The sequence below is a fragment of the Pholcus phalangioides genome, unplaced genomic scaffold (genome assembly GCF_987345545.1).
Source record: "Pholcus phalangioides strain wild (caught in Gottingen) unplaced genomic scaffold, Ppha-v1.0 ptg000009l_1, whole genome shotgun sequence".
Classification (NCBI taxonomy): Eukaryota; Metazoa; Arthropoda; class Arachnida; order Araneae; family Pholcidae; genus Pholcus; species Pholcus phalangioides.
In genome coordinates, this window is record NW_028301602.1 from 31,413,741 (window position 1) to 31,652,977 (window position 239,237).

The following is a 239,237-nucleotide window of genomic DNA, read 5'->3' on the forward strand; positions in this document are numbered from 1 at the left end:
CTTGTTATATTATGTGTTATGTGCGAGCGAAGCTGTGTGATTTTTTTTTTTCAATAACTGTAATTATTAGTCTTATGTCTGCTTTTTATTGTCTTAATGTATATTTACATTTTTCAACACTTTTTATTTTTTCGAGACGATTTGCTTTTGAAAAGTATTTAATTGTAAGGGTTTTTTTTTTCTTTTCAATAAAGTGCAATGCTGTTAACGGTAGATATTTATTCTAATACAAGGGTGGCCAACCTTTTTGTTTGGAGCATGCAGGAGCCACTTCATTGATCTGGAAAGCGCCCGAGGGCTACTTAAGTGATCTGGAACTGTGACCGCAACGCATTTACAAATCACTTGAGTGACCAGGGGTGTTGTTCCCATGGTCCCCCCTAGACTGAGACATTTTGCGTCGTCGTCCCCATAGTGAAAAAACAAAAAAATGATGAGAAACTTCGGGGGTCATGGCTGTTCCAGTGGTCCACGGCATATTTTCAGATAACTCACGTTGCCGCGGCACATTTAAAAATAACTTGAGTTATCTGCAAATATGTCGCGGGCCACTCATGTGATCTGGCGCAGCGTCCCAGGTCACGCAAGCGATCTGTAAATGTGTCGCGGGATGTTAAATTTGATCTGGAATGGTGCCCCTGGTCACTCGAGTGATCTTCAAATATATCTTGGTCATTTAAATAATCTGGCTGTACCGCTTCGTTCACAAAATTTGGTTTGAGATCGCGGACCACATCAGATGAGTTCGAGGGGGCGCGGGTTGAGCCAACACCATTCCTCCGCACGAAGCTTGTGACGTCAATGAAGGCCATTTCTCTTATTGCCATTGAATATACAGTCGCCCCCCCCCCGTATTTTCGCAGGGGTGTTACGTTCCGGGGGTGACCGCGAATAACCGAAACCAGTGTTTTTCTTGTACATCTCGTTTGTTGAACAGCATGAAAAGAGCAGGGCAACGCAGAGATATAAGGAAATGTAAAAGAGGGGTGCGAGCGTGTCATAGAAGGATCCATGTCATGAGAACATGTATGTTACTCTCATGGTGAACTTCATTTGGTACTGCTTCAGGAGCAGTCAGTTGCAATAATTCCTCCTCGGTTCAAGGAGGAATTCACCTCTGAATTGCTATTAATTAGCGGTTCGACTTCTATATCCAGTGCCGTTGTGGAGATGCTAGTGCTGGTGGATGTGTCTGGTTATTTCGGAAACATACAGTCATGACTCCTTTCTTTTTTAGTTATTTAATAGAAGAGAGAGAGACTTTTAGGACATGTTCGGTCGACAGTTGGAGCCAGACTGAACTCCAATACAAGAACACACTAGATAATGCCTAGCTAGTAAGTGGCATAAAAAATATAATAAAAATATAAAAATTGTACAAGACAAGTAGCGCCACAGTACTCCCCCACGAGTCTGAAGGACGGCATATGGCACAATGTACAAAATATAATATAGTTACGACGATTTGACAATATAGTTACGGCAACTAATATGGCATTGACATGTGCAAAAAAAAAAAAATTTTGTTCGAAAAATTCAAAAAATACGCAATACGAAAATACCTTATGCACAAATTAATAGTAGAGCAAAAAAAAAAAAAAAATTACAAATGATCAAAAATTAGTAAATGTATGTATATGCAAAAACGATTACTAGAATAGATAAGACATATAATATACATATAAGAACATTGAAAAATGAAAATTTTTTGCAAAACATACCAATTTTCAAAAAATGTTGCAAAAAACAAAAATAATGTTATTCATTTGAAAAAAATATGCAAGTAAGAATAATATCAAGGAATTCTTATACGAACCGTACGCCCTGATCGAGTTACATAAGGCTGTTTCGGTTCAGTGAACGGTGATTGCTCATTAAAAGTGCAATCAAGCAAAAATGCTGGTTTCAATCTGTCTATTGAGATTTTCGCTAGTTTGCCTTTCATGTTCACTGTATATACTTTTGGAGATCGTTCAATCACTTCATATGGCCCCAAATATGGTTGTTGAAGGGGCTTTCGTACGGTGTCCAGCCGCACGAACACATGGGAAGAAACAGCAAGTTCTTTATGAACGAAAACGTTGTGAGTTCCATGCCTTGAAGTTTGGATCGGACGTAAAGTGTTTATATGATCTCGTAGAGCACGTAGAAATTCCGGCTGTGTTGGCTGAGGGTCGGAACTACGGAAGAATTCACCAGGTAGGCGCAATGGTGATCCGTAAACCATCTCAGCAGCAGAAGTGTTGATGTCCGGTTTGATGCTGGCTCGGATGGACAGAAGTATAGTAGGTAACACTTCAGTCCAACGTTCCGTGGCATGGCAGCGTATGGCGCCTTTGAGCTGCCGGTGGAATCTTTCAACGATGCCATTGGAGGACGGATGATACGCTGTCGTGCGTGTTTTCTGAGTTCCAAGAAAACGAACGAATGCGCGAAACAAATCACTTTCGAATTGTCTCCCTTGATCGGTGGTAACCGATTCCGGAACTCCGAATCTGCTAATCCAGCCAGAGTAGAATGCCTCTACAACAGTTTCGGCTTTTTGGTTTTCCATCGGGAAAGCCTCTACCCACCTGGTGTATCGATCCACACAGGTAAGGCAGTAGGTGAAACCCCGAGAAGGAGGAAGAGGACCAACAATGTCGATGTTAATGTGTGAGAATCTGCATTGGGGCAAAGGGTATGCACCGATGGAAGATCGAGTGTGGCGATGCACTTTTGAGCGTTGGCACTCGATGCACGCCCTGGTCCATCGTGTGACATCCTTGCGTATTGAACTCCACACAAATCGTTGACGAATAAGGTCTACAGTTGATTTAACGCCTGGATGGGCGAGATTATGAAGGACCGTAAACACGTGATATCGGTGTTTTTCTGGTACGTAGGGACGGATAATTCCAGTGGATAAATCACAAAAAAGTTCTGTACCCTGAGGACCGAATTTGATAGGTTTTATATCGAGCACCCCACCTGGTTGTCGGAGGGCTGTTAATTCAGCGTCTGTACTCTGTGAAGTAGCAATAGCTGCGTAATCAATCGAGTCAGGTAAATTAGTTTCGGATAATCTGGAAAAAGCATCCGCTACAACATTTCGCTCACCCTGAATGTAACGAATGTCCGTAGAAAATTGTGATATATACTCTAAATGACGTCGTTGTCTGGGAGAGCTGTTATCATTAACTTTGTGAAAAACATAAGTTAGAGGCCTATGATCACTGTAGATCGTAAATGGTCTGCCTTCTAACATGTGTCTGAAATGTTTAATAGAACTATAAACCGCAAGCAACTCGCGATCATAAGTACTATAGTTCTTTTCAGTTGTCGTTAACTTTCGAGAAAAAAATGAGAGTGGTTCGACGACACCATCGGAAGTTTGTTGTAAAACAGCTCCGAGAGCGAAATCTGATGCGTCGACTGTCAACAAAAGATGAGCATCATGTTTAGGATGAGCCAAAAGCGTTGCATTGGTAATAGCATGTTTACACGTTTCGAAAGCAGCAATAGTTTCCCCCGACCAGGCGATGAGAGATTTATCTTTTTTCTTCTTTCCTTTGCACAAATCGTGTAAGGGAGCCTGGTCAGATGCTGCGTTTTTTAAGAAACGGTGGTAAAAGTTGAGAATTGCTAGAAATCTTCGAAGTTCATCAACCGTTTTTGGTTGCGGATAATTACGAAGAATGTCGACTTTTTCTGGCAAAGGAGAAATGCCGTTGCTGTTAACCAAAAATCCTAAGAACTCTATCTCAGATATCCCAAATATGCATTTATCAGGATTAAGAATTATACCAAAACTGTTTAAACGTTCAGAAACCAATTCTAGATCTTTAAGATGTTCTTCTTCTGTTGCTGATGCAACTAGTACGTCATCTAAATATGCATAACAGTTCAAGTCTCTTAAGACAATATCTATGAACCGTTGAAATGATTGTGCCGCATTAGACAATCCAAAACACATATATAAGTACTCATAAAGTCCGAATGGGGTAATAATGGCAGTTTTTTCAACAGACTCAGGATCTAAAGGTATCTGATGATAAGCCTTAACCAAGTCCAATTTAGAAAAAATGTTTTTTCCCTGCAGACCGTAACTGAAATCATGTACATGTGGTATAGGATATCTGTCTGGACACGTTATAGAATTAAGTTTTCTGTAATCCCCACATAAACGGTATTCTCCATTACGTTTAGGAACAATGTGTATCGGGCTTGCCCATGGACTTTTTGAAGGTCTCAGTATGCCCTGATCCATTATCGTTTGAACTTCACGCTTTGCAATAGCAAGTTTCTCTGGAGAAAGTCTGCGGGCTTTGGTAAAGACAGGAGAACCTTTAGTAGTAATGCAATGTGTAACGCAGTGTTTTTTAGAAGTAGCCCCAAGCATAGAAGGATTCGTTAGATTAGGAAATTTAGATAAAATTTTCAAGTAGGGCGAATCTCCACTAATGGTCTTTAAGCCTAATGTAGGGCAACTGGCATTGCTACATTTGATTGAAAGTGATGTCAAACTGTCAATCAAACGAGACTTTTTTACGTCAACTAATAGACCATAATGTTCTAAGAAATCAGCACCTAATATCGGGCGATTAACATCAGCTATAACGAAGGACCATCTAAATAGTCTGCGTAACCCTAAATCCACTGATAAAGATTTGCAACCATACGTAGAAATTTTAGTATCATTAGCTGCGTATAGCGAAAAGTTTATATCTGCTGCTTATGTACCTGTGTATCTCGTGGGAAAACCGAAATGCTAGCGCCTGTGTCCACTAAAAAACCAGTACCGGATTTTCGATCATGAACAAAAAAGGCGAACTAAACGCCGGCCATCACCTGCTGTCGCCAAAACAGATGGGCCAGTTAGTTTTCCGACCAATCACAGGGTTTAATGCATTTTGATGCTTTTCGACCGAATTTGAAATGATACCAACAATAAGGTTTACGTTTGGGTGTACCGTCACCACTAGACCTCTCTCTAGACCGAGAATTTGAACGAACTCTTCCCTTTTTGCTAAAATTTTTCTCTCTATAGCGGGATAAGCGGTCAACAGCAACGGTCAAAGTCGAAATTTGACTTTGAAGTGATTGCAAGCTGATGGTTTCATTACGGCTGACCTCAGAAATAGTCGGTGAGTGCCCAGTGACTTCGGTAATTTTATCTGCCATTTCTGCTAAAACCGGCAATGTATCCTTACTAACAGAAAGTATCTGCTGTGTATGGATAGGCAAACGTTGTAACCAAAGGGTTTTAAGCACTTCATCTGAAATTTTCTTGCCAGCTAATGTATGCATCTCGTGCAACAACTGAGAAGGTCGCTTATCCCCAAGAGTGAGCTCTTGGAGTAGAACTCGTAAGCGGGAAGTTTCCGACAGTGAAAACTGTTGACAAATGCGTGTTTTTAACTGGTTGTAAGAATCGTCTGTAACAGGAGCTCTGATCAAATCGCTAACATATGATAACACTTCGACATCGAGAGCTGTCACAACACAGTGAAATTGCGTTTTAGGATCAGTAATTCCGGCAATTTTAAAGTTCGATTCAATCTGAAGAAACCAAAGATCGACATCGGATTTCCAAATCGAAGGCGCGCGAAAAGAAACACGCGAAAGTTCTAATTCAGAAGACATACCTGTTTCTTCGGTAGCGTTCGGCATATCCAAAAAAAAGTTCAGCACAATCCAGGAAGAGAACTGAGGAGATGCCCCCTCAATCAGTCAGCAAACGCACCACACACAGGGAAAAAAAGAAGAAAGGCAGCAAGTATCATATTACGAAGCGAGAAAGAGTACTTGTTTTCGTCTGCTTTCGAGTTCGTGGCTGTCAAACATCTGCTTTACGCGGGTCACCAGTACTATAGAAATGCTAGTGCTGGTGGATGTGTCTGGTTGTTATTTCGGAAACATACAGTCATGACTCCTTTCTTTTTTAGTTATTTAATAGAAGAGAGAGAGACTTTTAGGACATGTTCGGTCGACAGTTGGAGCCAGACTGAACTCCAATACAAGAACACACTAGATAATGCCTAGCTAGTAAGTGGCATAAAAAATATAATAAAAATATAAAAATTGTACAAGACAAGTAGCGCCACACCGTCTTAACGCATGGGCCTCACAAAAATGAGATCCGGTTGAAATTTTCTAGGATTTACCATGTAGGGCCTCCGAAAAACCACTTGGCCCATGATACTCTTAAGACTGCCTTGTCTATATCCATAAACCCTTCTCTACCCACCTGTTTCGCTAACGTGACAATGTCTTTTTATAGTATCTTCAGTTGGCTCTGTAGAAAATGGTTGTCTCCTTTAGGTTTGTGTCCAAATGTTAATCCAACCCGAGGCATAGGCGGAGATAGAATTGGAAGTCGGGGGGGGGGCACGATGATGTCAATTCATCTATACATATATGCATTAGATCAGTCGACTTCACCTTTGATGCTGGGGAAGGGGGCGGCCGGCCGGCCGTATCTCCGCCCATGACCCGAGGTGACTTTCTATTTTGGGAGCTGCCATGGCTCTAGTGATTGCATTGGCGAGCCATCCTAAACATGCACAAGTCAAATTTTGTAAGCAAAACACATGAATGACGATTTCTGAGTGTTGCGAAAAAAATAAATTTCCAACAAAGGGGGAATATACGGGGGGGGGGCGACTGTTTTTTACTACATAAAAAAGTAAAGGTATCGCATGCGTCGACCTGCTATATCCAATGGCAATAAGTGAAATTATAACCTCTTTTGAATCGGCACCTCCTGGAGATGGATCTATCTGTAGGAGGTGCTGCTTGAATCAAGGCACCTCTTAGGTAGAACACCTTAATACACGTATATGAAGGCGTCTTACTCCATCTTGGTGAAATGGCCTTCAGTGACGTCACGAGCTTCGTGCGGAGGCCTTGTTCTATAGGTGGTGGTGGTGGCTGAGCATATATTCCGCAGTACTTATAACACTAGAGCAGAGGTATTCAATCGTTTTTCCTAGTCGCAAACACTGCCTGTGCCCATGGGCGGAGATACGGGGGCGGGTTGCCCTCGACTGATCTAACTAGGGCCGTCTTAAAAGCATCATGGGCCCCTGAGCCAAATTTTCGAAAATCTCAACCAGATCCCATTTTTGTTAGGGCTCCCCCCCCCCTTTTCTCTTGAAGTGCCCATGCCTTAAGACGGCACTGGATCTAACGTATATATGAATTGACATCATCATGCCCCCCCAGACTTCCAAGTGTATCTCCGCTTATGCCAATCATCAAAAGAGCACCCTTACGGCAAACACGAATGTATGAAATCGGGATTATTTCAATCCTTCGGTGCAATGTTACACGAAAAGTTTAATTGGAACTTTGATCAAGTACTCGAGCATGGAGCACCGTGGTGCTCGCGAGCAATAAGTCGGGGCTAGAACGACGGATAGCGGTTATTTTTATCGCAATATGAAAAGGGAAAAAAATTATTTTTCTTTATCGCAACTTCTCATAACAAGTCAGTCTGTTTGACAAATTTTTGCGATAAACGCTTGTTCCTGTACCAATTTTTTTGGCATTTTGGACAAAGGGGCTCGTGGCACAAAAAGCAATCCCTCTCAAAAAGACGCTTGAAAAGATTTTTTGAGCTCTTGTAATTCTCGTGGATTCGTTTTAACTAGGCAGTCAGTCAACTGACAACGTTTGAAGTATAATACGCTTGAGAGAATTGCACAAAAGAATCGTGAAATAGCCAAAAATACTGATGAACTCTCAAAATTTCCCACAAATGTTAAGAAATTTCCCACTTGGACAAATTTTGGCCAATTTTTCCCACGATTATGGGAAATTTCTCACAAGTTACCATCACTGTTCTGCATCTTTCCTTGCCCGGTTTACGGTGATTTCGTTTCCATTGATAACGATGCACACTGCGCTCTCTCCTGCGTGGTTGCCATTTTCGTTTCTTATTGCAGCCCAAAGCTAGAACTCCTTAATACCCAAAGCTGTATTAAGAGTCAACTTACAAGCGGCTTTGATTGCAGCTGCCGAGCAACTAGCGCCGTCTACCTCAGGCAATTGATACTAAAAACTGTTAGATTTCTTCACTCATTTGCCCGAAACTGCATGTCATTTCACCTTTTCGTATTTTTTTGCTATTAATGTTTTGAATCTGTGCCATAACTAGCCATTCCTGTCCCTGTGCAAGAATTTGCATTTAGCCCCTTTCTGGGCCATGGTGCGCCCCCCCCCTTCCAAGTGGGGCCCAGTCAATACCGTCTGTTCTAGAAGGTATTGGCCCAGTACGGGCGCACCTTACGGCACTGTTTAGCAAGGGCGTAGCCGGGGGGGGGGACTTGGGGGTCTGGTCTCCCCCCCCCCGAAATGTGAGGAAATGGCCGAAAAAAGGGAAAAAGATGGCCAAATCCATTGTTCTGTCACTTTGGTCCCCCCCCCCCCGAACGAAATTTCTGGCTACGCCCCTGCTGTTTAGAATAATAAAGATCTTTCTCGGACACCCTGTATTTCATATACTAGCAGCAATTCCCTTTGTCCGCAATTTTGGCTTTTAGTGTGCGCGTGTTACTCGAGAGACCTACATTTTCTCTGCTTACCAAATGTAGAATTATTTTTGTTTCGCTCGGTCGAATGCATGATTGGTGGTAAAATAACATCCAACATGGGCCCCCCCCCCCCTCTGGGCTGGGATCTTTTGTGGAGATGGTGACGACTTTATAGTGTGCGAAGAAACAAAAAAAAATAAAAGTCGCCCTGTTCAGGGCGTAAAAAAATTGCGAAAAATAAAGATTCCTTTTCGTCGAGGGGCATTGTACCAACGAATGAAACGCAGTAAAAAAAGCTGAAAGATCCCCATGGAAATGAACAACATACGGCGACGAGCATTTTTCATAAGTGGACCTTTAAATCGAGTAAAATGGGTACTGGAGAATAGAACCCTGGTAGAACATCTGCTTTTTCAATATTAATGTTGTCATGCGAATACCTCATTTCTCAACATGTTATACAATCATATTAGTTAAATATATTTGATCTGGAAATACATCTTGAAGCTTTCAAGAGAAAATGCCTCAGGGAAAAGGTGGGATTTATGACAAAACTTGTACATCATAGGCGCATATGCGTGGGGGAGCAGTGTCCCCCCCCCAGCATCATGGGTCCCCGGGCCAAAAGGTTTTTTTGAGGCCCTACTCAGTGCCGTCTTAACGCATGGGCCCACCCGGGGGCCTCACAAAAATGAGATCCGGTTGAAATTTTCTAGGATTTACCAGGTAGGGTCTCCGAAAAACCACTTGGCCCGGGGCCCATGATACTCTTAAGACGGCCCTGGCAGATAAATTCTAGAAAATTTTAACGATCTCATTTTCGTGAGGCCCCTTTGCTCTCTAATGGGCCCACCCATGCGTTGAGACGGATCCCCAGCATCAAATAAAAGTGGAGTAAACTGACAATGTATATATGAATTGACATCATCATCGTGCCGCCCCCCCCCCAGCCTTCCAAGTCTTATCTCCGCTATGCAAACAAATGTAGGTCTATATTGCAATAAATGATTCTGCCGAAGCAGAAATTGTTTCGTTTCAAGATTATTTTGGAGTGGGGGGGGGGGGGGGGGGAAGCGTGTATGTGGACCATTTTGTGTATTAATTTTTCTTTTGCTTTAGTTTCAGGCAGGACCGCAACTAGATGCTTGTTCACCCGGGGCTTTCAGAATGAAATTTGCACCCTCTCGGGTATAGTGCCCGGGGCACGAGATCCGCCTGCTCCCCCCCTAGTTGCGGGCCTGGTTTCAGGGTTCAACTAGTAGAATAGTCATTAAAAATTTGTCAGGATGGAAAACGTACTTTTGTATTTATTACTTCATGGTCTTGTACAGTAACTAACATTCATCATTCAAAATTGTGGTCCATATTTCGTGTATAGGTGAAACAGCAGTTTGTCTATTCTAGATTTGTAGCATTCAATTGTCTTCTGTACTTTTAGGGTTTAGGCACCCAGTTTAGGGACCGATGCAGGGCACCGGTGTGTAGGCGCCTATCTGTAGGACCGGTTGTTGAGCTCCATTATTAAATATAATAACAATCAGAAGGTTTTATATAATACATGTTTAATTTGGTACGGACACATAAAAATGAAAGACATCACATGACAATGGTTGCTTGCCGACTGCGAAGAAAAACATTCGATTTTTTTATCGCAACTTGCGTTGCTAGGTAACAAATATTCGCATCAGAAAATTGCGAAGTGCGACGTCATTATTTTTCCGCAATCGGTAAAAGTTCAAGTAGAGGTCGCTACAAGGGCATAAGCAATGTTTGAAGTGTGTAGTGAAAAGCTAGAGAAATGAAAGCGCTTCATTTTTTTGTTAAAAACGATTACATTGGCATTGAGCACTAAAATTTTAACAAATCCTTTAAAAAGGGGGGGGGGGGCAACGCAGTATAACACCATCCGATTCACCTTGACTTATTTACATTAGAGCTCGTTATTTAAATATTTCGCGCTGTGCTTTTGAAAGGTGATCTCGAAAGAGCGTCATTCGCTTGCATGTCTTCATAATTTGCTGTGCATTGTCCAAGAGTTGACTGTGGAAGACTCCAAAAAAGAATGCAACATATACAGTCGATCCTACTTATAACGTTTTCCCGCTTAACACGACTTATTTTTGTGTGTCGTCTCTAAAAGTAATTCTCATTAAAATTTCCCGTTTTTCCAGCTTGCAACTTTTTTTCGGAGAGTTTTGTGAAAAACGTTATAAGCGGGATCCACTCTGTATTGCGAGGAAAGATAGATTGCTAGTATAATGTTTTGGCCAAAAATTGTTTTGTAACCAAGTCATTTCAGTCATTTTGCTTTGGCTCGAGTCACCGGCCACTCAAGTGATCTGGAAATTTGCCTCGGGTTGCTTAATTGAATTAAAAATGTGCCGCAAGCCACTATAGTTATCTGTAAGTGTGCCTCGGGACACTTGAGGAATCTGGTTATGTGCTGCTAAGTTTAATTTTAAAAATTAATTTTGATTTGGCGGGCCACATCAGATGACTCCGAGGGCCGCAGTTGACCCTCGGGCCATGGGTTGAGCATATGTATGCCCTAAAACGGGTTTTCAAACTGTGCGTCGCCAACTTTTGTTGGGGCACCGCGGAGTTGCGGCCTTTGGTTTTTTCGAAGAGATTTGTTAAGGGGCCGTTCAAGTATTACGTTATCATCGGGGGGGGGGGGGGTTTCCGATTTGCTGTTAGGATCCAGAGGGGCAGAGCCGATGACGAAATTTTGTTGACAAGGGGGGGGGGTCAAAAATGGCAAAAAATTTGCTTACGTAATATTTCAACGGCCCCTAAACAGCTCTGGGGTGCGACAAGTTTAAGAACCCTTGCCTTAAAGACACACAAAAACACTCGAAAGTCATTTTCTGAAGGTAAAAAAAAAAACCGGGTTCAGCCAACACCTTCTTTAGAAGGCACTCTGCTCTAGAAGGTGTTGGTTCAGCTAGCGGCTTCTCGGGGCTCGTGTTCCCACCCCTTGTGAAACAGACGGCTCTGTTCCGTTAGGTGTGAACGTTCGTCACGGGATCCAGAAAAAGGCAGTAAGATTCCCGGGGGCATTTTAAGAGCGGGATCCCGGAAGAGAACCCCTAGTCTCTCCTCCAATCTCTCTTGTGGACCCAGCCTTTTTTTTTTTTTGTATTCCTTATGGCAAACGGCTACTCGATCCGGGAAACAGATTCACTTTCCCCACTGGAGTTCAGGCTTCTTTTTAACACTGACTGAGCGCGGAGGCGAAAATATACGCTTGTTGTCGTCCAACTGCAGCGGACCTGTAAAAAAAAACAACTTCTCTTTCAGTTGTGAGCTGTGAATAAAACATGCCAAAAAAGTAGAACCCCTTAATACACAGTATATGAAGGCGGTATTTCCTAGAGAGATGTTGACTGTAAACAAGAAAAAGAGAGGGATAAATAGGAACAGCAGGTGGGAAGGAGGATTGTGGCGAAAATAGGAGGAAATTTAAAAAAAAAATAGGAGCGCTGTGCAACCCTGTTTTTTTTCATAGATAAAGGAAAAAATAATTCCGGGGAACGGAAAAAAAGCCAAATGTGAGAAATTACAAAAATGAGAACAAGTCCTCATTTGTGAGGTCGTCTGGTAACATAAAAAAAATTCTCTGCTTGTTTTTTCATTAAAAATATGCTTCACTTCTAAGAAATTTTGTGTCTGTTGGCACCAAACTTTTCTGTATAAAAAAAAGTTGCCAAAAATCAAGAAAGAAATTGATACAAAAGCTCATTTTATTTTGAACAAAACTGAAGAGAGAAAAAAAAAACTACATTAATCATGTAATATCTAGTACATGAGAAAAAAAAATCAAACGATAAATGTTTGTACAAATATCACCATTCATTGGTTAAAATTAAAGAATCCAAATGTAAATGGATTTATACAACGACAGAAATGTATAAACAGAACTGCCGTACATACATATATATATATAATGTCATTGGAAAAAAAAAATCCCAGCGATATAAAAAAATTGCATAGAAAGCAATTTATTTTGATTTAATACATAGAGTATTGATATAATCAAACGAACTATGTTTTACGAAAAAGACACAAGTACGATCAGAGAGAGTAACAAATCTCTTTCTCCTTGACTTTGTGCTCCCCCCACAGAATGGGATACGGAAATTTTGCCTCAGACATTTCACCTGCCCTGACAGTATGAGTGACCAAGTAAGTGACTGACTGACTATGAGTGAATGACCATGTGAATTTTTGATTGACTGTGAGTGAGTGATCGTATGAGTGACCACACTTACTTAGTCTCTCATACAGTCACCCACCCACTTGCTCACTTATTTGGTCACTAATAAGGTCGTTAACCCACTCACACGGTCAGGGCAAGTGAAATTTCCGGGAGCAAAATGTTTTTGAGAAGAAAAACGATGACTGGGATGAAATTTCCGTAAACCTCTGCAGAATATAGGTTTCTTAAAACAGTCCAATAGACAACTTCACACTTGAAGGAAAATGTCAAAATGTACAGCGATTTCTCACAAAATGAGAAAAAAAAATACAATTAAAAAAAATGGCCTATATAACTAAGCCAGAAAATATTCTTTCGCTACATACTCAGAACCAGAACCTTCATAAGAATCGTACAGATATTTAAAGAAAAAGAAATAAACGAAACCCTTCCACCTAGTTTCTATTGATAACACACACACAAGACAATCATTATTTTTTTTTATTATAATACACCAATGAGAATAATAAGAAAAATATATTGAATCATCTGATACAGATGAAATCAACGAATACAAATTCACCTTAACGGCAAATAACTACCTTCGACAGAAAAGAAAAAAAATCTGAAATTAAATCGATAGTGATTTTTAGGCGACATGCTGAGTAAAGATTTGACAATAATGAATTCGGGGATTCAAAATGGCATGAATTTTTTTTAAACGCATAAAAACAGTTCAAATTAACGCAAGAGATAATTATGGCGGAGCATGAACATTTCACTGAAACAAAAAAAATTGGGGGTTCTGTTGCTTTAAGTGCTGTAATCACTAATCAGCGGGGGGGGGGGGGGGAATAGCTAGAGCCCAGAAGTTTAGACTAAAAATGGTCAAAATGGCACTAAAAATGCCTAAATTAGGCAGTGAAAAAAGTATTTATATTTTAATGGAAGGAACGAAAAAAATGACAAGACTAAGATATTAAGAATCTAAAAACTAGCTGAAAAATCTGTTGCACTTAATCTGTCTACTGCAGTGTTTCCCAAAGTGGATAATATTGCCCTCTTCGGGGCATTGGGAAGGTCCTGGTGGGGGCAGTAGAAGCTTTGAGTTTAGTATAGGATCCTATGGCTTGGGTGGCGATGAGAAGAAAAGTTTTATGAAGGCGGGATGGGATGAAAAATTTGAAAAACTATGATCTACTGTTTTCATACTTGCAATATTATCCAAGTCAAATTTATTTCAAGCTAAAAGTATGATGTTTAAGGCTCCCCAGGATTAGGTCAATTCCAGGGCCACCATTACCAGACATGGAGTCTATAGTAAAATGATCTGTAGGGCTCCTGCGAGCTACGAATAATGCTCGCTTATTTGTTGTATTAGTTGGAATAATAATCATTTCTATAGTTGAAATATAGCTATCTTGTTCTATTGTTGTAAAAAAACAATTTCTTTTTAAATTACCACTTATGCAGGACTCCTTCAAGCATGAGGTCCTGTGTGGCCACATGTCACACACCCCTGAGGATGACTGGTCAAAACCTGTCTGCTCTTACCCCACCTTGTGCGAACCATGAGGTCAATTGATGACCTCTTGGGACAGTCATCAGTCTGCTATACATATACAGTGCAGTTCAATGTCTGAGCGAGACATGTGAAGCATGTGGAGAAACAAATTTCTAATATTTCCCTCTGCTTTTCCAACACGAGCTGCATTCATCTAAAATAAAATCATTCACATCCAACCCCATCCTGTCAAAGCAGTCACTTCATTTCAGCACCAAGTTCCCTATCACTCAGATCATTTATTTGCATTTAAATGGGGGTGGGATGGAGGCTTTCTGAGGATAACAGTTAGAACTGAGAGTTGCAAAATTTCAAAAAGAGCAATTCCTTTGTTCTCAATGCTCAAAATATCCAAGTTTTACAGATTATGGCCTCTGAAATTCACTAATAAACTTAAAACTGTTGAAATGGACATTTATGGCAGAAAAAAAAAAGGCATTTCTATCAAAAAGTGAGAATAGGCAAAAAAAAAAAACCATTTTGCCTGAACTTCTGGGCTCTAATGTGTGATAGTGATATAATAAACTTATTGAAAATATTTCAGGATAGGCCCCCTCCAACCAAATTACGAAGATAGTTGCAAATGTTGGAGGAAAGAAAAGGGCCCAATACAAGTTTACACCTAAATACCTTGAGTTTGTAATTCATTCCCAAAATTTATTTCTACATGAAAAATCCATTCCAAAGCATTTTTGGTAAGTATTGTTTGTTTGCAATTCGATTTATTTATTAATCAAAACACTTGAGGTGTACCACTGTATGAAAAATAGCGTGGCCACAAACTGTATATATACTACTTAACAGTATATGCAACTCGCAAACATTCCTCTGGAAAATTTCTAATGAATTGATACATACTAAACATGTGTTGTGAATGTATATATGTGGCTCTAACATATTTTTTTGTTGTTAAAATCCTGTGTATTTCGTGTTCTACGCAATAGTGGCTGCTAGGACATTAGCTGCCGTGGCCTGAAGTAAAAAAAGTAATGCAATATTACAAATGAATATTATACTGTCAATCACAGATATTGTTATGGCCATGTCCAAAGTCAAGCATATTTGCGATGCAGCCAGCATACGAACCACACATGTACCTTGTTCATATTTCACTATGGAATCTCTAACAAATTGATGCATGTTAAAATGTGGCTAGACTTCGACTACAACATATATGTACACAGTAGAGCCCCAATAATCTGAATTTCATTTAGCAGACTTCAACTTAATCGGATGTAACTTTGAGTATTCAATTCTCTCTCTCTCTCTCTCTCTCCCCCCCCCCATCGCAGTCGCCAATGTTCTAGAATATTCATATTCATGTTTCTATTGACCGCTTCCATTTGTGTTACTCTACTTGGTATGAGCAAGCTTTGCAAGTCAATATTTATACAACTCTCTATATTCTAGAACCCAAGAGAGTGAGGTGACGCAAGTATTTTTCAAAACAGAAACTCCAGTTTCTTCAATACAGAACTCATTTTTACCTTTGATTTCATTGTCCCTGGAATATTTTTTCTAGGACAAGAAATCTGCTTATTCCAAGTTTTTAGAAATCCATATTGTGGTGTTATGGTCTCTATTAACTTCAATTATGGAGACTCTTCTGCATTAATCATACTCTTATTGACAGTAACTTTCATAATTTCTGCACTTCCATTTCAGACACATGAAAACTAATTGGCGGCACTTTTCCACCAAATTACCTATGATTTTTTTAAATTTTATTACATGATTTTAAATAATGAAACTAAATCAAAATTTTTCCTTTTTTCCAGAAAATGCAACTCCCATAAGTAGAATGAGCACTCTGGGAAAAATAATTTAAACATTAGTAACCAAAATTTGATCTGATCACCTCATGAGCTGCCATCGTACATATGAAATTGCCTACATGCACATACAGTGAAACTTGTATGACTCTTAAGTAATTTAAATTGCTCGCCTTGTTTACGTTCAGTTTACATATAATGCAAATCAAAGTTTTGTAACACAAATTTACAATAACTCTAAATCGAATGAATCACTTTGAGATATCAAAGTTGGACTGTATATTACAGATTTCAGTATGAACAAGTTGACAAAAAAAAGGATTTTGGTGAGACTACTGCATTAAAAACCAAATTATATAATAAATATTTACATGGATATCATTAATAAGGGGTATATAAAAATGTGAAACCATTATTCCACACACATCAGAGACTAATATAATAAAACAATAATTTTGATGCATACAAGAGACGGAAATGTTAAAACGGCTAAAATGATAGGCTTAGCATAAATAGTAGCGTGCATTAACAAAATAAACGTATTTTTCGCAGTACTCCAGAAAGTATAATTAGTAGTTGGCATTTATAATTGTAATATAATAAAAATTTGCAAAAAAATTATACAAGAGAGTATAAAATACAGTAGAAAACACTATTGCATCTCTAGAATTTTTTTGATACAAAAATAATTTTGTTCAGAAATGCCATTTTGAAGAAAAAAAAATTAATTTGTGGTAGAATGCTCAAATCGAAGTAAAACACAAGTATATTTTACTTCTCACCAAACTATGGAGCTCTGGAACAAAGTCACTTCTGTAAATCTTGATCACGATTCAGCAGTGAAGTCATTCACTGAGTTTGAATATTTTGGACTCTCTGAAACAAAGAAAATAGCAATTAACGTTCAATGAAGTATTATATTTATAACAGAATATAACTATCCTTCAAGCTCTCTGTCATATACAACACAAACACCACAGATGAAGCATCATTTACAGAGAGACTCAGTGCATTGCAAGCACTTGTTCCTTTACTTTTCACATTCACCCATCACTGTACCACAGTGAAATTTTACTGGGTACGTCACGTTGCAATACCGGACAATGAGGAAGCAGACACATTGCAGCTCAAACGGCATCTAATATTGACACTAGCCTTTTGGTGCCTACCAATGAACACTTCTCAATCCTCTGAGAAATGATGCATTGCCACTGGCAGGATCATTGGAATAATAACTAAAATAACTAATTATGTGTCATTATGCCCACAATCCACCATTGAAGTTCGAGTGAAAAAAATAACTACAAAAAGGAAGTCTGGTGCTTGCCCGTAAGAGAGTCTAGCAGAGTGCCCGTATCATCAAAGTTCACTGCTCATGTTTCTAGTTGCACACGTCATCATTTTAAAACTGCTTTGTCATCCCTTATTTCATGACATTTTATCTGACCGTTGCAATGCATCTCTGATGAATTTAAAAATGTGCCCATACGTCCCACTTTTAAAGTAGAATTTTTCTGTTCCAGAATTATTTTACCATTCTTAATAATGCCAGATAACTTAATCTTTGAAACAGCACTTATTTTTGTAAGCCATTGTCACTTATCCTGTAAAGATGATATATAACGAGGTTATTTTTATCCAGAAATTTTTTCAAAAGGTGTTTTTGGTATTCCAGGGACCGGACAAGTGAGAAGCAGAATTTTTCCTTTGCTTTCATTTGACTATTGTGGAACAAATTTTGGGTGAGGCATGCCCCCTCCCCCAGGCTAAGATCTGTCGCTGTGGTGCTCGAGTGGTCATAGTGACTCGTGTCTCGAGGTCCCGGGTTCAAACCCCACCGTATAGACCTGGATTGTGTTTGGTTTGAAAGAAAAGAAAAGCTGGGATCTTTTGCAGACCCCCCTACCCCAGTCAGACTTCTCACGCGGCCCTTTACAGTTAATTTATAGCGTGAAAAAGCCAAAAATTATGAGAATTTTGCCAGGCCCTTGTGGGGGCCATGGGCGAGGGAACCAAAATGCACACTTGCCCCTTATTGTGAGTACAGGGGCAGGGATTGGCCACGTGACCTATTGCTGCTGCACGGGGCACCACTCAAGAGGGGTGCTAAATCCGAGGTGAATGGTGAAAAAAAGCTCCACTGGTGGCTGAAAAAATCAAAGAAAATGTTTTCTGTCTGCTCTGGCAGGGAGCAAAATCTGAGATGAAAGCAAATTTTTTTTTTTGCTAGGAATTGTTTGGATAAATTGTGAGGCATGATCTCCCAAGGGTAGGGCTGACAGGGTTCCAGCTTGGGGCCCGGGACTAAATTCTTATAATTTTTCTTTCACTCTATAAATTAACTGTAGAAGTGGCCCCATGGAAAATCTGGCTTTGATCCCCATGAAAGATTCCAGCCTTGACGCAGGATGTAGGGGCTATGGGAGCAGGAGGCACAAAAAATAAGTCCAAGGGGTACAGATTTTGTCTCGAGCCACCCAGATAGCTTACATTCTTATTTCTGGTATTACGGTCAAAGGCCTTGTCTATTTTCTCAATGTTTCCGTTGTCGAGGAAAAACAGTTTAACTCGACAATGTGAGATAGGAATATTTGTATTTACACTCAAAATTATCATAAGTTATAAAGACGCTGTTTATAAACGATTTTAGTGAAAATTATAAATTTAAATAAACATCATTGAAAAAGAGAGATATCTTGGGCTGAGAAAAAGCCATCTATCAAGGAAACATTTTATTTTCTGGACATTATGCTGAGGTGAACTCGGAAAGAAAAGTCATCTTGTCGCTGCCGGGACTCGAACCCAGGCCCCCTTGCCCAGTATGCAAGAGGGCCTACTTTCGAGTCCTGGCGGAGACAAGACGACTTTTCTTTCCAAGTTCACCTCAGCATAATATCCAGAAAATAAAATGTTTCCTTGATATCATTGAAAAAACTGGACAAATATATAAGAAATTCAGAACAACTAAAAAATACAGAAATGTCCCATAATAAGGGAAGCAAGTGGTCTGTCAAATTGTTCCCAGAATATTCCAAAAACATACGTCTTTACTGGTCCTTGGGTTCAGAAAGGTTGAGAAACACTGGACTATAGTGGCTACCACTGCCGTCCAAATAGGGTTTTGTGAACCGAGTACGGAAGTGTTCATAAACCAGGGGGAAGTACACCTTCTGGCTTCCTGCATATTCTTGTAGGTTGATAATAATAATTCATTTAGAAAAAAATAAGTCTGGTTCAACTTTAGCTTCATAATGTGAAAAAAAACTTTCAAATAAAAAAAATTGATAACATAAGCTGTAATCCTGATAAGCATAAACAATTTTTTCCCCATATTATGATATTGGTCTGTTATGTATAGTGCTATCTCAACTAACAAAGGCCTCGGCTTAAGAATTTTTCAGCTAACAAACATTTTTTGGTGATTTTTCTGCCTTGGCTAATGAATACAGATTGCGATAACCAACATTTGAATTGATACAAATGCAGTATAAAACAGCTGCATCATGAGCTGAATTTTAATGTCGATCATTATCAGAATTACTGTCACTCAACCCCATTAATTCTTATCCACCTCAGAATCTTTTCCCAGATGCACCTTTACTTCTATATTTAAATTGTTTGAATCATTCCATGTAAAATAAAAGATTCAGCTAATAGAAAATGAAGAAGCCCATGTCTTTAGAGCACACGTTATTTCAGTGCAAGATTCTGCGTCAAAATGAACAGTCTGGACATTCTAGGAGAGCTTATTTTTTCCATCTGCATGTATCAGACACAGAAATGAGGTGACCAAATCACAAATGGTGTTCAGCATAGGTGCTGGAACTAGGAAGCTGAGGATATTGAGGCTATTTCTCTGAGGAAGCTGAGCCCCTCCCAACAATTTATGAACATACAATGCAACACACCATTCCTCCTCTTGCGTATGGGACTGATTCCAGTAAATACAGGGTGAATAGTGATTTTCAGCCCCCTCCCAATGTTTTATTTATGTTTGCGTCTCTGGTATTGACACTTATGAACTGAGTTGTGTGAGCAGCTTCAACAAACTAAAATTATATGGTACTAGCTGTAACCAGCAGCTTTGCTCGCATGGATTTGATAATCAGAAATTGTTCTACAATGATTTCCCCCATATAACATTTGGACTCCCTTGGGGAAGGGGGGGGGGGGTTAAATTTTCAGAAATCCTGTCGCAGTGATTCTCTGTATTATAAAATATAATTCTCACCAAATTTCATATTTATAGCTTCTGCTGTTTGGACTCAGCAATGATTGCGTTATGTAACCTTTGAAAGCGCCCCCCCCCACACACACACACACACGACCCCTCCTTAGATGTTGAATTTTGAAATATCCCTTTTTAGTGTGTATGTGTGTGAGTCTCTACGTTACAAACTAAAACTACTGCCAAAATTTGATATTAATAGCTTCAGTGGTTCCAGCTCTGGAAGTGGAGTGATCAATGATGACATATGGTGCAGGGCTGTCTTAACGTGTGGCCCGGAAAGAAATGCTCATGGAATTTTTAACCTGCTGGTTGGATAAATGCAGTTTAGTGCAAAAATGAAACCTCTGATTTCCGATGCATTTTATAATATTAAAAATAACATTTTGTTTTCGTTGATTAATATATATATATATCCCAGCTTTAAAAAATTCACATTTATTCCAGGTTAATGTTTTGGAAATGATATTTGTTTATTTTCCAATCTCTTCACAGAGCACCAAGAAATCTTTGGCGAGCGGAGCACAGTTTGGGAACCATGGCACTATGAAATTATAAACAAAGAGAATTTATTAGTACACGCTAAAATTTTGTTTTAGGCTTTTCTTTTTCTGATATAGAGTTCTTCATCTCATCTGAGTCACAGGGAAAAACATAGTAAACATAGATCATAACATGGTCTATGTTTACTCGTCGAGCTGCTATTAGGATGCTCAATTCTTTATTTCTACCAAAAAACGTTTGAGACTGTTTTGTGACTCTGACCAATGAAATGATAACATGAAAAAACATTAATTAATAAATGAGGTTGTTACACGATATGATATAAACCAGAAAGGTTGTTGACGTCAGTGTTTTCCCCCTTCCATGTTATTCTTTTCCTGTGAATCCTTGATTTGATATGGATATTTTTGTCAGTTCTCAAAAACTTTTTTTTAATAATGTTGATGTTTAAAACCGTATTCTCATAAAGATATACTTGATGCATGGAGTCGATGTGCTAAAACGAGAACATCTTTGTAGTGCAATAAAACTTTTTTTTTCTTCTACTCATCCCTCAGACAGTATAAAAAATCACTCGCAAGAGGTCAAACACCTTTTCTGATCTTTACACTCAAGAGTCATGAGGGCAAGGAGAGAATTTCCAATGAGCACAAAAGATACCAAGAAAAGTAGCTAATACTCACCATAGGAAGACTGGCTCCCACTGCAAGGTTATCAGCTTTGATAAGTTGCTACAAGGAAGGCGAAAAAAAAATGAAGCAGAATAAATAAAGAGCACACATTCCAATTATTATCGAGTGATAAGGCAAAAATGTTAAACAAACTGATATGGATGGAATAAAACGAACATTCATCAAGGAACTTCTTTTCAGTTGTTCAGAGGAACGGGCAAGCATTTGTCAAGATTTAAAAAAAAAAAAAAAAAAATCTTCCCACGAAAGAACAGAAGCTGACTAATAACAAGGATCAGCAAAAACCCAGGTTTTTTTGGGTTTATGATACTTGAGCATGAGGAAAGCAAGTTATGTATGTTCAGCACATGAATATAATAGACTTAGTAATGTATGACAATTACTTATAATAATTACATATCAGTGGTGGCTCATTACAGGAATTCTGGGGGGTGGGGAGCAAAATTCCAGAGAGGAATGTGTACAAGCTGCATGTTCGGTTTAGTAGTAGTAGTATTGGCACTTGAAATTTTTGATGCAAGATTAACGAATTGGAACCTGAAGATGGCATAAAAGTTCTTGACGTTATGTCCTGGTGTCTACTGACAGGCAAAAGGGTAACAGAGTTCTAGAAAAGTCTAAAAAAAAATTTGGATAATTTTTCTCAAAAAAAAAAAAGTTTGACTCAGAAATTTTGTTGGTTACTAAAACATTTTTCTGTAGGTTTTCCAGCCCTGTGGTAACTCCCCCCCCCCCACATGCTTTCCTTGTTCTCACATGGGGTTTCAATGACAATTGGTGTTTGTTGTAGTGCTTGTGATAACAGAGAAGTTATCACAAGCACTGATTTCCAACAACCAACAGAAACGTAGATTCCTCCCTCCAACAAAGAGGAGGCTAACTGTATTTTTTATGCTACAAATTTGATAGAAAATTAATGAGGACCCTGTCAAAATTCTTGGCCTCGAATAGTATTGGAGAAGAGGATCACCTATGAGCTCAGTACAGGTTCAAGTCTATGGCTCCATGTATTATGCATTTAAAAACAAATTCTTTACAGGAAGATATCAAGGCAAACCTATATTAAATATAACATGCTACACAGAATTATTTTGTTCCCTATGATTAAAGTATCCATGCATATAGGCCTAAGTGAGATATGAACCAATTTTCAAGACAGGTTAGCTATAGTATAACATACAGGGTGCATAGGTAACAGGGCGTATGGCATTGTACTGACGAACCGTTGATTCTAGAGGCATACTTCTGATTAGAAAAAGTATCCAAATAATGTGTAGCACTCAGATATGTCATTCATGTTGCAAGGAGTGTGGTATGGTTATTAAAATAAAAATGTTAACTTTTCATACAAACATCCTGTGCTCAAAAACCCCATTAGAGAAAGTTGTTGCTCTACTCCTCCTGATGTCGAAAAAAAAAAGATCCAAAGGTCAGGATATTCAGAGGGCCCTTGTGTATAGTGAATTTGTGTTTAAAAAAAATAAGGATTCATTTTGGACCCATGGGCTAGAACCCTCCCCTATGAATGTAAAATCGATTTAATCTAAAATTATTTTTAGTAATTAACTAAAGAATTTCACACCAAAATATTCTAAACCCATTATCAAAAAATTTAATTTAAAGGAAAAACGAAAATGAAATTCCTCATGGTTTTATTGATTCTAAATATGAGCAATTTTGCTAAATGGTTTAGACTTTTATTTTCCTGCAAAAATATGAACACTGAGAGGGAATAATTAACTGGTGTTCCTCCAATGCTCCAAAACAAGAAAATTAATCTTTTCCTGATTTAAGATGAGGGGGGAAACCTATCACCACAAATACTAAATGATAAGCGAGCTCATTACATTGATTTGAAAACCATCACACATGTTGAATTTGATGCACACATTCATTTTCCCTCCCTTTTCAATACAATGTACTCAAAAAAGCCCACCGCTTGCGGAAACTAAACTGCATTCATTTCACATTTGAATGAAATGTAAAGCCTTAAAAACTTTGAAGCTGCCATTTTTCATGGAGGGTTGAGCCTCACATAATAAAGGGATAAAAATTATGCTCTATATATTTTTTTCTTCTGAAAAAGAGGTTAAAACAAACATTTTTGGGTGTATGCAGATGGCTTTTGGCACTGGGTACATCATTAATCAGTCCAGAATCCCCATTCATTCATGAATGTCTGAAAATGTACAAGAGTTTTCCTTTTTTGAAATTTATTTACACTTTGTTCTATAAGTTAAATGCAGAAACACCTGCTAATTATTGCAAAAAATCAAAGAAGCAAATGGCTTCTTACATAAACAAGAGTGTCAAACTTATTTTAAACCACGAGTCATTTTCACTTGCATCAGCGTTCTGCATTTGACCTACATGTGTTCTTTTTTGAACTTTCAAATTTCAATGATTATTTTCAATTGTGTAACTAATTTATTACTTGGTGACAAGTGGTAAATGCAGTCGCGAAAAGCCACAAAAAAATATTATTCTAAATATTTATAACACATTTCATTATTAATTTAATTTCAACTCCAGATCTGTACAGACTTCAAAGGTTCTTCTTGTGTGACATCTCTCATAATTAGTATGCAGGCAATACATGGCATTAAAAGAGGTTCTCAAGGGCAAAGGGCCAGCGTCATAAGAGTTTATTTTTACCAACATTCCCCCAACATTAGCAGTTGGCACCATCAGGAGGTGTCTAAGTTGTGTTACTGGATGCTGAACTGGATGATCTGTTTTTAGTTCTAAGCTCAAGACTTTCAACCTCTGACAGATTAATGCAACATGAGCTCATTTTCAGAGTGCCAGGTGCAGCTTTGTTGTGAACTTTAAACATTGAGAAAAATCAATAGAAATAGACCTTCACTTTGAGAACCTCTATTTAAATTTACTATGGCTGCAAAAACCTTGAATACACACACATAAATAGAAATGAGAACTCACCCCTAACCAACTGTCAATGTTTTGTTCTGTTTCACCTATGCCATTATTTGGAAGCCATTCCAGTATGTTCTGTATCGCCTGCTCTTGACTGTGAAATCAAAAGAAAATAAATGCATTGGAATTGTGTTTATATATTGTTACAATATTTTTTAAAATTCACTTTTAAAAAACTATTACACTGTAAAGATAAGCTTACCTTGATTGAGCATTGAGCCCTGAAGCCAGAACTGGTGGCGGTGGCAAAACACTGTGATTAGATGACTGGCTTAACATATTGAGGATTGGCACTGTCTTATCTCTACACATTTCAGCATCAGTTGGACTTGGAGCAAAAGAGGTACAATTAGTCATGTTTGCAGAGCCCACAGCTGCACTTGGTTGGCATTCACTTTGCACAGGAATCGAGGAAACAGGAGACAGCATAGGGTTTATATTCCCCATCTGATTTCTGATAGATGGGGATAAATTGGCATCTGAAACTATCATCCCTGATGATGTTATGATGTGACTCGGAGATGATGCTTCAGTAATTGGATTCTCGACTGCCCCTAAAGCCACACCCTGAGGCATGAGACCTGGTGATGTTATGATGCGATCAGGTGATGCTATTGTGGGTGGTGCAACAATGGGTACTTGCTGAGAAAGACCAGGAGATGTTGCCATACGACCAGGCGATGGCATCATTGGTGGCGGTGCTGATACCTCAACTGTCGGCATTACACTAGCTGCTATTTGGTTCATGCTAATTGGAAAACAATTGTAAAAAGAAAAAAATACAATAAAGAGAAATTAAAAACCTTTTCCGAAGAATAGTGAAGTGTTACAATACATAACAAAACATACATATAAGTTCAGACACATGAGTTAAAAACATGTTGAAGCCAAAAGAAAAAAAAAGTGAAGCAATCACTTGAACAATTTGTTATGCAATAAATAAACATTCAAGCCTTACCCAGGGCCAAACTTGCACTCAGCACAGGGGATGTTGCACCCTCAATTAGTACTATCAGTCCTGGATGTCCAAGCGGGGGCATCGGACAGAATAAAAGCTGAAAAACTCTCTTAGGTAAACATCTGCGCTAATGTTTGGTGTTTTAATTTCAAGGGTGAACAAAAAAAAAAGATAGAACAAGAGGTAGGTAGTTAGTCTGCGTGGGCTGGAACTCTGCATTCTGAAATGTGAAACTGCTCAGAATTCAACAGAGCAGGTGAAAAATAACTAAAAGTTGCTATTTTTATGAAGAGAAAATATCCATGAGGCAAATAAAATCATGTATTTATATTGGTTGGGTTCTGAAATGGTAGTCCGAATATCTTGCAAATACAAATATGAATGGATACACAAGTTACGTACAATGGTTCATGCATCCCCAGAAAATAAAAAAACAGTAAATATGATTTTTTTAAAAATTAGATTACACTAGAATCTAGGTATGCAAAAATGGTAGGTGAACACATAATTTTTATTCTTAATCACAAAAAAGTCTAAAAGCAGTTGAACTCAGTTAAGATGATATCAATGTACTCTGCCAGAAACTATTCATGTTCTGAAGCAGTAAACATTTATACAAAAAGATGTGCATGTGTAACTTCTCATACTTCCATTAGTTTTACATATAAAAAATAGTTTTATTAATTTGCATGAAAAAAAATTTTTACATCTTTTAAATTACATTTCAAGACTTCTGAAAAATAACCATTCTGTGTTGTCTAAATTGAAAAATAAATGTCTGAAGTAAAAAAAAAAAGACAAATTATTAGATATGGTCTTACGTGTTTCAAATAACTCCCTTCGCAAAAGTGCCATTCAGAATTTGAATTATTATTTTGACCAAATAGGCAGATGTCTCAAAGATACACCATATACAAGTAACTTCTATATAAGTTGTGCAGTTATATGCAAATTCCTTGTGTAGTACACAAAGAACTAGTACAAAAAACACGGTTTTACCTTTTAATGGCCAATCTTCCCTATTGGAAACATCAGTTTAATTAATTAGAAAAAATATATTTTTCGTGCATGACAGCACTAGCAAAAATTTCATTCATTTCAGCACTTATGTGCCATACATAAATTTAATTTTTTTCTAATTCTCATATTTTTAAAGAATAATAAAATTTAATGTTTTTTTGTTTTTAATTTTAATGTTGTTTCTATGAGCATGAGCAAATCCAGGAAAACTTACTAGAAAATTTTTTTTTCATGCATTTTTTGGCCGATATCTCTAAACTAGTGGTTCCCATAATGTGGATCGCAACCTCCCAGGTGGTCCCATTAATGAACTGGGGGGTTGTGAGAGATTGTGGTAGAGATTGTCCTAAATGATATCAAAAAAAAGGTTTTTTTTCACGAAAAATATATCAAAAGTAAAATATGCCTCAACAGGCTAATTTTGTATAATAAAGCAAGGGTAGCAGTGCCGCAATCATGAAAATGTTATTTATGAATATTCAAAAGTAATATAACAACAAATCACACAACTAAAATTACTATTCCTACAAAGAAACCCGAGAATATTTTTTGTACTGGTCCTGCATTTGATAATGGTGACCCTGAATTTGGTTGCCAAGCTATTCATTTGCACCATCATAATGAGCAAGATATGCATTCCTTTCTAACTTGTGGCTGAATTGATTACACCATCTGCAGGATTCAAAGCTAAAAAGCATATGGGTAGTTTGAAATTCCATAATAAAACCGTTCCGCTAAAGAAATATTTAAAAATAATTTTATTTCATTCACCACTGATCATGGAAATTAAAGCACATTCATTAAAAAAAAATCCATGAATGTGTCAGAGATAAAATTTTGATCAAAAGGGCATTGAAAAGGGCATCAAAATTCGCATTGCAAAAAGTTTGGGAACCACTGCTCTAAACTAAAGAATTAGAAAGGGGAAATGAAAGGAAAAAATTAAAATAAATCAAAATCTTAATTCGGCCAGTAAAAGGGTATTCCAAAAGTCAAAGAAATCCATACTGCAATTGAGATCAGTTAATATAAGTTACAAAGAAGTCTAGAATTAGCTTATATTAGCCATTACTTGTGAGATCAGAGAAAAGAAAATCTTTATAAGGCAGAACTTATAATAGATGGGAGATACAAATACACGCCATCTTTTTTGATGGGTGTATTTAATTACATGTTTATAATGGGTGGACTTTATTATATGTACATATGTTTATAAATTCATATATTACTCAATCTGACAATTTCTCAATTCAAATTTTTGACCTTTAAGAGATTTTCATTCATAAAATATAAATCCAATCATTTGGCTAAGTTCAGACTCAGACTATGTTTTCTAGACTCTGGACTTTTTCTATGAATTAAATACAGAATCACTACTTCCTATATACAGGCGGCCCTCGACTTTTGCTCAATTTGCTATTTTGCACATTTAAAAAAATTCAATTTTTTAAAGATTTTTGTCGATACTGTAAAAATTGTTGTTCGCTTCCACGGAGCGTGGTGGTTTGCGCCCACATTGTAAAGATAAAAATTTACAATTTTTGAGAAGAATTATTAATCTTAGACAATGCTCCAGGACACCCGAAATCTCTGCAGAATTTATACCTGGAAATCAATATTGTGTTTCTTCTTACCAATACTACCTGCCTCATACATTGCATGGACCAAACAGTGATAGTTATATACATTTAAATATTATATGAGGACAATAATGAATCAGGCCATTAAGGCAACTGACAGGGAAGGTGGGCCTACATTAAGAGATCTTTGGGAAGAAGTATAATATATGGAATGCAATTAACAATATTGGAGACTCGAGGGCTGAAATAAAAGAGTCTACAGTGAAAGGTTCCTGGAAACAATTATGCCCCACAAATGATGAGTGATTTTACAAAGTCTGAAGAAACTATAGAAACTATCACAGATGAAATAGTTATCCTAATGAATGAATTAAACTTGGACATCAACAACGAAGATATTAATTGAGTTGATTGAATCACACTCAGTACCTCTGTCAAATGAATACTTAATTGAGCAACAAGAGTTAAAAGAAATACATAATGAAAGTGAGAAAGAAGTTGATAAAATCGCTAAGACTTTGACAATCGAAATATGAATGAAGCCTTCATGCACCTTGACAAATTTTTGACTATCATGGAAGAATGTGGAGAACATATATCTCAAGTATGTAAGGCGGTTGAGAAAGATACAGCATGTTATAGAACACTTTAACAAGAAAAGAAAAAAAAAGGTGGTGTTCAACTAACTCTTGAGAAGTTTATAAAGAAAACACCTGAAAACAATTAAACACACCCCATTAACTTCATTACGAATAATGCGCAATAAATATTTTAAAATACGTGTACACAATTTGATGGTTTTTTACATCTCTCTACTTTCAAACATCCGACAACATTCTCACATATTTTCAAGAACCAATTATGTGTGAAAGTCGAGGACCACCGGTAATTAGGTTAAATTGTGAACATGGTTTCCTGATCTAATGGTTTAGGTGATGAAACATTTGTTGGTTGGAAAATCGTTCTGACAATTGGATGATTTGAAACTTTTAGATTTCTGGGTAATCACCAGTACTTTATGATCCAGATATTTCCTGCTTGAGAAGTGCTTTTTTACAGTTGATGCCAAACAACTAATAAGTTATTTCCAAATCGAATCAGTAATTATATATCCAAGTTTCCTTATTTACCACACACATTTTTATTTTTTTTATTGCATTTATTTTTGCTCTAATCCTAGAAGTGTGTTAGAACAAAACAGTGTTGTTCAGGGTGATCCAGTGTTACTAAAAAAAATAAGTTTGAAGAGTAATTTCACTCCTTTTCAAAATTATATTGGATATTTTTGTAAAAAGAGGGGTATTTTTTGTTTTTATCACTGAGAAATAATTCTATAAAAAATTACCTAAACTTTAGGAGGACTTATTGAGGAGTATTTCAATCCTCTGCGAAATTTCGAGAAGCAAAATTGAATTTTGATGCATGAATCATGCATCTAAATGCATGTTGGGGTGATCGATAGATAAAATTAATCTAAATATACTCACAACTTGTGCATATAAGCTATCAATATCAATTTTAAAAAGGTGCTATTTAAACTACACTCACACACCAAATTCAATTTAATTACATAAAAAATCCATGAGAGGAAACTACCAAAATTTTAAATAAAAATATTTTTTATAAATCATGAAAACGAATAAGTTTTGCCAGAAACATGAATGTGTATGTTCCTCAATTAAAACAAATGTTGCAAAACATTTTAAGAAAATAAAATTTATAGAGCATTATGGGTAGAGAATAAACATTCAAACATCATTTCCCAAATATTGGAAATTTACACATTCATATTTCTAGCATACTCATGGGGATCGATATTTATTTTGATAATTCAAAAATTTTTCTATAGAAGATTGTCTACTAAACTACTGTGTATACAGGCTAGATTGAATTTTTATTTTGTCGATATCTCAATTTTGACAAATTTTTTACCATTCAGTACAACTAATGAACATAAGAAAACTAATGAAATTAATTGAAATCATCTTGACTGGAGTTCCACACCACTGAATGCATGTCGCATAATTATGCGATGTGATATAATATTTACACATTCATTATTACAGAAAAAAAAGGTTGATCACACAAAATATCATAGAGGGTATAAAATTATAGTTTCTAACATTGATATATTTAAAAACACTCAATTAATTTTGATTAAGGATGGAAAACTGAGTAGCTGGGTTGATTTTGAGCATTATATTTGAGGTGGACTTCCTGAAAATTTCAACTGAAATGCATTTTACATTTTAGTAAAAAAAGGGCAAAATAAAATTGATTAACCATTTCTTCATAAAAGTAATATGTAAGTGGTGAAAGAATTTCTTGAAGATAAACAACTGTTGACAGGTTTCAGCCCATTCAAATTAACTTTCAACCAAAATGAAACATTTTGGTAAAGTCAAAAAAAGAGGTATAGACAGAATATTATAAAATACAAACTAACAATGAAGGGGGGAAATAATAGTGAAACAACAGTATAACTAGCAATATACTGCAAGAAAGTAATAAAATTATAAGCAGCAAAATGCAATTTAAAAAAAAAAATTCAAAGAGAAAAACAAACATATCTCAAAATTGAGTCACAAAAATTTCAAGATAAGAAATGGCACAAATGCCATAAAATAATAATTATAATAATAAAAGACATGAACTAAGTGTTATACAGTAATAAGGTGGGGTTGAAATTGCACATACAATAAGCCACATGGACAAGAATGGGGGGGGGGGTGTAAAGAACTGCTACAGTAAGCTTTAATGCCATTTCCCAAAGATCATTAAAAATGTTTTGTAGGTATGAAATGTACTCGAGGAAAAAAAACTGAACTTGACTCAAAAAGATCTTGGGATGAGTAAGCATCATGCTGATAGTATATCAACATATGAAGAAATGAATGGAAATTTCTTTCTTTTTTTCAGATGAAGGGAAGGGATTTTCACACTTCTCATATATACAGTGAAACAGTATACTGTCGGTCGAATTTTACTAGCTATGGATAAGAATTCTATATAAAATGGACGAAATGTTTCCCTTAAACTTTTTAATTTTTTTTTTTAGTTTTTAACCAGCATTAAATTTTTTTTAAGAGTAAATAATTTCCTGGTTGGAGAAAAAACTTTAATTTACGAAAAATCAGACATTTCTCAACTTCAGATTGAAAAAAACAAAAAAAAAATAATAACACACAAGCATACTGATAATACAACTTATACTTCAAAAATGAAAAATCATGCATTTCATGTACAGTTCAAAATTTTTTAAAAAAGTATCAGTTAAAACAAGGTTTCTCAAACTTTTTTCACTCGCGGTGCTCCTTTTCCCTATTCCATGCATCCGGGAGTTACGCCAGCTTCCATGAGCGGTTTAACAAAGAATCTCTTTGAAAAACCTTTGTCAGGGTAACTGCCCTGTGACACCCCCCCCCCCGATAAAAGGTTGAAGGGACACCACAGCACAGAGTTTGAGAACCCCTGGGTTAAAAGACACAGAAAACGAAATGCAAAAAAGACGCAAAAACAGCAATGAGAAAAAAAATATTTTTATAACCTTGAACATACAATAATTAACCATATGAGCAATTGTACTTATAATACCAAGAGCTGAGCCATGATAATCAACATTGCATCCACATTTCATTATAACAACAGCCTTATTCTCAAAGTGGAAACTAGAAAATTTGAACATTTATAGAATTCACAAATAGAAAGTTTTTTTTTATTGTTACAATAATTGGTTTTTCTGTGATATAATCATTTTAATTTTATTTGTATAAAAATTGGATTATTAAAAGCAAGTCTCCAGAAACAATGCCATGGATTCTCTTATGAGGTAACCAAATGAGAATCAATGCAAAATAGATATGCTAGCTAATTATTTATTTCTAGAAAATGTAGTACAACTTTTATCTTTGATTTTGATCCTCTCCAAAAGCAAAGAAATGAGATAAAATTGTACATTGAGAGGAAATAATATATAGTCTGGGACGTATTAACTTTCCTTTTGTGAATGTAACATTTTTTCCCTGAACAATCATTTTTTCGACATTCAAACAAGTGATAAAAAGTACTGAGGAAATTAAATTTTATTTGTGAAGCGAAAATCGTTAGATGCAATGCATTATCTGGAAAAAAGCTCGAACTGCACCAAACCAAATAAAAAAAATAATGACATTACCTTTTGAAGCTACAATTCAAGACACCTAGGGGCGACTCCATAGTTTCACTTTCAGCAAATGGACTGTCGTTTGTATGATCTGACAAGCTAGATATCGGACTATCTACTATGACTTCACTTTCTTTTGTAGAACCATTTGGTGAACATAATATGTTCTCAGCAAACATCTTGCTGCTTTCCATCTCTGTGATAACTGGTCCTCTATTTGATACATTACCTGGTGAGGGGGTCTACAAAATCAAAACAACCTTACATTTAGTCATTTGTTCTAGCATTTCTATCCCTTACAAAATAACTGCTTTTCTCATCATAAACTGCAGAAGTATAATACCGCAAATATGATGATAATTTCATGAAAGCCGTGTCATAACAAAATGTTTGCTTTCTTTCTTAGCACTTCTCTCTCTCTCTCTTCGTGTACTATACACAGTATGTGTACATCATAATTCCATTAAGTCAGAAATGAAATGCTAGATTAGTCTCGAAATGAAAAAAAATTGGGAAATAAAATTTTTACCCAAAATTTGAATTTTATTCCTCTACCCTACAAGTCAATAAGAAAGCTTTGACGGCAATCACTTTGTTTAATTCTTTCATCGAGATTCCATTTATCAACCTCACCTTCCAATCTACATTGAAAATAGTTGAATTTTAAATGGAAAGCCCGAAACAAATAAATGAAGAGGAATATGGCACATTGTATTAATTACCAGTCACCAAAACATGAAGATGAGCAGAAACAAAGATAATTGATGTAAGTATTATAACATATTTATTAATTTTTAATCGATGAAAGTATTACTTGTTGATGGTTAAAACAATTTTTTGTCCAAGTGTCACGAGAGCCATCCCATTTCAAAGAAGCTCACCCCCCCCCCAGGTAAGGGTTTTTAGCGGGCCCACAAAAAAAGCCAGGACTTTTAAAGGATCCATCTTCTATATTTTGCCTTTTCTACATTTCTCTCCTACTTTATATAAATATCCTCCTATTCTAAATATATTTTTTGGCAACTTTATAGTGCTAAAATTTTTTTTTATTTTTTGGTACAGCGTTGTCTATCACAGTCAGCCCCCTCCCCTGGCTAGAGCTTTTCCTTTGCGCAGGTGTGTGTCTGGGGGGGGGGGGAGATAAAGATCACGCATATTACAGAAAATGATGTATCATACTTTCCAGGAACTACACAATTATCAAGCTTCCTATACCTTTCAGCAATTCAAATGATTTTACATTGGGTATGGCCATAGCAATATATTTCTGAAAGACTCAATGATGTGATACTAGCAATAGACAGCAGCATATACAACAGTTTTTTTGACAATATTTTTAGTGCTTCATACTAGACAAAAAAAAAGTGAAACCACCACTGAAATAAGCTGAAAGAGATATATCATCCATGATCGACAATCAATAGCCTACACAGATAATGATAACCTTCCAACCTTAATATGGAAAAAAAACGCCTTTCCTTCTCATTTGCTGATCACAGAGACCAATTTTTTGAATGGTCACCATCTGACAAATGCTGGAATTTTTGGTAAAGTACTAGATAGCACTATAACAGTTAGTGGTAGAACACAGTCCAAAACGTATCTCTAAAAGTATCACGATATTCTGATGCGATAATGAATAAAATATTACAATGAAAAAAACAACAACAATTATTTAAAAAGGATCTAATTGAATTTTTATTCAGATTTTTTCATGAATCAAATGAAATGATTGATCAATGTGGCGGCAGCCCGGGTATATTTTGGTCTGATAGGATCCATTCAAATTCATATGATATTTGGTAAACTTTTGTATTCCAACAACATATATCTAAATGAAGTTAAGATAATATTATTTATTTATTTACAATAACCCAGAAGGCATGAAATGCACTTACACTGGAATATGAAACATGTGGGGCTTTAAATCATAGGTATAATAAAATATACTAGACATCAAAGGTTGATGAAATAAAAAAAAAAGCCATCAATTTCATTTTTGAGTAAGAGCTGCCTGAAATTTTTAGGATATTTATGTAGAAAAATTTTTGGGCTGGGATGGTATAAGAAAATAAATAATAGATGTGACTCAGGAAAAAAACACATTCACTCCCACTTATTACACATCTATTTTAAGATTCATCCACACAGTAAAATGAATGAAAAAGAAAAAAATATGCATGTATGTGAAGATGAAAAGATGAGAGAAGTGATGAAAAAAAAAAAAAAAGACAAATCACTCTGGTGTTTACCCCTGAATATAAAAAAAAAATCAATAAAAAAAAAGGCAAACATCCAGTCAGTGGTTTTTTTTAATTCTGTCTTTGCATATACAACATGCAAAGTACAGACAATCTATACCTTCTCAGTCGGTCCACTCTTTAAATTCCTGAACTTGGCAATAATGTAAGCACTTAACGGGCAACAGTATTACAGGATTCGAGAACAGATTAGTACTGCAAAATATGACAAATAAATGCCAGATTAGCTTTCAAGTTTCCACAACCCAAATGCACCATCAGAAATAAAAGAGACAGAGTGAGAAAGAAAGCAGATAGAGAGCTAGGAAACAAAAAGTGAAAGCATAAAAACTTTGTATATTACAAATAAATGTATTTATATTTCAATGATTAAATTTTGTTCTCAGACTAGATATTGAACTATATATGAAAAAATATTAATTTGCCAAATGATTACGCACTAATTGCAGAAGTTACTCATTGATAAAATTCAATACAAAAAGCTTTAACTTGAAAATCTACTTATTTTATATGCTGTGTACTTTTGAATGCTTATTGAACACTTGAACTACGTGGAATCGAACTAACTAAAATAGTTATAGCCCCAGTTTACAGCTCCATCCGACAATGAAGTATATCACTCTGTGTGGTACTATAAACCAACAAAGGGCTGTGGAATTGGCACAGCTCAAGCAAATAAAAAGAGATTTCTTGATAAGAAATCTGATGAATTTGCTTTGTGCTCAACTATTTTATTTGATTTCGAATATACCACTGAATAAAATTAATTTACAGTTCTCACTCTCAATCAGAGGCAGATTTATGCCTTGGCTGCCCGCGGGCTATTCAAATTTTCCCACCCTTCTCATGATCTAATTTAATGATCATCAATTGCCATGGTCAACAATTGACCACAATTAACTAATGCAGTATTACTAATGCACAAAGCATAGTATTCAAAGTTAGATAAGAAATAAGTATTTACTTAAGTGCTTCAAACAATTAAAAAATATTGAGTTATATTTTCTCTTAAAAGTAATAAAGAATTTTTGCTCAATTTTCTGATCTTATGCCAAAATGCTGTCATTTAAAAAAAATGATGTTCAAATAACAAGTATATCTAATAAGCCATTCTGATACATGAAATTTTTTTTTTAATTTTTCTATATATTTATATCATTCTGATACCAAAGAACTTTTATGGTTGAACTTGGCTGATTCAATTTTTTTACAAACTCTTATTGAGTTTCTGTATCTTATTTAATTTTAAAATTCCCTACTTAGGTTAATTTTTGTTCATTGTTTTGGATAATTTGAAGGAACAAAAACAGAATCATGATGCTTCTATATAATCAAGCCTGAATAGTTCTGAAAAATTGTAAGATATGTCAAAATTTCTTTGACATTGAATTCTTCTAGGCAAACAAAAGTTTAAAAAGATTGATGCATGTTTTGGAGTACAGCCGTCCCTCGGTATTCATGGGTTACATTCCAGGGGTGATTGCGAATACAGAAAATCAGTGAATAACACAAACCATGAACTTTTGCTTTTTCAGACACCTCATTTATATCTGCTTTGTGCCGCAGAAGTAGAAGGGGGGTCCAGTGATTCTTGGTAATGTTTTCTGAAAGAATACTATAAGGTCTGTTAGCTTTTTTTCTTCATTTCAGTTAATTTGTTAGAACATGGTAACTTCCTAAATGGTCCCGCCCTCGACCGGGGCAATGGCTAAAATTGATAGAGCCTTGATCGTGTTCAATTTGAAAGAAATAATATGGTAATAAGGCTTCTTCTTTTTTTTTTACATGAGATTTTTTACATGAGAAAAACTTACCATAGATGGCTGTATGTCATGGAAACAATCCATTGCCGATTTAAACTCAGGAAGCCCTTGCACAATGTTGCTCATAATGAACTTGTTGATCACTTCTTAATCTTGATCATCATGCTATATCACTTTGGTTTCAGGAGCAATCAGTTCGATTAATCCCTCCCCTGCCCATTTCTGAACTGCTGTTAACTAATTCTCAAATTTCTTCTATGCCCACTTCATTGAACCCTTCTCCTTCCACCTGCTTTGATAATGTAACAACATCTACAATACCTTTCATAAACTTTTTGGCTGGCTTTGTAGAAATGGATGTGTTCTCAGTCACACATTGTGGCCAAAATTTCTTCCAATGTAAGGTGTTCCCATCTTTAAAGATCCACAACTCCAGCAATGACACTAATAGCATCAGTGAAATTCATTCATGATTTTAAGACGTTTCCTGAATTTGCATCTTCTTTGAATGCCTGTACAATATCATCATTGAGTGATGTGAATAGCAAGCCATAAATGTTCGCATAACATCCAAACAAGCAGCTGAATGCTAGATGTGGAGTTAGAAGGCATGTAGAGGAGCACTTGAGCACTAGCAAAAACTTCAGGGGAGTGGTTTTTCTTTAAAACGTTTATTTAACATGTAAAATTTATATATTTTTTTTCAATATGAAAATTAGCACTGCAACAGAGTTTTCACAGGAAACAGGGAAGGAGGCTGTGAATACGAAAACAGCAAATATGAAATCTGTAAATACAGAGGGCCGACTGCACAATGGGTGGCGTTTGTTTCCTACCATAGCATCTGGTTTGACATTGCTATCGTTCTGTTTGTAAAACAATGAGCGCAGAAATGTTATACAACCTAGGTATCTAAGAAATGGCTGGATAATATTTAAAAAAATTCACAATGCTAATTTGGAAATTTATGTTAATTGGTAACTGAATGTTTACTTTAACATTGTTCAGCAAGAGCGCATCAAGATTGTGTACTACACCTGATATGATTTCAGTTGTTTAATCCCTGGATCAAGATGTAATTGAAAATCTGAAATATTTTTATCATAACCATGTGTATGGAAAAAAGTATTGATAAATAATCATAAATTCTATTATACAAATGAAAGTAGATCTTGTTCTCGAACCCACATGCAAATGATTAGCAAAGACTAGGAGTGCCAGTTTTTAACAGATGATTAAGTTGAAATTTATGGTTCAAATTATCCAACACTGATGAATTTTATAATTCAAACTTTTCTTGCACTCTCCCCGAACATTGAATTAACCAAGTTCAGCATAGTATTGTGATGTGAGAAACATTTCACACAAATGAGATGCAAGTCAAACGAAATTTATGTGCATGAAATAATTATAAGAATGAAATAATGATCAATAATTAAATTTAACAAAGAGAAAAGAAGGGAGCTGGAATTTAAAGAAACTTTTCTACAGTAATCGCTTGTTATATTGTATTTATAATAACTTAGAAGAGTTTATAATGCTTCAGGAACCTCGAGAAGAAATATAGAGAAAAATTCAAACTTATTCAATTTTGCTGATGCTATTGATGATGGAACAAGTAAAGGTTATTTCAAAAAGACTTCTTTTTAACAAGAAAATGTTAGTTACTTTATAGTTGCTGTGATATTAATTGGTACACAATTAAAATTATATTACCTGAATATTCAAAATTGAAAAATTTACAGTAAAGCATGTATTATTAGTTATAAAAAATTTATATACGTGTGACAACACCACCTGAGTAAAAGCAATATGTATCAGAAAGCATAGGTAGAAGAGATATAAGAAGGAAAAGAATATAGATAAATCCAAAATCAATAAAGTAAACAGATCTGCAATCAAGATAATATTTTCAAAGAAAAAAAACAGACTGTGAATGCATGAATTTCAAAGCCCATGCATATCCTAAATACATACGTTGACTTTCATTCCCACATGAGCACAAGCATCCACACACACACTCACACAAAATCCATAACAGCAGAAATATATGGAGCACAGGAACTTACCAAAACAGGACTCATATCAGGTTCATGTTCAACATAATACGAAGGCTCAACACGAGGAGATTTAGCTGCTTCGTTTTCAACATCATTTATCATAAGTGCCAATCTTCTTTTAAGAGGCAACCTTTGGCTAGATTGCACCATGTTCATGAACACAGGTAAAACCTTGTGTGAAATAGATAAAAACTTGTCATCATTCATTTGATATCATTGCAGAACATTAGATGAATATCCACTAAGTGGTTTTTGAATACACACACATACATCTATACTTATGATTTGTATCTATATATACAGGGTGATTCAAAACTCAATGTACAAACTTTTAGGGGAGATAGAAAACCCAAAAACAAAACAGAATCACATAGGAGTGTATGATCAGCAATCCCAACCTGATAAGCTGGAGAATAAATGAAGATGCAGAAATGGCAAGCCAATAATGAGTGAAAAAACTCTTTATTTAGCGATACCTTACACGAGGACAGTATGTGTACACATCAAGTTTCACAACAAGTACTCAAAGTTCTTAACATCCACAGTTATTAACATTTTTTTTGTGATTCTGTTTTGTTTTTGTGTTTTCTACCTCCCCTAAAAGTTTGTACATTGAGTTTTTAATCACCCCGTATACAGGGTGTTCTGTAAGTGCTAGCACATCCTTCATTTCATCAACTGTCCATTGCAGACGTATGATACCAATTTAATAAATGCTCAACAAGCATTCAAAAATTACCCTGTACCCGTTTTCAGATTGAAAATACAGTCAGTAACGGAATAAAAAAATATATAAATTTTTATACGGTTCCCTTGTGCTCCAACTTCCAATTAGAAGGTTGTTGTCCTGTCTCTCCACGTTTCTAAGTGCAATATTCACAGAGATATTCGAAAAACTGAGAAAATTTGGGAAAGAACAGCGTTAAAGACGAAAAACTGTTAATGCTCTTCTTTCCCACATTTCCTCTATTTTTGAATTCGAATATCTCTGTGCTAGCACTTACAGGATACCCTGTATATACGCTGTAAATATATATATTTTCCTTTTTTTTTATTTAGTTGAATTTTGACAGTATACTATACCTTTTCATCATTTTGGTGATTTTTACCAGTCAAAACTAAAAAAATTATACATTAAAGTTGTTGGCAAATATGTGAATTATATTGAAAATCCTATGGAACAACAAAAATTCAAGGATTTTGATGCTTGGATATGAACAAAATGTTCAAGTTGGCAAAGAACTGGGATTAGCTAATTTATGTGCTGTTAGATATGGGAGTAAGGGTATTGAATCAATTATCCCTGATTTAGCTTGTTTCAGCCATACAAATACAGAAGTGCCACTAAAGTAGGGGTAGAAAGAATAGCTCCAAGGTTAATAAATACATTGAAGATACATTTATTAAGAAGCAGTGTAGTCAGGTGCTGTGTACTGGGTACTAGAGCACTCATAGTATTTTGTATCCCTCTGCAGAGAGCATCCCAAGAACTAATTCAGAGGTCAAAATCTCTCGTATAAAGTTCAAGCCAAGCAGACACAGATATAGAACACATCCAGCACCATTGTTAGACTCCTTATCCCTTGCCTTTCTTTTCTAAAAATTTCAAATTTTCTTTCCTTCAGACTGAAACTTCATCCAGGACCAGCATGGAAGTAATTTCAGTAAATGAAATCACTTCGACACTCAAAATGATAAAAACACAAATTTTCCTCATTTTATAATGAAAACATCAATATATTGCATAACAAACATTAAAGAAATTTATTGAGTATTATGGTACTATGCAAACTTTTCTTTAATGTAAAAACAGCACATTACATTTACCTGTTGCAGCACAGCCTGTTGCTTTATATAACGATTGTTCATGAGGGCCAACTGCCTCCACAGTAATTTATTTTCCCTCCTCAAGTTTTTCATTCCTTCATCGGAACTCCTCTGCTTACCCTGAAGAGATTTGATGCTGGATATCAACTCCTTAACATATTCAGGTTTGATTTTTGAATCATCGGATGACCTGTTTGTGGGTATCTAGACACAAAAGACAAAATGTGTATATATATAATGAATATGTAAAAATGTGATCTGTTTCAGACACACAGTAATCAAATTAAAAAATATCACCTGAGGAGAGAGAGAGAGAAAAAGGGACTTTTGCTCACTTTTCTTTTGATTAGCTCCAGCAGATTTTCCTGATCTTTAATGAAGTACTGATGATAAAATTCAACTTCATGTTTAATGCTATGCATTCCACCTTGGTCTATACAGCTCAGTTTTCTGAAACCATCTAGAAGAATTAAAAAAAAAAAACCATGTATCAAAATATTTTAGATTAATATTTAGAAGTAAACAACTGAAATCAAACAGATGCCATCAAAAGTAATTGTGAGAAGCAATTAGTTTGAAAATGAGATATTCTGTAGTTGATCTATAAACAAAAACTGAAATACTGTTTTTCGAATACAATTTTAGCCTTGTGGCATATTCTGTGGAACACGAGTTGTTTTTGTAGGACCCAAATAAAAAAAAGAAAAAATACAGTATGAAAATTTTCTTCCAACTCCAAAAGCTGTGTATGAGCTTCACTTGTTTATTTCTTTTAGGTAGGAGAAATTTTCATCTACTAATTGCGTATGTGAATCAGTTTACAAACATATAAAATTGATTATATTTCTATTGTAATCAAGCTATTCTTTAACCAACCCGTGGTCCTGCACATAAACACACATACATTCCGTAGGAAAAAAATGTGGTCAGAAGAATTTTAAAATAACCTTTACTCGTGAGAAAGCATTTTTAAAGTAGTTTTGTAAAAACACAGAACTTTTTTCAAGTAGATTTTTTATCAGACCTATGGACTGTCAGTCTAAGGAAAAAATACATATTGTTAGAACATGAAATTTCTTGCACAATTGCATATCATTCCATGTATTGTGTTTTGATAACTTGAATTTGGCTTTAATAAATAATTGAGAAAATTTACATACCGTATATACTCGTGTATAAGCCGACTCGTATATAAGCCGACCCCCCTACTTCAGGACCACCAAAACCGCAATAAATTGAAAACCCGTGTATAAGCCGATCCCCCAAAAAATCCGTTCATTTCAGAGAAAAAAAAATTCTTATATTTCCATGCAAAATGAATAGCTTACGGAAATTTACAACAGAAAACGATTCAAACTTTTTAAACCGTTTCTTCTGAGTCTCCAAGCTCATCGTAATCCATCAGATCATCATAGAGGGTGCGGCATCGCCCCTATGAAGGGTACGCTGTCATCGCCATTGTCACTTTCAAAGAGGATATCATCTTCAGTAACGTCCATCGCATTGCTGACGCAACACTTTTTGAAGGATCGGATGATAATTTCGGTGGAGACAGAATTCCACGCCTCGTGTACCCATTGGCACACTAGGCCGATGTCAGGTTTCTTCAACGCACAACCTTTTGTGGTTTCTTTATCATCGGAACTCATCCATTCGATCCACAAATTCCTCAAACAGTCTTTGAAAGGCTTGTTGATGCTCACATCTAAAGGGTGTACAATCAACGTTAGCCCACCTGGTATCAAAGTCAATGATGTTTTCGATTTCTTTGCCTCGGCTTTGACATTTTCGGGGGTTGGAACATATCCCATACCAATAATGCCGGTTTCTCGAACACTGCTAAAAAAATGACTACTGATTGTACAGGGTCGATATTTTCTCATCAAAAACTGACCCGAGTATAAGCCGACCCCCCTACTTGAGGAACGAATTTTTCCACAAAAAAACTCGGCTTATACACGAGTATATACGGTAGGTTCAAAAGATATTACAGAAATAAAATAAAGATTACAGAACTCCTCATACCATTCCATTCAGATTCAATGTCCTAAGAACTTGATTTAGAACTTTGTTACAGTAAAACTTATCAGAATTAGCATACAAGAATTTTTCAAATGATTTCTTTGGATACTAAAGTAATGAATTTCCACTTACACATATTGAGCTGTCGAACAAAACTTGCCATGTTGTTGTGTTTGAAGTACATGGGTAACAGCTCTTTTGCGAAACGAATTTCATCATAGATGATAAAACTGGTACCACCCTGTAAAAGAAACATATATTTTTGAGATACATCTCAATAACCATCAACTAATTTTCCTGCATTGAAAAATGAAAGTTATGAGTGAACGTTTCTTTTACTAAATTAGTAAGCAAAACTACAGCATTGCTGATCAGAATTTAGTTTTCAAACATTCTCTGTCAATATCATAAATTTTCATCCATGAAATGAAGAATTGGAAAAAATTCTGCCACAAGAAGAAAAAAAAAAACCCGTATTCCTAACCTTTTACTTTTTAAGGGAAAATCATTTTCCCAAAGCCTTCCCCGGCTTTGGGAAAAGTGTCCATTTTCAGGACTTTGGGCAGGCTCAATTTTTGTTATTTTTTCTCACTATAAATTGATTCCCTGGTAAGCTCATAGTGCAAAAAATTATTCATTCATTCAGTGCAATAAATTAAGGTAGGGCACCCCCCCCCCCCCGGTGTGCCCGAAGATCTTTCCGTCACCCCTAACCAGCGATAGGGGAATAAAAATATTGATTGCCAGCGTTAAACATGCGAAAAGTAATTAGGTGATGTAGATATTTTTTATTTGAATGAAAAAAAAATCATCCCGTATGCTATTATGTATTGTATTCATCAAGCAATAAATGAATTCAAAATAATGAATGTAAGGCAGACACCAGGTTTCATGTGTTTTGGGGCATAGATGTTTGTTTTAATCTACTGGGTTCTCTATAGACGACATCGATTAACAAAAGAGATTCAGATTCAGGAAAGAAAACCTCGAGGACAAAGATTAAAAAAAAAAAAGTAGGAAAAAAACAAAATGGCGTGCAGACGCGATTCCGAAAAATACTATCACAAATTAATCTAAAATCTACAACCGATGTGTCTTTTCTTTTTGCCTGCCGAACAGTTTCTGCACGATGAGCGGCGCGTGAGGGCGTGCTTTCGACTACACCATATACGACTCAAAAACATAATGACGCGCAAGGTTGTAAGTTTATGGACACTGTGTTGCACCGCTGGACATTAAACTTGCGTGAGTCGAATGTTTTTCCTACAATAACAATTCGTAACGACAAAGGAAAAAAAATATGGACGATCCATTCAGTTTTCTTTTCTTGTTCTCCTTTCCCACGGGAGGGGGAAGTGGAAGTTTTTAAGAACAAAAAAAAAAAAAATATTTATTCAACCGTTCTCTAACGCAAGCAAACATTAACAAAAGAGCTAACATGAAAAATCTCACACGCTTCTAATTTTCCTTCCCTTTCCCCTCCCCGAAAATACGCACGAAAAATTAGAAAAACATCACGGAGTGAGCCTCACGTGGCAAAACATGCTTCAAGCTCACAGACCAGACATTAATTGGAGATGAATGAAGAAAAAAAAACTTGTCTGGATTTCCATTTGAGAAATCACATTAAGGAATTCGCTCGCGAATGGTGTCCGTTGCATAAAACTTGCATCCGAGGACACAATGACGTATAAGTCAATTGTCATATCTCTTGAAAAAGCATCTCTAAATTTGTGTTGTTAGTACTACTATAAAATGCATTTTGTGAGTGCTTATTTACAGCAAAAACTTATAATTGATTGGTTGCTAAATAAAATTCAGTTGGTTGTTTCACCCTTTAAAGAGGTTTACCTCTTAACACTTTCACGTACGACACAAAAAGTAGTTTCATGGCAGCTTTCTTTAAAAGAGTAGATAAGTTAGTACAAAAAATACCGATGTTATTAGACACCCTTGAAAGAACAAAAACTGGCGAGGAATTTAAGAATATACAGTATTGGAGGTGGTTTTGAGCGAAATATAACAAATATCGTTGTAGAAGTTTCAAAATCTCTTTAAAAAGTATCGAAATAGAGGGGTTTATCGTATTAAATGATATCGTTGTATCGAGGAGTTTCATTTAGACTATAGGTAATTCCAAATATGATTTGAAGAAATCTCATTATAGAAATATTTATCGTTGTAGCAAGATTACCGTCACTGTATTGGTTTCCATTTTTGTCACAGCCGTCAGGTCTGCGAATCGAATTATTCCTCTTATTTATCTATTTTTGGCAGTCTCGTGAATTATTTCAAGTTATTTTTTTCCGTCTGCGAATTAATTCTATTTACGACATTTTTTGCTTGACCGCGAATTATTTCTCACAATTTATTCACTTTCTATCAGTCCGCAAACCGCAAATTCTTCTATTTACTTTTTCTTGCTGGTCGCAATTGATTTCCCCAATTTATTTTTTCCGGTACGCGAATCATTTCTTACATTTCTTTTTTTGCAAGTCGGTAAATATTTCTCCCATTCGGGAGTATTTTCAGTCCTCTATTTATTTCTTCCATTTATTAGTTTTTGTCCTCAAATAGATTCTTCCATTTTCGACAGTCTGTAATTATTCAAACGTTTTTTTACCGGTCGACAGTTATGAAAAGGTTGAAGAACACTGACGTAAAGTAAATGCGGATTTAAGAATTCACAAAAACTTTCACCATTTTTGGCCATAGATTTGGTGAAAATTGATGCAATTTCAATATTTTAACCACATTTATATTAGCCACTGAAGGAAAGAATTGATTTTGTGAGCTTAATAAAGTTCCGGTGACACCCGATGCAGTGCTTACAAGTATTATCCGGAACTATAATTTTGGAGAGTAATTTCACAACTCTCCAAAACTTTAAGGGGTATTTTTTTTACCTGTGCGAAATAATTATTTTAAAAAATACCTAAAATCTGAAGGGGTATTTTCAATCCTCAACGAAATTTAGAGGAGTAAAATTGAATTTTGATGCTTGAATTACGCATCTAGATGCGTATTGGCGACCACTGGTTTTTACATTGCCTGTGCTACCGAGCCTGAATGTCACTCGGTTTCTTCAACACTCATAAGCAAAACTTTCAAAAGAAATCAACGATGCGACTTTACCTTTTTTGTAAAAAGTTTAGGGACCAGTATCATCCTCTCAAATATACCATGATGCCAAGATAAATAATGACATCTCACTTTCAATTCATCCGCTGTTTCGTGTATTTATATAGCTTTTAGTAAATGTTTAGTTGAATCAAATAGACCATAAAGAAAAGTAATATAAATCTTTTGGGACACATGAATCGGATACACGACTCAAATGGACTTTGATACTAACAACCCATGATTATGAAGCGTTTAATACCCCGTGTATCATATTTATTGTATGATTTTGAACAGATAAAGCTTTTAAAAAAAAATTACCTTGAACCCAAAACGTAAGCAAGCAAGGACGTTTAAAGTTGAGATTTACAAGCGATTCGATAACCCAAAACGAAAAATTTAAAAACGAGGAAAAAATTGTAGGAATGCGACAAGCTTAAAAATGAAAAGGGTTGGGCTATCCGAGAAATATTTACCGAAACCTTATTATTATTAGAGTCGCCCAGGTACCCGATGGATACTATGGGAATCTTCATAAAAATATGGATATATTTGGAATATTTACATTGGGATATTTGTTAACGACCTAACCAATACACAACGTATAATTTTTGACTGTAATGAAGATCCAAAGCATTCAACAAATCATTGAATAACACGGAGGAAGGACACAAGGGCAGAGAGAATCTTTCATCTAATAAACTGCACAAAGAAGGAAAGGGGAAGAAAAAAGGTAAAAATTGAAGGGCCCGAAGCCGTTATGGAAATACAGTGCTAGCAAAATAAAAACAAAACAAGGACATGGCCATGAACCTTCTTTTCATCAGTTCATTTCAAGAACAAAAGCTTGCTAGTATAATAAATAATACTGTAATAACCAAACCAGCTTCCTCGAACTTTCAATTTCTAGTTACAGTTCACGAAAAAACCTACAATATCGCGAAGAATCAAAAGTCACAGTAGGTCCATGGTTTCATGGCTTATTACTATTTTTTTTTTTTTCAGGACGCGATTAACGACAACAGTGTGATAGTACGTTTGCTTGTAAACGTTGTTATAAGACAAACGGCATACATTGCGTACGTAAAATTTTGAATGATTTATCACTGTCTTCTACTTTCATAGGCCTATGGACGCATGCGTAGTTTTTCGAGTAAAGCGCCCAAATACTAAAAACGTCTACATCATTAACTTAACATAGTTACTGAAACTTGTTCGTCTTTCCCGGGCACCATAGCGCTAGCGGACAACGGGTTGCGAACCATTGGTTTCAAGTGCGTATGAAAAAATCTCATGGTTTCAACTAAAATTCCACATACCAGAAAGAACCAGTAAAACATGCCCAAACTAATAACGGACGGATCAGCATAGTGGTAATCCTTTCAAGGATTAGTTTGCCGATATATTAAAAAATTCGATAAATTGGTTGATTGAGGCTTATCTGGGGTGCTTTTTCCACGGCGTTCACGAACTGAAGATGACCGAAATGCCTGAATTTTGACAACTAGAGGATAAATTATTCCACATTATCATGTGAGATGTCAGGTATGTGGTCGAAATTTTTCCAGAAATGAAAAATCAATAAGTTTAAACTGTTTATTTATAACAATGGCCGGAAAATATGCTGAAGAGAAAATGAATAATTTACCGATAGTCTAAAAACATGTTCACACCAAAAAAAAATTAACGTGGAGTCCAAATTTCTCAACAAAAAGTAATTTAATACTGTACATTACAGCATAATGTATGTAAATTCTTGAACTCATAGCGTAGCTCAGGGGTTTTCAAACTGTGCGCCATCAACCTTTGACAGAGGCGCCGCGGGTGGAAAAAAATTGAGAAGCCCTGGCGTAGCTTATGAACTACAATCAATTATTCTACTTAAATCATTATTCGACATTAGGAAATAAATATAAAAAACAATTGATTATTTTCTCGTGTTCCAATTCGTAGAAAATATTATTAAATTAAAAAATTGTTGGATACATTTTTAATTCTATAAAAAAAAGTCATGAATTGAGTTTGTTAAAGTGGAATTGAGTTGATCTGTGGTTCTAATACACCAAATTTTAAACTTGCAAATTAGAATAGTATCGTGAATGAAATTCATCACGACACTTTTCGATTGAAAAAAAAGGATAAAATCTCGGATTTTATCAGAATAGAATACTTTGTAACTTTCTTTACACACAACAAAACACATCGATAAACATCTAAATTACAGAGGATTCGGTTCTAGTCTGAGAAAAAAAATTCCTAGCTGAATGAAGAAGGCAATATGAACAGTAAAAGAATCTCAATTCAGAAATAAAAACCTTCACGAATGAAAGCGAAAAAATTTATATATTCTTTTATAAAATAAAAAAAAATTACTGATAAACCAATCAAAGTACCATCCGAAGCGGAAAATTTGTTTCTCTCTTCCCGTGTCAAAAGAAAGTGTAGTTCAGGAAACTAACTAAAGATGGCGAAACGATCAGAATCTCTTGGTGGAAAAAGATATCACAGAAGATAGAAGCTGGCGTAGAAGTAGTTTTTGCCCAGTCAAAAGCCGAATTCGACCTTCGTAAACAGCAGCACGCAGTGGTGCACGTGATACACGTGTAGGATTAAAATGAATAAAAAAAAAGAAAAGCGACCACGAGATTGCGCAAGAGTCTCTCGGTGGTGGACTGAGTTACGTCACGGATTATGCATCATGACGTCTCGAACAAGTAGATGTTGATCAGAAAAAAAAGAAAAGATCAAATACACAGAAGGGGAAAACTTCTTTGGACAGGAATTGTTCTGGTTTATCTGACTTTCAAATAATGGTAATTAGAAGGTGCAATAATTTCTATTTCCGGATTTTTCCACAATGCTCATTTATTAGAAGAAATGTTTCACAAAAATTCCGAATTCGGTAAATCCTAGATTTTGCCGGTTTTGCAGCTGCAATTAAAAAATTCCGAAAAAATACTAGTAAACATTTTTATCTTGAGCTTTCACCTTAAAATATCAGGATTTATTTATAACTTGTACACCCTGAAACAATGGTTCTCAAACTTTTGTCCCCGACAGACCAGTCACGACCCAGGCTCTGTCCCTCCAGGGATATAAGCCTTTTACCCTTGCGGGTTGGGTCGCGCTGGGGAGGAAACTTTTGTCCCCCGCAGCTCCCATATTCAATTCATAGTTCATCGGCAGCTCTCCAAAATAGTTCAGTATACATTTTCACTCATTAAAGACCACTTCAAAGCATAAATAGGTGCTCAAATATCTCCAGCTCGCCGCGATGCACACTTTGAAAAGCACTGCCCCACAATTATGTTTTTGAACATCATAAAATTCATTTCCATCATTCATACACATCAGGTATTCCTATATCGTTTAAACCAACCACATTGTTAGAATAAAAACCAAGCATTTACCAATTTTTTTTTTTTTTTTTCCAGGATCTAAAAGTTACATATAAGTATTCAAATATCAAGTGGATGTTAAAAAGAAAGCATTCGCATTATAAACGAACAGAAAAATTATTCCTGATCCACATGAAAGCGTAATGATTTACCACTGATATATTTCGGAGCAAAAACACACTTCAAATATATGCCTTTACAAAAGAAAAACGAAAAGTCTTATTTCTCTTACTGTACTGTATAATGTACCCCAAATTTTTTAACTGCGGACGGATCATGCGATCCCACGATAAAATGATCTGAAGTCACATAATGGAACGTGTGTTTGTTGAATAAATTTTAATTTTAATATTTAAATGGTATATAAAATTTCCCTAATAGCTTCAACTTTCTTTACTTATCAACTTCAACGATTTGAAAAAGAGGAGAAAAAAAAAGCAGGCTGAAATATATATGCCTCCACATAAACGTAAGAAGTTTTTAAAGTCTTTGATGTAATATTGAGCAAACGTAAACACGTCTAAACATCTCATCGTGAAATTAGTTTTATTAGTTAATTAATTATATAGTATATCTTATCAGTTACTTAACTCTTTATCTACTAATGATACTTCAAACAAGATAAACTTCGGACAAGATAAACTATTAGAAAAAACTATTTTTGTCTTTAATTAGAACCAAAATAATTAATAATTATTATTATTACCATCATTTTTTTTTATTCTATTTTTTATAATGCGGTAGATAAAGGCTTAATTACTTTATTGATGGATGGATAAATTTAAATTAAAATGCGCATATTTTACTCTAATTGTGATAACATAAGAGTGCAGTTTTAATAATTCATATGTGGGGGGGGGCTGGGGGTAGATCAGTCACATTTCTAGATGGAAGGTAAGTTTACATAAAACATTAAAACGTTGAGAATTACAGCTTCATGTCATCGAAGAAAGAAATGCGAAATCAATTAGAATAAGTGGAATTTCGATTCAATAGAAATTCAAGGAAAATATACGGTTAGTGGTGGGAATCAATTTAAGGTTGCTGAGCGATGATGCATTTAGGTAAAAGGAAATTAGACTGAGGGTACAAGCAATGCAAAATATTTCGAAATAAGTTCGAAGTCAGAAAAGCTGATAAACACTCAAAAATAATTCAACCTTTCGGGGAGTGAGACAAGTTACGAAAAAATATTTTTTTCCTAGAAAACACTTCCTGGTAAGAGACAAGAGGGAAATCAAGTGAACCGTAAACAATTTCTATTTTTTTTTTTTTTTAAAGTTTTCGTAACTCTTTAGAGAAAAAAAAAAGTTTTCCCTTCATACTCAACACAAGGGAGGCTGCGGAGCACGAAAAGAGGAAGAGGAGTCTTGTTTGCTTTCCAAAATTAGTAGAGCTATAAGGACGGTGAAAAAAAAAATTGGGAAAATGTCCAGCAACGACAGAAGCCTAAAAGCTGATGACGTTGGACAGCATCAAGATTTTGGAACCTTGCTTGTTACGGAGGAGAGATAGTTTTATTTTCCCTCGGCTAATGAATCATCATAGCCGAAAAGAATTCATACCGGTAACTTCATGAAATTATAATCACTTTCTACGAAAAGTCTTACATTTTTCTATCTTAAAAAGGTAAAAATAGAGGTCTCTTTCATTAGTGATCCCAATTCCATAGCGACAAATTAATGTAAGATTAAGAAACGTCCCTCATTAAGAAAGGCGCATATGCATGTTTCAGAAATCTCATCACACAACGAGATCGTCTTCAAGATTTTACTTGTGAAAAAGAGAACTTTTAGAAATTGAAGAGAGTTAATTTGATTAATAAAATCATAAGTATCAAAGAAAATTAGCTCATTAACAGATTTTCAGGAAAAAAATAAGCCTCATAATTCCTCCTAAGTATCCATATTTTTTTTTGGAAACTTATTTAGGGATAATTGAATTTCTGGAAAAAAAATATTGATAATCAAAATTACATGATAATCCATGCCATATATACACGGTGATTCATAATTCCCCTCACTCCATTTCACTGGCGAACGGTTGATCCTAGAGGCATAATTCCAATTGGAAAAAGTACCTTTAGATCTGTGATACTTCATTGATATTGCAAGGAGTTTTACGAGTATAGCTATGAAAATGAAATAAAAAAATTAACTTTTTATAAGCATACCCTGTGCTCAAAACCCAATTAGACAATTAGAAATTTGTTGCCGTCTTTTCTGAAACCAAAAAAAAAAAACAAAAAAAAAACAATAATAATAATAATCAACGTTCCTAAATTCAATATTCGCTGAGATATTTGAATTCAAAGTCAGAGAAAAGTTTGGAAAGAACAGCATAAAATATCGGACAACGCTTCTTTTCCTCGTTGATGCTGTCCTTTCCCAAATTATCTCAGATTTTTTATTTCAAATATCTCAGCAAATATTGCACTTAGAAACGTGGAATTTTTTTTGGCGACCTCAGAAGAGACGGGGCAACAACTTCTTGAGTGTTTAAGGACAGGTTGTCTGTATAAAAAGTTAATTTTTATATTTTTATTACAATCCCTTGCAACAGGAATGACGTATATATCCGCGAGTTCTACAAGTTATTTGAATACTTTTTCTAATTGGAAGTATGCCTCTGGGTAGCAAGTATAATGCGACAAGCGGAATTATGGACCCGGTATGTATATACGACATAGCACAAGAATTAGCTTACAAAAAGATGCTAGTATATTTACGATTCATAAATAAATACTGGTATTATTTTTTTCCACAATATAGTATCCCGTGTTTTTTGTAATTTATACAAGGGTACGATCCAAAGGAAACAGAGCCAGTCACGCAAAATCTGAAAAAAAAAGTTTCGACATGTTTTTTTTATTACTTTTCAATTACATCTCTGTCACGCCACCTCTCAATCATTTTAATTTAAACATTTCAAATTTGAATATATTTTTTGAAACTAATTATAACTAAAAAATTAATTAAACTTATTTTTTTTAATCAATTTTGCATTTAACCGCATCTAAGAAAGAGCATTGGCGGGAGGGTGTGATTATTTATTGGAGCTGGAAGTCAGTGGCTAATCCGAAATCACACAGCCACACGTAAACGTCACAAATAAACTCGGCCTCTCAGAAATCAAAGGTCGCACGAGTAGCAATTTATCTATGAATTCAGAGAAAAAAGAACAAACTCTGTAACGGAATTCATTTTGAGGAGCCGATGGTTCGGAGACACACTTAAAAATGAGTATTTGAACAATCGGACAGAAGAGATAATAGTAATAAAGCTCAACCTTTTGATGTTTCGAAATGCCTTTTCTTTCACCCCGAGATTTAAGGTAGAAGGGCCAATGCCCTGCTTATGCACAACAAAAACACGATTCACGTGTCACACGCAGACTGATCCCAGGATGACGCAAACACACGAATCCGGCAAGCACATTTCGAGTTTAGAAGTACTAATGTACTTTGCCCGAATATTATTTTTTTAACCGTTGTAAGACCTATGGGTTCCAAGACATCCCCTACACACCTTTCTAGTAGCAGACGACAGGTTTGTAAAATTTCTTATATGACAAGAGAGGTCAGGTCCGATCATCAATCTGAGTCACTTTTAGGAGAGGCCTCACCAATTACTTTATAACGGGACACGGAAAGCGACCTGCAGATATATTTCATAAGTCAGCCATTTTTACGAAACTGCCACTTCTCCAAACGATTAAGATTCATCATAAACTCAGTTGAAGCCAGAAACAGGGAAAAAATTAAGAACAAAAAGTTATTCGGAAATCAGGAAGCTACTCATGGAGCATCGTGAAGAACATTGCCACGTGTAAGGGAAAAATATTAAATTACACCTTCACAGAAATCCCCGTTCCTAAACACGGTGTTTACCAAACCCATAATGAAATGTTTTTTAATGAGCTCCCTGTGTTGGAAAAGAAATTTGTTATTTTTCCCCCCTACTAAAAATATATTGAAAACATTGCAACATTCAAAAACAATCTCGACTGAGAATAATATTACCGCCCCCCCCCCACCTCTACGCAATGATAAAATAAGCAAATTAGACACAATTTCTTTCTCTTCCCTAAATAATTAATGAATTTTTCTCACGTACGCGTTTCCCAATCGTCATGAGTCCCACATGGCAAAAATTGCTAATCGTAAAACGATAATAGCACGTCTAGCCGGTAAACAAGAAAATTTTTGAAAAACAATCTCTTGGCAGTCAGGGCCTAAGCAAATGATTAAAAAACACGTTGTTTTTAAAACGAAATATGGAACAAAACCGCAAAATACAGCTGAAATGGCAAACCGCAGATCATATTAAAAGAGGGAAATTTCACATAGTGGAAGAATGGTTTTCGGGAAAAAAAATGTAATGTCATCCATGAAATTTGAAGCAACAATGTGGTGTTAATCTTTCCGGCAAAAATATACTATATATTTAGTCATCTTCACACATAACAGCTTGTTCAACTGTGCTCTAAAAAAGCAACTGTTCCCACAAAGAATACACAATAATAACTAAAAAAAAGTATTGAATACAAAAATTCATATTTATTTTCGTTAATAAATACCGTATGAATACCTACATATAAAATCTAAACTATGCGAGCATCATACGTATTGTTCTCTGTATTCGTCGATTACTTTTTGTTTCGATCAGTCGGAAATGAATAAATCGAAACTTCACACGATTTTAAGAAGTGGCTCTTTTCGATGTTTTCTTCAATACGGACAATCCATGGCATGAATGGGTATTTCGCACACTTCTATATCATCTAACTATGCTCAGTAATCAAAAACAAAACAACAGTGAATATTTTTCTGTAAATGTAATCATTACCTATCGAATGCTGACTAGCGATTTTTTAAGATGCAATAATCCTCCTAATTTGCTTAACTGTAATAAAATTGCATAATTAGCTTGGCTTATCCTCAAACGGCTGAGTTACTAATCAGTGGCTTTCACACAGTTAACCAGCTTACACGATAGCATTTTGAACTAGAGAGAGAAAAAAGACTTTCCCTCTCTTTATTAGTAAAAATTTATTTTCATGATTTCATCTTTAAGCTGCTCTCATCGCTAGTAGATGATGAGCTTAGTAAATTGCTCCGATTGTTTATGGATTTCTTCCAGATGCTGAATTTCTTTTTCTTTCTCTCCTGCGCGTAATGAAGGGTAAAATAACTCTATTGTAAATATAGACTGAGCAGTTAAAAAGGAAAAAAAAACAAAAAAAAAAACAGTTTCGTGTAATAACAAAGTACTTTTAGGTAGAAAAAATAAAAACATTCCAATATTAAAAATGTCATAAAATGTTATGTAAATATATCATTCTCATTGTCTTGTAGAAAAATTTGCAAAATCGAAAAATAATTGCTTTTTCGAGAAATCCTCCCCCCTCCTCGTCTTTACTTTTTGTCAAATGAACACTTTCATCTCATTAGACCGACGACATTGATACGGAAGTACTCCAGCATTGCATTCTAGAAATCCCGAAAAAAAAACCGTTATAAATTATTCAAGAGTGACTTGTCCTGCTTTCTCAAGTAAAAACGAATTGGACCTTTCAAAAGCCTAACAGTGTAACTTATCGGAGAGCAGAGGGAAAAAAAGCTACGTATAACATAAACATTTGCATGCAACTTACTCTAATCACTGCTAGCTCAGTAGGAGAGAAATCTCAATATTTTCTTTGATCTCAAAACGTTTATACCATAGACTTCGTGGAAAAGTATAGTTGGGGGAAAACAAAAAGAAAAAAAAAGGGACATCTAAATTCAATGAAAAATTCTAATTAAATGACCTACCAATAAAAAATAAAGCACCATATGATTTTATGTTAACAACATTATTTTATGGTTAACTACGTAACTTATATTTCGATGATGCCAAACATGGGAATATTTCCCTAATGCCGATTGCTATCGATTACAGACAGATACAGTGTAAGCGTTTTGAAAAATTTCTACTCATGACTGAATCAGATTTACAAAACATCAATATAATTTCGAGGATACAAAAAGATCATTCATCTGAAATTTGTTTCGATTGTAGGCTTTCATCAAAAATTATTGAGTAGATTTTAGAATCTTCAGCCATAGTTGATGGATTACCCTTTTAAAGGCTAATGCTTGTTTGATTAATATTAGTACTCCCTTATAGGTTTGTCTCAGTTATAAGACTATTTTCTGCACTCTCGGTGAAAGATACACCATAACAATGCTATTCACTTATACGCTTCTCTTATTTATGCATTTCCTCCCCCCTCGTTTCCTTGAACCAACGCATAAGTAAGATATCACAGTATGTAATTCTTTCACTGAAAACGGTTGATTTTTTCTGGGTGTGTGAGATATATATTATGAACATAATTTTAAAAAAAACTAAAATTTAATTTAATTTAAAACTTATACTGTGCCTGAAATTCATTTTTCTAAAAGAGCCAATTTCTAGAGGGTGGGGAATCAAGTTTTTCGTTTTAATTTTTAATGTTGTTTCCATGGACACAATTACATGAGTTAATTCAGAAAACGTGCAAGAGAATTATTTTTTCGTAAATTGCTCAGTCAATATCTTTAAAAATGAAAATGAATGAGAATATATTAATTCAGTTTTTCATTATGTAAATAACAAACAAAATTTCGTTTAGGGGAAGAAAATATTGCGAAGCAAAATTTAAGTTGTAGTATGTAAGCATGTTACGATAAAAGAGATAACCAAGTGAAATCGTCTCCGAGTTTTATAAATTACATTACACTCATGTCTTTTACCAACGATTATGCATAATTTCCAAATGAAGTTCGTAAGTTTGATAAATATGAAAGCGTCATAAGAAAATAATCGCCCTCATTTGATCACCTATCGGTTTTCCCCATACGGGATGCGTGCACCATACGGATTTTGCTATAAAAACTAAACTCAATTAAGTGTGAAGGAGATACAAATAAAAATTGTCTTTTAATGTTGGCTTTTTTCACGTGTATCAACATGTGCAAACAAAAGCAACATGACCGATTGACTTCATCCCAGACTGAAGTTTATGCATAAAACATACCCAGTAAATTTGAGTACAGCAATTTATTGAAAATTTTTCTAGTAAATTTACACTTACAGGAACGAAAAGAATAGGACTCATCCATAGACTTAAGATATAAATATAGTATTATTACTTTGTGGACTCATCCAACGCCAGAAGAGCCTTGCTAGCCTTCCCTCCTCCCCCATGTGTGAACCATGTCCTGAGGTACAAGAGAAATACTGCTCTTGCAGTAAAATTGCCATATCAAAATGTAGGATTTCTTCCAGCCGGGGGAAATTCAAAAAATCAGTCAGGACGGACAGAAGACGAAAATAAAACACGTATCAAATCGTATATTAATATCATGAAAGAAAGAAAAATTGCGAAACAATGGAGAAACGTTTTAAGGGAGAAACAATGGAGAAACGTTTTAAGGGAGAAACAATGAAGATTTACATATAATAATGTAAACAGGTGAAAAAAAATCGATTTCCTTTTGAACCAGAAAAACATGAGGCGTCAATAACATTACAGCAGTAAGAGAAACGTTTTGATAAATATCAATCTGATAAAGGTCCAATGAAGACAAATTAGACTTTATTGTTTTATCTATTACATTGGCATTAATTGTCTCTTCAAACTGAAAGGGAGACGAAAAACGAAATTTCATTCACGGTGTCGTGCGATTTTTTTTCCTTCTCGAAACGGACACCTTGAAAATGAATTATAAGTAGAAGTCGACCCCGAAGAGACAAGTACTCTGACAACATGAGCTGACTACCAATGGGAAAATTCAATGAATTATATTTATAAATACACAAACCCATACGCGTGACACGAATGTTCGTTTTTTTATATGTATATTCTCTTTCAGATCCTTTGTATAACTTGTCAATGAAGAGGAATTTTTTTGATGGCTAACGAGTACTGAAGGTGTGGTTTGTTAGCAAAGATAAGACTATAAATACCTATATAACAACATATACCTATAATTTGAGCCAAGTACGGTCCGATTATGTGAATGGATCAAGTAGTATTTGGATCGATTCACATAAATTCAACTCTTTCGACATGAACAAAGAAGGGCCAGTGCACAGGCAGCGACTTTTTCCTACTCAAGCAACTCCTAAAGTTCTGAACCGTTCCTTTTTTAAGCTCAATCACTTCAAATACAGGACGTCCATAATTAAAAGACCCTATTTTAAAGTAGCCTACAGGCGAAACCAGTCATCAGAAAATTGTGAAATTTTGTGGACGACTTCATGAAGTGATGGGAATTTGTTTCCGGGGGGGGGGATTTAGTTGCACATGCCGCCACCAGAGGGCGTTTTATTAAGAAACTTTTACAATTGTTACAGCAACAAAACATGTTCCACATAATGGCCATCATTTTCAGATACCATGTGAAATCGCAAGATGGCATATTCAAACTGACCGAAGTGTGTGCGGGGAAATGTTCAGCACGTGGCGTGAAATGCTGCCTTTAAGGTCAAGTAAAGAAAGCTCTTGGATTGTCACGACTTACCAGATGTTTCATATGCCCCGGAAGACAAAAATCGCATGGATTAAGGTCCGCAGAGGCCATAGATTAGGGAAGTGCCGGCTGATGACACGTTCTTCTGTAAAATGTGTTTTAAGAACGTTCTTAACACACCACTGCAATGTGTGGAGGAGCTCCGTCTTGTATAAAGAGTCTGCAAGGTAGTGACGTGCTTGCAGAGCCGTAACAATTTCGTTCTGTAACAGCAATGCATATCGCTATCGTCCAGTGATCGAATATGTCACTGGACCTGTAGAACGTAACTCCTCGTAGAAGTAGGGACCGAGAATAAATGATGCAGTAAATCCACACCATACCGTCACTTTTGATGAATGCAACGAAACCTCTAAGATAGCGTGCGGATTTTCTGGTTCCCAAATTCGGCAGTTGTGAATATTGAATGCACCATTCAAGTGAAAATGCGCTTCGTCTGTCCAGGGGATATTCCAAGGCCATTCTGAATAGACCTCAACGCGAGCTAGAAACTGCAGTGAGAACCGCAGTCGAGCGTCATAATCATGTGGGAGCAACCGCTGCACAAGTGAAAGTTTGTACGGATAATATCGGAGGATATTCCGCATGCTCTTATAAACAGTTGAGCGTGCGAACACCTGTGCTACACGCCTGACACTTCCATGAGAATTTGAAGCTCTGCCCTCTTCCACCTGAAGCGAAACCTCCTGTACTGCATATATAGGGTTCCAGGACGAACAGCCAACGATCCTGTGGTCTCAAATTTCGTTATCATAATCCGAAGGTTTTATCATTCATTGGACCTTTTCGAATCCTCTTCCAAGTCCTATATTTCCGTAGAGCAGTTGCTGCGGAATTGCTGTTTTGGTAAAACAATTTGACCAAAAAAGCGCAATCTCGTAAACTTATCGTCATTGTGATCAATAAACACATTGAAAAATAAGATATCTGCGAATGTTTCTAGGCTTTATAACAGCTGCTGTGTGACATCACATAAATTTACGTTTACTACAGGTATTCAAAGTGAAGCGTCCTCTGGTGGCGACATGTGCAACTGACCCCCCCCCCCCCGAAACAAATTCTCATCCACATTGATGAAGTCCTCCACAAAATTGCACACTTTTCTGATGACTGGTTTCGCCTGTAGGCTACTTTAAAATAAGGTCTTTTAATTATGGACACCCTGTATATGATACATTCATAAAAATGTGAGTTGATACGACTTTCTTCTCTTCTGTGTGGGTAGTGGGGGGGGGGAGAAGACGGGGCAGGGCAAATTGAGCGGAGAAACAGCCTCTGTCAGACAAAGCAATAAGTCAATACGAGGACGATCATTCCTCCTACATGACAGAAGGAAACGACTCAAGTTTATTTTGCACACTTCTCAACAATGACGCCATGACTCTGAATGCACGTCTATTACCGAGACAGGCGACGCGATGTGGAACACTATTAGAACTATTACTTATTAAACTTTCACTAATAACACTGATCCGAGCAAAACGACCCGCGCCGCTAGCGGGGCAGCTAATACAAACCCCACGTTGAATAACGCGTGACCAAACAACTGTTACAGCCACATGAGACATTTCCGGGACGACTTTATCTGAAACGATTCGAGTATGTTTTTCATTCAAATAACGACAATGCTACGGATTCGAGGGTGCGCAGCTAATTCACTGAACATAGATCAAGGAAGTTAAAGGCCTCGAACTTCAAGACACGCTTGAATGAAACTTGGAGGATTGGTATTTCATTTGAGCATAAACGGAGTAATTACGCATGGAAGAACAAAAGAAAATACTAATTTGAAAAAAAAAACAAAAAAACATGAGCTTAATAATTATGTGTGAACGAAATTATGAGGATACTGAAATAAGCGTCAGAGGATAAACAAATCACTGGTTATCTCCAAAAATTTAATTAATGCGAAGCAAAACACCGCATCCATTACGGATGCGGAAAAAGCACGGAAAAAAACATTTTTGTGAAATTTATTTTCCCTTTTCATAATCCTATTCGGTACAGTCGACAGAGTAAACTGATGACAGCAAATCCAATAAAAAAAAATTCAAACTCAACAACGGATCTGTTAAGCATCAAATAATTAAACCACCGTTGAAACTTACGGAGAAGATTCATTCTCTTCTCCAGATAACATTTACTCAAGAAATTAGTGTTGAACTGCACGTACAAAGGTTACGAATCTTCCATCTTTCAGGTTGCCCCGCTCAAGATAAGTTAAATCACTCTGAAAATCCCATGAATCCAATCAACGTCTTCCAAACAAAATAAAAATTGTGTGCGAAATGATAAGATTAACACGTATAAAAATCCTTCACACGTGACCGCCCGCTCACGAGGGCTATACTTCACGTTTTGCACTTAGCGATGAAGAAATACAACGGAACGTTTACAATTCTAATAAACACACATATAAACTCTGTTTACGAGGATGACGAGCGAAAACAGTTCTATAAAACTCTTGTTCTATTTGGAATGTTTTCAAAGCATGAACTTACATGAAATTCTTGGGATTGATACTCTCAACAACATAAGATAATAAATCCTTTGATCAAAATAGGGCAATTTTTAACTGAATCATTTCAGGGAAGAAATCCTTAAAATGGTGCAGCAGAAGAAAAAAATAGCTAAACAAAATAAACAAATATCTGCAAACACACAGAAGCTAATGGAAGCGTCTACTTTGTGATCTATATATTTGTTTTCTCCCTTGTAAGAGACGAAAAATGATGGCTGAAGCATATATTAAAATGAACAATGAAAAACTGCACTGGACAGAAACTGATACATTCATAAAACAAGCAACACATCACCGTATTTAAATAATGGTTCTTGAACAGGCCAACGGCCACTGGTTCCGTTAAAACCAACCTATCACCGTTGAACAAGTCGTTCGCACACGCACGACTTAATTACAGTTCCATCTTATTACTGTATTACCCGTCTATGAAACTGCACGAGTGATTGGATTCAGAATGTAGCATGCATTTCGAGGACTAATTATTGACATGTTTATTCTTTATTCGAGAGGTTCCTCAAAGTTCAAATAAATGTAACTCAAGGGTCCTTTTTAAAATAAATAAAAGTGAAAGATCACCACGTTTAAAGTGCGCTTAGATACAAAACAAGAAGAGCAGTGACCTTTGACACCGTTTGTCGCCAGAGATAAGAAAGCGAGAGAAACAGAACGCGCCAACTCTTAATTGTCTCATTTGATAATGTCGAGCTCAAGTGCAGCAGATTGTTACACTGTATTTAATGCGCGTCCTTTCTTTTTTACTTTGCTGCCAATTTTTAAAATATTCAAGTAATAATGCACATATACCAGAAATAAATTGACTGGGACAGTAGCTTTGTATACTTCGGAGCTATTTGCTTCAGAGAGGATAAAATAGACCATGTACAGCTTTTTATAGTTTGAAATAACGATAAAAATGTGTTTCCACTTTTGAAAAAAATTAAAAGAAAGGCTATGAAAAAAACAGAAGCAAGACAAGTTTCTTTTTTAAACCTGGTAAAAAATTAAAAACAATGCCGTATGAAATAAACATCTCATTCATTTTACTGTAGATTCCGAAGTATCTCATTTCACTTGATTACCCCTCGTTCAGCACGTCACTGTTCATGGGATATCCGTGCAGTCTGCGTTGTTTTCTTGTCTCGATCTTCTCGCTAAAAATTGTAATTTATTTTTTGAAACGTACATGGATACTGCAGTGAACATAGATTTTCCCGATACGCAAGTTATAGTGATCAGCAAACATTTTTGCGAAGTGAATCACTTTTTTTTTGTATATAATCATGTTTCTTAAATTCCATTCACGATCGTCAATAGAAAAAAATCAGGAAAACAAATATTTTCTCCACAACCATGAAATATTTTTCTTAATTCGTGCTAATGAATGGACATAAAAAAAGTACTTAAAACGTCAAGCGTTCATTCGGGCATAAAAAACAGAATAAAATTAGAAATTAATTCACATCGAACACGCGTAGAACCACGCGGAGTGTCTAGCACACTCACATCCACGTGTGGAGAGAGCATAGTAAACAAAACAAAAGGAATATTATATTTATAACAGGGAAAAGAAAAGACAAAGATATTGGACTTCCTTTCTTTTTTCCAAATTAGTGACAATGAAAATTTCACTACTCACATGGTAAACAAAAAGAAAGGAAGAAAAAAAATTCGCATCTTAAAAAATACAGGAAATACTTCATAATTATTTTTGATGGTTTTGTTTTCTTCGTCCTGCACATAATTTTCTTTTTCTTTGTTTGGGTCACGAATTTTTAACAAAATTCCAGCTGATGTAGTAAAAAACAAGTATCAGCTATCAATTGAAAATTTAAAAAGTAATCTCATCAGATTCGAAAACTCCGAAAAAAAAAAAATGTGTCATTGGGTCACCACTAAATTTGTTTGTTCAAAAACACGAGTGAAATTTTGGAATAGGAGAACCCAAAGACCACACACACATACCTCATGATAGTAGAGCAAGTAATTATAATGAGCGTTTCATACTAGAAAAAAAAAAGCGACTCGCTTAGATTCGTTGGTTGAATATTTGTTCATTTGCATCTTCTTAATGACAAGGACGAGCTCTATATTTTGAGGAACTTACTAAGCATCGGCTGAACAAATAGTGTAAGTATCTGCGCAGAACATACAAACTCACGAAGAATTAGTATTTTACGGAGAATGGGAAAGACCAAAACTGCCCATGTCGAAAACGGCAAAAAAATGTTTTTTTTCAATATGTACCATGCCTTGTCCAGCTTAGGAAAGAGTAACAATGAAATCAAACGATAAAGGCTACGGTATATACTACGGGCCCTTAATATTTATTAGCAATTTTTCTCCCGTTCTGAAGCTAATGACTAAATATCAAAAATGGCATTCTTCTTGCAATTCAGATATATACCAAATACCCAAAATCACTTATCCTATTCCCCGCCTGGCAGTCGAGTGGTTAGGGAGCTAGCCTCTGACAATGCAGGTATGAGTTCAAATCCCGGTTCGGGCACGGATTTCACTAACAAATTTCCTGGACAGATCGTAAAGATATCTTGGGAATACGTGATGATCATGTTATTTATTTATACCATTGTTTACTGACAAGCTGAAAGAAACGAAACCGGATACCCATTTTCAATTTATTTTTTTTCTTCAATTCTTTCTTATACGTGTATTCCGAGTAAGTATATTTAAGGAAGAATACATTATTCTGTTTTTTTACGGTCAGAAAGATAAGATGGAATATGATTTAATTTTATTGAATTAATTAGTGTCTGTGAAGAGACTCTGACGTAAATTAGTCAGAGAAATGGAAATACAGTAAGAGTCCGGATGTAACGAGTACGGCTTATAACGAGAATCCCAATATAACGATATTGAAGTGATTGTCAAATAGCTAATATTAAAAATACAAAAAATATTCGGTTAAAGCGAGTTAAAAATACGGAAGCATTCGCTGTAACGTCAAAAAAATTCTCAAAAAAATCGTTTTTTCTTCTCTTTCTTCAAGAATCGTACATGATGACTCTCATCATGGCACATACTCCTCCTAAGAAGTATATACAGGGTGATTCAAAAAAGATGGGAAAAACTTTCAAAGTACACACAAAAACAAACAATGTTCAAAGAATGTATGGTCTAACATGAAACGTAAGCGCACTAGCGCGTTTCGAAAGGACCGTTCCACAAACGTTAAAACGGCATTCCTGTTGAAACTTATCGGGAGAAAAAGAACACCATGCATGCTACATTTGCATGCAAAATGTAACCTGGGAAAGAAGAAACCGTATGCAAATCTGCGTCACAGTGAATAAAAGACGCGGACGCCAGCCCCGTGAAATTATTCCAGCGTGCAACCGTTCTAACAGCTGTAACGTACGGGATAATGGTGCACTTTAGTAATACTGAGTCCGCGCCTTTTATTCACTGTGACGCAGATTTACATACGGTTTCTTCTTTTTCCTCCCCAGGTTACATTTGCATGCATGGCGTTCTTTTTCTGCCGATAAATTTCAATAGGAATGCCGTTTTAACGTTTTTGGAGCGGCCGTTTCGAAATGCGCTAGCACGTTTGCATTTTATTTTAGATCAGTGATTCCCAACGTGGGCGTTAACGCCCCCTGGGGGGCGATGGAATGTTTCAGGGGGCGGTAGAAGCTACGGATATAACATAGGATCCTATGGGTTAGATTGCGTTAGAGGGCGATGGGAGAAAAAAATTTCTGAAGAAGGGGGCGTTGGGACAAAAAAGGTTGGGAAACTATGTTTTAGATCCTGCATTCTTTGATGAAAATTGTTTGTTTTAGTGTGTACTTTTAAAGTTTTTCCCATCTTTTCTGAATCACCCTGTATACAGTAAACCCCTCTTAACGGACACCCCTGAGATGCGGTCACCCCTTTTTTACGGCAAAATAAAAATATTCCGGCTAAAGCCTATTTAAATAATGTATTTCGAACCCCTGTTTAACGGTCACCCTCAGATACGACCACGAACATCATTCGTTCCATTGGAGTAATACCAAAGCCTCCTAGTAGTAGTATCTAGCAGGTTTTGGTAATAACCTTATACGGACACCAATAGTTTCAATTTTGCTTCAAATCATGCTCACTAGATGGCAGCACAAGACCTGAAAGTTGATCCTTTTTTTTGGCTACTTTTCGATGAAATTTTGGCTTGAAGTTTGCTAAGCCTTAGCAACTCAGATTTATTCATTTATTTACACTAACCAAGAATAAGGAATAAAATGCACTAACACTGGAAAAGTAATAATAAAATAATAATGAATAAATAAAAATAATTAGAAATAACAGCCAGAAGGAAAGCACTTCGTATACGGAGCGAAATCCACAATAGCGGAAGCAAATCTTGCGTAGGAGACACATATAATGTCAGTTTGCTGGTTGTGTTCGTATATTTTACATGATTCCATGCTGTTTATTATATCCAGCTCTAGTAATCGTCACTCTCTACCACTAAGAGGAAAGATTCTGAAGAGAAAAAAAATTTATGTCACCAAATACAGTGAAAAATTCGTACTCCTGCGAAGAAATTCAATGTCGAGAAGAGACAGATAATGTTCCATTCTGAAGCAAGAGGAACATTGGCAAAGGAGATTGGCTGAAAAACGGAAAAGAAGAATGAAAAATAAATTTCCGAAGACAGAAGGACTTGCCGTAGACATTGTTGTGTCCGCGATTGGTTAATTGGAAGAGTAGATGAACTTTTCCCGAAAATATTCAGAAATACATTTTCCGTATATGTGCCTTATTCGTAGATGATTTCTGAAGATTGGTTTTTTTCAATAGAAACAAAAATTTACCTGTTTCCAACCTGATGCTACAAGAAAAAGCTCAAGAAGCTGCAGAAGAACTCGAACTCACCAACTTCAAAGCTTCAAATGCTTGGTTGGATAGTTTTCACGTGCGTAACGAAATTGTATTTGAGAAATCGTGCGATAAATCTGCTGATGTCAATGATGAAGTGTGTAAAACAATGGAGTAAAAAATTGCCAAAAATTACCGAGGAATATTCAGCGAATGCAATACAGTGGACCCGCTTACAATGTTTTAAAAAAATCGTTATGAAAAAACGGTGTAAGCTGGAAAACGATTTAAACGAAAAATCCTAATGAGAATTTGTTAGAGTTGGAACCACGACATTAAGTCGTACTAAGTGGGAACGTTATAAGCGGGATCGGATGTATATCAGGGGTGGTCAACAGCTGACGGGCCGCACACTTTTGAATACTTAGCAAAACCCACCAAACATCGTTTGATCAGTTTTCCCAAAAGATGTAAATTCAATATATGAACTTTGTACAATATTTCACTTTTGTAATTTTCATTGCGTATCTGTGCAATAACTATGCACTTTCATGACTTTAAACGCATCTTATACTGTCAGAATTTCGTTCATTTGAAAACAAAGAACCACTTCAGTTATTGTTAACACTGTATTTTACAGTTTCAACGGGAAACCATTCTGATGCAATGCCCGCCTCTTTTACGGATGAATTTTTTGTCCCGCGGGTGTCCACAAAAGAGGGGTTTTACTGTATACATATACTCGGAGGTACATTGGCGTATGTACCTCTTAACATCCAAACTCGCCCACGGATTGGAATTACATCAGCCGAAGTGTGATCCCCATCAGCCCGAGATTATAGTGTTATTTTGCAGGAAATAACGTAACCCCACCCCCCCCCCCGAGAAAATTCTGGTTGCGCCTATGCTGACGTACTTCTAACAAAGAGTGAACTCAGAAAAATCAAACATTTTAAACTCGTTTTTTCTATTTTTGGGCTTCCCTATTGTACAAATGGAATGCATGATGCTTTTATTTGACTTCTGTCTTTCCAAGTGACTGCGGAGAAGAGACCACCGAATTAGAAGTTTAAGATCGTTCCCAAATGACTGAAAAAAATCGATCTAAAATTTTTTTGATTAGTGGAAAAATGCTGTTAAATCCATGAGTATGAAGACATGGAAGTGAGCAGTGATATAATTGAGAATTTTAATTATTAAGTTGGTTGATTAAATCCCTTTAATATCGAAATTCTATGCAAAACTGTCTTTTAGAGAATCAACAGCTGACAGACCAAAAATCAATTTTATGACAAGCGTTCTGATCATTTGTTAATATTAGAACAAAATGACCTAAAAGATGTTTTAATGCAGATAACGCAGCAATTTTCTATTTTTTTATAACCTGAAAGAGCAAAAATAAGAAATTCGCTTGTGACGACAATTTTCCTAGAGATTGTGAACTGCCGTTAAAACTGACTTTTACTGTTTATATCAGGAGCATTCTAAATTTAATCTCAAATAGTTATAAAGGAACAACTTTCAGTGAGTTACAGACGAGCAACAATGTCTACTTATTTTGTAGCAAAATTACGCTGGAAGTTGCTCATCTAATACATCTACCCTTTGGAGGATTTGCTTTATCACTCTACGAAAAACTTACATTCAATGCCACTTCAAAAGTATAATTTCCTCTTTAAATATTTTGCACTTGGTCGCTTCCACTACACCCCGAATCTGTCGCGACACACTGTTTGGTAATCATTGCATTAGAGCAGTGTTTCCCAAAGTGGGCAATATCGCCCCCTGGTGGGCGATGGAATGGTCCAGTGGGGCGATAGAAGCTACGGATTTAGCATAGGATCCTATGGGTTCACTTGAGTTGGGGGGGGGGGGGCGATGAGAGAAAAATATTTCTGAAGAAGGGGGCGATGGAATGAAAAGTTTGGGAAACTATGCATTAGAGTATAGATAAATGGTACCTTAGGAAGCCACCACTGCACTAGGTACAATAGAAATCTTCAGTGAAAATTTAGATTTGGTAAACGTTTCTTCAAGTTTGTTCTTTCGTAAAACATTTCGGAAAGGAGAGCTTTCCCCTCTCCCTTTTTATATTAGTGGTTCCTAACCAGTAGCGTCAGTCACGGTGCAATTACAAGGGGGGCACGAAAGTCGCATACGAATTCACTGAGGGTACTTCAACGATAGTTTGTGAGCATAACTTGTTCAAAACATATTTCACTATAAGACCACCAGAGTAAACAAACAGAATGGGCGTTATACGTCATGGGGTGAAGTCTCCACCGCAATAACAATGGCACGTGTCTGTGAGATCGACTTTGCCACTATCAAAACAGAAAAGAAACAAAGGACCAATGATCGATTGGAATCTATCTTTGAAAAGTAGTTACATGGAAGGCAGCACAGTAAAAAAAGGTTCATGCGGTACATTTGCGAAGATTTCATTTTGAGCAAGAAGGCGCTTTCTCTGCATCCGAAGACACAGACACACACGTTAAGAACGTCAGAAGCGTTTGGACAAATAGCTTGCGATGTCGCGCGGGTTTTATCATACTCTTAATAGAACAAGTTTTCCCTCAACTGCGTGCCAGAAGCACAACAAGTGAAAGCCCAAATGCAATAAATATCTTGATGAAGAATAAAAAAACAAAATTGACTAGTCTAACCACTTCGTGAGATTTCCATCAAAATGTCCCAAGGCTGTCAAGCAGAAAAATAAAAAGTAGGGAAGGGCTTTTTTTTTTCAAATTAAAAATATCTCCTACACCTCTTGGGGGGGGGGGGGAATTTTATGATAACGACACAGAAAGAACACCTAGAACATTTTGTCAGCTGCCTATACATTTCAATGTAAATAATACGCTTCGAATGCATGTACAAGTATGATGTAGAAAAGATATGTAAAGTTCATAGACATAGGCCTATATTGGTTATTTTGTAGCAATGTCGACCCACTTAAAATCTATTGTGTTACCACATAGTACTATGGAAAACTGACAAGAAATGTATTTTTCTGGTCTTGAATGGAAAGAAAGATCAAAATTCAAAAAAGTAACTTATCTATTAACATTCAACATGAAAAAAAACTAATATGAATGAAATTCGGTATTATTTTAACAAAAAACAAGAGACGAGCAATATTCATTTTGATAGGAAAGGTGCACATGGGGATTGATTGATTGATTGATTGATGACCGTTCACGCCCAGAGCTGTTGTGCAAGACAACTTCCTCTCTTTACCTCCTAGGAGGCTGGGTCGTGTCGGAGAGCATCTTCTATTTATTCAACAAATGAAAAAATTATATACATTCTACGGAAACAATCCATCAGAAGACAATGAGGATACATACAATCAAGATTAACTAAGAGAAAAATAAAATAAAATATAAAAACCATCGAAAAAGATTAAATACACGCTAATTTGCACTAATTAGTTATGCACTGTTATATACATTCTGTGGAAACAATCCAAAAAAAAAAAAAACACATACACATTGAGCACGATTCAATCAAGATTAACACAAAAGAAAAATGAAATAAAATTATGTACCAAAGAATAAAGACAAAAAGCTTATTTACACAGATTTGCCATGAACTACCATATACATTCTATGGAAACAATAAATCAGAGAACATTGAGCACGATACAATCAGGATTAACAAAAGAGAAAAATGAAAATAATAACAATAAAACATACCAAAGAAAAAAGATTAAGCACACGCTAATTTACACTGATCGATCATGCACATTCACATCTGAATGCTGTAATTGGGATGTAGAGGGCATCTCCGAGGGAGGAAGGACTGCCTGGATTGATGTTTCTTTACTCCCGAGTCTTGTGATCATGGGATGCTGGTTAGGAATTTTTCGTCTTGGTTCTGAAACAGTACATTCGGAGTCGTCGGAATCGTCAGTCCGGTTAATTGGACGTCTAAATTCAGTTTTGCATGTTTCAAGATGTTTCACAAGTTTTATTATGCGATTTGCATTCATCGGACTTCTGATGATGCGTCGTTTCCAGAGTGTCAACTTGTCCCGGTCTGGTAATTTAAAATGGAACTCTTTGGTCTTGGGACACTCTGAGATGAAATGAAAATTGTTTCCCTCTTTTTCGCAGAGGCAGAGGCTACTATTTTGAATCTTGCCAAATAGGCCGGAAACGGCCCGTGTTCGGTGAAAAAGATGGTGATGTTTCTGGGCCATGGCAAGTGGCGTATACTGACTTTTGGTAGAATTTCATGAATCTTACGCCCTGTACGGTGCACATGGGGAGGGAGGATTAGTTAATTAAGGGGTCCAGTTAATTAAAAACATGTGAATTAACTGGATTTTTCTTAAACTTCTTTTTGAAATTATTGCATCATTGAAAGAAGAAACAACGGTAGATTCTTAGGTTATAGTTTCATATCTCAATGAATTTATAAGGGATTCATTAGTGGGAAACTAAAATTTCATATAAGGATAATGAACGTAAAATATCCATTTAAATTCAAAATAATATTTTCACTTTTGTCGGATTAGCTGAGTGAGGAGAAAAAAAAAAATCAAAACGTCATGCGTCCTGCAGGTTTTAGACCTGATAAGCAATGTTTGCTAAGTAAGCAGTGCAGCACATTCGTTTTTCAAATTGCGAAACAACAAAGAAAGCAACAATACTTGAGAAATTGACCGCTCAAGTGGATAAAGCACTTTAAGTACTTGTTTATTTGCTAGAACGTAGAAAAACCTGACACTAAATGATATCAAGCAATAACTCTTGAGCCCGATGACAATATGACGACTGTTTCTTATATTAAAAAAACAATGCTTGTAAAAAAACAAAAAGTAGAGAACGGGTTATGGCGATAAAAACTCGATAAGCATCACGTTATAATTTCCTGCCACATGTGCAAAAAGTATCTTCATATTTTTTCGGTGATCCAGGAAAATATTCCGGTTGTTGTTGATCACATCATTCTGTCTATCTACTTGACTAAAGGTTGGCTAGATGATATTTGTTTAATTTGTAGGAATTTATATTATGAATGTACTGATATTACGACGACTAAGACGGGATAGCCGTAGTCCAATTAAGATACAACGGAAAAGGAAAGAAAGCCAAACAATTATAATTTGTAGCAAAGAACGTCATAGACGAGAAGGCCGAAACAGAAACAACAAGCAGATAAATAAATATCCCCTTTATAAGACACGTTAGATGCAGAGAAAAGTCATCGGAAATTCAGTCGTGTATCATCACATCGCGTGATCGTTATGTAAGGAAGAATGTACGGAAAAGCTGGTATACATACAACTGTTAAATAAATATACGCATAGGACGAAACCCTATCTGATAATTAGTCAGAGATGGAGCAGGATGAAAATAATAAAATAAAGTAGATTTCAATTATTACTTCTATGTAACTTAATAGCAATAGCTTAAGAGCAATAGCTATGCAACTTAGATAACGCTATATTAAAGTGATTACGTCCATTGGGACATTTTTTTTTAGTATCACTGAGAAATTTTTTTTCGGTATGATCTGGAAAAACTGACTTAAAAAAATTAACCCCAATCGAATCTGAATATGCACCCTCGAATGTTTGATAGCACATATCGCAGCAAATCCGTCAGAAAAGTATATTTGTTTTTGGTGAATCACTGTTGTGCACCCTCTAAAAACACCCTCTACCGCTTTTGCGATTCGACCGCACATTTTATGATCAAAAATGCTTGTTTAGGTGTGTTATATCACTGCTTAAAGTTTGTCCCATGAATTTAGAATTACCCCGTAAAAGCATTTTCTATGTACGACGACCCATTAAAAATGCTCGCGCATGAATACATGCTGCGCATACACTCGGCATTATCGTAACTCATGAGAAAACTAATTTCGTTGAGCATAATGCAATTCGAAAAATTAGATGCTTTTTTTTTTGCTATGAAGGTAGGTGGAAAATATTGAAAATTAATGAAGTACATTTTTTCAAGACCTTCGACATAGAAAAAGGAAAAAAAAAAAACACCAACGACAATAATAATAAATCTACAGAAATATTCTAATCCTTAAGCGCAAGTAGTATCACTTCATCTTTTCAGCACATAAATTTGACAGAAATCTCCATTTGCTTAAGGACGACACCAATCAAAGTCAAGCTTGATCAAAACAGCAAAAAAAAGAAAGAATAATGATCAACTTGATAAGTTCTAGTATGCGTATACATAAAAAAAGCCGCGGACGACGAAAAACCTCGACAAATGACATTTAATGCAAAAAATATTTTTTTAACCACGTACAAAAAAATAACAACAAAAATTCCATTTATAATCAGATATATATTCACGGAGAGGACATTCATTAAACTATCACGTACGAAATATGCACATTCGGACCGCAAATAACTATGTATATCTTTACAAGGGCGATATTAAAAAATAAAAACAATTAATTGATACGTCAAAGAATTTCACAATATAAGGCGTGGGAGAAAAGTATTAAATATAAAAAAAAGATTTTATTTATTTACTTATTTATATGTGGTTGTTTGTTGCTATTGGGCGCGTTTCGTTTTTCTTCCTGCTTTTCTTTTCATTCTGTGAGTGTGTGTGTGTGCGCGCACGTGTTTGTATAAACACATTCGAAATAAAGCCACGTGTCGCTCCTGTTTTTCTTCACAAGGTCTTCTTTAGCGTGCATAAGCACGTACAAGGAAAAAATATACTAGATAATTAAGAAAGAATTTATATCTTAATCCAAAAACATTATAAAAGAAGGTGTGTTAACCCTTTTAATCTTGGATTAAGTTCCCAATGATTTTTTTCCATGAAAATTTTATTTCATTTACTAGCTTTTGACAGAGAAAGAAAAAAAAATCATAATTTGATTATTAAAATGTTATGGTTCATAATTTTAGAGTCCAGTATTTAAAAAAAAAAATTGTAATGGAGAAAAAGGCCATGATGATATTAAAGGCCGTACAAAAGTGGGGGGGGGGGGGGAATAAAAATGATTATATAAAAAAAATGCCGTAATTGTGCTTAAAAACTTCGAATAGGCCAAAAATTGTTTGTGCTTTTATTTACGAGCACGTCAGGCTCTGACAAAATAGTCTCCGGTGATTAAAGAAAATGAAATGCTGCATAATAAATGCGAACGGGCGGGGGGAGGAACTGATAATCATTTCCCGCCATAGACACTTTTAGGGGTTACGTGCTCTATGCAATCGTGCTCTGTGAATATCTCTTTTAGATACAAGTAGTATCTAAAGGAAGTATTGGCTCTCTGCGGCCAAGGTAAATGTGTCGTGCTGTGTAGGCATGAACATAGAATATAACGAATTTAATTTATTTAATCCTACATCTACGTGTGTGGAATCAAACCCTATACTGATTATTTGAAGGTGTGAGTTCACTGAAGCACTGCCACACACACACACACGTTAAAGGTTAGAACAGAGCCTGCCAAATTTATTTGTCCTATCCCCTCACTTTTAAGAACATTGTATTTTCTCAGCGTCCCTAATCTTAAGCCAATTCTTAGGAAGTCTTATATCCATAGCTAATTCATATCCTTCATATTTTTTCATTTTGCTTTTAATCTTCTACGTTTGGAGTTTTTTACTTGTAATTTTAATCTGGATGTTTTTGTTTTATTTGTCAATACTTAATTTTTACATCTTTACTTTGAAGTTTTATGTTTTTGTTCTTAACTTCTTTTAAGCTCAGTATATTGTCGGCGGGGTTGTTTGGTTATATTGTTGTGAAATTAAGGATCACTGCGTCGAACTCCTCTTGCCCTATGCCCGTAAAGGTGGAACCGCAGAACATATTAGTCTAGCCATAGCTCCTACAGCCCCGCTGTGGGCAACACTGTCCACTTTGGAAAGATTAGGTTGAATAGACAAATATTTCAGTTGCAGCACTCATTAAAATCTCAATTGAATTTTCAGTGATTTATATGAAAGTTTAACTTGTAAAATAACTTCCTTCTTAGTCTTTTTATTTCACGTCTCTCATCGAGATAAGCTTTGAACTTAAAATCGAAACATTGAAATAACTTCAAAATAGTTTATTAAATTCTTCAAAAATAAGAGGTATTGATTAATAATTTCCTTCCGAGTTTTTTTCTTCTTCTCAGACAAACATGGCGATGAGTTTTTCCATGATGGCGACCATGCTAAGAAGCCTAAACGTCATCGAACGTAAGCTGATAGAAGAAAACATTCATTTCTCACACTACTCCCTCACGCGATCTCATTTTGTTTTCTCCCGCTCTCTATAGTTACAGAAAGTTATATCAAAATTACTTCACTTTCTAATTTTATCTTTTGATTGAAATGAAAAATACGGTTTAGTGAAATTCAACATCAAAATCTAATTTTAATTTTTAAAAAATGAATAATTAATTTTAGAATCAATTTTTTCAAAAGAGAGGATATATTTCTCTGTTCTAAGACATGGCTGATAAAGAGACGAAATTCCAGCATTTGAAATGGCACCATAAACCAAATGAGTTTACACCTGAGGCATGGTTTTTAAACTGAAAAGAAAACCACAACTTATTACATAAATATGTTTAGGAAATTACCATCCTCTTAATTACAGAACTGCCTATGATACATCAAACCATTTTACGAAATTTCAAATACCCAAATGTTTCCTATGCTCAAGTATGCTAAACTGACTGAAACACATAAGATCATTCGTAGAAAAAGATGAAAATACAGAAATATTAAAAGCACTATAAAAAGCAATCAGATTCTGTGACTCCAAATCCTGTCATGGTTTTCAAACAACATTGACCTTCATGGAATAATAATGAACTAGTTGAATATGTCATCAAACAAAAATAACTTGTCGTCTCAGTAGAACGAACAACAATTAGCACTGCTACTCTATTCCAATTACACGTGTTTACATTGGATTGTTATTATGCAATAACTGTTTGTGTTCCCTAGTAGGACTGACTACAAACAAGAAAATGGGAAAAGAACTAATAACAACTCCGCATTTTCGGCAATGACAGTTAAGTATATCAGACATCAGGTGTACCAAACATAAACACGACATGCATCACTGCGTGAAAGAAATGAATCGTCATACGTGTATAACAAGAGAATATATTTTCATATATTCCCGTGCGATAAGTTCAGTAAGTGATACATATACACGTTTGTTTCAAAAAAATTAGAACGTTCCAGACGTTGAAAATGGAGAGGGAAATTTCATTTGCCTATGTTAATTGCCGGTTTTCTTAACTTCTTGGACTTGGAAGTTGGGAAACGGAGGCTGGATCAAGAATTCGTCAATTCCCATTAAACATCATCGACACTTGGATGTTTTTGTGATATCTGACAGTTGCACCTAATACTGGTCCTATCAAGAAATTGTGAAGTCATGCTAAAAATAAAAAAAAGTTGATTTCAAACCAGCTGCTATCGGCTCTACAATAGTGACGATGGGATTGAAGGTTGAGGTCTGATCCAGATCAATTCAATGTCTAGATGCATAAAATCTATGGTCAAGGCCAAAGATGGTCACGCCCCCGTTCGTACGATATCAGCAAGCGTTTTACTGTCCAAGCAAATGATTGTCGCTGTCATAGTCAAGTCGTCATAGTGACGAACTCGCATTGTGAGGACCCGGGTTCGAACGCCACAGTGGTAGTCGGCTGAAGTTAGTTTCTATGGTTCCCCAACATTAATGAAAAACATTAATGAAAGCATTAATGTAATACGTAACCCGTTTCAAGTCAGATGTTCCAATTTTTGAAACAAAGATGAAAAAGTAATTTGGCATTTTAGGACACGTTAAATCTGTTTTATGCGATTTCATTTTTATTTTCTTATCACCGATATGCTCAAAAGGAAAATCTAAGATGGAAATGCAAATTACAGCCATCTGTAAATTTGGGCTTTCCAACTCAAGCATTTCATGAACTGCGCTCGTAAATTTCTGGGAAATACTAATTTTTTGAAACAAACGTGTATAAATATTTAGTGTTTTTTTTTCCTCTACAGTATATACAGTATGTTTGCAAATACCAGAAGTCTAATTATTCTAATAAACAAAGAAAATCCAAAGGAGAAAAAAAAACAGTGCAGGTTATGTTCCGAATCCAAAATTAAGAAATCTCGTTCTCATAAACGTGATCATCATGATCTATGTCCACGATGGGATAGCAAGTTGGTGAAAGAAGAGAGGGATATAAAAGTAAAAAAAAGCTCCTCAATCATGTTGGTTAATCAGTTATACGCAAAACTTTCCTTTCGTTTTTTTTTTGTCACCGCCTTGAGTTCTTTTTTCTTGTAAATAAGCTGATTACAGAGCAATTACAAGGACAATGGATATTCTATCACAAAAATGACTTACTAAATGAGCCACCTTGAAATAAAATATATATATTTAACACAAAAAAAATATTTTTTTTAACGGTCATAAAATGAACACTTGGCTTCTTCCTAGGAATACCAAGAAAAATTCTTTTTTCAAATGTGAATCTCATTAACATAGTATAACATCATTCTTGATAACAAATTCTTAAGTTTCGTGCTGCGACAAAATTATCATCTTGATGATCATTTTGTCGCAGCACGATAATTTTTTGCATATGAAGGCTGATCATACAAGTGCCTACAGTTATGGCAAAATCTGAACGGCAGCGCTCAGCGAGGTTAGTGTGCTGACCACCTCGGTGGGAGTGGGGTCCTCTTACAGTGCTCCTTAAAAAAACCATAGTAATGTGCATCTGCGGTTATCTCTTGCACCGTTATGTTATACCTCTGTATCTGACAAGAAATAATCTTGTGTAAAACTCGCGACACTTCTGACACATTTTGCTACAATAGGCGACCTGGCCTACGCCGCCCATGTTGTGTGAATTGACGTGTCAGGAAAATTAAGAATACAAAGCCAACAACATTTATTGATAACATACACTGTGAACGTTTTTTACCCGCTTTCTTCAATTATCATGAAAGAATAATATCCGATAGTTTCCAAAAATTTGAGCCATAAGTATGCATATGTAATCACGAAAAGAAAAATTCCGCTAGCTTACGGATATACTGTGGTAAATAATACATTAATACCGCCGATTCCTGTTTTAAGGAATACCGTTATAGCGAAAATCTCGTTTTAATCCTTCATATAAGTAGCTATAACTTTTCTAATCGTTTACATTAGGTTCAATGTAAAAATCTGGAATTCCTTTATAACGAAATTTCGTTATTGCGAAGTGATTTCTCCGTCTCTTGGAGTTCGTTATTACGGGATTTGACTGTGTAAATGTAACTTAAATACATAGTAATGATAGTTTAATAGTTTTCCAATGTTAATTTTTTCCATACTTTACAAATGGCGACGAATTTAAATGAATTTGCGCAAATACTTCCCTTAAACAATATGAAGCTAACATAACTGCGCTTAGCTAAAATAGAAGTTTAACGCGTTTGTTGCCGTCTTGGTATTCTTTTAAGAAATTGGGTCATCACGATATATATTTAGTTCACTGAAATGTAATTCTTTATATCTGTATCTCCCACACTTGAGATGAACCGAACCTACACATGTTGTTTTCTCTCGAGTTCCGATACTTAGCGCAATGAGGGAGGCGGGGAATTGATATGCTATGCTTTTTTATCAATCATTAAAAGATTACATAAGTTCCTATCAGAACACAAGATGATAACAACTGTAGTACCCATTCATCGGCTTCATTAACCCCCAACTTTATCGTTCGAATAATCTGGCGTAGGCCTACTTGAAGACATTCAAGAATGGTAACACACAATGGATTTTCAATATCTGAAAAGCTATCTTGGACATTATAAATTTCAGCTAAAGATACAAAAATTTGTATCATCATTGATTATATATTTTTTTAACAAGAACAAATCATTTGCAGTCGAATTTGTTATTTTTCCCCACTATAGCACACGATACATGCTATTTAAAATAATTTTAAATAAAATCTCGACTAGTACCATAATACGCCCAGGTTGTATGGTGGTAAGATGCTCGTCTACACCCCCACCCCTAAAGGTTGCAGTCAGGCCCCAGGTTCGAACCGGGGGAAGAATTATAGATAAAAATATATTTTTTCCTAACGAGCTTGAGACTGACCACTGATAGATGGCGCCTATACATCCAACCCAACTCGTTAATGGCAGTAAATTGCAGTATGGCGATATGGCCGGAGTTGATGAAGTAGTACCGTAACATGAAGCTACTTTGCACCGTTTTTGAGAGTTTATTAAGGAAAAACTCATGCTAGACATAGCAAACATGAAAATTATTGACATGAAAATGTTAATCCATTCTAAAAATGGTGAGAAGAGGTCTATTTAAATAAAAAAAAAAACCACCAAAAATTTTTTTAATGAATTTTTTGAAATTTGTTAAAAGTAACCCATATGAGTGAGTTACTTTATACATTGATTATACTTTATACATTTACACCATATACATTGATTCTTTCGTAGCAAGATAATGTTTTGTAGCAATGTTCGGCCCACTTAAAATCTATAGCGTTGCCACGTTGCCGACAAAAATGATCAAAATTCATAAAAGTACCTCATCTCATTCAACATGTAAAAAAAACTAATATGAATGAAATTCGGTTTTATTTTATCAAAAAACAAGAGACGAGCAATATTCATTTTGAACGTAATAGGATTGATACTGATCTGAATTAATCCTAAAACGAAGTAAAAAAAAATTACTTTGGGGTTGCTTTACATAACTTTTTTGGGTGGTGCAAAGTCGCCCCAATTTTACTCAGAATATTACCACAAATTGTTATAAAGCATATAATTAATCAGTGAATTTCAACTTCATAGACATGATTTTTAAAAGATAATTAGTTTCTAAACATAAATAAACAGCATTTACTTTCTAATTAAGTGGTTTTTTGACAGAAAAACTTTTTTCCGACAAAAATCCTAGGTGAAATCAACCAGCACATATATGTGTAGCAAACGATATCCAAAATAGTGGATGCAACACTAACTCAAATATATGAGTTGACCAATAATGTCTCCAGTCGGGAAAAATCAAAATCCTATGGAAATTTTCATTAGAATAGCTGCTAGGCAACGAGTAATCTTTTTTCAGGATTGATACAGAATTACCTCCCCCCTAGGTGCAAAGTAGCTCCAGCTTACGGGACGTTAACTAAATTACTTTGGCATTTTTATACAAAGATTGAAACACAATTTTTAGTAATTTAAAACTAATAAAACTGGAAAAATTTCTTGCTTGAAAGACAAATTTTCAAGAAAGTTCGCAAATGATCTGACGTTCAACTCCATTGTAAAATCACGTGAGAAGATATAAAATCGGAATTAATTCTGGAAAGGAATATAATACTACAGCTAAAACAAATGTACGGCTTTACAAAGCACGAATCAGATAAGAAGCAATAAGCTTATTTTTTTTTTGAATACGAATAAAATGAATCTACCAGTTGAGCTACAGGGAAGTCACACCTTTCCTATCCATTCGACTGCCTTTCGCACCTGATCTGGGCGATACAAGAAATGGTAACTCCTTCAGAAACCATCAATTACAGAGCAAATGAAAAAGAAAAGCAGCATCAACAGCATTGAAAAGACTAGTTACTACAATAAAAAAAAGAAGTACTTTTGAAGCCAGACAGACTAGATCAGCCATACTTAATCCTTCATCAAATAAATAAAGAGACTTGATTAGGAAAAATGGCATGATTTATTCTGATGTCTCATCTGCGGCGTTATGTTAGAAGTTAATATGATCGTCGGTATCCATTAATGTCAGAGAACAATATATATCTTTTCACGATAGCCGGTTCTAGATATTATCAGCAACATAATACTGTTTCTTCTTTTCGCTTTTGTAACTTTTATCAGCGTGATACGAGAGAAATTTCACCATGAGGAAAGCATATATATTTCCAGTAATTTAATTTTTTTTTTCTCTCTAGAAAACGATCATCTATTCTAACACTTCACATACTGGTGACATTTTGCACGATACAAAAAATTTAATTGATTAGTTATGACTTTAGGTAGCATAAAAAGACAAAGTAATTACAAATTACGTGAAGAATTTTGATAAAATGAATGATGCGAAATTCATTTGATCTTTTTCGTCGCATCACAGTCAGTTTCAGCACATGAGAGTTGATTCGAGCAGGATATACTTTACTGCCGAATACGCGAACGGCAGCATTCAAAAAAAATATTTTTCACGTCACTCGAAGACAGGCTAGTACGCCTAACTGCTCGATGGGGAGAAAGGGGGCTATCGGTGGTCACTATGTTTGCTGTTTCGGCCGTACCTCTATGTCAGAAAAGATTCTAACAATGACTGAGCGGGTATTCAACTTGCTACACATCTGAACATTTTTTGGCGCTTTGAGAGGATTATCGACATTGGCTATCGTGCCACTCATGATGCGAAATTTATTTCCATAAAATGTGATGGGAATAATCAGTTAAATAATTCAACTTGAGAAAGATTTATTTTTTTACTTGAGAAAGATTTTACTTACATATTAAAACTGTAAGTTTGACTGACTTTCTTTCTTTCAAACCGAACACGACCCAGGCTCTATCGGCTTCAGCCATGTGAAGAGGCGGGACCGTATCGGAGAAAACTTTATTATACGCAATCATATGTACATACACAATCTCATACACACAAAATATTACAGCACAAAAAATTAAAAAAATTACCAATGAATGTACACAAAAACAATAAAAAAATTCGAAAACACAGAATCCCCAAAGAAATGCAAAAACAGTGAAAAAATACAAAAAAACATATACATAGATTAAATATTTAAAACATTTAGCATAAATTGAGAAAACACAAAAGAGGGAAAAGTACAAAATAATAATAAAGAAATACTGTATATATATACATAGAAATAGAATTTTTCATCGAGGGAAGTAAATTTGACAAAGGGTGAGACAGCGCGGCAACGACTAATTCATAAATTGAAGCATCATTCACTCAAATTTGTTGTTTTGTAATTTTGATGGAATTTTTTTGTAATTTTAAAATTGTAAATTTGACTGCATGGATGACTTAAGTAGAAACATGACACACACGATGCAATATTTCGGAAACGCCTCACACAATATTTCAATGAATGTTCGAAAACCAATAATGTTTTTGAAGCCAATTACACATTTTCGGTCTTTATTCGAATACCTGCTGCAATCTAGAAGAATGTAATCGCAGAAATCCCTCATAAAGGGTCACCCTCCTTTGAAAAGTTAGCTTCTTTACAGAGGTGAAAAAATTCATAGACACATTCATTCTAGACCATAAAAACTCAACCCACGAGAGTGTGGCTCTTCTGGGAGGTTTTACAATAGTTTCTGGTGCCATCTAAAATATTAACATGAATAAATCTAAAAAAAGATTTCACTCAGCTTGGTGGTTTTACCATCTATAAGAGATATAGGATGATATTAGAGACTGGACATTTCTCTAAATAGTGGGAATGAACAGTCATACACAGAGCCATAGAACTAACATTCTCCATACATTGGCCAATTATAAGAAATATTTAATGTGAGAGGAAGAAACCCTCCCCCCACGCAATGGAAAAATAATTCAATGCAGTGCAAAGTGTAATGAAAATGCGTGTCCTTCCTATTCAAAAACAAATCTTCGAAAGAGATACATCTAAAATGTCACAGCTGAGTAAGCAAAAAGCGTAAAAAAAAAGCAAAACTAATCTATTTCGCAAAACAAAATCTGTCTTCTCTTATACATAAGAGTGCATGTAAATAAACACGGTCGACTTGGAGAGGTAACCTTCGAAAATGAAAAAGAACCTGCATTCGAAAAACACCGCGCAGGCGGCAAGTATCTCTTGTGGTTTGGGAAAGACCAGGAAATGGACGAATTTCAAATATACATCACTTGGGTTTCACGCACTAATATATGTCATTACAACAACAAAAACAAACAGAAAAAAAAAAAATATTTTTTTCACTCTTAAAACTTAATCGTCAACTGACAAACATAAAAACTAATGCGGAGATGATAATAAAAATTCAGAACACGATACAATGACTTTTTTTTTTCGTTTGAGTGGGAATTTTTTTTAGAGCTCTCATGGTCGACACATCGTGATTTTTTTTTTTGTGACGATGTCGTCTTTCTTACATACGAGGACAGGATCATTAGAAACGGCATTATACGAAGGATTTCGAAGGTTTTCAATCGACATTCGAATTCATATCGCGACGTGCAATTCTCAAAAACGAAAAAAATTACCAGGTGCATAGAATACATTCTTAAGCGTACACCAAGTGGAATTCAATTTATGCTCAAACAAAAGGTGGAACTTGGAAGCAACGGGAAATAAGATATAAAAATACGTTTGAGGTCATTAATGACCGTATCTCGCTCAACGAGTATATCAGGCATTATCAACAAAAGCAAGTGTTTTTGAGTTGACTAATATGGACGTGAAATCTGTGACCAGCTGCAAGATAATGAGCTGACCTTCAACGTAATGTGTATATGGCTGCTCAAAAAACTACAGGGACATACATATATATAGGTATATAAAAATAACCTCTATGATAACTCTAATACCGTAACGAGTTTTTTTCTCTTTAATAACAGATAGTTCATTGAAGAGAATATGAAAAAAAGTATCGAGATTTTGTTTTTGTAAAAAGCATATAGCTTGGATATTTAATACACTGTGTGGTCAAGTAAAAACTACATGAACACTAGCTTTTGTCCAGAATAACTGCTTACTGCAGTTTGGACGGAAGCTAGGGGGGTATGAAAAAGTTAACAATTTGTTGAATTTTATTAAAATTATAATGAAACCTCGATATAACGATACTCTGCGGATCAAGAAAAACATCATTGTAGAGGGATTATCCTTATATATATTGAGAGGCAACATTATCATGACGTGCACAAAATTTATGCTTTTCGTGGCATCTTTTCCAAATCAGCGTTGTTACTACCACCAGAAAATGAGCTTTTACGTATTGATACAAAGGGAGAAGAACTTAATTTGACCTAAAATAATAAGGGAACTACAACTAGACGCGTTTCGGAACTGTATGTTCTTTCTTCGGTAGTTGAGAAAAAAATTGAAAGAACGCAACAAAGGGCAATTACTTAATTAGTGGGGGTTACTCGCTGTTCACATGAGAGTTGCTGAGAGCCAAAATGAAATGACCGGCAAGATGAGAAAAAGGAGGATGGAAAAAAATGAATTATTTATTCGCCACGAAAAACTGTATAGTTGATTATTAAAACTCTGTTAGATGCATCACCTCTGTAGAGGGTTTACCGCATCACAATTTTTTTGTCTTGCACAGAAAGTAACTAGGGGGAGTACCTAAGCCTCCTAGATACTACTCTTTCTAGGAGGCTTTGGGAGTACGCAGGACCGACTTTGGGCAGGGGGCACAAGGAATTTCTTCCAGAGAAATTTTGTGTTACCAATCTTCAAAAGTATTTAAATTAACAGGAATTTATTAAAATAGCATATAAAGAGCATTTTCTTTCGATATTTCAATTTTTTATGGGAAATATTTTTTTAAAAAAAATAACATTTTTCAAGGCTTGGAGGGGAAAGGGCAAGAGTCCCTTATTGCCTGCCGCCCTGTTCCAGAATAAGCCTCGGAAAGTAGCGATACCAACAATTTCAGTGACATTTTCGGTGATCAGTTGGTGCTAAATATCGATGCTATAAGACGCACTCAGATGAACAAAACGAGGTGACAAAGTTAAAATAATATTCAAAACCATTTGAGCGAGATATGAAAAAATATCGTCATATCGGTTTCAAATTCTTTAAAAACACATCGTTATAGACGGATTTATCGCAGTGATGGATATCGATGTATCGGGAGGCGTTCGACATTAGACTGCAGGCAATTTGAAACAAGATTTGAAAAATATCGTTTTAGAGGTTTATCGTTACATCGAGTATCGTTGTGGCGAGGTCATTGTATTTAGAGCCAAAACACAACTCACAGAAGGTGGGAGCTGCGTGGCGGAGGATCCACAACGCAGATTACGATGATGGAGTTGATTTCAAATGCATCCGATTAATTCAAGAATCGGGAAAAGGGGGGATGGCGGGCAATAGAGGAGCTCTGGCTGTATGGCTCCTCGAATTATCGTGCTGAAAGGTATTCACCACAAGAAAGGTTATCAGTATGTATGGATATACATGATCTGCAAGGATAGATTATGAACATATCGATTCAAATTGTCTTTCAAAAGTATGAGTGGACCTAGATGACAAACGCAGACACAAAGAGACCGTGCCCCCTTCCCTCCTCTTTCAACGTGACGAGAAAGAAAATAGTTTGTGAAGAATAACATCGAGAAGTAATTTTTTCTTTCTCGTATATGTATTTAGCAAAATATACATTCCAGAAAAAAGTAAGAAACTTTCCAACTTTTTGTGGTAGGTTTCCGAATACCAAAATATTCTGTGATCCCCCTCCGACCCACCAAAAGCTGGTCTTGCGTACGCCCCCTGCTAGCAGTAATAATAAATATCTCACTACGCAGAGAGGCAGACCTTCAACATGATACTTACATAACATGAAAATTCAAGCATTTACCATCTTCTCTTCAAGATGGAAGCACCAGCAAGTACAGCTCTAGCTACGTAAATACGTTAGGCACACGCACAAACGCGTTTCGCCATATACCAATTTGCTATAAATTCCGCAAAGGAATGTGTATTAGCTGCATTGTACGGTTAAGTAGTAGCAGCAATAACTGCATAGTATTTGTATTTGATGATTTCCCGCCCGACACACCAACCGCGATCTGTTCGCTACAGCGTAAAACTTGTTGCAAATAAGAGAGGGTGCAATACTGCCGTGACAATAAAAAAAAAAAAAAAATTGAAACCATTTCTGCCGATGCACTTTTGTTACTATGACGTTTTTGACCTTCCGGTTCAAAGACCATCCGTCTGCTTCGAACACTCTTACGCAACATGGGTTCCCTATTCTGATGTTTCAAACGCACGTCTGGCTGTCGATCACATAGTTCATTTGAATGTTGACTGAGAATGGTCTAATACTCGATTGTAGCATTGGTTCGCTCTTAAGCACCTTTGATGCAGCGTTCACCCTTCCTATTAGTTAATGGCAGTTGATGCATCACTGTTTACGCTTGTTGTTATCTCATACTTGAAATATATTTATGCAACCACACAGTTTTTTCCACAGTTACGGTACACTTCAACCCCGACAGCACGTGATTTTGCAAATTGCCCAGTTTCAGAAACACTGTGACCCTCGGCACCAAAGCCAATAATAACCATTTCCTTTTCCAAATGTGATACACTGCTTGTTTTACTTATGACAGCTACCGAATGAAGAATATTTCAATCTCCTCTTATATAACTTCTCAAAAATTTTTGATTGGATTTAGTAAAAAAATTTTACACAACTTATAAAATTACTACTAAATTAAAACATAGCCCACAAATATTTTGGCGTAACACATTCCTAAACTGCTGTACTTTTCTTTAGTAACCGTAAAATAAAATGCTTATGTGAACGGTCAGAAATATGGAATGCTTGTAACAACCCATGCCTTATTTTAACACCTACGCGCTGTTAACGAAAAAAGTAAAACTGGATGTAGTCATCGGAAATTCGAGCACATTGTAATAAAATAAATTAATCAATTAAAAAAATGTCAGACTCTCAGCGATTATGCGATTAAGACAGACTAAAGCGCTGTGATATTTTAAGAGATCTTCCGAAATCACGCTCGAAATATTTTGAGATGCTGGAGAAATTCCATTCCATTCGAATAGAAAAAAAAAAAAAATTGCACAAAAGCTTGTAAATTTTTTCTTTACTTTTATGACATAACGATGTTCAGAAAGGGGGGGGGGATTCTCTGTAATAAAACTTAGGAGCATCACAACTCTGAGGAATCATTATGAAACAGGGGAAAGTCAGACTAAACTGAAAGAAGAAATGATACCGTCAAGGATCTACTTGAGATGAGACAAAGACCAATGCACCAGAGAATATACGTATAATATTGCGATTCGACCGATAAATCAGATGTTTTCAAATCACCAACAGCTAAATAACTTGATAAAGAAATCGAATGATGCAACTGATAATAATGTGATGCCCAGAAACACGTGCAGCGATTTTTTTCATTAAAAAAGAATACACTCTCATTATTCTGAAGTAGGCTACATAAAAAATGGCTGGATTGTTTGCAAAAGCTTATCGTTAACTTCCATTACGTGGTGATCGGAAATACTTCGAGACTATACGGAAATTTATAATAATATTCGTACAGATAAAATATTCAAACGCATGCTACAATCAATCGAATGCATTAATACTTGACCACTCTACTCAGGGTCCAATACAAAGTTAACCATGATTTGCATAATTCGTAACGATAAAAGATGAACGGTAGGAAGAAGGAATACTACCAAGCCTTTCGGTCTGAAGCTGGGAGCCCAAGGTTGCAACCACGTCAGGCAAAGCAAATATCAGGTTCTCTAACTGTGTGTTTATACCGGTGGGATGATGAGACACTTTGAATAGAACATTACCATAATGTAAGAACATTTTTTTCTCTCGGTGGAATAAACAAATCGGCAATTATGACGCAATGAGGGGAATCATAAAAGACTCCCAAGGGAAATCGTAAATCTTTCAGAATCGCTTTATGGGAAAATCCCCCAGCCCTCCTTGTTGATATATTTTTTACGAACGCCTACTTCGGCCGAATGATATAGATACCCGTACCCGAAACGAGACCAAGACAACATCTGAAAATGTGCTCATAAGCCCAGCCCTACCTTCAGGGCACTATTCCATACATCTATTGGTGCCATTTTACAGTAGAAAGGAGGGATAACAATTTTTTTTTATATATGAATAAGATGCCTCACGGACAAACACGTGTAGAGTGCGTCGATCGGAAAATAAAAGCGGTGAAAATTGCCCAAGGTCAGGGAAGGGAGAAATGAAATACAATAATTTGAAATTGAGGGAAATTTAGAATCTCGTTTGTCCAGAAACGGCCTCGAACACATAAGATAAAAAATAAATAAAAAACAGTCGAGAGAGGGGCTACCATGATTTCTATGGGCTCGATTCAGGGCCAACTTTTTTTCTAATATATATTTTTTTTATAGAGTGCGATGACTTAAGGTGAACACAAGAATTTTTTTATAACGGGCAAATGACCCCTAAGGTGAAATTCGGTTGATGATTTCGAAGAGCAAATGGGTCAGATAGAGACGCGGATACACGTGATTCAGTGATATAAAACAAGGCCTAGACCAGTGTTCCTCAACCGGTGTGCCATTTATTAGAGAGAGAGGCATGTTTTCAGTTTAAAAACATAAATAATTTTTTTGACTTTATTGCATATTAGCAGTAACTGTGTAAATGCTTTTGTAATACAGTATTCATATGTAACTTCAAAGATCGAACGAGAGCCCCAAGTGCGGTTACTCATTTAAAAATTATCTCCACAAAAGAGAGCCACGAAATATACGATAAATACAAACACAAAATTCAAGCATCTACCACATCCATTGCGTAGTCGCAGGGGTCTGTCAGGACTTTTTTTAGGGTCCTATTTTTGTGAACACTTTCCCTTTTTTGTGAAAATGGTCATTAATTTTGTGAAAAAAGGAAATAATCTAGTTAATTAATCACAAAAGAAATGAAATGTCAAGTTATATTTCGTTAATTCGTATTTTGTGAAGCGTCCGTTTTGCAGATACAGAAATTTGTGAAAGGACCCGAACTTTGGCTGGATACGTCCGTGAAGAGTCAGTTTCCGTTTGATGTGCGTGAGATGAGAAAAATAACGGTATACTGGTCTATGGCAAGCTTTCGAATATTTCTTCGGTAAAAAATGACAAAAAATTAAAAACTAATTTTTTCAAAAATCCACTGTACATTTTATGGTGTACAATGTGTGTGTGTCTCATTTCATATAGAAATATTTTCCTCCCATTGCAATCTGAAATGATAGTCAAATACAGAAAATATGTGATTATTCGAAATTCTTCGAATTATAAATTACAGCTTTTAGTCCCTTCTTACCTGATAAAAAAAAATTACATATAACCCCACGATTCTACATATTTAGAATCTATTTTATAATGAAAAAAAAAAATCCCATTTCTATCCTTGATGCCAGAGTACAATAGTTGAAACGACACGTGCGATATGAATTTTAAACAATTCAAAATACCATCTGCATCAATACTATTTTCTTTTTGTGTGTCTGGACCAAGGGTCTGAAACCTGGTCGGTTTGGAACGTACATGCTCTGAGCGAAAAAATTTTAAAATAATTTTTTTTCCTAATTTTTTACAGTTTCCGGACTGGATAAGAGAAAACTTATGAAACTCTAAATTTGTACGTCTTAGTACTGGAAATATAAAAAAATACAGACTGATTTGGCAGCACGGACTTCTATAGAAAGCCTTACAGATGCTATAGACGCAATGGTTTTTAATACTTGAAATAGTAGACGTAGGCATGAATTGAAAAAAAAAGATATTGGGTCTAAATATTTATGTGAGCAATCATATCAAACAGGAATTATTAATATAATTAAATATAAATTAAGGAGCAACCTTAAAATCGCGTCTTAGATTGAAAATGACTATTAACGAATTGGAAATTACTTACACCGAATAAAAACAAATAACAGTTTTTTTCCGGAGATTTCTTTTCTTCATTCTATTATCGAAACTTATTGTAGATTTTCCTTATTAGAAAAATATGTTATTTTCGATTTTTTTCGAGGGACAGGTTTGGCCTCTTATTATTACTCCTATTTATTCTCTCATGCCAAAGCATCCTTCGTGGGAAAAGAAAAGTATATTTCTTCAGTTCAACGTTTAGTAAAACGTACATCGTCAGCCCTTTCTGTGAATTGCACGTTTTACTAAACGCTGCATGCTGTAGCTATATACTTTATTTTTCAAGAAAGTTATTTGTGCTAACATAATCAATAATGAAACGAATGATCGCAGCAAACATGAAAACTATCAATTTAGAATGAAACATGCCAAAGTGAAAATCGAACTACTACATAATTTCTGTACAAACTAATGTCATATAACACAAGGTGACTATGAACTTTTTTAAAGTTCTCTGTCCCATGAAAGAGGTTCATTGCCTGCCCTGATTAAGGGTTAGAAACACTTCCATATTTCTTATAACCCATTACAGACTTTAGGTAGAATAAAAAAAAAATCCTTTCGCTTTCGTGACCTCGTTTCTCTTGACATTGAAGAGAATTTCCCCCTTTCGTATCCTACATTGAAAAGAACATGGGAATTATGGGCGGGTAATAAACCATGGGATGAACCTATGTGTTCCATCTGTCCAGGGGGACATAGGGAAGATGTTATCTCAAGGCCAGAGGACATCGAATCTTCGACATTAAAAATTTTCTGTACCTAGATGAAGTAGGTGTTTTTCTTTTTAATGCAGAAAGGAGAAGAGGGAGCTGGAATGAAAAGAAATTGCACTGTAAAGTCGCAAACAAGGAGAGGTCAGCAACACCACCCGCCGGACATCTTTCTTTGCGCGAAGGCCAATCGAGGAAAATCCAACACCACAATAACATGTATTACGATCTTTGTCGTGCAATTGCTAACCTTGACATTCGCGTGGCGAGCGATTCGGAACGGGTAAGTTCGGCTACATTAATTAGGGGATCGGCTGCAGCTTAATTAGAAGAATCAGTTCTATCATTAAAAAGCCTGTTCGAAAAAAAAACCCCAAGGATTTCTGAACACTCGGAATATATATCAACGTCTTTGCGGTTGCAACTGATAGCCAATGCACCCAGAAGTTTTATTAATAGCTCGCGCGTCTTCCCAAACCACAAAGAATCCATGAATATTCGACATAAGTTTTTCCCACCGAAAGTAGAAACTTGGGAAAACTTTCGAACCCTCGGGAAGTTAACAGCAAGGGAAAAGAACTTTTCCACATTCAAAGAACATAATTTTTAGAAATGTAAATTTCGAAAGAAAAAAATTTTGTTATTATTATAGTAATTTATTAAGTAAATTAAAAAGTTATTTCGGTTATTAATTTTTATTTGCAGTTTTATGATCAATGATTGATTTTTTTTTTTTCAGAAGTAAATTTCAGTCTTGTGATTTTAAGATTCACGGGGATTTTTTCCCCTAACACAAGAAAAATACCCTTATGAAGGAATTCAATTAAAAAGGTTAATTTTCCCGGTCATAACAAAAACACTGGGTAGGAGAGGAAAACTACTTCAGATATTCAGGGAAGAAATGCGTTTCATTCAGTGCGGGATGAGACACTGCCGCCTGGCAATCAAGTGGTTAGCTTGCTAGCCTTTGGTTGTGCAGGTCTGGCTTCGAATCCCGGTTCAGGCATGGATGTCTACTAGTACTAACAAATTCCATGGATAGATCACACCGATGAAGATCACGTTATTAAAAAAATGTAAGCAAAAAATAAAAAGCTTTGAGGAGACAGAATTCTCCCCATCTGCACGTAAAGACTAATGAATAGTAAGAACTGATGAATATTCTAATGAATAGCTACGGCTGTGCGAACAGCTCAAAACAAAAGAACTTTAATCATAGACACCATATATTTTCAGAATAAAATAAAACCTATAGGAAATCGTGTTTCGGCTAATGAATGCGTTTCCGGAATCAATTATCTTATATAGCCGAGGTATCATTGTAATAAATTTCGAAAACCTACACTTTTTAATGTTATACGAATTCTTGAGGCGATCAAAAAAGTACTTTTGCCACTTGCAACGTAATGAATAGTACTGTATTTCACTCAGTATTAGTTTCTACCACAGAAAACATGACAACTCATCAATCCAGAAAAAATGAGAACAAAAAAAATCCGAGGCAAAGCATTAATCTTTTTCCTCTTTTCGCAAAGAAATCGATTTTTCCTAACAGGAGAGCTCCTGAGCCAGTGAAAGTGAGCTTCTGTTACTACACCATAGTAACAGAAATCATCATGGGATTCGAAGAGGGGAAAAAATTGTTGTTTATCGTGTCCTGTTGCTGTTGTTGTTGTTGGACCTCGGGTCGAACTCCAATTTCTTTTGCTCTGATGATGATCTCATTTCTCTCTCTATATATATATATTCTACACAATCTCATTCTCCTACAATGTGATCTAACAAAATTTGCTGCTGAGATTAGGATATCTTTTTTTTCCCCCTTATTCTTTTTTCTCTTTTTTTGATGGGACGAATGATGAATAACATGGACATAAGGTTGGGAATATTGACCATGGGTGACAAAGAGCACTAAGTTTTATTTTCTAAGAACCTATTAAAAAAGGACTAAACAACTCAATTTTCTCTTATGTGTCGGCATAAAATACCACAAACCATTTTTTGTTTCATAAAAATAAAACTTTAGAAATCTTTCAGAAACAAACCTAATGCTTTTCTTTACTTAACTAAAACAAATTAGCAATTTACTGTAACGAATGGACCTAGAAAATTTCATGACAAATCAAATCAAACAAAAGAGCAAATAAACTATTTTTCTTTTCGATCACTAGAAACTAAGGTAAACAAGTTTTTGCCACCGAAATTGAACGCATTGAAAATTTAAGGTTAAAATAAGAAATACGCGCACGATTCAGCGTCCCGATGTACGAAGAGAATTCTGTAAGCAAGCAGAAAAAATACGTACCTAAATCTCAAAATAATGTCTAATATGAAACACCAATATTTTTCATTCGCCTCTTATCATACATAGATATACTGTACAGTTGTCAAAAATAAAATTATATATTTTTTCGAGATAGAAACATGTTTTCATTTGGAACAGCGAGTCACGACTTTAACCTATGGGGCGAACCGAACTAAAATTGCGATTCTCACTGGCACATCAACAATATTAGACACATTTTGTACGTATATTATAAATTGATAACGATTAACGCAAAAATGTAAGTTAGTCAACACGTATCCTTCCCCCCCTTCATATAACATATGGTTCTATAGTGCCCAAAATGTGGAACATTATTTTGCTGTAATACTATTAAGATTTTGAATTTAAAAAAAAAATTCAAGGCCCTCCTAGTTCGAGAAATCAGTACCGCAATGTGTGTGATAATAATGTATTATCATTATGGCCATTGTATATAATATATAAAAAATAAAATAATAAAAAAATTCCGTAAAATGTGCTATAGTACAATTGAGATTCACTGCTTTGGTACTTAAGAGTGGGCAAATGCAACTACAAGAAAACCATTAACCATATAAAAACGTTTTCCTCTGTTCGTGAATATATTGTTCGCGATTGTGTTCAATGAATATTGAGACATGGACGTATGACAAATAGACTTCATGCGAGTAGACAATTCATTTCATTCATTCACTTTCTTCAGACTTCATACGACTTCGCAAATAAACTACAATTAAGGAAAGGGATAATAAAGATGGAAATCGAACGGCGAAATTATATGTAAAGATTTCATCGAAAATATTTATTCATTCAAAACTGAATATTTCACTCTTTATTGCGTTCTACGTTGACTCTACAAATAAGAACAGTTCTCTAAGGCTTTTTCTTTCCTCTTCAGAATATAGCCGAGCTTCTGATGACTTGTGCGCGATTGTCATCGCAAAAAAAAAATCAACGAATCGATAATCAAGGAATAAGCACCCTCGACCAAGACATTTGATATTTTTGTCTACGGGGTTGACGAATCTGAATGAAAAGAATGGAAAAAGTGATGACAAACTAAATTTATTCGTTTTACAATGACGATTAGAGTCGATCCCGCTTATAACGTTCCCATTTAGAGCGTTTTCCCGATTAAACGACTTATTTCCGTGGTTTCAACTCTAAGTAATTCTCATTAATATTTCCCGTTTAAAGCGTTTTCCCGCTTACAACGTTTTATCATGACGGATTTTTGAAAACGTTATAAGCGGGATCGACTATGTTTTAACTCTGAATTAGTTAACTCATAATTATTGGTCAAAGACTACGAGGTAACTCACCGTATATGTCAGGTGAACATTTTTTTTTAGTTCTACTCAGCTGCTGGACAGGAGGAAAAAAGTATAAAATTCCCTAATTATGAAAGGAAAAACACTAGAAAATAGCTAAATACTTCCAATGACACGATTTTTTTTCATGCCGATACTATTAGTACACTAATAATTATCACGCTGACAGTAATATTAAAAGATAGGTGATCTTTTAATATTACTGAAGATGGCGTCACCAAATTTATAATAATTTAATAATTGGTCACATTTGAGACATGGCATAAAAGCATGTCTGTATGTCTGATAATGACTTTGCAACTCATTATCAGAACGGAACGGAGTTATTCACATACTAGCTGTCAATTGCACTCTATACAAAATATACATAAATGAAGCGACGAGGGTGACCTAAAATGACGCAAATCAGACTTATAGCCCTTCTGATCTCAAAGCTGATCCAATTTTAAATTTATGTTCGATTCCTGAGTATCGGCGTTCTGTGTGTGTGTGTTTATTATAAAATATATTGATATTTGGAAGCATTTGGGCCAATCAATGCGCACACGAATTCAACTGATAAAAAATCATTTCTCTCCCATATCGATATGATCATCAACAAATTCGTCCCAAATCGACATGAATAAGAAAGCCTGGATGTTTTGTAATATACGGCGTTTTTTTTTTTCATCGGCCTCTTCACTCCTTTCACGAAGCAAGTAAAAGAAGAATTTTTACCTCTACACAGCTGCGTATCTACCTGAGACGATTTGATAATGTTAACCGAAAAAAACATGGATGCACTAAATTCTTCAGCGCGTGTCAAGACCTGATAATTCCTGATATAGTTTTGTAGATGAATCGAATAGAAATTGCGCCGTTTCATTTACGTCAGAATCGTTTTACGTAAACAGCATCGCCACTGAATGGGTGTTCTTGAAATCGTAAATTTAAGTAATCAGATGACGCGAATGAAAAGGTACACACTTGATATGCGTGTACGCACAGTATACGTGTAATAATTGTTTAAAAATAAAAAAGAGGTGAGCAGAGGGGAAGCAGAGATGAGAAAAATCTCATTTTTTAAAAATGAGGTCCGAATTCGAGCACTTTCGTATGGTCTATGAGACAGTATGTATTTACAATCCACGATTCCCATCATCAAATAAACATCCAGAGGTTTAATAATGCATTCGTCAGCAAACTCTCCAATAAATGTGGTAATTAGCGCTCTCCGCATTTTTTCTTCCTTTTTTTTTCGAATAATGAAAGAGTCTTGACTTTCTGATAGACCATACTCAAAACTCATTTTGATTTTCAGAAGTAAATTAAACTCATACGACCATGATGCCCTCTTTAATATTTATAATAAACCACTTTCTTCCGTCCACGAGAAATATGATAGGAATTAGGCTTAGCGATTAACTCATTTTCCCTATACACACGCACCGAAAATCAAATTATGGGGGCTCTCTAAAAGACTCAGAGTTCGGTTCCATCAAAGAATCTTTCCGAGGTGGGCCGTCTTAACGCATGGGCCCACTGGGTGACTCAGGTGGTTAGGGAGCCTCATGTTAACAGACATATGCAAAACAATGTCTACTGTATAGAGAAAATATTTTGAATTGGGGCGGCTGTTACCTCAACCCTGATTGAGAGACGTGCCCAAAGAATTTATTTTTTCGAAAGCTCATGGCGATCTTAAGACCATGCCCCCCCCCCCCACCACATGGGAAACGCTAACACGGCTTTGGGGCAGCGCCGTCTTAAGAGAATTGAGAGCTCCCGGCCAAAGCGATTTTTTTCGAAGACCCCCCGTCCTATACTTGATTAAAAAACTTGCCTACCAATTTACATTTTTAATCTCGAAAATATTAACCAGACTGAATTTTTGTGAAGTCCCTCTGCACTTGAGGGACCCATGTGTCAAGACGACACTGCTCTGGGCCTCGGGTATTGGCCTTATGTTTTTCCAATATTTAAAACAATAAATTATGTTGAAAATCAATAATTAAAAAGAGTCAGCTAGAAATCTTAGTCTGGGGTCTTGCCAAAAATCAAGGTCCCATGCAAGGATGGTGTGTGTGTGTGGAGGGGGGGGGGGGTAATCAAATTCACACCGTGATAGCCTTTGTGTGTCTGTTAGTATATCAACATATTTTTCATCAATAAATCGACAGAAGTTTTAGTTCTGGCTTTTCAAAGCAGTTATAATTTTAAAAAATTCAGTTTTACCGCCCTGATCGCACCTGCTCCAAGTCCGGCGCTGGTGTTACATGCCATAAAAGAAATGGTGAAATGGTTAACGGGGTTGTGAGTTACCCGGCTTTTAGACTAGAAATAAAATTTACTATACGGGGTGTCCTGTAAGTGCTACACGGCATTTATTTCATCAACCGTTTGTCGTAAAGGTATGATTCTGGTTTAAAAAATGCTCAACGGGCCTTCAAAAATTACCTTGTACCAGATTTGAGAGTGAAAATACACAGTGTATAACAAAATAAAAAAATCTAAATTTTTAAACGGCCCCCCCCCCCCGCTCCAACTTCCAGTTAGGAAATTGTTGCCGCGTTTCTCTTGATGCCAACAAAAAAAAAAGTCCATATTTCTAAGTGCAATATTCACAAAGATATTCGAATTCGAAAAATGGAGGAAATTTGGGAAAGAACAGCGTTAAATGCGGAAAAACCATCGAGCTTATATTCGATCAACGTATATTCAGTTGTATTACTGGAGGGAGTATGACGTCAGCGGTCTCCGCCTTGGCAGTGCTGAGAATGGTGTCGAAAGATACATCATTCGTCGGAAGATAACGTGACTCGGTGAAAACACACAATCCCCCGTTATTTTCTAATAGCATAAATAGGAGTTTACACCAATAAACAAAAGAAATAATTTCAGCATCGATGAGAATTCCAAAATTAATGAAAGAGATAATTCCAGAATTAATGAGGTATAATTTCAGAATTAATGAGGTATAATTTCAGAATCAATGAATGAAATAATTCCAGCATTGATAAAAGAAATAATTTCAGCATTAATGAAAGAAACAAATCCAGAATTGACGAAGGAAATTATCCCAGAAGTAATGAAAGAAATAATTCCAGAATTAATGAAAGAAAATTTCAGCATCAACGAAAGAAGTTATTCCAGCATTAATGAAAGAAATTATTCCAGTATTAATGAAATAAATAGTTAAATTTTTTTTTCTCTAGATGAGTTCTATATCCGTTTTTTTAATCTTTAAAACGGAATATTTAGAGCAGAGGTCTTCAACCTTTTTCTAGTCGCGAGCACTGCCAGTACCCATCATCCAGGGTAAAAGGCTTATATCCCGGGAGGGACAGAGCCCGGGTCGTGTCTGGTCTGACGGAGTACCCATCATCAAAAGACGAGCACCCTCATGGCGAGTTTGACATACAAATGCGCGAAATCAGGATGATTTCAGTTCTTGAGTGCAATTAGTAGAAGGTGTGCAACTGGAGCGTTGATCGAATGCTCGGGAGCACGAAGTCGGACAATGCAAGGGAGCAACGTGGTGCTCGCGAGCAACGGGTGTAAGATGCCTGATTTAGAGACTGAACTGTACATTTCAATGGGAGAATTGCTAGGCGAGAACTGTGTTTTCACCGAGTCACGTGATTTCCTTGAATTCGATGGCGCTGCCGTCGCGGCGGCTGGATGCTCCCTCCAGGAATATAAGCTCGATGGGAAAAACCGTTTCACCTGTTGCTTCCCAAATTTCCTCCGTTTCCCGAATTCGAATATCTGTGTAAATATTGCACAATTTTTTTTTTGTTGGACAATGCAGGAGAGACAGGGAAACAACTTCCTAACTGGAAGTTGGAGCGTAAAAAAATTTAGATTTTTTTTATTTTGTTACACACTGTATTTTCACTCTCAAATCTGTCTCAAGGTAATTTTTGAAGGCCCGTTGAGCATTTTTTAAACCAGAATCATACCTCTACGACAGACGGTTGATGAGATAAAGACCGTGCTATCACATACAGGACGCCCTGTATAATACGCTAAAAATAATATGATGAAAAGTGTAACGTAATATTATTTCCTAAAGCTAAATTACAATAATTTATATTTTAATGCACACACAGTACATTAAAAAACACAGAAAAATTTAGTCATTCAAAAAAAAAAATCGAAGCAGATGAATATTAGAAGTACATAGAGTAATATCATACTTGTACAATAGCACAGAGCTTGTTCCCAACGACTAAAAACATGTTGGATTACTGCTTCACGAAATCTGTTGTAGACGCATTTATTAGTGTAGGCCAGCGGCGTAATACGTGTTACGCACCTGTGGGTGCTTGTCTTAAACTTTATATGAAAGATTTTGATTTCCAAATAAACTCTAGGGGTGCTGAGACTGTTGATATAGAATACTGTGTGCGGGTGAATCCTCACATTAAAGGAGACTAGAATTTGAAGTAGACTGAAACTATATGCATTAATCCTTTAAGCGGCATTTAAGAGATATCTCGTCACAAAAGCCTCTTATTTTAGCATTAACAAGCCAAGACATTTTATGAAATTGATTTTTCAATGGATTACTTTTCTCTATATCCTTCAGTTTGCACCTGCTGAAAATCGGGAGAAAGCCTACTTCATTTAAAAAAAAGGGGGCATTCTGAAGAGGGTTTACGGATTTCTATACGGTGCCGCTTAAAGGGTTAAATAATAACATCAATGCCTGGCTACTAAGCATTAAAAAAAATCATTTATTTTTTCATACCACAAAAAAAATCTTTACGTATACAGGGTGCTCTAAAATTGGACCAACAAACTCAGAGGGTTGTTAGTAGACATAAAGAGGAACAAAAATTGCAATGGAACATGGTGTCGCAAACCACGTTGAGAGGGTGAAAATGTCGAAAAACGCATGCAGGTTTCGACGTCATGCTGGAACGACAAAAAGTACAATACAACAACTACAAAAATATTTATTTGATTAATTATTACAAAAAGTTGTTGGAAGTGGCGGCCACTGACGTCATTGCACAGTCTACAACGGCGTAAAAACGATTCCCGGACAAACTAGGAGATACCAGGTATGCTTTTATATACACGATACTTATTGAAACAGACACTGCTACACGAGTATCGTCTGTATAAAAGCATACCTGGTATCTTTGAGCGCGTCCAGGAATCGTTTTTACGCCGTCGTAGACTATGCAATGACGTCAGCGGTCGCCACTTTCAACAACTTTTTGTAATAATTAATCAAATAAATATTTTTTTAGTTGTTGTATTGTACTTTTTGTCGTTCCAGCATGACGTCGAAACCTGCATGCGTTTTTCGACATTTTCACCCTCTCAACGTGGTTTACAACACCATGTTCCATTGCAATTTTTGTTCCTCTATGTCTACTAATAACCCTCTGAGTTTGTCGGCCCAATTTTAGAACACCCTGTATATATGTTCATTAATTTTCAATAATATTAATCTATGAAACAATTTCCTCTTTTTCATGTCAGTGAATCATTTGATTACATACATACACATGAGTTTTTGTAATCTTGGACATCTAAGTGGATACTACTTGTGGTAACCGGTTACTATGTATAATCAGTTTTATCACATTTACCTAACATATATATAAGTAGATTAGAGGCTAAATATAAGATCTGGGGGATTCATACAGAATTTTAGTAGATAAAACCATTCAACTTGCACGAATGTTTATTTTCAGTCCAAAATCTTTTACATGATGTAAATAACAGTCCACACATACACAAGTGTATATCCAATTTTTATAAGGGTTTTCTTTTCCACCTTTTTTTAAAAAAAATGTTTAGGAAATAATAAATAAAGTATAATTTGTATTTACATGTAAAAAGCTTTAAATACATGTACAATTTTACAATAAAATACAGAGAGAGAGCAATTTTAATGGAACAATTTCAAAATAGTTTGCATGAGTGGCTGTATAAATGGATAGAGCACACTCACTTAAGTGAATATTTTTTATTTATAACACTGTTCGGTTAGAGTGTCGTAACAGTAGCTGTCCTTTGGCTGTGTTATGAACTTCTAAGTAATGAGATTTTATTCGAGAACACTTTTTTTAAAACTAACATTGAAGATTATTTCCCCTAAAAGAAATTTTCTATACTGTATTCATGCTTTTGGAACAAAGCAACAAAAGCAGTTTCATGATATGGAGACTTGACTGTATGACAGATCCAACATATCACATACCAACTATTTGATTTCTTCAAGTCTCTAACCTAACTCGCCCATTTATGAACCTTATCATAATAACAGATTTAATTTAAATAAAATTCACGCTTCTGATCCCCAGCCCTATCTATACCAAATTGCTTAACCTGTTTTTGTGAAAATAATATGATAGCAACATGGCCCCCACATCCCGAAGCAGGGCCCCTAGACTGGGATCTTTTACGGGCCCCCCGACCAGACTTTCACGGGGCCCCTTTTATGATGAATTTAAAGCGTGAAAAAACAAAAAAATGATTAAAATCCTCTCGGGCCCCAGGGCTGGAGCCTTGTCAGCCCACCCCTTGTGGGGGCCATGGATAGCAACATAGATAAAATTAATTTATTTTATATTTATATAACCTGTTAAGTTTTAGAGTATTGGGTTTATTCATTATGTTTGGCTCACAATACCCTCAATAGATAAAAAACAATTAAATTATTCGAAAGTTGAAAAATAGTGAACATAAAACTAAAACCAAATTACGAATGAACAGAACATTATAAACCACGGCTCAATAGCCTATTAGGTTCTAGCTATTCATCAGATATCAGCCATGAAACAACTGGTTTTGAATGTATTAGCTATTTGTATTAGTTAACAGGAATGCCATAAGACTAAACAGTGTTGCCCAAGGAATTTAATTTGCAGCAGTAAATACTACTATATAGCATATGTGAGAGCTTCATTTTCAGTCACCATAACCATTCTAATGTGAAAAGGCCAAATCAAGATGTTCAATCTAGAAACAATTCTTGGATGGCCAAGAATATTCGACACATTTGTATTATTTAGGCACATCATATGTGCATAAAGAATATGTATTCAAAATGTTTTTGATAGTAAAACTAAACATTAAAAGAAACATTTAAAGCTTTGCAAAAGCCCATTAATATTTTTATTTGGCATGAATAATATAATAGAAATCTCAACCAAAATGTTGCACAGCATCTTACAAGAAACACTAACTTGTGTGTGTGATAAATTTGCAGCAATGATACATATTTATCAGTGAAGAAGAGAATTTTAGTATTAAAATTTATGCGTGCTTGCATCTATGATGTACAGTGGAACTCTCACATAAAAATTATCATAAGGCCTGAAAAAAATATTGTTTCACAGGATTTATCATTATACATAGAATATGCTATCATTATGACAAGTTTTTTGGGGGACCAGTGAATAATATTGTCATGTAGGTGATTATTTGTTATTGTGGGTATTGAAATATTGTTACACAGGGAATTTTCACCTCATAAAGTCATTAGAGTACATTATAATTCTAATACAAAACCCTTTTTGTGCGTAGACAGATAAAAGATTGCGGAAGCCTTTATTACAAACTAATAAATATAAGTAATTGATGAACTTCTATTCACTTGCATTGCAGCAATATAAAGGCCTCAAAGACTCAGCTAGACTTTCAATATAATAGGAATGAATCTCAGATGAGATATAGACATCCACAAGTCTTTTGGAATTGATAATAGTGAATCATGGGTTTTCAGTTTGATTAATCTATAAAGCATCAAATCACAAAGACCAATCATACAGCATAGTAGATCTACATAAAGGTGAACAATGCTTGGGCCTCACAATTTCAATGACATCCACTTTTCATCAATTGTCATTTTAGGGTCCTCATAAAAAGTTTACCGAGGCTTGGCAAATCATAGGACCACCACTGAAAGCATATTCAGCAACACTGAAATTTCAGTTTTTAAAGTGTATTTTTTTTTTTTTCATAGTTTTCAAATACATTCGACATCCTCTTAAGACTTGTAAAATACTTCAATATAGTTATATATTGAATCACAGTAACACCACCTGGCTGAAGCATCAGTAATGACAAACTCACATATATACTTTGAATTGAATATGTATTATGTGTATTCCAGTAAGATAGAGGTTCTTAACTTTTTGTGCTCCACAGACCAAAATACCAGCCAAGGACGAATTTACAAAGTAATGTTTAGCCTACAGCCAAAAAGCATAAAGTTATTGAAAGTATTGGGAGGACTAAGGAATATTAAAGGAGCTTGGACTCAATTTTTCAAAGGAAATAATGAAAATTGTAGCAAATATTGGGGAGGCGGGAAAGGCTCAGGCACGTGGGCTCAATTTGAGTTTATGCTTTTATAATATAACAATGTGAAAACAATTAAGATTTTTTTTATCTGCCCATTGTACATCAAATCAAGAGACTTTCTGGATATTATGCCGAGAGATGAACTTGGAAAGAAAAGTTTGGTGTCTCCACTGGAAATCAAACCCAGACCCTTCTTCCAAACCGGGCAAGAGGTCAGATTTGCACAAGGTCCTGGGACCCCAAAGCAGAATATGGCAAAAACTGACGTATGCTGCAGACCAATAAGTGCTGCTGTTGCTGCAGAACAATCTGAAAGAATAAGAAAAGTGTAGAAAACACTGTTTTGGGAATTTTTAGCGCAGAACATTTCCAGTCAGCTGAGGGTTGCAGAATAATGTAAAAAATTCTGTTTTGGGACACTGGGTTCGAATGTTGGTGTAGACAAAAACTTTTCTTCCCAAAAGTTCACCTTAGCATAATATCTATAATCACTTGAATTAATGAGTTGGTTGTTTTCTCATCTCAGCTCGTGGCATGGACCTCTCCTAAAATTTCTCCAAGGACTAATGGCTAAGAACCTATCCTGTAAGGTCACTGTAAACCGCCTATATGTATCACCTAAAAGGGAAGGTGGCCAATTTGCATAAGTTCTATGGTATAATCAAACATTTATTTTATGTATTACATATATGAATTTTCAAATAAAATTCTGATCAGTCAGTTGCTTCCTATTGCATTTCAGGATGAGCTCAAATAAACGAGTTTAACAAGAGTACATTTAGACCTCTTTTTTTTTTTTTTTAAATGTCAGTTAGTGGGGTTTCTGGCCCACCAGTAAAAAGAGGAAATGTTCACTCATGGGCAATGATCTATTGTTTTTATGACTCTTGCCACACTGTTAGATGCCCTTTATTCAAAGTGGCCGACAAGTTTGAATTTCTTATAAAATGGACTGGTATGACTTAGTATCAATCAACATCAATAACACTAGACAACGAAAACAATGAAATTGCGTTCGATGTGAAAATATGCCCTTCCAAATGACTCTGACCTGCTGAACATGAATATCACCATGTAAAAGTTCTATCTGCCTTTTTATCGAAGATATTACCATGTTGAGAATGAATGAACTATAGTGCTATAATACATTTGTGTTTCTATGCATTTTTATGTATCTGTATATAGTGATAATAATAGTTGTGTTTTTATGCATTTGTGTTGTGTGGAAACATTTCAAAATCTCCTCTTGGAGATGTGAAGCAGGGTGTTTACCAGTCTATCAGTGTCAATGTGTTCATATGTATTTTAAGTTGTGTTTTTATGCATATTTGATCTTTTCTATTGTGTTTCAATGTATTGTACTACTATATATGCATTAAATGTGCAATGAAAAAAAAAATCCGGAGCCAATCCAGCTTTCTCATGTTTAGATTCGTGTTCAACACACCGAATTACGAAGGAATTAACAGGGCAGTAGTGTGTCTCTTTGGGGAACCTATTTAAAGGCTTATTAATGGGCAAAACAAATGTAAACTTTTGTGGAGCCCCCCCCCCCCATCCGGCTAGGGGGGAAGCGTCCCGGTTGCCCCAGCCTAGTTACGACCCTGGGAACTGACTGTTTTTATTCAGGAGGCAGAAAAAATTTGAAAATTTATTGTCTAGTGAAATAATTTATTCAAACTATAATTTAAAAAAAAAATTATAAATAATTATTTTGGAATTCAAGCATGCTACTTACGATGCTCCAAGAAATGAGTTCATCAGATGAAAGATCGGTAACAAGCTTCCAGAGTTTAGTCAAGAAGGCCGGCACATGAGTAGCCCGGTATTCGACAGTGCGCATTCTAACTTTGAATTTCGAGTATATGGTACTCTTCGCTATTATCAAGTCAATGTTCGGTGAACTAGTTCAAACAAGTTCCTTCGTTTCTAAAAGAGTACTTTTATACACATGTGCGAGGCACTAATAACACCACAAATGCTTCTCGAAGCGATATATGATGGTCCTTCGGATATAAACTGTTTACAATAAACTTCTTCTCGTTGAGACAAACATAGAGCACGACTTTTTCAACCCGCAGCTGTCGCGGAAATGCAGAGACATCTCGCTGCAAGAAGCTCCATCACTCATCAAAACACGTGATTACGCAATGTTTATATCTCGACCAATTTTGACTTGACTGATCGAAAGCAAGCAGACGACAGATTATGCCCTGGATGATCTAGTCAAGTCCAGTCAAGTCAAGACGACAGCTTCAAAAGTGATTGAGTGATTGACTCTACACGCACATAAAAAACTTTTTCAATTTAAATGTTAAAAATTAAGTTAATTAATGAAAGTATTTTTCTCACCATTTAAAGATTTTTATGACTCTTTTTACTTCAATTTCATATCAAATCATATACACGAATTGTACCTAAAAATAGAAATGGCCTACCTAATGGTGATGTATAGTTAAGTTGACCATATTTCTTAGGAAAAATACGGGATATTAGGATTTCGGATACGAATAGATACAAGATAATGCCAATTATTGCCAAAATTGACACCAAATACAAATAAAGTTGCCCACTTAAAGTAGCCACCACGTATAAGAATCACTGATTATAAGAATAAACCACTTATAAGAATCAAATCGACGAAACGGAAACCAAAGGCTGTTTTAACATCGGGAAATTATTAGTTATAAAAATCAGATTTCCGCTTATAAGAATCAAAAAACATTTTTTTTTTCTCTCCCTCAAAAATTGCCACCGTTCATCTCAGTGGGAAGTTACAGAATATTTTTGATTATTCTCAAGGTTATTTGGAGGACTACTTATTCTCACTATTGCCTTTGTAATAAAACGATCCCATATTGAAACACACTGTTGCCTTCTCTCCCCCCCCCCCAAACATGAGTGAAAGAATTTATCCGCAAGAGTTCTATGGCTTATAAAAAAACGTATTTTGTCTAAGGTACTGATAAGCAAATCTATCTAGAGCAGTGTTCACCTCCTCTGGGAGATAGAAAGGTTCAGGGGGTTGGTAGAAGCATGATCCTCTACATCCTGGAGCAGGGTCCCTAGGCTAAGATTTTTTGCAGGCTCCCTCAGATCAGACTTTCACGGGCCCTTTTATAGTCAATTTATAGCGAGAGAAAACAAAAAATGTGAGAATCATCCCGGGCCCTAGGTCGTTGGTCTCATCATTGGGGGGTATAGGCGGAGATAGACTTGGAAGACTGGGGGCACGATGATGATGATGATGTCAATTCATATATACATTCGATCAATGGGCTCAACCTTCGACGCTGGGTGGGGAGTAGTGTTCCCCGAAGCACCCCCCCCCCCCCGTATCTCCGCCCATGCTTAGGAGGCATGGGTAGAAGCTACGGATATAGCATAGAATCCCATGGGTTGGCCTAAGTTGGGGGTAAGATGGTTAAAAAAAATGTGTCGAAGAGTATAGGACGCGACGTAAAGAAAGTTTGGGAACCTCTGATCTGGAGTTATATACGCCCGGACAATAATCATGTCCCCCATATCCTGTCAGACCCGACAAGGCCCGGATGTCTGAATGTCAGCCTGTCCCTTCCGAGATATTAGCCCTTTACTCGTGTGGGTTGGGCCATGCTGGGGAGAAAATATTCCCATATCCTGGAGCAGAACTCCTAGGCTGAATCTCTGGTGAGTCCACGGGCCAGACAGTCAAGTGCCTCCTCAATAGTGAATTTATATCTTGAAGAAACAAAAAATGATGATAACCGTCCCGGATCCCGAGGCTGGATCCCTGTCAGCCCCACCATTGTGTGGGTTAGGGGAGGGTCATGACAATACTACAGTAGTAAAGTTACTACAATTACTGTGTGACATTTCAGTCAGTCTACATCAGGGGTAGGCTAACAGCTGTTTCGAGGGCCGCATGATTAAAAATATATTATGTTTTTTATATTAGTTTCGATTGACGAAGTTGCGGTTAATGTAGAAAAAAATTATTTCTGATTTGATAAAAGCAATTTGTATTTTCAACCCACACATACAAACACAAAACCTCTTTAAATACCCAGGTCACGTGACTGATTTAGAAAACCTACTGTGGGAGTTATGGAAATAGCACAGTAGTAGATTTTCTTGAACAATCATCGAGGTCACTGATGGTAATCTTGACGAGCAAACTTTCCCTCTAAAGCTCTCGTTTTAAGTAAGTAAAACTAAATAAAATACTTAAGACAAAAAAAAAATTGTGTGAGTTGCGAGCAACTGACATCAACTCGAGGGCAAAAAATGGGATCTTTTACGGGGCCCCTCGACCAGATTTTCACGCCCCCCCCACCTTTATGATGAATTTATAGCGTGAAAAACCAAAAAAAAGATTAAAATCCTCACGGGCCCCAGGGCTGGAGCCTTGTCAGTTCACCCCTTGTGGGTGCCATGATAGCAGCAGAAATTTCAGCCAGATAGAATGTTCTCGAACGATGGAGGACATTCTATCCAGTACTATAGTGAACAGGGCCGCAACTAGAGGGAAGCAGGCGGGTCTGGTGCCCCTGGCGCTGGGCCAAAAGGGGCACCGAATTCCCCTTTAACTGCTTCTACGTGGCAAGGGGCACCAAAATGCTGGTTTGCCCCGGGTGACAAAATATCTAGTTGCAGCCCTGCTAGTGAATATGATGTGATACGAATAAGTACGAAAGCCGGATAACCAAGCGGAGATCAAGATGCAGTTCGGAAAGAAAATTCACATTCCTCTGTGGGGAATCGAACCACCAATCTCTCACTGTGCGGGCGAGTGAAGGACATCGTTTCTCTCTGTCTATGATATGATAGCAATGCCATCTGTTGCACAGCAAAAGAACAAAAAGATGTGAATCAATGTTTTATATTTTCACCGAGAGATGTCACAACAACTACAATTTTCGGGAACGGTATCACCACTACAATCTACCAACGTTACAGCAGTGCTTTTGCACGTTAATCAGTTTTGATTTCACGAATTTTCCGCAGAGTGGGGGGACGCTTGAAACGACATTTAAAAAAGGAGGACATGTCCTCGTAAATGAGGACGTCTGACAACCATATTTCACGGCGAGTGTGGGTGGAAATTTCATTAAAAATCTAGCATTTCTGGTCACTCCGCCATGAATAAAAAACAAAAATAAAGCTACACAAATGAGACAGTTTCGAAAGAAAAGTGACGTGATAATCCAAATGAGGCGAAGATGCGGAAATGTATGGAGCAGTGATAAAAGTGATATAATTTAGCTTGTCGCGTTGGCAACACCCTTGCCAGCGTAGTGGACAGTCGAGGAAAAAACTGTATGTATTTATCACATAGCGGCAGCAGCAATGTGCTCATCGAGGTTGACGATGGCGAATTGTTTTCTGATGGTTTTTGTTGTCGTGATCTCATTGACTGTCGTATCGGTGGCTGCCCTAGGCGAAAGGAGCGGCTTCGACACCAAGAAGTCGGTCAAAGACGCGCTCTTGCCTCCGTACAACAAATTCCAGCCTAACGTGGGCCGAAGCAATGCCAAGCCGAGGCCAGCGACTGTCGTGGCCCCTCTGTTCAAGCTCATCGAAAGCACCGAATGCGCCGATGACATTCGACGAATTTGTCCAACTAGTATCCTGTCCAACAATTTCGCCGTGCTCGATTGTCTACAGAACGATAAAGTGAGTCGAGTCCGCACGCAATCGATAGATCGCATCTCTTATTGTCACTCTGATTCAGATCTTTCACACACGAATAAACCTATACAATGGAACCTCGATGTAACGGTAGTCTGCGGACCGAGGAAAAAAAAAATCATTGTATAGAGATTATCGTTATATCGAGAGGCAACATTATCACGTGCTATCAAATTCATGCTGCTATCGAGATCTTTTTTAAAATCGGCATTGTTAGTACAGTAAACCCCCTCTTAACAGACACCCCTCAGATGCGATGTGGTTAACCTCTTTCCACGACCAAATAATTTCCCAGTGTATAATGAACGTATATATTTCAAACCTATGATTAATGGCCACTCCTCTTTTATGGACTAGTTTTTTTATCTTGTGGTGTGACCAAGCGCTCCCCACAAGAGCCAATTCATGTAGGAAAAATTTGTCTGTCCCGTAAAATAGGGAGGTTGATTTGATGTACTGACACATTAAGTCTCTCCTCCGACAAATTGCCCGAGATCCACTTACCTTGGCTTTGTTTACAGCTGAAGATGCCTACCTTTGCTAAGGCGTGAATCCAGAGATGGGTGATGGGAACAACTGCTCTTTCCAAGAGCTGAATAATATGGGAAAGTTTGTCTGTCCTGTAAAATATGGGATGATCAAACGAACTTTCACAATTCACACCTCTTGTCACGTTTTGGTGCATTCATGTAGGCAATCCTAGTTCTCTTTCTCTCTCTCCATTTGAAGTTTTTCCTTCTTGCAGAAGCAGCCAGTTGCTAGCAAGCTGCTGATAAGAAGTGTGAGTGCGTTTTTTCTCAGCCACCTCGTTGGGCATTTTGCCTGTTGGGGCGTTGTATTTGTATTTGTATAATTTTTGTTGATGAAATAGCAGGAAAAACTTGAACAACGCTACTGTATCAACAGTGGTGGAGCTACCGATTTCAACACAGAGCCAATTAGTGATGAATAATAAGAACCTACTTAGTGATGGTTGTGCCGTGTGGCACGTACGCATGATGAAACACACCACTGACGTCAAAGAAGATGGTCAGCATGACTTTGACAATGCATTTTGTATAACACTGGATGTAGCGCAATAAATCAGAAAATTTTGTGTCGTTCTTAGACTTGAATTTAGAGATTTACTCTAATTTAGCAGCAGCATTTAGAAAATTTTAGTTGTCTGGCCCTGGTTTGTCATAGTAAAGAATATCATTGTATCAACAGGAGTTTAACATTAGACTATAGGCTATACAAAACAAGACTTGAAAAAATTTCGTTGTGAAGAGGTTTAACTTTATATTGAGTATATCCTTGTAGTGAGGTTTCATTGTATTTACCATATCCAAACACTGTTTTTGTTGGTGATTTCAATATAGTTTAGCAGTTCAAAATCAGACTGAATAAATTTGAAGCATACACTTATAGTGATTTGTCCCAGAGTTTAATGCATACTATCACTATGCATGGTTGCTTTTGCAATTTTTTTACTCAATTAGGCATCTTCAACTCTTTTTAGTGCTCACATTTTGAATCGCCAAGAGTGCTAGATGGCTGCTCTTGGGTGCTTCAGTGTGAGCATCACAAAGAATTGAAGATGCCTATAGTCCGTTTCAGGTTAAATTTGCAGTGAAGAGGAAGCTACGAGGGAACCGCATCACTCGTTGCTATGACAACGAAAGCCTCTTAACCTATGTATCGATGCGCGGCCTCTGTAAGGTATGGCTGATTCTCGCCAATCTCGCAGAAAAAAATATTTTTTACGTATAACGTAGTGCTTGTAGAAAAAATTGCAGTCAGTTAGTAACAATTAGCTAATGAAAAAAATAACCATCGTCGATTAAAGTGCGGTTTTTGAAAGAAAAATCTTTTTTTTTTCTTATTGAAAAGTATCTTAGTAACTTCTATTAACCCGGTTTTCACGTTTGAATTTGGGAATAGCCCCAAATAATAATAATAAAAATGATAAGGAAAAATTTAGAATTATTTTACTCACTTTTCTTGCCAAAATTTCAGTCGCTCACCCACCCGAACATATATACGTCGATGCCACTTGTTATCACTACAGTTTCAGTCATTTTTTACGGATTCCCATTCTATGGAATCCTCACTTGAAGTTGTAGAACTATCGGATTCTCGATTACTTATTAATTGTTGTTGCTCCAACATGTGTTCCATCAGGCCATCTGCAATCTAAAATTCCTCTTCTTTTCAATAACGTGCTTTATTCATTATTGCCAGAAAGAATGGAGAATGTTTTAGCGTGTCTATTTCTGGTGAAAAGAAAGATACAACTGTCACAGAAGGAAAAAATACACTGCAAGCCTAAACCATTGTGGGTCTCTCTCTCTCTTGCTTATTTATATTTATCTGGAGAGATACTGAAGGGGCATCTGGAGGAACAGCCTCTTCTGTGGGGGAGAAGATGGCGTTGGTGTGGGTGCAAAAGAGACATTACTTATGTCAACACCCTCCGCTATCGGCTATTGGAATTCAGAAACCACCCCTATCCTACGAACATGGCAAGAAATAAATAATTAAAAAAAGGAGGGGCGCCTGGAACCGTAACCTACACCCATAAAGAGAGCCTCTCAACGGTATCTGCGCTGTCGCGAAAGAGGGACACTTCCTGTAATCTATGAGTGAATATCTGAATTCGTTGGAGGTTATTTTCGGGAGAAAAAAAAACTGATTGAATATTCGTCTGGGTGTGTAGGCCTATAACTACATGCGAAACAGAATGAAAAATTGTATCTATTAGAAAATTCAACAAAATGACGATATAATATATATATATATAATTGTGCAACTAAAAAAAAAGCACGACAGTGATATTGACGGGGAATATTTCTTGGAAATCGCGCCAAAATATTCTTGAGCTCGCCATAGATTTTGGATAATGGTAACCAATATTTTTTCTAATTTAAAAATTTTAAGCGAATATACATTGCTTCAAAACGGTATTTTTTCAGTATATTTTTCGAAATCATAAAATAATTTGAAATATTCTATATAAATGATCATCAGAAACCTCCGATGTATGAGAACTATATTTGGCGGCGAAGGAATACACTCTCTACTTTTTTCTTCACTGCAAAGTTAACCTGAAACAAACTATAGTACTTATTATGTGCTTCTTGAGAGATTGACTTTCCTATAGCATAGCTGTTAAATCTCTCGAGTTTCTACGCCATTTCACAGATTCTCGAAAAATTTGTATATCTCCCGTATTCCAATGTGATAAAGTTAAACATTTATTTTATGAAATGGATGATTATTGATTTCAAAATTCCTATTCAAACTTTCCACTTTCTTCAGTTCATGATGCTTTCTAGATGTGTTAGTTATATTTCATTTCTAATTGTTGAAATTGATTTCACTTGTTTTTTCAGAGAAAGGAAGATGCAGATTTGGCCCCAGATTGCCATCACGTAAGTATTGCGTAACTGATGTAATGAAGAGTACAGTGATACCTCAGCTGACAAAGATAATTCGCTCTCCAATCATGTTCATTCGCCAAAACATGATTTCCCATAGGTTTCTATGGGAAAATCATTTAATTTGTTCCAGATACTGCCCAAAATTTCTAGATAACTTGTTTTAAATATTAAAGAATGTTATGAAACTGACCGAAGAGGCAACAGTGTCTCAATGTTGGATGACGATAATTTACAGAACGATGAAGAATACTGGAGATCTTTTTGCTTTTCACTATGTACACAACCAACACCAGCTTTAGTCTACTTAAAACCGGGGCTGGACAAATCCCAGGTGTCAGGTCATCACACGCAACTAAAAAATTGGTATTGGCATCTAAAATTTTCTTTGTGTAGTTACTAAATTGCAGGCTGAGAGTGGCATAAAATGTTTGATCATTGATTATTTCTTTTGTACCATGGTCATTTTCTGCACACAAGGGGTAATTATACCGGAATCTACAATTTATTGCAGATTCTGAACGGCAGTTTTTTTTATACTCGCAGAGAGGTTGGTGTGTTAACCCCTTGATGTTGGACTTCCTGCAGTACTAATCTTTCTCTGTGGTCACGTCGCCGTTTGTGTTGTACCCCTGTGTCAGGAAATTTTTCTGACAAGAACGAACCAGGTATCGAACTCACAACACCTCTAAACATCCTTTGGTACTTTAGGCCAGTATGTTATCGACCTGGCTACTGTGTCCCGTCCCCATAAAATGTTTGGAATTTATAGCAGCATATCTGCCAACATTAAAGAGGGCCACTATGCCCTGAGAAAGTCAAAAGAAGCATTATTTTAGACTTTTTTCTTTAGGTGAAAAACTCGTTGGCACCTAGATTTTTTTGTGATTTGTCCAGCCCTGGCTTAAACTGGTGTTGACATAACCGAGCTGAGTTTGTAGGTTTCCCCCCCATCCACTTGTGTTTTGGTCAGCTCATTTCTGTGTCTGACACCCGCAGATGGAAAAAATGGGCTCCTAGAATGTTCAGACTATTCAGTTTGATGCTAAGAGTTTTGCACTGAAAGAATGTTTGCTCTAAAAACATGGGCTTCTTTTTCTTTCAATGTATTTTCTATCAGCAAAACGTTTAATTTTACATGAAATGGTTCAAAAACTTTTTGAAGGAGAAAATTTTTGCATCCATATCAAGGAAAAAAATGTTTGTTAGCCGAATCTGTATTCATTAGCTCAGAAATTCATAAGCTGAGGCATTTGTTAGCCCGGATATCACTAATTCATTTACAGGTCATGTTTTGGCCATAAACATATTTCGAAAGACTGAAAAGCCAGAACTAAAAAAAAAGACCATTCATTTAAACCAAGCATATTTGAGTCCACCGCTATAACCAGAATTAGGAATCTATTTGCTCGTTATAATTTCTGATGTGGGACATTTTCTGAGTTGAAAACTATTTGAAACTACTGTAAATGTGTTCCGAATTTTAGGTAGACTATGTAATCCTGGCGAAGAAATAGCTTTTTTGCGGGGTGGGGGATAACTGCAGGAAAATTTTTTTTGTCTGGAGAGCTTCCAGTGAGTACACACACATTGTCGACTATACTAATGCAGAGATCAAAGCAGAACAAAACAATGAAATTGAGTTATTGTTTCAATGTTAAAAATATATTTAAATAATTTTGTTTCATTGTGACTTGATAATATCAAGTTATGATGAGTCAAAATTATAAGAAATAATATAATTATAAAAATTAAGTGAAGCAAGAAATTAGTGACGCAGAAACTGATGCTGATGGTTTTTATATGTTTTTTAGCTGATCTGGACGTTCAAGAGAAATTTGACGACAGATAATAGATTTGTGAATACAGCAAAACACATGTGCAAGAGCTTCCTGGAAAGTGTAAGTAATTTTTCATGTTCAAAAATTAATGTGTATAAATATATAGTCATCCCTCTGCATTCGCAGGGGTTACATTCTGTGTAGTCACTGCGAATACGGAAAATCTACAAATAATACAAACAATAAAGTTTTGCTTCTTGGGCTTTTAAGCATACACAGCACTTTCTACGTGAGAGCTGTCTGGATCGAGAGCTATATATTAGCAGGTGAAGCTTCAGCAATGGCTGATAGAATTTCAAGTTCTTTTTTTCCTTTACAATATCTGATTGTAGTTTCATTGAAGGGTTCGAACCCCACCGTCACCGCAGTGGTGGTCGGCTGAAGTTGGTTTCCTGTGGTTCCCATCTTCGAGGTGCAAATGCGAGCCGATCTCCCCATTAAAAAGTTTCGCCACAGAGAGCAACAAGCCTACAACGATAAATTATTCAATCATTACACTTCATTTACACTTAGAAAAACTGGTGGCAGATGGCAGCACTACACATAACAAACATTACACAGAAACAAACTTCATGTCAGGTTTCATTACACATGCACACACATTTCTGCATGTACAAATTCGTTAGAGGTTCCGCAGAGGAATATGGATGAGGTGCTGGTCTGGTTTAGTAGTAGTAGTTTTATTGAAGATGTAATAACGGAAAACTGCAACAATGAAGCTAGCCATTGTCAATATTTCGAATTTTTCTTTCAAGTTCACTTTCAGGAACATTTAAACAGCAGTGTTTTGGAGACATTTCCAGAAGCTCTAAAAGAACCTTTGAGGGGGTGTTTATATTTTTTAAATTAACATGGACAGTTTATATTTTGTTCAGATACAAGAATTGGTACTGCAACAGTGTTTTCCAGAAATCTGAAAAAGGGACCGCGAATATGAAAACCGCTCATATTAAATCCGTGAATACAGAGGGCTGACTGTATATCTAATGGGCTCTCAAATTTGTTTATAGAAATTTAATTCTCATTGACTTTTTTTAGGTAAAATGATCTCTTGGGCTTGTCACAAGCAGTCATCTGGTCATGATGTGTTATTCCGTCATGGCCATACTCAGTAGTGGTGCCTATGTCTGAATAGCACATCATGATGACTTTTTGTATATTTTTATTTAGAAAACCAATTAATTACTGTACCTCAATTATTATTATTATCATTTTTTTATTAAAATTTTTTATTTAAAAAATTTAAACATTAAAGAACAGGAGAAATGGTTTTAAATACATTCATGAAAACTTTTAATGAAAAATATTTTATATCTTTAAAAAAAAGGAAAAAGGTTGCACATCTTCATAAAAAGGAAAAAGGGGGCAACAGGGTTAGCGTAGGAAGAGATAAAGTTGGCCAGATTATAACTCGTTAAACTTCAAAGTAAAATAAATGTTTTGACATGAAACATTGTTCTCAGCTATGAGAGAGATTAAAAAGCTGCAAGGAATTAATTTAGTATATACACTTGAGCGTTTATTTGAATGGGTACGTCGAGAATTGAATACATTACTCATTTTGTGTTTCAGCAGGTAGAGTGCAAGCCTCTCGAAAATAATCGTGGACATCTACTTTCTTGTCTCATGGATTATGCTGAAAATGCCACCGAGCCTGAGTGTAGGGGTTTCCTGAAGAAAATGGAAGCAATTGTATTCAGCGATTATCGTCTCATATACAAGTTTGCAGAAGAATGCCAAAATGACATTGAAAGATTTCAGTGTGGTCGGCTGGATATTAATTCTGAGGTGGATTTTTATTTTAATTTATTAAAAAAATAATTATAGAGCAAGAAACAAACATTTAAAAATTGGAGCACCTAAGTAATTACATAAATATATTTGCTTGAAACCACTTCTATTGATGGAATTTTTCAGTTTGACCTTTTAAATGAATGTATAATGATGCATTCACTTAATAGGTGAAACTGAAAAATTTCGTTCTGTCATTCACATCTATCTGCAATGAGAATTTAAGTGAAAAGTTATTTTGTTTTACTCACCCTCCCTCCCTCGCTGTGTGCAAAATAAGAAGTGCAATGTCTTTATTTCAGCTCATGTCTAATTAATTCTTTTGCTTTAGGAGCCGCATTCACAAGGAGAAACCATTGAGTGCTTGTCCAAGCAGACAGAAAAGTTATCTGATCAATGCAAACATGAGATATTGAGGATAGCTGAACTGCAAGGTGATGATTTTCACCTTGACAGGCCATTGTACTTTGCTTGCCGAGAAGATAGAGAAAGATTTTGTCAAAAAGTTGAAGCAGGAGAAGGAAGAGTTTACAGATGCTTGATGCGTCATAAAATGGAAAGGGACATGGGTCAAGAGGTGAGGAAATAAATAATTGCAGATTTGTTTATTTTTGTGTTGTTTTTATGTCCCTGAGCATCTATTTTTTTTGTGAGGCAATACGTGGAATAATGTTGTTTATGATTTTCTTTTTGTTGGTGCCATTCAAGTATTACGTCAGCATCGATGGGGGAAGGGGGTTTCCGATTTGCTGACTTTTGATGAAAAGGTGGGGGGGGGGGGTGGGGAGTTTGGATAATGTGCTTACGTTCAACCACCCTTTATGAAAATATGAAATATTCTTAATGGCATCTTACTCTGTGCCCCAAAAACGAGAAAAACCTTTCTATAGTTTGTGGGCACTTGAAATAACATTCCCCTTATTGATAAGTGCTCTACAGAGCCAACTTTAGTGATCTCTAAATGTTTCGCAGATCCAAGTGATCTGTGCCGCTTAAGTGCTCTGGAACTGTGCCACACATCACTCAAGTGATCCGTAATTATATGCTGCTGATCACACACACTTAAATAATCTGAATGTGCTGCGGGTAACTTGAGTGATGTAGAACTGCACTGGGGGTCACTTAAGTGCTCTAAAACTACATCACATGTCACTCAAGGGATCTTTAAATGTGTCGCAGATTTCTTAAGTGTTCTCCAACTGTGTGTCCTGGCTCATTTAAGTGATCTGAAAATGTGCCGCTTAGTTCAGTTTTATAAAATTAGGTTTGAGGAGGGCAGGCCAGATCATATAACCCCCAAGGCCATATTTGGACTGCGGGCCAAGGGCGTTTATGTGATTCATCATCACATGGCTTAGAGAGTGGGTCACAATGAATATTAAAGATAAATTTTGAGTTCCTAGCTTTCAAATAACATTGAAATTGACAGAAATTGATCATAATAACGTATAAAATGTATTTTCTTCAGAAATTTTAATTTTTTAGAATATTTTTTTTACATTAAAAAAATAAATTTTTGATCGTCGGGGAGGGGGCACGAGCCCTCCTATGCCCCCTCCCCCATGTACGTCTCTGATCCCACCAATATGCATTAGTATTCAGAGGGGCAGAGCTGATGACAAAATTTTGCTGGGAGGGGGCTCAAAAATAGCTAAAAATTTGCTTACGTAATACTTGAAGGGTTTGTTTTTCCACAACACTTCATTGACATTAGTGGTTGGCATCATCAGGAGTACAGGGCCGTCATTTCAACTTTTTCAAGGGGGGGGGGGAGGGCAAAGCACATGTACTCAATGTGTATATATATATATACACACACATTATATATATATATATAAAATATATATATAAAATATAGATGGCCCCTTAATATTTTATAGGGCATCTATTTTTCTTGTGAGATAATACATTGCCCTCTTCAATTTTCTCTCTCGTCCTCCCTCTTCAAACTTGGCAAATTATAAGATCATATATATACTAAACTCATAACCTCTGTCCCCCAGACCATTCCATCTCCCCACTTAGGATGTTGCCTACTTTGCTTTGGGAAATATCGCACAAAGTGATCAGGTTTAAAATTTTTGAGAAAGCAAGCAAAACAGCAGATGTATGTATGTAACAAAGTAATAAAAACAAAGTGACAATAAATTTGGTTTTTATCATAACAGGCTTATAAGCGAAAATTGATTTCATAGTATATCATAGCAAATTAGTTACAGGTTATTACTGCAAATAGACTTAATGAGCAAATGATAAGAAACTGGTTTTGAAAACAATAGTATATATTGGGTTTTCAGTTTTAGCAATTGTTTGTAAAGTCTGACTTTTTTCGTAAATATTTCATGATTGTTTTTAATTGTGCAACTGCTAAATTGTATGTGGTGGTACAATATAATCTATATGGGTAGATTCGAAATATTATGGGTACCATAATTTACTTTGCATGCTTGGTTGGGTTACTTTGCATGCTTGCCTGAATAAAGCTATTGCTCACACACAAGCAGGTAATATGTATAGAAACTGAATTTATTTTTTATAAGAAGGGAGTGACAGTAATGCCCTGACTTATGTCCCCTCAACTTATATTACCTCACATTTACATTGTTAGTCTTTAAATGAATTACTGATGTAAGTTGGGATATCACTGTATAAGAGGAGTGTGTGGGGGGGGGGGGGGTTCTGCAATTATTTTTTCATAAAGACTTTCTTATATTGGCAAAACTGGAAGTCTTAAACTGAACAGCATGCAATTAATTATTAATGTTGTGATTTAATATTTTAACACAGTCGAATCTCAATATAACAAACTCCAAGAGACCAGAGAAATCACTTCGTTATAACAAAATTTTATTATAAATGAATTCCAGGTTTTTGCATTCTTTCTGTGTTAACTTATCTGGTGGATTAGAAAAGTGTTCGTTAAAACTATATTCTCTGTCTCTCGTTATAATGGTATTTGACTACTTGCAATAGTTGCCTTGCTTCTCCATAGTGCAACATGTTCATCATGTTTTGTTAATGCTTGATTTTTTAATTATCATGTATGGCTTCCCTCTGGAATAAGGCAGTGTTTCATTATCTTATGCATAATATCCTCTTGTTTCAATTTTAACTAGGTTCTAATTAATATTCTTTTTTTTAGTGTCGCGAGAAGTTATTCCTACGAGAAAAGCTTGTGGTTCATGACTTCAAAATAAGTAGAGGTTTAGCCAAAGCTTGCAGGGAGAATATAAAGATTTATCACTGCAGAGATGAAACCTCTGACAGAAGAGAAATCAGATTAGCTCAAATTCTTCTATGTCTGGAAAATGCATTGCATAAAGGTGGGTATGATGATTTTATTGTGTTAATAGAATAATCATTTCCACACAAAACAGTTTTTTCCCTTTATTTAAATACTAGCCATAATACCCGGCGCTGCCCGGGTTTTCTTCAATGAGGCTGTTTGGATCATGTGATATCTCCCTCTTTCTTTGAGGGACATGCAAACCGTGTCTAAGTTAACCAATACGGCGACTTCCTGCGCGACTTCATGAAATAAACAAATCTAGATTTAAAGAAACATAGAAACGAATATATATTTTTTTTCCTTTTTTTAAGGGGCGCTAGGTATTTCGATCCCCCCCCCTGAACTTTAAGTTATCCATCTGCCTGTTTCAGCTTTCAAAAATACTTAATTGAAGCTGTGGAATTTCTTCGATGTACTTTACGGGCCCATAATTAATTTTAAAACATCCTAAACTATGAATTTATGGAGTTGAATATTAAAAGACAATACGGAGACGTTAATTTTCATGCGTGAGAAGATATAAATAAAAAGTTGAAATCAATGTTATTGCATGAATGTCCAACTCAAAAGTAGGTCCAGCTAATTACTTAATATTTAATCTCCCGGGCTTCGTATATCTCTAATCGAACTCAATATTTCAGAAATCTAGAATTCAATACAATTTTTAAAATTATTGATGTGACAGAAAACACTGATTTCTATGAGGATCACCCTTTTCTTGACCCTCAAAGCGATGCTGATGATGATTATGACGTCTATTCAAAAAGCCCCGTTACTGGCAGGATTGAAAATGCATGAAACCATTATAAAGGCGTACACACTTCTGAAACGCATTGCTAGGGAACCACGGTAACCAAAGTAAACGTTTTGGAAAGTGATTGTTGAGGCCCAAAAACCATTGTTGCCCGACAGGTTTTGGCCTGTTTGGGGCATTTGCCCTGTTCTGACGAAATTTTAAAGTAGCCTATCGTTCAAGTCAGGTCCCATTTGGTATATATGCAAAATTTGGCGGCGATTGATCGAAAATTGTAGATATTTATAGAGAACACACACACGCATGCACACGCACACAGACACAGACAGAAAATCAATTTTATATATATAGATTATAAATTCTGAAAACAAATTGTCTAGAATTAAAGTATATTTTCCTATGGATATTATGGCTTATAAATGATAATTTAGTTGAGCTGCTATACTTATATTTACTGGCGCAGAAAATTCTAAATCCTTATGAGAAGAAGGGACTTTTTCGAACAACCCACGGTTCTCTTACGAGTTGAATGGTGTCACTATCCCGGATGTAACTAGAGTCACTGATTTGGGAATTCTCATTGACGAGCGACTTAAGTTTTCTGAACATTGTTCAGCGGTTGTCAAAAAAGCGAATAGAATGCTTGGTCTCATTTTCAAAAAGGTCTCTTCGCGTTCTCCTAAAGTCATTCTTCCGCTTTTTCGAGGCTTAGTTCGCCCTGGACTGGAGTATGCTGTAAGGTTTTGGAGACCATACCTACAGAGGGACATAGACTTGGTTGAAGGGGTGCAGAGAAGAGCTACGCGTGTCCTTATTGGCACACAGGGCTTGAGTTATGAAGAAAGACTTCATTTTTTGAATATGTTTACATTGGATGAACGCAGGTGTCGAGGAGATATGATCGAAGTGTTCAAAATTTTCAATGGGATGGATAGGATGGACCATGAACTTTTAGTACACCGCCAATCGACTGCTTTTACAAGGGGACACCAGTATCGATTGGTGAGGGACAATGCAAGGTTATGGTGTCGCAGGGAATTTTTCTCCAATAGGGTTGTTAATAAATGGAATAGCTTACCCCCGGAGGTAGTAAATTGTAACACAATTGACACGTTTAAAAAGAAATACGATAAACATGTTGGGGTAAATCGAGAAGCTATCCATTCTTAGAATAAGACAACCATAAGTATTCTTTATGGGCATTGTATAATATTTTATCATGTGTATATATTGTTTGTAATTTGTGTTAATTGCATTTTTAATTGGGTTGCTGTATTTTTGAAACATATGACAACCATATTTTTATGGGCATCTTTTTATCAGCCACCTCGTTGGGCATTTTGCCTGTTGTGGCGTTGTATTTGTATTTGTATTTGTATTTGTATTTGTATAAGGGCCGTAATTCTTAGGATTTTATATCAAGTATGGGTTTTTCTAAACATTAATGAAATCTGTAAAAAATTGAAGACCCCCTCCCCCCTGTTATTTACGGCTTAACCCATGGGCATTCAGAAGTGGAATATTCAGTGGTGAGTGAGTAACTTATCACAACAGGACCACCCTGAATAATTTGTTTTTAAAGTCTGTAAAACTATATTTCATTATTATACAGTTCAGTGATACAAGCCTGGTAGAAAATTTGAAGTTGAATGTAAATGAGTATAAAAAAAACTTTGATACTCGATTTCTTAAAATTTAATAAAGGGATGATTGTTTTTGGGATCTTTTCTCCATTAATGCTTTTGTTTCTAAATTCATATTCTTAAAAATTCATAGAAATTTTAAATTTACTTTGGTTTAAATCCTGGTTATTTGGAAAAGAGATTGCAAAATGTATAGTTACACAGGTAGTCATTTTGAAGGAAACACACAATAAACAGCTATTATTTCTACTCATTCTCTTATAATATAACCTTCTGGAACTTGTATGTTGCCTATTTATAAAGCTGAGTTTCTCAAACTGTGATCTGGGGATCCGTGAGTATTCAGTAAGGGGTCTGCGGAATTATATTTACATTTACTACCATCGCATTAATGACACATTTTATTCTGTGAGAAATTGTGATTTTTCATTTGTTTATGAAATGCAAATTAGAAAAAAAAGCAACACATTTTGAATTTTATGGAGAGGGGGCATGAAAATTTACCTTCAAACGTAGCAAGGGATATGTGGATCTTTAATCTCCTCACAGGGGGTCAGTGGTGCATTGACCTTCGCTACAGGGGTCTGTGACATCAAGAAGGTTGAAAAACACTGTTATAGAGTATGTTCAGAGTTATGTAAAGCTTTTCCTTGCAGAATTGATTAGAAGCTTATGTTTCAACTCCCATCACCTTTTCAATGCATTTCAATCATTTCGGCATGTATTTCACCATATTAAATATGTGCACAAAACCAGTATATGTGCTACAGTCTAAGAATTATTCCAAAGGGTTTTTGTGTCTCTCGCAGAGAGGTTGGTATGCTAACTGCTTTGTATGGGGATTTTTCAAGGTGCCATATGCTTGTGGTGTCATCTTAATACAATCTCTATCACAAATGGAAGCAGTTCTATTCAGAGAGGTTATCACAAGGGATGAGAGAGTTTTGAACTCGTTAAACATTCGAATGTCCTTAAGAATATTTTGCGGATGTGTTATCAACCTAGACTACAAATAAGTCAAAATGTTGGTGTTTGGTGGATTTGCTTTCTTTTGTTAAACTTATAAAATTAGATATTACAACAATCACACACACACAATAAGAAATCTTTTGATACTTATAATTATGCTTGAGCCAGTAGGTTACTATGAATAGAAAGAATATATATCATCACCTTTTTATAATGAAAACCTTGTACATCAGGTTTTTTTGAGAATGACTTTTTAAGTTTTAAATTAAGAACATCATATCTCATCTAATGCAGCTTTTGAGAAAAAAAAAATCTTCAACAATCTGCTCTCTATAGAATGAAAAATGAACCCCATTTGTGTGTTATTAAATAGGATGTCCTATTCTTTTTTGCTCTTCCCGGTGAGTTAGGAATTTTTGATGTACAAGGTTTTCATTATAAGGTGACAATATGTAAAATGGGAAAAGTAAATGCAATTAAAATTAAATTTGTAAACGGACAAATTATACCTGTTTAAATTTATAAAAGGATGGAGATAGACTTATGTTTAAAATGAACACCAAAGTCAGAAGTAATCTTCTAAAAAAGATTGAAAAAAAAGTAGATTTTGGAGTTTTTCCTGTATTCAATTCATTCAGACATTTTCTTACATTCAACCCAAATAATAACATTTTTTATATCGCTATCAGGCTATCCAGTTGCAGGTGAATGTCAGGCTGAGATGATGGAGCATCGCCGCACATTATTGGAGAATTACCAGTTAACCCCTGAACTTGCTGCTGGATGTGAAAAAGATGTACAACGTTTTTGTGGCCGTAAACTTGAACTTGGAGGCAAAACATTGCATTGTTTGATGGATCATGCTAAGCCATCAAGTGGAGGAAAAATAAGTGATACTTGCAGGAGAGAAGTGAGTATATATAAACAGCAAAAATTTGATATTTTAATTTGCCATGCTTCATATGGTCCTAGAAAAAAAAAGTTAATTAAAATAAAATTCAGGCAGACTGCATCAACACACTGCAGCTAGTTTTATGTGAACATGCATCCATTAATGATACATATTCAATTGGATGCAGTGAATTTTATCAATCAGATGGGTTATCAAATTTATCAATCATTGTGTTTGTGCAAGTACATTCTGCTGTTGAAGTATAAACTTTTTGTGTTGCAAGAAATTTCTTTTGCTCCCAGTGTAATATCTAGATATTAAATTTTTTGTGAGAAACTAACAAGTTGCTTTTCTATATACAGTATGCCTGATATGCAGTCGACAGTTCTTATTAAAATCACAGATAATGCTATCATTTGGGTAATGTTATCACTTCCAAAAAATGGAATGGACCAATATCATAATGTGGGAAAACAAAGTTTTTGTTTCATGTTATCAGGACTTTGTATAATGTTTTTTCCCCCGGTTTAAAGTTTTTTTTTGTTTTTCCTGAAGCTAAGGTTCAACCAAACTTATTTTTTCCCCTGTAAGTTATCGTTATCAGGCTTCAAGACTGTGTAAGTTGAAAGATGTTCTCTTCTTCATATCTTGTTGACAAAGATTTCCGTAGTTAATGTTGCAATCAGTCCGTAGTATTTGCTTGTATCAATGTATGTGTTGCTTTTGCAATTTCTTGGCTACAGAAGGAAAATTTATAGAAAAAGAAAAAAGCATTTCCTTCCGTTCTTGATTTGTTTCTTTTAGTTGACCAGATTCAAATTCCTTTTTTCAAAAGGCTTTCTCAAGCTACATAAGAATGTTTCTTAATGTACAATACACTTCAAACTCCTCACAATGTCTGAATAAAGAAAATGTAGGATTTTAGCTTAAATGAGAAAAAGTTGTGTTAGAATTAAAAAAAAGGAACAATTTAACATTTCACTACCAAGTAAGTAGGAAAGGAAAAAAAGAGTTGTCCCGCTTTGCCTGTACCTGTTTACCATACACCCTGTTCCACCAATCAGGATTTATGGTCGCCATGCTTTTTGGATATAGTTATTATTTATTGTTATCAGAAACCCAGAGTTCCGATGTGATCACATTGAGTGGCATGGACTGTATTTCTACTTGGCGACATTATGTTATTCGCAACTGAATGCTTTCTGATTGATATTTCTTATAGTTGGAAGTATTAATGAAGCAAACAGATATTGGTGATGACTGGAGAGTAGATCCTGTTTTGCAAGAAGCTTGCCAGTCTACAGTGGATGCGGTGTGCTCTCAGGAAAAACCTGGTGAAGGAAGGTGCGAATCAACTCTTATTTATTTTGCAAATCAACAAACCAGTCTTTCTGAATGTGCCTTTATTTCATATTGAACTAGTATGTACATGACAAATACCGGGTTGTTTATTATACAGTGTTACATTTTTATGGCATATGCTGTAGATAACAAAAAATTATTTGAAACAACAAAAGTTGAAAGACTCAAAAGGAAAATTACAAATTGAAACAATGTAGTCATTATCAAGGGAGAACCCCAAACTTGTTCTATGAGTAAAATGTTTCTGATGATGAAAATTCAATTTTTTGGATTTATATATATATATAGGCAGATGTGATAGAAAGTTTTTACCTTTTGACGTTTGTTTGCATGGGTGGCGAACATTTTGAAGAAAGTTTTTTTGTGGAAAAGAAGCTACAATATCTACATGTTTTCCCTGCTTGCATTGCACTGCTCTGTCGGGATTGGTCAGTTGAGCAAATAGCAGAGGGCGCGGTAGCCCGGTCAATAAGATACTCGCCTAAAGTACCAAAGGATGTTTAGAGGTGTTGCGAGTTTGGTTCCCGGTTCGTCTTCGTCACAAAACTTTCCTGACACGGGTACAACAAAAACAAAAAATTGCTACTGCAGGGAGTCCCCCATCGAGAGGTTAGCTCACCAACCTCTTGATGAGTATAAAAAAAAGCCAGCTGTTCAGAATCGGCAATAAATTGTAGGTCCCAGTCTAATTAGCCCTTGTGTGCAGAAAATGACCGTGGTGCGACAAAAATTATCGATGAGCAAATAGTAGTTTCTTTCCCACTAAAAAAGATGAACATGTTCGCCACCTGTGCAAGCAAAACATCGAAAGGTATGAACTTTCTATCATGTCAGCCTGAAAAACTATGAATTTTGAAAAATTCAACTCATTTGAAACTATGAAAACTATCAATTTTGCATCATATAATAGCCACATAAGCCTTGTTTGTTTCTGATACAGACGCAGAACTTACCATTATTTTTTTCGATGTTTTATAATTTAAAAAGCCCTATGACATGAGAAACAAGGTGAAGACCAAGATTATTAAATGAGGAAAGTCAATAATTATTGAAGCATTAGAAAATTAAATTTAAACATATAAAAAAGATGAAAACCTAAGCATATGGAACATTATTGTGTGTTCAAAGGCGTAGTGAGCTGTGGTGGCAGGGTTCTGGCATTCGTGTATCACATGCCAGGCTCTCAACTAATGACTGGAAAAGATATCTGTGACATCAGAGATATCTGGTGGCAAAGTTCTGGAGTATATGTATTATATTAAGTTGAATCTTGTACTAAGATTTCAAATGCACTATTATTGAATGCATTCAAATTCATTTCATGTTGCAATTTCGCATTCCTTAACACATTTTTCTCTCTTTCTCCAGGATCATGGCATGCATGATGAAACATTTCGAGTCAAAGCACATGACTGATGAATGCAAAGAGAAACTTTTACAGATTCAGTATTTTGTTGCCAGGGATTTCAAGTAATTGAGTTGCCTTTCTGTATTTTTCTCAAAAAAAGTTCACGGTTTTTCCCTTATGATTTATTTTAATGCACCCATTTACTTGTTGGGATTCATTTTTTAAAAAATTATTATTTGGTTACTGTACCTAAATAAAAAGAAGTTGAAATTTTAATGCTTGTCCTATTTATTTCATAGATTGGATCCCATACTTTATAAGAGGTGTCGTAAAGAAGCTGTAACTTATTGTCATTCCAAGAAAGAATGGCATGATAAGCCGTCTAGAATGGATCCTGAAAGAGGACCTATTGTGTTGCCTTGTCTTTATCGATATGCTTATCATCCTGACAAAAATGTTCAGGTTTGTTTTTTCCCCCTTCACAATTTCCACATATTTTAGTTTTTATTCCACTGATATATTTTTTTCCCAAACCATGGTAATATTCAGAGTTTTTAGGTCGTACACATTAGTTTTATTAATTTGTCATCTTTAGCTGTCAAGAGAGTGCTTGTATGAAATTCGGAGAGTTATGAAGCAGAGAGCTGTTAGTGTTGATTTGATTCCCGAAGTTGAAGAACCATGCCTTGCAGACCTTTCGAAATTTTGCAATGAGAATGTTGATAAAGGGGAGGTGGGTTTTTAAATTTTATATATCTTTGATTAAGTGACCTTAAAAATTTTAATGTCAATAATTTTGATGAGTAATAATTTGATACTTGTTGCAATCTTCATTCAAAGTTTGATAGGACGATAGAAAATTGGTTTAATTTATGAGCAAATTTATTTTTAAAAATAATGCCAAATATTTTGAGTTTTAAGTCTCAGATAAAATTTGTGAATTTGCTTGTCATGTGACACTATGAACAAGTTATTTTACCATTTAAATAAATCAGCACATGTTTAATAGATTTAAATTAAAAAAAAAAAAAAGAAAAAAAAAAAAATGTGCATTTAAGTTTTAATAATGTTTTTTCTTTAACTTGTTAGTATAACAAATTTCACCTTTATGAATGGTTGATAAAATTTATGGGTTTTAAAATAATTACTACTGATAATTTTCAGGAAATGAAGTGCCTTCAAGACAATTTATCAGAGTTATCATTAGATTGCCGTAAAGCAGTGTCTAATTATACAGAGGAAGAAGCAGAGCATATAGAACTGAATTATCCGCTGTTTTTCTCATGCAGTACAGTTCTACACAAGTTTTGTGGTGTAAGATTTACATTCATGTCTTAATATTTTGAAATTATTTTTGTTAACCCCTTGGCTACGGAAATAGTCGGGAAAAAACTGCTCTCAAAATGGCTAAGTTTTTTTTCAGTTATCTTTTGTAAAAGATAGATGGCACTCAAACTCATACGTTGCAAATACGGTGATACCTCAGCTGAGAAGATAATTCTGTGCGAAATTGCATTCATTAGCCAAAAACTTCATAAGCCGAGGTATCACTGTGCAGTAAAACCTATGGAAGATGGACACTATATGAGACGGAAACCTGTCTTCAATGGAATCAAAAATAGTCCCTTCATTGACTAATGCTTTTGTGTGTGTGTGTGTGTGTGCGCCTTTATAGAATGGAATCCTGTCTAAAATGGAATATTATATTATTTCAGTCTCTTGACGTTTTGTTATGAACAGGTTTCATTGTATAATACAATAAAAAAAAAAGTGTGATACAGAGTCTCGGTTCTAACCCACAATCACCAACAAAATAGTGATTGGGAGGGGGACAGGCAGGCAAGTGCTCTACCACTACTTAACAATGTACAATCATCCCACATAGTTCAAGCAAACCTGTTAGAAAAAAATATCAGAAAACTAGAATATATTATGCATATACACCATCCATGCATCATTCTTTGAAAAAAAATCCAGATCATCTTAGGATGATGGAGCACGCTAAAGATTAAAGTGCAAAAGGATTAATTTATCAATCACTCCTTAAGATACAGATTTCTTCTTGAATATCATGATATCTAAAACTTAAAATATAACAATCAGAATTTCAATAATTTGGAGTGGTAAAAAATTATTCATATTCCTATGCACATATTGATAAGAGATGAAATGTAATGAATTTTAAACATGCTCTAGCTACTTGAAAGTTTTAGTGTGAATAAAGTGATAAATATTAAGGATGTTTTTTTTAAATGTAACATTGTATAATTTCAGGATTTACTTGCCAAAGATGTTGATCAGGGAGATTTGATACAGTGCCTTATTTTGCACAAGAATGAACCAGACATGAAAGGAAATCAAAAGTGCAGGATATCTGTAGAGCATTTCCAGTTGGTAAGTAATAAAACACCATTTGATATCATATATTTGAAGTCTGTTCTTGGCTTTTAATTAATCTGCCATGTGTGTGATTAATTTGAAATTATTTCAGCCTCTCACCATTAAATAAGAATTCAATTTGAAACTTTTATTTAAAAAAAATAATTTATACTAATCATTTTAAAGGATTCACTTTTTCGATGTAGTTCTATTGATCTTTATTTGATGAATCTGATATGTACATAATTATTTTCTCATTTATTTTTTTCAAGGTATCTTTGAAAGATTATAGATTCAGCTTCAAATTCAAAGAGGCTTGCAAAAAAGATGTTCTAGGCTTGTGTGGCAGTGTCAAAACTAAGTAAATTATTTTGCATTGACTTCAGCCAGTCTTTTTTAAAATTTTTTGCAGTCTTTTTCAGTTGTGTACTGTGTTAAAAATTTGTTACTTTTGATTAGGGCATTCAATATTAAATTGACATTATTACTGTTGATGCTCGTTTTTACAAACCTGTACGGACATGATAATTAGTTGGTGAAATCAAAAGTTACTAAATGGGAGAGATAAAAAAAAATGTAGGAAATAAAAAAATGTGTTAGTCATTCACGTTTATTGATTTCTATAAAAATCAATTATTTTTGTTTGCAAAATTTTGGCGAATATAAGATTCCATAGAATTGATGTAGGATAACATTTTACACGAATCTAGTTTCTCTGAAATATTTTCAGGATGGTGGAACACCGCTGGAAACACTTTCCATGGAACCACAATATCTTTGATTAGAGAACTCAACATAATTTTTTGAATCCCATACTTTGTCAATTTCTGTCTTTGTAAGAGAGTTCACACATTAATTTCTTTCTAAATATTATTTTTCATTCACTGTTGAGCACAATCTTTTCTGTTTTGTTGGACATTGTTTTTTTCACATTGCGGAGAGGAAAGTAGACGGACAGCAGTTGGCTGAAATAGAGTTTGATCGACTCTCGACTTAGAAATGGCCTAATGTATCAAACCATTTCTGAAACCACCAGTTTATCCAATCATGATACACAAAGAGTGAATTATGTTGTTAACATATTTTCAATTCATTTTCATCCCCGCCAACAATCTAACCCTCCATCCTCGCATGTCTTTGCAAAACATCTGTATGTTGATGATGACAAATTGATGCTCTATACTTCCCCCCCCCACCCTCTGTATATTCTCCTGAGACACATAGAATGTCCAAATTGAAGTTTACTTTTGATTACAACAAACTATAAGGCTGGAGGAATAAAATAACCAAAAAAATAAAATAGTGGAAGAAAAACAAAGTTCGTAAAATATAGAGTTGATAGAACTGAGAGTTTGTGAAATAGAGCATATTTTAACATTAGTTCTATCACATGCTGTTCGGGGCAGAGGACCAGCTCGTAAATTGGAGGTTCATAAAATTGAGTGTTGACTGTATAGGGTACATTCTGTTAGTACTTAAAAGTTCTAAATATTCAATAATGAAATAACTTGAATTGAATAAAAAAACTCATTTCAAGTTCCATGAGCTCTGATGTTAGGGATATAAAACACTTATACTTAACACTGCACACTTATACCCTGATACTTTAGACCCCTCATATTTCTTATGAAGTGAATGACAGTATATTACTCAATTGAATATGATGTATGTATATAATTTTCAAGTTCAGAAGTCTTGAAATCAGAATGACTGATTGTATTTCTATTTTGTGTGTGTGTTATTCTATAGACAAGAAGTCATCAGCTGCCTCAGTGGGATTGCCACAAATGATACACTTTTTGAGAAGCCACAAAGAGTGTCCAAAGAATGCAGACATCAGTTGAAATTTGAATTGCTGGAAAGGGTAATTATTACTTATAGGGCGTACACCAGGATGTATGTGTTATTTAATCAGTCATGATAATTGTTTTGAATTACTTATTCTTTCAATTTCATTTGTTTAGTTTCTTTAATTATAAAAATCGCAATGCAAATAGACATAAAATAATCACAATTAAAAAAAAGGTAAAAAGAAACATATTATTTGTCTCCAGTGATCTTTCCTGAGATTTACAACACACATTATTTCATAATTGATTAAAATTTTACTTCAAATGCCAGTTGATATTGGATTGGCACCTGAGTGGTGTAGTGGTAAGATGCTTGTCTTTTACCATGAAGGGTACTGTCAAAGTCCACGGGTTGGAATTTGGGAGAAGAAAATTGGAAACAAGTTCTTTACTTATCGAGCCTGGAAACCACCAATAGATGATGCCTTCATTTCCCACCCTACTCCATTGGTTGAGAAATTGTCGTATATGGGGATATGATGAAGTTGATGTGCAGTAAAGTAGTTAATATTGGATTGCCTATTAAGTTTTTTCACGGAATTTTTGATATATTTTTCATTTAACTTTTTTTGATTTTGTTTTCTTGTTATAATGACCCCCCCCCTCCCCCACCTCACCATTATGTTGTCAAAAACAGATGTATTGGGCGGCCGTAATATCAAAAGTAAATAGGATAGTCATATGAAAACATTTATGACTTATTCTACCGGTTGTTGTAATAGAACAATTGCTATATCGCATGGTTGCAGCAAGTGTTGACTGTATCTATTCCCAAAAGTATGAAATATAATTAATAATACTGTAGACTCTCACTAATTTGACACATATCAGATTAGGGTGTGCCAGATTACCGAAATAATCTGATCACTGTAAGTCAATAGAAAAAGCCCTATTTAAATAATATGTATAAACTTCTCCGCAAAGACATGCAGCAACATATTTTTCTCTTCTATGATTGAAAAAAAAAATCACCACATTATTGGACAGGCTAGACTAGCTCACAACCAGATTATCAAGTCTACTGTATTTATTTTATGGAAATTAGTATTTCTTTGTCTTTAGTATGTAATTAATAAGCATTTTAAATTATATGTATGCATATTTGCAATGAAATCCATATTGAATGATTCAATATCCTTATATAAAGGGTATCTATATACCCTCTATATAATGTAAGTTTTCGCTGAAAATACATATGCTTGCAATTTTCTCCATTTATATAAGTTATTGTAACCACATAAGTTTCCATAATATCATGGGAAGGAAATAATTGTGTTGATTTGAAGGTGTATGTATTTTGTTTTTCCAGAATGAAAACATCCAGCTTGACCCAACATTGAATAATGCATGTTCTGATGATCAGCGAAAATTCTGCAGCAATGTCAGCCCAGGAGAAGCACAAGTAAGTCTTTCAATGTAATATTCCAAGTTAACCAAAATGTAATACAGTAAGACCTGTCTTCAACGAAACCTGTATTAAGCAGCAACCTGTCTTTAACGGAAAAAAAATCGTGGTCCTGTGATTTCAATGCCAAAATGCACATAAAAAACCTGAATTAAACGGAACTGTCTAATGCGGAAACGGAAAGGAAAATTTTACCCTTTAATGGAAAATTTTACACAAACACTTCAATTGACCTAAAGATCATATAAATATTAGTTTTTCTATAGAAATTTTTAATATAATAACATCTTGCCAATACGAGTTCTACTTCACTCACCCTTAGATTTGTAAAAGCGGTTACTGTACTTGATGCTGTGGTTTTTGAAAAGCCCCACGTAGTGAAACAGTTGCTTTCAGAAATTATAACAAAAAATTTTTGGTAAAGCAGGCTTTTCTATGGGAGAAAATCACTGTAATTAGATTTCCAAATGATGATATACAATGACTTACAAAATTGTATGCAAGCTGCTTTCCATGATCCCAAGCTGGAATTATAGGGAGGCCAGGGACACAATGGTTCGGGCAGCAAAGGTGAGGCAAATTTTATGCGAGAAAATAATCAAATTTTACAGTAGTCGGTGCAGCAAAATCATGTTGCCCCCCCCCCCAAAAAAAACATCCTAGTTACTGCATTGGTGCTGCAGATTACATAAATACAGATCGCAATGTAAGAACTGAACCTTTCGTGACAGATATTGACACCCTCACTTAAAATTTCAGAGAAAGTAAAAAGGAACATAAATGTGTGTGGTCATTTCAAATGAAGAACAGTGTGGGGTAAAGTTTCATATAGATGCTGTAAAAACCTAAATATTTAGTAATTATAGAGTAAATAATATACATTGTTTTATGTACATTTAAATTAATTCATTTTTATTATACTGTACTTCAATTACATACGAGATCATATATATAATTTTACACATTATGTCAATTGAACCTGTATTAAGCGGATGCCTGTGTTCAATGGAAAAATCTTGGTCCCTTGCGATTCCATTTAAGACAGGTTTTACTGTACCACACTAATGCTAAACATTAACATAAATTCTTTAGGGAACATACGCAACACTTCGCAGCATGTATCTATTCTTTATAAATGCCCTGAATGAATGGTTATGTGCAGCGCTAGTAGTAGTTATGTTAATAAATCGTACATCACTTGTACTAAAACGTTTTTTCTCTTTTGCTAGATGATTGAGTGCTTGAAGAACCACAAGAAGAAACTTTCTCCTCGTTGTCATCGAACAATATTCAGTAGAGAAAAAGAAGAAATGCTTGATAATGCTGTCGATTATGCATTGTTGTCTACTTGTAAGCCAATGATAAAGAGGTATTGTGCTGATACAGATATGTCACAGGTTAGTTATTTTTCCTCATTCATATTTATTACTCACTTTCTTTAATTAGTTGCTATATTTCGTTTTTTCTCAACTTTTCTAAACCCCAGGGACCAGTAAAATACTGCAACAATTTGATGGATCACTGGTTCTCTCCGTATTATGTGACTACAGGACATTTCAGTATTTTCAGTTATGCCAAATTGTTTTATACATTTGTCCAGTTTTTTCAACATGCTTATTTAAATTTATAATGTTTATTAAAATTGTGAGTAAACAGTGTTTTCGTAATTATTATGATAATTATGGCTATAAATACAAATATTCATCTCACTCTCTGGGTCAATGTTTTTCCCTAAATTTTTCAGTGATTTTAACTACAATTAGGGATTTTGCCAATGTATGGCACCGTTTCTGATAATTGCCAATTTCCTGTATTTTACTGTATTTAAGATCCCACTTCTCTGTTAATTTTCTCGATGAAATGCCATCCATTCATTTGAATTTTTTTCTTCAAATACACTTTTGCTTACTGGGATTTGTAGCAGATTTTTATTTCTCCCAACCTTCATCCATTTTTTCAGTACTTGTCAAATTTGTCTTGAATTGCATCTTTTGGCTGCAATTACTGATATCCTAGGTTTAGGATCACAATTTCCCACGTTTTCCTTGATGAGGTATGGTGAAACTAAATATAAAGGTACAATTTCTATTTGAACTTATATGGACATTAGTAGTATAAATTAAAATAATGGAATAATTTTTCATTCAGTTAGAATCAAATTATCAAGTTCACCTGAGAATCACAGGTTGAGAAACACTACTGTATTTCATTTTGAATTTATTGCTTGAATTCAAAATTATAGATGTGCAGGGGTGGGAACTCTGCGCCAATTGCGCCGCACTGCGCCAAAACTAATATCTTGCGCCATCCTGCTCCAATAGCGTATTTTCGCATTTTTCTGCGCCAAATAGCGAATTTTGCTTCAGTATGCTCGGAATTTCGGAAAGGACGGCAAAAAAATTTTGTTCCTGCTAGCCACGAAACGTTTCTTTACGAGAGAGAAGAGCGTGTTTTATTCCACTATACTTAAACTATCGACCCCTGATCGGGCTTTCCATCGCGAAACCCTGATATTGTCCGTGATCGTGGAACTGAAGATGGCTTGCAATGCCTTTCAGCTTTAAAGTGCAAATTCGAGTGTTTCCGTTTAAAAAAAAAAGTCGTCACTGGAAGCAGCAGAAATTACTGTAGTCGATTGTCATTGTGTTAAATCCCGATGTTTCGTGAAAAAAATTTTCATTCCGGGAGTAAAAAGCGCATGTCCGCCGAATTACGAATGTTAGTTTAGAAACTTTGCCGAATAACGAGCGTTAAATCGCTAATTTTGCCGAATAACGAGCGTTAAATCGCTAATGTTGCCGAATAACGAGCGTTAAATCGCTAATGTTGCCGAATAACGAGCGTTAAATCGCCAATATCGCCAAATAACGAGCGTTAAATCGTCAATCTCGCCAAATAGCGAGTGTCAGATCGCCAATCTCGCCAGATAATGAGTGCTGAATCGCCAAACATCGAGTTGATCCGAAATTCTCTCCCATTTTGCAACAATTTCTTTCCAAGTATAAAAAAATTAAAAACTTATAAAATTTTTTTAGCTCATTTGAAGTGCTGCTGTTCAAGGCAGCAAATAGTGCCCACAGTAACCAAAAATCATCTTAAATAGACGGGTGCAAAAAATTTTATGATAGCCGCTCTTTCAAACAAGGTGTCAAAAGCCTAAAACACAAAAATCAAGCTGACGAAAAGATATTTGATAACAAAAGATAGTGCAGTTTTATTTTGAAAAGGGTTGAGGGTTAACGAAAATATTCTTGTTAATTTCACTGTTCCAATTTATAAATATCTGCTCCGAATCTCATATTTTGCTGCTCCAAGTCTCGAATTTGCTGCTCCAAGTCTCGAATTTGCTGCTCCAAATCCTGAATTTGCTGCTCCAAAACTGCTCCAAATCCTGAATTTTGCTGCTCCAAAGCTGCTCCGAAATGGACTTAGTCACTTCCCACCCCTGGATGTGCAAGAAGAATCAATCTTGTCTAGATTTATTGTAATTTTCTGTAAATAATCCCTAGATGTGTATTTTGTTATTGTGAGGAAAAAATTTCACCTTATAATCTGCATATGCAAATTTCGTTCACTAATTATGAAATATTAGGGAATGAAAGAGTCTGTTGGTCTTGTTTCTGCTGCAAATTTTTTTTTTGCCTAGTTTTGAAAAATAAATTTTTACAAATTAGTTTTTTCAAAATATTTATTTTGTTATATTTATTTATTTCAACCTCTCAGAGAAAAAGTTGTAGATAATACAACAATGCTTTATCATCCTTACCAAAAAGAATTCAGATTGATTCAGGATTATGTGCAAAAAATTGAAGGGCTTGCAATAAGAAAGGGTTAGTTTCATTTCTTTTTACATTTGAGTTATGTTCACTTTCTTGTTGAAAAGTTTTTCCTTCATTTGGTGTAGGACGAAGGTTACTCCAACAGTTTGTTACTGTGTTTATCAATAGATGAATCATCACCATCGCAGCATTGGGGCAAAAAATGGGTAGCTTCTATGATTTTTGAAATTTTCCAAAAGTGTCAGAAATGTATCTAACCCCTTCTTTTTTGCTGCAAGCCCACCCATTATTTATTATATATATTATTATTTAATTATTTATATCAATTTTTCAAACTAGTAAAAACAAAAATATTCATTAGTATAATTTAAGTGAATTTGGATAGAAATCTTGTATAGGTGGAGCAATAATATTTTTGTGCCAATAGAAGTTTTTTTCTTGTCCCCAGATGTGTATAAAGAGGGTTTAAAAAATATTAAAATGTAGTATGATAGTGAAAAAAGTAGATAAGCCCTATCTTTAGAATGCCAACTTGCATTGTATTTATGTTGAGAATATATTTTTTTATTATATAATTGGATGTATTTTTGCTATTACATTTTCACCCTTAAACTTATTGTTATATTCACTTTTTTCATTGTCTTATTTTTTAGTTTTAAATCAACATCATTATCTGAATTTTATCTTGAATTTTTACATCGTAACGTGAAAGTATAACATGGAGATAAATTGTTTTCTTCTTTCAGATTCTTGATTGTTTAAAGGAAAGAAGAGATGATAATAGCATGGATAGGAATTGTCGTAAAATGATATTAAAGAGAATGGTTGAGCAGAATACTGATTATAGATTGAATCCAAGATTGAAGCAGGCTTGCATAAGAGACATTCCGAAATTCTGTTCGTCCATTGTCGCTGTTGAAAAACAAGATGAAGAGTTTCAAGGAAAGGTAATTCGCTCACGCGCGTGAGTTTTACATGTTTGTGAAGTTTGGGGCCTTGCATGTGTTTATTGATAATTTATAATTTGCTTGCAAATTTTAGTGTGGTTATCATACGATTTGTAGATTTTCCCCAATGTATTATTTATGTATGAAGCCTGTCAATCTTCTGTCCCCATAAAATTTCAGTAACATTTTCTAGTTTTATATACTTTGAAAAAATGATTTTTTTTATCGGAATAAATTACTTCAATGTGAGTACATGCTTTTATTGATTGACTTTTTTAAAACCATAGGTCATTGCATGTCTCAAGTTCCAATACAGGAAAAATAAACAGCTTTCACATTACTGTGAGAATGAGATCGTGCGCCTGATGCGTGATGCAGCAAAAGATTATAGTTTAGATCCGCAGTTATCTCAAGCATGCTCTTCAGATGTAAGCCAGCTTTTGCAGTTGTTTTATTTCTTCATGTTGTAGCTGATTCTCTAATGGTAATAGCACCTGGAGAGTATTATAATAAGGGGTTTTGTTTGTTCTTTTTTTTTCCCATACTCATCTAATTTTTATTACGTCAAGTTGTACGCATTTAATGTATCCAATTGAGGACTCTAGATAGCCTTTTGTTTTTAATGTCAACAGTAGAATGATTTCAAAGCAACCAAGATTCCACATATTTTCCGGGGGGGGGGGGGGTGTAAAAACCACGTTGTCACTCATTATTTTTACTGTAATGGGAGTGAGCGGAGGATTGGTGGCAAGCTTCTCAATTTGCTCAAGAACATCCAGAGCCTCATCTTCATCTATGTTGCTGTCTTCCAAATAGGAGTAGGAGTGTTTTGGCATGACTGGCCCCAACAGGAAGTGCAAAGACCTGAACACTTTAGGCCTGCTTTTTGAGAGGTGCAAGCCCCACTGCACTGTTTCTTGCAGTGACATGATATAAATTTCAGTAAGGATTGAGGTGCAGGATCCTTATTACTGGCTTGAATTGGTGCAAGCCCTTGATCTGTGCGCATCCAACCCCAGTCAGTAGGTTGTCTTTCGAACCCCAGTCACTTCTATCAATGTGTGATTATTCGGAATTTCTGTGTGGTATGTTCGGAAGGAATGGTATTTGGCAGCATCTTGTATCAGGGCAGTCGTGTAGGACTTAATTTGAAGGTCTTTGCAGCAGCCTTCATGAAATGCAGGTAACTGAGGTGATCCATATTTTGTACGTTCATGTCACCCCATACAAAGTGACAAGATACTTCTCTCCTGTGTTTGCTATCTCCTCAGCAGAGGAGTGTTGTTGTAAAAACATTGAAACTAATTCTTCAGCTGGGGATTTTTTTTAGTATATTAAAGCATTTAATTTTGCATTGGCCAAAAATGGCGGATGTGGTGCCACATCCACTGATGACATGCAGGAAAAGGACAATACCTGGTGGGTAGCTTGATGAATCACATTTGAAGGAGGAACTAAAATACAGTAACAGCAGACTCACCCCTTCCATTCTTGTTTAGGTACACATTATTTATATTAGGAGCCAAACCAGTCAACAGGTCAGTATTTACCCAAACGATGATGACTTCTTTATAGGCTGAGGCCTTGGAAAGTGCTGTCTTCACTATGTCGACATATGCATCTTCCACAGCCTGCTTTACGTCAATGCTGTGTTGCTGACCCGTTTGTTCCCTTCATTAGTAAGAAATTTCTCTTGTTTCACTTGGACGAGTGTTGCTTCGTCTAATAAGATGATGTCTGCACAACACTGGACAGTGGATCGACGCATACGTTCTGCACTTTTAGTATTTCTTTGGGCTGTATAACCATAAAAAACAATGGACACATTGCTAACAAAGTGTTTTTGTACATACCTTGTAACGATCTAACTGACAGAGTTGTTGTGATACCAGACTACTTTGTGCAACAGATTATCTGTTGCAAAATCTTCCATGTACAAGCTGAGTACGTGGAAGATTTTGTTCCCTTTCCGTCCCTTCCTCTGAGAACAAAAGACATTGGGAAGGGTGCACATTCATTTTTTAAGTATTCGTTCAACACCTCGCCAGACTGTTTAATGATGCATACCCAGGGTTGGTAAAAAAACCGGTTTTTTGAAAAAAACCAAAAAACCGGGTTTTTTTGGTTTAAACCGGTTTTTTGTTTTATATAGTATTAACATTAAAAACAATGAAATTTCTGAAAAATCATTCAAACTTGTAATAATTAACTAAAATAAAATGTTTATTAATGCAATTAACACTATTCCCATGCTAATTAATCAATAAATATTTATTACATTTTAACAAAAACCATTTTGCCATTTAATTATTTTTTGCTTAACTCAATGGATTACTGTGTGTTTGAAAATTCTTTTAATGTTATTATTAATCATATAATATATAAAGGTTTTTCTCCAGTTACTTTCAGTATACTTAATTACAAAGCTATTTTGCAAAAAGTAATATAAATTAGGTGAATATAATGCATTTAATGAAGCATAAATAATGCAGATTAATTAACGATGATTTACGATATACAGGGTGATTATAACTAAGGTTCTGATTTCGAAATACTGTAAAAAAAGAGCGATTGTCAGAATGACTTGAAAATTGACATGAATATTCCTGAAAAAATTCAATTTTATTTGATAAAGGGGAAAAAATACTTAAAAATGTAAAATTAATGACATCATCCAACACGTGGGAAATTTGCTTGCAGAATGGAAACAATAGCCAGTCATGGGAAAATTATAACTTAATTATAGCATTGCACGAGTCCATAATTCACGGAAACATCACAAAAAAAATGAAGTAATTGAACAAATAACTACAACTTACTCAAAAAATTTTAAATATGTTGTCCACCACGTGTTCTGGCTATGAGGCTGAAAGCACAAATATTCTTGTTCAACAGCAGAATCGGAGTATGCCATGGTCATAATGTGGATGTGCTTGCAATTCAGCTTCATTAAACCAAACGTGCCCCCATGTTAATATTCCTGAGGAACTTCTAACATATAGGGGATGTGCTGGAGATTGAAATTCACCAAATTTTGCAATCTGACCACTGTTTATAACATTTTGAGGTACCCCCACAGCCAGAAGTTGCAAGGGTTAAGGTGCATCCTGTCAAAATGGGTCTTCAGCAGCTGCTTTGCTGGTATTGCAATGTGCATCTTGATAGAAGTTCTATCCACACACTGATGCTGTGGAAGTGCCGAAATGATGTGGTTGCACAAAATAGATTATACTGCTGGCCAAGTACAGCATCGTCTACTTGCACATTTTGCACTTTTTTCTTTTGCGAAAGAAACGTCCATTGCTTCAGGAGTATCCATGCAAATTTTCAGGTCATTCCGATCAGTACTTATTGTATAGTTTTGGAATCAAAACTTAAATTATAATCACCCGGTATATAGCTGATTATTTTTTATAAATCTGTTACTACTATACAGTAGAACCTTGATTAACTGGGCTTAACAGTGTGTGTGTGAAATTATAAAAAAAACAACTATTGAATATATTAAGACTGGGAGATATACAGTAGGAGATGTGCTACTTCTTATGGGAATGAAAATGTATGTGAGGTAATGTAACAACTAGTACACTAGTCTTTGTCCTTCAAGGACAGCTGGTGTCTTTATTGGATTATAGGACCACTTGCCCCTAGCATGATGGTGTCACTACTGTAGCTGCTTCTTTGTGAACGGAAAAAGAAACCCTGTGAGATAATACACCACTACATTTAGATGTGTGATGCAATCCTTATTCATGAATTTGCTAAAGGTAGAGCATCAGAATGTAGCCAAAGGTTAGAAAATGTTGTAAGAATGAGAAATTTTGGCTTTTATATATAACTTTAAATGACTAAGATACTTCATATGAAAAATATATATATATTCTGGCCACTTTTATGAGACTTTTTGAAAAAAACAACTTATAAAATCTTATGTCATTTAAAGATATACCATCAGAATGTACCCCAAGGATATAAAATGAGGTAAAAATGAAACATTTTGGCTAATAATGAACAAATATGATATTTTTCTGGGAAAAAAATGATATTTAGGCCACTTTTATCTGATTTTTTGAAAAAAAACCAGTTGGTTAAAACCAAGGTTTAAACCAAACAACCCTGTGCATACCCTTTGGAAAAGTGTCAGCAGATCAATTTCTATTCTCTTGTCTGCTACTTTTACAGGTATTACCTCTCCCGTCAGGTATTGACACTCACAAACAAGCCGTCATCTCATCTAACATTCCTCCCATCGAACCAAATTTCAGGTCTATTATGATTTTTTTACAATATCAGCTTTGTACTCTTCAGTAAGCATATTTGCACATTTTTGATGTCTCACAGCAATTGAACATCGTTCGTTTGTACTGAATAAATAAAAAACATAGTGCAATAGATGTAATTAATTTTTTTAAAGAAGATCTTGTTAAACCGGAGGTTATAGAAACTTCTTTTTCTGGATTTTGCAAAAATTATCACATTTTTCACTGCTCTGTAAAATAACTATGGCCCGTGGAAAAAAAATCATAAATACAAAAGTTGTAGAAAAGTTTGTCTTCTACAATGTTATAATTTACATGTTTGCTCTCCGATTTATAGGAACAGAGATATTGAGCAAAAACCAAAAAAAATCCACAAATTTTGACGTTTTTTCAGTATAACTCAGCTTGCACGAGGCTTTCGTTTCCGCAAACCTTATTTATTACTAGTGGCTTTGGCCCCCTATAACATATCCAAAAATTAGAAATACCCGACCTTTTGCTAGGAAACCCATTTTTTTTGGTACATTTTGACTGGGCTATGTGTGTAATTTAAATTTTTAGTTTTAAAAAATGAAATTTGTTTTGGAAACACAACTTTTGTAATTTTTGAGTCAAGATTTTGGTATAGAGTTTGTTATTGAATGGTTCTTTGATTCACATAATCTAGGTTTATGGGATATTCAAATGTTGTTATATAATTTATTGAAGCCAAGGAAATATCATTGATGCATAAAAAAATAATGTTAATAATAACCATATAATGCCAAGTTTTACTAATGCAATTGCTAATCAAAATAGATTGCCAATTTAACTGATAATTTGAATTAGTAGCAATCTTATAAATGCATCTCATTCACTTTTGGATTAGTTCCGATTCTGTTTGGACAAGTGTTAAGTTAAATTTTCTTTTAGCTAACCACCTTTTTGCATTGAATTTTCTACAATAAAATAATTAGCTGGTGGCTATGTTTTTCTGTTTAAAAATTCTGCTTGTTTTTACTTCATAGATACAGCAAAAGTGTTCAGAGGATGAAAACAATGTTGAGGAATGTCTAAAAATTAGGTTTCAGAAAAAAGACCTGGTGACCACTGAATGCAAGAGAGTATGTTTCACTTTATATTAAATATTTATCAACTTTATTAGAACTATACAGATTTTTTTTTCATTCAGTTTTATGGTATTTCCATTTTATTCTGAGACTTGAATTAACTCAGTTTGGGTAGCCTTCCCACTGCTATTCAAGGTCAGTGCCTGCCTTCTTTGCTTGGTAATGACTAATTAGATTAGGTTTTTTAGAAGTTGCTTTGTGTCAAATTATTTAAAACTTTCAGATTTTTAAAATATATATATTTTTCCAACTGTGAGTATATTCTATTATTCCTTAAAATGTACAGTGGAACCTAGATGACCCAACACCCCTAAAAGTATAGATGAACAGAACATGTCGACTGTCAAATTGGTAAATTTTCATTCGATCCTTCCCTCACAATTTATAAACATAATTTATGTCATCCATATACTTATATATATAGTTGAACAATTCAATTTCATCATCCATAAATTAACAAAAAAAAAAAAAAATCTGCAATTTTTTTACGAAAAATTTCCAAATCTCAGATTATGGTGAAAAAGCATAAGTATCAAAATATGTTATTTACCAATAGGCAGCAAAGTTTCAGAAAGTTAGAAAAACTTTTTTTTTAACTTAAAAATTTGGATCTTAAATAAACCCTTTATTTTTTAGCTTATTCAACTCTCTTGCTCAAAAATTTCAGATATAATCTATGCTTCTCAATTAACTTTTCAAGTTCACGGGTCAAGTTTCCAGGCTCCAAAAAGGGGAAATGACCCTACTCCCAATGTATGAGGAAGTATTTTCAATCAACAAACTACAAAAAAGGGGAAAAAATGAAACACAGAATTGTTGAAATATACAAGAGAAATGCAGTGGAAATTTACTAACTAGCCAATCAATTTGAAAAATTAGTTTTGATAACAAAATGCAAAGTGATTCCCAACGTGGGCGATGGAATGTTCGGGGGGGGGGCAGTAGAAACTACGGGTATAACACAGGATTCTATGGGTTAGATTGTATTGGGAGAAAAAAATTTCTGATGAAGGGACGATGGGACAAAAAAGGTTGTGAAACTATGGCTTAGTCTATGTAAGCGAGGTTTAGCTATCAGTTAAAGAGGGTTGAATTTCTCCCCATTGAATTTAGTATAAAGCCAACCATAAAAATAATAAATGTCGAGTTATCAAGAGTTTAATTTTCTGTACATGGTGAAATGCACTGAAATGTGTTAATGTCTAATTTACTAAATAATATTTCTACCTTTAATAATATTTATTTTATATTCATATTATCTTGTTTTATGTTCATTATATTTTAGTTCAATATTTGATATCCTACGAATGAAAAAAAGCAATTTAACAAAAATTACAGAACTTCATTCATTAATTTTCAGGAAGTTGCACGTTTGATATTTGAGGGCAAAGCAGACATTCAATCAGATCCACTTTTGTACAGAGCTTGTGTCACAGATATCAAGCAGCACTGCAATGATGTACCTGCTGGACATGGGAAACGTAAGAGAAAAAATTTCAATGATTATGATTGTTTAAATTTTTGAAAACAAATTTTCAAATATTTGATTGATAGAGTTTAAACACCAGTAAATCAACGGCACAAAAACACCATAATGAACAAGACATCAGAAAGAGTAGTTTTTTAAATTAAATCATTATAAATCATTTTTCATGTTATATAAACCAGATTCTGTTAAAAATTATTTCATTAAGTTGGGGAAAAAACATATATACACACACAAACGAAAAGAATTATTTAAGAAAAAAGGAAAAAAAAATTGAATTTTATGAGAGTGAAATAGAACCTATGCTGTGGGTCTTCATCAGGGGGAATCCCATGCATGGTTCAAAAAGTGTAAGGCGTTTCTGACGGGTGGCTATGCCTAAATGCATTAAAAATGCCAACTCTTGTTCCTCGACGCCTGCCTTCTCAAAAACATGTTGGATGAAAAAAGACAGTGAAAAAATATTAAAAATACAATAATAGAAAAAATATATACAGAGCTTCACAGATTATATAAGCTCAAAGAAGCATGAGAAAAAATATATACAGTTACAGGAAAAAATAATTACAGTGAATATTTTACAAGGATTATGAAAAATTTCAAAAATATATTGAAAAGTCAAAAATAAATTAAAAGGTTCAAAAAGTAGTCAATAAATCACCGGACATGCCTTAAAAATGGAGACATTTTCTGGAAATGTCATTGAAGAAGGTGATTGGAATACTGTTGCCAGATGCAGTTTTGAAAAGATTGAGGAGTGCTGTATTGAATTCCTGTTCATTATTACAAATGTGTCAGAATCTACAAATTTGCGAACTATATATATTGTTAAAATTTCATTTTTTTTATATGAAAACACAATTATGCGAACTGGAAAGCAAAAAAAGAACCATGGCAATTTCAGAAAGAAAAATAGAATTAAAAAATGAAAAAGGTTATAGCCAATGTCTATAGCTCTCATGAGGCGGGGGGGGGGGGGGAACACCCTGACATTGGCTTAACATAGAACGTTTCTGAGAGCATATCCTGGCAATCATATCCTAAATAGTTGCTGTGTTATGTTTGCACAATGTTTTATCACTACACTGCATATTACAGCTGCCTATGGCACTGGTATTGGTGAAGTTTCGACAAATTTTTAACTTTCATAATGCTCATTTTGTGCATTTTGCTATATATATATATATTCATTGTAACAACTGGGCAGAATTTTGATTGAAAATTTTATTGTTAATTATGCTGAGGGGGTGTAAATAAATTTGTATTTTGAGTATTTTTTTTATATTGGGAATCAAAATCAAGTATTGCACATTTGACTTCAGTACCTTTTGTAGAAAAAGAAATACAGGGTGTTTCTAAAAGAATCACCCAATTTGAAATGTGTATATTACAAAAAATATTGAAAGATCACTCAAGATCGATTTTATATTGCATGGCTAGTCAAAGTTTTTTTACAAACAAAATTAAAATTGCTCAATATGTCCACCTTAAGGATGCACGGCATATGTCTATACCAGGGTTTCCCAAAGTGGGCAATATCGCCTCCTGTGGTGGGTGATGGGATGAATGGTCCAGGGAGGTGATGAAAGCTACGGATTTAACACAGGATCCTGTACGTTTACTTGAGTTTGGAGGTGATAAGAGGAAAAAAATACTTGGGAGAGAAAAAGTTTGGGAAACTGTGGTGTGTGCGCGCGTGCATAGCTGGAAGGGAAGGCGCATAAGGCGTCTTCTATAAACCCCCATTAGAAGAAATCGAACACTGTGAGGTCCGGCAATCTTGGAGGCCAATGATGTTTAACTGAATCTCTTCAGGTCCCGTACGGCTGATCCATCATTTAGGAATGTGATTGTTCAAAAATTCTCAAACATCCAAGCTCCAGTAAGGGGGTGTCCGGTCCTGCTGGGAAATAAAGTCACCCGGTTTCTAACTGTGGGAAAAGCCAATCTTGACCAACACTGAAGTGGTGGCCGAATGAAGAGCGTTAGCACTGCCTGTCAGCAACTGCGTGAAAACTTGAGATTTCCCTTTTTCTACCTATACATTATTTGATCAAAACAGATTAAAAGCTGAATAGTTATGATTTTTTTTAAACAACCTGTAGAACGCAATTGCATTTTTTATGTAAATTTTCTGTGACATATATAATCTAAAAGAAAAAGTTTTTATACCTATCGATTTGTGGATTAATTTCATAAAACCCAAATTTCAATATTTATTTATGATGATTTAAACCAAATCTTGAGATTAATCAAATGCTCAATGACCAAAAAGAAACTGCTGTTAATCATTAGTTTGAGTTGTCAAATTACCCAATAACATTGAACATTCTGGGGTCATGCTAGAACTAATTTAAAAAGATATTCAACTCAGAATCAGACTTATAGAGAATTAACTTATTTTCTTTCACTTACCAAAACATTCAATTTTGGAAAATTACCAACAAATTATTTCTATTCAGTGTTATATTCAGTTATACAAATAAAATAATTTTTAAAAATATTTTTTCCAATTGTAGAGCTGTCGTGTTTAATGTCAATTTTGCAAGGAGATGTTCCTAGCACAACTTTGTCTGAAGAATGCCGAACAATGTTGTCAAAACGTGTAGAGATGTTTGAGTATGCAGCACAGGTGCGTTTCATTGTCTCATTATTCATTCAATATTATATTCATTATATCATTATCTTATGTAAAAATTAAAATTAACACATTTCTCTGCAAATCTCGCCAAACTGGCGACGAACCTGGTGAGTTTGGTAACAACTCTGATGATTTGGGGATGTCATAGCACAAAGAGAAATTTGTAGAAAGAAAAGGAAATAATGGGATCTTGAGAGAATGACTGAAAAATTTCTTGAACTTCTCTTTGCCTGTATAAAAGTGCCACCAAAGAGGAGCTGAGTTATTCAGTAGTTTAATATGAGATCTCTTGTCAAATTTTTGAAAGGGAATTGGGTAGCGGGTATTTAGTAGCAGCTCTAGCCAAGTAGGGAGCCTCAGATAAACCGTTTTCATCGTGGGCCTGTGATGCCATTGAGACAACCCTAGCACTGTATTTCTCCCCAATTGTTATTTATAGGGAATTTCCGACAGCTCTCCAGAACAGTTTAACAAAGAATGTCTTTGAAAAACCATGTTGGACCGCAGCTGTGTGGCACCTCTGGCAAAGGCTGGAGGTGCACAGTTTGAGAACCCCCGGCCTAGACACATATTGTTTTGTTACATAATGCAACTATTGTACAAAACTTGGTTTTTCAAAGGTAAGACATGAGTAAAGGGGGAGTGGTCTGAATTATTATTTTTTTTCTTATGGAATTTTTTTTTACATTGCAAATTCCAGGTTGCTCCAGCTGAAACAGTTGAGGAGCTGATACGCCAAGTTGCCGGTTCCCCATCGAGGAATTACTTCATTGTTATAGCATTCGGTCTTCTTGGCTCCATATTCATCAGTGGTTTATTTTGTGGTCGTGTAACCAAGAGAGTTCCAAGGTCTATGAAAAATAAGTGAGAAGTGATTAGTGTATAAAATAAGACATTTTTTAAGGAAAAAAAAACCAACCATATAATTGTATTTCCTGTGAGTTCAGTTACTTCCCTTCCATCCTTTGTAAATAATATGGCAAAACAGATACATTGTATGTTTTCGTGGATGGATTGCTGATTTTCTGCATATTGTCAGAACCCACCAGAGCCCAGAAAATGAATCTCAATTTTGCATAAACTTAAAAAGAATTCTGTCAAATATATAAAATGAACTGCTTTTAACACTTGTTTTCCTAAAACAAATCGCTGTGAAGAAAAAAAATTGATGGTGTGTATTGTTTATTGGACCAAATTTAAGTACATGTTGGCTTTTTTTATATATATTTTGTTGGTTGTGTGTGTGTGTGTGTGCGTGCTTGAAATGACATCTAAAATTTTGTGGTTTTTCTTTTCGTATTTTTTTTGTCAAGTTTTTTTTCTAAAAGGAAAATAAGCAACAAAGGTATCCTAGTCAGTAATATAAATGGACAACAGTCACGAGATCATAATCTCATGAGTATGGAAAATACATTCAATATTAACACTTAATGGTATTAATTGGATGAGCGTTCCGAGAAATGCTTGTCCTTTAATTCTATTTTTTTTTCGTCTAATCTTAATCTTCCTTTTAATTTTTTTTTCTAATAAGTATACTTTTGATTACTTTCTCTTGATTACATCACATATCATTCATTAGAATTAACAGTTTTTATGATGAGGTAGGAAGACAGAGGGGGTGCCATTTATATTTTTTTGTGTTTGCAATTTCTGTATTTCATAATTTTTTTCATTAAAATTGCTAAAGCACAATTTTTTATCTCCAAAAAAGTGCTAAATAATGCAATAACCTATTTCTCGTAGATATTTAGTGGTTCATTAATTCAGGATATAATTCAGTTTAAAATAAGTGGTATATATAAAATATACCACTATTTATATATTTTTCATAGTAAATATACTTGGTTTACAGCGGGACTGGACAAATCTCCAAAAATTAACACGTCCAACTTAAATTAGAGCATGTTTGAATAAACATTTAATATGCTAGCATTAGGCATGATGTTGGAAAAAATGCATGGCCATTCAAAATGTTTACATGTCCTGGACATGTCAAGCAACAGATTTTACCAGCCCTGGTTTGCAATTTTTAATGCTGCTACTCATATTTTAGATTGAGTACACAATTAGAGTGTGCAACCTATAAATATGTGTGCACATAAGCTTTGAGAAAGCGTTATTAATATATATATGAAGAAAATAACAATTTAAAAAAAAAAATCTAGTCACAGCTTTATGTTTTGGTTGTGTGAAATATTTCATTGGTTTATTTATAGTAATTTCCAGCCTGAGATAAACATTGATATGGTATTTTTCTTGTATTTTTTTTCAGATTTAATTATGAGTTTAAAATGTAATTTCTGTAGTTTTATATAAAATATGTGTTGTGTTTCAAAAAGAATAGTTTTTTTATACTTTTTTACTTTTCATGCTTCGGTGTTTTTCTTTTGAGTTGCTATTGATTGCCTGAAGAAAAGATAGTGCTGCTCAAAAGTTGCTTGAGACAAAACCAGTTTATTTATGAAAATTTTATTTCACAAATGTTCATTATTTGTATATACAGTTTTAAATGCATAATATTCATGCAGTTTTCCCCCCATACATATTATTGGAAATGATTTTTTTAATAATGTTTACGCACATTTAATAACCAGAGGATATATGAACTGTGCGTAATTTTTTATATGGACACCGTGTGCCTAAAAACCCAATTAGAAAGTTGTTGCAATACCTCACCTGATGCTAACAAAAAAAAAATTCATGTTTCTCAGTGCAGTATTGGCTGAGATATTTAAGTTCATAAACAGAGGAAAGAACAAAAAAAACTAATAGACAATGCTTCTTTCCTGATTTTTCTCTGACTTTCGAATTCGAATATCTCAGCAAATATTGCACTTAGAAACATGGAATTTTTTGATGGCATCAGAGGTGACAGGGCAACAACTTTGTTACTGGGTTCTTGAACACAAGGTGTCCGTATGAAAAGTTGACTTTTTTATTTTAATAGCTATACTCCTCCTTGCAACATGAATAACATATCTGAGTATTACACGTTATTTGGATATTTTTTCTAATTGAAAGTATGCCTCTAGGATCAACGGTTCACCAGTAAAATGCCATGCACTCTGTCTGCATTTTCAAATAAATTGTCTAATAAAATCCTATAAATACTGAACCAAAAGAATTAGATACAACCATGTTGCCATCACTTTTTCTTTTTGAACCTTTCCAAAGGATAGATGCAACGAGAAGTCCCACTGCAGAAGAGAACATCATAAAATATGTATTCCATGAGACATAAATTAATCAATTAGTCTTGATAACACTTTGACGTACTACTGCCTGTCTTGGTCACCACCATGCGCAATAACACAACTTCTATGAAACACTGTTTCACATGTAAGGGCCAAATAGTGTAAATGCTGCTAGATAATGAATAAGTGATATAAATTCATGATAATGATAAGTTCCAATATTTATTAATATTTTATCATTCTAAATGAAGTTCACCATGGAATCCTGAAATTGGTTTCCAGTGAATTTTGCAATGAATGGTGGAGAACAAAAAATACTATGCACTCAAAATGTGATATACTCGATGACTTTATCTAGATATAATTTTTTAACAGTTCAAATTAAGAGTGAAATATTTAAATTTGTGTTGTATTGAGGCATGATGTAAACAAGGGGCTACTTTATTTGTGTATTATTGGATGGTTTTCAACTAGAGCAAATATATTAATGAGGTTTTAAATATACATTTTGAAAATTAAAAAAAGCAAATAAGTGTAGCAACAATAAATATGGGAATGATAAAAATAATTATGATGAAAAATATTTCACTTCTAACGCATCCAAAATTGATCATGTCTGTTTTGACACATTAAAAAAAAGGTCTTGAACAAAATTATCTCTGCCAGCTACTGAAAAAAAAATCTAAGAAAAAAAAATTTTTCTACTAAGTTTTTATTTTATGTTCTTTGATTGTCATCAGGAAATGTCATATGTGAGTAATATGCATTTTGATTAGCAAGATATAGAGTGACACTTGAAAATGTAAGAAATAAATTTTCAAAAGTGTTTGCAAGGAAAAGGGCGATCATTGAAGTATCATATTAAAAGTTCCTGAATCAGATCATATTTAGTGAATGAATTACATAAATGCGTAACACACATTCTAAAGTGCCAAATTTAACTGTAACTCTAGCTTGTAAGAGTTGTGACATTTTTTTCAGAAGCGATGCAGCTGTTCAATCTTTTTTTCTTTCATTTGCAAAAAAATTTTGAGCATGCTATCATGATAATAGCATTTGAATCAAAATGTTAGCAACATTTTTTTTTTCATCACAGTTTCATCTTAAGTGCTCTTTATGAAGATATAATGTCCCCCCCCCCCCTTGTGGGGGGCTGCAAGATTATATACACCTTAATTTTACACGAAAAAGCTCTTGGTTGATAATTGATCATTTTTAGGAATGCCTGTTAAATCTTGTTAAACCTATGCATCTAGATTTTCTAACCCTTTCATGATGAATGTGCCGATATATTGGGTTCCCCAGTTAGAGCATGAGAGCGAAAGGGTTATTAAGAAAACTCGTACCACATCTTATTGATCATAGAAGCTAGAACTCAGTCTCAGGGTGTTTAGGTTTCATTACATCATAACTGTTGAATAAAAAACATGCTGAAGAAAATATTGAATCATAAGGTACAGCTCAAAACTTTTTATCTGGAATCTGCAGTCGCAACAGCATTCCATTGTGGGAAATTATGACATTAGAATAGAAAATAGTGATTACTCAAGAATTAGCGATTACTCATACCAAAGTTATACCAGCTGGATGTGGCCTACAAGATCACTGGATATCACACTGCTTGACTTTTTCTTGTGGGGGGGAGGATATGTCACTAAATCTGTCTACAAGATCCCTGTGTCCTCAGCTGGTAAATTGAAGCATGGGATTGCGATCAAAACTGTCTTAACCCTTAACCTTAAACTTTAATTTTGGGAAATTTTTGAAAGCATGAATTTTTGTTAGTATCTCACTCAAACGATCGTTCAGGCTTGGGCTTAAAGGGATACCGCAAATGCTGGAAAACATTTGGGAAGAAATCAGTTTCTGTCTGAATGCCATATGTGCCATGAAAGACAGCCTTGTGTAAATTATTTAACTTCATTTGTATAATTACTAAAATTTTTTGAGTTGTAATTTATGATTCTGTTATCTTTTTTTATCATGAGCTTTGTTTGAAAGTTATAAGGTAATGAAATCCTGCTAATAATTTACTCACACCCTGTACAATGTACCCTCCCTTCTTACACGTCTTTTAGTCCCATGTATAAAAGAGGACCAGCGGGCTCCCTTCTATTTTTTTCTTTGCCTTAATGCTTCTGGTACTGATTAAAGGATCTTAAATACCAAGATCTAACATATAATTATATAGCATTTTTTTTCTGTTAAATGCAAAAATGCCTTAGTGTGTGAGCCTAATTTTCTAGTGTGGGTTTGCACATCCTCTAGCGAGTGGGCCAAATACAGCCAGCAAAGGGATCACCCATTCTGTGAAATTTGTTCCTAAAAGTGAATTATTGATCAGAACACAGGATTGATTATTTTTAGGAATGTCTGTTAATCCTTGTTAAACCTATGCATCTAGCTTTTTAACCCTGTCATGCTGAATGTGCCCATATATTGCCTCCCCCTATTAGAGCAAGGCAAGTCATTACTTTCACTAGTTTGTGACCTGCCAGCTGTAATCATGTGGTATATCGGTCTTGTAGACTGCGAACATTGTGCCCCTCCCTGTTCTAGTGCATATAACAACCTTATCTGATTGAAGTTTAACAATTTGTTCAAATGTTTAATACTCTATTACTTATGTACCTATACCCCCATTTTTCCATCAGAACTATCTGCAGCCAACTATTATCTTTTGTATATTCAGTGGTGCCACAAAGGATTAAATTTAATATTTTTCCTGCACAATTATATCTTAGCACAATCTTGAAGTTCACTCTCCATACATACATCAATTCCCAGCCTGAGATTGTTTTTAAAAATGTATATTTTAAATATATTCTTCTTCCTTTGTACAGTGCATGTGACTATATATGTCAGTTTGTAAAAGTTTACCTCAATATCAAATAGTTTGCTCATGTCTGTACAGTGTAATGTGATGAAATATATTTTTTCTTGTATTCTCAGTGGAGTTTTTTGAAAATATTGTTTGAAGACTTCTATTTTTTGTTGCTGTGCTTTAGGTAATTCAAAATAAAAGCTTATACAAAAATGACAGTTTGAGGGGAAAATAAGTGCCATAAATACAATTTGTTTATAAATATTATAAGTTAGGAATATACTATTGAACTATACATGCACCTCATATGTATTCCTCTGGGAAAATTTTGATCAATTGGTGCATGCCGAGTTAAAATATCTTCATTGAGATAGAGGGGCTTTCCACGATCTGGTTAAAAGGTGCAAGGTGCATGCTAAAAAGTGCATGTATTTTGACATCTCTAGCGAATTTATGATGTCATATTTATGCATGTTTCATTCTCAAGGAAACATATATAATTCATTGCAGGGTTGGCAAGGTTTTGGACAGCACAGTAAAAACACGGTAAATACCATGGTTTTTACCGTACTGTCCTAAACTTCCTATTTATAACTATAAGTGGAAAAACTTTACAAATAATAAACTTTATATTATATAAATTATATTATATTAAAATTACATTAAATATACTAAAATTCTGAAATTCAAAACAGTATGTGAAAAGGGTTATATGACTGATATCAGGTTATCAAACAATTGAAAACGGAACTGTCTTGAGGTTAAATATTAGATTTATGAAAACATGAAAGATAAAAGAATGGGATAGAAATTTGCTACATGAAAATTAGAAAAAAGCAATAGATATGACTACAGAATGAAATTAAACTTACATAATAACCGAACACTAATAATCAAGCACATCTGCGCCTTTTAACATTTTATAACATAATTTATCTGCCTTATCTGTGCCAAGATGATTTCTAAGATAAAATTTGAAAATATTCTTTCAATTGACGCATAACTTGGGGGACACGAAAATAAAAAAACAATGTATTAAAGACAGTCTTTTGATAAGCCTCCTTCCAGTGTTTTTCTTATTGCTGTCCTCCATGTGATAGAATTGTAAATATAGCTTGAATTTATTCGGTGAAATATCAGATTCTAGCCTCATAAGAGCAACAATTTAAATTTAACAAAAATTTTCGGTCTTGAAGTTTTTTATCATCATGTAGGCGTAATTAGTGTTAGTGAAATTGTGTTCTGTTAGTCATGTGTAGGTGCTACATATTGGCTCCATTTTCTTCGGATATTTTTATTTATTTATAATTAGTTTTTGAAAATTGAGAATGCAAAATAGAAAGTTCACTTGAAAATTTAAAGAAAAAGTTTGGAAAGTCAAAATAGAACAATTTGCATTAAATAAACTCTGCACCATTGATATTTATTCACATTATTATATTGGTATCTAATAAAAAATATCTGTTTCACGTTAATGCAATGATTATAACTGTGACTGCGTATTTGGTACCTTCAATATAATGTATTTTTTAAAGATAAATGTTTGGACAGATTCGGCAGGGTTTTGAGCAAGCACTGTCCTAAATACAGTACCTGCATCATAATCATACATGAAAAATAAGATGTGAAGTAGAAATAACATTTACAACAAACTAAAAAAATTGAGAAAAGTTTATTTAAACAGTTATATGAGTGATACTAATTTACTATCAGATTTCCAGCTTTTTAAAACCATAAATTTGGTGAAACAATTTACTTAGCAAAAAACCAAAATGACACCTTTTTGAAATATTTTTGATTTAGTTAGTTTTATTTTCTGTTAGTATTTTTTTAATATGTTAATATCATGGAAAAAAAACCAAAGGTTTCCACATAATATTTTGAAACTTGGAGGTTTTGGACAGTTTCAGACACTTTTGGACAGTTTTTCCCACATGTGCTGTCCAAAATCCCAACCCTGATTGATTGTGTTATTTAGCACTTTGGTACATTTATGAAACTAAATGTTTTTAGAAACAACTTTGCATAATACAGTGGAACTCTTTGATAGGATAATTCAGTGGAACTTTACACTCAAGATTAAAAAAACATGTTGAGACAACATTAAAAGGACATATCGGTCAAAATGACTGGAGGTTGATTCTCACTACAAATTTTCCAAATACTCCAAATTTTCTCCCAAAATTTTATCATGTTTAAATGTACGTATGTGTGGGTGTAGATAAGCAATAAAATATAAAATTGCACAATTTTTATTTTAAATTCCAAAAAGTTCCTCGTACCATAACTGATGAAAAAAATATTGATATTCTGAACATTATATAATTACAGTTGCATTCACACATCACACTTCTTGCATTTTTTAATACTTGTGTTACATTACGAATGCATTTTCCCCTTCCAGATTTCTTACTCATTGAAAATGTAGCACTTGTTATGTTATTGCATAGCGGGATTTGACATCACTGATTTTTTCTTGATACTGTAGCAATTGTTGTTATTATTAGCAAAATTCTGATTTCTGGGATTTTCTAAGCTTTCTAGCTAGTTTCAACAAAAATGAGATTCTGGTTTTATATTTTTTTCTACAAAATCATTTACAAAAGCATTTATTGATACTAAGTAGAATGTTGTAGAAAACATGTATTGGTAAATGGGTGATACTTGCACAGATTGTGCTATCGAGCTATCTGATCAACAACATACTTTGTTTTGTTGTATAACTCAATGGTTTGAGGAAATTTTAAATACATTCTAGAAGAATATATTCCTTTTTCTCTAGAAAATACTCAATGTAATATCTTTATGTGTTATCAAACACATTTCTTATAAAGGGGTCCTTGTTTTGAACTCCATGTGAAATTTTTTTTTTCAATCTTTTAAATATTACCAGGGGTAGTATTATTTGGTTTCAGTTCCTCAGCACGTATTGGTGAAGTAAAGTAATCAAGTGGTCACATTTCGACTAGCTTCCAGATAAGATACAGTGATTCACATTACTATTATTTTGGCAAAACTAGTATTTCTATTTCATCATTACTCGGTCAGTGAGGATAGTTTCAATAGATGAAGTGAGAAAATCTGGATTGGGGAATTTGTTGTCACGATTCGGCAACATAAATTTGCTGCTGTGCATGCAATGAAAGTGTCTATAATGTTATCGGTCAAATTGACTGGTCATGGTCCTTCTAGATATAAAAGTATTTTAGCCAATTTTTTTAAAATTGATAGTTGGACAGTATAATGTTTCAGTATTCTTAGGAAAAGTCATATGAAAATTTTTTTCCAGCAATCTAAACAATCTGGTTTATTGTGAAAATCGAGTGAGAAGATCGAAAACTGTCAAAATGACAGCTATTTTCTTTCTAGTGTTAAGCAAATGTCAACTTGATGAGATTTTACTTGATTTCATTTTCATTAATATTCAAAGATTGTCTATGTACGTACGTGTACTTATAAGTTGAGCATTTTCTTCCACCATCTACTAATTCGCAAAATGTTCTGCAGCCAGTCTTTCATTTCAACAATTCTTATGAGAGAGATTTTCAAGGGTAAAGGTGTTTTATCCTTTTTTCTAGGTGCAATACTGATGCAATATTGCAACCCTATCATCACTCGTATTTTTGTTTTTTCCTTATTTTATATATTTTTTTCACCAGCGGGAATTAGACAAAGAGCAAGGAAAGATGGAACACAATTTTCTTTCCTTTGTTTTGAAAATATAACAAAGGAATCCACACTTGGCAAGTTCCTGCAGTTGAAGAACTACTTTTGTACTCCAAGTCAGACAAGGTTGGACTTAGAGTCAGTCCCCCCCACTTGTGATGTGTCAAAAGCCTTTCCGCAGAGGGCAGCCGGACCTTCAACATGATACTCACTACTCACAAGGTTCCTAGTGACCTGGAAAGTCAGGAAAGTGCAATATTTGGCAAAGTCAGGGAAATATGCAAATATTTGGTAGAAGTCGGAGAAAAGTTCTGTGAAGGAGAAAAAAAAAACGAACACAAACTCGCGTGAAAAACAAAAGATTAAAATTTGAAAGGTTAATATTTTGAATTGTATTTCTTCCAGGGTTTTGGCCAGGGAAAATCTAGATTTAGTCCTAGAAAGTCAAGTAAATGATTGAGCAGATTTTTCTGGGAACCCTGACTTACATAACGAAAAACCAGGCATTTGCCAGTTCCACTTCAAAACGGAAAAGTCAAATTACAGAATCAGCAAGACCACAAAACAAACAACTCTGACGACATAAATTAAGAAGAGACACTCTCTCCCAACACTGATTGTGGCATGTACTAATTTATTAAAAGTTCTCCAGGGGAATGTGTACGAGGTGCATGTATGGTTAAGTAGTAGTAGTTTTCTACAAGTAGTTTCCGCGTCAGGAACAATTCCTTGATCTAATGGTATATTGGCACAGACACAATTTTATATCTGAAGAGGTGGCTGTGTCAGAATTAATTAGTGTGGAATCCAACTTTGTGTATTTAAGTAAATTATGTGCATGAATGTGTTCAGTTATTGTCATCTGTCTTCTAAACATGAAACTGGCAATGAATGAATATTTTTATAAATGCAATTTAAATGTTGTATGGTCTGTTTTTCACTTTGGCAAGATTTTTTTTTTTCAGAGATGATTCACTTTTATTTGTGCCTTAAGGTTGGGGAAAAGTTGAGTTGACCATGAAAATATTAAATGTTATCACAGTTCCATTGTATCTTACCAACACTTTGCTTCAGCACTCATGATGTTTTCTTTATTACAAAGTACTTTTTTTTTATATATATTATAGTGAAACCATTCTAGAAGGGAAACCCATATTCCTTAGAAAATGGACTCTCTCAGAATAGACAAAAATTAGTACATAGGGGGAAAACATTTCCAGACCTGTAGAAATTGACGCTATAGGGGAACTGGTCCTGAGAGAGGTTTTACTACAATTTTGTTTCTGTCAAATTTCACAAGAAATACATTTACCATCTATTCAAGTGTGAATGTCTAATTTTGTGATCAAGTTGAAGATATGTATCTGACTAGACCCTCATGAACTTCGATGAGCGTGCGTAATGTAATATTAGTGTAATATTTCTACTTAGGATGCTGTTCACATTGTGCTGAAACTGCATTCAATACTTTTATTTAAAAAGCTTTTTTTTTTTGCTTTGAATAACTTTTTTTTCGTACCCTATTATTGAACCGATATATCATTGAAATTAGTATACGCAGTCACAGATAGGAGCAATTTTGATTTTCTTGTGAGAGCCCCCCCCTTTTTACGAGGTATTTCCAGCAGTATTGCGGTCTTTGAACCTCTTTCAATGTTTACTCCACTCTAAATAAAGTTTTTTACTTTCCCTACTGTAGAAAAACAAATGGAATTATTGTTCTTGATTGTCAAAATATTATTTCTTATGGTGTTATGAGTTGCACGTTCTATAATGTTATTGTCTGTACAGTTTTATATGTGCAAACCATGTACATGAATATTTTGCCATCTCTGAATGAAATGAAAACATGTAATAAAGATAGAATTTTGCAATATATATTATGGATAATGTATTTTGTTTTTGCGGAAACAATTTCTTTTATTAAGCATGTTTTACATTGTTTGTCAAGCATCTCTTCTTCCTAAGATTGACAAAAAATATGAATCCTAGTCTGTGAGACCGGGCGTTCTTTCTCAATGGGCAATTTTATATCATATGTATGATCGCCAGATCAAATAATTAAGTTGCTTTTATGATACTTATTGTAAAAATTGTCCAGCTATGATTAGATCTTAGCCGTTGAGCACTGTTGTTAAACCACTCATAACTTTTCCTTGCATGTTTGTCACTATTGGGAACATGAGTCGTAGTGGTGTTGTTCTGGGCATCCCAATTGTCAGTTGCTCAAACCGTTCAAGGCTTTGCGGTTATTATGTTCTAGTCCAAGGGTTCTTAACGTTTGGGTCGTAGGGGCTTGCTCTGGATGGGCCGTAGAAATCCACTCAGCCATTCTTCAGATATGGGTCTCAAACCAAACTTGATTAACGGGGAGCATCCTAGATGCGAGTCAGACTAATCCATGTACAGTCTGTTACAAAGGCACTTAATTACGATGCTGGGTTCAACAATTTCGTAGAACAAGCAGTTCTGTGGGCCACAAATCTGATCTTGTTGCAGCTAAAAAGGTTAAGAACCCTGTTCTAGTCACTTCCAGAATGATACAGATGGCCCCAGTAGGAAAAAGTTTCCAAATAACGTGTAGAACTCATGACATTCATGTTTCAAGGGATTGTATACTTATTAAAATAGAAAAATGAAAAAAATTAACTTTTTATACAGTTTCCGCGTGCCCCAAAATCCGATTTGAACGTTGCTGCCCGGTCTCTCCTGATGCTAACAAAAGAAACTTCGTTTTTAAATGAAATAATTCACTGAGATATTTGAATTCGAAAAACGGAGGAAAGTTGGGGAAAAAATAGCTCTAAATATACTGAGAAACCGTTTTACCCGCATTTAACGCTGGTTTTTCAACAAATTTCCTCCGCTTTTGAAATTAGAATATCTCCGCGAATATTGCACTTAGAAACGTAGAATTTCTTTTGTTGGCACCAGGAGAGACGGTAACAACTTTCTAATTGGGCTTTTGCGAACATAGGGTATACGTATAAAAAAATTAAACATTTTTATTTCAATAACTATACAACCCCTTGCAACATTAATGACATATATCTGGGTACACTACACGCTAGTTGGACACCTTTCCTTATTGGAAGTATGGCTCTAGGATCAACGGTTCCTCAGTAAAATGGCGTACCCCCCCCCCCCCCGTTTGCTGTGCAGCTTGTATGTAGGGTGTTTCAAAACGCAACCTACAAACTTTTAGAGACTGCAGAAAACAAAAGAGAATGTTGTGATTGTATCACAAAATTATTTTTTGTGCATGGATGAACTTTGAGCACTTTTTGTGAAACTTAACGTGTACGCGTACTGTCCTCGTGTAAAATATTGCCCAATAAAGTTTTTCCACCCATTTTGGCTTGCCATTTCTGCATCTTCATTCATCTTCCAGCTGCCCAGGTTGGGGTTTCCGGTCATACATTCCTATGTGATTCTGCTTTGTTGTTTTTGTGTTTTCTACCTCCCCTAAAACTTTGCACGTTGAGTTTTGAATCACCCTGTATAGGTTGTAAATTGTTCGAAAAAAAAATAAAAAATGGGAAGATAGTGTATATATTCAATGGAATCTCTACCTGCGGAAAACCTGTTGAACTTGAATAACAAATGTTGTGAGACTGAAGAAAAAGATGAACCAACAGTGAACAAAATAATTTCGTTATTCAATAAAATTAGATAAAACTTGTTACGAAAACACTTAAAAATATTTTATTTCACAAACCGTTTTTACAGGTCGTACATGACTAGAAAATACTGCACAACATAAGACATTCAGTCACACTTGGATAATATATACGGTATAGTATGAAGCACATCCCTTTTTGAACGAGGTTCAGTCCATAATAGGTGGGAATGACTATCGGAAACAGAAATCTGACTTATTTCAGTAACATATCGTTATATATCTTCCACGACATTGCCAGTTTTTTGTTTGTGCCATTGTGACATCATCTGGTAGTAATACAATCTGATAATTATAACGCTGCTCTCAAAAACAAAAAAAAAAAATTCAATGTTCCCAAGAAAAATTGAACGGTTTTAGGGTGTATTGGGACTGCTGATTTTAAAACTGGTGCTGGTTTTTGCCGAATTGGCCCCAGTTTTTGAGATACTGCATCGCCCAACATTTCAATATAGCCTGCAGCCACAACTTTTACTTTAAATTTTTTATTTATTTCCCTTTTTATATTGTATATATTATTACATTTATATCACGATTAGACATCAGTGGTGTCTGTTTATTGGTATTTTAAGTTTATTACCGATTCACATTTCACTCACTTCGAATGTGATTAGTATGCTGCTTATGTACAGTAAAACCCCTCTCAACGGACACCCCTCGGATACGGTCACCCTTTTTTTTCGGCCAAATAATAATTTCCCCTCATAATAAAAGTATGTATTTCAAACCCTTGATTAACGTTTTTTTACGGATGAATTTTCTCGCCAGTGTCCTCAAAAGAGAGGTTTTACTGTATTACCATTTGAATTTAACTTTCACTTCATCTCGAGAACTAGAACAAATATGACAAAATAAATGTTAGATTCGGGATCAGCGTCACAAAATCACTGAAAAATCGTTTAGAACAAAATCAGTGTTGAACAGTGTTATTGATGGTATATGCTTTTTCATGGTATGAGGTGTGTCAAATCTTTTGTCCGAGAGTATAACCGAGATGAATTTCTTTGAGGTTTCTAGCTTTTTGAAAATGGTTAAAAATCGTTTACACCAGAAATCGGTGTGGTTACTAATTTTTGATATTTGCAGGCTTAATAATTATCATTTACTCGTGTTCTTCCTCATTATGTCAAGTGATTATTTAACCTTCGGTTTACTTAATCCCCCTTATCAATATATCCATGATGCTGTCGCGTAGTAACAGATATACAGATAGTTGGGCGGAGTTTGATTCCCCCCCCCCCTACTGATCACAAATATTTTCAGTCTGTATTATCACAGGCGCCGATATAAAGAAAACTTTGAGGGCTTTGAAAATTGCCATTCCTCTCGTATATACGGGACTCAAGCCTGCACGCATGAGGCAGAATCCTAATTGTATATTCAAGATTTTTTTTGGGGGGTGGGGGAGGAGCTCAAATAGCTTTAGCCCCCAGATTCCGTAACCTATGTGTATGATGCCCTTGACAAAGTTTAGGCTACGAGACAGCATGTACGCTCTTTGAAAAACCACTACTATTAAACCGCACATGCACCTTTGAATCCTTTTAGGAATTTCAAACGAATTGGTACCTGCTGGAATGTGCTGTGTACTTATCAACATTGCGCCCGTTTCTGAGGAATGCATGTTATGTGTTCAAGAAGTGCTGCCATCTGTCTTCCGAATCTACGAATAGCAACTTGGGATAGGTTATTTTGGCCGCATAGATCTAGGATTTTTGATTTTTTTCAAATAAATACCGTGCCGTCGGTTGCGTTTTAGATATTTGTTGTTTCATCAGTTGGGTCTCCTGCTCTTTCCCGGCTGAAGCGGGTTTCCCAACTTCGAGGGGCAAAATGATAGTCTCCTCTTTCAAAACATAAAATAAAATAAAAATCTCGCTAAGCGAGTAACAGACCTTACGAGAGGGGTCTTCAACCTACCAGACACGGCGGACCAAACTTGAAACTTTCCGAGACACCCGCGGGCCACCGACTCATGACATCTGATAATAATTAATTAATTAATTAATTTAATAACTGTTATGAAGTAATTAATTAATCACATAATGCAGTGACATCTTAATGGAAGGGGCCACGGATTAAGCAGGGACAAAAATTGATTGAAGATTATTGTTTGTTCTGGAATTATTTTCTAGTTTTAACTAATTTTTATTAGTTCTCAAATTTTTACACCAATCTTGAAAAGTTTTTGATTAATTACTAATTAAATTAATTAATTCTGAGATTTATTTTAATCTGAAATGACTTTAAATGATTTCGCAATTATTTATTGCAGTGATTCTGAAATTATTTTCCTTTCAATGTATCTTGAAATCATTTGTTTCAATAATAATGCAATTATTCTTTTATTGTGATTATGCGAGAAACAATCGGTACAGTATAAGTGCGCAATAGTTTCCATCAAAAATTACGAAATTATTTCTCTCATTGATTTATAAGTTATTTTTTCCCACTATCTGGAATTATTTCTTTCATTAATTATGAAATTATTCCATAAATTAATTCTAGACTCAATCATTTTCCAATGTTTTTAACCATTTTCTGAAAATAATCGGCGGGCCACGACAAGAAGCTCCGAAGGCCAAATGGGGCCGTGGGCCATATACGTTGAAGACCCCTGCCCTACTGCATTTAAATAGCAGTCATAATATTTTTTTCATTACCAGTTTTGTCTTTGGAAGCTGGATGGCAGCATATATACACTCATGTCCATAAATTAAGGATAATTCAAAATCATAGGAAATCGAAATCTAAAGTAAAAATTTCACCTGTAGAATTATCATACACATCTGCAAGAATGATATGAAAATTTCAGGAAGCCACCAGATGATGCCGATGGTACGTCACAATGACGAGAGTGTGAGAGGGGGGTATAAGGAATGGTGGCAAAGAAGTGAAATTGTTCGTAAGAGTTCTGTAAGGCGCTCAGTGCCATAAGCGAATAGTTATGACACAGAGGACGCATGTGGATGATTTTTTACGTGGTAGAATTATCGGCCGCCTGGAATGTGGGCGTACTCAGATGGAAGTATCCGAGGAACTTGGAATTGCTCAAAGTGTCATCTCTAGGCTTTGGCAACGATTCCAAGATAACGGAAATGTCAGTAGACGTTACAGTACAGGTCGCCCCCGAGTTACAACGCCGAATGAAGACCGGTATTTGGCAGTAACTGCCAAAAGAAGCAGACGGAGCACAGCATCCGACCTGTCTCGTCAGCTATCTGCAGCCACGGGTACCACAGTTTCAAGGCAAACCGTGTACAGACGTTTTGGAGATATTGGTCTATATGCTCGCAGAACTGTCAGATGTGTTCCGCTCACGGCAACTCACTGTCGGCAGCGATTAGCCTGGAGTAGAGAACATGCAATGTGGACATCGTCACAGTGGGCTTGTGTGATGTTTTCCGACGAGTCCAGATTTAGCTTGCAGTCTGATTCACGTCGGACTTTCATATGGAGAACGCCAGGTACCCGTTACCACCAAGACAACATCATTGAACGACACCGTTACGGTGGTGCAGCATTGCTCGTTTGGGGTGGAATTATACTGGGTTCCAGAACCGGAACCATGAAAGCCCAAATTTATCGGGACATCATTCTGGAACAACATGTACGTTTGTTTAGGGGTGCCATGGGCGCAGAATTTGTGTTTATGGATGACAACGCCCGTCCTCACCGAGCAAACATCGTAAACGAATGCCTTGAATCTGAGGATATAACCCGTATGGAATGGCCAGCATTCTCACCTGACTTGAATACGATAGAGCATGTGTGGGACATGCTTGGCCGACGAGTTGCAGTCCGTCAACCACCTAATACATGTGTACCGGAACTTCGGAGAGCATTGCTTGCTGAGTGGAGTGATCTTCCCTAAGATCAGATAGATAATTTGATACTCAGCATGCCTAGGCGTTGTACGGACTGTATTTCATCGCATGGGAGACATACAATGCATTAACCATCATACCAACCATGTAATAGTAAGTTTTTGTCAAGGAGATATTTTTTACAATTGCTCCAGGGAGCAAAAATCGTAGTTTTTATGAATGGTATCATACATACACCATCGTTTTTGTTCCTTATCTTTTGTTTAATAAATGGGCTTTATGAATAAGTAACGTTTGTTTTGTTTCTGAACCTTTATTTGCTTGAGCTGGCATTATCCTTAATTTATGGGCATGAGTGTATATAAGCACGAACTCTTAATGTACAGCAAGGTTCCACAAGAACTAATTTTAACTCGGAACATTTTACCTCTTAATTTTCTTATTTAACCTTCTGGGGTGATGGACTGGGGTTGCGTCTAGTTTAAAAGAAATCATTCTATGACAATTTTCAGTTACATCAGTGAAAGTTATCATCCAAGCGAAAACTGACGATGCTGAGTGAATATGCCCCCCCCATATCCTAAATCCGGGATTCTTGTATAATAAATTCATAGTGTAAAAAAAAAAAGATAAGATTCTCTGGCCCTCGATGTGGAGGGGCTATGATACAGAAGCAGGGGTTCTTAACCTGTGACTCGCGACCAAAATTTGGGTCGCAAGGGCTTTCGAGATGGGTCGTATAAATCCTGTCTTTTTATAACTGCTCTTATCGGGTCACGGGTTTCATTAAATAAAAAAAAAACCGAACAGTCCCATGGGTCGCGAAGTCGACCCTGTTGTCGATTTTTGGTTCGTGGCTGAAAAAGGTTCAGAACTCCCTTCACTTTTATTTTGCAATGTCTATTCGCAATGATGAATGTTTGATTTATATAGGGTGCGCAAAGAAAGAACCCTAACACAGGGGTGTCTTAACAGCATCATGGGAGACCCCCTGGAAAAAGTGATGTCTGGGACCCTACCTAGTGGAAGTACTTGCCAACCACATACTCATTCTCGAAAATCACGGTATCAATTTATCACGAGGCCTTTCCATGAACTTGAGGCCTGAGTTAAGAGAGGTCCTCGTTTCACACATTTTCTAAAAAAAAAACCACACTTCCTCGACACTTTTGCATGACGTAAATGCAATATTGCGGAATCATAAGGTAGCTCCGAGTATGGCGTCGCCTTAGAGGAGGTCTGCTTTGATGGGTTTGACGTCCAGAATGGATGACGCTCTCAAGGGGCTCGGGGACTTGTCTGTCGAAGGGAGGCCGCGCGATGACGTCGAGGATGTCGTGGTTCCAGCAGCGTTCATCGACGATGAAGAAGTGTTGTTCGTCGTTTGACCACAAACCCTGTGATGGTTCTCCCAGTCTTTGTGCTGGCAGAAAGAGCCGCAATACCTTGCCACATTGCATCCGCTGCATGTTTCATTCGCCTTTCTTCCGCAATTCCAACAGTTCTTGTAATAGAAAATAAATAAATGAACAAATAATTAATTACTGTAAAAAAAAAATCGTCAACGAATAAAGCAAATATTAAACAATTTCTAATGCATTTCGCCGCGCTATGGGTGTCGTCTTCAGAGGATAAGAGTATCGCGTATCGCAGTGACCGAGTTTCCCACTTGGATTGAGCACCAAATCTTCATCAATCTCTGTAGGTCAGCGGAACGAAAAGAACTATACGTCTGTTCAACGTTACACGACGTTTGATTTGAACAGACGTATTGTTTTTTTGGTTCCGCTGAGCAACAGAGATTGAAGATTCCGTGCTCAATCCAAGTGGGAAACTCGGTCAGCGTGATACTCTTATCCTCTGAAGACGACACCCATAGCGCGTCGAAATGCATTAGGAATTTTTTAGTATTTCCCGGTGTTTGCCTTATTCGTTGACGAATTTTTGAGTATTATTAGTCAAAGTTATTTATCATAGATCATATCATTACAAAGTTATTATTTATCATAGAGAATCTACTCTTCCGTATTAATTATTGTGTTTTCAAAATTCGTTTTAATGATTATTAGTTTTATTTCTTGAGCCATTTTGCCATTATTATTTAATTTGATAGTTTTACGCGAGGGTCGTTTGATAAGTAAGGTATAAAAATGGTGTTCAAATTTTTTTTAATTGAAAATTCTATTTTATTTTTCAACATAGTCTCCTTCAAGGCCCTCACGCACTTTTCCTATGATATTCAAAATTTCTTCATCCCGTCAGAAAAATTACATTTCCCTTAACACTTGAAAAAGTCATTTACAGCTGCAAATGATCTCTTCATTTGATGAACAATTTTTTCCACTAAGCGAAGCTTTCAATATTGAAGGCAGGAAAAAGTCATCCGTAAAGAAACCGAAAAGAAATCCGTATAATATGAGTGTTCTGTGCAATGCTTAATTCTTGATTATTTTAGCTTTTACAATGGCGTATCTCTAAGATGGGGCATTGGATTTGTGAGTTGGGGCTTTTTTGTGCGTTTCATCTGCAGCTGTTTTCCAGTGCGATTCGAAATTTTATATTCATTATTGACAATCATTGGATTTAGATTATTGATAATCATTCGATTAACTGGCGATTACTAGATTCTTTATGAGAATGCCATCATACTAAGCCATCATCGTATAATCTTGTTTATGATTTTGATTGTCTATCGGCGTTTGTTATTTCGATTTTAATCATCAGTTATATGATCTCAGATTGACGATCGTTTTTATATATATTTTATTTTTGTTGCCATTGTCCTAGGCGAAAATGTTTTGTTGTTTATAATAAAACTTTCCGGATACACCCATACTTCGGGAACGCTTCGATATCTCTCTGAGATGGGAAGCGGGGTGTGTCCGGTCTTCAAAGATGTTCTTTCAAACTTCACAGAAATATGGCATAATGTTCTCAAACTCTTTTTTTGGCCAAATTTAAGGTCCTTTTGGAGGCAGTTTATATAGACAATGTCTTGAGAATCCCCCCCCCCCAAAAAAAAAAAAAAAACACGTGGCCATTACTTTTTTAGTGGACAAAACAGTTTTTGCTTTTTTGGTGCCGTTTCACCACTCTCTATCCACTGCTTTGATTATTGTTTTAACTCTAGTGCAGTGTTTCTCTACAGCCGGACCGCGGTCCAGTACCGGGCCCTGGCATCAGTCAAATCGGGCCGTAAGTGGTTCACCATTTCATTTTTACCCATTTATTTCACATTAATCGTGTGTATGACCGTACCTTCACTCATAAAAACGAAACCAACCAGGCCGGGGGGCTTCGAAAGGTTGAGACCCACTGCGAGTATACTGGCAAATACATGTTTCACCCCACAGCCAAAAATCGACGCCCAATTTTTCAAGGGTTATGGAGAAAAATTGATGTTTTTTTTAATGTCTTTTGCGTTCGCTTTTGATCCATCATGACCAATCCCGGCTCCCAATCTTGGACAAAGCTTTTTTCATTTGTAATTTATCATAGAGAATATTGTGAATCCGTTCCATTGAGATGCCCACAACATAATTTATCTCAAGATACTTCAATCTGCCATCTTCCATGACGGTAACGGGGATTTTTCAATGATTTGCAGGTTGGTGGCCTAAACCGGACGCTCTTGTTCTTCGGTGGACCTTGCGGACCGTTTAAATTGGTTGATTTAAAAATTAAAATGGTCTTTAATGATAGTACAGAGTCTCCATGAATGTGTTCCAATTCAGCTTTGATCTGGGTAGCTTGCAAATATTTTAGATGAAAATGTTTTTTTCACTGCACGACACGTCATCATTATACTTTCCAGAATTACTGCTACAATCCGAACCCTTTGAACGACGCCAAATAAACTGCAACGCTCTTTGTGCTCTAACTTGTGACAGGTTTTGCAGAATGATACTCTCAGTTGTAACAATAGAGATTTACCTTACTTATCAAACGACCTACGTATGTATGGAATTTTTAGCATTTCTGGACAATCTTAAGTTGTTTTTATGTGTTTTTTTTAACGCTTCGTATGCGGGTGATTTTCAGCTGTAATGGTAAACGTGTTTTATCGTTTCTTATAGACGCAACACTGCTGCGACTGTCACCATTTTTCCTTTTTTCCCTCCTTCTCATCAGTTGATGAAATGAAAAGAAGGGAAACAAAAGATGTAATTCGAACACAATTTCTTTCATCCCGTTTTAAAAATGTGACAAGGGATTCCACTCTCGGCTACTTTCTGCAGCTGAAGAACGAGTTTTAAATTCGAGTTAGACGAGGTTGGACTGGGATCTGTCTCCCGCTGCGATGTGCTAAACCAATTTTTCCCCTCCAAAAATATTTGGAATCGGTCATAGCCGCTGAGAATGGTCGTGTGGGCATTTCAAGCCTCGTTTACAGGGGAAATAAAAGAAACCCAGAAAGTTACCACATAACACCAAACATGGTCCCCGCTCCGTCCCTTGCGGGACCAGAAAGTTACCGGTATCAGAGACCTTGATTTTCCGGGAAGCTATCGGACATGGTGTTCAGTTTATGCCAGTATGACACTAGTCGAGTGGGAAGTGGTTGATTCAAGATGGCTAACTAAAGGAGCTAATGGTAGTGTTTTCGCGGCGCAATGGATTACGGGAGAGGGGGTCGCAGTCACCCAGGCATAGGGATATTTTAAGTGATCTCCGCCTCTCCCTTTTTTCTTTACGAGGAAAAAAAGTTGCCATGGGGGTAATAATAATTACAGCAACCCTCCTTGTCTTGCACATGCAAACAGGGCTATAGTGTATTCGCATCGCAAAGACCAGCAGGCGGCACAGTGGTAGCCAGATGAAGAAGGCTTTCTGTGTCTTTCAAACTTTGAAGCCCGAATGCGGAATGCGAGAAAGTTATGCCGAGCTCTGCCCTCAAGGCGATTATAACGGCTTACAGAAAGCTTACGTGAAATACTGATGACAATTTAGTTACCTCGGTGGATTCTTCTTGGTGCGCAGCTGCAGCAATAGCATCTTCGGCTGCTTGCCTCCTCGCCTCGGTGATCATACGCTCCATCTTCACGCGTTCAGCCGCTACCAGTTCATTCGCTTTGGTTTCTGCAACGGATACCGCTTTTTGCAACTCTGCCACTGCTTGTCTCTTGACTTCGCTTACAGCATCTTCTGCGATAAGGATAAGAAATAAATTTATTTAATACCGCGAGACAGACATTCTTGATGTATGTGCCATATTCAACGTGGTCGGTCCCATGCGGCAATCTACTCTTGTCTGGTTGTCCACTGGAAAATGCAACACGAGGCAAGCAACGCGGGCGAAAACAGCCGACATTAAATTAGACAACCAGGGGTGTCTGACCAGGTGCGAATCCAGAAGGGAGGAGCGAATTGTGTGTGTTAGTTTGATCATCCCGTATTTTCCGGGATAAATTTTCCTATATTATTCTGCACTTAGGAACGGGAGGTGGGAAGACCCCCCCCCCTCTAGAACTACGCCTGAGCAAAGGCAGACATCTTCTACGAATGGAGCGGATGCAGGCATCTTCAGCTACGGATGGAGCAGAGGCAGACATTTTCAGCTGCGAATAAAGCGGAGGCAGGCAGATCCAGGGTGATGTGCTGGAGAGGCGACTTATTGTATTGGTGCATCGGTTCATCTCGTAATTTACGGGAAAGACAAAATTTCCCCTATATTATTTGTCTTTTGGGAGGGATGATTGCCCCTTTGTGCAATGGGATCTTGTTAATATAGACAACTGCTTGCGCGAATTGTTTATTGTTGCAAGTAGCTTCCAGTGGACAACCGGCCTTAATGAAACATCGCTCAAAACTGAGATTTAACTCACCTGCCCTTCGTCTGACCTCCGAGACTCTTTCTTCAGCGACTTTGTAATGAGGCACCAAATCGGGTTGTCGAGTCTTTTTGTGATCCAAGTCGTGCTCCAGATGCCTTCCTAGCCGAGTCCAGTTCGGTATTTCGGAGCGCTCGGCGTAGCTCCTGGGCTGTAGCATTGCGAGTGCCCGTTTTGTTTTTTCGACCATACCCAAGATACAGCTTAGCATCTGTTGAAGAGAAAAAGTAAGATTACAACACTTGTTTCGGTATAGTGCTGCTACGTGAATAAACTGAAGTTAAAACTATTTTTCAGAGAAGTTACAAAAATAATAACCCTTTTTTTCAAGATTTGCGAGGATTGTGTGTGGGCCTGATTTGAGCATGGACAAGTGAGAGATTCGCTTGAATTTATGGGAAAAATGTATTAAATTCAAGGAAAAATTTATTAAATTCATACCAAACCTTTGTCTCTGATCATGGAGAGCAACCCCCCTCTCCCCTCCAATGTACCCTTTGTTGAAGGTCCCCGCTCCGAATTTAAGCATTCAACAGCAAATGAAACTTCTCTGACACTAATAATGGAACTCCCCCCCCCCCCCCCCGATATTTTACTAGGGTTCCTCAAGTTTCAGTAACATATTAGTATTAACATTCACTTACAAATCAAACGTTTCGATCAAACTTTGAGGGGTGGGGGTCCAGGCCTCTATGAATTTAAGTAATTCATATTCGTTGAGAGAGAGAGAGAGAGACAAATCGAACTTCTAAGACCCTAATCACAGAGGCTCCCTAATGCTTGTTTTGCCCAGAGTCTTTCTTATTTAAGCGACAGCCATTCGCTATGGAATCAAATATTTCTGACCTTTAAGCATAAAGACTTTTTTGGCCCAGTCTCTTCGAATTTAAGCAACATTTGCTCAGGGTCAATCCTCTCCCGGATTTAAGCAAACATTTGTCAACTAATCAAACATCTCTGATCCTAATCACAATCATGATAGAACCACTATCGCAATTTCAGATTTAAGACATAATCATACAGAGGCGTCGGAAGTGTTTCAGACTCATGGTGCTCGCATTGAGCTTTATATAGATTTGGATTTCTGAATTAATACTGGGGGTACTCAAAGTGATGCTAGAAAATAATGTGAGTGCTTCAGAACTCACACTGCACGCAAATGCGAGCCGATCTCCCCTTTAAAAAGTCTCGCCAGAGAAAGCTACAGGTCTACAATGGTACAATTGTTCAATCATTACACTTGACTCACAGTTATAAAAATTGATGATAGATGGCAGCACACTGCACATGACAAGTATTGCTCAGTAACAAACTTCACGTTAGGTTCACAACACGTACCAATTCGTGAGAAATTCCGCAGAGGAATGTGGACGACGTGCATGTGTGGTTTAGTGGTAGTAGTAGTAGCACTCACTGCACCTACGGATGTTACGTCTCTGGCTATGACGTACATTTACTGACAAATCAATGAAAATGACGTTTCTAACACTAATAATGGGAAGCGATTTCTTTGCCTAAGGTTCAATCGATTTTTAGCAACAGACATTCATGGACCAATCATCCCCTTCCCCAATTATTGAGGGGAAGAGGGAAGGTCACTTCACCAAGGGTCGCCTCGAATCTGAGCAACCAAAATTTACCGGCAGATGAAAAGTCTGTCTCCTACCCAAATCATGGAGACTTCCTAATATAAACTGAAGTGAGAGGACCTAGGTTCGATTCCCCAGAAAGGGCAGTTGAATTTTGTTTCTTTCATTTTTATCTCTCATTCATCTTCGCATCAGCCAGCTGTTAAAAATCTTCATATAAACTGAAGTGCCAGAAAAACTGGTGCACCCACCGTGTAGTTTTCCCTCGAGCACTCAGAACTGCTGCAACACGACGTGGCATGGACTCCGCTAATCATGCGGAGATAGACATAGAAGTCTGGGGGGTCACGGTCATTATTGCTGGGGGAAGCAAGATGATGATGATGACAATTCATATATACATTAGATCAGTCGACTCCACCTTTGACGCTGGAGGGGGGGGGGACAATGCCCCCCACGTCCCCCGTATCTCCGCCCATGCCACTAATGTGTGAAGGTATCCTGAAGGCAAGTCACACCATGATCCTGTTAGAGCAGTGCACAATTCCAACACGTCGCGAGGCGATTTTGTACAGCACTTTATAAGGTATCCCATATATGCTCAATAATGTTCATGTCTGGGGATTAAGGTGGCCAACGGAGGATGCTTACGTCAGAAGAGTGTTCCTGGAGTTATGGTAGCGACTCCCGACGCGTGTGGTGTCGCTATGACCTGTTGGAATCGTCCAAGCCAGTCGGAATTCACGCAAGATATGAACGGGTGTAAGTGATCGGAAAAGATGTTTAGGAACGGGTCACCTTTCAGAGTCGTCTAATGCCTTATCAGGGGTCCCATACCATGTCAACTACTTGCGTCTCATACAGTGGCAGAGCCTCCACCAGTTTGAAGAATCTTCTATTGACATGCGGGATGCGTAGTTTTATGGGGTTTTCTCCATACCTGTACACGTCCATCATCCCGATACAACTGAAAACGCGACTCAGAAAAGACAACGTGTCCCCAGTCATCAACAGTTCAAAATGGCTATGCTGGTGAGCCCAGGTGAGACGCATAGTTTTATGCCTCACAGTCTTCAATGTTACTATTATAGTAGAGTCTAGACTGGTGATGGGCAAAAAACTCGGTGTATGTTTACCCAGGGTTCCTCAAATTTAAGATATACACATTATCCTATACTAGTGAAGCTTTGGTCCTAATCGTAAATCCCCCCCCCTTCCCCCACAATACCTATTTGCTTTCAGTGCCCGAAAGTCGGACTTTGGTTGTGTTACGAAATCAATTAAATAAGCCATTAGGGGTTATTCAAGTATTACATCAGCATTGATGGGGTGGTCAGATTTGCTGACTTTTGATGACAGGGGGGGGGGAAGGAGAGGTGTAGAATGATGCTTACGTCATCAATCACCCTTTATAAAAATATGAAATATTCTTAATGACATCTTACTGGGCATGCCATAAACGAGAATAACCTTCTCCCTTTTTGTGGACACCTGAACTAACATTTCTCCTCTTTTCTCCGCTCTACAGAGCCACTTTGATGATCTCTAAATGTTCCGCGGATCCTTCAAGTGATCTGGAACTCTGGCAGCCTTACGCGCTCTGGAACTGTGCCGCGCGTCACTCAAGTGATCAATAACTATGCCGCGGATCACACCTTAGGTAATACTGGAATGCGTCGTTGGTAACTTGAGTTATGTAGAACTGCACTGCTTGCCGCTTAAGTGCCCTAAAACTGCGCTACGTGTCACTTGATGTACCACTTAATGCATCACTCTAAATGTGCCACGGGCCATTTAATGCTCTGGAATTGTGCCATGGGTCTCTTGAGCGATCTATGAATGTGACGCTTAGTTCACTTTTATAAAATTTTGTTTCGGATGGCGGGCCACATCAGATAATCCCGAGGGCCACGGGTTGAGCATATGACACTTGCAGGGTGGTTCACATTGAATTGCTCAAAGAAGAATTTTGGGTTCTTAGCCTTCAAGTAACATTGAAGTTAATAGAAGTTGATTATAATAACATGTAAAGGTATTTTCTTCCAATATTTTAATTTTCTTAAAAGTACTTTTTTTTTGCATCAAAAAATAAATTCTTTCATCGTCGGGGGGAAATTTTGCAGGGGGGGGGGGAGAGGCGGCGACAGAAATGGATAAAAATCTGCTGACGTAATACTTGAATGATCCCTTACTCAACTCACCGTGTTTATATTCCGCCATTCTTCCTCCGTATCTTCCACATAATCTCTGGATACATTCCCTAAAATAATAAAAATTGTCACGTGTTAACACGTAAGTTAATTGATTGGATCGTAATGAAACCATAAATCTCATCTCAAGAATGATTTCACTGAGGATTATCTAAAAAAAAGAGCCAAATTACCATAATAGGGTCTGTAGAAATCTCTGTCGAACCTGTCGAATCGATCGTATCGACTACTGTCTCTGTACCCGTGAGGTGGATCGTCGACCCTAAAACCGATCCCTGGTGGTAAGTATGATGACGTCGGTGCCGCTGGACTGACCCTCTGGCTGATTGTTGGACTCGTCATGGACTGATGGCGTTTGGATGGCGGCGGGTGACAGTCACCGTTCGTGTCTTCGAATTCGACGGCACTTTTTGGAATCCTATGGGACAATAGTCATGAGTGAAACTCCCGGATATGTAAATTATTATGTACATCCAAATTGACAATGACCCATGTGTTGTTTATGGTCATATTTACAAATTCTCCATCGGTGAAGATCAACATTAATTGATTGTATCAACTGGTATGAAACATTTTGTTACACACATATGTATGTTACGGTAAATTTGATAAATTGGTTATAATGCATCAATCGTCTTGGTAAGTTTGATAAATTTTTCATTTTACCAGTGATTATCCATAATAACTAAGTGTCGTTGGTAAATTTGATAAATACTTAAAATTTATCGCCTTTACCTGTGATTAAGCATTAATTATTCCCTAGAGTGATTGGTGAATTTGATAAACATGGAAAAAAAAATCCAAATGAGTGTAATGTGTGTGATGAATATAGTTGGACCTCGATATAATGATAACAAATTTTGCGATCAAACCCCGATATAATGGTACATGTATGAATTATCACGTATCATATAGTACGTTTTATCATGTTTACCAACGACGCGATGTTCGGGTATTATGCATAATCGCCAGTAAAAGAATTTTTTTTTTAGTACGATAAAAGTCCGTTATAACGATTGTTCACAATCGGGGGGGGGGAAATTGTTGTTATAACGGATTTCTCGTTACAAACGAATTCTAGTTTTTTTGCTCTGTAAAAACATAAATGTTGGGGAAAAAACAAACTACATAGTTAAATTTACTTTTCTTTTTTCTTTCATTTTGAACTGCTTTTGATGAAATGCAAAAGTAGATGCATCTAGAGTTAACTGCTCATATGCGCACACAATGTTGATTGTATAGCAAAAAATTTTTTTTTTTTTTTTTTTTTTGCGGAATGCAGTTTTTTGCAACTGTAGTATTCGTTGAGCTATATAACATTGAGCCCAATAACATTCAAGGAAGAGCAAAATGATAAAAACATGCTTGCCCTGGGTCTAGTTTTGGAAGATTCCAAGAAAGGAGGGGGGGAAGGAAGGATTTTTCAAGAGAAATAACTATGATGTCAAAACCAGAGGTCATGCCCCACCTGCGCAATCAACACACCTACAGATATAACGGCGTGTTTTTCCACGTCCTATATAGATAACGAGACAATAAGATGTAGTATGTGGTCTGATCTATGGGGAGGTATTGAAATGGCCCTTTTCTAAACACCTATAACAGATTTAAAACAATGCCACACACTTTCCCGTTCATTTTATATACAATTATTGAAGAGAAAGGACAACATGCTTTTCTCGGGAATTTCCGTTGTCGTTATCGTGAATGTATTCGGATTTTCATTCATGAATAACTCGCTATAAGCGAATATTTTTTGTATCTTTAACATTAGCTCTTTGACAATTACTTTCGAGTTACTCGTAATAGCGAGATTCTCGTTACAAAAGCCGTACTCGTTACAATGGACTTTCACTCTACTAATTAAATTTACCAACGACGCATGGTCACCGGTAAAAGTAATCAATTGAGGGATATTTATTACATTTAACCAAAATGATCGGCGATTATGTATTCATGAAATGACTCTGTGCATGCCGCGCGCACCCGCACATTTTTGAAAAGGGCCCTTGGACCATGGTTTATAGTGGGCATGGATAGGGCTAATTTATAACGTGACAATTAAAATATGTTAAGTCAATCTAGGGTGCCCAAGGATAGAGTGCTTTTACCTTGGGGGGGGGGGGTTCGCCTTAACTTGTAGAGAAATCTTCTAATACCATGGTCAGTTGCTAGGCCAGACTTTGATTGTGGGGGGAGTGGCACGTACGACTAGGATTAAAGATAGTTGGACAATCGGGAAATCTTAATTTTATATCGTTTAAATTTCTGGGCTCTACAAATTATGGGGTGTTGACCCCGTAAGTAATATAATTCCTTTTAGTGGACGGAAGGGCAGCGATCGCCCCTTTCTATATCCGCCTATGCTTAGCCATTGGTTCGGGTCTTGGGCGGGTATACAGAAATAATGAGATATGGGCATTTTTGGTTCACTCACTCTGGTTTTGGTACAGTACCATTATGAAACACTTCTGACTATCTGTTGTTATCGAGTTAGGGGAGCGGGAAGGTAGGTGTCAACGCTTCATCCCAGAGACCTCGTTTTCAACAAACATTATGCATTTTAATTATGAAGTTTTAAGAAAATGTTCATGAAAATGCTGTCTTTGGAGCTCCATTCAATGATGCCCCCCCCCCCCCACATACTTCAGCAGAGGCCATTAAATTAGGATATTTGGTGGGCTCCAGATTAGATTTTTCACTGGGCCTCACTGTAGTGAATTTACAGTGTAAAAAACAACAAAAAATATTAGGAATCGTCCCGGGTACCCCCACGAAGGCCTGTCAGCCGCACCCCTTGTGAAATGGGAAAGGGGTCTTGGAGTGGAGACTATAATTGCCATTTATTTAAATCTTGGCAACGTTGGATTTGGTCCTAAAATTGATTGAATGAAGCTTGTGTTTCAGTTTCCAGGGAGATTGTTCAGGATAAAGATTTTGTCAATTTTGGTGGCCTCCTTCTCAGCTATGGAGTCCGATTCAAGGATGTTAGACCATTATTGTGGAAGTGGATTCTTGTACAATTCTTCAAACTCATTGATTTAAGGATGATCATAAAGGACAATTTTTAAAACATCGAGAGATTGGTCAGTAACAACAGAATTTACCTGCTAGACAGAGGTCGCTTTTTCCCGTTTTCTTTAACATCCGGTAAGAAGATATCGAAGGCTTCCGGTGGCCCGTGATGAGCGGTAGAGGATGTCGTGTCTAGAAGGAGATGGTCGTGGTACTTAAGGTACTGCTGGGGACTCTGCTTGGACAGCCTGGAGACGTGGCACACTTCTGTCTGGAGCATCGGTAAATGTGACTGTAAAACGAACGCGGATATCACAACGCCATCCTTTGATATCATACTTTATTGTCACATTTCAGTAAAATCCCCTTTCCTTCTTCTAGGAAAAGGACTAGAAAAAGGGGGTCTTTATAGGAATTCAGTTATCCATATATATGTTACTGCCAAAGCCCGAAATCGGCCAATTAGCCCAATTGACTAGGCAAATGTTCAAATTTTGGGTTTTATCATGGTTAGCTATTCAACAACCCTAACGATCAAAGGAATCGGAATATGGATATCTTAGGCATCTACATATCTTCTATATATATAAAATTGATTTTCTGTCTGTGTGAGTTCTCTATACAAATCTACAATTTTAGACCGATCGTCGCCAAATTTTGCATATTTATATACCAAACATGATTGAACCATAGGCTGCTTTAAAAGTTCGTCAGAGCTGGACAGATTCCCGAAATGGGCAAAAAAAAACTGTCGGGCAACAATGGTTCCCGGGCATCAACAATCACTTTCGGAATGTTTACTTTGGTTACCGTGGTTTCTTAGAAATGCGTTTCAGGCATGTATATGCCTTTACTATGGTTTACCATTTCTTTAATCCTGTCAGTATATGTGTGTATATAATAGTTTATATGCCTTTATAATGGTCTGTCACTTTTTCAATCCTCTCAGCAATTGAAGGATACGCGGGCTGCTCTGGGTATTATAGCTAGTAGGAATATATATATATACCAAGCATGATTGAACCATAGGCTACTTTAAAAGTTCGTCAGAGCTGGGCAAATGCCCGAAATGGGCAAATATATCATAATATAATACTGATCGATAGCCCTGCGAAAGCCCGAAATTCAGACATTGGACTTGTCACCTGCGAACTGGCTGATTTTGGGCGGGCAGCAACACATATAAATTAACATGTCCTGACTGAATGATTCACGGACTGATTCATCATCGCTGAACCAAAACCGCTGAAGCTATAAATATGAAACCTGGACAGAGCACAGTTTTATTTTATAATGCAAAGTCTCACTAAGAAGGGATTTCTTAAAAGTCAATCCTTAGGAGTGGTCATAAGAAGCAATTTCCAGATAACGAAATCTGTGCGAGCGAAGCCGCTGGTAACAGTTGGTCGTTAGGGGTCATTAAAATATTACGCCAGCATCGATGAAGAGGGAGGGGTTTCCAATTTGCTGACTTTTGATGACGGGGGGGGGGGTTGGATAATGCTTACGTCGTTAACCACACCCTTTATGAAAATATGAAATATTCTTAACAGCATCTTACTCGGTACGCCGAAAATGAGAAAACCTTTCAATAGTTTGTGGCACTTGAACTAAATCCCCCATTGATAAGTCCTCTACAGAGCCACTTTAGTGATGTCTAAGTGTTTCGTGGATCAAAGTGCTCTGGAACTGTGTCACGCATCACTCAAGTGATCCGTAATTATGTCGCGGATCACTTAAATAATCTGGAAATGGGCCGCGGGTAATTTGAGTGATGTAGAACCGCACTGGGTGCCGCTTAAGCGCTCTAAAACTGTACCGCATGTCCCTCAAGGGATCTCTAAATATGCCACGGATCGCGTAAGTGTTCTGGAACTGTGTCACGGGTCACTTTAAGTGATTTGTGAATGTATCACAGGCCAACTTGAGTGATCTGAAAATGTGCCATTGACCGCTTAAATGCTCTGGATTTATGCCACGGATCACTTAAGCGATCTGTAAATGTGCCGCTTAGTTCATTTTTACAAAATTAGGTTTGGAGGGGGAGAGCGGCCACATCAGATAACCCCGCGGGCCAAGGGTTTACCATATATGACTTGAAGGGTGGGTCGCAATGAGTTTTTTAAAGAAAAAGTTTGAGTTCTTAGCCTTCAAATAGCATTGACATTAACAGAAATTGATTATAACAACACATAAATCGTATTTTCTTACGAAATTTTAATTTAAAAAAAGTATTTTTTTTAATAAAAAAAGTGGGGGGGGGGGGCACGAGCCCCTATGTCTCCCTCGCTTACGTCTCTGATCCCACCAATAAGCGTTAGGAGGCGGGGGCAGAGCTGATGACGAAATTTTTCTGACGGGGGGGAGGGGGGTCAAAAATGGCTGAAAATTTGCTGACGTAGTACTTGAATGGCCCCTTAATAAAGGGGTGGCTGTGCAGTCTTATATTTTCAGTCATAGACATGAATTTTTTTTCCACGTATGTAAAAATTCAGTAACTGTTTTAACTCTAGGAAGAAATTGAAGGCCCGTAGACCCTTTGGGGTTTTTAGGTAGATTTAAGGAGAACCGTGAGCTTGTGTTAACTAATAGTTCATATATTGCTATATACCGAATGTTAATCAGTAAAGAGATCTGTGGCCGACATTTAATTGGTGCATGGGATCCGTAGAGCGCAAGAGATTAAAATAACTCCAGTTTTAAACTAGTGATTCTAAAAATGTGTGCGAAGCCGCACCCCGGAGCATAAGCAAATATAGACTCCTAGAACGGGTGGGGCGGATCACTGAACCTGTTTATAGTGAACGAAGCGGGGAGGAGAATTCCGCCTTCGGCCACATGCCCCGTTGTAAACTTCAATATTAGTTCCCCTTATAATAATTCTCTCACCCGGTTATAATAATTAATATCAGGGTGTCCCATAAATTCGTAAGTAATTGAAAGAATTGGTATATTTGAAAGTGGTTTGCGCGCGGAAAAGTTATTCTCATGAAAGGAGATTTTTTTTTTTGGTATAGGAAAAAAAAATTAGTCCCAATTTTTGTCGACAGAGAGAGCTGAACAAAGCAAATCTCCGGTACTTTTTGGGCCAGAACATTTCTTCAATCTCGCCAGAGCCCGAAACGTTCGTAAAGCTGCAACCGGAGATTCGTGGCTGAAGCAAAACAACTTCACCAGCAGTGCTTTATCAACTAATGTCAACATCACGACAAAAACTCATGAGAGCGCGAGTAACAGGAAATTCAGAAATTAGCTGTTAATCGTGAATTTTATAGGACTCTAATTTGCATATTTCTAGCGATTTGCTTTCGTTAAGTGTCCTCTATCGCCAAAAACTTGAATTAATTTTTTTTTCAGTACCAAAAAAAAAAAAAAATTCAGTTCGTCAGAATAATTTTTCGCAAACTGCACTCACATATACTAATTCCTTCAATGAATTAGGTACGGTTCTCGGACGGTCCTTCATTTTTTTAATGAATTTTTAAGCTAGTATTTATGAAATTATGGGATCTTATGTACATATGTATCGGGTAACCCGTATCATGGACAACTTGCTAGCTCTGACAAGGCCCTTTCAAAAAAAGTGCACCCGAACCCTGGTTGAGAATCACTTGTTTTTAGCTGTAAAAAGCAAGTTGAAACGTACCTTCAAGAAGGTGATTGCGAAAGGTCTCATCGGATAATTAGTGACCTCTTGGATCTTTTGATGAAATTCTTCTATCGAAACTGCCGAGCTCTGGAAATGAATATTGCATAATAAATCAAAAATCGGTAAGCGACAATGGTTTTGCCACAATGCATTCTATTTTAAAAAAAAAACAATTTTCTCAAAAACATAATAAAATTATGGTTACTTACCACGACTCCTTGGATGAGAGATTTCACTCTGTCGCCAGCATCAGGAGATATATCAGACGCGAATTGTTGCAGGGTCGATAAGAATCTCTTTATCCTCAAGACATGCCGACTCTTGGCCACTCCACTGCCGTTGGACGACGACGATTCCGACGATGGCCTGCCGACTCCCGAAGGTGGATGATGGCATATGGTGGAAGAAGAAGTTATCGCAGCCGACGATGATGTCGTTGATGACGACGATGATGATAACAAAGATGACGAGTTCATGATACTGGAGGAATTGATTGGCGGAGACGGCGGTGTATTCACACGCGGCGGAGAACGGGAACCATTCAAAACTTTGATAGGAGATAACAAAAAAGATACGAATGCTTTCAATTGAAATTTAAAAAAAACACAACAACAATGGTAATTGATAATTCGTAATTATACTCACTCTTGTGCGATCCCAAAGGAACAGGCATCCCGTTCGCAATAGACACTTTCACTTTTGCCAGAGGATCAGGGGAATCGGGCATCTTATCGCTTTGCATGTGACCTAAAACACGACAAGACACTATTAGGAAGAACCGAAGGCCTATACAGAGGAGGGCACGTGCCCCCCATAATATAATTAAAAATAATAAATTTTTAAAAAAATTCTAAAAACACTGATTTAGTTACTTTTCTTCAATCTAAAATAGTACTTGAGAACTGAATATTTCTTTGGGGGCCGTTCAAGTATTACGTCATCATCGATGGGGGGGGGGAGGGGGTTTCCGATTTGCTGACTTTTGATGACAAGGGGGGAGGGGGGGAGTTTGGATAATGCTTACGTCATCAACCACCCCTTATGAAAATACGAGTTAGGATTCAGGGGGCAGAGCTGATGACGAAATTTTGCTGACAAGGGGGGAGGAGGGGGTCAAAAAAGGCTTAAAATTTGCTTACGTAATACTTGAACGGCCCCTTGTTAGAGGTCCCTTAACGAGAGTGGGTCCTGCATGCAGTCCCTGAGAAACACATTCACACTTTAATTAACCTTGAAAATGAATTATCGATTGTTGAATATGGAATTAATATCAATTCAGAAAATTTTTTGACTAATAATTTCTTTTATTAACTGTAACTGTAAATGTTTTTGTTACTTAGTTTTGTTTATTCTGAATTTTTTTTAGGAAAGTTATTCCTTTTATGATTCTGAGTTTTTTTCTATAAATTATTTATTTTTTTTAATTCTGAAATTTTTTAATAAATTATTTCTTTTATCAAGTGTAACTCATTCCCGACGAATTATTACTTTATTTATTCTGAATTCGATTACGATTTTTTTAAAATTTATTTTTCCTTCAATTTTTAAAAAAAAAAAAATTAAATTTATTTTTCTATTAATTTTTAAATTTTTTGGATGAACCATTCTGCGGTTACGGTAATTCTAAAATATTTTTGGTAAACTGTTTTTTAATTAAATCCGAATTTTTAATGACTTTCCTGAAAAATTTGATAATCAAAAAATTATGAAATTTTTTTGCTAAACTATTCCTTTTATTAATTCTGAAAATTTTTTTAAAATATTTGTTTATTCTGAATTTTTTTGATAAATTTCTTTTATTGATTCTGGTTTTTTTTGGTCAATTATTTCAGTTCTGAATCTTTTTGACAAATTATTTTTTTAATCAATTCTGAAATTTTTAACAAATTGTTTCATGGTATTAATCCCGAAGAAAATTTTGATAAATTATTTCTTTTATTAAATTCTGAATATTTTTCGATAAGTTATTATTTCTTTCATAAATAAAATACTAAATTACCGTCCCGCTATAAAATATTATACAATGATATATTTCTCTTAGATAGCTGTATTTATTTTTTCAGAATATCTTTCCTTAAAAGAGGTAAAACATGGGGCCGCCCGTACCAGACACGGAGGCTTAGTCTTAATAATTCCGGGTCCTCTTAGCCCCGGTTTCATGTATTATGTGGGAAATGCAAAAAGGTGGCATCCAAAAATTCATAAATTGTTACAAAATATCAAGGAAGGCTGAAAAATGTCCATACAAAAACATCGACAAAATTAAATGTAAATTAACAAAGAAATTTCGCAGTGAAGAAAAGCTTAAATGAATGAAGGAATTCCAAAACCGTTAAAATTAGGCCCTAATGAAGAAAATTCCAGCACTTATTGAAAGCTCTAGGATTCTCCAGAATGGAATAAAAATTTTGAATTTATAAAAGAAATAATTATTATTACCGTAAATGCGGGGCCATCCAAAAACGCAGGGTGACCACACCTGTCGTACACCCCCAAGGGCAGCTATGGGTAAAGCAATACGTAGGGGACATTTCCGGACCAGATAAAAGTGACCCAGTGATTTCGGGACCCCTCCCCATGGATAATGGCCATAACAATTATCAGCATAATCGATATAACGGCTATACATTCTTACCTCTGCATCGGAATAGCATGGTTTCATTTCTGACACCAGATCGAATCGTTTGACGGAATTTTTTTTTTTGACGGAGGATCGATAACTAGATAAGATTTAAAGATACTGATGATATTCTTTGTTATTCCGTTATCTAACCGTGGGTGGCTTTCCCGGCGTATTATTATCATCTAAGGGTTTTTCAGGCGTACTTCTGTGCATGTAAGCGATTTTATTTTTGTGTTTTTTCCCTCCGACGCCACCTGGTAGAAGATCCACGGTATGTACCGCAGCTGTGTCATCCATAACGCGACTGTGCATTTGGAATGGCGGAAAGTTTTATCAGTGGCGGTGACGAATGTGTTTGTGTCGTGGTGGTGGGATGAGTAAGAATATATTTATCTATATAAAAAGTGGAACACACAAACACATACAATAAGACAGAAGTAAATTGGGAAACAACAAGCCAAACTCAATATGGGTAGTTATAAACCCCGCGTCTACACTATCTGTGAATTATTCAATACAAAAACATGAGTCTTTTCTTTTTTCTTCTCTTCTGTGAAAACTGAAACAGTTGATTAAACAATACTTGAAACTGATGCCAGGCATTATTTCCCGTGAAAATACGTGCTGGTATCACGATCACGAACAATTCCACGTAAAGTCTGTTTGATTACTGTGAAGTCAATTGCTTTTTTTGTAGGGGATAGATAAAACCATCAACGGTAATGATTGACTTGTAATTGACCAGACTCAAGTTCTTCATGAGTATGAAGCACTGTTGATAAGTCACTACTTAACGGTCCTGAAGTGATGACGATAACTTTCTGATTGAATCTCAGTAGTAGTGATTGGTGCGTTTCTGCAGTGGTCCGGTTCTATTTTGGAACCAAATTCCAAAACAGAACCGGACCACTGCAGAAACGCACCAATCACTACTACTAATCTCTCCAATGGGGATATTGAAGTTGAAATTTCCGAGTTAAAATTAATTTGTATTAAAAAAAAAAAGAATAATTTGTATTCAATTTTTGTATTGCAGTGCCAATACACCTTACGGTGCACTTTGATGTGAGGGGGTCCTCTCACGACTGGTGTTAAAGATCTCTGGTTCGTCAGTGCATATCAGGCAGGGACGGCTTGTGCGAGTGGGTAAGGGCAGCTTAGGGCTTTAGTTCTAATGATAGAAACTCTTATGACATCACGCTTTTGAGCCATACTTTGACGGCGAAGATGTTGAGAAAACTTGAGGGAACTGGCAGGGAGTGGAGCCGTAATACCAAAAACAAGAATGTGCCCCCACCCAGTAACTTTTCTGGAAAGGTCAGACCTCTTACATTCCTACTCTGGAGCAACAGGAACGAATTCGAGAGAGAGAAAATAGCTTTTTTAATAAAAATCGCCTCGTTATACTTTCTTTTTTGTGGGATAAAAAAATCAGGTATATCTCAGGCTCACTTAGGATAAAGCTCTTTCAAGCGACGTAACGCTGGGCTGTCATTGTGCCATGGATCAATATTAGGGGTGACCGTGTGTCGTAAGCAATGGCACCCCATACCATGACACCAGCTGTGGGAGCGGTGTGTCGCTGTAAAGCGAAGGCAGGATTGAAGCGTTCACCACGGGGCCTCCACACACGAACACGATTGTCATCACTGTTCAAGTTGAATCTCGATTCGTCGCTGAAGACGACCTGGTTCCATTCCGTTGCAGTCCAATCCCGTCGTGCTCGACACCACTCCAAACGGAGGCGTTGGTAGGTGGGTGGGTGTCATTGGCAGCACACGTAATGGGCGTCGCGATACCAGATGTCCTTCAGCCAGGTGCCTTGCGATGGTTCGGGAAGACACAGGGGCCCGTAGTGAAGCTGCTGCCTGTGTCTGGATAGCGGCCAATGAGGCAGTTGGCTCTACGCGTGCGTTTCAGATGATGTGACGGTCTTCTCGACGACTGGTCTGTCGAGGGCGTCCTGAACCTGGTCGCCGTGTAAATGACGTCTCTTCTGTCCACTGGCCCCAACACCTCTTCACAGTAAAATCAGAACGGCCTAGTTGACGAGCTACTGCCGAGCTGACCACCCAGCTTCCATCATCCCGATGATTCTTCCCCTATCGAACTCTGCTCATATGGTCTTCGACGGCGGCGTAACGGCATGTCTACCTCAGCATTTCCTTTGCAAATGATTAAATACACTCCAGCAAGCTCTGCTTACCTGTTTTATACTCCAAGGAGAACGAAGTTCAACGCCCTCTAGTGGCATTACGCAATGCGCAATCACGCTGCATTTCTAATCATTTGCATATCTGCCCGACATGTACCTTCAGGCCAACTTTCGTTTCAATCCCACAATTATTTCTTGGTGCACAAATTTTTATGGTAGTGAGTGTATATATACATACAGTCAAATGCCGCTATAGCCGTATTACATTCAGCGAAATTTATCGTTTCATTCCTCTGGAATAGGGTGGCCAGATAAGGTACTTGCAAAATCGGGACAAATACCGGAATTCGTTATTAAAAACCGGGTCATAAAACGAAAAGCGTTAATAAAATCTGGGATAAAACCGAACATTTTTAAAACCTCATTTGGTGGGCATTAGCCTACAGTGTAAAATTACCATCTTACAATGTGAAAATATTATCACGCCACTTCTACATAGCGGTGCCAAAGTGAGTACAACATCAGGATTGGGCTATGAATGTCAGACATCCCGTTTATACGGTATTGAATGAAGAGCGTACGCCATGAAGGATGTGCGTTACATTATACATGTATATACTCATAAATTACTAGAGAAGGGAGGGCTCAAGTTACTCTGAGTCTTTTGTTCAATGTCTCCACTATTCAATCGTATTGTTTCAATTTATTTAATTACAGAGAAACCTCGCTACAACGATACTCGATACATCGATAAATCCCACTTTTACATCATTAGTTATCATTTCATTCATCATCGCGTATCCTCTAATACACTTTTAGAATCTCATTATAGAGATCTCTTTCACTGCTGTCACTTCTGCATACATACATACTTTTCGGATTCTAAAACCATTTTTTGACAACAATGAAAATCTGACCCGTCTCTGGCACAAGAGAACTTTCCCCCATCACCGACAACTGATGCGATGATCAAGTTAAATAATATTTGCAGGTATAATTGCGAATAAAGCAAATATAAATGCGAGAGGATAATAAATTTTGGCCAAAATATCTAACATAGCTATAACAGTTCGATTGAAAATAGATAACGTAAAAAATATTGGTTTTACAATTCATGTAGAATTATATTTGTACACTACGCGGAAACTTATAATGCCTTCTAGTGAGCTGTACATACATTAGACGTTGACGGAGCACTTGAGAACTATTGTTAAAATTTTTCTTTTTTTGTAACACTATATATACCTCGGAACAACACGGGCAGTACTGTCTTAAAGCATCGACCAACACGGGTACAGTCAGGGGGGGGGGGGGCCTCAGAAAAATGAATAGTTGAATTTTTCGACAATTTGCCAGGTAGGTCCTCTGAAAAATCCCTTGGCCCGGGAGCTCATGATTATTTTAAGACGCCCCTGAGCACAGGCACTACCTACTCAAGACTGTTCTCAACTAAAAAAAACACGCGTGTAGTTTTGAATTCAAGAATTATATTATTCTATCTAAAAAATATTAAAATATTTTTTTGATCTTCGATTGCGCAAGGAAAAATCGAGACAAACAGGCGTCCCGAAAGCCTTTTCAGAACAGTGAAAAACCAGGACATCTGAACACATACTCCGGAATATTGTTTCATCAGATGGGATACAGCGAAGCTAATTTCGGTCCCTTAAAGTTCGTTATAACAGGGTTCACCTGAATTTGGGACCCATCTTTTTTTTTTCTGAATGTTTAATCGGCTCTTACTTTTCAAACGGCCAAATAATATTGAACCTATCGCGGGGCGTGTTGGGGCGTTGTGGGCCGCGTCGGCGGGGCTGAGGGGGGATTGCGCCCGCGGTGCTGTCCTGGCTTGTCGAGCGGTGATGTGCCCTGGGATTGGGGGTTTGAGTGTGGGGGTGTGGATGTTGGTCCCGGCCGGCTTGAGTTTTTTTCCGGCACGCCCATGATCTCACGATCAATGAGCTTATATCGCAAAAGCGACAGAGCCTAGGCGTGCTCGGTTCTATACTATACTATTGAACCTAAAACAAAAATTAATTTTCACCCAGTTAAAATTACACGAAGAATCTGGAATAGGTCTTTTCGATTCATGCATTAAAATACGACGTCGGGTTTACTTGCTAATGTGTCATATCACAAGGATCAAAAATTGCAAAATTATTTGAAATATTTGCAACACTTTTTATTAAGAAAACTTTATTTTGTGGGTGCTGGTTGCAGTTTTTCACTCGGGAAAAAAAAAGAGATGACTGACTCATCGTGGCATGTTGATATCGGTTGCGCACATGTGTTGAACACCTGGCCTGTTGGAATTTTTTTTCTTTTTTCAGATGTCACCGTTTCAACTGCTGATGCTATAATCTTTTATTATTCAGCGGGGAAATTCCGAAGTCAACGTGCTTTGGCGAATGGCAACATGCCAATTACGAGAACCTTTTTAATACATGCATTATATTTAAAAGGGATTATTATTTCATCTCAATCATTATTATATTATTATAAATAGGATTATTATATATATTTTACCACACAACCATTATTATTATCATATAAATAGGATTATTATTTTATTATAAATAGGATAGCTAACTCTGTTACAGTAATTACCTGCGCATAACACGCAGAGGCGTATAATCCAAAAAAAAACCGCATGTTTTTCGCTATTTTCAGAAAATAGCGCATAGTCCGCAGCGGCGTATATTCCGCGTGCGAAAGTTTCATTTACCGGGTCCCCCGACATACCGCAAAACTCGAAGTACACCATCTTTTTGAATGTTGGGTGGGGGGGGGGGGTCTGGCCCGTTCCCGGCATGACGGGGAAAACGAGGTTTAATAAGGATCACACAGTATGCCTTTTGCCGATCCAATGGATTTTTAGAATAAAGGTATTTAAGAATTCCCCAGAACCTGTGACTCGAATTTCCCGGCATGCCGGCCAATGCGGGGGAATACGGGGAATAATAAAATCGCATGGAATGGAAAGGGTTGATTGTCTCGTTTTTTTGTAGGAAAAAATATCAATTCTTCTACTCACTTCTACCTACACGCCTTCTACAAATATTTAAAAAATGATTATTTATAAATTATATAATTTTTAATTTCATCAGAAAAAACAACAGTATTTAATCCGCACTAAGAAATTCCGATTATTTTTTCTAACGTATGATCCGTGGATTATACGCCTGAAAAAATACGGTACCGCTTTCCATTGATAAATTTACTGTGAAGATACAGAATCTTTAAAATTTGATTATCTTTTTTATATATATACTGCACAATACGATATACAACCATCTAAACAGAACAAAAACATTTCTATAACATTGAAAGAAAATTTAAAAAATTATAAATGATAAATGAAACCTCTTTGAACGGCCACCTCTGTAAACAGTGACACCTTTCCGGTAAGGTAGGCAATACCGATCAGGGATCAGAATCCCAAGCTCTACACCAGTGTTTCTCAAAGTGGGCAATATCGCCCCTTGGTGGACGATGGAATGGTCCGGGGGAGATAGAAGCTACGGATTTAGCATAGGATCCTATGGCTTCACTTCAGTTGGCGGGCGAGATGAGATTTAAAAAAAAAAAATTTCTGAAGAAGGGACCGATGGAATAAAAAGTTTGCGAAACAATGCTCTACACCAGTGGTTCTCAACCGGTGCTCCGTGTGCACTTCCCAAGGGCTCCGTGGCGAAGTGAGGAAAATAAAATAAATCAGTAGATTTGATAGATAAATGAAAAAAAGAAGAGGTCTACACACACACACAGGGGTTCGCCATAAAAACTATATACAAAAAGGGCTCTTCGAGTCAAGCAGGGCTCCGCCATAGAAATTTATATACTGAAAAGGGCTCCGCGAGTCAGACAAGGTTGAGAATCCCTGCTCTACACCATAGTTTCGCAAACTTTTTTTGTTCCATCGTCCCCTTCTTCAGAATTTTTTTTCTCCCGTCGCCCCCAACGCAATTTAACCCATAGGATCCTATGTTATACCGGTAGAGCTTCTACCGCCCCCTTGGAACATTCCATCCCCCCCCAGGGGGCGTTAACACCCATGCTGGGAATCACTGCTCTACACCATCTGATGTACTCTACTACAGTCTGATAGGTCCGGTTTTTCTGGTATGTTCTAGTGATCTCCAAAAGCTGGTATAGACCACTCTGGGAAACCCTGGGCCGAATGATACAGTTCCATTCGCAGTTCACAAATGTTTTGGCACCCTCTTTTTTGACCAATTTTATGTCACCTTAGGTTGTCATTACAGTCGTTCCAAAAGCCGTGTAATGGCCGAGTGGTTATAGTGACGGACTAGCATCGCACGAAGACACGGGTTCGAATCCTACCGGCGACACGGTGGGGGTCAGCTGATGTTGGTTTTCTGTGTTTCTGGACTTCGAGGTGTGAATACGAGTCAATCTCTCTAATGAAAAGTTTCGGTACAGAGAGCAACAGAGGCGCACAATAGTACAAATATTCAATAATTACACTTCACTCATAGTTCGAAAAATAGATGACGGATGGCAGCACACGCTATAATAAGCATTACACAGAAAATAACTTCACACTTTAAGCTAACAACACGTAGCCTACTAGCACATTGCAGCAGGTACAAATTCATTAGAGGTTCTGAAGGGAAATATAGATGAGGGAGGTGCATGTGTATATATGGTTTAGTAGTAGCAGAAGTAGTCATTACAAAAGTATATTCTATTTTAGGGGTTTTTTTGCACACCGATTGGGAATCGTCTTATGCCAAGCATCTTGAGTTGGGATAACAGCAGCACTTTTCAGGGGCATCGGAAGTTTTTCGAAACTGTGGGTGCTCGTCTTTAGTTTTATATCGGAAATTTTAATTTCTGGATCAATTCTGGGGGTGCTCGGATCCATGTCACAAATTACCGTGGGTGCTTGAGCACCCACAGCACCCCCGGCTCCGACGCCACTGGGGCCTTTCCAAGAATATCATGGGCCCCCGATGAAGTGAAGAAAGCTCCCTGTCTGGCTAGAATTACAAGATTGCTAGGTTACAATCTTACTCTCGAAATTATTGTAGCAGACTTCATAATCGTGATTTCTTCTTATGCACCCGTGGCTCCTGGGCCAAGCCGGGGTAGAGTCCGGGGGGGCCATGCATTAAGATGGCACCAGTACGAAAATATTTATTGCCTATACTTCGAGTAGACTACGGTTACTTCCAGCTCCACGCAATGACCTTAGAAAACGTGACGCATACTTTGAGAACAACCGGTTTTATGTATAATTTTTCTTAATGGTCTTCGAAAAAGCAGTCCACGGATCTTCGAGGGCTCCACAAAAAGTTGATATGGGGGTTCGTGGGATGCGTCTCAAACAGAACAAAACAGAAATTTGACTGAAAATATAAGCAGATATGGCTCAGACCAGGTGTCCTTCTTGGTTCTCTTGGTGTCTGACCAGGGAGGGGGGGGGGGGTCCACAATAAATGTACATAGCTCTTCGGCTGTCTTTTAATGAGTTCGGGGCTTAAACATTTTTTGGAGCCGTCTTAACGAAATCGGTGAACAAATATTTTTTAGGGTCATCTTAACTGCTTCCGGGTTTGAGCAATTTTGGGCCGTCATAAGGAGTTTAGAGCTTGTGCAGTTTTGGGACGGTCTTGGTATACTCATTTTTGGGACCGTCTCAACGAGTTTTCAAGGCTTAAATATTTTTTGGGGCTGGCTTAACGTGTTCGGGGCTTAACCATTTTATGAGGCCGGCCAAACGAGCTCGGGCTGAACAAGCACTTGAGATAGACAGACATGTTGAAAAATACCTACAAAAATATTCACAAAATAATAATGAACTAAATCAGTGAAAACGAACGATATCCTTCAATGTTGCTGGGACCCTGCTGGCCTACCCCTTTAACATAGCACTGTATAGTCTCATATTGATGAAAAGAAATTCATTTTCATTTCTTCTAGCAAACTGCATATCAATATTTACGCTAACGACAACCTCGACTGAATATTAAAAAAAAAAATTATATTGAAAGAAGAAAAACTTACCATTATAATCTCGACCGAATCTCACGGCAGCTAACATATTCCCGACATTAGTATCGTAAAAAGTAGAGGGCAACGTACTGCCGCTATTTTCTACGCACATGTAAGGCCGGATATGAATCATTTTCATTTCTTTTTCGACAGAGAAAAACTTCTCTTTTCATAAATACAACGTATAAATTTCTGGTTTAAGAACCCATCTCGGTAATTGGCGGTGTCGTTTCTATTTTCTACTTCGACGAAAGCGCGTGTATTTTGAAGCGATCGGTTCGAATTCGGATCGTGATTAAGATCGGAATCACAAGAATAAGGAGGGGGGAAAGATCGAGAGATTTCACCATAAAAACTATGATATGCGTCTATGGTTATGCTATTCGTTTCGAAAACGACCGGATGTAGTCGCGAACGGATTCAGTATGGAGCTGAACCAACTCAGCTGTACCACCTCAGCTAGTATGGATTCTTATTTAAAAAGTCCGTCGCCGCCATGCATTTTTTTTTTCTCTCTCGCAATTTGGACGTCTGGCAGGTGATCTTCAGTAAAGTTGGGAATACGGCATTTCCTACAACTCTCTTCTGCAGTTGTTTATGCATTTCTAACCAATCCTTGCAGCTGCCACAACCTGTGTCAATACTGTGTCTTCGGTCGAAAACAAGTTACGTAAGCCCTGACAGAAATTCAAGAACGGCTGTTCTTTGGGTAAACTTTCTGCTCGTACACACACACGCGTTCTCAATGATCTAAGGGTATTTTGCTGTCGATCACGTTTCGCGAGAGCATGCTACGGATAAATCATTTTCGATTCGACTGATCATTAGCTCTGATACGCATGCGCTTCGTTCACTAATCATTCCCAAAAAGGGTGATTCAAACAGGGCAACCCTTATCAGACGCGGGGTCCGATGCGAGAATAATATTGTGCGGCTTTTTAGCCCCGATCTTATATTTTTCTTTGGGCTGGGGGGGGGGGAATCGGTATAAAAAGAGGATTAATCATTATCACAGAATATTACAGAAATGCTAAAAAACGGGACATTTTTATAGGAAAAAGTCGGGAAGGACAAAATACGGAATTGTTTTTGTTTTTTTTTAAACTTTAGGCATGAATAGATCAAAAGACGAACAATTTACTGGATTTGGTCAGATCCAATCTTAGGAATTTCTTGTGAAAACAAACACTAAAACGGACGGAAACAAAAGTGATAAAAAAACTTGTTATATCCGAGGTGGTTGCTTTTCATTGACGTTATAAGGAAGGTTTAAATACATGGATATAAATATAAAATCAGAAACCGACATACAGAGGCAAATTTGTCCTACAAAGAAAAAATATGTAAAAGAAAAAGATAAATGTGTGTATGTGTGTGTGTGTGTGTGTGGGAGGGAGAGAAATAAATGGTAATAGGGATTAATAAGGATGAGTCCAGCCTGTGTCCATTAATTTACGTTATAACCGAAGTGTTGTTGTTGCAACCCAGGCCGTTATAATAACTGGGCTTGACTATATATATAGTGGTACCTCGGCTAACGAAGATTATTCGTTCTGGAATCACGTTCGTTAGCCAAAACGAGATTTACCAAATGTATCAAAGGAAAATCATTTAATTCGTTTCGATCACTGCCCAGAATTTAAAAAAGATAATTTTTTTTTTTAAATACCAAGGAGCATTGGGAGAGAAGGCAAAAAAAAAAAAAAAAAAAACACTGACTGAAGGTTAAGATGAGAATCTACAGGAATATGTGAAATGAAGATATTTTTATTTTACACTGTGTACACAACCAACGCCACCTTTTGTCTACTAAAGCTGGTGTTGACATAACCCAGTTGAGGTGTCTCCATTCACATTTGTATTTTGGTCAACTCATTTTTGTGTCTGATAATATACAGATGGAAAACATAAGCTCTTAGAATGTCCATATTGTTCAGTTTGATGCTAAAAGTCTTGCACTAAAAGAGAACATGTGCTCTGAAAAAATTGAAAATACTTGAAATGAAAAGGAGCCTATCAGCTGAATCTTTCATTTCGAATGAAATGATTCAAAAGTTTTCAGAAAGAGAAATGCAGGTATACCTACATCTCTGGAAAAAGATTTCGAGCTGGACATGAGCAATTCTGATGATGATTGGCACTAGAATCCAGCTCACGGCGCGGCTGTTTTATGTCAGCGCGTGCATCCCTATCAACAAAAATGCTCGTCATCCGGGGCAGAAGTATTCATTAGCTGAAAAATTCGATTCGTTAGCCGAGGTATCACTCTATTATATTTCCAGATTTGAATCATATTACCCAAACGAGAGAATATCCCACGGTGATGATCAAATTAACGTAGTTGATGTACGTAATGGTTAAACATAAGCCCTTATTTGGAAACGTTTCACTCATTTATATTTTTATCCCTCTCTTTGGCCACTATTTCCATTTCAATTCATTGGACAAACCCTCATACCCGGAGCATCAATTGTGAGATAGAGATGGTGAGAGGGAATAGGAGAGAGAGAGAAGAGAGTCAATGTAGTTTTCGGGCATTTGGGTAATGTGTGTGTGTGTGTGCGGGCTGAAATTCTCTTTTACCTTCAAAACCACTCTCACTAACCCTCTAAACCTTTGCCACCACTTACACAAAGCAGAAAAAAGATGGTGTGTGCGTGTGCGTATACCGTTGAGAAAGAATACTATCGGTGTATATATAAAATACATAGTGGATGATTGCTGCTGGTACCCTCATCGTGTACGCGGCTAAAGGGATTTACAGATCGTCAAACACACACACGCCGTTGCTTGCCTCTGTCTACTATGGTAAATGACTGTTGTTCATTCGTCCTCTCTCTTCAAAAGATCCGTTTTACCACCGCTTCCACATCAAAAAAAAAAAATTCTACAAATAATAATTTTTTTTTAAATTTTTGATTAAATGAATTACATTATTAATTCATTATATGCAAGAATTATTTAACTTTTTCAAAAAAAACCTCCTATTTTATGACAACATGAATGAAATATGAAAGGAAGTTTTATGGGAAAAAGAGTTTTATAATAAATTTAAAAAAATATTAATTATATATATTAATTAGTTATCATTTATTATATATATTTTTAAATATTTTTATTGAGTTTGTAGATTTTATAGCAGTCAGTTTAAAATTTAGGTACAATAATCAAAGTAAAAGTCTCATTGCAAAAACAAGCGTCTAAAAATATACGACAATTGCAAATAATGGGTAAACGATAAAGGGTTTTGAGAATACAAAAACAAAGCCGAACACTTGATTTATGTTTCTTCCGGATTATCTTGGGTAATTGCTTGAAATATGGGAAAAAATAATGAAAAAAAAAAGAAATGGGGGGGGGGAGAGGAGGGGGTGTCAAACATAATTATCGACTGACTTCATCATCATCATCATGCTCCCCTCCCCCCTACAGTCCCTTCAATTCTATCTCCGCTTTGTGCTGTTTAGAATCGACCATTTCACTGGGTGGTCATATTCACATTTTCACTCGAACTTCACAGATTTAGTACAATACTGATACTGTATGGTTGGGGGAAAAACCAGCTCGAATGAAGGGGAAAAACATTTTTCCGTTTGTTTATATTGTTTCCCCCCCCCCCCAACTTCTCTACGGTTTTTTTAAAAATTCAAATATCTCAGCGAATATTAGACTTGGAAACGAAGACTTTCTTTCGTTGGCCTCAGTAGAGACAGGGCAACAACTTTCTATCTTGGTTTCTGAGCACAGGGTGTCCATGTAAAAAGCTTATTTTTTTAATTTAAATAACTGTGCAACCCCTTGCGATATGAATGACGTATCTGAGTTCTACACGTTATTTGGATACGTTATAAATAATTGTAAGTATGCCTCTAGGATCAACGGTTCACCAGTAAATTGCAGTGGAAAATGTTTGCTATGCACTTTGTAGATATAGCGATAGAACCGCTCACAACCCCGGACTGATGTAAAGCACCTTACTTCCGTTACCTCAAAAGAGTCAGAGTTGTGTCGGAAAAGTTGGCAGAGATTTATAGTGGTGGCTCCCTTGACCCCGTGCTCGCAAGTATCGAATCACTCGCGTCGTTCTCTCCATGAAGACAGCCATCAACTCGATGCAACGCACGAGTCGTTTGACTAAGCTGAACCCAATGATTAGGGAGAAAATGTACTTTGTATATTAAGTGTTGTCCGCGGGTACTATAGTAAGCGGGAACGGCTAACAAGTTGCTATTTTGCAGCAACTTGTTTGAAGCAGCCCTCCACAATTTAATGAAGCAGCCGTTTTAGACAAAAAAATTTGGTCATTGCTACCCTCCAAAAAAAAAAGAAAATGTACAGATACGCGCGCCTCTAGGAAAGGGATTCTTAACCTAGCGTGTTTCATGTATCCCCCTGTGCCAATAGCCAGTAATATGGGACTGGCCACAGACAGGGACTGTTCCTTTAAGATCGGGGCTCGGCCGATTGCCCTCAGAATGGAAGGGTTTGAATTTTTAACGTGCTCTCGTAATAGGTCGATTGCCCTCAGTCTGATTTTCGTCCTTGTGGGTGGGGGGGGGGGGGATTTTGGAACTTTTTCAAACATTTTGTTTTAGTAGCAAGTAACTATATGTAAAATTTATGCTCAATTTATTTAACTGAGAAATTTTAAAAGCCAACGAAATGCATTGACGTGTAAAAAAGAAAGGGATTTTTTTTATTAGCGCCCTCTTCTGTTGATTTGAAACATTAATCTCTGAATTGATGCATATTATAGGAATACGTCTGTATATGGATATACAACTATATGTACTATTTTCCTGGAAAAATATCTATTATAAATTACTATTTTTAATGAATTTTTATTAAGGTCGAGCTCAATCAGAGAGAAATTTAATGCAGTGAAATATCGATTAATAACTTTTTTATTTTGCTGTGGTGGACGAATTTTATTCCGTTTTACGTCAGTTTCGATTTCAGCTGCTTTACATACCTAAATAAATTAGTTTCGGTTTTGAGCGTCATCTATCCTTGAATTTAGATATATTACTTTCTAATTTTACACGTATGAATTCTGGTCATATTTTTTTCACTTTCTACCGTTTTTTTTTCCTCCAAGAAATTAATTTCTTAAAATTTACAAAATAATTGGTGAGTTTATTTTTTGATAAGTGTGTATGTTTGTTATAAAATAATTGGATATGCATTTACCGCGACACATTTTGTATCCCTATACATGAGCTTGACGTCCTTAAGGAGGTTGGGAGTCTGGGTTGTATCTAAAAAACGAAAGACTGCCAATTTTGGAGCCCTAGGCACGTGCTAAAAACAGAACTGACCATGAACCCCTTTACAAAATAATATTCATGTTTTTACAATGCAAAAACGTATTCTCTTTCCTTGATGTGTTGTGGAGTTATAAAATAACAACTCTCTCTAATTATTATTTGTTTTCTCATCCAACCTCACGGATATATCTCTCTAAGGGGTCTTTGATCCCTTGAAAAGAACCCCTGCACATACGATGGTTGCAAGCCACTATACATCAAGGGGTCTTCAATCTTTCAGATATTACACACAGATCACATTAAAATTTCAATGAATCCCGTTGTCCATTCATTATACTGCAGTATTTAGGATAATAAGATTGTAACGGACGCATAAACATTATGTATCAAACGCACGACTTTATTTGCGCATCTGAAAAGCATTTTAAAATAATTTTAAATACCACAGTATAGCTTAGTGGCTCAATAGGCTACATAAAATTATTTTTGTATTTTATCCTTTTTTAATATTAAGCTGCTATGTTTTTCTTTCCAGAAGGACGGTGAGCCACCAAAAAGAGCTCCGAGAGCAACTCGCGGACTATGCGTTGAACACCCCTTCTTGAATAAAAAACACATTCATTATGGAAATTATGCTGACCGTACAAAAGCCCTCTGACTGACGTGTATTCCATACCCTGTCATCATATACCCAAATACCTGCAAGGCTGTCTTAACACATGGCTTGGAGACCCCAGGTGCATAGGGGCCTCATAATAGTGAGATTTGGTGCTACAATTTTTGAAAGCAACTATTTAAATTGAGAGGCTGGCTCTTGTAGCCAGATAAGGGGCCTCAGAACATCACTTCACCTGAGGGCCTCTGACCTATTAAGATGGCACTATATACCTGCGGTGCCCTCATGTAAATGATGCATGCAATTGTGTAAATCGGGTAAGCTGTGATTATTTCTAATTTCTTTCATAATATCTTCGGCTCGATGCTGCACACCCTTTGGGAAACACTGGTGTACAGAGAACGATATACGGAAACCAATAAGCTCCGTTCGAAAATTTTGTCCGGCCCGCAAAACAATGTTAAAAATATTTCATTACTGTGAAATAAGATGTAAGAGGGTAGAAGACATATTTTTTACGCATTTTAATTTAAGTAATTCCAATCTTTTTTATGATTTTGGAACTTACTTTCACGAAATTATAATTACTGTACATCTAATAATAAAAGTATATTTCTGTATAATAATTGTAACCTATGTCGAGGTGGAATCGAAATTGGGAAAAACCGGTACTTCATTGTTGCAACAACTCTTTACGATCACAGGAAGATCCCTGTGGAATTGGCTTCTTAGCGAAACTAATTAGCTATATAAAAAGCGCAATAGCTAGCAGCATCCAGGCGCCTTCCCTATTGCAGGGGAGGCGATATGAAGTACGAACTGCACCAACGAAGTACCGAAAAAAAAAAAAACCACCTCTAGACCGCAAATGGTTTTAGTAAATGCCATATTTTAACAATAACAATAATCACAAATGCCATTTCAACTACTACAAAAAACTAAATACACGATTCAATGATTTAAGAAAACCTGCCTATATAAAAATGGGGTTCTCTCTTTCTCTTATAGATATTGCGTGCGTTATGAACATCTCTCGAATTTTTCATGTTATTTCAGGTATTTCTCTAACTGGAACAAATTTATTTTTGTAAATTGCATTCAGAATGTTTTTAAAAAATTATACTGGGGTTGACTGGATGTATCTTCATAAATTTCTCTGAGAAGAGAAGAAATGGTCGGTATACCACTTTTGAACGGAATTAATGATTGCGTATAGGGAATTAACATTGCTTATTATAGTCCCGTTTAGATGGAAATAGAAAAATCCTGTTTAAAAACCCGGTTCAAGAGTTTTCGCTAAAACCCGTTTACATGGACTCATTTCAACCCCACACAAAGTCCCTTGAAACTCTTAGCAGCTTTGACTGACCCCACATTACTGCAGTCGTCAGACGTTCACGCCCTAAAAATGATGGATATAAGAGGTGACAACCCTCACACAAAGATCTATAAGAAAGAAGGTAGGTGCTGCTCCCCCTTTTTTCTTTATGGGGGGGGGGGAATTCGTGAAGCGCGGGTAGCAGAACCTCCAATACTACCACGATATTGCACATGTAAACGGGGCGTATGTTCCAACTTCAAGGCGTTGAGGGTCGCCTAGCAGTTGTCTGTTTGGGCTAAAATTTTGCACATATCGTTTTATTTTATTGTTGATTGGGAAGGGGGGGGGGAGAAGGCAGCAAAATTTCAACGTCGGGAAAATTATCTATAGCTAAGAGCCACCCTAACGCAGGTCCGTCTTAACGCACGATACGGCTCTGTACGATATGGGCAGATGAATATGAGGCCTGATATATCATAAAAGAATCTAAAGCTGAATCGTGGTGGCTAGCATTTCAAGTCTGGGGTAATGAACGGTTCCTGGAAATTCTTTTTCTACCAGTTCCTATCAAAACTGTTCGATACAGAATTTATAAATCTTTTCGAATCTGAGGACCGCTGAAATGTTAAAAAATATTCAACAACGGACCGCTATTATGTGAATCAAATACCATCAATTGCTACATTTTTTAGAGTATTTATTTCTGTTATCTTTTTCTTCTGTGACAGATTACTTTTAGAATTGATAAAAATTAAGATTTAAAGAAAAACATTTTCTTTTTAGAAGAAAATGCGAATTTCAGAGTTTTATTTCTATGTAGATGAACATGCAGAGTTCCAGAATTTATGTATATTCAGAATTTCCGAAATAAATTATTGTTACAGTAAATGCGAGGATCGCGCCTGTCGCACGCCCCCTAAGCGCTGCTCTTACTGGGTGTGAAAGGGATAAGAGAGGGTGTCCAACTTGACACGCTTTACTGCATAATGAAAAGGAAATAAAATGCATTTTCTAAATTTAAATGCATTTCCGTGACTTTTTTAAAAAATAAGTTTAATTTTTTTTTTTTCGAATGTTAAATATGGCTTTCCATTCATTTACAAAAATTTGTTTTCTGAATTCAATTTTTCTTTTTTGCCAGAAAACCCGTTCATTTCCCACGTTCGGTGAAGATAAAAATTTACCTCAGAGACCATTAAGGGTATTAGAAAAAAAATCTTATTTTATGAAGGGGATATTTTTTTCCCCGTGGAAAGCCATAAAATATACACTGAAGGAGAAAAACAGGGTAAAATATACACAATATGTTATGTCAAAAAATTGGTGCTAGAATTAAATTACGGATCCTTAATGAAAGAAATACGGGAAGTTGTTTCCGAAAAAAAAGATTTCCCCCACAAAATAAATGAGGGAAAAAAATAGAAAAGTAAATTAAATTTCACCAAAGCATTTTTGTGCGTGATTTCATTTAAAAGGGAACCCATGGGGAAAGTCAAATACAAGGGAATGGGATTAGCATGAATGTATTAATGGTACTACATTCGGGAAAGCAAAAAATGTTGCACGTATTTCAAAAGATGTATGAGATTTTGAAAAAAAAAAAAACGTGCATTAGTTCAACCCTTTTCTTACTCTCTCCTTAATACTGTTTCAATGATTTCCAAGCTCTTGACGCAATTTGGCATGACAGTTGCTATAAATACCGGAAAGTAGGGATTTGAGCTCCCAGAAACTTAGAGAGGGGGGTCAATTCAGGGCCGGATTAACTAATGTGAAGACCACAAGCACTCAAGGGGTTTTGGTGGCCCCCCCCCCCTTATGCGTTGATACTAAAACATCAAAATCCCTCAGTTGGGGGGTTCAGAAAAATCATAAACCCGAGGCCTACAACGCCACAGCTCGGGAGCCTCAAGTGCCGGATAGTCTCACGACAATTTGATCTGGCTAAAAGTTTGGATAAAGTAAGTATGGTACAGTAAAAGTCCGTTATAATGACAGTTCACACAGGTCAGAGGGTGAATTGTCGTCATAACGTACTTCTCGTTATAAAATAATTTTAGGTTTTTGCACTGTAAAAACATAAATGGGGTAAATAAACAAACTAGACAAATTTACCTTTTTTTTTGAACTATTTTCGATGAACTATATGCATCTAAAGTTGACTGCTTATACAATGTTGATTGTATAAAAAAATTTTGCACTTTATGGAATGAAGCAGTTTCTGCAACTGGAGTATTCGTTGCACTATGAAAGTGTCCAATAACATTTAAGGCAGAGAAAATGATTTAAGACCTGTTTGCCCAGTGTTCAGTTTTAGAAGATTACAAAGACGGGGGCGGGGAAGGATGTTTTGAGCGGAAAAAACAACGATGTCAAAACTAGAAAAAACACATGCCCAACTCGCCCAACCAACGCATCTATAGATGGAAATAATATGTTTTTTCACCTCCTACATAGATAACAAGAATATAAGGTACAGCGTGTAATCTTATCTGTTGGGAGGCACTGACATGCCCCGTATATAAACACCTATGAATAGGGTGAAGAGTTTTAAACGAAATGCAAGTGAAAGGAAAATATGCTTTTTCGGAAAATATGAATTTTCGCTGTCGTTATAGCGAATGTGTTCTGATTTTTATTCATAAATAACTCGTTACAAGCGAAAATTTTTTTGTATCTTCAGCATTAGCTGTTTGACAATCATTTTCAAATTACTCTTAAGTATCGAGATTCTTGTTATATGCTGTACTCATTATAACGGACTTTTACTTTATTTATAGCTAGGCGGTGGGAGGGGGGGGGGGGGGCTCACAAAATTTTGTTTTGCCTATGATGCTGTAGAGGCGGTTCTGCTTACTTTATGGACATTGAGAGAAATCTCAATTCAAAAACTGAGTATTAATGTGGCAGTTCTAGCTCGCAATTAACTTTTCTCTGCTTTTGTGTCATCCTCAGTGCCGCAACTAGAAATGGAAATTTACTCTGTCGATTGGTGATGATCTGTATTCATTTTGGCGCCTCCTACCCGTAATTTTTAACGGAAAAAGAGTTAACTTAGTACCCTACTTGTCCAGCGCCCAGGGCATATTTGCCGTGAAAATTATTCATGATCCTTTTTAACTGTCAAATTAGATAAACATTCACCATGTTATACGTAATGTAGTTTTGTGTTAATCTTTGAATGAAAAAAAAAGTTTAGCTCATTATAACTACCAGCAACAAAGCCGTGGCTTATATATTGCTTTCAAAATTTACTTTTAGCAGTTAGTGTTACTACGGCCTATTAGTTTCTTTTTTCTGATATTCTTGGGGCTTGGAAGAATTCTTCTATGTACGGTTAAGTAGTAGTAGTAGGGTAATGGGAAGAATAAACAGTTAATATGCATGATCTCGGCCCCATGGTATGGCAGTACAGACCCCCCCCCCCCATGATTATTTCGTATACTGCATATCAGGACGGAAAAGTCAGCATCCAAAAAAAAAAGACACACATAATTACAAAATTTACAGAAATGCTAAGAAACAACTTGATGAAAAGAAAAGAAATTCAGAGTTAATGAAACAAATAATTTCGGCGTAATTGATAAAAATTTCTATGTAGTGGAAGAATAACTCCAGAATTACTGAAACAAATAATTTAAGAAATATTGAAACAAATAATTTCAGAATTAGTAAAAGAAATAACTCAGTACCAGTGAACGAAATAACGTCGACATTAGTAATAGAAGTTCTTTCATAACTACTTAAAAAATTAATTGCATAACTTATTGAAAAAAGTAATTGGATAATTACTGAAAAAATAATTCCAAGATTTATTGAAAGACAAATAATTTTGATTAAAAGATTTATGAGAAGGAAATAATTTTAGAACCACTAAAATAAATAATTACAGAATCATTAGAAATAATTTCAGTACAATTAAAAGAAGTAATTAATCAAAAAAATTTGCATTAAGTGGAAGAAATAATTTGAGAAATAATCAAAATTGATTAATTAATAAAAGAAATAATGGCAGAATAAATAAGTCTTCAATTATTTTTCCCCGGTTTAACTCAGGACACAGTTGACTCTTCTGTCAAGATTTCAACTGTACCTACATTATTTGATAAATGCCCATGTAAATTTGGATTATCTACATCTGGATAATATAATTTTAAGTACTTCAGTATGAGTTAGAGGCCGCGAGCTTCGTGGGAAGTTCTAATTTGGCCCGCAGCATCTGAAAAAGTTCAAGACCCTTAGTATGTAACTTATTTTAAATAAATGAATTGATTTCGATGAACAAAGCATTATTTTTGCTTGTATTTACTTGAAATGAATGGTCAAGAAATATATTGTTTAATTTAAATCCGATTAACTCACCTCTCAGAAATGTCGCGAAACTTCCAATGTTCGATGGTGAATATCTCAGGGGATTATACTGTACGGTATAGGAGGAGTAGTTAGGGAACGCGGGGGATTCATGTAAAGCATGTCACCAGCACATGTTGGAGGGTGTATCCCATGTCAATCGTGCACACGCGAGAGCGATTACGACAGAACCGTCCGACCCGTATAATTGGCTCTTCTCTTTTTTGCAGTGTATCCTGCTCCTCTCATCCATGAGGAGGACGAAGCATCTGTTTTGTCTTGTTCCGCGCCTTCTCTCAAATTGATGACAAGAGGATGGATCGTTGTCGCCAACGGCGTGCCAAATTCTCCGCCAAATTGTATTCGGTTTTACAGGTAGGAAATAATTATAATTGAGATTTTTTTTTCTTTTAAATAAAAATGAAACATCTTTCAAGGGTGTTCAGAAGAAATTGTATGCTTTTAGTCGAACTTAATGAGGATTGATTTTAGTTAATGAAATAAGGTATAATGTGTGTTTGGCGGGGGAAAAAATGGCGATAAATAAAGAGACTATACGGTTGGCTGATCGACTTCCTGATTTGCTCTTCAGCTTCCGGCAACGGTGAAAATACGCCGAATAGGAAAATGCGGAGGGCTTGTTTTTGACTTGAGAGGGGCCCCTGGGCAAAGAAATCTTTAGGGTTCTCGATGAGATTTAAGTAAAAAATGTCAGAGTGAATATATTTGTGTGTGACTATACATCATTTCGCTTTCAATGTTCATATAACGGGTCCCCAAAAATGTTATGTCCCTTTTCTACGTTGCAATCAGGCCCTTGTAGCCGGGGATTGAATTTAAAAAAAGGGCAGAGACCGTATTTTTTTTACATTTCTTCCATTTTTATAAAATTTACAAAAAAATTTATGAGAAAATTTCATAATTACGGCATATTATTTTTAATATTATTATGTATTTAATTTTAATTTCTAATACCTATTTAAAATTTTAATACCTGTTTAAAATACACAAATATGAATTATAATCGAACAAATTACGAATTTTTAAATTCGAGTTATTGTTAGCATTCATAAAAGTTATATTCAATGAAATTATAAGTTATATTGAAATTACATATATTCTATCACTGGGGGGCCCACAAGGATAGCGACCTGTCAGCCTCCCCCCCCCCCCCATGTGAGGACATAGCCCGTGATCCCTTGGATAAAGAGATTCTCTAGGGCACGTGTTTCCAACTACTTTTTGGAGATTCCGTATGATCAAGATTAAACGCCAAGAAACCCTTAAATTCCCGGAATCCGTAGAGCTTTCAAGAAGAAAACTTTCTTTGTTTTGGTATTCGCAAGGACGTGGTAGCCCAGGTCGATAAGATACACGTAAAGTACCAAAGGATGTTTAGAGGTGTCGTGATTTCGATGCCCGGTTCATCCTTGTCAGAAACTTTCGCTGACACAGGGTTGCGGCAGAAACGGTGACAGGACCACAGGAAAAGATTGCTACCGCGCCCATATCGAGGGGTTAGCGCATCAATTTCTCGATGAGTATAAAAGAACAGGCTGCCGTTCAGAATCGGCAATAAATTGTAGGTATCGGTCTAATTAGCCGTCGTGTGCAGAAAATGACCGTGGTGCAACAACGACAATGATCAACGATATTCACAAAGTTGTTCTTTGTTTTGAATTTTAACGAGATAGTGTCGTTAAAAAAAACCAAACCACTCGGATAAGTATCCTGGAGAGTGTGCAAGCGTGCGAGTGATCAAAACAGTGTGAAAATGTGTGAGTGACCAAAAGAATGACCGGGTGAGTGACGAACCGAAACAGTGACCAAAGCATGTGAACGATCAAAAGCATGACTTAGATACAGAGGCATATTTACGGTGTTGAGTGAGGGGGGATATGCAGACTATAGTCCAGGGCAAGTAATTTGAAGGAATTAGTCTTTCTTACTTACTAACCGAAACGGCGACCCAGTCCATATTCCGAAGAATTTCTAACCGATGAAGGAATTAGTCTAGAAAACTGGACCAGAATGAGTGGAGGACGGCGAAATTTACATAGACCACAGGCCAAAAAAAAAAAAAAAACTATAAATCCACCTTCGGGTCGGCCGCAGTCAAAGATCTCATCGGAGGGCTCTGAAATTATGCGAACCATGTGAATATCATAACCGATCGGATGCATACAATTGAATAAATTTCATTTAATCATAATTGAATTTTGAAGTGTGCCTACGGACAACCTGACTCATCTTCACAGACCACCTCTGGTTCGTGGACCATAAGTTTAGAAACGCTGGATTAGAGTTGATAAGCAAAATTCAGTTGGAGCTATATTACCTCTATAAAGCGGTTTATCGCAATACACATCGGTGTATCACACAAAAAGTAGCGATACCGAAAACTTCATCAACAGTTTTGGCTGATGAAGGCACCACCTGATCAACAGTGATCAGGTGGTACCAAGTAGTGCCGGAACTAGAGGGGGCAGGGGAGACAACCGTCCCAGGTGGAAATTTTATGTGGGAACAAAAAGCATCGTTGTTAAATTTTCGAATTCTAATGTTGGGGTGCGGCAAAATAGTGTTTACCCCGGGCGACAATAATCCTACTTACTGCTTTGTTACCGAGTACCGATATTACAGCATTAGACGTCCTCGGATGAACTAAAATACACTTGAAAATGCATAAAAAACATCGTTTCAAAATATCTTCAAAAAATATCATTATAGAGGGATTTATCGTTGTATCGAGAGGAGTTTAACATTAGACTATAAGCAATTCCAAATACGATTCGAAAAAATATCTTTGTAGAGGATTTATCGTTGTATCGAGTATCGTTGTGGCGAGGTTTCATCGTGTTTACATCCCTCTAAAAATAATAATAACAACATGTATAACAAGCTCAAAAATATATAAAAAATGCTATTTACCATCAGAGCAACAAAAATAGTAATCCATATTACGTAAACGGGAATCACATTCTTGGCAACGGGACGGAATCCCGCCATCAGTCACATAACGGAAAGTGAACAGATGATGACTTCTTCCCGATCGTAACCTTCGGTGAAGTGATGCCGTTTCTCGTACAACGGAATTCACGATGTGACGTCACATGGAAGGAGAGCACCTATTGTTATCGCTATAGGCACTCTAGGCACCGTACCAGGTCTGTGACGTAGAGCACGGAAGAACCTTTATGTTTTTTTTCTTATTATTATTGCGGTTCTTTATAGGGAGAAAGTATGTTTTTATTTTTTCATGAGTTTCTTTTAACATTTCCTACGGTATTTTTCATTGCTCTGGTGTGATAGGAACTCAGGGAGAGAGAGAGAGTTCAGGTTCGTTTTATAACAATAGGTTCTTACAGAGGAAATCCCCCTTATTCACTCTCGTGGATTTTCCGGATGTTACAGGACTTTTCCCGGCTTCACGTGCTCCCTCTTTTATAAATGTTGAATTTTTGTACGTAGTGATACTTTTTCTTCTATTTGTGTTGTCCTTCCTTGACTATTATCACTCTATTTTTATTTCAGCGAGATGGCACGTGTGTGCGAGTAATTTTTACAACGTGAAAATAAAGCCAAAAAACGTAGGAAAAGACGCATTTTTACGATTTTTTAGTGGAAACCCTGACGACGTTTCGCGTGAAATGTGGCAAGGTGGCTATTTTTTTACCTCCCCATCGATTCCGTTTTTCGATTATCAGCGATAAGTTTGTTAGAATTACAGTATAGTTCGGTTACATGACATTCGTTATAATCGAGGAATGATAGTTTTTTGATACTGGTATGGGATGCATCAGAATGTGCGTTATATAGGGGTTATTTCAAATATATATAAGCAGAAATGATCATAGAACTTCATCATTCCACTAAAAAATCGTAAAAATGCGTCTTTTCCTACGTTTTTCAGGGACATTGGAAGTACTCGTAGAACGCACTTCCGTTGGTATAACGTTTTCTAGTTGCTGAAAACGGTTTTTGAAAAACGTTATAAGCGGGATCGACTGGATATATATATATATATATATATATATATTCTTTTTTCTGAATCCACTTTGATATTTGCTGTAGCATCTCATTTTCAGTCATTTATAAGCAATAATTAGCGATTTTACCTACAATTAGCAACATTTTTGGTAACAAAGTCGACAATTTCACATTAAAATTTCATTTCGACGATTTACACTAAAATAGTTATCATGGCCTAGAGGTTTTTTTAATTAAATTAAATAAAGAGTTCAAATTTCACTCACACGTGGCGCTGTAAAAGGAAAAATTTCGCAATAAATGACTGAACATAAAATGTAACACTATAACAGTGTATAATTCATTTGCGTTACATAAAACTACAGTATTCTAACATGAGCCCTTTCACCCTTTTGGATGCAGACCGAGCTAAAAATGATGCTCATACTGATATGGGATATGTGATGTTTTATGCAACTCAAATCGTCATAACCATTAATTGAATCGTCAGTTTTAAGAGGGGAGAAAAAAAGACAAAAAACAGCAAAATTACTTATTGTACTCTGAAGTGAGCACTGCTGAAAAACTTTTGGCAACCTTAAAAAAACTTCTGTAATTGCTAATTTTTTTTACACTTTCTCCTGTCATTAAATCTGTTTCGTTGAATACGTTGATTATTTTGGTTCCCACACGCATTCAGGTATTCAATGTGCAAGAACCCCTGACTACACCATTCTTTATTCTTCAAGTCATTTCCTCTTGCTCTAAACCAGTGATTCCCAACGGCCCTGAAGGCGATGGAATGTTCCAGGGGGGCGGTTGAAGCTACGATTCTAACATAGGATAACATGGGTTAGATTGCGTTGGGGGGCGATGGGAGAAAAAAAGTACTGAAGAAGGGGGCAAGATGGGACAAGAAATGTTTGGAAACTATGCTTTTTTAAACTATTGTTATGTTGACTGATAATAACGGTGGAATGAAAAAACGATGAATCCTCAACTTCTTTCGGGGGGGAAAAATGATGGGAGAAGAAATGTGGAAATTCTCTTGGAAAATGACACAGACTTTGTATACATCCAAGCAACAGTTAGCGTTATAACGGATTGGCCCTATATAACGGTTTTAAAGAAAAAAAATTATAATCCCTGTATGGAAGATTTGTTCACTAAAAATGTGTGGCGGTAAGCGGAGTTGGCGCTACAACGGGGACGATATAACGGGGTTCGACTGTATATTGCAATACGTATAGTGAATACTAACTTTTTCACAAAAATAATTCTATGCAAGCATCTATTGCTAGGCCGTTGCATTGGTGTCACCATTGAATGGTGTTGTTGGGGAAAGAAAAACGTCGGGGAAATGTTGATGGAAGAGAGGAGAAATGCATCTGTGTCTCCGGTTGTCATGGAAACGGCCGGGAGCAGATGGATCCAATGTCCGAAACAGCTGTAAGGATCAGGATATGCGCGGGACAGAGAGAGATTATCCCGAAGAGCCTCTCAAAACAACTACTCGTACAATACTAATGCCCAGAGAGATAACCTTTGTGGTAGATGTCTTATTCAAAAAACACCAATTATTTGCGATTCTCAGAGGGAAAAAAAGATAATTATTTCCTTCAATATACTCATCTATCTTAAAGGACGATTCTAATTATTAGAAGATTATTTGGTATTTCATTTTATATTCAAGTCATAATGATGTTTCGCGATCTACAAGGTTGATTATAATTAAAGTTCCCGTACTCTGTGCCTACCCAAATACAGCCAAATTTTTAGGATATCTTAATGAGACCATGGGGGAAAGATTTATGAAGAAAAAGTTCAATGTTTTATCACCAGGTGAAAAAGTGGCACTTTTGTTATTAAATTTTCCTTTTCCCTCACGGGCCATATAACGTTTATACCAAGTTCCAATGGAATACGTCCACTAGAACAGGTGCTACATAGGCCAGAGTAGTGTAAGTTGTCAGTATGTATACTGACTGGTGCTATGTTGGTCTGAGCAGCGTCAGTATACTGAAACTACTCAGACGTATGTAGTGCCCTTTCTGGCAGACGTATTCCATTGAAATTTCGTACATACGCTATATAGACCATGGGAAAATTTAAAATGCAATAAAAAAAACCCTCGACTTTTTTCACCTGGTGGTCGAAAACTGAACTATTTTTTTTCTTATCGCATAAATCTTTCTCCCATAATCTCATTAAGACATCCTAAAAATTTGGTTGTATTCGGCTAAGACGTTTTTGAGAAAAACTACTCAAAGTACGGGAACTTTAATTATAGTCTGTATGTCCAGTATGTCACCCTGTATGTCCAGAATAAATTTCGTTCATTAAAATGAAGTTTCATTCGAAGTCAGCGATGGATTATTGATAGTTTTTATCTGCACTTTTACAAGATTTTGAAGTAACATCTAAATATGTGTGAGGTACATCCATCTGTACTGTACGAAGTGGGAGGGAGTGGGGGGGGGGTTCGATTTCTTAACTGGGTATGGGTCAATTTCACCGGAAAGTAGGTATGTGAAAACGGTATGCAGAATCACGTGCGCGCGCACACACATTGATTAGCAGAACTGCAATTGAAACTTGAATTTTATTTACAGATTTTCCAGGAACTGCAACTAACCCTTCGATCAGATTCTGCTAGAACTTACTCTGCTTGATGATATGCTACTAAGGATAGATAGAACGTTATGCTAGATAGTGGATTCCGCCGCATTTGCCGGCATGCCATAAAACTCGAGGGACGCGAATTTTTAGAATTTCTGGATCTGGGTCTATTTCCGGCACGCCGGCTCAAAGCGAGGTTTAATAAGGATAAAAAAAGAAGTTATTTTTTTATATTTTACATACCAAATTCTGTGACTCGAATTTCCCGGCATGTCGAAAAATACGGTTTTCTCGACATGCTGGTCTGCCTTGCTGTTTCCAGCATGCCAGCTAATGCGGGGGAATACGGTACTTAGATAGTGTATTATATCATAATTACTAGTTTTTTCGTGATAATTGCTCTTATATTGAGTTGTTGCATTTAAGAAATCTATATTTTTTATGGCCAATTTTTTTTTCAGCTACCTCGTTGGACATTTTATCTATTGTGGCCATTGTATGCGTATTACTGCAGTCGAACCCTTGATTTGATTAGCAGGTTCTGGCAGAACTACTATTACTACTACTACTTCACTTCACACCAACTCCGACCATATATGGCTATATCATACAGCAATATACTGCCGTTAACGAGTTGGGTTGGAAATAAACTAGCCATCTATCGGTGGTTGCCTCAAGATCGTTAGGGAAAACATCTTGTTATCTATATTCTTCCTCCCGGTTCGAAGTTGGGACCTAATTTACCACCTTCACGGAGGTAGACGAGTATCGCTACACCACTCGGGCTCATAGAACTACTACTACTACTTATCCGCACATGCACCTCATACACATTCCTCTGTAGAATTTCTAACGAATCAGTACGTACCGGAATGTGTCTATGCGTGCCCCCCCCCCCCCGTAATTTTTGTTGTCAGAGTTGTGATTTTCTGGTGCTGTCATCTGTCCACCATATTTTGAAGTAAAGACGGTTAATGCTTAAAAGTTCGTTTCGAAAAAGTTCTGCTAGAACTGCATCCCCCCCCCCCCCACTTAGATTTCATTGGCAGATTTTACTAGAATCGCAATTGCCCCTTGGATTGTATCTCGTAAATTTTCCTCTGAGGAATTTTTAACGAATTAGTGTACAACGAAAACTGTTTGAGGATATGTGCGGTCCTAACGTATTTGATTCCGGAGTTACATGCATGATTTGTGTTTGAGACGTGCTGCCACCTGTTTTCCATGTATTAAAGTCAAAGGAGGAGGACAGAAGGTGGAGTTTTTGTAATTAATCACATCGCGTTGAAGACCTGTCTATGCCTACTGTCAGTGGAGAGACTTTTTCCAAATGAGACATCGGCTCTCAGTCGGACCTGTTCTGCTACAACTGCAATTGACTGGCCTCAGTTTAACTGAACAGGGTTTTCTTCACCTATCTAATTAACCATGAAGAAATAGATATCTCTTTAAAAGATATCTGGTGCTATATTTCAAATGGATTTTTTCTGACTGATTTGAATGAGTTTGTTAAGAAGCGAGCTGCAGTGAATGAGGGGAGCGTTATTCCATCTTGTACATAGGATTTTAACATGGGGTTACGCTCATTGGCCAAGATCACGATTACGTCACTAAAAGACGAGACGGGCTAAAGAGGCAAACAGTTTAAAATGCTTTAGTATACAGTAATGTCATGTTAATACAGTATATAATGATAAATCGTTTTTTTTTTGTACAACCGCGAATAGTCTCCGTAAGTTTGATAAATTTATCACTTTTACGAGCCATTATGCATAATACCGAAGCATCGGTAGTAAATTTGCTAAATACTAAAAGAACTATTATTTTTACCGGTGATTATACATAATACCTCAGTGTACCTAGTTAATCTGGTAAATAGTTTAAATTTATCACTTTTACCGGTGATTATGCATAATGCCCTAGTGTAATTGATGAATTTCATAAATATGAAAAAAAACTTCAAAATTATCTACTATGCTTGATCTACTTCGATTTAAAGAAGTATCATGACCCCTGAAGTCGATTATGCATAATTCACCGGTAAAAGCGGTAAATTTTAAGTATTTATCGAATTAGCCAGGTACGCTTGGATATTATGTATAATCACCAGTAAGAATATTTTTTTTTAGTATTTAATCATATTTACCAACGATTCCTGGGTATTACGCATGAACCCCGGTAAAAGTGATAAATTTATCAAAATTCTGGAAACGATTAACGATTATGCATAATAACCGATTCATCACATTTACCGTAGCATATACTGTCTATTAAAGCATTTCGAACCCCCTTGCCTCTTTAGCTCCGCCTCGTCTTTTACGATCATTCGCCAATGAGCGAATGTTAAAATGATATGTAAAGGATGGAATAACGCGAACGCGGGGAACTTCAGCTAGTTAGTGCATCTGGAACCAAAGTATGCAAGTAAAATAAATGCAACAGAAATAATATGTTACTACCAACATAAAATGCAAAATATTTGGTTCCCGTTTAAGCTTTCACGACGTAACAGAAGCTTCGGATCTCTCGTGAATTTCACCAGGTGTACGAATTACACGGCGATGGATGTTTCACGTACTAGCAGTAGAAGATTGATGATATTCCCCCTGATCAAATCGTATCTTCTAATACACATTTCTGCAGCTGCTACGAGATTAGAATTCCACTTGACTATAGTATATACCTTTTTTTTTATTGTTGCTCTCTCTCTCTTCTCTCTCGTCTTCCTCAATTCATCTTATTTCTGAACAGAGCTATTATTCCCTGATGGAGGAATATTGTATTCAAACTCGGCAGATTTGAAGGAAATGGATCCATTGCGTGTGCCATTTGAGTGCATGGAATGACACAATCCAAATACACGAGTGTTCAAAATTAAAGGAATATACAGGATGTCCTGTAAGGGTCCTAATTCGGCCTTTATCTCATCAACCATTCGTCTTAGAGCAGGAGTTTTTAACCTATGCGTCGTGATCCAAACTTGGATCACTGGGGCTAACGAGATTGGTCAGAAACAACCAGGGACTCTGAGCTATGGGGTCCCGACGCAAACGTGATTCGCAGGGGCTTCCGAGAAAGAGTTGTACAAATTCACTTACAGCCAGGGATTCTTAAGCTATGGATCACGTGGAGATGGGTAGTAAAAATCCACTACGCCAGGGACTCGTGGTATGGGTCACAGCCCAGGCTTGATTGCAGGGGCTTCCGAGATGGGTCATGGAAATCCACTAACAGCCAGGGAAAATTGAGTTATGGGTCACGTCCCAAAGCTGTGCAGGGGCTTCCAAGACGTGTCGTACAAATCCACTAACCAGGGACTCTGAGCTATGGGGTCCCGACACAAACGTGATTCGCAGGGGCTTCCGAGAAAGAGTTGTACAAAGTTGTACAGAGTTGTTGTTGAAAAGAGTTGTACAGAGTTGTACAGTTACAGCCAGGGATTCTTAATCTGTGGATCACATGCAGATGGATAGTAAAAATCCACTACGTCAGGGACTCCAGGTATGGGTCGCAACCCAGGCTTGATTGCTGGGGCTTTCGAGATGGGTCATGGAAATCCACTAACAGCCAGGGGAACTTGAGTTATGGGTCACGTCTCAAAGGTGTTTTTGCAATGAGTTTTTTCTCATTGAAATTCAAACCTGCCAATATGATTCTGATTCCGAACGGAATCAGAAATAAATTGTTGGTCTCGGTCTAATTAGCCCTCGTGTGCAGAAAATGACCGTGGTGCGACAAAAATGATCAAATGATCACTTTCATGTGCCGGAACATAGAAAAGAACGCGTCTAAGAAAATGCCTACGTATTTCTGTACATAATACGTTTCATATTAACGTGTGGTTAATATGAAACGATTACAGTGAATAGAATGTTGTTGACAGGTTCCCTTTCACAACTTGCCATTCCATCTCCATCGTATCCCATTTCGAGAGAGATATCCCTCTCTTCCGACGAAAATCTCCATCTCTCTCTTGTCCCTTTTTTTTTCACTGCCATTGTATATCATTGGGCATCATCATCATCATCATCATCACCATCACCATCACCACCACCACCACCACCATATTGCCCAACATGTGGTTGGTTCTTTCATTTCCACAGGCGGCATCATTCTTCAATGAAATCGAAGATGGCGGGTTCCAGAGCGTGGGATACAACATCCCAGGCTATTCCTCAACCCACGACGTGTTTTATACGTAGCATCGCCAGCTGTTTGTTGGATTCACTAGGAGAACAAGAGCAAGCGACGGCGAAGGCCATATGGTATCTAACACTCTGCAAGGGATGTGCTCAAGTCCACTTTTAAGGCTATCGAATTCATGTTTTCTCACGAGATATACCGAATGGCGAATAAAAAGACTGAATACTCTTTTTGTTTTGTAATGTCCAATTCGCGGTTGTTGCTTTCCCAGAAAAATTCTTTTGTATTTATGTCTTGGAGAGAGAGAGAAATCACCATGTATATGTCCAGAGAGCCTCAAGTATCCTGAAAAATATCGTTTGAATCTCGCCATGGTCTCCGCGGGAGTAAAGCTAGTTATAAAGTTGACCAAATGACTCATATTTTATGGGACATTCCCACAGGGCCACAACTAGAGGTTGTGGTTGTGGGAAGAGAGTTTTTCCTCTAATAGGATTGTCAATAAACGGAATTGCTTACCTTCGGAGGTCGTGACTTCTAAAGACGGTACTAGACGGACCATCCAACGTGCGTGGAGCGGGAAAAGACAATAAAATGTCTTTGCTCGACGTAAACCGTTCGTTGGGCATTTTGCCTGTTGTGGCGTTGTATTTGTATTTGTATACCTTACGCAACCACAAGAAGCCTGGAACGCGATCACATTTTCGTGAGCAGTTTCAGGATCAGTCAGTCGACTGTGTGGACCACTTTCGTGAAGATATGCAGTACTTAATTATTCCCGTCTACAATATGGAGTGGGGCAAAGATATATTTTTAGAATGTTCGGATCGCTATGAAGGAGAACCTGTAATATGGAATCCAAAGAATGAATTTCATAGAGACAGGGTAAAAGTAGATGACACTCGGAGAAGAATTCAGTTTTAAATATGAATCTTCATTGAAGCTTGAATTTCTCGTTAGTTTTTGAATTACTTTTTCCCATTAAATATGAGTTCCTACTTATTCTTTAATGATAAAAAATTAATCAAATACTAATTTTCATTAATTCAGAAATTATTTTCCGCCGAATATGAACTTTCATAAATTTACATAAATCCTGATTGCTCCCGTTAAAAATCAAATTGTGCCCCCACGTTGGGAATTACGAACTCAGGGTAAACCAGTGCTTTCAAGCCCATTCCAAAATTTTGAAATCACGATTCAGGTCTGCCTTCACTTTTTCAGAAAAAAAAATCGAATATTTTCTACACTCTACAGAGATCTTATCTTTGAAAAAGAAGTTTTATATTTGGAGTCTTTTTCTCCTCCGGCATTCATTTCGAAACGTCTGAACGTTCCCCGTTGTTGGGGCCATTCAAGTATTACGTAAGCAGATTTTCAGCCATTTTGACCCCCTCCCCCCTTGTCAGCCAAAGTCAGCAAAACACTGAAACCCCCTGTCAGAAAAATTCCGTCAGCAGCTTAGAATATTTCATATCTTCAAAAAAGGAGTGGTTGACGACGTAAGCAACCTTCAAACCCCCTCCCCCCTCGATGCTGACGTAATACTTGAATGACCCCTTGCCTCCCTCACCCTCATTATTGCTTTGTATTTATAAACATGTAGTTTTCTTTGTATTACACAGGGTGTCTTTTAAGTGCTAATGCGGCCTTTATCTCATTAACCGTCCATCGTAGAGGTATGATTTCAATTCAAAAAAAGGCTCAAAAGGCGTTAAAAAATTATTCTATACTAGTTTTGAGAGTGAAAATACAGTGTGTCACAAAATAAAAAAAAAATCTAACGAATATTGCGCTTAAGAACTTAGATTTTTTTTATGTTGGCCTCAAGAGAGACAGAGCAACAACTTTCAAGTTGGAAGTCTAAAGACGAGGAGGGACCATATAAAAATTTAGATTTTTTTTATTTTGTTATACACTGTATTTTCACTCTCGAAACTGGTTCAGAGTAATTTTTGAACTCCTTTTGAGCGTTTTTTAAACTGAAACTACACCTCTACGACAGACGGTTGATGAGGTAAAGGTCACATTTGCACTTACAGGACACACTGTATATATAGCTTTTGTATTGAAAGCCACAAAATGATTGTTTCCTCGAGGCCCCGCCAGGCGCGTTTGTCCATACAGGCTCGTGTATCTCCTTCTTAAAAAGAAGCACGATAAATATATTGGGATAAATCGAGTGTGTGTGTACTTAGAATAGGAAAACCATAATCTTTTTATGTGCGGTGTATTATTTATTATCAATTATCAAGTTGGAGGTTCAAACCCAACTAACATTTTATCCCCTTTTCAGGATGTGTGTGAGTTGATTCAAAAGTGTGTGTAGTGTGTTCGATTGGCAATTTTGCCGAAAGTTGGCAACATTTTTGGCGACGATTGCAGATGTCCAGTATTTTTGGACTCAATTTACCGCATTCATCTCGATGATATATGTTCATACCACTCAAATCTTTTTAAACTATAAATTTTCTAGAAACTATCCGATTTGAATATCCTGTCCTCGGAAGTTAGTCAAGATAGCTTAGTAAAGCTGTTCCAAGATGGAGCCTCTAATGAAGTTATTTCAATTGCTTTGAAATTTCCATTCTTAGAAACTGCTATTAGTTTTTGTGCGATTCTATTATACAGAACGAGTATTTTTCCGTACCACTGTCTCATAAATGGGTTTCCAAGGACAGAATTACAAATGCACAAGGTTATTGGAACTGAAATAACACAAAAAAAAAAAAATTAGCATTGTTTTGCCTGCTCACACACACAGCCGGTACAAATCAAATACAACAACCTATCGAGAAGTAAATGTACTCGTACATAATGAAGGGGAAAAATATATCGAAAAATTACAAAGCTCTCGATGCTATTTTTCGGTTTTATTTTGCACTCATTGGATGATGATGTCAGTGATCAAATACCCATTCATGCGGTTGTTTACGAAGCTGGAGCTCTGTTTGGAATCAGAACCAAGTAGCGACGTATTACCAAATACTGGTATTTTAGTATTTATACAATGATGAAAAAAATATATGTTACGGTAAATGTAATTAAATCCAGTTATTACACATAATGAACATTTATTATGCACATTCACCGAGCATTTTCGTAAATTTCCCCTAAATTCATCACTTTTACCGGCGATTATGGATCTGCCTGCTCTCTATAGAGAGACTGTTTCAAACGGGAAATCGGCTTACATTCGTCCAGCGAAGTTGGTAAACTGCAGAAAACCAATTTCAACCGACCAACACTGTGCCGACAACGGGATTCGAACCTCGATTCTTCCGATGAGAGACAGCTGGCACTGCAGCACTGTGTTACAGTACGTATGTCAACGGTATGAATTGGACCACCGTGCTGTAGGATCTCCGTCTGTGTGATTTGCTCCTTCTGTATGTATAAGACGCATCCAGAAAAATGACCATGAAAAACTTCGTGGACTTTTAATCAAGAGTTCATGTAATTTGAGTTTGTTTCATAAGTTCAGCTACAGCTAGATTCCCCCCCCCCCCCCAGAAATGCAGAATTGAGTTGCGTTCAATAAATATTATGATATCGACGAAAAATTAAAGTACCAAAATAGAAGCAGATTTTTTTATAAGATATTTCCTATGCTTGGGTAATTTCCATAACAACCTATGGTTTATGTGCTAGGCAAGGATGATGCCACAATAACATTGAAAACTAAATAACATATATAATAAAATAAGACTTATGGTAAGATACAAAGTCGCGGAAACAATAATAAAATAAATTTTTATACTTTAAACACCAGGCAGTTATATATTTATAGAATGATTAACTTCTTTGGCTGGGATTACACTATAATAGTTTTATAAAAGTTATTTTACAAAACTTGAAAAAAAAAAACAGAACTGCGATAACACACATTCAAACACGAATATCAAGAACCAAAAAAACGCCTTTCTTCCAAAAAATTCCTCCTTGAATACTCCTAAAGTAATGAATTATTTCCAATCGGATATCAAGCAACACACTAACACCACTAACAACAAGTATGAGATATCAATGTGTAAAAATGTCTAATGTTTCTTAGCATGTATTATTAAACAATGTATTCCATTTTCTTGTCTGGACTATAACATACCTTGGCACAACACATATCTTTGAACTGTACATTAAATCACGTATAATATGTAAAATATAAATTATTTTTTGCAAAATTTTTAAAATTACAAAATCACACAATTGCCTATATTTTATATTTATTAAACAATTTTATTTCATTACTTCATGTCCTTATGCAAATGAAAAATCTAATAACATCGCATTATACTTGGTTCAACTGGCGACTGAACGAAAAGTAACATTCAAAGGAAAGAAAAAAATGTTATTATTATTTTACTTTTTATTTGTTTGCTCATACAAATATAGAAGACATCCATCACCTTTTAGGCTTTTTGGAAGAACCAATGCTCCTTGGTGCCATAGACAACAATTTTTGAGTGTGTACTCAATTTTTATTACTTATGTTTCTTCGTGTGTGTCTGTTTTATAGTTTTATTATGTTTTCTGTTATGTATACTTTTGTGTGTATGTATGTGTGCAACAAAAAAAATGTATATGTAATACGAATTAATGACACGAGTTCTTGGTGCAAGCACATACTCAACTTGAGAGTGAATTTTAATCCATATAGGGTTACCATATATCCACCTTTTTGATGTCGTTTCAAGCTCCTCCTGCTTTTCGGGAGATTCACCCTTTTGTCCTCCTTTTCAGGCTTCAGAAATTATTCTTTTTTACCCTGGGGGAATTTTTTTTTTCACTCTGAAACAAAAACTCATCATTGATACGAGAGTTTTTTTATTGTGTGTGTCTTTTTTCTTTCTCCACGCGTTTACACGCTTTGACTAATCGCCGTCAAAATTCCCGGAATACAAGCACCTAAGTTATATCCAAGTAGGGCAGATGCTATTCTAAACCCATAGGCAGAGATAGGCATGGAAGACTGGGCGGCATAATGATGATGATGATGATGATGACAATTCATTTGTATGCATATACTGGCTCCGTTATTGACGCTGAGGGGGGGGGGGAATGCCCCTTTTCTCTGCCCATGCTTTAACCATGGTCCAGCTAACCCCAGGATTTGGCAAAAACTACAAAGTGCCTCCGGCAACCATCACAAGACGGCTGAAGTACTACCGAGCTTCGGCGGTCAACATCAAAGTTGCAGGTGGCCTGTGCTTCGTAAAACAACCCCCTATTTACAAGGCTATGAAATTTTTCATAAATGGCAAAAACTTTAACAAAGAAACAAGATTTTTGGCCCATGAAAACCTCGCCATGTTTCAGGAAAAGGTCACAAAGCGGTAAAGCTGATCACACTGCGTCAACAATTCATTGCAAGTGAGGGGAGACGGATCAGTTATTTGCTTTTTTTTTGTTTTTGCTTTTTTTTTTTTAGCAATTCTGTTTTAGTTGGGAAAAATTATTGTGGTGGCCTTCCCTCCCCCTTTTCTGTCAGTTTTGTGGCGCCATCTGTTGTGAAAATGAGTAAAAGCGATCAATGGTGATTACGAAAGCGTTCATCTTTCTCAGTTTGCGAAACTGGTAGCCCTAACTCCAAATCATCTAAATACAAGTTGCATGCATGTAGAAAACATTGACAAAAGGAACGAAAAGCGAAAAGAGTGTTCGAATTTAAAGTGATGGTGAGAGGGAAACAGCAAAAAGATGGCGTCTGCTTAGTGTAATTCGAAGAATAAACTGAAAAAAAAAATACGTTATATGAAAAGTAAAACAAATAAAACACACACACACGCGTTATGAGTCAAAGAATCGTTAAAAAAAAAATGCGATGAACACGTGGTCGACATCTGCCAGCAGCAGCACATCCAGCAACAACAATTCCCAGTTGTTCCCGCGTAAAGAAAAACACGGCTCTCATTGCCACATATGGTGTCACTACAGTGCAATAATATCATCGCAACGCAATGATATTACGTGTACGTATAATATACGGAAGAAAAAAAAAATGTTTATTATGAGTCAATACACCATACATCATTAAAAAATTTTCTATACGCAATGCACAATCACAATCAACGATCGATCACTTCCATTTATGAATATAAATTTAAAAAACAGTGTAAAATTTTTCTTCTTCAAAAAATAACTTCATACATAACAGTTAATAACATTAATTTTACTACATAATTTAGTGATATTTTTATTATGTTTTAGTAAATGTGATAAATCCGATTATAATGCAAGGCTAAGCATTTTGGGAAGTTTGATAAAGTTCCCTAAATTTATCATTTTTACTGGTGATTATGCATAGTACCCAAGTTTCGCAAATTTGATAAATTTCTTTAAATTAATCACTTCTACTGGCGATTATACGTAGTACCCAAGCGTAGTTGGTACTACGCAATTGAATAAGTGTGAAAAAAATTATCACTTTTTTAACCGGTGATTATGCATCACCCAAGCTCGCGTCGTTGATAAGCATGATAAATCGTACTATATGATATAACATACAATATATGATAATTACAGAAATTGCTACCGCTGGGAGTCCCCCATCGAGGGGTTAGCGCACCAACCTCTCGATGAGTATAAAAAACAAGCCTGCCGTTCGGAATCCCAATCTAATTATCCCTGGTGTACAGAAAATGACCGTGGTGCGACAAAAATGACCAAAATGATCAAATGATAATTAAAGACCGGAGAGAATTTCAGATTAAGAAGAATGACCCTAAATCAAAAGTGGAATATTTTGAACTTTGTAAGACAGTACGAAAGCGGATTATAGAAGATGTCAGGAAGTTTAATTGCGATATTGTAAAGAAAGCATTGGAAGATAATAGGAGCTTAAAATCAGCGAAACAAAATCTGTGTGTTGGGAGAAAGGAAATTTTTGCACTAAAAAGAAAAGATGGAAATGAAATTATTAGTATTGTTGAGGAATTTTATAATACTCTATACAAACATGAAGAACAGGATCGGAACGGAGGAAAGGGAGCAGAAAGAAAAGAAAATGGAGCCGAATTTGTACAAGTAGCACCTGTGCTGACAGAAGAAATCTATAAGGCTGTGTGTGAGGTGTGAGAAAAAAGGGAAATGCCCAGGTGAAGATGAGATTTCAATAGACATTATTAAAGAAGGAGGAGAAGAATTTGCCAGTATGCTTGCTGCTTTGTTCACAAATTGTCTCACAAAATCGGATGTGCTTGAAAATTGGAATAACGCAATGATAGTTCTTAACTTTACAAAAAGGGTGAAAAGGAGGATATGAAGAATTATCGACCAATCAGTCTCTTATCAGTAATTTATAAAATCTTGGCCAAAGTGCTGGCATATAAGCTTGAATCCAAATTGGATGAAGCTCAACCAAAAGAACAAGCAGGATTTCGAAGTGGATTTAGTACAATGGATCACATCCAAACACTCAGGGAACTCATAGAGAGGCACAAGGAATACAAATTACCATTGTGTATGGCATTCATTGATTTTGAGAAAGCGTTTGACTCTGTCTTAGCATCTGCTGTTGTTAAAGCTCCAGATGTAATTGGGGTAGAGAATACTTACATCAATATCATCAAGAAAATATATGACAAAGCAACTGCAACGATTCGTTTGGATAAAGGAAAAGCAAAGATTAAACTTGGAAAAGGAGTCGGGCAGGGTGATACTATCTCGCCAAAACTCTTTACTGCTGTTTTAGAAGAAGTTTTTAGAAAAATATATTGGGATAACAAAGGAATTGAAATAAATGGAGAATTTCTTAACCATTTCCATTTGGGAAACGACATTGTTGTTATCAGCAGTAATCCAGACGAACTAGAAGAAATGATACAAGAATTGGCGAAGGCAAATATTCAGGTGTGCTTGAAACTGGCTTCTAGTCCGCAAGTTATCGAACCCATTTGCTCACCAATAAGGTGTTAAGCGAGATGACTCGCTCCGATGGATATATATTTTCTTATTTCACAATAGATTCTCATTTCTTTTTCTTTTTGTATCCTGTGTATATATTATGGCAAGTGTAAGATAACAGATGAGATGGCATGGGTGGGGGGGGGGGGGGGCTCAATTGCTTTTAAAACATACCTCCATCCTAATATGTGTACATTCATCTTAACTAAACCCCGAAACTTCTCCAACTCCTAATCCCATCTCGTCTGTAATCACCACAAAATTTGTTAATCGCGACAGTACCCAATTGTCCGGGGAAAATATGTTCTAAATGTTTGTATGGTTTTTTTTTCTTTTTTTTGACACAAAATAAAGTGTTCCAGACTCTGCCACGAAGCTGGGCTGGAAGAGATCTCGGCAACGGGATAAGTCCAGTGGCAAAGTTGTGGCGTTCATTCATTCAGGTGTGTTTGAAAATGAATCTGCAAAAGACTAAAGTTATGTTCAATCCCTTTTTAAGTTGAAGAGGACAATCTTGCTTAACAACACAGAAATAGAAGAAGTAGAAAGCTGTGTGTACCTGGGACAAGAAATTACCATGGACAACGGAATCATTAATGAAATAAACAGAAGGATCAGGATTGGATGGAGCACTTTTAGCAAAAAACTGTGTAATTCTGAAGAACCACATGCCATAAAAGAAAAGTTTTTAACCAGTGTGTGCTACCAGCACTGACTTATGGAGTTGAAACATGGACACTCACAAGCAAGACAATACAAAGGAGCATGGAAAGATGTATGGTAGATGTAGGCATCACAAGGAGAGACAGAAAACGAATCACTTGGATAAGGAACCAAACAAAGTTATATGATATCATGGAAAGAATCAAACGTCTAAAATAGAAATGGGCTGGGCATAGCCACCCCATCAGCCACCTCGTTGGGCATTTTGCCTGTTGTGGCGTTGTATTTGTATTTGTATTTGTATAATGCAAGAAGACAGGACAACAGATGGACTACAAGTATTCTAGATTGGTACCCCCGTGGTGTTAAACGTCCGAGAAGGCGTCCCCACGCAAGATGGATCGATGAGATCAGGAAAGTGGCTGGAGTCAAATGGATGGCTAAAGCATCAGACACAGCAAAATGGAAAAATTTAGAGGAGACCTTCATCCAGCAGTGGATTGAAAATGGTTGTTGTTGATGATGATATGGTAATTCAAACATGTATTGCATCCTTATATCAAGGTGCGATCATAAAATTTGTAACCATTATATCGAGGGTCCGGCTATATACATCACACAAATTAGACTAATTTGAAATTTTTTCCATATTTATCAAATTCACCAATTACCCTAGAGTATTCTGCAAAATCACAGACAAAGGCGATAAAATTCATGTATTTATCAAATTTACCAACACCACTTTGTTAATATGCATATTCACTGATAAAAGTGATAAATTATCAAACTTACCAAGAAGATTGATAAGTATGTATAATAACCGGTTGATATATATAACAGATTTATCACATTTACCGTAACATATATACAGCTTGCACCGCAATTTACTGGCGAACCGTTGATCTTAGAGGCACACCTCCACTTAGAAGAAGTATTCAAATAACGAGTAGTACTCAGAGCGTGTACAAAATTATTCTTCCGCGAATCAACGCAAAAAAAGCGTAATTCTAAAATAATAAAAATCATGTAAAAAAAACATTTTAGTTTCGCGAAATTTAAACTGTTTTATAGTAATCTTGCCAATTCTGAGTCTTTCAATTCCGAGATAATTTAAATTATATATTAACTTAAATTTATTAACCATTTTAGTTTTAAGAGACTTTTAAGACTTCATTTTAATATCATATTTATACTCAATTTATTTTTCAAAATTTAACTCACCACTTTTTGTATTTTTATATTAAAAAAAAAAAATACAACGCAGGTGTTTTTAATGGCGTAATGAAAAAAAAAATTAAATTGTTATTCATTGTGTAAAAAAAATTTATTTTTTCATTTTTTTTTTCAGAAAACATTTTTTTTCCCTCAGAAAAATGTGCCATATCATTAGTTTAATCAAGTCGAAAAATATTTGGACCATTTTATGGCCCACACGAGAAAATGTGAAAGAAAAATTATTTTTTTTTCTCTTGAAAAAAAATTTCCCTTTTTTAACATTTTACTTTACTTTTTCCTTTTTTTTAACAAATAAAAAAATTTCATTTTTTTTCCCTCTTCAATAAGGTAAAAGTAAAGTAAAGAAAAGAAATCATTGTATCGTGAAATATCTATTAACCTTACTTCATAAATTTCATCTGACGCTGATTTTATTTTTCGTTTTTTCAAGTAGTTTCATAGACACTTTTTTCCCCCCCGAATGTTAAATTTTTCAGAAATCTGGAATTTTGACTAATGTTTATTCTCCTATGCGTATTCATTGATTTCTTCCATTATAATCGTTTGGAATATTAAACTAGTTTGCATTTTTACCTTGTCAGTTACAGTAAATTCTAATTGCAAGTTTGAAATCAGAGTCTATTTTATACATTTATTGCTGAGTTTCTGGACATAACGAATGCATTTATTTATTTCACTATTTTATTTTTTCCCTGAATGCAATAAGATATATTTCGGGACGAAATGATGCTATTGGTTGTGTGGGTTTTGAACTGTCCTGCGATGTTTTGGGAATAATTGAGGTTGACAAAACGAGTCCAAGCTCGTTTGACATTGTCATCTTTGAATGTTTCCCATATGACTCCCTGCCGACTCCTGATCAGTGTCAACAGCTCTCAAGTGGAGTCTGGAATATGTCAGTTTCGTCGCGTGTTTTTCGGATATGTAATGCTTTCTAACGAGAGTTTCTTCCTCTTGTATATTACCATTGAGATTTTTTCAGATGCTAAAGATAATAACCTCGGATCGATATTTTATGAAGAAAGAAAACGTTTATTTCAGAATTCAACTTTATCTACGAATTGCTTAAAAATTGATTTGATATTAAGTTTTATACCCCAACGGTTAGAGAGTTGAAGATGCCCAATTAACACCGTACAAGCTTGAAAAATTTGAACCCTTTTTAGTTGGTTTTATCAGTTTCAGTGGGGAAAAAATATATATATGTAGTATGATACATTATATAAAAAAATATTGAAATTGAAAATTCTCAAAGCAAAAATATACCAAGAAAAACTCAAAATAAAAATTTTTTTTCCGAAGCCAGAGTATAGAGCCCAAGGCAGCTGGAACATATAACTGGAAATTATACAAATAAAGATAAGAACAGAAAGAGAAAATATAAGGAACAATGAGGAAGTCGTACTCAAGGCGGAACCCCCGACATTGTTCCAGGCAAGCAAAAATGTTTCTGATGATGGCAAGCCATAGAATGGCTAAAACAACCACCCGTTCCCTCGACATTTTTGCAAAAACAAGCTTTAGAAATCCAAAAAACATGAGAAAGAAAAGCAAATATTATTAATGCTTTTTTCGTGTATGTCTAGTGATTTTCAATTTTGGATTTTTGTATTTTCTCAAATTTGCTTTTCTTTCTCATGTTTTTTGGGCTCCCAAATCTTGTTATTGCAAAAATGTCGGGGAAACGGATGGTAGTTTTAGTCATTCTATGGCTTGCCATCATCAGAAACACTTTTGCTTGTCTGGAACAATGTCGGGGGTTCCGCATTTAGAACGACCTCCGCATTGTTCCTTATATTTTCTCTTTTTGTTCTTATCTTTATTTGTATGTATGTGTATATAAATTTGGCAAATAACATAAAACGAGATCATTAAAAGGAGTGAAAAGTGAAAGAAAAAGTAAAATGAGAATATGTTAGTGAAAATAAATTTCAAAAAATAAAGCATAGAATAAAAATGAAAAACACAAAATATTGAGAAAGGAAATAGTATGAAAGTTATTTGAAAATATAAAAATCTCTCAAAATTAAAGAATGAACAAAAAAAAAAATGAAAAGGATTTAAAAATAAATAAATTAATTAAATCAAGAAATCGATAATCATAAAATTCAAGAGACAGGGAAATACGAAGAGAATGTAACACAGAAAAAAAAAAAGAAAATTTAGAAAATAATTAATCATTCGAATCTGTATTATGATATTTTAAATTAAAAGTTTAGTTTCTTTATGTTCCGGTATTTTAATTATAATTCCGATTAATTACATTTTTATGAGCTAATTATAAATTATTTTGTATTTTATTTAATTAACTCGTTTAATTTTATTTTTCAATTATAATTTTTTAAATGATATTTTGGTATTATAATTAAGCTAATTAGGTATTTCATTAGATAATGATTGAATTTATAAACGAATTTTGTGGTCTTTACATTTCAAGATCCTAAATTTTCTTACTGATAAGAGAAAATATCAATTTTCCAAAACTAATATCTTCCTATCGTTGCTTCATATATTTCTCATTTTTTCCACCAGATATAGTCTGCCATATACGTACTAAAATTACAATATAATAAAAATGTACATTATAAATATTATTTACATCCCATCTAAACATACATATATATTAAATATTATAATTCTATTCAATTTTTCATTTATTGCAGAAAATTATCGTTTTCACATTCCACGTGTTTTCATTTTAAACTCGTACGGTTTCTGTTGTTTCACTGCTGTCCATTCAGGGGCGCTTTAAAGGTTGGGCCAATGGGCACTCAGTCCCACACACACAAAAGCCCCTAAATAATTAAAATTCTTTACTACTACATATATGCTAAATTTTAATACATAAATAAGGCTCAAGAAAGCTTACAAATGCTTTCAACCGTTGTTAGGATGGTGCATCTATAGCTTCAGACATTACGGGCCAAATTAAAATATTCCATAAAGCTCGCGGAACAAAAAGATGTGCTGCGCTATTTAGAATTACAAGATTCATAGAGTACAGTGCTTTCTTAACTTTAAGCCTCGGCCAAACAATATTGAATAAATAAATAAAATAAATAACGGGTAGGCCATCTAGGCCCGAGTTTACGGCCCGAATCAAACAGGGGTCCCTGAGTTACTGAAAAATTTAACTTATTTATTCTGAATTGTTTTCTCCATTGAATATGAACTTTTGCAAATTCTCTCATTAATTCTATATTCATGTCTCTCATTAATCTGAAATAATTTCCCTCATCAACTGAGAATTTTTTGTGTAATTTGATGATAAAATTGTTTCTTTTAATCAATTTTGGAATTATTACTTCATCAATTCTTGAAATTATTGATCTTCTTTCAGTAAATTTGAAATTATTTTTCTCTCTTTCAATGTTATTCAATTATTTTTTTAAATAATTATGAATTTTCATCAATTCTTCAAAAAAAAAAAATTCCATCTATCTCTTTCAATAATTCTCTTTCTCTTCAAAATAGTTTTCATTATTTCATTCATCAAGCTATTTTTCAGCATTTCCGCAATTATGTGGGGTCGTCGAAGCTTATTTTTCGTGGCCCCACGAAAAAAAGCTTCGAAAGTCTTGTGTAACCTGTGGGCCATGCGTCGAAGATTCGTGGTTTTTAGCATCCTTTCATCTTGTCTACTTTCATTTTTTTACTGTATTACATCCAGGAGGGGGGGGGGGTGCCCTTACAGCCGGTGGGCTCGGTGCGAAAATAATAGCGGGTACAGAGGCGTCTTAATACTTTCGGAGCCCTTTAGCCCCGATCTTATATATTCTGTGGAAGAGAAGAATCAAAATCCAAAAAATTCATTCATGAAAAAGAAATTTAATAAAAATTTCGAAGTGAAGGAAAAAAATTAAAAAATTGATGGAAATTATTCCAAACCAATTAGGACTAATGAAAACAATTGTCCGAGAACTAATGATAATTAATCCATGAATTGAAAATGAGAAAAATAATTGACAAATAATTCCAGCGCTCATGAAAATTCAGAATAAATGATTTAAATATTTCTAGAACTGATGAGAACTCATAATGAAAACTCAGAATAAATGAAAATTCAGAATTCCAGAATTAGTGAAAATTCAGAATTTATGAAAGTAGTAATAAATCTAAAATTATTTCATTCTTGATGAAAAAACGCAGAAATTCCAGAATTATTTCCTTCTCGATGAAATACAGATTGAAATACAGATTGAATACAGATTGAAATACAGATTGAAATACAGATTGAAATACAGATTGAATACAGATAGAAATACAGAATCTAGAAATACAGATAGAAATACAGAATCTAGAAATACAGATAGAAATACAGATAGAAATACAGATAGAAATACAGATTGAAATACAGAATCTAGAAATACAGATAGAAATACAGATTGAAATACAGATTGAAATACAGATTGAAATACAGATTGAATACAGATAGAAATACAGAATCTAGAAATACAGATAGAAATACAGAATCTAGAAATACAGATAGAAATACAGAATCTAGAAATACAGATAGAAATACAGAATCTAGAAATACAGAATCTAGAAATACAGATAGAAATACAGATTGAATACAGATTGAAATACAGATTGAAATACAGATTGAATACAGATAGAAATACAGATTGAATACAGATTGAATACAGATAGAAATACAGATTTCTAGATTTGATGAAAATGCAGAATTCCAGAATTGGGGTGGGGATTCTGAATTTATGAAAATAATTATTCCGAAATTATTCCTTTCCAGATGAAAATGCAGATTACCAGAATTTTATGAAAGAAATAACTCCAGAATTGATGAAAATGCAGAAAACAGGATACCATAAGGGAGTGCGGGGCATGGTGCGACCACACCTGTCGCACACCCCTAAAAGGCAGCTTTGATTATATGAGTATTATTATTTTTTTTTTTACACTATATTCTTCTATCCATTAGAATTCAGAAATTTCCGTACTTGATTTTCTCTAGTCACTGTAATATTTAATAGAACAAAACCCACTTGTATAGTGTCTGCGAAAATTATAGGTTTCTGTGCAATTTAAAAAGAATTTCGATACATTTTTTGGAAACTGTGGGAGGATATTCATGTCATTAGAGATTTGCAAGAAAATTTTAATGATATTCTATAGCACTTTGGGCTTCCGTTTGATTACGTCAGATGGCGCTTCACTTGTTTCTCCGTATCTTAAAAGGTTGTTGTTTCGCCTCTATACTAGGAAATGCGTGTTGTTTTCTCCGACGTAATCAATGGTTAGCAGATGTCGCAGCTGGGGCGGCCGCGTTGCCTTGCAATTTAAATTTGGAGACGACGACGACGACGACGAGGAAGGTGGTGACAGCTTGAGCCGCAAGCTGAGGCTACCGCTGATGCTGCTGGCTTTTTCGGATCGATAACCCAAAATAACACTGTTTTCCTTTTTGGACACGACGATGTGGAGGGGTTAGAAAGCAGAACGGAACCAACGAACACTACCGTAGCCCTCCCGTTTTGTTGACGAGTGCCAAAACCAGCAGCTGTCGCAACCAAGAACAAAAGGATGCAGCGAGAAACGACCAACTTTCCTTGGCTACTGATGAGATAGATGATCCTGCTGCTGCTGCTGTGCTCGTTTGTGCGGTTGTCCTTTTTTTTTTTTTTACGTTGTAACAACTCGATTTAAACTTTGCGCGGATACATTTTTCTCCAAAAATTACAGAATACAACTATGCAATACAAGTTGATCTGATGTCAAACTACTTTCGATACAACGATGTCATTTACTACGATATATCCCTCCATAACGATATTTTGTTAGGGGATTTCAAAACTGCTACAATTTATATATTTTTTATATTTCATGCTCAAAATCACCTTAATGTATTTTTGAAAATCCTCACCGGTTTTTGTTCTTTCGAGGGTGTTTGATAGCATTGCAATTTTGCATTCCCTCTATCTGAAAATGCTAATGGAGTTGCCATGAAGCTACCTTCTGTGTAATACACAAAAGTAATGTGCAGTAAACTAATTTACGGGGGGGGGGGGGGGGCTACTAACTGAATTTAATCAACTAATCAATTAAAATTTTTTTGCTGTTAACTCACAAATGCATTTTATGATTATGCCAATAACGCCAATTTAGAAGAGATGTAAACAACAGCATAAGTTTGGCGGTTTATATTGAGGTTTCATTGAGGTTTCAAAAAAATGCAAACACATAACAAATGTGAAATAACAATCGGTACCGCAAATGCAATTAATATAAAAATATTAGCTTGTCACCCTGGCAGGAGGTTGAAGGGGACCTCGAGATAAACCTGATTTTGTTTTCAGAAGAAAGCCGCACATCATCGCTTACCGTGCAAAATGTACATGACCATACGTCCAGCTTTCGAAATAGAATTTTTCTATTTTTGTCCTGCTTTTTGTTCCAGAATTATTTTACCTTTCTTAATAATGTCAGATAACTTAATCCTTGAAACAGCACTTGTTTTTTATGAGCAATCATCACTTATCTTATAAAGATGATATATAACGAGGTCATTTTTATGAAGAAATTTTTTTCAAAAGGTGTTTCTGGTTCTCCGGGGATCGAAAGAGTAAGAAGCCGAATTTTTCCTCTACGTTTATTTGACTATTGCGGAACAAATTCTGGGTGAGGGCATGGCCCCCCCCCCCATTAGAGCAGGGGCCTCTTCCCAGTCAGATTCCTCCCGGGCCGTTCTATTTATAGTGTGAAAAAGCCAAAAAAAAATTATGAGAATTGTCCCGGGCTCTCCGTCAGCCCCGGCCTTGTGGGGGCCATGGCTGAGCTGAATCCAAAGTGAATGGGTAAAAAAGAAGTTCCATTGGAGGAAAAAATCAAAGAAAATGTTTTCTGTCTGCTCTGGAGGGGCGCAAAATCCGAGATGAAAGGGCGAAAATTTTTTTTTTGTTAGGAATTGTTTGGATAAGTTGTGAGAGAGGGGCATTCCCCCCCCCCCATGGGTAGGGCTGGCAGGGCTGCAGCTTGGGGGCCCGGCAGGTAGGAACTACCTGCAAAATTTAGAGAACAACAGTATTAGATGGGCACAAAGAACACTATTGAAAAATTATCGAATTTTAAAGTTGTGGGGGGCGGCTGAATCATGTTTGCACCGGGCGCGAAAAATCCTAGTTGCGGCCCTGGGGTCCTGGATTTTTTCTTTTTTTCGCACTATAAATTAACTGTAGAAGGGAGCCTCATGCATGGTTCCCGCGAAAGATTCCAGCCCAGGAGCCCTGACGCAGGATGTAGGGCTATGGGGAGCAATAGCCAGGAGTCGCAAAAGTCCCGCACTGGTACAGATTTTGTTTCGAGCCGCCCCGATAGTCTACATTCTTGTTTCTGGTATTACGGTCAGAGACCCTGTCTATTTTCTCAACGTTTCAGTCGAGGTATGACTCAAAAGTGTGATGTCATGTGAATTTTTACTGTGTTAAATTTTAGGGTCTTAACTAAAGTCTACGCTGCCGACCCTTACAACCTGCCGCCCTGATACGTGGCACCCCTCACACCCTCGTTTCAGCCGCCCCTGTGTATTAATGTGCTTGTATTAAGGCGCAAATATTTTTTGGGGCTCCTTGAATCACTTACATTTGCATTTACGTACAATTGGCGGCCTATTTTCACTCCGCTTGACCGTCAACATATCACTGACTGGCCAATAATTCCACAACAAACAATATTATTTCTATCTTTATAATGAAATTTCATATAAGTAGGCCTATTGAATTTAATTAATTAAAATAATTGAAATTTATTAGCTTAAATACTTGAAGGTAATAAATGAAACTAATTGAAATATTCATTAATTTAAAAAAAAATTGAAAAATGAACTTTTCACAATATTTTGATACTGAAATATTTGTTTCGATGTAGTTTTTTTGGCTGCCATTTCATTAAAAATGTTTCGTAAGTAGAAATGTTCATTATATTGTGTATTATTTTTAATGTAATCAAATTTAAAACAATATTTATATAAGGATACGTTTTTTTTTTCACTTTTCCGGCAGTAAACAGCACATGATATATGATTTGTAATTATAAAATAATAAAAATTGATTAAAAAACTGCTAAATAATTAATTTTATTGTGAATGTTCCATTATTTCTGAATATACAGGAATGCTGAGAAATATCCATGCAAAAAAAATTTTAAACACACCATTAAATGCACATCAACACAAAAATTTATGAAAATTTTGAATCGATCAAAATTCAGAACTGAAGAAAATTTTAAACTAATGAGGGAAACAATTAAAAAAAACCAATGAAAATTTCAGAATTGATGAAAAAATTAAAAATAATGAAAGAAATAATTCTAATGGAAATGATACTAATGGAAATTCAGAATTTATGAAAGAAATATTACTAGAACTGATGGAATTTTTTTTTAAAACGAATGAAAGAAATAATTATAGAATCGATGCAAGAAATAATTATAGAATCGATGCAAGAAATAATTACAGAATAGATGACATAAATAATTACAGAATAGATGACATAAATAATTACAGAATAGATGACATAAATAATTACAGAATAGATGACATAAATAATTACAGAATAGATGACATAAATAATTACAGAATAGATGACATAAATAATTACAGAATAGATGACATAAATAATTACAGAATAGATGACATAAATAATTACAGAATAGATGACATAAATAATTACAGAATAGATGACATAAATAATTTCAGAATAGATAATACAGGAATAACTTGGAAAAGAAATTAAGAATTGAAGAAAATAAAGGAAAGAAATAGTTCTAGAATTGAAGAAAATTAAGAATTATGGAAATTAGTAATTCCGCTATTTCTAAAAATTCAGAATTAATGGTGTAAAAAAAATTCCAGAATTGATGCGGCCGAAGAAGGCGTGGGGCCCGGAATTATCGCATCTGTCGCACACATGTAAGGCCTGCTCTTCCTTTGACAATAATGATATTTAATTGTCAAACCTAATCAAAATGATTCGGTAGTTAAGAATTTATACTGTATAAGTCTCATAAATAATTGTTTCTAGAGATATTCTATACTGATTAAAAAATCAGTAAAATATTAACGTCGATCAAGATTTTTGAGACAGCAATTGACGTCATCGGACATGACATTAATGACTCCCAGTTATACAGATCATAAGTAATGTGTGGTCTTTTATCAAAAGCTATAAATTTTCTCCTTTTTCTTTCGGCCACGTTCAGAAAATAATCTTTAAAATATTATCCCTTCCCGATTTTCTTATTTGTATTACGTAAAATTTTGTCAAATAGAAAAAAAAAAATTAAAAAAAGGTAACTTTTTATCATTTCTCTATATAAAAAGCTGTAATTGTACAAATATAAATTGAAATGAAAAACCCCCTTATCAAAATATAGTTGAGAAATATCTCGCAATATTTATTTGTGTGTATCTCGTACTGCAACTAGAACAAATCATCAAAAATAAGCTTTACTGTATGTATCATATTGGCCACTAAGACTTGAAGATAAGAATAATAAATTACTGCACAGAGTTGGTTTTCTTTTCCTCTATCGGGTAAATTTGCATTTGTATATAGCTAAATTTCTTCCGCCAAGATTATTTGCATATTGCCGCTGTTTGATATTTTTTAAACATTTTTCATGTCCGAGAAAAGTTCCTGTTTTTCACTTTGATCATTTTCAAAGCTTGTTTCTGTGCCTTTTAGGTTTTGTCTTTTTTGTGTTCAAAAGTTATTCTTGTTTTTTCCTTCATTCGTGTTTGGAAGTTTTTGTTTTGTTTCTGTTTGTTATGCTCAAAACTTTTCTTTTTTGCTTCGATTTGCTATGTTGAAAGTACAGTAGACACTCGCTAATCCGGCACATATCGGACCAGGGTGTGCCGGATTGTAAATTGATATAAGCCCATTTAAATAACATAAACTTTTGCGCAAAGATATGCAGTGGCATGTTTTCCTCTTGTATGCTCGAAGAAAACACCCCTAAAAAACGCCGGATTGCTGGATGAGCCGGATTAGCGAACGACCGGATTATTGAGTCTACTGTATTGTTTTGCTTCAGTTTGTTATGTTCAAAAGTTTTGTTTCTGTTTCTGCTTTGCTTCAGTTTATGTTCAAATTTATGTTTCTGTTTAGGTTCAAAAGTTTTGTTTCCATGAGATAAGGCAATATTTTTGTCCCTTTCTTATATTTTTTCGATGAATTTGTCTTTGCGATGTTTGTTTTCAAAAAATATAATGAATGTTTAGTAAAATTTTTGTGATCATTTATCAGTTTATTTAAATAATCTTTGATAAATTATTTTTTGTATTTTTTGTTTGATGAAGTTGCTTCCAAACTTTCCGTTTGTGCAAGCGTTTATCGCCTATCATCTTCCTGAAAGAGATGGCCCACTCCATACTAGTTTATCACAAATGTACATGAACAATAATTCCCTTCGAAAACACTAGAATTTATTCGATTTGATTAGTTATAAGGAATATATATATTACATCAAATTAAATGTTAAAAATGTTCATTTCGGGATAAGAGGATTTCAAAACGTCAAAGGATTTTATACGAGCTAAGTTCGAACTTGTATTAAAAAAAAGGAAGAAAACAAAGTAAAATTATTGTCCTTTATCTTAACTCTCCACTTGCACATCTTGCAGTGACGATTCATAATGTAAATTTGTACTTTCTCTCTGAAAATTTAAAAAAAAACAAAGGACTGTAGATTTAACTTCCAAAGAAAATGGTTCTCCAAAGCAATTTTTTTTAATATTTTCTGTGCAGTTCTTCTTCGGTTATATTTTATTCTATAATATTTCTTTTTATCTCATATGTGCCAAGAAAGTTCTCTCTTTTTTGTTGGAAGTTGGTAAAACCGTGTGTTAATCACTTCGTGCTGGTCTCTTTGTTGAGCTTCTCTTTCTGCATTGAGAAGATAACACGAGAGGAACCTACGCACCACCACCTCAGAATAGTTCGCATGTTATGGAGCTGATAAGGCTATCGACCTGTGCTGGCTAGTGCGTAGCCTTAAAATGTGTATGTATGGGGGGACTTGTATGCACATGTCTTGAGAGCCTTCCAACCTCCTCCTCCCTTCTTCTTCATCCTCGTAATTCATTAAAATCATGCTTCATTGTCAACTTTCGCCAACGAAAGGTCGAATACGATAAGGTTATATCAGGACACCACAGACATCGGACATACTTCTTTTCCCCCACTTACATATATACATACTTTCTTATAAGCGAGATCTTGAGCTTGTCTTGGACTTTGGCTGACCGTGTATGTGTAAGATATGATGACAGTTTGGACAGCGGCTTACAGGGGAAATTCTTTTTACGGGACTATACGAAATCGGATTGATTATAATTTCAGGGAGTTTGTTGTACCGGGTGAGACAAAAGTTCGGTAAAAATTAGAAAATGAATTAAAAAGGAAGAAATATCATGATAAAAAAAAATTGCTGTTTGCCCGAACGAGAGAACAGAGGGAGATTAAATTGTTTATTATTTAAAAAAAATAATTTATGCAAAATGCATCGATTCTGACGCACAATATTTGAAGCCGATTTATGCAATTCAGGACGTCAATAAAAAAAATGGATGAATTTATATGGATTCTTCATCCAATGTCAGCTGCGTGATTTACATACATCGTATTCAAATACTGCAGTGTCAGTGCCATCTATCGGTGAATTTTGTACCGAATATTTTCTTTAAAAAAATCCGACCGCTTGCGCAAACTGCAATTTTTTTTATCACCATTTGTAAACATTTGAAGTTTTAAAACGAATTTTTGATGCACCCGGTACATTTCACTCCATACATATTGTGAAATGGAGCGAAAATAGACAAAGTTTAACAAAACTTACGTGTATTTTTCGTGAAAAATTAATAAAATAATGAAATTTTTAAAATTTTATAAGCGTTTTTCAAAAAATTGAGTACAATAAAATAGTGTTTCAGTTATTTTTGCTAGTTTCGTTTGTTGTGTTAGTTCGGCACTGCGAATTGAATGCCGTGCCAGGCTATATGTGGCCTTCGGAGTTTCTTGAAATAAAATTCGCTGAGTGATACACTATGTTTCCAAAAGTCCATGTCGTTTTTGGAGTTTAATTATTTTTTCTCAAATTTCTAGAAAAATACTGGGTGTTCTGAAGTTTCGGTTCATTTCTTGCGTTGGTATTCAGCATTTTCAGTGAAAATTTAGTCACAAGTGCATTTAACGGATCAATAAAAAGTTAAATAAGAAAAAAATGTTTTTGATCAACTCTGTATCAGAAGTTGCAAATGACTTGCAACTTTAAAAAAATATTGTGCCAACTTTTTGCAATACTGTGCATTTTCGTGAGAAACGGTCATGTATTCAAGAAAATATAGATGCTTTCTATAAAAATTCCAATTTTTTAATCGCGCGTAATTTTTGCTTATAACATGCAAAATTTTCAACTAATTGTAACAAAATTTACAGAAAACTTAACACTATATATGAAACACGGTATAGCAATTTAAAATGTGAGAGATTATTCTTCAATGAGACATAGTATTTTTATTAAATGGTAATTAATTGCTCACGCGCAAGAAATATAAATTTTATTTTTCGTAGTTTGATTGACAGATATATAGTGCAACTTATATAAAAATTCCAGCTGAATATCGTGAAAATTCAGAAAGATATGCGTGATATTGTGAGCTATAATTTCGAAACTTGCTGAAAATAACTAAATAATAAGGGATTTTCCACAAATTCGTATATGATAATTTTCTGTTACTCAATTATTTCGAGATTAAGCCCACAGTCAGTATTATGCGAATGAGCAAAGACGAGTGTCTGGTCTCATTCTGGTCTCCTTCATTTTTTACTTTAGTTTGCTCATTTTGACATCATAAACGCGTGTTATGCTAAAACACTTATCTTACATAGCATCAGACACGCGTTTTCGCTCATTCGCATAATGCCGTGGGTTTATTTTCGAAATAAAAGATTATCGTGTACAAATTTGTCTAAAATCCCTTATATTATTCAGTTACTATATATGTCAAGTTACAAGTTGCACTATATATGTCAATCAAATTAGGAAAAGTAAAATTTGCATTTCTTGACATGCGCGATTGATAATCATTTACTTAAAATACTCATATCTTATTGAATAATGATTTGTCACATTTTGAATTTTCTAAGCAGTATGTCATATATATATATATATATATCGTCATGTTTTCTGCAAATTTTGTAAAAATTGGTTGAAAACCCCGCACGTTACAAGAAAAAAAAATAATGCGATTAAAATTGGAATTCTTATAGAAAGCCTTTATATTTTCGTGAATATACGTGCTATTCTCACGAAAATGCACAGAAGTATTGCAAATAAAATAGCGTAATATTTTTTCGAAACTGCAAATGACGTGCAGATTTCCTCGAGAACCTCTGGAAAATCTCTGGAGATCAAGAACATTTTTTCTCATTTAGTTTTTTGTCAGTCCCTACAATGCACTCGTGACTAAATTCTCACTGGAAATAATGAGTACTAATGTAAGGTATATGTGACCGGAATTTCAGAACGATTCGCCCAGTATTTTTCTAGAAATTCGAGAATAAAATGTCTGAATTCCAAAAAGGACGCGAACTTTTGGAATCTTTTTTTTTTTTTAAAACTTGAGACTTTTCCTAGAAAAGCTGTGCGTTTCATACATTACCAGGGCCGTTTTAACAAGTTCGTGGTCTTGAGGTCCGAAAAATGTTTTGGGGCCCCGAATTCCATGTTTCTCATAAGGATAAAATAGGCGTCCGAAAAAGCCTTCATAATTTTACAGAATTTGCTTGAATGATGAAGGAAACATTAATGTACTGAATAATTTCAGAATTATTTATAGAAATGATGTGAGAATAAAAGAAAAAAATAATGACTAAAAAATTCATAATGAATGAGGTAAATAGTTGTTTAATTATTTAAAAGAAAATTATCCAGAATTATTGAAAAACAAAATTATCCAGAATTATTGAAAAACAAAATTATCCAGAATTATTGAAAAACAAAATTATCCAGAATTATTGAAAAACAAAATTATCCAGAATTATTGAAAAACAAAATTATCCAGAATTATTGAAAAACAAAATTATCCAGAATTATTGAAAAACAAAATGTGAGAATTAGTTTTAAAAAAATTTGAGAATTATTGAAACGCATCCTTTTAGTATTGCTGAAATAAATTATTGCTTAACTGACGAAAATTCATATCCAATGAAAAAAAAATTATAGCTGAAAACTGAAAGAAATAATTTCAGAATTTATGAGAATTTAAAGAATTTACTGAAAGATCAATTACAGAAGTAATGAAATATTTGATGAAAGAAATGATTTGTCAGAAATAATTAAAATTCCATAAACTGAATGAAAATTCATTCAATACAAAATTAGTGAATCCATATTTAATGAAAGTTTCAAAAATAACATTAACTAAATGAAAATTTTGGGAATTCATATTTAATGAAAGAAATGATCGCAGAAGTTGGAAGTTCATAGTTAATGAAGGAGGTGTTTTCAGAAATAATAAACATTGATATTTAATGAAGGAGGTGTTTTCAGAAATAATGAATATTGATATTTAATGAAAGAGGTGTTTTCAGAAATAATGAATATTGATATTTAATGAAGGTTTTTTCAGAATTAATGAATATTGATATTTAATGAAAGAAATTTCACACAGAATTAGTAAATTCAAATTTTCAGAAACCCCGTTGAAACTTAAATCGTTGAGACTTTACTGTACATGACATTAAGTATTAGCGAGTCTGATCGATTGGAGACTGATTGGACCACCTTACTATTCTAAATACTGCAGTACGATTTGTTGGCCCACGGTCACTTGATAGAAATTTTTAATTTGGCCTGCAATGTCTGAAATGTTGATGACCCCTGTTCAAGAGATATAAATGAATAAAACAAGCAAATAACAGGATGCAAATATTTGTGGACTTACATTACATCTCATAGTATGCAGTGCCATCGATTTCTAACAGATGGCGCAACAAACTTGACCAACAAAAAGATTGAGTAGGAACTTCTTATACAAACGATAACCATAGAGCAAGGGTGCTCAAATTTTAAGACTGCGGCCCACTTCATTGGTTTGAAAAACGTGTCGCGGGTCACTTAATTAAGCGATCGGGGGATATGTTACATGTGTGATTCGTAAATGTGCCGCGGGCCACTTCATTGATATGCGAATAAGCTGCGACCCATTTAAAGTGATCTGAAACTCTACCGCGAATTGATTAAGTGATCTAAAAACGTGTAGCCGGCCACTTGGATGATCTGGAGTTGTGCCGTGGGGGTCACTTAAATGATCTGAAAATGTGTCCCGTGTTGCTTAAGAGCTCTAGAACTGTGCCGCGGGGATCTGCAAATATGTTGTAGGCCACTTAAGTTATCTGGAACTGAGCCGTGGATCACCAAGTGACCTAACAGCGTGCAGTCGCCCACCTGTGTAATCTGGTGTTCTGCCGCGGGCCACTTAAATGATCTCTAAATGTGCCACGTGTTGCTTAAGTGCTCTGGAACTGTGCCGCGGTGATCTGTAAATATGCCGCGGATCACTTGATAGATCTGGAACTGTGCCGTGGGTCACTCAAGTGATTTGTAAATTTGCCGTGGGTCACTCAAGAGATTTGTAAATGGGCCGTGGGTCACTCAAGTGATTTGTAAATGTGCCGCGCGGTTACCCAAATGATCTCTAAATGTGCTATAAGTCACTGAAGTGGCCTGGAAGTATGTCGCAGGTTACTCAAGTGATCTACTACTACTACTACTACACCACACACGCACCTCGTCCATTTTCCTCTGCGGAACTTCTAACGAATTGGTACATGTTGGAATGTGCGTGTCATGTTGTGAAGTTTGTTTCTGTGCAATACTTGTTATAGTGCTGCTATCTATTTGCCGAACTATGAGTGAATTGCAATAATTGTATCGTTGTAGGCCTGTTGCTCTCTGTGGCAAGTTTTTTTTTTTTTTTTAACAGGGAGATTTCGGCTCGCAATCGCGTCTCGAAGTTGGGACTTGAATGATCTGGAAAGTGCGGCTTATTTCATTTTTTCACAGAATTAGGTTTGAGGTTACGGGCCATATCAGACGACTCTGAGGGCCCCAGTTGTCCCGCGGGGCCTATGGGTTTAGCACGCATTCCAGAGTGAAAAAAAAAAATTAATATATGAATCAGTTAAAATTCTCTCGGATTTGCAGAAAAAATTAATTACTCGTACATTAGCGGGAGCATAAATAGAATTTAAAGATACTTATCCTTACCCATGGCCAACGCAAACATATATTAGTGATTAATTTCGAATCGATCTGATTGATGGATTGATTGATTGATTGATTACTATCGTCCGATATTCTCGACCTTCAGAACTTAAAATCTCTTCCGGGTACTGGGGAAGAAGCATCTTTCTTGGAAATCGATCGACATTTGAAAAGCCCCGGATTTATTATTGTCTTTTATATAAATTAAGATAACCCAAGTTTCTATACTATACTAATCTAAGTTTCCTTTCAGGGTGAAAATAAGACAAAAAAAAAGCGAAGGTGGGATAAAATGGAAACATATTTTTCTGTCTTGAGAAGGTCTTTCTAGAGATCTCGTGTTACGAAAGATTTTGAAATGACGGGAGACGCGTAACAAATTGTTGCGCAAAAATACTCAAAATGTTTTAAGTAAGTATATACTCTTTTTTTTTTTTTTCTCCCAGAGACATCTGACCTTGATCGAAGATTTATGCCATGAGGTCTCAAGCCGTATATTACTTACTGAAAACAATTTTTATGTAGAAGAAAGTGACTTCCAAATCTTAACTATTATCATTTTTTTGTGTGTTGTGTGTATGTGTCTAGTTTTTGTTTTTCGTTGTAGCTTTGGACCGGTTCATCGCTTTTGAAGATGACCTTAGCCTAAATTGGATACCCTAAGAAAAAAAAAAAAACCGTGACAAGTTTATCTGTATTATTTATTTATTATTTTAAGTCTGTATAATCGATTGGATGTCCTAAAAATACGTCGGAAATCTTCATCACTAAATATATCTGTTTCCCATGCATTTGCTTTGATGCTATTATTGCTCTGTTCGTGGTGTGAGGATTTTTTTGTTCCCGCTCAAAAAAATTTACTGATATTTTTTTTTCAATTTATTGCAGTTTAATTATTTAATTAGCTTACTTTTTAAGATTTTCAATTGATGATACAATAACGATTTTTTTAAATATAGTTTGAAGCTTTCATGGACGGTGTTCCAACCTCGGAGTATTGAGCAATGTTGTAAAGAAAATTGTATCCAAATTCAATGTAGCTTCATTGGGCAAGCAAAAAAAAAGCGACACCTCCACAATAACTTTTTTGACATGAATGCGTCTCTTAAATTGACTGGCTACCTGACTGTAATTGGATCTTTCCCGAAAGGACTTTGAAATTACTAAAAATATATCGCATTTGAAACACGAATTTCTCAAGAAGTATACAGCGTGCATCAGAATTTTTGAGAATTGTGGATAGATCTTTCTCGGAAAAATCTAAGGGCACCTTATTGATGCACAAAGGCCATCAGGTTTGAACACCAGACCGGTTGTAATATTCAGTTACGAAGTGCGAAATTCAGTCCAAACTTGTGGCAATGTCGATAGCCAAATCTGCCCTATCTTTTTCGGAATTTTATGACCTGCCGTATATAATTTTCTATAACTTGTGTGCGCGTGATAAGAATGTCGAAGCTAATACTGATCACTAATCAACTCATCTAACTTAGTTCATCGCTAAATTATTACAAAAAAAAAAAAAGAACCAAGAGAAATGTATTCAATTCCACGCAGCATGCAAGTTAATCTCGTAATATTTGCAGTCTATTTAGGATCTTCAATTACAGTAAAACCCATCTTAACGGACACTCATCAGATGCGGTCACCCATCTTTCACTGCCAAATAATATAATTCCCAGTTGTATACTAAAAGTATGTACTTCAAACCCCCGATTAACGGTCACCTCTTTTTTACGGACGAATTTTTTTGTCCCGCCGGTGTCCGCAAAAGAAAGGTTTTACTGTACCTACATGAAAATGTAACAATAATATTTCTGAATGCACACAAAAAAGTTTTTGCAAATTTTATTTTTTTTATTATTACTCAGACAAAAAGACAGTTACATAGGTACCATTCCGAACGATGTCTCCAATGACCTATTTGAGATTCATCAGCAACGAATCCGCGACATGCGTTATCGTCGATTCCTTGGCAGGCAGCACTAGCCTCAACCGTTGACTTCTTCACCTATTGGACTTTTCTAGAGTAATTTTTCAATTGAAATACATTGGTTATACTTTCAAGATGGACATTCATGCCACACGAAGAATATAAAGGTAGAATTTAAAAGAAAAAAAAAAGTTCCATACTATAAGAAAAATATCAACTTGAATTTGTATTTGAGTCGAATAATTTTACTCTTTTTGGAAAAATAGAGAAAAAAAGTTTTTGTGTTTTTTTTCAGTGGGTGTTTATGCTGGGAAACTAATGCTGAATCCTCTCATAACTTTTTCTCAAAATAAAATTAATTATTGAAAATAGTAAAAGTCGTATTTCCCAATACCCTCAAAGTATTTGAGCTTTAAATAACTAGGAATGATATTTTTTTGCACCCGTAATTTTATGCTTAAAGGTAAATTTCCGTAACCTCTATCTAAGGATTTCCATGGGTAATCGAACCTCCTATACCCTTACATGGGTAAGCAAACTTGCTCATTTCCGTGGCTAATCGAATCTCCTATACCTTTCTATGGCTAAGCAAGCCTCCTACGCATTTCTACGGGTACGCGACACACACACATTTATCTAGGAAGACGCAAGCCCCTACGAATTTCAAAGGGGTACGTACGCGTGCCTTAATCACGTTTCCTGGGGAACGTGTAATTCCTCCGTAATTTTATGATAACGGATTTTAGGCATATAAATACTTAATCAGTAAAAGTAATAAACTCACTCTGGAACTAAATACTGTCTATATATTTAATAAGTAATGTAAAAACGCGTTTTCTTATAAGGAGGTGGTACAGTTCCTCAGGCGAAGAATTTTTTTACCACAGATATGCTCAAAAAAGCTAAGAAGACAGATGCAAATCTTAGACATTGAGCTTTATAATAGAACGTTATACAATGTTGTATGATCTACTTTCGCAAAAATTCATTAATTATTTTAAACCTTTATCATTTCAATAAAATATACGTCACTGATTGTTTACAGATATGATCATTCATTGAAATATAACTCTTCAAATTGACATGACGGACATAGCATTTCTGGAAATTTACATTTAAAAAATTTCAGTTTTTCATTTTTAATGGGTTTCGCATGTCAGATAGAATGATAAATCTGGGAACAAAAGAGTTGATATTTCTATGTCATATGAAGCTTTCCATATTAATAATGCTCAACGTGAATCCTTTATCAACGAAGAAATGAATTAATTAAAAATGATAAGAAATAGATATATCGGGCTTAGGTGTAAATAGGTCTTTTATAAGAGTAAACAAGCATCATACGTATTATACAAGAATGGTACGCATGTTTTTCACGCATTTTTAGCGATACATAAGCTTCCTATGCATTTCTAAGGATATGAAAGCCTTCTTCATAGTTTAATGGGTACGCATATCTAAAGAATATCAAGCCTCCTACAAATTTCACGGGGTGCGCTTGTCTTTGGATAAGCAACCCTCTTTTCTAACGATTTCCATGGGTAACCGAACGTTTCTGTGGCTAATCGAATCTCCTATATCTTTCTACGGCTAAGCAAGCCTCCAACGCATTTCTACGGGTACGCGACACACACACATTTATCTAGGAAGACAAGACACAAGCCCCTACGAATTTCAAAGGGGTACGCGTGCCTTAAACACGTTTCCTGGGGAACGCCCTACGTTCATATAGAGGGTTAAGCAACCCTACTATGCATTCAAAGGGTACGCATGTCTAGGGGTAAGCTAGTCTCCCGCGCATTTTTGAAAGGATACTCCTTAAACGCATTTACGAGGGTACGTAAGCTTTCACTCGTTTCTACGAGTACGTTTTTACAAATTTTCACAGGGAAGCACTCACAATATTGGAGATCGCAGCTTTTGACGATAAATTGTGTATAGATTAGAGAGGGAAAAAAAAAACGCTGTCCGCCCATAAAATACCTCGTTTATAATGAT

At 35.9% G+C, this 239,237-nt stretch overlaps 4 protein-coding genes across 10 annotated transcripts in view; 2 read left to right on the forward strand and 2 right to left on the reverse strand.

Annotated features, from left to right (window-relative positions):
• LOC149082812 (protein argonaute-4-like) overlaps positions 1–208 on the forward strand; it is a 12,508-nt gene extending 12,300 nt beyond the window's left edge. Inside the window, exon 2 of the mRNA XM_089235972.1 lies at positions 1–208. This exon is cut by the window's left edge and continues 5,089 nt beyond it. The gene's annotated coding sequence lies outside the window, so the exon portion shown is untranslated.
• Positions 209–12,237: 12,029 nt separating this feature from the next.
• Positions 12,238–101,952, reverse strand: LOC149082813 (uncharacterized). Of its 2 annotated transcripts, none has more exons than XM_089235973.1 (10): positions 101,562–101,952; positions 42,197–42,305; positions 40,378–40,502; positions 40,037–40,246; positions 38,225–38,386; positions 32,144–32,373; positions 24,614–25,159; positions 24,418–24,505; positions 21,466–21,513; positions 12,238–16,926 (listed from the first exon to the last, which is right to left on the reverse strand). In XM_089235973.1, exons 1-10 carry the CDS (start codon positions 101,664–101,666, stop codon positions 16,900–16,902), a joined length of 1,650 nt encoding a protein of 549 aa, XP_089092099.1. In that variant the 5' UTR covers positions 101,667–101,952; the 3' UTR covers positions 12,238–16,899. The 2 variants fall into 2 exon arrangements, with proteins under 2 accessions (XP_089092099.1, XP_089092100.1); XM_089235974.1 differs by having other exon boundaries at positions 40,043–40,246; positions 101,562–101,951.
• A 3,150-nt stretch (positions 101,953–105,102) lies between these two features.
• Glg1 (Golgi apparatus protein 1) lies at positions 105,103–146,171 on the forward strand. Of its 2 annotated transcripts, none has more exons than XM_089235977.1 (23): positions 105,103–105,478; positions 108,868–108,906; positions 110,727–110,813; positions 112,326–112,541; positions 112,876–113,121; positions 115,687–115,867; positions 119,889–120,109; positions 121,314–121,435; positions 122,822–122,923; positions 123,101–123,263; positions 123,397–123,534; positions 123,966–124,115; positions 125,076–125,195; positions 125,453–125,541; positions 126,930–127,044; positions 128,340–128,432; positions 129,665–129,832; positions 132,961–133,161; positions 133,449–133,589; positions 138,428–138,523; positions 139,890–140,010; positions 142,535–142,647; positions 143,357–146,171. In XM_089235977.1, the coding sequence occupies exons 1-23, from the start codon at positions 105,152–105,154 to the stop codon at positions 143,522–143,524; spliced, it is 3,417 nt and encodes a 1,138-aa protein (XP_089092103.1). In that variant the 5' UTR covers positions 105,103–105,151; the 3' UTR covers positions 143,525–146,171. The 2 variants fall into 2 exon arrangements, with proteins under 2 accessions (XP_089092103.1, XP_089092102.1); XM_089235976.1 differs by having other exon boundaries at positions 105,108–105,478; positions 112,329–112,541; positions 143,357–143,659.
• Positions 146,172–156,029: 9,858 nt separating this feature from the next.
• On the reverse strand, positions 156,030–201,499 carry LOC149082815 (protein CBFA2T1-like). 5 transcript variants are annotated; one of them, XM_089235979.1, is made up of 10 exons: positions 201,422–201,499; positions 176,786–176,887; positions 176,350–176,687; positions 176,138–176,227; positions 172,584–172,783; positions 169,650–169,894; positions 169,468–169,526; positions 165,672–165,888; positions 164,801–164,991; positions 156,030–161,350 (listed from the first exon to the last, which is right to left on the reverse strand). In XM_089235979.1, exons 1-10 carry the CDS (start codon positions 201,447–201,449, stop codon positions 161,075–161,077), a joined length of 1,746 nt encoding a protein of 581 aa, XP_089092105.1. In that variant the 5' UTR covers positions 201,450–201,499; the 3' UTR covers positions 156,030–161,074. The 5 variants fall into 5 exon arrangements, with proteins under 5 accessions (XP_089092105.1, XP_089092107.1, XP_089092104.1 ...); XM_089235981.1 differs by lacking the exon at positions 201,422–201,499 and adding an exon at positions 198,503–198,732; XM_089235978.1 differs by lacking the exon at positions 201,422–201,499 and adding an exon at positions 186,949–187,432.
• Positions 201,500–239,237: the final 37,738 nt, after the last annotated feature.

Bases quoted from the DNA above. Each gene is read 5' to 3' on its own strand.
- LOC149082813 (XM_089235973.1), bottom strand. From the start codon at position 101,666: ATGCGCACTGTCGAATACCGGGCTACTCATGTGCCGGCCTTCTTGACT. The intron at 40,503-42,196 runs GTAAGTGGAAAT...TAATTCTTCTAG, and splicing joins TGTTCGACAGCTCAATATGT to ATGGTTTCAGAAAACTGAGC. The intron at 24,506-24,613 runs GTAAGCTTATCT...TTGATTTCACAG, and splicing joins GGGCTCAATGCTCAATCAAG to TCAAGAGCAGGCGATACAGA.
- Glg1 (XM_089235977.1), top strand. From the start codon at position 105,152: ATGTGCTCATCGAGGTTGACGATGGCGAATTGTTTTCTGATGGTTTTT. The intron at 112,542-112,875 runs GTGGATTTTTAT...CTTTTGCTTTAG, and splicing joins GGCTGGATATTAATTCTGAG to GAGCCGCATTCACAAGGAGA. The intron at 140,011-142,534 runs GTAAGAGAAAAA...TTCCAATTGTAG, and splicing joins ACCTGCTGGACATGGGAAAC to AGCTGTCGTGTTTAATGTCA.
- LOC149082815 (XM_089235978.1), bottom strand. From the start codon at position 187,075: ATGAAAATGATTCATATCCGGCCTTACATGTGCGTAGAAAATAGCGGC. The intron at 176,688-176,785 runs GTGAGTATAATT...CTCCTATCAAAG, and splicing joins TCCTTTGGGATCGCACAAGA to TTTTGAATGGTTCCCGTTCT. The intron at 161,351-164,800 runs GTAACTAAATTG...TTCTATTACAAG, and splicing joins ACCAAGAAGAATCCACCGAG to AACTGTTGGAATTGCGGAAG.